Source organism: Lissotriton vulgaris, chromosome 5 (genome assembly GCF_964263255.1).
Source record: "Lissotriton vulgaris chromosome 5, aLisVul1.2, whole genome shotgun sequence".
Lineage (NCBI taxonomy): Eukaryota > Metazoa > Chordata > Amphibia > Caudata > Salamandridae > Lissotriton > Lissotriton vulgaris.
The window spans coordinates 26,814,740-27,103,097 of record NC_141693.1 but is presented as its reverse complement, the minus strand read 5'-3'; the positions used below and the strand labels follow the sequence as shown (position 1 = coordinate 27,103,097).

Below are 288,358 nucleotides of genomic sequence, written 5' to 3'. Positions count from 1 at the left end.
ATGGCGCAGCACTCGCAAAGTATCTAGAAAAACAGCTCGGCAAACGCTGAATGACGGTAAGTGAACGCCGCACGCCGCAATATTGTATCACCAAGAAAAAAAGTCCGCTGCGTGCGAATTTGCGGATTTTCGGTAAATTCGCGAGATTGTGAATTTACTGAAAATCCGCAAAATCCGCGAGCGGAACGAATTTTCCGCCCATGCTTAATTGTTATTCTTAACACCACTGACTACCGGACAGAATGCTTAAGACAACTGAATGATGAACATGCATACTTGACTCTACAGCAAGACCCCACCGAAGAAGTCATGAAACAGATCAGGGACTTAGTTGAGGAGGCATCATCAGAAGGATGGATCACTCGTAATGAGGCAGTCTTTTTGATAGCTGAGCACCCGGTCACACCATACGTTTACATTCTCCCGAAGGTGCATAAGCCTCAAAGGCCCCCTCCCGGTAGGCCTATCATCTCCGGGATAGGGTCTGCATTAGAACCTCTTTCCACCTTTGTAGATGTTTTTCTAAGGCCTATTGTACAGAAGATGCCTACCTACCTTCAGGACATGAAGGATGTCCTACGAGTTCTGCCCGAAATCGAATTTGACCTTGAAAGAGACCTTTTGGTCTCTTTCGATGTAGAGTCTTTGTATACTTCCATCCCTCAGGATGAGACACTAGAAGTCGTTACATCCATCCTGAGGGACAATATCTGCGATACCATAACACCGGTATCATTCATAATGGCTCTAGCTACGCTCGCCATGAAGAATAACTTTTTCCGATTCGAAGATAAGATTTATCTGCAGATATCGGGCACTAGCATGGGCAGCATTTTTGCGCCAAGCCTAGCGAACCTCTACGTGTATTATTTTGAACAACAGCACATACTCACTCCCACCAACCCATTCCACACATCGATCCGGTGGTGGAAGCGTTACATCGATGACGTGTTGGTGGTTTGGAGAGGGAGCATGGACTCTAATAACGAATTCCATCTATGGCTAAACAGCAAGAACCAATACCTAAAATTCACGGTGGAGGCACATAAAGAAAGATTAGCCTTTCTAGATCTGTCTATATATGCTACACCTGCAGGCCTGCAGAGTAAGCTATACAGAAAACCGATGGCGAGAAATTCTTTACTCCTCTATGAAAGTCATCATCCCTAGTCCTTACGCGAAAATTTACCTTACGGACAGTTCCTACGCGTTCGTAGGAACTGTTCCAACAAAGAGGATTTTAATGTCCATGCCAACAACTTGTCATCACAATTGAAAGAGAGACATTACCCAAGATCACTGATTAAAAAGTCTCGCAAGAGAGCAATAACAACAGAGATGTTCTCTTAGAACCCCCGATTCGCAAACCCCCCTTGGAAGACTTACTTTTGTAAGTACCTTCAACACTAGGAGTAACAACATCCAGAGAATAATCAGAAAACACTGGCGGATTCTCAACCATAGTAACGACAAGATTGCTTTGCCTCTTTTTGCATTCAAAAGGGCACATAGCATTCAAGACCGCCTTGTGCACACTCGTCCTAAAGAGGTTTCTAAAAAAGCAATGGGTACTCTCTGGAATTTACCTCCTGTGGTGGGACCCCATCCTTGTGGCATTTGTTCAGTTTGCCCCCAGACCAAGCACTCTACAGAAATAGATATAGGTACCAACAGACCTTGGTCACAGTTAAATTTCAGCAACTGTAACAGCAACAATGTAATCTATTTGCTAACATGCCCCTGCTCCATCAGGTATGTGGGGATGACTACCCGAAAGGTACGCATACGAATGTTAGAGCACAAGAGCTCTTTTTGGTGCAAAAAATCTATGACGAAGCTCACTAGACACTTCTTAGAGAAGCAACACTGTGAAACAGACTTTCAGTGGACAGTCTTAGACAAGCCATTTATATCTATGCATGTGAGTGATGTATCTAAGTATCTGTTTCAAAAAGAACAGAAATGGATTTATAAGCTTCGCACGGACACAGAGGGCTTAAATGATGAAATCCCTTGGACCTCACTGTAGAAATTAGTCCATTGGATGATTATACAGAGGTTAGGTCATCTATGCAGTATATCTGAATTATGTAGTGATTTAACATTTAACATACATTTTCCTGAAAAACACATGCAGGCAGGGCTTATTTCCCAGCAATCAGCTTGATAACATCAGGGAACTTAATTTGCGGTCGGCTTACATGATTACGTTAATTTTGTTCCCCACATAGCTATAAATATACAGGTTTCATCTGGGCTCAGAGGAATCTGTTTAGTAATAGCAGATAAAGTTTTTACAAATAAAACAAGCACTGGCGTTGCCAATAGGTCTCGCAGTAGGAAAGTTGGAGCTATTACAATTGCAAATAACAATGCCTTTTATTTTTGTTTTCAGTTTAAAAACATAAAGGGCTTTGTCATTTAAAAAACCAATAGCTCCAACTTTCGTACTGCGAGACCTATTGGCAATGCCAGTGCTTGTAATTTACTTTCAGCCATTTGCAACATGGATAAAAAACATTAGCAAAGTCACTAGATCGCACATAGGCAAGACCTAGTGGCTTTGCCAATGCTTGTTTTGTCTGGTATTGCAGAAAAATTGACCGCAAAAAGCACAAATGCATGCAGTTGCCAAACACATATTCAAATTTCTTTACAAGCTCAAAATGACCCTGATTTGCAAATGTGGGCCACTTGTTAAGTTACCTGATCTGCAATTGGGGACCACTTTTATTGTGGTTCCCGGACTAATTTCTTTCCCAGTTTGACCATGGGTGCTCTGAAACCCAAGCCTTGGTGTTGCCCTTGTTCAAAATGTTGAAGGTTGCCGGTGCTAGCTATCAAAAAACTCTTGAAACAGTAAGCATTTCAATATTAAGGTAATGACACATTACAACACCTGTATTTAACAATCTTTCCATGACGAGAGCAGGCTGTACCTTCCAAATGCATGAAATGCGTCAAAAGTTATATTTAGAAGCTGAATATATGCCAATTTCCAACTTTTTTGCCACACCCCAAAATATTGTATTGCACAACCGTACTAAAATCACCTATCATGGAAATGCAGTATTACATATTCAACTTTAAGATTTGTCCAAAGTCAATAATTGAATGAATAAAAGGGTTTGGAATGAAGTGGCATTGCTGCAAAGCTTGCACGTGCACAGTGCAAGCCTGCAAGGTTATCTCTCTGCAAAGCAGCCCTCTACAGCGCCCCCTGGAGGTGGGTGCTGTATAGGCGGGCGTTGAACCGAGGTCTAGCTGCCTGGGGCCAAAGGGTGGGGTGATTCTAAAATGTCTAGGACGCTAAAAATATCCCGAGATAGCCCTGCACACGTGAGACCAATTTAAAATGCAAACCGCTGTTGTTTATCTGCGTTGTGTCCTTACGGACTTGAGAGGTTGTCGGCTGGGGAAGTTCTCCCTGGAGGCAGGTTCAAGAACGGTAAACATTCCACTCAGACCACGTGCTGTGTTCAAGCTGCGCAGGGCAGGTGCTAGGAAGCGGAATGGATAAGAACCACAACCCCCTGCCTAAACTTTGCTGTTACTGTCTATTGAAATTAGACACATATATTACGAAATTGTGCAATAACGTGTGCTGTGATGCGTTAAGGTCGCGCATCTATTATAAATGTTTAATATATGTCTTTCAGACTTACAACTTTGGATTTGAGATGTAACCTGGTTTTGCCTTGATTGTATGCACCCAAAACTGTGGTGTAATGTTTAAAGCATTCTTGTTAAGCAAAAGACAAATTCCCTCACGATAACACAATAGCAGTACTTCATAGACGACACATTTCGGAGAGGCGTCCTGGGTTTCTTCCCCATCAGTACTTCTGTGCGCGCGACGGGTCGGCGCCACACGGGCCTGAGGTGCAGCGACTCTAGAGAGATGAAGCATTGGGAGTGCGTCCTTAGGGAGGGGGATGCTGCCTGTGGACTCAACCCATTTCCCCAAGCAGGGGACATGTTGCAGGCGCGCCTACTGTCGGTGGCACTGCTCCTCGGTGGGAGACAGAGAGCGCTACAGAGCAAAACCAAGAACCAGAGAATAATTTCTCAAGACAGTTAGACTGATACGTTCTCTGGAGTTGTTACGAATCTAAACAATATGGACAGGAAGGGGCAAGCAGGAATTGGGGAGAGAACAACACGGGGAAACTGAAAGTACGGCAGTGTTCTAAAAGTATTTCAAATCAAACGAGTTGACTATTGTTTGCCAAGTCAACAAGGGAGAGAACAACACGGGGAAACTGAAAGTACGGCCGGCCGCAGGCCGGCCATGAATAATTAGGGGAGGAGAGGCCGGGAAACTGAAAGTCAGCATCGTTGTGGCGCTGTTACCAGGAAATCATTAGCAGTTCAGCTGCGCCGGAAAGAAATAGGTTGTTCTTAATTAATTAACAAGAAATAGTGTTCTAAAAGTATTTCAAATCAAACGATTTGACTATTGTTTGCCAAGTCAACAAGGGAGAGAACAACACGGGGAAACTGAAAGTGCGGCCGGCCTGCGGCCGGCCATGAATAATTAGGGGAGGAGAGGCCGGGAAACTGAAAGTACGGCCGGCCTGCGGCCGGCCATGAATAATTAGGGGAGGAGAAGCCGCAGAGCGCACACTGGGCGAAGCCCTTTGATGTGCTGTGCGGCCGTGAATGCGCGTGCTTGTTTGGTCACGTGATTCACATGAGCTTCAAGAAAACCGCAGGAACGAAGCCCTTGGTTTGACGAGGATTTTCAAGACATGAATTCTCGCTCCGCTCAATGCGCTTGCGCGCATTGATAGGTCGCGAGACCTAAAAATGACACGGTAGGAGATACTACATAGAAACTACTAAGATGGACGCTATGACGTCATTTTGTAGCTCTGTAACAAATGGGGCCTGTCTGCCGACGGGAGTAATGACAGTTGTCTTTATCGCTGATGAACCAGGGATGACTGGGATTATCTGGTTCACAGCGATCAATTTCATGTGGTACTGAATAGTCCTTCTCTATTCCGACAAAGACAGAATAATCGACTCCGCGGCGGAACTGCAAATGATGACGGTATGACGTCACTTTGTAGTCCGTCTCGCGAGAGTGATCGCGTTAGCTCACGGCACTGGCCTAACGAAACAGAGTGCATCTGAATCTTCGGAGGAGACGAACGTAATGCGCACAATTGGGAGACTAATATGCTTTTGATGTAACAGGTGCGCTGTTGTTTCTCGTTTTTGTATATGCGCAATACGCAGATTAGCGCGCATTTATACACTCACAGTTTGGATGCTGGTAAAAGTAGTCCCTAATTAACATCTAACATAAATTGCCTGGCCTCTCCTGATCGCTACCTCCCCCAAGACTCAGGATTGAGCTTGAGGTACCGACGGAGAGGTAAGGCATGACTTTCTAGAAGCCCGATAGTCTTTCTTATCTGTCTAGAGCTGTACATGTATACCCTAGGGTTTCAGAGACAATGGTCTCCCTCTGTGTATTCCTTGAGAGAATACTAGTAGGTACTGAGAGCGATAAGAGAGGAGTAATACACATGTTTTTCAGCAAAGTATTAAGAAGAGAAATAATATGATTAAAAGGGGACATTTTGAGACTGGTCATGCATTCTATTATGTGACTGGATTTTTCTGTTAAAAATGGATAAAAGTTGATATGGATAACAGAGGGGGTTAAGGGACATTATGTGAATTGCTTATGTATTTGCCTCACTGTGTCTCCACTCTCTGTTCTACTTCTTTTATTTCTATAGTGCGGGGCCTCGTAGAACCTGAGCATGGTCCAGGTGAGGTGAGGTCCCTTCCCCTGTCACGACGGGTGAGAAAAAACGGTTTATTTAAATTGAAGTGTTTAGGGTGACACACCTGTATGTTGCAATGGTAGACATTGTTACAGGACACTAATCACTATATATGCATTTCCTCCATAGAATCATATGTTCCGATTGACATGGAGGATTAGTGTTTTCGGTTGGTACAGGTTGTATCGTTTCCAACCCGTATAATTTTTGGTATGTTTTCCTGATTTAACCACTGTTCATTCAATAACAAGTGCAACTATCTACAGAGCAGAGGCCCTGATGAAAGCCATGGGACAGGTTGTCCGCTAGGCAGAAACATGTTGGCCCGTTATTAGACAGATATTTGTTGACTGTCTCCTTTGCACTGTTCTGATTTTTAATTAGGGGATGTTGTTCGGCTTAAGAATAACATTTATGTATGAAGGACACATCATCCTATTTTAATTCACCATTTTTTGTTTTTTGTTGCACTACAATTTCTTAACCATCAAAGATTAGCAATCTGATGGCGGCTCATTTGTGTTGGTGGACCAAATCCAAGACCAGCAACTAATGGTGTGGCGCCTTTGTCCCAATGATCAGGGGACTAGCCAATTCACACCTGGGATAGCCAGATGATATGACTGATCACCAAGTCGTTTTGATGGTAACCCATTATTCAATGGTTTGGATTTTGTCAACCAATCTTTAAACAGTTTTGGTGTCTGTATAGTGTCTATTGTTTTCTTACATATTGGTAGTTGTTCACCCCTGTTGTAGAGGCTGTCCTTTGGTGACCCTGGCACCCTGAGACTTTGATAGTCTGGATTGGCGGCCCAGCCAGATTAGCTGGCATTTAGACCCCCTGTGTTCCACTTTGTCATTTATCAAAGGTGTTTGCCTGTACTTGCCCAGAGTACTGGGACTCACAGTTGAGGACATAGCCATGTCCACATTACAGACAAGAACAGCCTGGGTTGGTATCCTGACTAGGTCAAAATCCACCTCAGTACCCATGGTTAACGCCACTATAGCCTTGGGTTGGGAACTACCACTGTTAACGGACATGCGCAGACCTCAGGTGATGTGTGAGTGAATGACCATCTGCATTACCGCATTAACACTCGGCGTTTCTAGTGCGATTAGGCGCTATCAGGATTCTTGCCTAGCGGTGCGATTGTGGTCTCTTATCTTTTTGGTGCTCTATTTTAAATCAGTTTATCATTTTTATTTCAGTTTTGGCGCGGAGCTTAAGTCTGGGTCCTTCTATTTCTACTCAGCCGCCCCTGTCTGTTTGTTTTTATCTTGTGGGCATTGAATCTGAGCTTCTATTTCATCTGCCCAGCTTGCCCTTTTAGCCTTCACCCTTGACACATACCTCTGTCCTTCCGGGTACAGCTTCCCCCCCCCATTGCCGGTGCCTCTTCGACACACAGCCTGATCAGACGCCGGGTTTTCCCGTTCGAGCGGAGGGCTTGTGCAGAAACGAGTCACCTGATCTTCCTCCACCCGATCCTGGGGGGCAGAGCCTTACCTGAGGTGTCACGGTTGTGGACTACAAAGCCCACATGTCATACTGGCCACTCAGCGGACTTGCGCAGACCTCAGGTGATGTGTGAGTGAATGACCAGCTGCATTACCGCATTAACACTCAGCGTTTCTAGCGTGATTAGGCGCTATCAGGATTCTTGCCTAGCGGTGTGATTGCGGTCTCTTAACTTTTTGGTGCTCTATTTTAAATCAGTTTATCAATTTTATTTCAGTTTTGGCGCAGAGCTTAAGTCTGGGTCCTTCTATTTCTACTCAGCCGCCCCTGCCTGTTTGTTTTTATCTTGTGGGCATTAAATCTGAGCTTCTATTTCATCTGCCCAGCTTGCCCTTTTAGCCTTCACCCCTGACACATACTTCTGTCCTTCCGGGTTCAGCTTCCCCCCATTGCCGGTGCCTCTTCGACACAGCCTGATCCGACGCCGGGTTTTCCCGTTCGAGCGGAGGGCTTGTGCAGAAACTAGTCACCTGATCTTCCTCCACCCGATCCTGGGGGGCGGAGCCTTACCTGATGCATCACGGTTGTGGACTACAAAGCCCGTCTGCGCCCGTCCGCGGCAGACCGGGGCATGGGGCATATGATGCTGCCCAGATTTTTAACTATTCCTTCTCTGAGCTTATGGCGTTCCAAGGCGATTGGCCTATTTCTAAACATACACAGGCCAAGCTCGTTTCACTGGGTTTATTTACTAGTTGTGGCCCCTCCTTCTTAGTACCCCCAGCTGAGGAGACTACTGTCCTTATAGACAGTGAGACTTTACCAACGGTCCCTCCCCCGGTCTGCCCCCGTGGTTTTCTCGGCATGTCTGCTTAACACTCGATCATTAGCTAAACATCAATTAGAGACGTTTAGCTATCTCGACCAAGTCCAGCTGGACTGTTTATTTCTCACCGAAACCTGGCTCACTCCTGCATCTTCCCCTAACATCTTAGCGGCCATTCCCGATAATTATTCTGTTTTGCATTCAAATCGTACATCTGGTAAGAATGGGGGTGGGGTGGCTGCCATTATTCACTCAAGATGGTCTTTCACCTTATTGCCCTCTCCGGCGATTCCGGCAGTAGACTACTTGGTTATGAAGACTCTGTCGGTCTCTCCGCTAATCTGACAGTAAACAATGCACGTATAGTGATCTTAGGTGATTTTAACTACTGGCCTGGCGACCCCTTTGAGAATTCTCACTCCAAGGAATTCTCCGATTTACTTATTCACCTGAATCTGACACAATTGGTTGAGTCACCCACACATAAGTCTGGCCATATGTTAGATCAAATTTGGTCTGCTAATATAGACATCTCTTTACTTTCGGTTCTCCCTTGTTTGTGATCCCACCATTTTTTTGTTTCTTTTGCTTTATCATTAAAACCTACGGTGAGCACCCCTCTACCTACGAACGTTAAAGTGAGGAATTGGGGGCGAGTTAACATTACTTCCTTGTGTGCCTTGCTCCGTTCCTCTAGTCTGTTTAAAGGAGCCAATTCAGATTCTTACCTTCATGATCAGGCTTTGGCTATTAACACCTGACTTACCTCATCTTGTGATGAGTTGGTCCCTTGGAGATCAATTCGATGTAAGCGTTCACATGATGCGCAAAGATGGTTCTCTCCCTCCCTACAAACTAAGAAACTTCAGCTTAGACGGGCAGAGCGCAAGTGGCGTCGATGCTATGGTCCATCTGATAAAATTATCTATTCCGCTATTCTTAGGGAATATAAAAATGACATCCTCGCCGCTAAAACACAATACTTTTCTACACTGATTCTATCCTCTTCTAATAAATCTAAGGAGATCTTTTCTATTCTTAACAGTCTGTGCCAAACTCGATCGAGTGACTGCTAAACCCCTCCCGTCCCAGGACTTGTGTGACTCTCTTCAAGACTATTTTTTTACTAAAATTTCTAAAATTAAACTCCACATATCTTCTCCCTCCCTTTCCTTTGATCCTCCTTTACCTGCCCCAAGTACTCATTCTCTCACGCATTTCCCTCCCATCTCGACGGAGAACTTTCTCAGTCTGGTGAGCGCCACGTAATATGGCTCTCCCACTGACAGTTGCCCGTCACACATCCTTCGGGAGATTTTCTCAGTTTGCTCCGATCCACCTCTTGCCCTCCTCAATGAATCTTTGGCCTTGGGTGTCGTCCCTAATCTCTTCAAGTCAGCTAAGATCGTGCCTGTTTTGAAGAAGGCTGGGGCTGACCCTACTGTCCCTTCTAATTTCCGGCCCATCTCCCTGCTTCCATTTCTGGGCAAGGTGTTAGAGAGACATGTTACCCATTGTCTGAGTTTTTTCATTGAGGACTTCAATGACCTGGATCCTTATCAGGCTGGTTTTCACCCTTCCCACTCTACAGAATCAGTTATCCTCTCAGTCTTGGATGACCTGAGAGTGAGTGCTGATCATGGATCCACACTGGCCCTGATACTGCTAGATCTATCGGCCACTTTTGACACGGTCGACCATCTCCTTTTGGTCGACCGTGTCAGATGTGCTGGTATCTCGAATGTGATTCAGAAAAGGGGGTGGTGATGAACAGAGTGTCTGAATTAAGCAGACCACTCTTACCTAGTCCAAAGATCAGGGCTTGATCCATCACCGTTTTTTAGCTCACTGCACCATCCCAGCTCAGAAACTGGCTACATGTAAATTAGTCTGTTCCTGTCCCAGTGCATGATGGGAACAGGGCAAACCAAACAACCAAGCCAATTCTAATACTGGGAAGGAAAAAAGCTTCCGGGGACCGGTTTCTGGCATTTCAGCCGTCGTCGGCCCGGCTTGCTTGAATCCTGATGGTGCAATGAGCAAGGGACTCACATCTGAGTATACCCTTCCACGCTTATGGTGGACAAAATGATTCAGAAAAGGGGGGGTGATGAACAGAGTGTCTGAATTAAGCAGACCACTCTTACCCAGTCCAAAGATCAGGGCTTGATCCATCACCGTTTTTTAGCTCACTGCACCATCCCAGCTCAGAACCTGGCTACATGCAAATTAGTCTGTTCCTGTCCCAGTGCATGATGGGAACAGGGCAAACCAAACTACCAAGCCAATTCTTATACTGGGAAGGAAACAAGCTTCCGGGGACCGGTTTCTGGCATATCAGCCGTCGTCGGCCCGGCTTGCTTGAATCCTGATGGTGCAATGAGCAAGGGACTCACATCTGAGTATACCCTTCCACGCTTATGGTGGACAAAATGATTCAGAAAAGGGGGTGGTGATGAACAGAGTGTCTGAATTAAGCAGACCACTCTTACCCAGTCCAAGATCAGGGCTTGATCCATCACCGTTTTTTAGCTCACTGCACCATCCCAGCTCAGAACCTGGCTACATGCAAATTAGTCTGTTCCTGTTCCAGTGCATGATGGGAACAGGGCAAACCAAACTACCAAGCCAATTCTTATACTGGGAAGGAAACAAGCTTCCGGGGACCGGTTTTTGGCATTTCAGCCGTCGTCGGCCCGGCTGCTTGAATCCTGATGGTGCAATGAGCAAGGGACTCACATCTGAGTAAACCCTTTCTCAATGGTGTAAATGTAAATGTATGTAAATGTATAGGCATTTATATAGCGCACTACTTACCCGGAGGGTCCCAAGGCACTTCGACCGCTGCGAAACCCTTCCTGGCTTCCCTGAGAGATGGTCCCTTAATGGGTATCTCCAGGGTGAGACCAGGCATCCCCGGCGGTCTGGTGGGGCCGTTAGTGAAGATGAGGCAAGCTAATGCCCAGAGTTGCCGAGTGTGATCGCTGATCAGAGTGGGCACCGAGGCGAGAGAATTATCGAGTCCGCTGACCCTGGTCCAGAAACCTGCCGCGCCGGGAATCGAACCCTGGTCCCGGGCCGTCCTCTGCTCTCGGGTCTGCCGCCTCTAACCAGTGAGCCACACTACCTCAATGGTGCAGTGAGATAAATAACGGTGATGGATCAAGCCCTGATCTTTGGACTGGGTAAGAGTGGTCTGCTTAAGTCAGACACTCTGTTCATCACCACCCCCTTTTCTGAATCGTTTTTGGCCACTATAGGTGTGGCAGGGTATACTCAGACATGAGTCCCTTTCTCACTGCACCATCAGGATTCAAGCAAGCCGGGCCGAAGACGGCTTAAATGCCAGAAACCGGTCCCCGGTAGCTTGTCTCCTTTCTGGTGAAGAATTGGCTTGGTAGTTTAGTCTGCCCTGTTCCCATGCTGCACTGGGCCAGGGACAGACTGATTTGCATATAGCCAGGTTCTGAGCTGGGATGGTGCAGTGAGATAAATAACGGTGATGGATCAAGCCCTGATCTTTGGACTGGGTAAGAGTGGTCTGCTTAATTCAGACACTCTGTTCATCACCACCCCTTTTCCAAATCGTTTTTGGCCACTATAGGTGTGGCAGGGTATACTCAGACATGAGTCCCTTTCTCACTGCACCATCAGGATTCAAGCAAGCCGGGCCGAAGACGGCTGAAATGCCAGAAACCGGTCCCCGGTAGCTTGTCTCCTTTCTGGTGAAGAATTGGCTTGGTAGTTTAGTCTGCCCTGTTCCCATGATGCACTGGGCCAGGGACAGACTGATTTGCATATAGCCAGGTTCTGAGCTGGGATGGTGCAGTGAGATAAATAACGGTGATGGATCAAGCCCTGATCTTTGGACTGGGTAAGAGTGGTCTGCTTAATTCAGACACTCTGTTCATCACCACCCCCTTTTCTGAATCATTTTGTCCACCATAAGCGTGGAAGGGTATACTCAGATGTGAGTCCCTTGCTCATTGCACCATCAGGATTCAAGCAAGCCGGGCCGAAGACGACTGAAATGCCAGAAACCGGTCCCCGGTAGCTTGTCTCCTTTCTGGGGAAGAATTGGCTTGGTAGTTTAGTCTGCCCTGTTCCCATGATGCACTGGGCCAGGGACAGACTGATTTGCATATAGCCAGGTTCTGAGCTGGGATGGTGCAGTGAGATAAATAACGGTGATGGATCAAGCCCTGATCTTTGGACTGGGTAAGAGTGGTCTGCTTAATTCAGACACTCTGTTCATCACCACCCCCTTTTCTGAATCGTTTTTGGCCACTATAGGTGTGGCAGGGTATACTCAGACATGAGTCCCTTTCTCACTGCACCATCAGGATTCAAGCAAGCCGGGCCGAAGACGGCTGAAATGCCAGAAACCGGTCCCCGGTAGCTTGTCTCCTTTCTGGTGAAGAATTGGCTTGGTAGTTTAGTCTGCCCTGTTCCCATGATGCACTGGGCCAGGGACAGACTGATTTGCATATAGCCAGGTTCTGAGCTGGGATGGTGCAGTGAGATAAATAACGGTGATGGATCAAGCCCTGATCTTTGGACTGGGTAAGAGTGGTCTGCTTAATTCAGACACTCTGTTCATCACCACCCCCTTTTCTGAATCGGTATCTCGAATGTGGCCCTGAGTTGGGTCTCCTCTTTCTTGGAGAACCGCCAACAGGCGGTCCAGCTCTCTTCCTTTTCCTCAACTCCATCTCCTTTTGGTCGACCGTGTCAGATGTGCTGGTATCTCGAATGTGATTCAGGAATGTGATGCAAGGAACTCTTCAGCATCGTCAAAGAGCTCACCAATCCCAGCGCCGGCACCAACGACATCACTCCCTCTCAAGACCTCTGCAACTCTCTAGCCTCGTTCTTCTACAGAAAAGTCGCTGACATACATAACAGCTTCGGCGACCAGTCCACTCCCCTTAACACCGAACTGAAGCACCCCACCACCACCCTTTGCGCCTGGAACCCGATCAGCACCAAAGACACCATCCGCTTTATGAACTCCATTCACTCCGGATCACCAACCGAGCCATGCCCCCACCACATCTTCAACAAGGCCGACTCCATCATCGCACCCCATCTCCGAGATATCAACTGCTCCCTCAACACCGCTACCTTCCCGGAAAGCTGGAAACATGCCGAACTCAGTGCCCTCCTGAAGAAACCTACAGCAGACCCCACTGAACTTAAGAACTACCGCCCCATCTCGCTCCTCCCTTTCCCTGCCAAAGTCATAGAGAAGGCCGTCAACAGTCAGCTCGCCGCCTTCCTCGAATCTAACGGTTCCCTCGACCCCTCACAGTCCGGATTCCGAGCCAAACACAGCACCGAGACCGCCCTCATCGCAGCCACTACTCGACAACGGGGAAACCGTCGCCCTCATACTCCTGGACCTCTCCGCAGCGTTTGACACGGTCTGCCATAGCACCCTTGTACAACGCCTCAGCAACGTCGGGATACAAGGAAAAGCATTGGATTGAATCATATCGTTCCTCGCCGGAAGAATACAGAGAGTCCGCCTCCCCCCTTTCAGATCAGAGGCCACCGAAGTCATCTGCGGTGTACCACAAGGATCATCGCTCAGCCCCACCCTCTTCAATGTCTACATGAGCCCCCTTGCATCCATCGCACGCCAACACAACCTCAACATCATCTCCTACACTGACGACACACAGCTGATCCTCTCCCTCACCAAAGACCCAAACACCGCAAAAACCAACCTACACAAAGGGATGAAAGACGTAGCCGAGTGGATGAAGAACAGCCGCTTAAAACTGAATTCAGACAAGACGGAAGTCCTCATCCTTGGGTCATCCCCCTCCGCATGGGACGACTCATGGTGGCCACCGGCCCTAGGCAGTGCGCCCAAACCAACGGACCATGCTCGCAACCTGGGATTCATTCTAGACTCCTCTCTCTCGATGACCAGACAAGTCAACGCCATCTCATCATTATGCTTTAACATCTTACGCATGCTCAAAAAGATCTTCCGATGGATCCCCACCGAAACAAGAAAGACAGTCACCCAAGCACTTGTCACAAGCCGTCTGGACTACGGAAACACCCTCTATGCCGGAACCACAGCCAAATTGCAGAAAAAACTCCAACGCATTCAGAACGCCTCCGCCAGACTCATCCTAGACATACCCCGCCACAATCACATTTCCAGTCACCTGAGAGACCTTCATTGGCTCCCCGTCAACAAGAGAATAACAATAACATTCTGCCTCCTCACCCATGCACACAAAGCCCTCTACGACCTAGGACCCAAATACCTCAACACGCGCCTGACCTTCTACACCCCCACCCGCCAACTACGATCATCCAATCAAGCCCTCGCCACGATTCCACGCATCCGAAGAACCACCATGGGAGGAAGATCTTTCTCCTACTTAGCGGCCAAAACCTGGAACTCTCTCCCCACCCACCTCCGCCTTACACAGAACCACCTCTCCTTCAGAAAACAACTCAAAACTTGGCTTTTTGATAAGTAACAAACCCCCCCCCCCTCAAGCGCCTTGAGACCCTCCGGGTGAGTAGTGCGCTATACAAATTTTGACTTGACTTGACTTGACTTGACACGTGGACCAGGAGGTGTCGATGACAACCAGGAGCTGGGCACGGACTGTCCCACAAAGGATCTCGCTGTCGGCGCTGTCGGCTTCCGGATTGGAGTCAACAAGCCTTGGCAAAGGCAACCCACACAGAAAAGGGAGGTGGCTTCTTAATCAGACCAGCAAGGTCTGATGGGCTGCTTCTTTTCAGGGGAGCAAGGGCCAGTCTGGAGCAACCAGACCAGCAGTGTAAATCAAAGGTTTCGTTGTCACAGAGGCCACTAGCCAACGGGCAAGTGACCAGACAGACGCGTTGAGAAGGAAAATGCAGAAGGGCCCCACGCAGAACTCGTGGAGTGTGGAGGGCTGATCTTCGGTGCAGTTGGTGCTCGGGGCTGGGGCTTCTCAATCCCCCATGCACAACTTCGAGGGTGCCTCAGAAGTTGCACGGAAAGCATTTTGCTGGCTTCCCAAGATGGCTGGTCCCAAGTCTCTCGTCGCCTCCACAGGTCTCAGCTCTGCTGTGACTGTGGATCGGGCTGTTGGATGTCTGGAAGTCTGGGTCTTGTCAGGCTCTGTGCTCGGGCTCCGGCAGGAGTGTGGACAAAGCAAACTGATGGTGCCTGCTTGTGCAGGGTGGTCACTCCTTGACCACAAGGGAGATTCTTCAGTCGTCTTCTTGCAAAGTAGATCGTCGAAGGTCCAGAGTTTCGTTTCAGAGTTTCAGTCAGGATAAATCTAAAGTCTTGGGACTCAGCTCCTACCTATATACCAAATTTAGGGGCTGGATTACCTGCTAGGTACCTCCTATGGATGGGACCCAGGAAGGGGGTGGTTACACCCCTTTCCCTTTGTCCAGTTTCGCACCATAGCTGGGGCTGGAGTTCCCCAGCACCGGTTTGAACTGGACTATGCATGGGCCACCTTGTGCGCCCCAGGCAGTGTCTCATTTCATTTAGCCCTCTCTGCCCCAATACACTATAGCCTGTCTGGGGTGGTGCTAGCACCTCCCAAGGCAGGAAACCTATTGTCCAAGCCTCCCTCGCTGGAAGGACTCCCAGCAGCAGGAGGTCAGACTTGTGTCTGTGGCAGCAGCACCCATTTTGTGATGTTGAGGCTCTGGTTAACTTTAACCGGGATAAGTAGGAACAACATATCTTCTCACTCTAGAAGGGTGGAATGCTCGAGGGGGTAGTATTCCACAGCGTATGACACCTTACAGGACATGTTTTGATAAAGCCAAACCAAAGTTAGCATTTAACCGCGAGGTTCATAATACACTTAAGAGTATATGGTATGGCAATATCCTAGAACAGCTATAAGGACATGGTTCCGAAAGCTCCAGACAGGCTCAGCTCATGCTAGAGCACCATCTCACATAAAGCCAAGCACTCTGCCTTCAGGATTGTTAAGGCCTGCCATAGGAGTGACTTATAGGTGTATATGTGTCCAGATATAGGTTTAGACATAGGTATACTATGTCTAAGCAAGGGGTGTTTACACGACCTTGCCCCAGCTGAGTGATCAGCCAGTTGTGTCAGTTTGGATAGCCAGCCAGGGGTGGCAAAAGATATGCTGCAGCCCCTGGTAGGCCTTGGGTGCACCTATGCCCTGGGTACCTATGGTACACTGTACAGGGACTCATAAGAGTGACCAAATCCCAATTGGTGATGTACCTAAAGTACATGGTGTGAATTTAGAGAGAGAACAGCAGGGCTGTGGGTCTGATTAGCAGGCCCACAGCCACACTTAAGTCGAAAACCAGTGAAGCAAAAAGCTAAAAAGGGGGGTGACCATAGGAAAGCAGACCCTACTCTCCTACAAGGAGTACTGTCCCTGACCTGGGGGATTGGCCTGCAGTGGTTGCCTTGCTGCGAGAGGAGAGGAAATGACTGGAAAAGACTTTGTTCAACTTGGGCTTTTAAAGATCTCCAAGGGCTTGTGGGTGAGCTTGCCCCCTGAACGGAGTCCCAGGACTATTGGACTCCCAATGCCTTCACAAGAGCTGCTGGAAACTACCAAATTGCACGTGCCGCTGGAGCCGCGATCTAAGTGCGCCTCAAAGACCTGACGGCTGTGAAGCCAGTGCCAGTGCCACCCCGAACCATGTGACTCCGCTCCCTCTACGAACCGTAGCTCGCACCATAAGATAAAGGGCCGCCCGCACACCGGTTCACCCTACCCCTTTGAGCCGCACTGCCCGCCGTACCCATGCCGCTGGCATTTGAGTGACTGAGCGCCCCGGATTTACAGGCAGCCCCGCTCTGGAAGGTACGGCTCGAACATTGCCGTGTTCAGTGAATGCTTCAACACCGGGACCGTCCGCCTCGATCCCCGTGGCCCCCGCTCAATGCCTGGCATAGACGCCTGCCCCGAGCCGGGTCTGCATCGGAGAGGGGCCGACAACGCTCCTGACCCGCCTTCACTTCCCACAACGCACCGTCCGAGCCAGTCTTGATCCAAGGTAACTGTACGACTCGCACTGTGGGTGTGTGCGCACAGAACCGGAGAGTATTTGGTGCTGATTTGTTTCTTTCAAAGTACGTTTTATCCCCAAGAAAGCCGCACAGACAGCGCAAAGCGCATGGAACTAAAAACTACGCATTTTTAACCTCTTGGATGCTAATGACAAGGGTAACTCGTCATGAACTTTCCATTCATTTCAATGGAAAATTAATGTAAATATTATTGGTGCCTTAGCACTAAAGGGGTTAACCAAGAACTGCATTGCTAATAGTATTGTGACCTATTTCTTACGTTATTTGGTCTTGTGCTAAGCTTTACATAAAATACTTCTATTTTTGATACAAGCCTAGTGTGGTGTCCATTTGTGGTGTTGTCACTGAGTTACTGTGTTCACAAATGCTTAACTTATAACACTCTGAGAATAGTCTTGTCTGCTTGCACCACACTACCTAGAGGGTGAGCAGGGGTTATTTTAGAGGGTAATCCCCTTGTCCTGACTAGAGGAGAGGGTCCCTGCTTGTCAAAAGGACTTACCTGTGCCAACCAGAGACTCCCAAATCTAACATAAATCTTGGACCTTCGACATTCCATATCGACTGGAAGACGGAAGAAATCTCCCTTGGGGTCAAGGAGTGATTCCCCTGTTCAAACAGGCACCAAAGAAGCATCTTGCCGGTCTGCATTTTCGAGGCTCCCGCCGGATCCCGAAGAATCTGCAACACAAGACATGGACTTCCAGACACCTCCGAGGCCGACACGAGTCCCCAGCAAAGCTGAGACCTGTAGCCATCACGAAAGACGTGGGACCGGAACTCCTGGACACCGTCCATATTTGCAAGTGCACCTACTTGCCGAGCTTTCCCGAAGTTGTGCATTGGGCTACTTGCAATCCAAGCACTGAGCACCTTTTGCACCGAAGATTGTGGGCCTACACTCCTGCTCGAGGCTCCTTCGCGATCCCTGGTCTGTTGACTGGTGGGTCCCCACGAAGGTGAATCATTTGTTTCTTGGGCTTTGCTGATTGCTCCAGACGTGCCCTGACTCCCCTCCAAAGGTTGAGTCCCTCAATCCTTGCTAGTCTGCACCGAAGCCAATCTTTCTATCCTGCGTGGGTAGCTGTTGCCAAGGCTTGTTGGGTCCAAGCCGGATACCGACACCGCAGCACTCGACATCCGAGGTGGCACAGCTCAAATCCAGCTCCTGGTTGCCGTCAACGCCTCCTGATCCTCGTGGCTGAAGAATCAAGCTTCACCTACCTCATCTGAAATCACCCGACATCGGCTGGCATCTTCTTGTCACCTTCATGATCACTGGCTAGTGACCCAGACTCTGTCCCCTCTGCTTTCAGGTTCTTCAGCTCTTCAATCCACCCGTGGATCCATCCGGACACTTTCACCTGGTCGCCTGCAGCACTTATTTGCAGCTCTCCATAGAAAACGACGACGAAGCCCGACACGAAAAGATACCTATGCAAGTTCCTGTATTGTATTTTTGCCTCTAGCCTCATAATGAGACTAGAGGGATGTGTTTAGAATAAATACATATATATTTTATATATATACCTGGTGTGGTTCTCCTTTCATTTGATCATTCATGAGATTATAGACTGGTAAAACAAGCTGCTTTACATTCCTTCAAGACTTAGCCTGAAGGCTGCTCTCCAAACCTACCACTAGGATAGCTTTCTATAAGGTTGACTTTAAACCTACCATCAATAAGGGTCGTTTGAACTGATACGAGGTGCCCACTAGAATAGTGGACATCATATGCCAGGCTAACTTCTCACATTGGTGTGCAGCGGGTGGGATTCCAGCTTGCCATTTGTTTTACCAGATAATCTCAAGTGTTGAGCATTTGAAAAACCACTAAAGGGACCAGAGGTACATATAATACAAGCTTCTAATACAGTAAGTTCTACTGACCTTGCCTTAGAGTTGTGTGTCAAGGGCTTATCACACCCTTTCTACAACTCAAGAGAGGTTTAGTAGGTAAACAAATAGTGTAGGTAGTGCATACACTACACCTCACTAGTCATGTCTTCAAGGTCAGGACTTAGTGTGTCTCTGCCAGATGCCAGTCAAGTACAGACATCTAAGTATGGCACATTCCCTTTCCAAGAGTTAAGGGTTCTGTGTGCATTGAAGCCAGGAGAGAACCCCAATACCCAACGCCTTATAGAGGTGTTATTGCTTGATGATTTTAAGAAGGCATCAGATCCTGAAAGGGTAGGCAATGGGGTGGGTACATCAGAAAGAAGAGAACACTGGTGAGTTACCTCACCAGGACTCTGATGAAAACCAGGAAGAGGGTAATGACCTAGACCTGGAGAATCCAGCTCTGCCTGGAGATGAGGAGGGCCGAGGTGGCCATCTCTTTGTCCCCCAGGAAGAGTTGGGGGTGTGCCTAGAAGACCCAGATCACCTTCATTGGAATCTAATCATTCTGGGACATCTATAGGGCCCTCTGTCTCTTCTCATAGGATGGATACCTCCCAGGAGAAGAGAGCGCATCAGGTGAGAATGGAAGAAGCTCAGCTGAGGATAAGGAGACAAAGAGAAGCCTTAGAAAAGGAAACCCTAGGTCTTAAAAGAGCAAGACAAAAGATGGGGCTAGAGCCCCATGGTGGTAGGGATAGGTCTTATGACCATAGAAACCTTAACAAGAGTGTCCCTCCCTATCAGAATGGGGATGACATCCACAAATGGATAACTGCACTGGAGAGGGCCTGCAAAGTACAAAAGGTACCCCAGGAGCAGTGGGCAGCACTCTTGTGGCTCTCTTTTGCAGACAAAGCTAAAGACAAGCTCCTCACTGTCAGAGAAGAGCAGAGAAGAGGATGCTGATGATTTCAAGGTCCTGAAGAGTGCTCCAATAGATGGGTTTGGCCTAACCACTGAGCAGTATAGAATACAGTTCAGAGATACCCAAAAGATACAGACTCAGGACTGGGTTGACTTTGTTGATTGTGCTACTAAGGCTCTGGAGGGCTGGTTGCTGGGCAGTAAAGTGTGTGACTATACGGGATCGTATAATCTACTCATGAGAGAACAAATTCTTAGCAACTGTCAGAACCAGCTGTTGCATCAGCACCTGGTAGACTCTGCTCTGACCTCTCCCCAAGAATTGGGAAAGAAGGCAGACAAATGGGTCAGAACCAGGGTGAAGCATAAGGGCCAGAACCAAGGTGGTGATCAGAAGAAGCAAGATCAAAAGGGTGACCAGAAGTCTTCACAAGGTCCCCAAAAAGCTTCTAATGGTGTTAATTCCCAATCTTCCAAAAAGGAAGAAGGCCCAAAGAAACCCTGGTGCAAAATCTGTAAGCAGAATCGTCACTGGACCAGTGACGGCACCAAAAAGGAGACAACTCCAGCCACCATTGCCCCTAAGGCAACTGTTCCCCCTAGTTCAGCTTCAAGTGGTGGTTCTCAGCAGAAGGGCGTAGTAGAGTTAACCCTGGGATCTGAGATGGGCACTGGCCCAGTCAGAGTTCCAACTCAGGCTGTGTTAGTCTGTGATGGAGGCATGGATATGTCCTCCTGTGTGAGTCCCAGTACTCTGGGCAAGTACAGAGAACAGCCTTTGATAAATGAGAAAGAGGCAGAAGCCTACAGGGACACAGGGGCAAGTACCAGACTTTGTGGACCCTGCACAAGTCATACTTGGTGAGACTTACTAAGTGATCAATGCTAGCAATGTCAGGACCACTCATGCCCTGGCAGTTGTTAATTTTCCCTGGGAGGGGTACCTGGGCTTAAAAAGGATGTGATAAGTGTAAACCTCCCTGTAGAATGGAAATAACTTAGAGACTTCAGCCCGGTCTGAAGTGGAGTTAAGGACCCATGAAGAAATAGTAGGGATCCCTGCAAATAAGATTGCTGTGACTAGGTCACAGGCCAGAACGTCTAACACTGGACAGGCCCTGGATTCTGGAATAATGGACCAGGTGCCTTCCAAGAAAAGGAGCAGTAGAGTTAAGGCAGTGCCTTCCCCCCTGACTCAGAGTGAAGATCAGTCTCTTGAGGGAGATGATTGTGAGCCTGAAGAAGGAACTGTCCCAGAGGAGCTTGAGCCTGATCAGGTTGTGTTCTTGGGGGCAGGGGGCCCTTCCAGGGCAGATCTGAGTCAGGAGCAGCTGAGCTGCCCTTCTCTTGAACCCCTCAGATAGCAAGCTGCTGCTAAGGCTGCTGGAAATGATAGTGGCACCCATAAGATTTATTGGGATGATGGACTCCTGTACTCATAGAGTAGAGACCCCAAGCCTGGTGGAGCCAGAGGGTTGGTTATACCTCTGAAGTTCAGGGGCTTCGTATTGACACTAGCCCATGATTTTCCTTTATCAGGACTCCTGGGCCAGAACAAGACTTGGGACAGAATTGTCCCTCACTTTCACTGGCCCCACATGTCTAAAGACACAAAGGAGTTGTGTCGTTCCTGTGTAACCTGTCAAGCCAGTGGTTAGGCAGGTGGCACTACAAAGGCCCCCCTGATACCACTACCTCTATTGGGGGTTCCCTTTGAAAGAGTAGGGATTGATATTGTTGGACCAATGGATCCCCAGACTGAATTTGGGCACAGGTTTATCCTAGTGGTGGTGGGCCATGCCACTAGGTACCTAGAGGCAATTCCCCTTAGGACCACTACAGCACCTGTTGTGGCAAGAGCCTTCTTGGGAGTGTTCTCAAGAGTGGGTTTCCCTAAAGAGGTAGTATCTGACAAAGATGGAAACTTTATGTCCAGCTACTTGACTACAATGTGGAAGGAGTGTGGTGTGAACTACAAATTCACCACACCCTATCATCCACAATGCAATGGTTTAGTTGAAAGGTTCAACAAAACCTTAAAGGGTATGATTAAGGGTCTCCCAGAAAAGATCAGGCGGAGATGGGATATCCTGCTTCCCTGACTTTTGTTTGCATACAGGGAGGTTCCTCAGAAGGGGGTTGGCTTTAGCCCATTTGAACGTCTGTTTGGACACCCTGTCAGAGGACCACTCTGTCTGGTGAAGGAGGGATGGGAGTTACCTCTCAAACCCCCTAAACAGGATATTGTGGACTATGTACTTGGTCTTTGCTCCAGGATGGCTGAGTACATGAAAAAGGCAACTAAAAACCTAGAGGCTAGCCAAGAATTACAGAAAGCCTAGCATGACCAAAAGGCTGTACTGACTGTTTACCAGCCAGGACAGAAAGTGTGGGTGTTGGAGCCTGTGGCCCCAGCAGCTCTCCAAGACAAGTGGAGTGGACCCCAAACTATTTTTGAACAGAAGGGAGAGGTTACCTATTTGTTAGATCTTGGAACTCCCAGGAGCCCCCATAGGGTGCTTCATGTCAACAGACTGAAACCATATGTTGACAGGGCAGACATGGGCTTGCTCGTGGCTGCTGATGAAGGACAGGAGGAAGAGAGTGACCCTCTCCCAGACCTGCTCTCTCAGAACCCTTATGCTGGAACAATTGTTGGAGTAGCCCTCACTGATCAGCAGCAAACTGTTTGCAGACACGTTCTAGATCAGTTTAGACATATGTTTTCACTGACTCCAAGTCAGACTACCTGGTGCACTCATGAAGTGGACACTGAGGAAAGTCTGCCTGTTAAAAATAAGATTTACAGACAACCTGATCATGTCAGGGACTGTATCAGGACTGAAGTCCAGAAAATGTTGGATTTGGGAGTGATTGAACCCTCAGATAGCCCTTGGGCTAGTCCAGTAGTCTTGGTACCAAAACTTCCACCCAGGGTGGTAAGAGAGAGATTAGATTTTGTGTTGACTACAGGGGTCAATGTAGTCACCAGGACTGATGCCCATCCAATACCCAGAGCAGATGAGCTCATAAATATGTTGGCCTCTGCTCAATTTCTGAGCACATTTGATCTGACAGCTGGCTACTGGCAGATCAGACTAGCTGATGATGCAAAGCCAAAAACAGCTTTTTCAAACCCTAGTGGACATTATCAATTTGTGGTAATGCCCTTTGGTCTGAAAAATGCACCTGCCAGAATTAAAAGGTTGGTGAACAAAGTCTTAACAGACCTGGAAGACTATAGTGCAGCGTATCTGGATGATATAGCTGTCTTTAGCTCCACCTGGGAGGAAAACCTGGTCCACGTTTTGGAGGCCCTGCAAAAGGCAGGCCCAACTATCAAGGCTACTAAGTGTCAGATAGGGCAGAGTCAGGTTGTGTACCTGGGCCACCTTGTAGGTGGAGGCCAGGTTCAACCATTGCAGAGCAAAATCCAGACCATAATGGACTGTGTTGCTCCAACTACCCAGACTCAGAAGTATCTTGCTGGTCTGCATTTTCGAGGCTCCCGACGGATCCCGAAGAATCTGCGACACAGGACATGGACTTCCTGACATCTTTGAGGCCGACACGAGATCACAGCAAAGCTGAGACCCACAGCCGTCACGAGAGACTTGGGACCGGAACTCCTGGACACCCTGCATATTTGCAAGTGCACCTACTTCCCAAGCTTTCCCGAAGTTGTGCATTGGGCTATTTGAAGTCCAAGCCCTGAGCACCATTTGCACCAAAGATTGTGGGCCTACACCTCATGAGTGTTCCGTGGGCCCGTGTAGGAGAGTAGGGTCTGCTTCCGATGGTCACTCCCACTTTTTGCTGTGATACTCTGGTTTTTCGACTTTAGTGTTGCTGTGGGCCTGCTAATCAGACCCACAGCCCAGCTGTTCTCTCTCTAAATTGATACCATGTACTTTAGGTACATACCTAATTGGGAATTGGGTCACCTTTGTGAGCCCCTGTATAGTGTACCATAGGTACCCATGGCATAGGTGCATTCAAGGCCTACCAGGGACTGCAGCATGTATTATGCCACCCCTGGCTGGCCATCCAAACCGACACCACAGGCCGATCAATCAATCAATCAATCAATCAATCAGTGACACTTATAAAGCGCGCTACATACCCGTGGGGTCTCAAGGCGCTGGGGGGGGGGAGCCGCTACTGCTCGAACAGCCAGGTCTTCAGCTTCTTCCTGAAGGAGAGGTGGTCTTGGGTCAGGCGCAGGTCGGTCGGGAGGGAGTTCCAGGTCTTGGCGGCCAGGTGGGAGAAGGGCCTTCCTCCTGTAGTCGCTCTTCGGATGCGGGGGACGGCGGCGAGGGCGTGGTTGGCTGATCGGAGGTGGCGTTTGGGAGCGTAGAAGTTGACTCGGCTGTTGAGGTAGCTCGGGCCTTGGTCGTGTAGGGCTTTGTGTGCGTGGGTGAGGAGGCGGAAGGTGATTCTTTTGTTGACGGGGAGCCAGTGAAGGTCTCGCAGATGTCCGGAGATGTGGCTGGTTCGTGGGATGTCGAGGATGAGTCTGGCTGAGGCGTTCTGGATCCGCTGGAGTCTCTTCTGGAGCTTGGCGGTGGTCCCGGCGTAGAGGGCGTTGCCGTAGTCCAGTCGGCTGGTGACGAGGGCCTGGGTGACGGTCTTCCTGGTCTCGGTGGGGATCCACCAGAAGATCTTCCGTAGCATGCGTAGGATGTTGAAGCATGCCGAGGAGACGTTGTTGACTTGCCTGGTCATGGAGAGGGAGGAGTCCAGGATGAAGCCCAGGTTGCGTGCATGGTCTGTCGGTTTGGGTGCGGTGCCCAGGGCGGGAGGCCACCAGGAGTCGTCCCAGGCGGAGGGAGAGGAGCCCAGGATGAGGACCTCCGTCTTGTCCGAGTTCAGTTTCAGGCGGCTGGTCGTCATCCACTCGGCTACCTCTTTCATCCCTTCGTGCAGGTTGGCTCTGGCGGCGGCGGGGTCGTTGGTCAGGGAGAGGATCAGCTGGGTGTCGTCGGCGTAGGAGATTATGCTGAGGTTGTGTTTGCGTACGATGGCCGCGAGGGGGCTCATGTAGACGTTGAAGAGGGTGGGGCTCAGAGATGATCCTTGGGGGACGCCGCAGATGACTTCGGTGGCCTCTGACTTGTACGGTGGTAGGCGGACTCTCTGTGTTCTCCCGTCGAGGAAGGAGGTGATCCACTCCAGCGCCTTGTCCTGGATTCCGACGTTGCTGAGGCGCCGTACTAGGGTGCGGTGGCAGACCGTGTCGAATGCCGCGGAGAGGTCTAGGAGGATGAGGGCCGCTGTTTCTCCATTGTCCATCAGGGCTCGGATGTCGTCGGTGGCGGCGATGAGGGCGGTCTCGGTGCTGTGGTTGGCTCGGAAGCCGGACTGTGAGGGGTCGAGGGATCCGTTCGTCTCGAGGAAAGCGGCCATCTGCTTGTTGACGGTCTTCTCGATGACTTTGGCTGGAAACGGGAGGAGCGAGATGGGGCGGTAATTCTTGAGGTCGGTGGGGTCCGCTGTTGGTTTCTTGAGTAGAGCGCTGAGTTCGGCGTGTTTCCAGCTCTCAGGGAAGATGGTGGTGTCGAAGGATGTGTTGATGATGTCTCGCAGGTGGGGTGCGATGACAGCGTCGGCTTTGTTGAAGACGTGGTGAGGGCAGGGGTCGGTCGGTGATCCGGAGTGGATGGAGTTCATCGTGCGGATGGTGTCTTCGGTGCTGATCGGGGTCCAGGCGTGGAGGGTGGTGGTGGGGGGTGGTTGTTCGGTCATGGTGTGCGTTGGTTGGTTGTTGAAGCTGTTGTGTATGTCCGCGATCTTGTTGTGGAAGTATGAAGCCAGGGAGTTGCAGAGGTCTTGCGATGGGGTGATGTCGTTGTTTCCTGCGCTGGGGTTGGAAAGCTCTTTGACGATGTTGAAGAGTTCCTTGCAGTTGTGTGCGTTGTTGTCCAACCGGTCCTTGAATGCTGTTTTCTTGGCGGCGCGGATCAGCTGGTGGTGTTTCCGGGTGGCAAGTTTGAAGGAGGTCCTGTTGTCCGGTGTCGGTTCCCTTCTCCAGACTTTCTCGAGGGCTCGGCAGTTCTTCTTGGAGCTCTTGAGTTCGTCGGTGAACCATGGGGCTTTCTTGCTGCCGGGTCTGCTGGGCGGGGTCCTCAGTGGGGCGAGTTCGTCCGCGCAGTTGCTGATCCACTTCGTGAGGTTGTCGGCGGCCTGGCTGGGGTTCGCTGAGCTGGCAGGAGGGTGCTGGCTCAGGGAGGTGGCGAGCTGGTCTGCTGTGATCTTGTTCCAGCTTCTGCGGGCGGTCTGTTGCTGGTGGTGGTGGGTCGTTGTTTTCTTGAAGGTGAAGTGGACGCAGCTGTGGTCCGTCCATTGAAGCTCTGTGGTGTGGCTGAAGTTGATGTCCTTGCTGGATGAGAAGACAGCGTCGAGTGTGTGTCCGGCGAGGTGGGTGGGGGTGGACACCAGTTGCTTGAGTCCCAGGTTGGTGAGGTTGTCGAGCAGGGTGCTGGTGTTGCGGTCGTTGTTGTTCTCCAGATGGAAGTTGAGGTCTCCCAGGAGGATGTAGTCAGCGGAGGGGAGGGCATGTGGGCTGACGAAGTCGGCGATGTCCTCGCTGAATTGTGTGCGTGGTCCAGGGGGTCGGTAGATCAGGGTGCCTCTGAGGGTGGTGTTCGGGTTGGTGTGGATCTGGAAATGCAGGTGTTCGGCGGTGGTCAGGGAGTTGTCGGTGCTGGTCGTGAGACGGATGGTGCTCCTGTGGATGATGGCGATGCCTCCTCCCATCTGGTTGGCGTTTCGGTCCCTCCGGACGACCTTGTAGCCCTCTGGGATGGCGATGGCGATGTCGGGAGCTGAAGAGGCGTTCATCCAGGTCTCCGTGAGGAAGGCAACGTCTGGAGCTGTGGTGTCGAGGAGGTTCCAGAGTTCGATGGCATGTCTGTGGATGGAGCGGGTGTTGAGCAGGATGCACTTGAGGTGGGTACTGCTGGTGTTCGGCTTGGTGGGTGCTGGTGCGAGGCAGGTCCGGATGCAGGTGAACTTGCAGGCGTGGCAGCTGAAGGGTCCGTGGGTACGTCGTGGAGAGGCTTGATGGCATTCTGGGAGTCGGCCGGTGTTGAGAGCGGTGAGGGTGGCGGCGGAGTACGTCAGGCGGGTCGGTCGGGGTCTTCGTGGGCCAGGGGTCCTGGCGCTGGTCGCGATCCGGTCGCGGACGGGCGTAGACGGGCTTACCTTTGGCGCGCCTTCGGCGCACAATCGGCGCGCCCGCTGCGCGTGACCGCTGCGCGTCCGCACGGTCGCCATTTAAGGCGAAGTGCGCGGGTGGGCGGAGCAGCTGGGAGGCGGGAGCGGGGAGGGAACAGAAGAGAAAAAGGGGCGGGGCCAATGTCGGTGGCGGGAAGCGAGAGCGGAGGGCGGCGAGGTAGGCGGCCAATCAGGAAGGAAACTGGACACGGCACAGGGGATACAAAGAAATTAACAGGCACAAATTTAGGGCAAAACAAATAAAAACGGCAAAATACGCGAGCAGACGGCAGAAACAGACAAGCACAAATTTAGGGCAAAACAAATAAAAACAGCAAAATACGCGAGCAGACGGCAGAAACAGACAAGCACAAATTTAGGGCAAAACAAATAAAAACAGCAAAATACGCGAGCAGACGGCAGAAACAGACAAGCACAAATTACGGGCAAAACGAGGAAAAACAGCAAAATACGCGAGCAGACGGCAGAAACAGACAAGCACAAATTTAGGGCAAAACAACTGGGAAACCAGAGGGGAGCGACCACGGCGTCAGCGAGGCCGGCGGCGAGGCAGAAGGCAGGCAGAGGGGAACACACGCAGCAGCTGGTGGCCGTGCGGCGCGGGGGTGTCCCACAAGTGGGACACCTCACTCAGCTTGGGCAAGGTGGTGTAATCACCCTTTGCTTAGATATAGTATACCTATATCGACCCTTATATATAGACACATATATACCTATAAGTCACTCCTATGGCAGGCCTTGACAATCCTGAAGGCAGAGTGCTTGGGTTTATGTGAAAGGGTGCTCTAGCATGAGCTGAACCCGTCTGCAGTTTTCAGAACGATCTCCTTATAGCTGTTCTATGATATAGCCATACCATATGCTCTTAAGTGCATTATAATCCTCGCGGTTAATGCTAACTTTGGTTTGGCTTTATCAAAACATGTCGTGTAAGGTGTCAAACACTTTGGAATACAACCCCCCCCCCCCCCCCGCCAGTTCTGGCGGCGGGGGTAGCATTCCACCCTTCTAGAGGGAGAAGACATGTAGTTACTGCTTTACCCGGTTAAAGTTAAACGGAGCCTCAGCATCACAAAATGGATGCTGCTGCCACAGACACAAGTCTGACCTCCTGCAGCTGGGGGTAACTCCAGCAATTGAGGCTTGGACAATAGGTTTCCTGGGGAAACATCCATAACAACGCGGGCATTACCCCGCACTGCTATTACAACACTGCTATTACAAAGCAAGTCGTTACAACGACTTGTGCTGGAGGGCGCTGTAGGATAGGGAATAGTTTAATTTTCTATCCAACACCTTCCCTACTGTCAACGTGGGCTGGAGTTGGAATAGAAAATTAAACTATTCCACTATCCAGTGCCCCCCAACGCAAGTCGTTGTAACGACTTGAGTTGTAAAAACTGCGTTGTAATGGCATGTGATATAAAAGCCCGTGTTGTAATGCCGTACAACCGGTTTCCTGTCGAGGGAGGTGCTAGCACCTCCCCAGACAGCCTGTAGTGTATTGGGGCAGGGTGGGTTGAATGGACAGATGCTTTTCCAGACACTGCCTGGGGCACACAAGGTGTTCCATGCATAGCCTGGTTCAAACCAGTTGCTGGGGCACTCCAGCCCCGCTCTGCCGCAAAACTGGACAAAGGGAAAAGGGTGTAACCACCCCCTTCTAAGGGTCCATCCATAGGAGGGCTAGTGACCCAGACTCTGTCCCCTCTGCTTTCATGTTCTTCTCGTCTCTGATCCACCCTTGGATCCACCCAGACACTTTTCCTCTGGTCGCCTGCAGCACTTCTTTGCAGATCTCCATAAGAAACATTGACGAAAAGACACCTATGTACCCGGCTTCCCTGGGTGAGGTTAGTCGAGTACTTCGGTGCTCCTGTGGGTGTTGACTCTCGAAGTGTCCTAGCTTAAAGGGGTTTTACCGTAGTCCATCCAGAAGTGTCCTTTTTCAGGAACTTTGTAACTTCAACGTTCTCCATTATAAGTCAATGGTAACTCGCGACTGTGTTTAGACACTGCACGCGTCTCCCGTGGGTCTCCTACTTCCTAACCTTTTGTTGTCTAGTGTAGCCCCAGCGATTCCCTAGGCCCTAGGTCTATTCCCTATTCCTGAAGTGGTTCTTATACTACTTACTTAGTATATGGTTTGTGAGGCCCCTAGGGCAGAACTGTATTTGTGCAACTTATAGTATGCTTAATGAGTAACTTGTAATGTATTTCCATCTCTGACCTCATAAAGAGTTCAGAGGGGTTGTGTTAGTAATAAATACATATATATTTGATATATACCTTGTGTGGTGACCTTTCATTTGGTACTCAAGGGATTATAATTGGTAAAACAGCTTGCTTTACATGCTCTCTGTAGTTTTAGCCTAAGACTGCTGGTCCATGCTACCACTAGGATAGCTCGTCTATAAGGTTGACTTTACAACCACCATCAATAAGGGTCGTTTAGACTTTTGCAAGGTGCCCACTGGAGTAGTGGACATCATATGCCAGGCTAACTTCTCACATTGGTGTGCAGTGGTTGGGATAAGAGTTTGCTGTTGTTTTACCATATAATCTTGACATATCATTTGAAAGATCACATTAAGGTACCTGGCGGTACATATAAATCAAGTTCTTATAATACTTAAATTCTACTGAACTTAGCTGTTGTAGAGCAAAGGGTTTAGCGCACCCTGACTACAGCTCCTAGAGAGGTTCTAGTAGGAAGACATTTAGTGTAGGTAGGTGCACACACCACGCCTCACTGGAAAATGTCCTTGACTGCAGGGTCTAGTGTGCCTCTGCAAGAAGTGGACCCTCCCAGGATCCCTTCTAAATATGACACATTTACTTTTCATGAGCTGAGAAGTCTGTGTATAGTGAGAAAGCTCAGACAAGGACAGAGTCCCACCTTTAATCACCTGGTAGATATTTTAGTTGAGTATGATGGGGAAAAAGCATCAAACCCAGATCAAACAGGTAGTGCAGAGGGGGGCCATCCCTCAACAGAAGACCCCACTGATGAACATCAAGGGGGTACTGATGATGATGTGGATGAGAACCAGGTACAAGTTAGTGAACTGAATCTGGCCAACTTAGGTCTGCATGGGACTGGAGAAGGAATGATCCAATCCAGACCCCCATGTAGGTCTAACAATGAGCACGGGAGAGGGAGGTTACTATCCAGTGAGTCCAACCACTCTGATTACTCAGTAGGGTCCAATGCCTCAGCTCTGAGGAATATGACTTCCCCTCAGAGAAGAGAGCATAAAGCAAGGATGAAGGAAGTACATCTTAGGATCAAGAGGCAAGAAATTGCCCTTGCCAAAGAGACCCTGGCTCTTGCAAGAGAGCAAAGGTTGAGAGGGTCAGAACCAGGGTGAAGCAGAAGGACCAGAACCAAGGTGGTGATCAGAAGAAGCAAGACCAAAAGGGTGGGGAGAAAGCAAAAGACCAGAAGTCTTCGCCAGGTCCCCAAAAAGCTTTTAATAAGGGGGGTTCCAAGAAATCCAAAAAGAAAGAAGGTCCAAAGAAACCATGGTGTAATTTTTGTGAAAGTAATACTCACTGGACCAGTGATTGCACCATGAAGGAGGCAGCTCCAGCCACCATTTCCCATAAGGCAACTGTTCCCCCTAGTACAGCTAATAGTGGTGGTTCTCAACAGAAGGGTGTAGTAGGGTTGAGCCTGGGAACTGAAGTGGATTCTGGCCTAGTCAGGATACACACTCCGGCTGTTCTTGTCTGTGATGTGGACATGGCTATGTCCTCTACTGTGAGCCCCAGTAACCTGGGCAAGTACAAACATAGTCCGTTGATTAATAATAAAGGGGCTCAGGCCTACAGGGACACATGTGCCAGTGTCACCATGGTGACGCCTAACTTTGTGGACCCTGGACAGTTTATACTAGGTGAGAATTACCTAGTGACCAATGCAAGCAATGTCACTACCACCCATTGTATGGCAATTGTGAATTTCTCCTGGGGAGGGGTAACTGGCCTCAAAACAGTTGTTGTTAGTTCAGACCTCCCTGTAGAATGTCTGCTTGACAATGATCTGGAATCTTCAGCCTGGTCTGAAGTGAAGTATAGGACTCATGCAGAAATGTTAGGCATATCAGCACATGTCCTTGCTGTGATCAGGTTACAGGCCAAAAAGTGCAAAACTGAACAGGCCCTGGATCCTGAAAATATGGACCAGTTGCCTACCAAGAGAAAGAGCAGTAGGGTTAAGGCAGTGCCTTCCCCCTTGCCTCAGGATGAGGATCAGTCTTACAAGGAAGCTGACTGTGAGACCCAAGAAGAAACTGTCCTAGAAGAGCTTGAGCCTGATCAGGTTGAGTTTCTTGGGACAGGGTGGCCTTCAAGGGCAGATCTGAGGCAGGCGCAGTTGGATTGCCCCTCTCTTGAACCCCTCAGACAGCAAGCTGCTGCTGAGGCTGCTGGGAATGCTACAGGTACCCATAGAGTCTATTGGGATGAAGGTGCTTCCAGGAGGTTGGTCATACCTTTGGCATTCAGGGGCTTCCTTCTTACCTTAGCCCACAATATTCCCTTAGCAGGACATCTTGGCCAGAACAAGACTTGGGACAGGCTTGTCCCTCACTTTCACTGGCCCCACATGTCAGAAGATACCAAGGAGTTTTGTCGCTCCTGTGTCACCTGCCAAGCCAGTGGCAAATCAGGTGGTACCACAAAGGCCCCCCTAATACCACTACCTGTGGTGGGGGTTCCCTTTGAAAGAGTTGGGATAGACATTGTTGGACCAATGGATCCCCAAACAGCATCTGGGCACAGGTTTATTCTGGTGGTAGTGGATCATGCCACCAGATATCCAGAAGCTATTCCCCTAAGGACCACAACAGCACCTGTTGTGGTAAGAGCCCTCCTGGGAGTTTTCTCAAGAGTGGGTTTTCCAAAGGCGGTTCTCTCAGACAGAGGTGCAAACTTCATGTCTGGGTACTTAACTGCTATGTGGAAAGAGTGTGGAGTGAACTACAAGTTCACCACAACCTACCATCCACAATGCAATGGTTTGGTTGAAAGATTTAACAAGACCTTAAATGGCATGATCAAGGGTTTACCTGAAAAGCTTAGGCGAAGATGGGACATCCTTCTGCCCTGTCTTTTGGTTGCTTACAGAGAGGCCCCACAGAAGGGGGTTGGCTACAGCCCTTTTGAACTTCTATTTGGGCATCCTGTAAGAGAGCCCCTTTGGTTAAGGAGGGATGGGAGTTACTCTCAAAGCTCCAAAACAAGACATAGTGGATTATGTACTTGGTCTCCGCTCCAGGATGGCTGAGTATATGAAAAAGGCATCCAAAAACCTTGAGGCTAGCCAGGAACCCCAAAAAGCCTGGCATGACCAAAAGGCTGTGCTGACTGTTTACCAGCCAGGACAGAAAGTGTGGGTGTTGGAGCCAGTGGCCCCAGCAGCACTCCAAGACAAATGGTCTGGACCCCACACTGTTGTTGAACAGAAGGGAGTGGTAACCTATCTGGTTGACCTCGGAACTCCTATGAGCCCCCACAGGGTGCTTCATGTCAACAGGCTGAAACATATGTTGACAGGGCAGACATGGGCTTGCTCATGGCTACAGATGAGGGACAGGAGGAGGAGAGTGACCCTCTCCCAGACCTGCTTTCTCAGAACCCTGATGATGGGTCAGTTGATGGTGTAGCCTTGGCAGGCAGCCTCACTGACCAACAGCAACAGGACTGCAGACAAGTTCTACAGTCCTACAGACATATGTTTTCACTGACTCCAAGTCAGACAAACTGGTGCAACCATGAGGTGGACACTGGTGACAGTCTGCCTGTGAAGAGTAAAATCTACAGGCAACTTGATCATATCAGGGACTGTATCAGGACAGAGGTCCAAAAGATGTTGGAGTTGGGAGTCATTGAGCCTTCAGAGAGCCCTTGGGCCAGTCCTGTAGTCCTAGTGCCTAAACCTCACACCCAAGATGGTAAGAGAGAGATGAGATTTTGTGTGGATTACACAGGTCTCAATGCTGTCACTAGGACAGATGCCCACCCAATACCTAGAGCAGATGAACTCATTGACAGATTGGCTTCTACCAAGTTTTTGAGTACATTTGATCTAACAGCTGGCTACTGGCAGATCAGACTAGCTGAGGATGCAAAAGCCAAAACAGCATTCTCAACCCCTGGAGGTCGTAATCAATTTGTGGTGATGCCCTTTGGCTTGAAGAATGCACCTGCCACATTCCAAAGGTTGGTGAACCAAGTCCTCTCAGGTCTGGATGACTACTGTGCAGCTTATCTTGATGATATTGCTGTCTTTAGCTCCACTTGGGAAGATCACCTGATCCACCTGAAGAATGTTTTGGAGGCCCTGCAAAAGGCAGGCCTAACTATCAAGGCTACCAAGTGTCAGATAGGGCAGAGTAAGGTTAAGTACCTGGGCCACCTTGTAGGTGGAGGTCAGGTTCAACCATTGGAGAGCAAGATCCAGACCACACAGGACTGGACTCCTCCCACCACCCAGACACAGGTCTGAGCTTTCTTGGGCCTGACTGGGTACTACAGGAAGTTTTTAAGAACTATGGGTCCATTGTGACACCACCTAATGATTTAACCTCAAAGAAAATGCCAAAGAAAGTTCAGTGGACAGTGAGCTGTCAAAAGGCATTTGATGACCTGAAGCAGGCCATGTGCTCTGCACCTATTCTGAAAAGTCCAGATTACTCCAAAGAATTCATTGTCCAAACAGATGCTTCTGAGTTGGGGGTGGGAGCTGTTCTTTCACAATTGAATAAAGATGGTCAAGACCAGCCAATAGCTTTTATTAGCAGAAGGCTGACCTCTAGAGAGAAACGTTGGTCAGCTATTGAGAGGGAGGCCTTTGCTGTGGTTTGGGCCCTGAAGAAGCTGAGGCCATACTTGTTTGGTACTCACTTCAAGATTCAGACAGACCATAAGCCCCTCTTGTGGCTAAATAAGATGAAGGGTGAAAATCCAAAACTGCTCAGGTGGTCCATTTCCCTATAGGGGAGGGACTTTACAGTGGAGCACAGACCAGGAACTGACCATGGCAATACAGATGGACTCTCCAGATATTTCCACTTGGAACATGAAGACTCAACTGGTCAAGGTTAGTTTAATGTCCCTGCATTTGGGGGTGGGGGTGTAGGAGAGTAGAGTTTGCTTCCTATGGTCACCCCCACTTTTTGCTGTGATACTCTGGTTTTTCGACTTTAGTGTGGCTGTGGGCCTGCTAATCAGACCCACAGCCCAGCCGTTCTCTCTCTAAATTGATACCATGTACTTTAGGTACATACCTAATTGGGAATTGGGTCGCCTTTGTGAGCCCCTGTATAGTGTACCATAGGTACCCAGGGCATAGGTGCATCCAAGGCCTACCAGGGGATTCAGCATGTATTTTGCCACCCCTGGCCGGCCATCCAAACTGGCACCACAGGCTGATCACTCAGCTTGGGCAAGGTGGTGTAATCACCACTTTCTTAGATATAGTATACCTATATCTACCCTTATATATAGACACATATATACCTATAAGTCACTCCTATGGCAGGCCTTGACAATCCTGAAGGCAGAGTGCTTGATTTTATGTAAGAGGGTGCTCTAGCATGAGCTGAGCCCGTCTGCAGCTTTTGAAACCATCTCCTTATAGCTGTTCTATGATATAGCCATACCATATACTCTTAAGTGCATTATAATCCTCGCGGTTAATGATAACTTTGGTTTGGCTTTATCAAAACATGTCGTGTAAGGTGTCAAACACTTTGGAATACTACCCCCCTCCCCCCTGTCCCCCCCGCCAGTTCTGGTGGCGGGGGTAGCATTCCACCCTTCTAGAGGGAGAAGACATGTAGTTACTGCCTTAACCGGTTAAAGTTAAGCAGAGCCTCAGCATCACAAAATGGATGCTGCTGCCACAAACACAAGTCTGACCTCCTGCAGCTGGGGGAAACTCCAGCAAGGGAGGCTTGGACAATAGGTTTCCTGTCGAGGGAGGTGCTAGCACCTCCCCAGACAGCCTGCAGTGTATTGGGGCAGGGTGGGTTGAATGGAAAGATGGTTTTCCAGACACTGCCTGGGGCACACAAGGTGCTCCATGCATAGCCCGGTTCAAACCAGTTGCTGGGGCACCCCAGCCCCGCTCTGGCGTGAAACTGGACAAAGGGAAAGGGGTGTAACCACCCCCTTCTCAGGGTCCACCCATAGGAGGGACCTAGCAGGTAATCCAGCCCCTAAAATCAGTATAAAGACAGGAGCTGAGTCTAGAGACTTTAGATTATTCCTGGAAGAAACTTTGATATGAACTCTTGGACCTTCGACGTTCTATATCGACTAGAAGACTGAAGACATCTCCCTTGTGGTCAAGCAGTGACCGCCCTGTGCAAACAGGCACCACCAGTAACTTGCCGGTTTGCTTTGTCGATGATCCTGCCGGAACCCAAAGACTCAGCTACTCAGGAACTGGACTTCCAGACTTCTCCGATTCCGATCCACATCCACAGCAAAGCTGAGACCTGTGGCAGACACGAGAGACTTGGGCCCGACACCCTGGACATCCTGCATTTTGCTAACAGTGCAACTCCAGAGGCACCCTCAAAGTTGTGCATTGGGGTTTGAGAAGCCCCAGACCCGAGCGCCATTTGCACCCCAGCTCAGCCCTCCACACTTCACGAGTGCGGCGTGGGGCCTGCTCCTGCATTTCAGCTCAACCCTTCTTCCCGGTTGCTAGCCCATTGGCTAGTGAGCCCTCTGAAGATGAACCTTCAAAACTAAACTGTTTTCCTGGTTGCTCCAGGCTTGCTCCAGCTTCCCTCCAAAGGAGAAGCTCCCCAGACCTTGTTGGTCTGACTCGAAGCCAATCTTCACTTCCTGAGTGGGTTGCAGTTACCAAGGCTTGTTGGGTCCAGTCCAGATATCGACACCGCAGTCACCTAGATCCTTTGTGGGACAGCTCGAATCCAGCTCCTGGTCATTGTCGACGCCTCCTGGTCCTCGTGGCTGCAGAGACAAGCTTCATCTCTTAAGCCTGAATCAACTCGACATTGCCTGGTTCCTTCCTGGTCACTGGCTAGTGACCCTACCTCTGTCCCCTCTGCTTTCAGGTTCATCTTGTCTCTGATCCACCCTTGGATCCACCCAGACACTTTTCCTCTGGTCGCCTGCAGCACTTCTTTGCAGATCTACGTAAGACACATCGACGAAACCCGACACGAAAAGACACCTATGCACCTGGCTTCCCTGGGTGAGGTAACTCAAGTACTTTGGTGCTCCCGTGGGTGTTGACTCTCGAAGTGTCCTAGCTTAAAGGGGTTTTACCGTATTCCATCCGGAAGTGTCCTTTATCAGTAACTTTGTAACTTCAACGTTCTTGTTAGACGGACCGGGAGGGTCGGCCGAGATTACGGGGAGAGGTCTCCAGGGAGAGCCGTCTCCAACGACTGTACAGATAAGTAACTTCCCCCCCACAGACGGACACCACACAAGATTGAAGGTTAACGAGACTTTATATGCAATTCTTAGGTTACGTCGTTATGATACAAGGAGGTCTGGACTCAGGGGTCCCCTCGGTTCTGATCTCTGGTTGAGGAGAAAGGGTAGCGGGACAGTCTTAGTTACCAATGAGTTAAATAGCTCTCAATCCTCGAGCTCGGCGTGGTTGCTGATCGGGCCGTGGAGGAGCCAAGCAGGTCCCGAGATGGATGAAGGGTGGTCGACGGGCCGTGGAGAAGCCAAGCAGGTCCCGATGAAGATGATGGTTACAACGGTCCGCGGCCTCGCCAGCAGATCCGGACGACGGTGAAGAATGAAGGTTACGACGGCTGTGGCAGCGCCAACAGGCAGGACGATGGTGCACAGGGCAGAGCTACGGCAGCGCCAGTAGTCCGTCCAGGATGAGTTCCTCTTACGTCTCTCGACTCCAAGATACAACTGACTTCCTGCTCTGGAGCTGCCCCAGTTATAGGGCTGGCGTGCTTTGATGTCCGGACCCTCGCACTTGGAGGTCGGGAGGTCCGGGATGAGGGAGTCCAGACACCCAGCAGGTGGGTGGAGCCAGCGCCCGGGGAGGCGATGGGCGAGCGGCACTGGGCGGGGGGAGAGCCATCGGCACCTCTTTCTCCCATTGACTTGCCAAGTAGCCCGCTCACCTCCTGGGTGGAGGGTGGTGCCGGATTGTCTGAGGCTGGGCTAGGCCCAGGGTTGAGGTCGATCGGGGGCCAGGCGGCCTCGTGGCGAGGTGTCCAAGATGGCGGCCCGGGCTGGGTGCATGGGCCGGCAGTGGATCGGACCCACGAGGTTATCATGTTCGAGGGCAGGGGTCCCTGAGGGGACGCAGGGCGTGCAATGGTGGTGTGTGGTGCTTGCGTGACTGGGCTCGGGCCTGGTCGAGCCGGGGGAGAGCGGCCCGTCATGTGGCCTGTCCAACATGCGTCCCCCCCAGCTGAAGGCGGGGAGAGTTACCCATCCTCTTGGGGACTCTCTTCGTCGAGGCGGAAAAACCGGGACAGGCCATCGGCGTTGGCGTGGTCGGACCCAGGCCGGTGTTCGACTGTGAAGTCCATACCTTGTAAGGAGATGGACCAGCGTAGCAATTTTGGGTTTTCCCCCCGCATATGCATCAACCACTGCAGGGGTCGGTGGTCAGTCTGCACCCGAAAGTGGGTGCCAAAAAGGTAGGGCCGGAGCTTCTTGAGGGCCCATACCACAGCGAAGGCTTCCCTCTCTATGGTGCTCCAGCGTTGTTCCCGGGGTAGGAGTCTCCGGCTGATGAAGGCCACCGGTTGATCGAGGCCTTCGGTGTTCACTTGGGACAGGACCGCCCCAATGCCCTGGTCGGAGGCGTCCGTCTGGACGACGAACTCCCGGCTGTAGTCTGGGGCCTGGAGCACAGGAGCGGAACACATGGCGGCCTTTAACTGTTCGAACGCCGCTTGACACTCTGGGGTCCAGTTCACCTTCTTGGGCTGATTTTTTGACGTGAGTTCGGTGAGAGGCCCCACGATGGTACCATAGTCTTTCACGAACCTTCGGTAGTAGCCCGTGAGGCCCAGGAAGGCTCGCACCTCAGTTTGAGTGATAGGGGGTTGCCAGTTCTGGATGGCGGCAATTTTCAGCTGTAGGGGGGCCACTAGGCCGCTTCCCACCTGGTGTCCGAGGTAGGTCACCGACCCTTGTCCAATTTGGCATTTGCTGGCCTTGATCGTGAGGCCAGCTCGCTGAAGGGCTTGCAGCACTGCTTGGAGGTGGTGGAGGTGCTCGGTCCAATGGTGGCTGTACACAGCGATGTCGTCCAGGTAGGCGGCGCTGAACTCTTCGAGCCCCGCCAGGACCTGATTGACGAGCCGTTGGAACGTCGCTGGGGCATTCTTCATGCCGAAGGGCATGACCGTAAAGTGATAGTGGCCATCGGGGGTGGAGAAGGCAGAGCGTTCTTGTGCTCGGGGTGTGAGGCCGATCTGCCAATAACCTGCCGTCAGGTCGAAGATGCTGAGGTAGCGGGCAGCGCCCATTCGGTCGACCAGTTCATCTGCCCGGGGGATGGGGTGTGCGTCCGTTCTGGTGACTTCATTCAGGCCCCGGTAGTCGACACAGAACCGGAGTTCTGGTGTGGTCCCGGGGGCGGCTGCTTTGGGGACCAGTACGACCGGGCTGGCCCATGGACTGTCTGAGGGCTCGATGACCCCGAGCGTGAGCATCTTAGCTACTTCCGCCTGGATGCAGGCCCGTACCCGATCAGGTACGCGGTAGGCCCGGTGGCGGATAGGAGGGCTGTCTCCGGTGTCCACATCGTGCACACACCAGGAAGTGACACCCGGGGTGAGGGAGAACAGACTGGCGAACCGTGATAGGAGGGCTTGGCACTCTTGCCGTTGTTCTCTGGTGAGGGTCTCCGAGAGTCGGACCCCATCCACGGAGCCGTCTTGCTCCTGGGTCCGCAAGAGGTCAGGGAGAGGCTCGGAGTCGTCTTCAACCCCATTGTCTGTGGCCATCAAGAGGCTGAGTTCTGTTCGTGCAAAGTGGGGTTTCAGTCTGTTGGTGTGGAGGACTCGGAGCGGATTCCGGGCGGACTCCATATCGATCAAATAGGTGGCAGGACCCTTGCGCTCGATTACCTTGAAGGGTCCCGTCCATTTGTCTTGGAGAGCGCACGGTTCTGTGGGGGACATTACCCAGACCTGTTGCCCCGGCTCGAATTCAATGGATGAGGCGTTCTGGTCATACCATTTCTTCATGTCCTCTTGACTGGCCTCTAGGTTGGCTTTTGCTAGGTCTCTGAACCGCCGGGACTGGTTGCGGAGGGTGAGGAGGTACCGGAAGACATCTGGAGGACTCTTGGCCGGAGGCATCTCCCAGCCTTCTTTGATCAGGCTGAGTGGCCCCCGTACTGGGTGCCCATAGAGCAGCTCGAAGGGGCTGAAGCCTAGGGACTTCTGTGGGACCTCCCGGTAGGCGAAGAGGAGGCACGGCAGCAGCACGTCCCACTGGCGACGGAGGGGCTCTTCCAATCCCCCGATCATCCCTTTTAGCGTGCGATTGAACCGCTCAACAAGTCCGTTTCCTTGGGGGTGATAGGGGGTCGTGAAGCGGTAGGTGACCCCACACTGTTGCCAGAGGGACTTCATATATTTAGAAATAAAGTTCGTGCCTCTGTCACTGACGACTTCCCGGGGGAACCCCACACGGGAGAAGATCCCCATCAGGGCCCGGCCGACCACTGGGGCTGTCACGGTCCGGAGAGGAATAGCCTCAGGGTAGCGGGTGGCGTGGTCCACTAGTACCAGGATGAAGCGATGGCCTTGTCTTGTACGCGGGTCCAGGGGTCCCACAATGTCTATCCCGACCCTCTCAAATGGGGTTGTGACTACTGGAAAGGGTTGCAGGGGAGCCTTTAATTTGCGGCCGCTCTTCCCACTGGCTTGGCACGTGGGGCAAGATCGGCAATGCTGGTGCACATCGTTTCTCATTTTGGGCCAGAAGAAGTGGGTCACTAGGCGGCTGTAGGTTTTATCCTGTCCCAGGTGCCCTGCCAGGGGGGCATCGTGGGCCAGGTTTAGCAGGAAGTCTCTAAAGCGGAGGGGCACCACTAGTACTCGGTTGGCCCCCAGCTCGGCGATTCGTTGCTCGCTGTACAATAGATCATTGTCCCAGTAGACCCAATGAGTTCCGGAGGTATCCCCGGCGCTTTGGGCGAGCGCTTGTTGTCGGAGTCCCTCAAGGGAGGGACAGGTCTTCTGTTCCTGACGAAATTGTTCTTGTGTGGGTCCCCCTTCTTGAGCCCACTGATCAAGATTAGCGAGGTCGGAAGGTTGAGCAAGTTCGAGGGGGATGCCATGGTCGGGGGTCTCGGCGGGGGCGACCGGAGGCGGTGGCGCCGGCCATTCGGGTTCTTCCGGGTGATGGTTGGCACGGGCGGCCATGGACCGGGTGGTGACGCACGCCCAGTCTGGGACGCCCAACATCCCCAAGTGTTCTTTTCGCTCCACGGCTGCCCACGGGGAGCTTTCCAGGTCATTTCCGAGGAGGCATTCCACGGGGGCGTCGTCTCGGACCGTTACCTTCAACATGCCGGAGACCCCTCCCCACTCAAAGGGGACGCAGGCCATCCGACACAGACTTTCCGAGTTGTCGGCTGATCGCACAGGGCAGAGAACGTTCGGTAGATATTGTTCTGGGGTCACCAGATGACAGCGGACGGCTGTCACACTGGCCCCGGTGTCTCGAAGGGCTTCGGCCCGTTGTCCATTGATGCTCACCCATTGGCTGTACTTCTGGGTGTTAGCGGGTAGGGGGACCCGCGGGACCATGTCTCTTCCCCCTAAGCACGCGAGAGTCATGGCGGCTGGCTCCCACTCTTGATACTCTTGTTCGCCTGTTTCTTGTTCCTCGGAGATCTGTTCTTCCCCTAGTGCCGCGGCGGCCACCTGGCGGGGTCTTGGACTCTGATACTGCGGGCAGCTTGGGTCGTTTGCATAGTGGCCGACTCGTTGGCATCGGTGACATGTAACATTGGCTCTGTATCCCGGTCGCGCCGGGGTGCTGCCCCGGTTGGCCGGGGGGGTGGTGCTGGTAGCGGGGGCGGCCGGAGTATTGTCTCTTCCTCGTCCTTGGCCCCCTCCTCCTCCTCTGGGTCGGTAGTGACCATTGTTGTTCCTGTTCTGCTCGTAGGACCCATTCCGGCCCACTCTGGTGATCTCCCACCGGTCAGCTTCGGCTGCGAGCTGCCGGGGATCGGTTAACTTGCTGTCGAGGAGGTGTTGGCGTAGTTCAATGAAGCAATTGTTGGACAGATGCTCCCATACCATCAGATTGAACAGCTGCTCGTAGGTCGTGACGTTGTTCCCTCTGATCCAGCCTTCGAAGGCTCGGCTAAAGTACGTTACATAGTCCACCCAAGTTGTACCTGGAATGCGTGTGCAGTCTCGGAACCTCTGACGGTACATCTCGGGCGTGAGGCCATAGCGGGTGAGGAGGGCCGCTTTCATATGGTCGTAGGAGGTCATCTGGTGGTCTGGGAGCTGTAACAGAGTATCGCGGCCCTCATTGAGGAATTTGCCCCATAGGCCGGCTCCCCAGTCGGCTCTATCGATCCGGTGCGCAGTCATCGCGATTTCATAGGCCTTAAACCATTGCTGGATGTCGTCTTCTCGAAAATATTCTCGGACCACATCCTTGGGGATGTGCACTTTTTTCTCCGCGGTCCCTGGGGTGGACGGTCTGTCGGGCACCCCTAACTCTTTATTTTGTTTGCGCAGGTTGATCTCGGCTAGGTTCCGTTCGTGCTCGTACGTTAGTCTTTTTTCCTCGAGCTCCCTTTGCCTCTGTTTCTCCTCTCTTTCTTCTCGGAGGCGAAGGTGCTCTAAGTTTATTTTTTGCTCGGCCAATTTGAGTTCTATGTCCATCTTGAGTCGGGCCATTTCGAGTTCGTGTAGTCGGGCTTTTTCTCTTTCTTGGATCTCGTCTTGCGAGAGACTGGTTCTTTGCCCCTCAGGGGCCGGGTTGGTATTTTTCGCGGTGCTTTGCTCCGGGGCTTCGACATCCCCGGTTTCTGCCCAAGATTCTAGGGCATGCTTAAAATCGTCCTTGGTACTTAGTCCGGTGGTAGCGATACCTAGTTCGATGCAGAACTGCTTTAGTTCACGATGGCTGTATTCCTCTAGTTTTTCCATTTGGAACTTCTCAGTTGATCCGCTCTCTTTAGTCGACATTTGTTGTTCGTCGTGGGGTGAGCTACTCTCTGTACGTTATGCGGTGATTCGGATCGCGCCGCTGGCCACCAATGTTAGACGGACCGGGAGGGTCGGCCGAGATTACGGGGAGAGGTCTCCAGGGAGAGCCGTCTCCAACGACTGTACAGATAAGTAACTTCCCCCCCACAGACGGACACCACACAAGATTGAAGGTTAACGAGACTTTATATGCAATTCTTAGGTTACGTCGTTATGATACAAGGAGGTCTGGACTCAGGGGTCCCCTCGGTTCTGATCTCTGGTTGAGGAGAAAGGGTAGCGGGACAGTCTTAGTTACCAATGAGTTAAATAGCTCTCAATCCTCGAGCTCGGCGTGGTTGCTGATCGGGCCGTGGAGGAGCCAAGCAGGTCCCGAGATGGATGAAGGGTGGTCGACGGGCCGTGGAGAAGCCAAGCAGGTCCCGATGAAGATGATGGTTACAACGGTCCGCGGCCTCGCCAGCAGATCCGGACGACGGTGAAGAATGAAGGTTACGACGGCTGTGGCAGCGCCAACAGGCAGGACGATGGTGCACAGGGCAGAGCTACGGCAGCGCCAGTAGTCCGTCCAGGATGAGTTCCTCTTACGTCTCTCGACTCCAAGATACAACTGACTTCCTGCTCTGGAGCTGCCCCAGTTATAGGGCTGGCGTGCTTTGATGTCCGGACCCTCGCACTTGGAGGTCGGGAGGTCCGGGATGAGGGAGTCCAGACACCCAGCAGGTGGGTGGAGCCAGCGCCCGGGGAGGCGATGGGCGAGCGGCACTGGGCGGGGGGAGAGCCATCGGCACCTCTTTCTCCCATTGACTTGCCAAGTAGCCCGCTCACCTCCTGGGTGGAGGGTGGTGCCGGATTGTCTGAGGCTGGGCTAGGCCCAGGGTTGAGGTCGATCGGGGGCCAGGCGGCCTCGTGGCGAGGTGTCCAAGATGGCGGCCCGGGCTGGGTGCATGGGCCGGCAGTGGATCGGACCCACGAGGTTATCATGTTCGAGGGCAGGGGTCCCTGAGGGGACGCAGGGCGTGCAATGGTGGTGTGTGGTGCTTGCGTGACTGGGCTCGGGCCTGGTCGAGCCGGGGGAGAGCGGCCCGTCATGTGGCCTGTCCAACAGTTCTCCATTATAAGTCAATGGTAACTCGCGACTGTGTTTAGACACTGCACGCGTCTCCCGTGGATCTCCTACTTCCTAACCTTTGGTTGTCTAGTGTAGCCCCAGCGATTCCCTAGGCCCTAGGCCTATTCCCTATTCCTGAAGTGGTTCTTATACCACTTACTTAGCATATGGTTTGTGAGGCCCCTAGGGCAGAACTGTATTTGTGCAACTTATAGTATGCTTAATGAGTAACTTGTAATGTATTTTGATTTCTGACCTCATAAAGAGTTCAGAGGGGTTGTGTTAGTAATAAATACATATATATTTGATATATACCTTATGTGGTGTCCTTTCACTTGGTACTCAATGGATCATAATTGGTAAAACAGCTTGCTTTACATGAAGTTTTAGCCTAAGACTGCTGGTCCATGCTACTACTAGGATAGCTGATCTATAAGGTTGACTATATAACCACCATCAATAAGGGTCGTTAAGACTGGTGCAAGGTGTCCACTAGAATAGTGGACATCATATGCCAGGCTAACTTCTCACAGCCTGCTTTTAGCATTTATGCTTGAGGCTCCTTTACGATCTCTGGTCTGTTGACTGGTGGGTCCCCACAAAGGTAACTCTTCTGTTTCTTGGGCTTTACTGGTTGCTCCAGATGTTCCCTGACTCCCTTCCAAAGGGTGAATCCCTCAGACCTTGCTGGTCTGCACCAAAGCCAATCTTTGCATTCTGCGTGGGTTGCTGTTGCCACGGCTTGTTGAGTCCAATCCGGATACCGACACTGCAGCACTCGACAACCAATGTGGGACATCTCGAATCCAGCTCATGGTTGTGGTCGACGCCTCCTGGTCCTCGTGGCTGAAGAGTCAGGTTTCACCTCCATCACCTGAAAGCACCGGACGTCGGCTGGCGTCTCCTTGTCGCCATCCTGGTCACTGGCTAGTGACCCAGACTCTGTCCCCTCTGCTTTCAGGTTCTTTGATCCACCCTTGGATCCATCCAGACACTTTCCATCTGGTCACCTGCAGCACTTCTTTGCAGCTCTCCATAGGAAACGATGACGAAACCCGACACAAAAAGACACCTATGCACCCGCTTCCCTTGGTGAGGTAACACGAGTACTTCAGTGCTCCCATGGGTCATGACTCTCGAAGTGTCCAGTACTGAAGGGGTTTGTTCCCAGTCCACTCCTAAGTGTCCTTAATTTTTAAAAATCGAATCGCATCTTTCTCAATAGAAAGTCAATGGTGATTCGTGGCTGTGTTTAGACGCTGCACGCGTCCCCCGTGGGTCTCCTGCGTCCCTACCTTGGGTAGTTCCTGGTTGTCCCAGCGGTTCTACAGGCTCTAGGCTTTGTCTCTATGTTCACAGCGGTACTTATACCACTTTCTTAGTATATGGTTTGTGAGGCCCCTAGGGCAAAATGTATACTGTGCTAATTTACTGTGTGCTATTTAAGTTTACTGTTTGTACTTTTGCCTCTAGCCTCATAAAGAGACTAGAGGGATGTGTTTAGAATAAATACATATATATTTTATATATACCTGGTGTGGTTCTCCTTTCATTTGGTCATTCATGAGATTATAGACTGGTAAAACAAGCTGCTTTACATTCCTTCAAGACTTAGCCTGAAGGCTGCTCTCCACAGCTACCACTAGGATAGCTTTCTATAAAGGCTGTCTTAAACCTACCATCAAGGGTCGTTTGGACTGGTGCAAGGTGCCCACTAGAATAGTGGGCAGCATATGCCAGGCCAACTTCTCACGTGCAGGACCTCAGCTCTGTGTATGAAGGACCTCAGCTCTGTCTGTCCTGGGCTGCCGCTCTGTGTATGCTGGATCTCAGCCATGTCAGTCCAGGGTCGCAGCTCTGTGTATGCAGGAACTCAGAGCTGTCTGTCCAGGGCCAGAGCTCTGTGTATGCAGGACCTCAGCTCTGTCTGTCCAGGGTTTCAGCTCTATGTATGCAGGACCTCAGGTCTGTCTGTCCAGGGCTGCAGTTCTGTGTATGTCGGACCTTAGCGCTGTCTGTCCAGGGTTTCAGCTCTATGTATGCAGGACCTCAGGTCTGTCTGTCCAGGGCTGCAGTTCTGTGTATGTCGGACGTTAGCGCTGTCTGTCCAGGGCCACAGCTCTGTGTATGCAGGACCTCAGGTCTGTCTGTCCAGTGCCACAGCTCCGTGTATTCAGGACCTCAGCTCTGTCTGTCCAGTGCCACAGCTCTGTGTATGCAGGAAGCGGCTCTGTATGATGCGAAAGAAATGCCTTGTGTGTGAACAGCGTCAGGTCTATCTGTCAGGGGTTCAGCACTTCGAATGCAGGGACTTGACAACAGCTGTGCTGGGTTCAGCTCTGTCTGTGCAGGGGTTCAGCACTGTGTATGCAGAGACAACTGCATTTATGCACAGCTTAGACTCTATCTGTGCAGGGGTTCGGCACTCACATATGCAGGGACTTGAGTACATCCGTGCTGGGCTCGCCTCTGTCTGTGCCGGGTTCAGCGCTATGTATGCAGGGAATGGACTATATCCGTGCTGGGCTCGTCTCTGTCTGGGCAGGGTTCAGCACTATGCATGTAGGGAATTGACTATATCTGTGCTGGGCTCGTCTCTGTCTGTGCAGGGTTCAGCACTATGAATGCAGGGACTTGACTACATCTGTGCTGGGTTCACCTCTTGTTGCATAAGCTACGACTTCGGTTTAGCTCTACAAGATGTGGTTTCCCACCCACGGGTGGCTCAGGTAAACCTGGGTCAATGCACCAGCAATGAATGTTATAGACGTTATTGTAGCCCCACATTACACTGTTCAATATGTGAGGGTGAGTGCTCAGACCTTGGTCCAAGGATCTCACTCTCCCCATCAGCTGCCCAGCAGCTCAGTGGTGCTCTGCGCAGCCTCGTGCCCAGCCAGCCTTCTTGTGTAGTGTTCGAGCCTGCCCTGGTCTCCTCTCCCTGAGGGCCAATCACCGCATGATCACTGCTTTTTGCCCTGTGCTGTCCTCGTTCTCTGCTGGTCTCCTGCCTGGTACTATCTTCTGTTATTTGTTATTGTTATCTGTTTATTTAACTCCCTGACTGCCACTGTACTTTTGTTTTGATTTTGCTCAGTTCCCCCTCGTATTCTTCCCGCCGTTTCCCGACGCTATCCCTGACCCGTCCCTCCCCGCTCCTGCCTCCCAGCTGCTCGTCCCTCCCCCCTCCCCTTCAAACGACGACTGCTGCGCGGTTGCACAGCAGACGCGCGCGGCGGGCGCACCTAAGGCAAGCCCATCTGCGCCCGTCAGCTCCTGGACCGCGCCCAGTGACAGACCCGGACGGCTACAAGATCACACGCAGGGACCGGAACAACAACAAACCAGGAGGAGGAATCGCCATCATCCACAGGAACACCATCAGAATCTCAGCAAGCACCAAAGATGTCCTCAGCATGGCCGAACACCTACACTTCTAGATCTATGTCAATAACAACACCACCCCTCAGAGGAACCCTCATCTACAGACCCCCGGAACCCCAACCACAGTTCAGAGAATCAATCGCCGACCTCTTCAGCACGCAAACCATCGCCTCCACAGACTACATCCTCCTCGGAGACCTGAATATCCACCCTGAGAACGACAACAACAACAACTCCACAAAACTAATTGACAACCTCGCCAACCTCGGACTCAAAAAACTTGTCATGACACCCACCCACTCCGCTGGACACACGCTCGACCCCATCTTCTCCGCCAGCGACCACATCACCTTCAGCCACACCACCGAACTCCACTGGACCGACCACCACTGCATCCACTTCTCCTTCGAGAAACCCACTGCACACAACCAACCACAACTCATCCCACACCGCATCTGGAAAAAAGTCACCGAAGACCAGCTCATCGCAACTATCGCCCGAGCCCCTCCTCCTGAACCCTCCGAGACCGACACAGCGGCCTACAACTTCAGACAATGCATCAACGACTGCGCCAACACCCTTGCCTAGATCAAGAAACCCTCCAACAGGTGCAATAACTCAAGAGCCACCTGGTTCAACGTCGACCTCCAGAACTCCAAGCACACCTGCAGAACACTCGAAAAGCAATGGCGCAAGGACCAGACACTGGACAACCACGCAGCCCTCATGAACGCCAGACGCAAACACCACCAACTCATCCGATCCACCAAAAGAAACTCCTTCAAAGAACGCATCGACAACAAAGCACACAACAGCAAAGTGCTCTTCAACTTCGTGAAAGAACTCGCCACCCCCAGCTCCAATGACGTCCCGTCGTCACAAGAACTCTACGACTCCTTCCACCGCATGGTCACAGACATCCACAACAGCTTCGACACTCAAAAGCCGACAACAGACAATGACGACACCCCTGAATCTACTCCCATGAAACTCCCCAACCTTCTGCTCTGGAAGAATGCCAACAACGAAGATACCATAAAAATCATGAACACCATCCACTCCGGATCACCCTCCGACCCCTGGCCCCATCACATCTTCAACAAGGCAAGCTCCATCATCGCACCCCAACTCCGAAAAATCATCAACAGCTCCTTCAAGACCGCCACCTTCCCAGAGAGCTGGAAACACGCCGAAATTAACGCCCTCTTCAAGAAACCCAAGGCGGACCCAGAGGACCTCAAAATTTCTCACCCATCTCCCTGCTCCCGTTCCCAGCTAACAGACAACTCACCCTCTTCCTGGAGGAGAACTATGTCCGGACTCCTCCCAATCTGGCTTCTGCTGCAACCACAGCACCAAAACCGCCCTCATAGCCGCCACTGACGACATCAGGACCATACTGGACAAGGGCGAAACAGCGACACTCATCCTCCTGGACCTCTCGGCCGCCTTCAATATCGTCTGCCACCCCACCCTACGCACACGCCTCCACGACGCAGCGATCCTTGGATAAACCCTAGACTGGATCACCTCCTTCCTCACTGGCAGAACCCAGAGAGTACGCCTCCCCCGTTCCGATCCGAAGCCACCACGATCACCTGCGGAGTACCCCAAGGTTCATCCCACAGCCCGACCCTTTTCAACATCTACATGGCACCGCTCACCAACATCGTCAGAGCTCAACACCTCAACATCGTCTCATACGCCGATGACACACAGCTGATCCTCTCCCTCACCAAAGACCCTGCTGTCGCCAAGTCCAACCTCCATGAGGGAATGAAGGCCATTGCAGACTGGATGAAGACCAGCCGACTAAAACTGAACTCAGACAAGACGGAGGTTCTCATCCTTGGCTCCCCTCTGCATGGGATGACTCCTGGTGGCCCACCTTGTTGGGAGCTGCCCCGACATCCACTAACCCCGCATGCAATCTGGGGTTCATTCTGGACTCAACACTCTCTATGACCCAGCAAGTCACCGCCGTCTCCTCCTCCTGCTTCAACACCCTCCAAATGCTCCGCAAAGCCTACAGATGGATCCCCACCGAAACCAGGAAAAAAGTCACCCAAACGCTCATCAGCAGAAAGCTGGACTACGGCAACGCCCTCTAAGCAGGAACCATGACCACACTCCAGAAAAGACTCCAACGCATACAGAACGCTTCTGCGTGCCTCATTCTCGGACTCCCCCGCCACAGCCACATCAGATCTGCATTGGCTCCGGATCAACAAGAGGATCACCTTCAAACTCCTCACCCACACTCACAAAGCACTCCACAATGCCGGACCAGCATACCTCAACGAACGCCTGTCCTTCTACACCCTGAACCACCAGCTCCGCTCCGCCGACCTCACCCTTGCCACCGTCCCATGCATTCGCCGAAGGACCACCGGCGGCAGATCCTTCTCCCACCTTGCCGCCAAGACATGGAACACCCTCCCCGCTCACCTGCGGCTGACCCAGGACCTGCTTACCTTCAAGAAACGTCTCAAGACCTGGCTGTTCGAGCAATAGCTGCCCCGCCCTTAGTGCCTTGAATCCCTCATGGGTGATTAGTGCGCTCTACAAATGATTGATTGATTGATTAATTGAAATAGAAGTATTGTTTGTGGGTTACTAACAGTCCCTTAAAGGGATCAGGGGCTCTCAAGGTACTGTGCTTTCACTGGATTTCCCATTATAATTTCTGTTTATTATAGTTGGGCTGCCGAAGGAGCCCTTTCAGTTAGTGCTTTGCTCACGCTTCCTACACTCTCTGTGCAGACCCTCATGCCCGAGGCGCTCTACCTTTCCTCTTGTCTTACACACGGGGCCACCTTCTGGAAGTGGGTACTGCCGCTTGAGCGCAGCTCTGCTTTGCCGTAACGTGCTGGATTCCGCTGACTACGTTGTGTTTGAGTATTGTCTCATGCCTGCTGCAGCCGATTATCAGTGCGAGAGACCAACTTACTACTGCTTCACGGTTTATTTCCACAGATCGTGCTTGTTTGGTGTGCGCGCTCTCTGTTGGGAATCTTTCACCTACTTTCAGGATTTTCTTCAGTGCTCCACCTACTTGGCAGTCTGCCCGCTCTATTAGATGTTAGCGGGTCCAGAGATGAAAGGCCAGCCAAATGCTGCCAACTCTGCAAGGAATTTTCACCCACGTCGACAGCACCATAAGCAGAAGGAGCTGTTGCCAGGAGTCCAGCCAAGATTAGTGCTGGGCACATCAGGATGTGCCTTTTCATAGAGGAAACTATGGCTGAGATACCTCCTAATTTGAGTTGGCAGAATCGAAGGAAATGAGGTAGAAGCGTACCTTTTTTTTTTTGTTTCTCACTTCCGTTTCCATCTTGAACCCCATTGGCCAGGTCCTCCCTTTGCTGCCACTACATGAACACAACACTAATCAACTCCGTTGTCGCCGGGATCTAAAGTAAGCTTCTTTTACACTTGTCTTACTATGAATAGTGTGCTAACAATTGCTTTAGTCTCTTGTATCTTTACACTGCTCTTACATGCATTCCCTGAATTGTTCCTGCCTAACCCAGACTGCAGTTGGACTGGCTCCATACTTCTCTTTCATGGAAACTAAGAACAGACTACTTCATTGATTGTCTGAAAAAAGTGTTGTTAATACATGTGTTTTTACTTTAGGGGGAGTTTGGGCATATTTCTGTGTGTCGGAGGTTAGTTTGCTCTACATTCTCGTTCTTTTACTCTGATTTTCTTTATTTTTCTCCACTCTTCTCCTCTTTTTATTGTCTTTCACATTTTTCCCCCATCATGCAAAACATTTCTTCATCTCTTTTTGTTTCCCTCTCATAGTAAACCCTTACTTCCTTCGGCCACATAGAAAAGACATTTATAAATGACTTGAAAGTGTGTGGGACAAATTTGTCTCTTGAACAAAAAGCATCTTTCTTTCTTTTCTTTATTTCTTTATTTCGACAATTTATTTGTCATAAAAGAAGAATTTACAAACATTTATTACATCTAAAATAGTTAAAACAAGGATAAAAAGTTAAAACAATTCAACAAATCCATGTACGTTAGACGGTAGAAAGTGCATGATACATAGTCTCTTGTACCCCAGCAGAGGTAGGAGGGGGCAACCCCCAATGGTCCAGTCAAGTAGCCGCAATTCAAATCTCAGAGGGTAATCAACAGTGACTTCCTCATGTTCCACATTGCTGCTATGTACTTAGTTACAGCAAAGACCACAACCGACGAGAGATCGGACTTAAGAATCCTGTATGCTTGGGCACAGTGAGTTAACCCCAGGTTTTTACATAACGGGGCAATCCACTTCCTCCTTAGATTAGCATAAGCAGGGCTAACAAAGACAACATGGACCTCACTTTCTAAATTGGCCGTACAACCTGGGCAATTCCCAGGGGATGAAGTGCTCCACTTTGAAGTCAGCGCTCTAATAGAAAGAGAGCCGTACCGCCATTCTAGGAAAAGCTTCCTCGCTGATGCAGGGCCCATATCATCCAAAACTTGCTCATAAAAATAGCAGTCCTTTGTTGCTAAAAACGTGGCTGTAAGTGTTCCCGTTTGGATGTTAGACAATAAACGCGCCCTTTTGTTTTCCCGGAACAGCTGGACCAGCTGCAATCTCGAAATCCCTGCACATGCTTGCTCCGGGTCGGACCACATTGCCTCAAGGCCTAGATTCTCGAGTTCCCCTCTAACATGCTTAAGCCAGGGTAATTTAGCAGCATTGGTTAGTTGCAAAATCTCAGTTAACTCTCCCCTGTATACACTCAACTCCGGAGAGACCCAGAGCCGCCTCCAAAAAGTTAATGGTCTTAGGGCCAGCTCTTCTTCTATTGGCCGTAAGCCCAGGCCAAGTCTCAGTGGGACCAAGGGCGTGCTGGGAGGTAGAGCTAACAGCTGCCTAAGGAATCTGTTTTCCGCAATTGCAATCCCCGGTGCAACCTTGAATCCCCACAGCTCCGCCCCATAGGTCACAGCCCCACGTGCTCTCAGTTTATATATTTCAAGAGGGGGGCCAAGCGGCTTAATTGATGATTTATTCAACAGTTTCAAAATGCCCCCGGCTATCTGGGTCAGCTTAAGTTGTGATCTTACTTGGTGATGAGCCCAGTTAAACGATTCATTGAGGGTCAGGCCGAGATAGTCAAAGGTGTAGACCCTTTCAAGCTGTACTCCCTCTATGACAGGGTTTGGACGGGTTTTAGCAGGCGGGTTAAAAATCATAAATTTAGTTTTTGTAGTGTTGATTTCAAGGCCCCGGTCCTGACAGAAGGTAACAAACCTGTCCAGGACTCGCTGAATACCCATCGGCGTTTTTGATAATAGCAGGGTATCGTCCGCGAACATAATTGCGGGAATCCTGGACCCTGCAAGCTCTGGGGCATCGGTATCCGCTACGGACTCCAGGCGTGCGATTACCCCGTTGACATAGAGGCAGAACAGGGTTGGTGCCAAGACACAACCCTGTCTTACCCCCCTGCCAACGGGGAATCGAGCTGTTAGAGACCCAGCACTACCAGATCTGACCTGGGCATAGTTTCCTGCATGGAGGCGGATCAAGATATTCAAAAGTGAAGGCAGGATCCCTAGTTCGCCTAATACAGTCCACAGCTTCCGGCGCGGGACTAAGTCGAAAGCTGCGCGAAGATCTACAAAGACTGTATAGAGCGAAACTCCACCAGCCTTCACAACCTTCCAGTAGAGCATATTCAAGCTTTTGTGTGTTGAATAAGATGGCGATATGATGCCATTTTTGTTTTAATTTGGTCCCTGATTTGATTATGCTTCAGAGCATGAATAAGTTCGGTTTTCGCCTTCCTGCACGCCTGGTTATACCAGGAGGGTTTTCTACCTGACTTAGTCCCTCCTCCTATGGGGTTAAAAATCCCTGCAAGGTTAGATGTCAAAGCCTGGTACAGTGCCCCCAATTCGGCAAACAAGGATGGGGAACTGCCCCTGGAAAGCAAGGCACCAGCAGCTTTCAACGCCGTAACTACATGGCCATAAATCTCAGCCAACAACTCTGGGCGGGTTACTGCTTTATCCCATTGTGATCGTGGGCGGTCGGCGGACTGGTAAATCAGGCGAGGAGGCCGGATATAGTGGGCGATAGTGATTTATTGGGGTTTTTGTACAAGGTTTCACGGGGACAGTAGGAGAGTCCGGTCCAACACCCAGGAAGGTGTGTACGTCTTCTTCTCTGTTGTCCGGGCGGGATGAGGGTCCAAGGATCGTCCGGGTCTTTGGTATAGCTGCCTCGTTGTGGTCGGAGGACACCTCGGAGGACAAACAAGAGAAAAGAGGGAGCCGTTAGCTGTGCTTGGACTCACGATCCGGTACCTCCACCGTTAACCCTGGGTGTGTGGAAATGAAGGGGAAGTGAGGGCGGTATAGGTATGGGTCACGGGAAGGAAAGAAATAGAAGTGTTCCGGGAGGTGGGGAGAGGGGTGCTCTTTATACAGTGTGCAGTGCGTATTTACAACCTAACTAGTGCTACTGGTGACGTGCCTAGGATAGCGGGAACAATTTACACTGGGAGGGGTTTCTAACTATGTACACAGACACAAGGGAGTAACTGGTACTCACGCGCTCCGCCGTAACTCTCCTCCGAGTTACGGCCGCTCTCCAGCCACCTCCGTGGGACTCCACCACTCTTCGGACCACTCCTCGCGCTCTCCGTTCCCGTCTTCTCCGTCCGTCACTGGTCCAGCCGAAATCTCCTGCCACAATCCTTCGACGACGCTTGTGTCTTCCCTTCCGGCTTTTCTGTATCCGGCCGTCGGTGGAGAGGCGGGACTTCCGGGTTCACGGGTTATCCCTTCCGGTCCTTCGGTACTTCTGATTGGTTCCTGCAAAGGAGAGAGGGGCGGGATGCCTGTCGTCAGGGACGCTGTTGTTGGGGACTCTACGCGTCTGCCTGGACGGGATAGGGTGCGAGATGGTAATAGAGGGGATAGACCGTCTCGGATATGGCGATCTCGGGGTCCGAGATCACATTCCCTTCCCCTAGCTGTCTTTCTTGTACCCTCTGTGGACACAGGGTAACGAGAAAGGTAGTCCGCGTTACCTTGCTCTAAGCCCTTCCTGTGTACAGTGACGAAGTGATATGGTTGGAGGGATAGGAACCATCGGAGGACTCTATCGTTGTGGCCCTTGTTCCGCGCCATCCACTCCAGGGGAGCATGGTCAGTGTAGATGGTGAATTGTCTCCCCTCCAGATAATAACGTAGGCTGTCTACTGCCCACTTGATGGCCAGGGCTTCCTTCTCCACCACGGCGTAGTTTTTCTCTCGGGGAAACAGTTTTCTGCTAAGAAAGAGAATAGGTTTCTCGTTTCCTTGGGGGTCTTTCTGGGATAGGACCGCCCCGAGTCCCTGTTCGGAGGCGTCCGTCTGTAAAATAAATGGCTGTGTATAGTCTGGGCTTACTAACACGGGATGGGAGGTCAGAGCGTTCTTTAGGTCGGAGAATGCCTGCATCAAGTCTCCCGTAGGGGATCTGAGGAGGGTGTCTGTTCTCATAGATTTTTTTAGGAGGTCAGTGAGGGGGGCCGCTCTTTGTGAGAAGTTGGGGACGAACCGTCGGTAGTAACCCAGGAGTCCCAGGAAGGCACGAAGGTCTCTTTTGCTCTGAGGGAAGGGGAGGGACTGTATGGCTTCGATTTTACTCTCCTGGGGTCTGATCAAGCCTTCCCCCAGGAGGTAGCCTAGGTACTTCACGGTCTGTGCTGCTAGGGTGGTTTTCGAGGGATTAATGGTAAAACCATAAGTCCCGAGGGAGGTGATGACCTTGTACAGGTGTTCTAAATGCTGGGTCCAGTTGTCACTGTAAATCACGATATCATCAAGATATGCACCAGCATAGAGAGAGTGAGGTTGCAGGATTTTATTCATGGCCCGTTGGAAGGTGGCTGGGGCGCCATGAAGACCAAAAGGAAGGACCAGGAATTGGTATAACCCGTCAGGGGTGGAGAAGGCCGTCTTTTTTCTATCTTCTTCACGGAGGGGGATCTGCCAATACCCCTTACAGAGGTCTAGCGTGGAGATATATTGGGCCTTCCCTATGCGTTCGACCATCTCGTCGACGCGGGGTAAGGGGTATGTGTCAAAGGAGGAAATTTTATTTACTCCCCGGAAATCAATACAAAACCGGACAGACCCGTCCGGTTTGGGTACGAGTACTATCGGGGAATTCCACTCGCTTACCGAGGGCTCGATGATACCCATCTTCAACATTTGTTCCGTTTCGTGTCGTATTACTTCCCTGCGGGCCTCGGGGACTCTGTATGGCCTTTGTCGTATTACCTTCCCGGGAACGGTTTGTATCGCGTGTTCAGTGATGGTGGTATGTCCCGGGGAGGAGGAGAACACCTGTCGCAATGGAAATAGTACCGTTTCGAGTTCCTGTCTCTGTTGTGGGGTGATATCGGGATCGATACAAGGGGTGAAGGAGAGGGGATCTGTGTTAGCCGACCCACTTAAGACGGGGCGTGGACCTTCCCATTTTTTTAGAAGATTAACGTGATAAATTTGAGTGACTCCACGTATGGGATCTATGTCTAGCTCGTACGTGACTGGGGTCACCTGACGTAAGATGGTATATGGACCTTGCCACTGTCCCAGGAGTTTTTGATCAGAGGATGGAAGCATAAGTAACACAAGATCCCCTGCCAGGAAGGTTCTGGGTTTGGTGCCTTTATCATATTGTCCTTTTTGCCTGTTCTGTGCACTCTCGAGGTTCTGACTTACTATATCTCTCATAAGGGCTAGGTGGGTTTTCAGGTTCTCCATATATTCTGGAAGGGGCCGTGTACGGTCTGGTTCTGCTTCCCATGCTTCTTGGGCCATATCTAGAAAGGTGCGAGGGGGTCGCCCGTATAACAATTCATAGGGGGAATACCCGGTGCTACTTTGGGTGGCACAACGGATAGCAAACAGGGCAAGGGGTAGCATGTCTTCCCACCTCTTGGCTTCTAAGCCCAGCAATTTCTTATGGGTCTGTTTTAAGGTGGCATTATACCGCTCGACTAAGCCGTCGGTTTGCGGGTGGTATGCCGAGGTTCGAATTTGTTTGATCCCCAGGTTGGCACATACCTGTTTCATCAGAGAGGAGACAAAAGGAGTACCCTGATCTGTTAGTATTTCCCTGGGGAAACCCACCCGAGTGAATACAGAAATGAGGGCTTTCGCAATGTTCTGGGTGGTGGGTTGTCTCAGGGGTAGGGCTTCAGGGAAGCGGGTGGCATAGTCAACAATAACCAGGGCGTAACGACACCCACTCCGGGACGGTAATAGGGGTCCGATTATGTCCATCCCTACTCTGCTGAATGGGATGTCAATGATGGGAAGGGGTTGTAGCGGGGCCCTAGGGGGTCGGTATCTACTATGCTTTTGGCAGACCGGACATTCTTTGCAAAACTTTTTGATATGTTGATAAATTCCAGGCCAATAAAACTTGTCCAGGATTGTTTGGCTGGTCTTTTCTTCTCCGAAATGCCCTCCCAGAAGATGACTATGTGCTAGGAAGAGCACTTTCTCCTGAAAGGGAGCGGGGACCAGGAGTTGGGGTTTCTGTTGGATCCCCCCTTTTCGGTATAAAAGGCCGTTTTTCTTAAAGAAGTAGGGACCTACGTGAAGGGGGTCCTCTTGATCCACTGCCCTTCCCCAGGCTTCCTGTAACAGAGGGTCTTCCTGCTGTGCTGCCCGGAATTCACGGTCCGTTTGCCAGGGGTGTTCATCCGGAAGCACTGGGTAGGCGCCCGTATATTCCCTTTTCTCCTTTTTCTTCTGTGCTTTGGTTTTCGCTGGTTTACGGGTCTGCATGGGGGAGGACAATCCCTTTGGGAAGGGTGCTTCTTCCCACCAGTGTGTCAGGGATTCCGTGGTGTCATGCAACATTCCGGGCAATACGGGGTAATCACTTCCTAGGATCGCCTGTTCTGGCAGGGCGGGGATCAGTCCCATTGTAAGAGCTGTGCCGGGATCATTTTCATGCTGAACCATCACTTGGGCGGTGGGGTAACTCTTCGTGTCCCCGTGCACACATTGTATGGCAACCATGCCGGACGAAGGTTTAACCGGGTGCGTTAGGTCCTGAGGCCGGAGTACACTCTGTCGACACCCAGTGTCCGTAAGGGCCATGAGGGTTTGTCCATCAAAGTTCACTGGACGTCGGAAAGGGGGAGGAGGGGCCCCTGGTACGGAGCACACATAGTTGCGTGCCAGACCCACTTCCATCGGCTCTTCCTTGTGTGGACAGTTCCTGGCAATGTGACCGAATCCGCCACAGCTATAGCATTGTGGTCCGGGATTAACAGGACGATGCATCACCGGTGTGGGGAAAAAGAGAGGAGGATCAGGTCTTCTTGGGACCGGGGGACGTGGAGGTCGTAGTCCTGTAGGGGGATGAGATTTGTGGGGGTGATCGTCCTTTCCTCTCTGGACCTCCTGGGCCCTGCTATAAGCGCTAGCAATTTCTATTGCTGTATCCAGGGTCAGGTGAGCATGCTGGCGTACCCATCTTTGCGTACCGGGGTGCAAAGACGATAGGAATTGTTCCAGGTACATTTTTTCCAGGATATTCTCTTTAGTAGAGTTGTCGGGTTTCAGCCAGCGGTTGGCGAGGTCTTTGATTCGGAAGGAGAGGGCCCTGGGAGTCTCTTGGGGTCCTTCTTTCACTTGGCGCAGACGTACCCGGTAGGTTTCTTCGTCTATACCCAGCCGCTCAAGAATGCATTTCTTTACGTCGTCATATGGGGTGTTGCCTTGAATATTCGCTTGCTGGTAGGCAGCCTGTAGATCCCCCGTTAGCAGGGGCCCTAGATAATGAGCCCATCGGTCTAACGGCCATGTGGCGGCCTGGGCAAGCCGTTCAAAGTTGGTAAAGAAAAAGTCAGGGTCCTCCCCCGGTACGTATTTCTGAAGTACCACTGACGGGAGGGAGGACATCGGGCGCGGTTGGCCCAGGACATCGGTCAGTTTCCCCATAGCCTGGTCGTGGGAGGTTCCCTGTCCCTTCAAGACGTCATGGAGCTGCCCCGATCGTCCTCGGCAGTTTTGAGGAACTGCTCCATTAGCTTTCCCAGTTGTTCTTGGGATTCCGCCATCCTTTTCATCACGGCCTCCATTCCTCCAGTTAATCCCACTTCTGACACCAGATGTGATCGTGGGCGGTCGGCGGACTGGTAAATCAGGCGAGGAGGCCGGATATAGTGGGCGATAGTGATTTATTGGGGTTTTTGTACAAGGTTTCACGGGGACAGTAGGAGAGTCCGGTCCAACACCCAGGAAGGTGTGTACGTCTTCTTCTCTGTTGTCCGGGCGGGATGAGGGTCCAAGGATCATCCGGGTCTTTGGTATAGCTGCCTCGTTGTGGTCGGAGGACACCTCGGAGGACAAACAAGAGAAAAGAGGGAGCCGTTAGCTGTGCTTGGACTCACGATCCGGTACCTCCACCGTTAACCCGGGGTGTGTGGAAATGAAGGGGAAGTGAGGGCGGTATAGGTATGGGTCACGGGAAGGAAAGAAATAGAAGTGTTCCGGGAGGTGGGGAGAGGGGTGCTCTTTATACAGTGTGCAGTGCGTATTTACAACCTAACTAGTGCTACTGGTGACGTGCCTAGGATAGCGGGAACAATTTACACTGGGAGGGGTTTCTAACTATGTACACAGACACAAGGGAGTAACTGGTACTCACGCGCTCCGCCGTAACTCTCCTCCGAGTTACGGCCGCTCTCCAGCCACCTCCGTGGGACTCCACCACTCTTCGGACCACTCCTCGCGCTCTCCGTTCCCGTCTTCTCCGTCCGTCACTGGTCCAGCCGAAATCTCCTGCCACAATCCTTCGACGACGCTTGTGTCTTCCCTTCCGGCTTTTCTGTATCCGGCCGTCGGTGGAGAGGCGGGACTTCCGGGTTCACGGGTTATCCCTTCCGGTCCTTCGGTACTTCTGATTGGTTCCTGCAAAGGAGAGAGGGGCGGGATGCCTGTCGTCAGGGACGCTGTTGTTGGGGACTCTACGCGTCTGCCTGGACGGGATAGGGTGCGAGATGGTAATAGAGGGGATAGACCGTCTCGGATATGGCGATCTCGGGGTCCGAGATCACACCCATCTAATCCTTCTTCTATTACTAGATAGGTTTGTTCGATTGTCCAGTCCACTCTCTGATTGGGGGCTAGAAAAGGCAGTAGTAGGGAAGTAAAAAAGTAGTATTAAAGCGTTATGGTCACTATCACCTCGCTCTTCCACCCTAAACTCCTTGACCCTGGCCCATGCCTTGGTCTCTACAAACATATAGTCCAGGCGCGCCTTCTGTCCAGGCTTGTTATAGGTGCACCTGGCTGGGATATCTGGGGATACACGATCATTGCACGCCATAATTGAATGGGCTAAAGTCAGGGAAAGTAAATGTACATTCAAGGGCGCCCAGGATTTTGGAGGTGGGCCCACCACCCGGGGAATTTCCCAATAATCGTCCTCTTCCAAGATCAGCCCATCTAGCTGATCTACCAGTGGCTCAAAATGTGAATTGAAATCACCACATTCCAGAAGGATTGCATCCTGGGGGACCTTATCTAAAAACCTAGAGAGTTTGTCAATTGTTTTTGACTCAGCCGTGATGCTCACCGGCCTAGAATAAACATTAACCACTGCAAGTTTAGATAAGTTGGGCCACTCCAGAAGGATACATTGTAAATCCTCAGAGGCGGTATCCACGTTCTTAATACTACAGCCTAGATGGACTTTCACCCAGATTGTTAAGCCCCCTGACGGCCTTCCTCTCCCTCCCCACTTCGCTGGAACAAAAAAAGAGACAAAACCAGAGCGAAATTCCTCCTCTCTTGCCCAAGTCTCCTGGAAGAGGCAGATGTCATTATTATCGATGAATGACCCCCAATCTGGGCATGCCACTTTATTGGCTAGCCCAGCGATGTTCCATGACAGAATTTTTAAGGGCAATCTATCTATACTGGCCGCTGGAGTCGGCCTTAGGGGGTTCTCAGAAGAAGATGTTATTACCCTCGGCAGAGAGTTAATGATAATAGACCCACAAGAGTGCTCCTGCACCTCCCTCGGGTCTTCAGCTATGGAAGTGACAACTGACAAAATGCTTTGCGAATTGGTGCAAGCCCCCTCATTAAGCGAGCCCCTCACACTCCTCTGGGGTTGATGTCAATCTACCTGATCCAAGGTGGAATACCTATTCTTATGAAGATAGGTAATTGGCGGTGAAGGGGCGACATAATGAATTGCTCCTGTCCCCCTATGACGCCTTAACCGAGCCACCCTCGTCCAGCCATCTTCCCTCTGACTGTCAAATACATTGGCCGGAGGGGGGTAGAAGTCCGCCAGAGGTCGGGTCTGGATAGAAGTATCCCCTGCAGCCCCCGCCCAGTTGCAAATATGGGAGACAATACCTTCGTTCCTAAAATTTACCAAAACACAGTCCCCTTTAATATTTTTAGTGGTACGTCCCACCCATGGTACCCTTCTAACCATGACTATTTCAGTCGCTTTATATGAAGGAAGGGGCTTGTGTATATTTAGCCAGCTAATGACTTTATTCTTTAAGGAAGGAAAGGATTCTGGAACAGAACCAGTAAGCTCGGGTACTCCGGTGAGTACCACTACCAAAGGGGCAGCCGCAGAGGGTAAGTTAATAACCTTGTTCCACCTCACATTGCCTCCCTCAGCTATGGGACACATCTCCTTGTGGTTGCCCATATCCGTAGTATCACCCGGGTTGGCCCCGTCGCCACCAGCCGTTGCTGTATCCACGGTGGAGATAGGTGGTGAAGCTCCCTTTACTACTTGAATGAAGGGTCTAGGTGCAATCAGACCCTCCCCTGTAATACCTTTGGGCCTTTGGATACTCTGTGCTGAATTAAGATGATTCAGCATCTCTATGGATGCCTTTTCCAAATTTTTGAGGGTGCATTTGATGTGGCTGAGTCTATCCGCCACAGGTTTGAGGAGAGCTTTAAGCGTGTTACCCATGGCAAGAAGTAAGTCACCCTTCCCCTCCCGGACTAAATCCCCAAATCTAAAGGCAGTAGGTTGAGTTATCAGGTGTACTTCGGATACCGGAATTGGAGGATCCTCAGTTATAATGGGGATTGCACTGTCTTTTTGTATGTCTGAAGGGAGATTTGCTTCACCTCTTGTATCTATCTTTGCCTTCCCCCCCCCCCTCATCTGTGGGCCCCGTTTCCTCTTTTGGACCGCACCTTCCCTTATACCCCGGGACTGAGATTTTGCAGAATCCACCCTATCACTAGGAACCCTTGTAGATACACTGGGAGTTATAGGCGGTGGTAATACCTCAGAAATAGGTGGCAGCGAAACTCTAGCACCCCTGGGACTGCTGCCAAGCTCTTGTAGAACAGCAGTGATAGCTTGGTCAATGCTATCCAAGAGAGAAACAGCAGATCCCCCCTCCTTATCAGGCGTCCTAGCACTAGCTAGGAGGCCAAGTGATGATCTCCTTGCACTATCTATGCCAGCGGACAAACGTTTCTCCACCACATTAAGCTCATTGTCCAATATCGAACTGGCCCTTATTAGGAAATTGTCCAGAGTACCTGCAACCACAGTGCTAGACGCCGTGGCTTTGCTTCTCATCTCACGGGTCGCCATGTCTTCGTCAGCGACTAATATCCGCACTCAGATGATCCTTGTAATCCTCGGAGTATTCAGAGCCAAGAGGGGTGGCCCGGTCCGGTCCCGCCCGGTCTGTAACGGGCTAGAACGGGCACGCCCTTGGCCCGGGCTTCGCACGAGCGCGTCCGCGCGCATCCCGCGGGCCGGATATGGAGGTGTGGTTTAATAGGATGAGGAGACACGCCCTTTTCAGCAACACACAGGTAAGCACAGTCCAGCCCACGATTTAAGTGCTCAGGGAGGAGGAGGGAAGAGGACCAAGTGTGGCGAGTTAGAGCACCCTGCCCGCTGGTCCTCGCAGTCCCGCTGGTCCTCGTTCGATTTAGCCCCAGGTCCAATCCAGCCTTTATCAGCGCAACTCCCTCGATGACAGCACACGAGCGGCTCCCGCAAAGCGGGGGCTGCGAGGAGCGGGTTCTGAGGCACAAAACAAAATCCACAAGGGAGTCAGAGTCCGGGACCTATGCAGCACGCCCCTTTCAGCAACACCAAAAAGCATCTATTTTACTGCACTGCTCAGGGGTTGAAGGGCAAGACATTTTTGAAAATGTGCCTGACATAGAATCTGATGGTGACGCATCACAGCTGCTTAATGAGTTTGAGAGACCTATCAAAAGGTAAGATGACCCTTTTTTACCCAGAGTCTCTCTATCATTTTGGAACATTATTATTTTTGAAAGCGAAAGCAGGGCTGTGATGAATCAGTTGAGGACTTTATCACTGCCCTGCGAAAATTAACTTCTTCCTGCAATTTTGGGGACAGCACAGAAGAAAGAATAAGAAACCATTTCATATATGAATGCAAATGTGATAACATTCAAGAACTATGGTGAAAAAGCAGAATGCGGTGCTGGTTATTGCTAAGAGAGTGGGGCATTCTTTGCTGTTTATCCAGGAACTACAGGAAGACAAAGAGGCTGCTTCTACTATACATACCGTTTCATCCAATCAGAAGAAGCCTTCTCCCACTGCAGTAAAAGGGAAAACATGTTGTTTCAGGTCTGGGAGTCCCAATCACTTTGCTAATTTGAAAGACTGTCCAGCCATGAGTCCTTTGTAAGCAGTGTGGTGAAAGGGCGTTTTGTGGAATGCTGCAAATCTATTGTACCCAGAGAAAGAGCCCCAGGTATTGAGGCTCCTGGGGTACTCTCGCGACTTGTAAGTGATGTCAGTTGTGGGCCTGGCGTTGCTTGTAAGTATCCGTCGCACCAAGTATCCCTTAATGGCATCACAGTCACTATGATGATGGACTCAGGAGTGAGACTGTCTTTAACTTCAGATAGGGATTTTGCCAGATGTTTTCAAGGGAAAGTTGAGTTGAGGGTTCCAGACGTCACACCCTGTTGTTATGGGGGTAAACCCAGTGAGATGATAGGCTATTTTGAAGTGTGTACTGAATTTGAAGACAACGTGGGAGAAGGTAACGATGTATGTGCCTGTTAAGGGAGATGAATGAAATGAAACATCACTTGTAAAGCGCGTGGTTACCCGGAGGCCTCCCAGCGCTGCGAGCATTATCAGCCAATAATACTGTGTTAAGATGGCCGCGTCAGAAATTGCTGGGAATCTGTTAGAAACTGGGCTCCTTTGCAGATGACTCCCACCCCCACTTTTTGACCACCCCCCTTACAACACCTGGATGCTGGTCTTTGACTCTGAAAGTCCACTGGGCCCCGCACCCATGGTACACCCAATCGCAAGGGACTGCGCCCCCTTATAAGTCCCTAGTAGATGGTGCCAGTGGCACCCAGGGAAAGGGTGGTAAAGGGGGTTACTAGGGCTGCAGCACTATATTGTGCCACCCTGGGTAACCCAAGTAAAAATATGTTTGCAGATCTTCAATTGTAGTCCTGCCCGAGCAGCCTGTCTGCTCAAGAGTGACCCGCACACACCAGGTGCTGTAGATCCACACCACTGCCTTAATAAGACACTCTTAAGATTGTGCTCCTAACCCAGGAGGTAGAGTGCATTATATTAAAGGTCTGGATATTTATGTTTAGTCGCTATATCAAAACAGGACAAAGTTCTGTGACAAATGGGCGCATGTATGTCGCCCACAAAAAGGAAAAGGAAGAAAGAGAGAGTAGGGGTAGGAGAGAAGGAAGGAGAGAGAAAAGAGGTAGATGTTTATCCCCGGTTTCAAGGATACGCTCCCGAAGGGGAAGATCAAGTCTTACCTCTCTTTCGCCCTCACACACCCAGAAGGATGTCATGCTTCATCATTGGGCTTTTTTCGTGCTCGCTGCAATGTCTGACGGGCCCTCAAAGGGTCTCTTTAGCGAAGATCTTTTAAAGAGAAAACGCCGTGGGGTGTGTGCAGGTGTGGGGGCGGGACTGAGAACGGGAAGGATTCTATAGAAGAGGTGAAGTGGTGCGTGCAAGTGAGGTTAAAAATACCTAAGAGCATCCAGTCTTGGGTAGTTTTATTCTCGTGGTGTCCTTGGTAAGTTAAAAAAAACAACAGGTTAGTGTGTCACGTGAGGGTTTTATGTGCTGGTGTGACTAGTCATGAGGTCGACGTGTTTCACGCCTATGGTGTCTAAAAGATCGATAGCCTTTCTTTAGGACCTAGGATAAAGTGCACGTCAATCTAAAAAGAGGAGGGCAAATGCAAGGTTACACAGTGATAACCTTGTCAACCACGTGGGATACCCTAGTGCAATTCCTAGAGTAATCAATCGATCTCCGTAGGTAGATACTGACACGTGTGCCTGGAGGGGGATAAAAGGGAAGAAAAACAAAAGGAGAAGAGAAAAACTGGTGAAGGTATAATATTGAACAGTCCTACAGTAACTGGGACCGGGACAGAATACCTTACACAGGTCCACACACAGACAATGATTACGTGCACAAGACTATAATGGTGGGAGAAGAAGACCTGTATAATGTCTTTGTACATGATATAGGGACTTACATAGGAGCACGGACACTGGACCTTAACAAGCTCCCCGTCCCCCCTCTTCCTCTTGTGTTGACCCGATATATATGTTTATACATATCTATCCCTATAGTAACCCTGTAAAGCAAGGTTTTATTGTAAGTGACCGGCTGTACATAGAATATACCATGGGCTGGCGACAGGGTCAGCTCCATTATGGAGCGACTGAAATGTGTCGTGATTTGGTGTCAAACACGGTGCTTTTTCACCTCAACACATTTAGGGTGAGCTGGCATGCACAGGGGTGCACAGGAGTCTGCCCTCCTAGTGGGATGTGCTGACACTACCCCAGGACGGAAACAGAGGCCTGGGCACGTAGGAGGTCACACCTCCACCCTCCCAGGATGGCCAGTGTTTTTCAGTCAAAATCAATGGGGAATGGATCACTTGTACCTGCAACTAGGCTCCGGGAGTTCTAGCCGTCCACATTATGGACTATGCCACAAGTCACTGGCCACTACCCTTGTGGACACTGCTCGGTATGCAAACTGACCACCACCATGCAATTTATCCAACTAACACCTGAACTAAAGTGGACAATTAGGCAACACACTAACTGTCATTCGACACATGTTGTCTACAGGATCACATGTCCCTGCAACCTCAGGTACATTGGAATGACTTGTCGCAAAATAAAACAAAGGATTTCTGAGCACAGGAGTAATGGGAAGTGCAAAAGAGGAACAACCAAAATAAGTAACCATTATATTGAGCAACAACACACCATTGACGACCTACGCTGGTTGTCATTGAAACACTAACTGAAACTACTCATAATGCAGAAAAAATACTTTTTGAGAAAGAGCAAAGTTGGGTACACTGCTTGAAGACAGATTCCACAGGACTAAATGATAATATTCCCTGGCTCAGCATTAAATAAATCTTGACAATTTCCCAACCTAAAAGTTAAGATACCAATGATCGCCCAATAACAACAAAATAAACATACAATCTGATTATGACCCACTCCTTAACTATGGCAAACAAATAACTGCTCTTGCCCACTAATTTAGATCTAATATTATGGCTTTTCAATTCAATTCAGGAGTCTATTTTCTGGAGTCTATCTTCACAAGCAACTGATTCTCTGACACCTAATGTCTGTTCACTACAACTCTCGAGCCACCCGAGATCCTGAAAGAAGCATCAGCACAAGTCGTGCAAGCCTGCCAAACTCAGTATGAAGAGCTGGATGACTCTACCACCGCCGAAGTATATGTAACGTTATCACCCCCTTATAACACTCAACTTGTACCCCTTTATAAACCTTTCCGCGGTGCTCTGTGCCGCCAGTTTCCCGATGAAGCCCTAACTAGGACTTTTAAGGTATGTGCCCCATATTAAACTTGGGCTTTGATGACACGCGCCATGTTGAATGCTCTAAATACATGCACTCTGTTTTGACCTCTAAAGTATGTGTCTCACATAATACTTGCATGTTAACAACTCACGCACTGTTGAAGTTTTGTGAATGTTCTTGATTGCATGGACTGGTTTCAAAGCATCGCCAAGATCGATCAACCAATCGTAGTAATCACTGATGGCCATATGCGGTACGCAACACTGCAACATCGTATTGCCACAACCGAGCAATGAAGAACCACACTGACAACTGATGCGATACTCTCTGTATATGACATATCACTTCCACATTTCCCTGCGAATTGGCACCTGAACACTAGAGTTTAAACATATCCGTACCATTTTGAGCCTAACACATTATGTTATGATGCTTACTGATTCACCGAAGTTTAAAAAAACGGCTTTGCATATACAGAAGCGCGCAAAATATCACTGATACATGTTCTGCTTCTACTAATGAGGGACACTACGCGCCACCTCCTGAACACATTTGATTAATTGTTACATAGTACTCCCACACAGGTCCATAACATGTCCCAGCCATAGTAAAGACACGAACATCGTTTTTAGGGCTCGCGCCTGCATTGCAGTGCACAGCACTGCTCGTGCAGCGAGAGACCTCTTGAGGGGTGTTTGAAAACGGGTCTAGGAATCGCACATGCTCATGCGTGTGCTTTTCCTTTGGCCCACGCAATTGGCTTTTGCGTGCGTCTTTTTATTAAAGACAGCACACAATTGGCCAAAGGCGGGCGCATTGCTCCGCCCACGGCCTATTGGTGTCTATTACGCGCACCGGCCATCATGTGGTTTAAATTATCGTGTCCAGACACGGGCACGATAATTGAAACCACATGTCTTGCTGTGGCGCGCGCACCTCTCGCGGGCTTCTTTTGCTTTTAGATCCATTTCACAGGGAAGCAACTAAATGAAAGAAGGAAAGAGAGGTGGGATGCTCGCGATCACCACTTGTTTCTTTGTTACCATGAGATATATGAAGAGCCTGATATTTTCTTTACTCTTTTTTAACCACCGGATAGCATTTTGATGTTTTCTTAATTCTGCCTAGCAGCTGCCTGAAGACTGTACGTGCACTTTAGGCACAGCTTGTTATTACGGGGCTTGTCTGCTTGCACTATTGGCGAGGCGTGTATGGAAGAGTATTTCTAAAGGCGGAAGGATATGTCAGGCAGTGAGTATTTGACGGAATCAAGCAAGCAGAGATAATATGTAACCACCCCTGAACTGCAAACTATTCTGGCAAGCAAACGATGCAATTAAGTTTACGAAGCACTTTTTGGATCTCGACATGTGGAGCAGTTGCTGTATAGAGTTCGCAGTTGTATTTAAACATGGGTATGTTGGCAAAGAAGGCAATGATAGAGGCGAGTTTAATGAAAACAAGTGTGTTTCCACAATACGCAGGATGTCGATGGCAGTGGCGTAACGCAAACGGATGAGGCCCTGTGCAGAACACGAAGGGGCACCTTTAGTCCCCATATCTCACAGATATTTATTGGCTGTGGGCTGAGTGGAGCCCCCCTGAAACTATGGGGGGTGCGTGGGGGCTGCACCGTGCGGCAGGGACTTGCATTACCCCTTTTAGTCGAGGGGGCCTTCATACCTCTATGTCCTGCACCATGCCGTGTTGCCCACGGATGTCTTATATCCCCACTCCCCCACACCCGCTTGTTGTCTCAGTGTTTCAGCATGGCGGTCCAGAAGAAAAGGGAACTCGAGCACAGATGCCAGTTTGTGCCATGTTTTGTGTAACTCCTGAACACCACTGTTTATGCGTATACCATGAGTAGTGGAACTACAAGCCCCAAATGCATTTTGATGTTGATTTAAAAGCCACCATTTTTTTTAAATGATAGCTATACGTACTTCACAACAACATTTCTATAGCACTTACTACCCCTTTGTGGGATGCTGAGTGCTTGCCTGCGTCGGTAGAACGCTACACCGTGTACGCGAGCGGTGTCTTTGGTTCGAGGCTACGTGAGCCGTGTTTTTATGTCCCATGTGATCACCACCGTGGCGTGGGGCATCGGGTTATTTGTAAAAGATCCTGGATCACAGCACAAAGAGGTACCTCCCCTGCATGCTGGACTGAAACCCACAATAGGAGCACATGGGCAGCCCACTGTGGATCCTCTGTGTATCATGTTTGGGACTTCAAGTGATCGGAGATGAGGTAGAGCAGGATTTAAATTCTAGAAGGGGTTGCTCAGACTTAAATGTCTGCTACATACCACTCTTTCACTGTCCCTTTGCCTAGATATCTTTCAAGTTCTCTTCAGTTGCAGCGTGTCCAAGTCAATTGCATCCACTGCTGTTTCCACTGAGGAGACCTCCTTCTCAATGCTAGAGAGAGCGTGCTGAAAGTGTTGGCAGGACACTAAGATATTGGTTTATCCCTGAAATGGCCTGCCACCCTCCTTATGTCCAGTACCCCTCTCAGCCATTTCCTCTGACCACAAAAGTAGCCTTGGGATAACAGGGCACTTGTCTCTTTCTTGTTTCCTTTTTTCCTCTTTGTGAGTCATTGTGCTACAAACTCACTTCCAGAGCTGGACCACGGCCCCATAGGAGACCAACATTGACGTATGCAGGCTCACATTATGCAGCTCTTCTGCAACGTTCAGCATGGATTCTTCAACGGGATCTGTCTATGTGGCACGCCTGCGCCACAGATCCTACCGTTCCCCAAGACCGTTTTCTGGACCACAGCCCTGGTGGCAGAATAGGCAGCCAGCGGGAGATCTGGCAGGCTCCCCAGTCCTCTATTTTGCCAAGACAGCCGCTGGTATCCCTCGTCATAGCCCTTCAGATCCTCCCTCTTGCCATGCCTCTCACTCCTGTGGCGCGGGCGAAGTGTCTGGCGCTATCTTGGCCATCGCAGGTTCTGGGGTGACGGTACTTCTCTTGATCTTTGTGGCTCGCATGAGGAATAAAGCGCTTTCCTCAAGTCCCAATGGGCACAATTGCTCCTTGCACTTGCAGAGTCACGGTTGGGCTACTCTCAGTCCTGGACTGCTGCACTCTGCCCAGAAAAGTAGGACTGTGCCAGGGCCCCTCGGAGACAACCCTCTTGGGTGCCCAGTTAGCCACCCCCATGGGTTTTTAGATTTCGAATTTACTTCAGACATTGAGGCGGTGGGATATAGCACACTATCACCATTCTCTCTATTTTCGCAAGAGCCTTCCCACTTCTAGAATATTCTATCCGTCCTCCCTGTTAGTAACACATTGACACAGGTCAGCAGGGGTTCATGAGACTCTGGTGCTACTCCAGCTCCCTTGCCCTTCAGCAGTATTTTGGCCACCATGTTTCTGAGGAGGCAGACATTTTTTTAATGTGCCATATTTCAATCTGTAAGGATGTACTTACAGACTGAACATCTAGGTACAGAGGGGCAGATTTACAAGCCCCTTGCGCCTCTTTTACATCGCCGTTGCGTCACATTTGTGAGGCAGCAGCGGCGCAAAGGCAGCGCCATGCAGCGGGTATTTACAACGTGACGCATCTGGGAGATGCATCACTTTGTAAAGCCCTGCGCCAGAAGGAGGCGTTCCATCGCAGGTGGGGGCATTCCGGTGCAGGAACGCCTCCTTAAAGTTGCTGAGTGAAATCTACAAGATTTCACTCACTTTTGAGCCCATGCTGCGCCAAAACCCTGCGCCTGCTTGAAGCAGGTGTAAGGATTGACACAGCTTTTTAAAGATAGAGCCCCCAGAGTATTACTGGAGCTGTGTCACTCTTGCGACGCAACTCCAGCAATGCGCCGCCTTTACGGCACAGATGCGTCAGGCATCTGTCCGTTTTTACCCCATGGTGTGCCGTATTGTAAATGCTGAGCCGTGACGCACAATAACTGGCGCATCCCTGCTGATAAGCAGGAATGCGCCAGTTATTGTAAATCTGCCGCAGAGTGTACTTATATCGACTGATAAAGGTGTGGGTTGCAGGAGTTGCGGACTAAATTGAGTAGTTGCATGCTGGTGGAGATGAGGTGGAACCAAACATTTACATTCCCATTAAAGTGAAAGTTTATACAGACCCCGGTTCTCTCACTTACAGACGGCCGCGAGGTCAAGAATTAATTTTAGAACCGCTTAAGGCCATTTCCTATGTAGCAGCAAGCCTTGTGAAAGGGGCTAGGAACTGTGATGGCCTCAATCTCATTCCAACACATCTACACTGATGCAGAATTAACTTCCACATCACACATACTGCGGGCCCAATTCACAGAACTAACTTTTGGTATTCACAGAACTACCTTAAGACAAAATCCTAACTTCTGTGAATACCAAAAGTAGTAAGTTTAGGATTTTGTCTTAAGTTAGTTCTGTGAATCGGGCCCAGCGTGCACAGATGTACCTGGTGTGCTCAGTTACCTGAAGAATGCATTATCTACACAGAAGGATTCATGGAATCGATGAAAAGTCCCCCCTTCTATTCGAATTTCCGAAACCAAATCCTTGAAGCAGGTCTTCTTCACTCAAACACCAAACATTAGGAACCGTGAGAAACGTAAGACTTAACTCAACCTTATTTCCTTTGCACCGGACCTAAAACCAAACTGTTCAGAGTCCTTGACTTCACAGAAAATGTTTTTTTGTTGTCTTTATTGTTCCTTGATTCCGGTCTGGGAAAGACATGGCTTGGTAGTTCTGACTGGACTGTTCCCATGAGGCACAGTGAGGAAATTGAAATTTTTGGTCAAGTATGTCCCCTAACGTGTACCCCAACGTCTCCATGTACGAGTTCAAAGTACATGTAACTTCCCTCCACAATCGAATCTAAAGACGCAAATTCATATGCGTCCAACGTTAACATGTCCTCTATCAGATCCGCCATGAATGGATCGATAATTCAGTTCCTAAATATGCCATGCCAACGTCTTTACATGATACACTTTCATGTTTTTCCTGGCTCTGCCGAGCTAGGCCCTGATTTCTGTCTTCGAACCACTTCTGTCTCTGCCCCTGAAAGCTGCAGCATGAAGATGCATCCCTGACCTCTGCCTTACTTCCTGCCAAGCGAAGCGGTGCCTGGCTCAGCCTGGCCTGCCTGCCAAAACAGTATCTTGCCTTCAAGTTATCAGCCGGTCTCCTCGAAACACATTCCAGTCTAGTGATATAGGTAAACATAGTCCCGACTGCAGAGCAAAAGGGTCAAGCCTTTCTATCTCCTCCATGAAATTCATTGCTCCCGTTTCCATGGTAGGCCCATGGCTCCGCACGTAGACACGAAGACACATATGCACGCACTAGCATTCAGTATAGAATAGCCTCTGCCCGAGAGACCTTTTACTTCAGATTAAACATTCTCCAAATATAAGATATCAGATATGTTATAGGAACAGGTCGATCTGACATGCCAGACTTCTGTCTCTTCTACTAGTGCTAAAGTCAAAGCCCCCAGTTTCTCTAGTTCCACGTAAATCACACGTCATACCAATTGCGCGCGCACCCAGGTCATAGGTTCCAGCTGACTCTGCAGAATCCTCTATACATCCACCCACTTATGACACTTTTCTGTGACGTTTCCAGCACACGCCTCCGTGTACACCCTTGTACACGCCTTTTCGCTATGCACATGTGTTCTTATCTTCTTCTTTTCACTTGACACGCCTACTGTATCCGTCACTATTGTACAGTTTTACTATATATGTCATGTACTGTTAATAATTCGTTGACATCAGCGACATCTTTTTGCCATCATTGCATATCCCCCCGAACCCTTGTATTGATGGAACTGATTTCCATGGCTCGAGCCATCCCGATTAAAGCCCGTATGACTCAGATACCACGGACTCTGCCTCTTATTTGATTGAGCTATTCTTTTCATTGTCATTAATTATACGGAAAAATGCATAGGTAATTTTATTTACCACAACAGGGTCAGAGCTGATTTGCATATAGCCAGTGTCTAACCCAGGGTGGTGTGGAGTGCAAAAAACGATGGATTTAGGCCCAGATCCTTGTACTGGGGTGAATGTATGACATTGTTCTACATTCTGTCCATCAACTGTGTTTTTTGCAATTTTCACCCCGAGTGTGCTGGGGATGCTCAGACGTGAGTCCCAGGCTCTCCACACCACTGGAGTCAAGCTATCCAGGCTGATGAAGGCTGATAGCCAGAAACCGGTCCTTGGATGCTTGATTCCGGTCTGGGAAAGACATGGCTTGGTAGTTCGGACTGGACTGTTCCCATGAGGCACAGGGTCAGAGCTGATTTGCATATAGCCAGTGTCTAGCCCAGGGTGGTGTGGAGTGCAAAAAAACGATGGATTTAGGCCCAGATCCTTGTACTGGGGTGAATGTATGACATTGTTCTACATTCTGTCCATCAACTGTGTTTTTTGCAATTTTCACCCCGAGTGTGCTGGGGATGCTCAGACGTGAGTCCCAGGCTCTCCACACCACTGGAGTCAAGCTATCCAGGCTGATGTAGGCTGATAGCCAGAAACCGGTCCTTGGATGCTTGATTCCGGTCTGGGAAAGACATGGCTTGGTAGTTCGGACTGGACTGTTCCCATGAGGCACAGGGTAAGAGCTGATTTGCATATAGCCAGTGTCTAACCCAGGGTGGTGTGGAGTGCAAAAAAACGATGGATTTAGGCCCAGATCCTTGTACTGGGGTGAATGTATGACATTGTTCTACATTCTGTCCATCAACTGTGTTTTTTGCAATTTTCATCCAGCGTCTGCCCCAGCACCAACCCCTGCAGCCCGGCCCACTACAACTGTGCCTCCAGCGTCTGCCGCACCATCTATGCCTAGCTCGACTCCACCAGCAGCTGGCGCATCCACATCAGGTCCTGCGACAGCGGTGACACAGCGGCCACCCACTGTGGCCAGCCAGCAGAGCAGGCGTGGCAGGGCTCGCCTGCAGACCAATGCTCCCAGCACCAGGAGGGGGATGGAACAGCGCTTGCCGAGCATGAGTATCGAACGTAGAATGCTACGCATTCACCAGCTGCAGGCACGCCGGCAAGGGGCCATACAGTTGCAGCTGTATAACATTGGCCGCAATGTGGCAGGTGTGGGGGAGCGGATGGACCGCATGACGGCAGCCATGGCAGGTGTGGGGGAGGGGATGGCCCGCATGACGGCAGCCATGGCAGGTGTGGGTGAGGGGATGGCCCGCATGACGGCAGCCATGGAGGCCAACACAGCTGCTACGATATCCCAGCGCAACACGGCCCGCCGCCACCACCGGCAGCTACTGACGCGGCTGACGGCTTACACTCAGTCGAACTATGTGATCGGTAATGCCACGTCGCAGCTATCGCGCCGGTCCCTGGCGCAGCAGCAACAGCTCATTCAATGCTGCGAGGATGTGGGCAGGGTATTGGAGCACCTCACCACTGCCGTAATTGCACTTCATCCCGCTCTACCTGCCACTGTCGGGGGGGACGATGCCAGCGAGGGCACGTCAAGTGTGAGCAGCCAGTCTGCCACACACGTAGAGGCGTTGAGACGTAGCACCAGGCCCACTGCAGGGTCACGTGCGGTGGCTGAGGAGGAGCCGGAGAGGCGCTTGGGTGGTTCGCGCCGGAGGCGCACCTGACTTACTTGTACTTGTACAGGCACAGGCTGAACATAAGCCTGCCCTGTGTATTGGACGCAGCAGTATGGGGCAATACTGTTTGCAATGGAAGGATGGCAACATGCACAATTATTGTGAATCAAACAATAATATTTATTATAGCATCACACATTGGCGTTCTGTCATTATTTCATTTTGCATGCAATTGTGATTTGTTGGGTGAGGGGAGTGGGTGCACTAGAAACTGTTCATTGTGATGTGGTTGCGGTGTCTGTGGCCTTCAGCTGGGTTCTCCCCACATGCATGACGCCCATGTGCAGGTGGCCGGTCGTCCCCTTCCGACTCACTGCCAGAGATGTCAACAGGTATCCTGCGCTTGGTAGCGATGTTATGTAGTATTGCGCAGACAGCCACAATGCGGCAGCACACTTCAGGACTGTAGTACATGGCCCCACCTGTCTTGTGCAGTATGCGGAACCTGCTCTTCAGTAGCCCAAAAGTCCTTTCAATGCAATTCCTTGTCCGTATGTGTGCAACATTGTAACGCTGTTGCTGTGGTGTAGCAGGGTTGAGGTATGGGGTGAGGAGGTATTCACGGAGGGCGTAGCCACTGTCACCTGAATGAGAGGAGCAGAGGGTGAGTGCCTGTGCTGCGCAGCTACTTCATTGCAATGTGACATTGTTGACAAAGTGTACTTACCAAGTAGGTGTCCTTCCCCAAAGTCTCCCCTGGCCAGTCGTGTGTGGAGGCCGCTGTGCCGGAATATGAATGAGTCATGGGTACTCCCTGGGTACTGGGCCACTATGTCCGTGATGTATGTCTTAGCATTGCAGACCATCTGTATGTTGAGGGAGTGGTAGGACTTGCGATTGCGGTACATGTACTCCGTTGCAGCTGGTGGGCAGATGGCGATGTGGGTACAGTCTATGCATCCTATCACATGTGGGAAATGGGCTACATTGTAGAATTGTAGCTTGGTCAAGTCCAAATCCTGTTGGCTGGTGGGAAAATTGATGTGTCGGTGTAGCTGGGTCAGCATTGCGTCAACGAAACTCCTGAGGCAGCGTGACATGGTGGGCTGGGATATCCCCCCAGCAGCCGCTACTATCCCCTGGAAGCTCCCAGAGGCCAGGAGGTGCAGGCTACACAATACCTGGACATGTGTAGGCACGGCATTGGTCCGCCTTGTTGGGTGCTGCATCAGGGGGTCAAGGTCCTGTATTAGCTGGATTATCATTTCCCCATTCAGGCGGTACTTTGCATATATTTGCTCTCTGGTTTGGCCCAGCAGGGAGACCCGCTGGCGGAATATCCTGTCCTGGATCCTGCGTCTCCTCCGTGCTGCTCGCTGTAGCCTTCGCCGCCTGACCACCATGTACATTCCTGGCATTGTGAGACGCCTACTGCTGCTGCTGATTCTCCTTATGTGTGTTTGGTCAGGCCTGCACCTGTTACTGATTGGCCAACGGTTTTTCAAAAAAATGTTTCAATGGCTTTTATGGTTACCACCTGCTTTGGGTTGTCCTTAATTTGCGCCTCGCAAACAGCGATTTTGTTTTTTTTCGCTATTTGCGATTTTTCATGATTACCGATTGCGATTGTATAGCGAATTCGCAATTTTTTTAGCAGAATCCGTGGTTTGTCGCATTTACCGATTCGCTAATGCTCTCCTGCCGGGATTCTGTGAATCTATTTGCGATTTCGCTATTTTGTGTTTGCGATTTCGCTATTTTCATGGTGAATGCCGATTAGGGAAATTGCGCCCGCAATAGCATTTTCGCAGCTATTGCGAGCGCAATTTTGCTTCATGAATCAGGCTGTTAGACTTGCTAGATAGCCCCTAATCTGTGCCGCTATCATACATTGTAGTCTGTCGCAAATCAAGTTAGGCCCAAAAGCTTTGATATCAATTTGACTGTTTTTTGTAGTTTTATTTAAGAGCAAAGTTTGTGCATATGTACTGGCAGGCCATTGACTGGCTGTCTCTGACTCTGCTCTGCATAATACAGCCCTTTCAAGACCCTGCCTCGCTTGACACCTCCATCCTTCTGCGCCTTCCCCTCCTGCAACATTTGTGGGTTCCATAAGTAACTCTTCCCATATCAAGGGCCACTATTTTCTCTTTACTGTACCCCCACAGTCATTTTGAAATTACACTTGCTCACTTTTGACTTTAAAAATAATCTCATTCCATCCTTGTAAAACAGATTAAGATGGCTGATGCAGTTTGATGGAGTTTGTGTTGAGTACTCACAGGTATGCCGCTAAGGGACTGTAAATATTGAAGGACAGGTGACCCTTGGATTTGGTGCAAGAGGAGGACAAGGCCCTTGTGTCCAAGAGGCCTGGACTATGCGCGCAAGTCTAGTCCAACAACAGATTCCTTGTTGTTGAAAGTAATCTGCTCTATATTATTGCATATAGGCCGATTATTAATGGGTGCCTTTGCATGCAAGGAGTCTATTTATTGTTGCAAATAAAAAAGCAAAAGTAAAAAGCATAGTCATTTTCAATGCCAACAGCTCTAACTATGACAAATGCGAGACCTATTGCATTGCAAATGCTTGTTCTATTGTGGTTTTTCTACTGTGGTATCTGCAGGTTATGAAGAATTGCCATTATTCTTATTTGCTTATATTCCCGACGACATGTTCAAGTTGAACAATATAACTGTTAGACCTGGCATCATTGGCGGGGGTCTCCCTTCCCCTCTCCTCTTCCTGTCTTTTATATTGGCTGGATTTAGATGCTCTGGGCGCCGTGACACTGCTAATTAGTGCCACAGTGTGAACGCTTCCTGTGTAAAGATGACTGTATGACTTAGGATAACCATAATGCATAGATCTGTGTAGCATGCTCCAATAGTGAGTTACCCTCCATTTCACTGTCGCTACTGTGAAACGATCCATTCTCATAGGCCAGAATGGGCCGGTTGAAGATTACCTTCTATCATCCTATCTGGCTCCAGGACCCTGATAGGAACTTCGAGTTTGATATGTTTATGCTCAGGACATTGAGAGACACCTTTTAGAAAGGACCATTTATATATCCCATGTTTGGAAATGTCTCTTCTGAAAACGTGTTAGTTTCTTGCCTAAGCTTTACTGTAGGCTGGTTTTGAGCAGCAGGGCTAGCTGGGTCAGACCTGGCTGGAGAGGGAGATCGATATTCAGAGCATGGGGAGGGGTGACTCTTTGATCCGAGCAGGGCTCTGCCTGGCAAGGTGAATGATGGCTCCACCTCCCACTGAGCGTCTGATAGCAGACCCCCTCATTCTAAAAGGGCAGGATGTTGCCTCGTAAACCAAGTGCTCCCGACCCCACCAAACTGGTGCTGTCTGGAGTCAGTGACTTGCGACCTTCGAGAACAAAGACTTTTTAGGTATAAAACGCTGCGCTGGAACTTTGTCCATGTGTGTTCCTTCTGGATGTCCAGACGAAACTCTGTCCGAGTGAACAGAGAAAAGGACTTTGAAACTTTCACCAAGCTTGCCCAAGAAACTACCCGAGGGCCTGAATCGAGAGCGCCTCCTGCAGAAGTCTCAGGGACATTAGACCTCAGCCCATCAGCCGTCAGAATTCCTGTGTGAGGAATTCTGCTTGCAGGTGAGACCTCCGTTGAGTAATCCGGAACCCCTAGTTCTACTGTGAGGACCACGGACTGGGCACCTTCAAAACTTTCGCTGTTACTAAGAGAGAGCTGCCGCCGCTGAGAACGCGCCTGAATCTGAACCTTTTGCTGGAACCGTGTGGGCCGCTGCAGCTAAGAGAGAGCTGCTGCCACTGAGAGCCCGCCTGAACCTGAACCCTCAAACCTTTTGCTGAACCTGTGCGGGCTGCTGCAGCAAAGAGAGAGCTGCCGCCACTGAGAACCCGCCTGAACCTGAACCTTTTAACCTGTCACTGAATCTGTGTGGGCCGCTGCAGCTAAGAGAGAGCTGTAGCTGTTGAGCGTCCACCGTTGTGCCAGCCTGGTCGAGATCATCCCTTGTCCTGTGGGCCGCCGCAGGTAAGAGAGAGCTGCTGCCGCTGAGTACCCGCACCCTTGCCAACTTTTGCATCATCGTGATTTGTCCTGTGGGCGGCCGCAGCTAAGAGAGAGCTGTTGCCGCTGATTGCCTGCACCTTTGTCGACTTTGCATCATCGTGATTTGTCCTGTGGGCCGCCGCAGCTAAGAGAGAGCTGTTGCCTCTGAGTGCCTGCACCTTTGTCAACTTTGCATCATTGGGCTTTGTCTCGTGGGCCGCCGCAGCTAAAAGAGAGCTGCTGCCGCTGTGAGCCCACCATGGAGCTGCAAGAGGAGAGTCATTGCCACCACCAGCCCGGGCCACCGCAGTTGCGTGCTGCTGCCGCTGAGAGCCCGCCTGTCCCCGAGTGCCCAAATCATTGTGGGTGCACGCTGCAGACCTCTGTAGCCAAGACTTGTGACTGCTGGGAGTCCGCCTGTCACCGTCTCCCCTTCTTCGAGAAACTGCGTTCTGTGTACCCTTTCAACTACAGGTATCTGGTGCGCAAAGGTCATGTTCTGGTGAATACATTATTGCCTTTTGGAGTCCCTACTGGTTGACATGAATTGTAGCTGTTGAAACTCTTTGAGAGTTTTGAGTTAAACTGTTAGATAAATATATTATTTTTCTATACCTAACTGAGTTGTGTCCTTTTGTAGTGTTGTTACTGCCTTGTTGTACATGGGCATAAATGCTTCACACACTGCCTCCGAGATAGACCTAACTGCTCGTGCTGCGTTACCACAGGGTTGAGCAGGGGTTGTCAAAGGGGGTAGACCACTTGCCCTGACTTAGGAAGAAGGGTCCCTATTTGGACATTGGCGCCAGCCATTGCCAACTAGAGACCCCCATTTCTAACAATAACCATCATCATGAGACTGTTTTTTAAACTGTTTTTAATCAGAGTCTTGAATCACCCCATTTTTGTCTCCATGTGTTTCTTCTATTCACACTTTAGGTACTATTGACCTTATCTTCAGATACACATTTCTCTGACTATTCACATAGTAATTGGACATCAACCGTTTCCTACATCGTTCTCTAGGTCCTGAAGAAAGCCCCCGACCCTCTCAGTGCGCCCAAAGGGGCTGAAACATGTCGACCACCTATCTGGACTAACGAGTGCAGTGGACTCATAAAGGGTCCTTTATGCACAACAATGTTTTTAACTTTCCCCATGCTCCGAACTGAATAAAGTTGAAGTTTAGGTAGTATGAGGATTATTTTTTTAATAAACCCACTCCACTAAAGCACTTTCACCCTTCCCTTATCACTGATCACTACTGAAAGAACCAGTGGTTCCCTCCAGGTGGAGGAAGCATGAAAAAAAGGAACCCAATGATGATGCTGTCACGTATCTAAAAAAAAAGGCGGAGAATCAAGATAAACCGCCCAATGACCTGTCTACGTGAATGAGAGTTTTTAAAGTTTTTTAAGTATTGACGGCTAGAACTCCCGGACCCTGGTTGCAGGTACAAGTGCTTCATTCCCCATTGATTATGATTGATTACAAGGAAGCTGAATGGATCATAGATCCTTCTACCTCCCCCACCCTTGATTTAAATCGTGTTTATAGTCATCAAGGCGTTGAGCCTCAAAGGCTTTCAATGCCCTTGATATGTAATCTCTTGCTCCCAACTCAAGGACAAAGCCCTCCTGCCTTATCCAAGCCGACAGGTGGGAAAATTAGTGGTTCAAGAGGCGTACACCTCCAAAAGGCTAGCCACACCATTAGGGTGGGCTAGGAGGTTTGTACAGCCGTATTCTGCCATGTTGAGAGACACCGAAATAGACTCTGGGTATAAAGGTGGCGAACACCCACAGGATGTTGTCACCTCAGGGGCGGGTTAGTCACAGAGACCAGCAGCCCATTGGCCACTTCCCCTCATGCCCTTAATGACCCTGAGGGGCTCCCCTGGCACTAGAACCTCAGTTCAGACTTTGAATCCAAGAATAGGCACAAAGAAGACACCGTTACCAACAACAGAACTTTGGACTCTGCCGCAGCGTAAAGAGTGGACACCTAAGTGTCCTGCAGAGACCATATACTTGAACCGTGTGTCTCTGGCAAAAGTTCATTGTTCCCAGGAAGAGGGACCCCACTGGCTGCCATAAACCGAAGCAGACTCCCTTCGATTGGTGGAACAAGTCCCCTGCAAGCTGCTGGAAAATCGACATTCTGAGAGACAAGAATTGTGACCCGCTGGGCTTGTCAAGCGTGAGTCTGAAGAGAAGTGGTGCCCTGCAAGTTCGGAGTACTAGCCAAGCTTATACCATGTTTCAAGCCTCTACTCAATCCTGACACCCTCAAGCCGCCGAAGAAACCATGGATTACATTTCCCGCAGCCAAGGCTTGGTGATCGCCAGTCAGGTGATTGACCCCTTGAGTGACTTCTCCAGCCCGAGAGCAACACAGTGACAGCAACCACCGTCGCCAATGACCCTGCTGCTCTGTCACTGCATCCTGAATTTGGAGTCATCGACTGTGTGGTGAAGCATCTTTGATGCGACCAAACCCGGGGATTGACTGCTATCAGCTACCTCTGCATCCGGAGTCGCTGAGCAAGGTAGAAGAAATCCAGTTGCTGAACCCGGATCCTAGGACCCAAAAGGCCTGTACTCTCCATGGGTGTGTTTTTTTTTGTGGAGTTTTATGTAGCGCAAACTAGACCCCAAGGTATCAGAGCTCTTTACATGAGCACCAGTTACGTTACAGACAGACACATTCATTTTTGCTAGGCATGGAGACATTACGTGATTTGCCCAGAATCACAGAATGTTGAGCGTCCCTGCCGAGACTGGAACCCGGTTCCCCGGTTCCGAGGTCAACCGCCCTAGCCATTAGGCCCCATTCTCTAATTTTGTCAAGTGCTGCAAGTCTGTCAGCTCCCACGGATATCGATCAGTACCAAGGAAAGCCAAGTCACCGCTGCACCTGGACTCTCTGGGCAAGGTAACAAAGTAACAACTGTTGGAAATGTGGTCTAGGGACCCGCATGACCTTATCCACAAGAGCGTTTGTGTGAACTCACCATGCAAATGATCGAGTGCCACCTGTGTTTTCCCCCATCCATTCAGGGCTCTGGGCGTGGTTTCAGTGAGATGCTGGCCACCATTGAAACTACACGTGTGTGTGTGCTGGCTTCCGGCACAGACGTCGAGGGACCGGCCTGCTGTGCCCCGTGTGCGGCCCACCTCGTCTCCCCGGCGCCTCCCACGTGGCGGTGTGGCCCTACCGCCCCCGCATCAAAGGCGGGTGTGCCCCCTTCATCCTTCCTGCTCCTGTTGGGCTCCCTGTGCCGAGCGCTGCTCTCCCACCTTCAGCGCTCGGCTGCACTCTGCACGTCCTCTTGCCTGCCCTCAAGTGCCCCGGCCTGCGGAAGGGCCGCATCACTGCAGGTGAGTGCGCACTGTGCACTGAAGTGGCACAGAAGACGCCCTGCGTGGCAGGTGCCCCACATCCGCCCCCAGCAGCCGGACAAGCATAAAACAAATCCCGCATCACACCTGGAAGTGCACCCACGCCCCAGAGCTGTCAAGAGAACCTTCCAGGGGCCCTCATGTTTCTCTCTCCCCGCGGATGAAAAGCGTGTTCCGCCCTGCACGCCCTGCCTACTGTGCCCCATGCCCCGTGCGCCCCGCTGGACCTCTAGTGAACTTTCCTACTACCCACACGCCCAGAGCCTGCGGCCATGACCACTGTGCCTCCCTTGGAACCGTTTGCCATCACAGGCCCTCTACCATCACAGGCCGCACGGTGGAAAGTGTGGGTAGAGCGGCTTGAGAACTACTTTGAGGCAGCAGAAATTACCGCTCCGCTGCAGCGAGCCATGCTGCTTCACCTAGGGGGAGCGAACATACACAAGATCTCGAAAGACGTCAGGGAAGCCGCCCGCCCAGAAACTACGCCTCAATGCGCGACGCAATCACCGCGTATTTTGAACTATTTGCTAGCGCCGACTACGAGAGGTTCCTACTCCGCCAAGCCCGCCAACTCCCAGAGTAATCAGTCGATGTCTTTTACGCAAGGTTAAAGAAACTAGCTAGCACGTGCACCCTCCCAGATGCAGATGATGAAATTCACGCCCAATTCATTCAGGGCTGTGCATCCGCAAAACTGTGTGAAAGGGTCCTGCAAGAAGACAGTATGCCCATGAGAGACATCCTCACGCTCGGGCGCTCAAAGGAGTTGTCCAAGGCCAGTGCCGCGCATTTGGACCCCAAGCCCTCCGTCGCAGTCAAGACAGAACCGGTGTGCGCCCTGCGAACCAACACCCCTGACACCTGCCCAAGGCCTTTCCGGCGAGAGACTCCCAAGCCTTCAAAGTCGTCGCGCGACCGTGCCTGCGGGTGGTGTGGAGGCCCCACGATGGAGCCTGCCCGGCACAAGGAAAAACCTGCAGCGCCTGCAGAAAAGTAAATAATTTCTCGATGGTATGCCTGTCAACACCGAGAAAGAAGCAGAACGGCCCGCCCCGGAGGGTGCGAACAGTGGAAATGCCTCCCGGCAGCCCCGTCAGCAGCGACATGGATGACGACAAAGCCAACACCGCCTCTGTCCATGTAGTAAGGATGCTCAACACCCTCGCAGCCACGCCGTATGCGGCACCCATGTGCACCATCAATGTGCAAGGCCAAGCAGTGGCAGGCCTTATCGATACAGGAGCGACCATCAACCTGATGGCTGCCAGCGTGTACCGGACACTGGTGAATCCCCCGGCACTCCATCCCACCAGAGTGCAAGTATACGCCTACGGCACCAGACGCCCGCTTCGCCTGTGCGGAATGTTCGGGCGGACCTATCCCACGACACGGCACGCCAACAGACCAAAGTGTATGTGTCTCAAGAAGGCTCGGGATTCCTATTGGGGTGCAGAACAGCGCGGGACCTCTGCCTAATCCATTTCGCCCTCACTGTCCAAGCCCACAGCCTCGACCATCTGATCAAGGATTCTCGTTCCTATTCGACGGCATTTGACGCCTGAAGGGACCAGCTGTTTGCCTTCATGTCTACAAGTCAGTTGCCCCTGTGCCCCTCCGGCACCGGCGCATCGCTTTCCACCTACGGCCCAAAGTAGAAGCGGAACTACGCCTTCAATCAATCAATCAATCAATCACGGCATTTGTAAAGCGCGCTACTCACCCAGGAGGGTCTCAAGGCGCTGGGGGAGGGGTAAGTTACTGCTCGAACAGCCAGGTCTTGAGCTGCTTCCTGAAGGAGAGATGGTCTTGGGTTCGCCGAAGGTGGGTGGGGAGGGAGTTCCAAGTCTTGGCTGCCAGGTAGGAGAAGGATCTTCCTCCGGCGGTGGCTCTGCGGATGCGTGGTACGGTGGCGAGTGCGTGGCTGGTCGATCGTAGCTGGCGGGTGGGCGTGTAGAAGGTCATGCGGTCGTTGAGGTACTTGGGGCCCAGGTTGTGGAGAGCCTTGTGTGCGTGGGTGAGGAGTCTGAACGTGATTCTCTTGCTGATGGGGAGCCAGTGCAGGCCTCTCAGGTGTCCGGTGATGTGGCTGTGTCGGGGGATGTCGAGGATGAGTCGTGCGGAGGCGTTCTGGATGCGTTGGATTCTTTTTTTAAGTTTGGCTGTGGTTCTGGCGTAGAGGGTGTTCCCGTAGTCTAGTCAGCTGATGACGAGTGCCTGGGTGACGGTCTTCCTGGTTTCTGTGGGGATCCATCTGAAGATCTTGCGGAGCATGCGCAGGGTGTTGAAGCACGAGGCTGAGACGGTGTTGACTTGTCTGGTCATTGACAGGGAGGAGTCCAGGATGAAGCCCAGGTTTCGTGCGTGGTCTGTTGGTTTGGGAGCGGTGCCCAGGGCCGGGGGCCACCAGGAGTCGTCCCAGGCGGAGGGTGATGATTACAGGATGAGGACTTCCGTCTTGTCTGAGTTCAGTTTAAGGCGGCTGTTTCTCATCCAGTCGGCGACGTCTTTCATACCTTCATGTAGGTTGGCTCTGGCGGTGGTGGGGTCGTTGGTGAGGGAGTGGATGAGATGGGTGTCGTCGGCGTAGGAGATGATGTTGAGGTTGTGCTGGCATGCGATGGCAGCGAGGGGGCTCATGTAGACGTTGAAGAGGGTTGGGCTGGGTGAAGATCCTTGTGGTATGCCGCAGATGACTTCGGTGGCCTCCGATCCGAACGGAGGGAGGCGGACTCTCTGGGTTCTTCCGGTGAGGAACGAGATGATCCACTCCAGTGCTTTCTCTCGGATTCCGACGTTGCTGAGGCGCTTCACTAGGGTGCGGTGGCAGATGGTATGGAATGCTGCAGAGAGGTCCAGGAGGATGAGGGCCGCTGTTTCCCTGTTGTCGATCAGGGTTCTGATGTCGTCGGTGGCTGCGATTAGGGCGGTCTCGGTGCTGTGGTTGGCCTGAAACCCGGACTGCGAGGGGTCGAGGGATCCGTTCGTCTCGAGGAAGGCGGCAAGCTGTTTGTTGACGGTCTTCTCGAGGACTTTGGCCGGAAAAGGAAGGCGTGAGATGGGACGGTAGTTCTTGAGGTCGGTGGGGTCCGCCGTTGGTTTCTTCAGGAGGGCAGGCAGCTCGGCGTGCTTCCATCTCTCCGGGAAGGTGGCGGTGTGGAAGGAGGAGTTGATGGTGTCTCGGAGATGGGGTGCGATGGTGGCGTCGGCTTTGTTGAAGACGTGGTGTGGGCACGGGTCGGTTGGTGATCCGGAGTGGATGGAGTTCATCGTGCGGGTGGTGTCTTTGGTGCTGATCGGGGTCCAGTTGCAGAGGGTGGTGGTGGTGGGCGCTGGTTCGGTGGTAGGGTGCGTGGTCTGTGCGTCGAAGCTGTTGTGTATGTCGGCGATCTTGCGGTGGAAGAACGAGGCGAGTGAGTTGCAGAGGTCTTGCGAGGGAGTGATGTTGTTGTTTCCGGCGCTGGGGTTGGAGAACTCTTTGACGATGCTGAAGAGTTCCTTGCTGTCGTGGGTGTTGTTGTCCAGTCGTTCTTTGAGTGCCGTCTTCTTGGTGGCGCGGATCAGCTGATGGTGTTTGCGGATGGCGTGCTTGAGGGCGGCCCTGTTGTCTGTGGTGTGGTCAAGTCGCCAGGCTTTCTCGAGAGTGTGGCAGTTCTTCTTGGATTCCTTGAGTTCGTCGGTGAACCAGGGGGTTTTCTTGCTGCCGGGTCTGCTGGGAGGGTTCTTTAGTGGTGCGAGGTCATCGGCGCAGGCGGTCAGCCACTTGGTGAGGTTGCTGGCTGCTTCGTTGGGGTCCGTTGTGCTGGTCAGAGTGTTCTGGCTGAGGGAGGCGGTGAGCTGCTCGGAGGTGATCTTGCTCCAGCTTCGGCGGGGGACCTGTTGCGGGTGGTGGTGGGTTGTAGTTCTTCTGAAGCTGAAGTGGACGCAGCTGTGGTCGGTCCAGTGGAGTCCGGTGGCATGGCTGAAGGAGATGTGCTTGCTGGATGAGAAGACGGGGTCAAGCGTGTGGCCGGCGTAGTGGGTGGGGGTGTTCACCAGTTGCTTGAGTCCGACGTTGGCGAGGTTGTCCAGCAGGGCGGTGGTGTTTCTGTCGTTGTTGTTCTCCAGGTGAAAGTTGAGGTCCCCTAGGAGGATGTAGTCGGCGGAGGGAAGGGCGTGCGGGCTAATAATGTCTGCGATGTCTTCGCTGAATTGTGTGCGTGGTCCCGGTGGTCTGTAGATGAGGGTGCCGCGGAGGGTGGTCTTGGGGTCAGTGTGTATCTGGAAGTGCAGGTGTTCGGCGGCGGTGAAGGTTTTGTCGGAGTTAGTTGAGATGCGTATGGTGTTCTTGTGTACGATGGCGATGCCTCCTCCCGTCTGGTTGACGCGGTCCTTCCGGGTGATCTTGTATCCGTCCGGGATGGCTATGGCGATGTCGGGCGCTGAGGAGGCGTTCATCCAGGTTTCGGTGAGGAAGGCGACGTCCGGTGCTGTCGTGTCGAGCAGGTCCCAGAGTTCCACGGCGTGCCTGTGGACGGAGCGGGTGTTGAGCAGGATGCACTTCAGGTGGTTGCTGCTGGTGCTCGACTTGGCGGGGGTGGTGCAGGTCCGGGAGCAGGTGAATCAGCAGGCTTGGCAGACGAAGGGTCCGTGGGTGCGTCTCGGGGTTGCTCGGTAGCAGGCAGGGTTCCGGCCGGCATTGAGTGCGTTGAGGGTGGCGGCGTCGTAGGTTCGTCGTGTGGCCTTGCATCGGCGGTTGGGGCCAGGGGTCCTGATGCTGGGCGCGGTCCAGGCGCGGACGGGCGCAGACGGGCGCAGACGGGCTTGCCTTTGGCGCACAATCGGCGCGCCCGCTGCGCGTGTCCGCTGCACGTACAAGGGGGCGTCATAAATAAGGAGCCGGGAGGGAGGGTCAGCTGGGTGGTGGGAGCGGGGCGGCGAATGGGCAGGAGGGGGGCGGGCCGCAGGGAGGCAGCAGCGGGAAAAGTGGTGAGTCGTGCGGCTCAGCGGCGGCTGGGTCATCCGGCGGTGCAGGCAGGAAGCAAAGAAAACCAGGCAAGGAGCAGCGGTGCGTGGGGGCGACCTCGCCTGGAGTACAGGCTCAGCGGTCGCCTTATTGAGCAAGCGGGGATCATTGAGAGAGTGAGCGGCCCTACCCCATGGGTGTCGTCCATCGTCGTGGCGAAGAAACCAAAGCAACCCAACGCTGTCCGCATCTGCGTGGACATGCAAATCCACAACCTGGCCATCAAGCGTGAACGTCACCTGACGCCGACTATAGATGACATCATTGGAGAGCTGTCGGCTCGAAGTGGTTCTCAAAGATGGATTTACAGTCAGGATACCACCAAATCCCCCTCCACTCGGAACCGCGCCCAATCACCACCTTCTCCACTCATGCCGGCCTCTGGCTCTACACACGCCTCAACTTCGGAATATCGAGCGCTGCGGAGGTGTTCCAGAACATCATCCAGAACGTCCTCCAGGGACTTGAAGGTGTCTTGGACGTCAGTGATGACATCCTAGTTCACGCGCCCACACTAGACGAACACATCAGACGCCTTCACGCAGTGTTCGTTCAACTTCAAGACCGAGGCCTCACCCTCCACCGCGAGAAATGCGAGTTCCTGCGCAAGGACATCAGCTTCTTTGGCTATTGCTTCTCTGACCAAGGGATAGGCCCAGACCCAGACAAGGTCAAGGACATCCACGATGCTCCCGCCCCAACATCAGTAACCGCCGTTCGCAGCTTCTTAGGGATGGTCACATACTGCGGGCGGTTCATCAAAGACCTATCAGACCTAACTGTCCCCCTTCGTGACCTCACCAAATCCACCAGCGCTTGGGTGTGGGACACAGAACAACAAGAAGCTTTCCAGAGAACAAAAGCCGCCCTCTCCGCGGACACGACCCTGGCCTACTTTGATCCTCGGCATGAGTCACAACTAGTGGTGGACGCCAGCCCAACGGGCCTGGGGGCCGTCTTAGCTCAATAACAAGTCTGTGGGGAGTGGGCCCCCGTTGCCTACGCAGGAGGAACCCTCACACCGACAGAACAGCGCTACTCGCAGATCGAAAATGAAACCATCGCGATCTTGTGGGGATGCCGCCACTTCCACATCTACCTGTATGGACATCCTTTTGTGGTGATAACGGACCACACATCCCCTGGTTCCACTGTTCCATGGCTCCTCCACGCGTCCTCCTCCCCGAATCGAGAAGTGGGTACTTCAGCTCCACAAGTTCCAGTTTACCGTAGAATATCGACCGGGTGTCAGAAAATCACTCACCTGAGCTCTTTGCTCTTCTTGCAACGAGTGAACCTCTATCTCCCCAAGAGCTCCTCAAATTACAGAGAAATAAACTCTGGAATCTAAAAAGCCCCCAGAGGGAAGGGGAAATGGGATTCAAAAAAGACAACAGAGAGACAAGTCTGGTTCTAGCACTGGCGTGTGTTTCTTTCACAGGATCCTGGCTGCATTCGTCTAATGAAAGTGGCTTGGGTGGAACGATACCACTTGTCTAAATCAAAGAATAAGCATAATTAAACAGTCTTTTAGATTTCTTTACAATAAACATTTACCTATCAATAGTTGCTGTCACCCATAATGTGCTGCCAATGCTTGTTTGTCTCTATATTTAGCTTTCTCTTGTCCTAAAACATAAAAACTTATAATCTTTGATTTTTACTACAGTGAGCGTCCTTGTCACAATATTTGCAACCTCACAACAATCCTGTATTTACCTTTTGATTAGTGGTGCTAATCATACCACTCTAGAAAAATTGTTTGTAAAGTCTTTGGAATTATTTGTTCAACAAGTCTCTTTCAAAGTCTATTTCAGTCTTTTACTCGGTTACTAAATCACCATGAAAGTTTCCAGACCATGTAGTTTTCTTTACCAACTTTAAATGTTCCACAATTCGTTTCCTTGAACTTGAATGCTCTTGAATGCACTAATTAGTTTTTACTTGAGCCTCTTTGTTTTAATATTTCAACTAATTACATTCTTAGTTGTTGACTGTTTTTAAAACAAATGTTTCACTCACCGAGTATTTTTCTTTCGCAGTGTCGCTTGTCAAAACATATTTCATTTATCTTCTTTTGTTAATCTCTGTCAGGTTCGTGTGCTTGGAAACCGGAGATGGGGTCCGGAGGTCAGGCAGGGGCGTAACACAGGCCCCCGCAGCCCACGCGGTGGGGGGGGCCCTAGCTCCAAGGGGCCCCCTCGGCACTGCACTCTGGCCGGAGAGCTCCTGATTGAGACCAGAGGGGGCCCCCCTAAGTACCGTGCAGGGAGGCCCCCTCACTTTTCGTTATGCCAGTGAGGTCAGGGTGAAGGTCGAAGACCCAGAAGGAGGGATGCTGACTGAAGGAAGATCAGCTGCAGGAGCCTCGGAGAATGGACAGCTGCTGGACGCGCACTGGAGTCACAGGTAAGAGATTTCCTCTGAAGAGATCAAGCAGTCTGCTCGTGTATGCCTCGTGAGGAAACGCCCTTAATTATACACGTGAATGCTAATAACAACTGTCATTCTGCTTGATGCTGACTCTCATCCACGTGTAAAGCGTGCTCTTGCTATATTCTGCATACATTAAATCATCTTGGCTAACAAGAATTATACCCAAGCACTTGTATAATAATACAGGCATATGTGAAATACAGCATCATACAAAACAGACACATGTGAAATACTGCATTATAAAGATCACAAAATGCATGTAACCCAATCTTATTATCAATGTATTTTTCTAATACTCACGAATACCTATGTATACTATTATGGGGAAGGGATAAAGGAATGAGTTTTCGCCAAGGGGGGTGACCAGATTAATGGGAGAGAGGGCTTGATTTAGTTGGAGGAGCCAAATCGGTGGGAGTGAGGATTTCACTTGAGTGGGGGTTTTGAATGGTCATGACACCGGGCACCCGTAACCCTGACGACTTCCTGTCGCGACATGCCCGCCCAGTTACCGAGGCCGAAGCGGCTGAAGCTGCAGCCACCACGGAAGAGTATGTCCGGATGATTGTTAAGAGTTCCAGACCACTCCCGATCTCCCTGGATGAAGTAGCGAGAGCCACCAAGGACGATGACTGCCTCCAAATCGCCATTCAAGCCCTCGAATCAAGAAACTGGAAGCCTCTTCAAAGTCCGACCTCACTCCACACCCCGGAAGCACAAACCACTCTGAAAGCGCTTTACCAAGTCCGCAACAAACTGTCCGTCTCCACTGAAGGCTGTCTTTTGAGAGGCCCTCACCTCGTGCTACCCGAATGCCTCACTCAACAAGCGGCTCTCCTAGCGCACGGATTGCATCAAGGCATAGTGAAATCGAAGAATCACCTACGGAGCAAACTCTGGTTCCCAGGTCTAGACAGGATAGTGGAATCTATTGTCCAGCGGTGCCCCGTGTGTCTGGCGACCAGCCTACCAAATCGCCTGGCGCCAATGATCACTGAGGATGGTCCGACATCCCCGTGGGAAAGGGCCAGTGCTGCTTTCGGCAGCCTCCCAGGCGGAAAGTACATGCTTGTGGTTGTGGACGATTTCTCACGATATCCAGAAGTGGAGATCGTGGCCTCCACCGCAGCCTCGGAAGTCATACCAAAGCTAGAGAAAGTGATTGCTACCCATGGTCTCATTGGCGAACAGACAATGGCCCACCCTTCAATGGCACCGAACTTGACGAATATCTGTCGTCCCACTGAATCAAGCACCGCCGAGTGACCCCGCGGTGGCCCCAAGCAAACGGGGAGGTGGAACGGCTAATGCGGACACTGAACAAGACTATCCAGATAGCGTTGGCGGATGGCCAAAGCCTAGAACTAGCCCTCTACCAATTCCTCCGAGAGTATCGCCTGGCCCCCCACTGCACCACGGGCATCCCACCACGCCGCCTCTGTTTTGGCAGGGTGGTAACAGACACCATCCCACACCACCCTGCGTGGGCAGCATCCCCAACTCCTCTGAGCCAATCCACGGAGCGTAGAGCGAAGACAAACATGGACGCGTCCCGAAAAAGGAAGGCCATGGACAGCCCGATTGGTGTTAGCGACAGGGTGCTGGTACGAGACCGCCAACCTGGGGGAAAGTTCAGTTTGCCTTTTGAATTGGACCCCAGGACCGTGACAGGAATCAAGGGCACCATGGTCACTGCATCCCTTGGAACAGAGAGAGTCACCAGGAATGTATCGTTCTTCAAAAGAGTTCCTGTGGATGACTGGGAAGAATTCCAGGAACTAGGAGAGCCTGACCACGATACATCCCGAAGTCCGTAGCAGCAGAAGATCACACTCCCCAACTGACCTCAAGTGGAAGGAACGACCGAGCCACCCCGGATCTGGAGAATCTGCCGTCGCAAGGGGCGCAGAGCAGCCAAGACACCTCCGAAGTGGACTGTTCCGAAGACATGTTCCAAACCCCGTAGGTCAGAGGCAACCAGAGCAAGTATCACCCGCGACCCCATCCACGACCATCCCAGATGTATCAAGACTCTGTTGCCCGCTGCCAGCCATGGAAGATTGGCGAACCCGTGCACCAGCGAAGACCAAGTAAGACTGTTCCAAATGTTGTGAATTGGCAGAGACTGTGAAGTGTTATGTAATCGATACTGCATTCGTTCCATGTTTTCTAATGTTTTGCATTTCTGGGTAAAGGAGGAATGTAATGTTGCCCGCGTATCGGGCTGATTCATGTTGCACCCGTCATTAGGGATGTTATGGTAATTCCCCCCAGAGCGTGAAAGAAATGGGCTGACCCTGCGCCCACGCGGGGCGGCACGCAGCCTACTCAATAAGTAGCCCAGGGCTCTGGGCATGGTTTCAGTGAGATGCTGGCCACCATTGAAACTACACGTGTGTGTGTGTGCTGGTTATTTGTCAGGGCCTCGCACAACACTACAGGCACAAACACAGAAGAGGTGGAGGGGGTGTCGGGGAAGCGGGGCAGGCCTGGCAGTGTAACACGAGCAGAGCAAACACATCTCTGCAGCAGGCGCTCAACCAACTCAGCATGCGCCAGCAGCTCGTCCAGCTGAATGCAAAATATGGGGGAACATCCTTTATGACGTAACTATTACCCCGCACTACCAATACGACGCGGGGATTACAATGAAAGTCGTTACAACGACTGTCGCTGGAGGGCGCTGTTGCATAGGGAATAGTTTAATTTTCTATCCAACACCTTCCCTACTATCCACGGGGACTGGAGTTGGAATAGAAAATTAAACTATTCTACTATCCAGCGCCCCCAGCGCAAGTCGTTGTAACGACTTGAGTTGTAATCCCCGCGTTGTAATGGCATGCGGGGTAAAAGCACGCGTTGTACTGACATACAACCAAAAATATGCCCTCTGTTTCAGGTGAATTTAATTAAGTTTAGCTTTTTCCAGAGTAAAAGCCAGCCCTTTGTTTATAATTTGCAATTTTGGAAGGGAAATAGTTCATGAACACAAACACGCGAGAAGCTATAGCTGTTGCTGATTAACATAACAATTCTGTCTTTTTTCGCTGGAATAGACTTCTATTTGGTGAAATACACATCTAAGAAAAGTTTTGGAAACTCAAAAGCGTCTTTTCTTTTTGTATTTGGTGTTAAATATGCTGTCGGGATGATTCTCTATTAACAGCGTTGATATAAAACTATGTGCAAGGTAGGCACCGGCTAGTAGCGTCTTACATTTACCCAGTCCATAGTATTCATTTGATCAACCTCAGACGGATGGATGGCAGAGATGGCCCTACTCCTATTCAAAATCATGACCGTGTAAACACAAGAGGCGCCTGGTGCGAGTGTTAAACTCGCTGAGCCATCTTGCCAAAAATAAGACAGGCGAGTTGATCCAAGTTAGCCACATAAACCCATCAGAAGAGAGTATTGTTTATTTTAGTATTTGTAGTGTACAGTCCTGTCCCATGGAAGGAGGCCAAAAAAGCATCTCGAAGGAAGGAGCCTTAAGCCCCGGTGTCCGAGAGAGGGAGGGAGAGACGGAGCAGCCTGGTCGAGAAGTCTGCGACTCTTAAGAAAAGCTTTGCAGCTTCCATTGATGGTGGAGGGGAACCTCTTTGGGGTAGGGTGTCCACATCAGGCACGGACATGGGGCTCAAATGAGGAATGAAAAAGGTGAAATGGTTTTATCTATTTATTACATTTACTTAGCGTTTCCCCCAAAATGTTTGTCTCGTGGCCCATCGCGCAGATCTTAAGACCAGACACTACCAGCTGGGAAAAGGCAGGCGGAGTTTACAAACACTGGTGCTCGCCCTCTGAAGACAAGCCCTGGCTAGGAGGACACGTGTGTGCTGTGGGGTCTAGAGCCCAAGAAACGATCTGAGCTACCCTATGCCTGGTTCGCTTGGACTAAGCTTCGGCAGCATCCTATTAAGCATGAGCGAATTTTGCGGATCTCGCGTTCGCGAATTTTGCGGATTTGCGGATTCGCAATCCGCAAAATCCGCGAATTCCCGCGAATTTGCGGATTTTCTTTTTTTTTTGTGTTCGCCCGTGTTTCTGCCAGTTCGCGAGGGTTTTGTACACTTTCGCAAATTGCGAACTTACCTGTCGGGTCGCAAGTTTCGCGAACTTGTTGTTTCTACGTGTCCAGCCTGTTTGGGACACTCTTCTTCATCACTGCCACTCTCTGTCACCACTGCCACTCTCTGACTACTCATGCCACCCTCTGGTCCACCCATGCCACCCTCTGTTTCATCACCACACCCTCTGGTTGTCCAGTGTACATTATTTTCGGCAAAGCAAAGCACACCTTCCCTGCCTCAAGTGACCTGAATTAATTTGGGGCTGATTAATGTGTCACAGAATATTTTTTTAGCTGGCACCTGCTTCCTTAGTGCGCCCTGATTAGTGATCTTTTGCACTTGCTAAGTGCTTTCATTGTTGCAAAATTAGTTACAACACCTGCCCTGCCCCAACTGACAATAATGAATTAGGGGCTGATTAATGGATTTTAACTTCCAGCCTGGCTCCTGCTTGTCTCCCTTAGCTGTAATTCAGGACCTTTGTGGCATATGTGTAACTATTCTGAGGTTCAGAGCAGGGTCACATAATAGTTTCAACTGGCAACTGAACTCTGGAGGGGCCCCTCAGGAAGCACTACAGGAAATGGCTACTAATGATGAGCCTGAACTTTTGAACCTGGTAAGTAGTTACTTTCAGTTTTGCTAAGATCGTATTTCTGCAATTTTGCACTTATTCGCGGGGCGCGAACTCACGCGAACTCACGCGAACAGTGCGAGCAGTGCGAGCAAAATCCGCTGCTCGCGGATTTGCGGATTTTGCGGGAGATTCGCGAATCTCGCGGATTGCGGATTTCCCGAAAATCCGCAAAATCCGCGAGCGGAACGGATTTTCCGCCCATGCCTACATCCTATGGCGAGGTTGATTCCCTGGTACACCCAAGCAGGCCTCCCAAAGGACTGACTCTGTGGAGATGTATTGTAATTGGTAGAATTATATAGCGCGCTTATCACCCATGAGGGTGTCCAGGCACTGTCCATAGATCAAGTGATCTGCCCAGAATCACAGGATGTTGAGCCGACGCTGACACTGGACCCTGGGTCCCTCCAGCTCCAATGGCGGCAGCTCTGGTCGCTGCGCCACACCTTCACTGTATGTGCTGTGAAGAGAGTGGGGGTACCTCTAGAACTGTCCATGGTGAATGCATAGTATCTTGGGCCTTTGTACACATTGTTTAACAATGACGTAAGCTACTGTTGGTCCGACCAATTTTACACATAAGGAAATGGAGCCAGAGAAGGGTAAAGGAGCACACAGCTTAGTCAAGCGGAGAAGCCGGGACTACAACAAGAGTTGCTGCTTCCTCTCTGGTGTGATGGGTGGCCTCAGAAGGAAGAACAGCTTTTGTGGAAATACAGCAAGGCAACAGACTTTGCTCTTTACCGGTGACAGCCTGGGAGTTGCCCCGTGGAATGGTTGTTGCTAACAACAGCTTGTATTTGAAAGGGCAACAGAGAGATTTGAATCAAATAAGGAGCGGAGGCAAAGGTTCTGAGAGCCGGTTGAGTCAGAAGCACTGGCAGAACCTGCTCGGTGGGGCAGGGTCCGGAAGACAGCACGTCTGCAGCTGGAGTTACTTCCGCCTCCTGCACAGACAAGGGGCTGCTGCATACCACTGTCCGCACTGCATACCACTGCACGGACTGCACACAACTGCCTGCACTGCACTTCACGGTCTGCACTGCATACCACTGCCCGCACTGCATACCACTGCACACCACTGCCCGCAATGCACATCACTGTCCGCACTGCATACCACTGCCCGCACTGTATACCACTGCCCGCACTGCATACCACTGCCCGCACTGCATACCACTGGCCACACTGCATACCACTGCCCGCACTGCATACCACTGCACACCACTGCCCGCAATGCACATCACTGTCCGCACTGCATACCACTGCCCGCACTGTATACCACTGCCCGCACTGCATACCACTGCCCGCACTGCATACCACTGGCCACACTGCATACCACTGCCCGCACTGCATACCACAGGCCACACTGCATACCACTTCCCGCACTGCATACCACTGTCCGCACTGCATACCACCGCCCGCACTGCATACCACTGTCCGCACAGCATACCACCGCCCGCACTGCATACCACAGGCCACACTGCATACCACTTCCCGCACTGCATACCACTGTCTGCACTGCATACAACCGCCCGCACTGCATACCACTGCCCGCACTGCACACCACTGCCCGCACTGCATAACACTGCCCGCACTGCATACCACTGTCTGCACAGCATACCACTGTCTGCACAGCATACCACTGCCCGCAATGCATACCACCGCCCGCACTGCACACCACTGCCCGCACTGCATAACACTGCCCGCACTGCATACCACTGTCTGCACAGCATACCACTGTCTGCACAGCATACCACTGCCCGCAATGCATACCACCGCCCGCACTGCATACCACTGTCCGCACTGCATACCACTGCCCGCACTGCATACCACTGTCCGCACAGCATACCACCGCCCGCACTGCATACCACCGCCCGCACTGCATACCACTGCCCGCACTGCATACCACTGCCCGCACTGCATACCACTGCCTGCACTGCATACCACTGCCCGCACTGCATACCACTGTCCGCACTGCATATCACCGCCCGCACTGCATACCACTTCCCGCACTGCTTACCACTGTCTGCACTGCATACCACCGCCCGCACTGCATATCACTGCCCGCCCTGCATACTACTGCCCGCACTGCATAACACTGCCCGCACTGCATACCACTGTCTGCACAGCATACCACCACCCGCACTAGATACCACTGCACGCACTGCATCCCACTACCCGCACTGCATACCACTGTCCGCACAGCATACCACCACCTGCACTGCATACCACCACTTGCACTGCATACCACCGCCCGCACTGCATACCACTGTCCGCACTGCATACCACCGCCCGCACTGCATACCACTTTCCACACTGCATACCACTGCCCGCACTGCATACCACTGTCCGCACTGCATGCCACCGCCCGCACTGCATACCACTGCCAGCACTGCATACCACTGCCCGCACTGCATACCACTGTCCACACTGCATACCACTGCCCGCACAGCAACCCACCACCCGCGCTGCATACCACTGCCCGCACTGCATTCCACCACCCGCACTGCATACCACTGTCAGCACTGCATACCACCGCCCGCACTGCATACCACTGTCCGCACAGCATACCACCGCCCGCACTGCATACCACTGCCCGCACTGCATACCACTGTCCGCACAGCATACCACCGCCCACACTGCATACCACCGCCCGCACTGCATACCACTGTCCGCACTGCATACCACTGTCCGCACTGCATACCACTGTCCGCACTGCATACCACCGCCCGCACTGCATACCACCGCCCACACTGCATACCACCGCCCACACTGCATACCACTGCCCGCACTGCATACCAATGTCCGCACTGCATACCACTATCCGCACTGCATACCACTGTCCGCACTCTATCGCTTCTTCCAGGAAACAGCCATGTCAATCTGAGAGGAGTCACTTTTTAAAAACTTCTATTTACTATCATCAGAACATTCCAAGACCATTAGAACTTTTGAATATGTTTGTTCACCCAGATATAATGCATCTCCCTTTCTTTACTCAAATGGTTATATGTCGTTACTACAAATTTCGTTGCAACGCATGCCTTTACCACGCATGCCTTACAACGGAATTCTTTTTTTACGCATAACCTTTCCCACAAATATTCCTTTACCACGCATAGAGTAACAACGATTTTCGTTGTTAATTTATGTATGGTAAGGGCATATTTTTGGGAAAGGTTATACCCCTCCCCTGTACCCTTACGTGTCCCCCAACCCCCAAACCTTCGTCTATTTACCCCTGCCCTTAACCCTCAATATTTTGTATTTTTTAATTTCCCTTACCTCTTCACGTCATTGTTTCTTTGCCTTCATCTTCGTTGATGACATTCTTGTCGTAAAGAGGAAGCGGAAGTTTTTTTCCGTTTCCTCTCTAACGATTGTCTCCATTTTGCTTCGTAACCCCCTTTTTATTCTCACTTTTTTTTTATTGGGTATGCCACCGATGCCCTCTCTTTAAAAAAATGTTCCTTTACCACACATGCCTTTACTGCACATCTCGTAGTAAAGGTATGCGTGGTAAAGGCTTCTGTGGAAACGGCCGAGTTGTAGTGGCCATTTCCCATTCCCCACCAGCCACCTCCATGAACGCCCTCTCCCGTGAATTTGAACAATCTCTAGATCCCCCCAAAGGGGGTATACATGGGCTCCCCCTACTTACAGTCCCTTTACTCCAGATTTGCTCCCACTTTTTGGGGCAGCCCCTACTTTCATAACCCACCTTCTCGGCCACCATACACCAGTCCATATCTTTCGTCCCGTCTGGAGAGTCGGTGTTGTTGTAAGCCCCCACAGTCGCGCAATGTTACGTTTGGCTAGAAACATCCCCAGCGACACCCAGTCCCTCTTGTCATTAAATAGCTGCTCTTCTATAGGACATTGCTAACTTTTCTTAAAATGTAAAGAACAGGTGATTGACGAGGGAAGACCATGCACCCATTATGGAAGTGCTCTAAATGCGGGCACAACTTCACATAGACTTTCTGTTGTGTAGGAGTAAAGGGCTTACATTTCGTATTACTTGCAGATCAAGCCCTTTTTTAAATGGACAAGAGGATTCTCCGTCCTGTTGTATCCTCCGATGCCCTTTGCAGACCCACGTGCTTGCCATAAACTGCGTACAGAAATCGTGGCACACCACTAATTAAGCTTCTTCGTGTTAGTCGTGTTTTTTATTTTTTGTTTTACTGAATCCAACTCCACCCTCCAACTCCAACTCCACCCTCCAACTCCAATTCCACCCTCCAACTCCACCCTCCAACTCCACCCTCCAACACCACCCTCCAACTCCAACTCCACCCTCCAACTCCAACTCCACCCTCCAACTCCACCCTCTAACTCCACCTCCACCCTCCAACTCCACCCTCCAACTCCACCCTCCATCACTCAGGAACACCGCCACATCACTCTGGGACACCACCACATCACTTAGGGGCACCACCACATCACTCAGGGGCACCACCAAATCACTCAGGGGCACCACCACATCACTTGGACACACCACCACATCACTTGGGGACACCACCACATCACTTGGGGACACCACTACATCACTTGGGGGCACCACCACATCACTCGGGGGCACCACCACATCACTCGGGGGCACCACCACATCACTCGGGGGCACCACCACATCACTCTGGGAACACCGCCACATCACTCTGGGGACACCACCACATCACTCAGGGACACCCCACATCACTCGGGGACACCACCACATCACTCGGGGACACCACCACATCACTCGGGGACACCACCACATCACTCTGGGACACCACCACATCACTCGGGGACACCACCACATCACTCTGGGACACCACCACATAACCCAGCCCAACCATATCATCACTCAGCACAACAGCACTGTCCTTGCTTGCTACGAACAAGCATTGCCATAGCCAATAGGACTTGCATTAGGAAAGTGTAAGCTATTGGCTTTGTGAATAACAATGCTATTAATTTATATATTTTCAAAGCCAACACATATTTAAAAAATGTGTCATTTACAATACCAATAGTTCACACTTTCCTAATGCGAGACCTATTGCATTGCAAATGCTTGTTTTGTATGTAGTTCATAGCTGTCATGTTGTCTGTGCGAATTAGGACAGCTTTGCCTACTAGATGAAGTTGAAAAGCTTTCCACACTATAAAACTTGCTAGCAGTTCTAGATGGTTTAGGTGGAATTGCTTTTGTTGAAGCCTCCACAGGCCCTGAATGGTATGTTTTTATAGATGAGCTCCCCAACCAGTAAGCGAAGTGTCTGCTGTTAGCACTATCTATGGAACTGGGTCGACAAATGGCCACCCCTTGGAAAGGCTTTGCATGTTCCACCACTGCAGAGATCGATGGGTGCGGCCATCTACCAACACTAGATCTGATAACTGACATTGAGCCTGGGTCCACTGACGTGCTAAACATTCCTGGATAGGGACGCATTTGGAGTCTTGTGTAAGGAACAATTACACTGCAAGACACCATCATTCCTATCAATTGCATGAACACTCGAGCTGGTAACGAGTGTTGTGGCTGAAACTGAGAGATAAGTCTGCATGTTGGGGATTCTGTCTGGGTTGGGACACGCTAGAGCTTTTTGAGTATCTATTGTGGCTCCTAGATACAGTTGTGTATTGGATGGTTGGAGATGAGACTTGGTGAGGTGCACAGTAAACCTAAGGTCGTGAAGCAGCTGCACTGCTTTTCGAGTGCGCCGTAGGCAGCTTTTGAAAGCCAGTCATCTAGGTAAGGGAAGACGTGAATGTGCTGTCTTCTTAGATGAGCAGTAACTACTGCCAGGCATTTGGTAAAAACCCTGGGTGCAGTAGTTAATCGAATTGGGAGGACCTTGAATTAATAATGTTGGCCCTCTACCAGAAACCAGAGGTATTTCCAGTGAGCTAGGTGAAAGGGAATATGGAAGTCGGCGTCCTTTAAGTCCAGGGTGGATAGAAAGTCATCCTGCTGAAGGAATGGGAGCACTTGGAGTGTGATTATGTGAAAGTGTTCCGACTGAATGTATAGATTTACTTCTCTGAGGTCTAGTATGAGCCTAAGAGAGCTGTCCTTTTTGGGAATTAAAAAGTACAGGGATTATACCCTAGTCCCCTGATATTGTAATGGGACTGGTTCTATAGCGTGTTTTTCCAAGAGAGAGAGAACATCTTGCTTTAGAAGGGTAAGATGCTCCGGTGACATTGCATGTGATCTTGGAATAATATCTGGGGGAGTGTGTTTAAGCTCCAGGCAGTAACCATATTGGAGAATTTGTAGTACCCACTAAGGTGATTGAATTCCAGACAGGTAGGAACTGAGAGAGACATCCACCGACAGGAGTGGAATGATCGGGGGTATCGGAAGGAAGTCACTGTTTGTTTGCGGGGGAAGTGCGTGTGGAGTTGCCTCTGTCTCTTTCCTTAACGTTGTTTCCTCTGAAACCACCTCTAAAATAACCTCTTGAAGAGGATGGTTTGTTGCCCTTGTAGGATGAGGAGGGGTTTTCGGTGGATACATTTTTGGAACCACCCCTATAAAAGGAGCGGCAAAAGGAACTCCTAGTGCTAGGCAATTGCAAAGCCCCCATGGACTTTTTGACCTCTGTGTCTTTTTTCATCTTCTCCAGTGAGGGATCAAATGTTGGGCCAAAGAGATGTTCTTTGTCGAATGGTTCGTTGAAGATGGAGGTTTGAACCTCAGGCTTGAATCCTGAGATTCTCAACCAAGCATGTCTGCATAGGAGTACACTGGCTTTTACTGTACGACCTGCTGTATCTGCTGCGTCCAGGGCACACCTGATTGAGGTATTAGTGATAATATTACCTTCTTGGATAAGGTCATTAGCCTTAGTTTAGTGTTTGTCAGGTAAGAATTGCACAAGTTTTTCTAACTCATCGTAATGAGCCCTATCATAGCGAGCCAACAGAGCTTGGGCGTTGGCAATGTGCCAGTGATTAGCCGCATGTGAAGCCCCTATTTTGCCCGAGGCATCAATAAGCTTAGATTCCTTATCAGGAGGAGGAGCCTCACCTGTGATTTGTGAGTTAGCGCTCTTGCTAGCGTTGGATACCACCAGAGGGTCTAAAGTCAATTGACCTCTGATGTAAACAGGGTCAGTGGGTGAAGGTTTATACTTTTTCCCCACTCGAGGTGTCATTATTCTTGCCCTCACAGGATCTTTAAAGATCTCGTCTGTGTGTTTCAACATATCCAATGTACCCAATGTTATCGTCAGATGGGGAGGGTCTGGACGGATACAAATCAGGGTCATTATCTGGGCTTGGGTCAGTATGATAATCCTCCCAAGGGTCAATGTCCTGTGGCCTATCCTGATCTTCATCCACATCCCCGTTATCCTGTGGGTCAGGTGTAAGTGGTGGCGGTGGTGAATTTGATGGTCTAAGAAGTAAATTGGGATCAGTGGGGGAAGGAGGTGGAATGTAAGGTGGAGAAGGGTTCCCATACTTTTGCTTTGAGAGGAATGTGGTAGTCCTCTGGCTGGTCCACTGGCTGGTCTATCTTCCATTTTTTTGGACGAGTGGCATGGATATGTCCTGTAACAGGGTTGATCGGATCCGAAGACGGGCATCGGGTCGAGTCTCTTTAGACAGAGTATCTTTATCTTTAGTTGTTTGTTTCGGTGTCAAATGTTTCGGCTCCGAGCCTTTTGGGGTCAGAGGTTTTGGCTCCGCGCCTTTCGGTGTCGAAGGTAGAGTCTTCAGCAATGGTGGAATTGTGATCGTTGCATCTTTAGATTTGGGTTTCAGTGCCGAAGGTGTTTTTCGGCACCAGAGTGGGGCGGCTCCAGCCCAAGCCGGAAGGCTTCTCTTTATGTTTCGGAGCCAGGCCCGAGAGTGGGGCATCAGAAACCTTTTGACGGTGCGACCTTGGCCAGAAGGCAGGGAAGGGACCGGAACCTTTGTCTTTGGATGTTGAGGGGGCAAAGGGGTGTCTTTAATCATGGTAGGTTGAGTAACTTGCTCCTAATCTTCAATGTCGGAGTCGACTTAGGACACAGAGAAATGTTTTTCCTCTTTGGCTCCTCGAGCTTGCTGTTCTGTGTCACAAAATGTCTTTTTCGATTGAAACGATCGACACGCGTCGCAGTCTTTCTCGTTGTGTTCCGAGGACAGGCACTAGTTGCACACTTCGAGCAAGTCAGTGCGCAGAAATTTAGCATGACACCTGGTGCCAAACTTGAAGGGTGTCTGTTCCATCGACTGCTATTGCGGTCAGCGCGGGTAGGCCCGACGGCCCACCACTAGTTTTCCGATCGAAGTTTTTTCGAGGTGAGATGATTTGCGACAAATGGAGAACCGCGATCGATAACAATACCGTCGAGGGTAGTTGATTGCGTGTCGAAGGGAACCGAGAAACGGTGCCGAACCGTAGTGCAGCAATATACATCCGAACCCGATGGCAGAAAAAAACAATATAAAAATGGAGTTGATGCCCATGCACACTATCACTGAAAGGAGGAGTCACTGACCTCGTGACTGGAAAGACTGCTTCGAAGGCAAACAAAGTGCAAACATCCGGACCCAACACTAGATGGTGATTGATGCATAGCATATGATCTACAGCTCATATGCCTAGAAACAAGCTTTCTGAGACGTTGTCCATGTTTTTATGCCTGGTGTCCTGCAGGAGGGTCTCGGATGTGCAAGCCCTCAACATTACAGGTAGAATATTTGCCCTAGAAGGGGTTTCCTTCATGATTACTGGACATACTAAACCCAATTCCATACTAATCTCATGTTGGGCACTTGTAAAATCTCCCAAGCTGTGTTTGGTGAAATGTTTGAAGGCATATGAAGCCATAACGGAGGAGATACGCCCAGGGGAAACAGCAAGTCCTCATTGCAAGTAGGAAGCCGTACAAAGCGGTGTCCTCCACTTTAGCCCGTTGGGTGATATGGGTAATGCAGGAGCCCGGTATCAACATAAAGAGTTTTGGGGGACATTCAACTAGGAGGTGCAATGACATCAAAGGCCTTCTGCCTGGGTGCTTGCTTGGAGGATATCATGAACGTGGCAGATTGCTCCTCCGACTCTACGTTCAAGAGACTTTACTTCGAGCCAGTGTTGGATATAGCTCAGTAGGTGCGGAGCGTAATTCTCACCTCCCGTACTGATATAGAATATAAAATGTCCTAGTTTTTGTAACGGAAATTTTCAATTCTATTAAGGATACGGAGCTCAGGATTCCCACCGGGAAGATAATCTTAGTCCCTCCCTTTAACAGTAAGTACTTTGTTCTTGATATTAAGGTCTTGGAACTGTTTGTTGCCTTATGTATTTTCTGGAGCTTTTGACAAAGGTGTTGATATTGTATGCAATATCCTGCCCCCTATGATGTTAATGAACTGCATCTGTCTTGCTAGTGTATGCTGTTCAGATGCATAGATGAGTGTATATCAGTAACTGTATCTAGGACTCTCTTCCTCCACAGGGATGGATGCTTCCGAGCCTGAAACAAGAAGCTGAACAAAGCGTGATTCATGCGAAGAAAGGGGCAGGTGCATAGAAAGAGGCATAAGACTTTATATGGACATCTGTTACTTGATTGGATGATGCTATGTGCGTGCTTCCCAGGCGTTTCTGTGAAAGTTAGTTTCTCTGACTATGTTTCTAAATTGCTGCTTTTGAAAATCTTTGTAATAAATGCGAAGAAAGAAAGCATAATCCTCGCCTCTGTGTCCTTAATAGAACTGAAACTTTCCGGTATGAAACCTAAGAAATTTTATAATCTATGGCACTGAGCTTTTTGTAGCCGACACATTCATCTGCCCAAATAAAATGAGTTAAAAAAAAGAAAACTATCCGTGGCCTCACAACTGCCCCTGCTTTACCTCAACGTTCCTAAACCATCTTGCAGTTTCTGAAACAAAAGTGGTGGAATTATGCTTCCGAGGCTAAGACAACACAAACAAACATCTTCTGGATCTGCTGATAGTCTTGTGGCTGTGTCCCAGGTAGCTACCGCCTAAAGGTTAGGACCCCAAACAAGAGACAAACATTAGTCCTATTAAAATATCTCTTTTTAATGTCAAAGATGAATAAGGTTATAAAAAGTAAAGTGCATTTGTGATTGTACATTTCAGTTTTTTCTTCTAAAAAACATGTAAACAAGCATTTTATTTGTAGCCAGAAATGGTGCTGTTGGTTATGGCTCACCATGGCCGCGTACCCCGGTATTCCTGTTTTTGGCGCACACATTGGGCATTGAAGGGGGTCCCGAGCACGGTCCAGGACTGGTCACTCCACAAGCGCTTCATGGGCATTGACTGCTCAGTCCTTAAGTCATCGGATGACTGTGGTATGCGTTTCATGGGAGTTGACTGCTCCGTCCTGACTAGTTCAGAAGCGGTCGCTCCCTGTGCCCTGCTCCTGTGAGGTATCGTTAACATTATACTTCTCAGCTGCATTATGTTTGCGCTCTGCCTCACTACCGCCTAAGTACTCTACATAGCGCTGCAGCGCGAGTGCCATTGCGACGCAACTAGGACATTTAAAGAGCTCCTGGGGGACTATTTACACAGTGCTTCAAGATCTGTGCATTGTAACGCTCTGGGGGCATTGTGGTTACGGCGCTTTATTTTGAACCCTGATTTGAGTAGCGCTATTCTGCAGCTAGCGTAGTCAATTTCCTGAGCCCCAGCCTACCTCCAGTTTCGTTTTTCCCTACGCTGACGCCATCTTACGCTTGTTGTTGTTGGTGCCTCAGAGCCTGGCCCCCACAGCCCGCCCCGCCTCCCTGCTGACCCTCCCTCGCCCCTCCCCCTCCTCCATCCATATATGACAGATGCATTCTCGCGCAGCGTTCACGCGCAGCGGTCGCGCCCCAGTTGCGCCAAAGGTAAGCCCGTCTACGCCCGTCCGCGTCAAGCCCGCACCCAACGCCATACCCCCTGGCCCCCGCACCACCCACCCCACCCGCATTACATACGACCCCTCCACCCTCTTAGCCCTAAACCCCGGCCGACTCCCCAACTGCGCCCAAGCTGCTCCTGGACACACCCATGGACCCTTCACATGCAACTCCTGCAAGTATGACGGCACCAAGACCAACTCCTCATCCACTAACACCAAACAGAGATCTGACACCAACCACCTAAAATGCATCCTGCTCAACACCCGCTCGGTCCACAGACACGCCATCGACCTTTGGAATCTACTAGACACCATCTCTCCGGACGTCGCCTTCCTAACAGAAACATGGATGAACGCCTCCTCAGCCCCAGACATCACCATTGCCATCCCGGAAGGCTACAAGATCATCTGTAAGGACCGCACCAAGCAAACAGGAGGAGGCATTGCCATCGTCCATAAGAATTCCATCCGCATATCAACCAGCTCAGACGTCAACCTCGCTAGCGCCGAGCACCTTCACTTCCATATCCACACCGACCCCAAGACCACACTCAGAGGCACCCTCCTCTACAGGCCACCTGGACCCCGGGCACAATTCATTGAAGACATCACTGACTTTATCACTCCACACGCCCTCTCCTCTGAGGACTACATTCTACTGGGAGACCTCAATTTTCACCTGGAAAAGAGCAACGACAACAACGCCACCACCCTTCTGGACAATCTCGCCAACCTCGGACTCAAACAACTTGTTAATACCCCCACTCACTACGCAGGTCACACACTCGACCCTATCTTCACCTCCAGTAAACATATCTCCTTCAGTCACACCACAGTTCTCCATTGGACGGACCACAGCTGCGTTCACTTTAGCTACAAAAAGAACACAACCCACAACCATCCTCAACCTACTCTGAGAAGAAACTGGAACAAAATCACCTTCGACCAGATCTCCTCATCGCTTCTTCAAAACCCCCTACCCACTCTTCGAACCCCAACCAAGCAGCCATCAACCTCACTCAATGGCTAACCAACAGCGCCGACATCCTAGCACTTTTGAAAAAACGTCACATCAAACTTAGCAGCAAAAAAGCCTCCTGGTTCAACGATGATCTTAAGCAATCCAAGAAACTCTGTCGCTCCCTTGAGAAGGCCTGGAAAAAAGACCCAAACACCAGCACCAGGGACGCCTTCAAAAACGCCACCCGCATACACCACCAACTGATCCGGACCGCAAAGAAAGCCGCATTCAAAGATCGACTAGACAACAACGCCCACAACAGCAAGGAATTATTCAATATCCTCAAAGAGTTTACCAACCCCACTGCCAACTCCAACGACATCACTCCCTCTCAAACCCTCTGCGACTCCCTAGCTTCGTTCTTCCACAACAAAATCGCAGACATCCACAACAGCTTCGACAAACAACCCGGAGACCAAACCACACAACCTTCCGCCGTACCTTCACCCCCCTTGAACATCCTTAATAACTGGAACCCAATCTCCACGGAGGACACCATCCGCCTGATGAACTCCATCCACTCAGGATCCCCCACAGACCCATGCCCTCACCACATCTTCAACAAAGCTGACTCCATCATAGCACCACACCTCCGAGACGTCATCAACTGCTCCCTCAACTCTGCCACCTTCCCGGAAAGCTGGAAACACGCCGAACTCAGCGCCCTTCTGAAAAAACCCACAGCTGACCCCACCGAACTCAAAAACAACCGCCCCATCTCGCTCCTTCCATTCCCAGCCAAAGTCATCGAGAAAGCCGTCAACAACCAGCTCGCCGCCTTCCTCGAAACCAACAAATCCCTCGACTCCTCACAGTCCGGCTTCCGAGCCAAACACAGCACTGAGACCGCACTCATCTCTGCAACAGACGACATTCGAACTCTACTGGACAATGGAGACACAGTCGCCCTCATCCTCCTCGACCTATCCGCAGCCTTCGACACAGTCTGTCACAGCACCCTGTTACAACGCCACAGAAACATCGGAATCCAAGGAAAAGCACTGGAATGGATCACCTCGTTCCTTGCCGGAAGGACTCAGAGAGTCGGCTCCCACCATTCAAGTCGGAGGCTACTGAAGTCATCTGCGGCGTGCCACAAGGATCTTCACTCAGCCCCACCCTCTTCAACGTATACATGAGCCCCCTCGCGGCCATCGCTCGCCAACACAACCTCAACATCATCTCCTACGCTGATGACACTCAACTGATCCTCTCACTCGCCAAAGACCCTAACACCGCCAAAACCAATCTACATGAAGGAATGAAAGAAGTAGCCAAGTGGATGAAGCACAGCCGTCTGAATCTGAATTCAGACAAAACAGAAGTCCTTATCTTAGGTACCTCCCCCTCCGCCTGGGACGACGCTTGGTGGCCAGAGGCCCTTGGAAAAGCACCCATCCCGATGGACCACGCACGGAACTTGGGCGTCATTCTGGACTCCTCACTCTCGATGACCAGACAAGTCAACGCCGTTTCATCGTCTTGCTTCAACATTCTCCGCATGCTCAAAAAAACATTTCGCTGGATCCCCACCGAAACTAGAAAAACGGTCACCCACGCACTGGTTACAAGCCGCCGGGACTACGGATACACCCTATACGCCGGTACCACTGCAAAACTTCAGAAAAGACTCCAACGCATCCAGAACGCATCAGCCAGACTCATACTAGACATCCCGCGCAAAGACCACATTTCTGGTCACCTGAAAGACCTCCACTGGCTCCCCGTCAATAAGAGGATAACATTCCGCCTCCTAACCCACGCACACAAAGCACTTTACGAACTTGGACCCGAATGCCTCAACACACGACTCTCCTTCTACACCCCCCTACGCTCTTCCAATCAAGCCCTTGCTGCTGTACCTCACATCAACAAAACCACCATGGGAGGAAGATCCTTCTCCTACCTGGAGGCTAAAACCTGGAACTCACTTCCCATTCACCTTCGCCTCACTCAGAACCACCTAGCATTCAGAAAGCAACTTAAAACCTGGATATTCGACAAGTAATTCCCCAACCTTCCTCAAGCCCCTTGAGACCCTCTGGGTATGTAGCGCGCTATATAAATTCACTGAATTGAATTGAATTGAAGTCCTTAAGTCATCGGATGACTGTGGTATGCGTTTCATGGGAGTTGACTGCTCAGTCCTTAAGTCATCGGATGACTGTGGTACGCGTTTCATGGGAGTTGACTGCTCAGTCCTTAAGTCATCGGATGACAGTGGCTGTTCTTGTGCGCGTTGCTCCTTCATCTCCCCGCTCCGAAGCTTCGTCTCATCTTCGTGGTGAAAGGGGAGCTGTTTTGGCTCAGCTTCACGCACAGGAGTTGAGATATGCCCCACGGATGGGAAATGAGTTTCCACCCTGGGAGAAAGAGACAGTTTCCCACCATCCAGTCGTGCCAGCTCAGACGACATGGGCCTGCTGTTGTTCTGCGGTGTCGCTGCCCGACTGAACACCCCAAGGGCTCTCTCCACGTGTTCACCAATCTGGGGCTTGTCCATTCTCAAGGGGTCTGGGGGCTCCACATGCACCTTGCTGTAAGGACAAGAATCTTCCTTTGTGCTTGAACCATTCAAGCAAAGAGGTGGCAAGGGACCGGCTGTCTGCTCCCTGTCTATCCGTTTCCCTGGAGTCTTCAACCTACAAAACAAAGAACAGAAAATGTATTGAACGCAGCAGGGTTTATGACTAGTCTAAAGCTGAACTGATCAACTTAGCACAAATAAACTGGGTTGCAAGCAATCTGGTTGCCTGATGACATATCTCCCTAAACACTTGTTGTTGTGTAATGAACCACGATTTATGAGGCTACTAACAAGCACTGGTAATTGCAATAGGTTGCGCCTATGTGTTTGATAATCATCATTGCTGTTGTAAGTTTTAGCTTGGTGAGCAGTTGTGCAATATAAGTTACTGAATCTGCATAAAAAGGTTATGACTTGTTTATTGAGAAAGTCAATCTATTGTGCAGTAACCGTGGGACTTGCCTATGTCGTGGCACCAAGACAGTGTAAGCAGGGGATGGGTATACTAACCCAAGGTATTTCAAAACAGTTTTGCTGAATACCAACGTTCTTTCAAGCAGAAACCAGCTGCGAGAAAAGCACTGATAATTAGTGGTGTAATATCCCCGCGTGTACATATAATGGTACAAAAACAGAAGCAGTGCAAGCTTTGTGTAATATCTGTGGGATTGCACATGTGTGTGAGAGAGATAGCTTTAGGGTATGGTGATGGTTTCTAAGTGACATTGTTATTTGTGCTTTGCTAAGTTATGGCATGTGTTGGTGGGACAGTACGTGTGCTCCCATGTTTGTGTGGCTGTTTGATGTGTGTGCAATGGCGAGTGTGTTAACATAATTGTTAGACCTGACATCATTGGCGTGAGTCTCCCTTTGATTTTTGATGGACTACCTCCTCTGTTTTGATATGTTTTTGCTGGATTCATGCTTTGGGCACTGTGCCACTGCTAATCAGTGCCACAGTGCAAGTGCTCCCTATGTTAAATTAATGTACTGATTGGTTATTCCATGATTGGGTTAGTTGATTTACTGTCAGCCCATGGTACAGTGCACTGTGTGTGCCCAGGGCTTGTAAATCAAATGCTGCTGGGGGGCTTGCAGCACTGGTTGTGCCACCCACAGAAGCAGCTTGTAAAGTGTGTCTTGGGCCTGCCATTGCAAGGCCTGTGTGCAGTCTAGCAATGCCATGTCGACTTGGCCAAGTGCACCCACTTGCCAGTCCCTAAACCGTCCCTTTGCTTCATATTAGACACCCCTATGGTAGGCCCAAGGGCAGGGTGCATTGTAAGTATAAGGTAGGACATGCTCTGATGTGTGTAGCATGTTCTAGTAGTGAATTAAAGCCATTTTCGTTTTTCACTATTGAAGGATACCTGTTCTCATAGGCCAGAATGGGCAGTTAAGATTATTACATTCTTATAATCCTAACTGACTCGGGGACCATGGTATAAATTCGAATTTGGTATGCCTGAAATCAGAATAATAAAGTACATCTTGTAGTAAAGTTTATTTTAGTATTCTGTGTTTGCAACTACCCCTTTTAGAAAGTAGGTATTTGCTTGCCTAACCATTTGAGCCTGCCTCTGCTGGGTTGTGCATTCCTTGTCTGGGTTTGTGAGTGTCAGGGCTGGGGAATTCCAGGAGACAGGCTGGGGCAGCCCGGTGGTGAATAGAGAGATCTGCATCTAGATGGGAGGGAGGAGTGCACCTGAATAGGGCTGGGCCTTCCCTCTACAATGCTGGCTCCACCCCCTGTGGCTTGTCTGATGTCTCTGCCCTGCACTGTGAAAGGAGAGGAGGAATCAAGTCAACAGAGTGCTCCAGAGCTGTATCTTCCCTCAATCAATCAATCAATCAATCAATCACTAAATTTGTATAGCGCGCTACTCACCCGTAAGGGACTCAAGGCGCTGAGGGGGGGGGGAGGGGTGCCTACTGCTCGAACAGCCAGGTCTTGAGTTGTTTCCTGAAGGAGAGGTGATCCTGGGTCAGCCGTAGGCGAGTGGGGAGGGAGTTCCATGAGGCGGCTGTTGAGGTACTTCGGGCCCAAATCGTGGAGAGCCTTGTGTGCGTGGGTGAGGAGTCTGAACGTGATCCTCTTGTTGACAGGGAGCCAGTGTAGGTCTTTCAGGTGGGCAGAGATGTGGCTGCGGCGTGGGATGTCCAGGATGAGTCGTGCTGAGGCGTTCTGGATGCGCTGGAGTCTTTTCTGGAGTTTGGCTGTGGTTCCAGCATAGAGGGTGTTCCCGTAGTCCAGACGGCTGGTGACGTGGGCCTGGGTGACCGTCTTCCTGGTTTCGGTGGGGATCCATCGGAAGATCTTTCGGAGCATGCGCAGGGTGTTGAAGCAGGATGATGAGACTGCGTTCACTTGCTTGGTCATCGTGAGGGAGGAGTCCAGGATGACGCCCATGTTGCGTGCGTGGTCCGTTGGTTTGGGTGCGCTGCCCAGGGCAGGGGGCCACCAGGAGTCGTCCCAGGTGGAAGGGGATGGTCCGAGGATGAGGACTTCCGTCTTGTCTGAGTTCAGTTTCAGACGGCTGATCTTCATCCATTCTGCGACGTCTTTCATTCCTTCCTGGAGGTCGGCTTTGGCGGTGGCGGGGTCGTTGGTGAGGGAGAGGATCAGCTGGGTGTCGTCGGCATAGGAGATGATGTTGAGGTTGTGTTAGCGGGCGATTGCTGTGAGGGGGCTCATGTAGACATTGAAGAGGGTGGGGCTGAGTGAGGATCCTTGCGGGATGCCGCAGATGACTTCTGTGGCTGCGGATCGGAACGGGGGGAGGCGGACTCTCTGGATTCTTCCGGCGAGGAACGAGATGATCCACTCCTGGGCCGCTCCTTGGATTCCGGTGTTGCTGAGGCGCTGTGTCAGGGTGCGGTGGCAGATGATGTCGAAGGCTATTGAGAGTTCCAGGAGGATGAGGGCAGCCGTTTCCCCGTTGTCGAGCAGGGACCTGATGTCGTCGGTGGCTGCGATGAGGGCGGACTCAGTGCTGTGGTTTGCTCGGAAGCCGGACTGTGAGGGGTCGAGGGATCCGTTGGTCTCAAGGAAGGCAGAGAGTTGTCTGTTGACGATCTTCTCGATGACTTTGGCTGGAAAGGGGAGGAGCGAGATGGGGCGGAAGTTCTTCAGGTCCGTGGGGTCCGCGGTGGGTTTCTTGAGGAGGGCGCTCAGCTCGGCATGTTTCCAGCTCTCCGGGAAGGTGGCGGATGCAAAGGAGCTGTTGATGATGTTCCGGAGTTGGGGTGAGATGGTGGAGTCGGCTTTGTTGAAGATGTGGTGTGGGCAGGGGTCGGTGGGGGAGCCGGAGTGGATGGTGTTCATGATGCGGGTGGTGTCTTCGGTGCTGACAGGGGTCCAGGTGCAGAGGGTGGTGGTTGGGGGCGCTGGTTCGGCGGTTGGGTGCGTGGTTTGTGCGCCGAAGCTGTTGTGAATGTCGGCGATCTTGCGGTGGAACAACGAGGCGAGAGAGTCGCAGAGGTCTTGCGAGGGAGTGATGTTGGTGCTGCAGGTGCTGGGATTTGAGAGCTCTTTGACGATGTTGAAGAGCTCCTTGCTGTTGTGGGTGTTGTTGTCCAGTCTTTCTTTGAATGTTGTCTTCTTGGTGCTTCGGATCAGCTGGTGGTGTTTGCGGGTGGCGTTCTTGAGGGCGGTCATGTTATCTGCTGTCTGGTCGTAGCGCCAGGCTTTCTCGAGGGTGCGGCAGGTTTTCTTGGAGTTTTTGAGGTCGATGGTAAACTACGAGGCTTTCCTGCTGCCGGGTCTGCTGGGAGGATTCTTCAGTGGTGCGAGTTCGTCGGCGCAGTTGGTGAGCCACTGTGTGAGGTTGCAGGCTGCTTCGTTGGGGTCTGTCGTGTTGGTGGGCGGGTTCTGGCTGAGGGCGGTGGTGAGCTGGTCAGCGGTGATCTTGCTCCCGCTTCTGCAGGGAACCTGTTGCGGGTGGTGGTGGGTCGTGGTTCTCCTGAAGTTAAAGTGGACGCAGCTGTGGTCTGTCCAGTGTAGTCCGGTGGAGTGGCTGAAGGAGATGTGCTTGCTGGAGGAGAAGACGGGGTCAAGCGTGTGTCCGGGGTAGTGGGTGGGGGTGTTCACCAGTTGCTTGAGTCCGAGGTTGGCGAGGTTGTCCAGCAGGGCGGTGGTGTTGCAGTCCTTGTTGTTCTCTAGGTGGAAGTTGAGGTCCCCTAGGAGGATGTAGTCTGTGGAGGTGAGGGTGTGTGGACTGACGAAGTCTGCGATGGCTTCGCTGAATTGTGTGCGTGGTCCCGGAGGTCTGTAGATGAGGGTGCCTCTGAGGGCGGTCTTGGGGTCGGTGTGTATCTGGAAGTGAAGGTGCTCGGTGGCGGTGAGGGTGTCGTCGGAGTTGGTCGTGATGCGGATGGTGTTCCTGTGGACGATGGCGACGCCTCCTCCAGTTTGGTTGATGCGGTCCCTCCGGGTGATCTTGTAGCCGTCCGGGATGGCTATGGCGATGTCGGGGGCTGAAGAGGCGTTCATCCAGGTTTCCGTGAGGAAGGCGATGTCTGGTGAGGTTGTGTCGAGGAGGTTCCAGAGTTCCACGGCGTGCCTGTGGACGGAGAGGGTGTTGAGCAGGATGCACTTGAGGTGGTTGTTGCTGGTGCTTGGCTTGGTGGGTGCGGTGCAGGTCCGGAGGCAGGTGAATCGGCAGGCTTGGCAGGTGAAGGGTCCGTGGGTGCGTTTCGGGGTGGCTCGGTATTAGGCGGGGTTCCGGCCGGCATTGAGTGCGTGGAGGGTGGCGGCCTCGTAGGTCCGTCGGGTGCGCTGGCATCGTCGGGGACCAGCGGTGCTGGCGCTGGGCGCGGTCCAGGCGTGGACTGGCACAGACAGGCTTGCCTTTGGCGCACAATCGGCGCGCCCGCTGCGCGTGAACGCTGCGCGTACGTGCGGACTCTGCCATAAATGGAGAGTGGGAGGGAGGAGGGAGGGAGGAGCAGCTGGGAGTCGGGAGCGGGGTGGTGAATAGGAGGGGAGAGGGTACAGAAGAGAAAAGGGGGGCGGGCCGCGGGGGAGCAGCGGCAGGGAGTGGGGAAAAAAACAGCGGGAAACAGGCGGCAGAACAAGCGCAAAAATTAGAAAGTACAGGGGCACAGCGGGCGAACAAAATAAGGCACAGAGCAGAATACAACACAAAATTAGGCACAGAGCAGAATGAAATAAAATACAACCAAGAGGCACCTAAGCCCTGGGGGCAGCGGCGAACAGGCGGCAAGAGCAGGGGGGACCGGCGCACTCAGGAGGAGCCACGCGGCGGGAGGAGTGACCGGCTCTGACGAGGTCAGGTTCCCTCTCCTGTGCGGGCTCCACCTCCTGTGGGGCAGCTGATGTCTCTGCCCTGCACAGTGAAAAAAAGGAGAGTCATGTAAACAAAGTGCTCAGGAACTGGTTTGGACTAGGCAGAGGCCTCTCTGCCTTCAGAGAACAAAGGATTTTGGGATATAAATATTGAGACCCTGGTCCCAAGAAATTAGTTCACTTCTGGAACAAGAAACCTTTCTGCCAAGGAGAAGAACTAAGGAAGCTGCAGGAGTTGGACTGCCCCTCTGCCAGTGTGCTGTTTGCTGGATTGTCCTGCAGTGGTTGCTTCATTGCCAAGGGAAAGGAGAAGGAACTTTGTAAAGGACTTTCATCTACATAATATTCTCCAAGGGCTTGAACTGTGCATGCCTCCTGCTGAAGTCTCAGGGCCAAAAGACTTTACCTCCAGCTCCCTCCTGAATTTCCTTGCTGGGAATTCTGACTTTAGTCACTTGCGTGCCTCTGGGAGCTGGAAGCGCGACACATCGAGAAGAAGCGTGTCACCGCCGCAGCTGAAATCTTTGCAACGCCGGAGAAGCAAGCCTTCGCCGCATCTCCCTGGAAGCGTATGTTCATGGAAGCTGCCTGCTGTCCCATCACCGGAGAAGCGTGATGCCACGAGAGCGTCGTCATCGCATCACCGGAGAAGCGTGTTGCAGGGCCTGTCGCGGCTCCGAAGTACAGAGTTGACGCAAGGCCGCCAGGGCGTCATCCCATCAGCATTGCATCGCCACATCACGGGCGCCATCTTTTTGCATCGCAACCGGATCATCGCATCAAGGCGCCATCTTGCGCACTGCAACGGGCCCGCAGGCCGAGAATCTACGCGTCACCTCCGCACCGGTAAGGCTCACTACGAGTCCCCTACTCTGCGCAAGCATTGAGGAAGGACGCAACCGTTCCCCCGGGTCACGGAACCGACACATCTCCCCTTCTGCGAGCCCTTTTGTTTACTTTGCGTTACGCATCCAGGTACTTTGTTGAGAACTTTGTCGCATCTACCATCAACTTGAACTAAGAGACTTTAATCATCTTTTAAGTAATCTTAAGTGTAGTATTGTGGAGTTTTGTCGTTTGTGGTCTTGTGCTAAGTCTATATAAAGAATACTTTTTTTTAATAAAACCTGTGTTGTGTCCATCGGTGAACAACCTTTACAACGAAACTTTTACCACGCAGTGCCTTTACAACGCGGTATTTACAACGCAAACCATTACAACGCATTGCGCTGGGGGGCGCTCTAGGATAGGGAATAAGTTTAATTTACTATCCAACACCTTCCCTAGTGTCCACGGGGACTGGTGTTGGAATAGTAAATTAAACTTTTCACTATCCAGCACCTCAAAGCGCTATGCGTTGTAAAGGTTTGCGATGTTAAAACCGCGTTGTAAAGGCATGCGTGGTAAAAGCATGCATTGTAATGTCATACATCCGTGTCCATCTGTAGTGTTTTCACTGTTGAAGGACTGGGCTATTTTAAGGCCCAGCGGTGCCAGGGAACAACACCGAATACCTTCGTGAGTTTACCCGTTCGGCGCACAAATTACAGAGACACGGGACACTTCCTTCGCCGTCAAAGATTCGAACTTTATTTACTGCAGGGAACACAGAAGTCACGAGAAGTACATAACGTACTTTCAAGGAGACTGCTTCAACTTCGACTAAGTGGGTCGCTCCTTTTATACAGAATTTCATCATTGCATAACATGTGGACAAAAGATTATGACTCAGTTCTCACAGTAAATCCCATAGGGGGTCGCTTTCATGTTTAGAAACTCGGAGCATAATTACAGTTACATTTGCCAGTTCCCAACTGTAAAAGTGTATCTTCCCATCATTAGTACATTCCATTCCGGCAGTAAACGAATCAAGGAAGAAACAGAAACAGGTGCAGAGGAAACCAAGGATAGCGAACAGATTGACAGAGAGTATAAGGGGTGTTATCGGAAACACGATTGCAGGGATCCGAGGAGGTGTGCCTAATGAATGCACAACTGAAACAATAGACCAGAGCGGCAAGATGAGCCCTGAGTGGAATCATGTCACCCCCTCGTCATAAAAGTCACCCTCAAAGGAATGCATGTCTTCCGCAGAAGCTTGGGAATCCCAGGGTCGCGAAGCAGTCAGTGTCCGTTCGCTGGCTACTTGAGGGCAAGAAACAAAATGGGTGCCATATCTAAAATGGAACCCGTGGGTTCAGATAAAGAAACCCACGAATAAGGCGAACAATACATGGTAGTGTAGCGAAAATGCGTACACCGACTAAGTTTGTCATTTGCGGTTCATAGATACTAGACTCAACCATATTCGGACGAGTCGACAACACCACTTACAATTGTCACGGAACCTCAGATGCTCCTTTTGCCCTCATGTAGGCAAGCACTAGTCGAAATCAGAATCAATCTCGATATTCATCAGACCATCCAGATGCTGCTGCAACATCATTCTATTCATCAATGTCTCCTTGGTAACAGATGGTCGCCTCATACACGTTGTAGCACAGAGACCACATAAGGCAGGACCACACTGCACACAAAGACAACACGTGAACAGAAATGCTACAACAACTCCGATGATCATCAGAATCTTCCAACCCCACGTCGACATCAAGCCCCAAAACCATCTTAGTAGCGTCCAATCACCTACGTCCACGTGTATGGACTCGGAGATCTTATGCAACTTCGAGATGGCTTGATAGACAGTTGGAGCGTTATCAGGGATGAAAATGCAGCAACTCGAATGGATCACTTTACATACTCCACCTCTATCTGCTAGGACAACATCTAAAACCATACGATTTTGTAACGTCATAAGCCTATCCGCCTGAAGCTCTGCTGTGATGTTACCAAGGGCACTGTTAGTGACATTAGCTGTCAATTCCACCACTCGAGTCAATTGTCTTAGGTTCCTACTATTGACCATAGGTCCCCAAAACGGCAAGAAACCCTTAAAGAAGTCTCCTGCTTCTTGACCGGCAATGTCCTCTTCGCTAATCACGCCTCTCACAACTCTGGTTTTGTGATAATCCGAGGCAACGGTAAAAGTCGGTGGCAACAAATTCGCAATATAACAGGTGCCCGAAAAGTCAAAGGGCAACCATGTATATGCGCGATCATAGCACACAAAATATGTACCCTTGGCAGCCAAAAGAACAGGGGAAGATAGTGTCGGCAAAACATAAGTTTCGACACAAGCACTCTCCCCAAGCTGAGCTCGCGGGCTTCGACCTTGTCCTTTCAAACAGAAATTTCCGAGGTGGGGTATGATCCAGATCGGAGATGATCTTTTAAGCTGCCGATCACCCACTGATTGACTATACTCAGCCTCGCTCAGATCCTTGTATGCTCGCACCTCCTCCTTTGGGATAAGCGATGCGTCAAAAATATCTCTATCTAAATCAGCAATCGCTCTCGCCAAAGGCTTGTGATGCGGACCGGGACCATGACCTGGAGCGCGTGGCTCTCGATGGGGGTAGGAATCTAGTGCGCTACGAAACATAGTTTGGAATGCTCGAGCCGAACCCTGGGAACTATAAGGAAAGACCAAGTATGGAATTCCTCTATCCGTGGTATGTGGCATTAGTCCACACACCCAACAGTTGGTAGTGTTCATCACCAACTGATGTTGATGAAGGAGCTGAACAAAGGAATTGTTCATGAATTCCGCTCGCCTAACCTGTTCGTGTTGGGGTAAGATGTGAAAAGAATGAGGAGACACAGTGGTGATATATTTCAGTTCAGAAGAGGAAGTAGGTAAAGCAGAAGGCACTAATGATTGTATCGTATAATACACTCCACCCACCAGTAACAAAGAAACAGTTAGGAACAGTAGGAATACCTGAAACATAAAACATTTAGTATGTATAACTCTATGCAGTTCGAATCTTTGTGTTTGAGTCTTTTCCGCTTCCAACAGCTTTGAGAAATCCATCCTCTAAAACCGTCCGCAACGTTCTTGACGCACTTCGTTCTGTGTAGTAATTGTCAATCCCCAGGAGTTCCCAGGAATCAACGGTCTCCAACCTTGTGTCAGGACCTACTGAACAGAAGGAAGTACCCGCGCGGCCTTACGGTCTACCCAGATGCAAGGTTCTTTTAATCAAACAGTATATACAAAAAAAATCTCCTAGCTGTGGAAAAAAACATGTGTGGAAAAAGAACTCAAAATGTAAACAGAAATCACGATTATTCAAAAAGTGTCCAAAAAGGATAATGGGGTAACGTGGATTTCAAAAGGAACAAAAACATAAAACAAAATATTTTATTAGTCTCTGGTATTGGACCGAAGAAAATATCTACTTCTTCCAGGACGAGTCTGATCTTCAAACAATTGATCGGATTGGGGAACAGAGTCCTGTCGGTCCGACGATAGTTTAGTTCTTAGTTTCTCCAATGCCAAATGTTTGATGGAATTGTCTGACTGCACTGAAGTGTCTCCAACATGCTGAGCGTCACTAAACGGCATAAACTTTGGCAAGATCTCGGGTTCTGTTGCAGCAATGCCAGTCCTCACCCACGAGTCCGCTGGTAAAGGTATCGGTACCTTTTTGGTATGGGTGGCATGCACCCAGTGTTTACGGCCTTCCAAACGAACAGCAGTCCTCGTGGCGAGCAGCACCTGGTAGGGTCCGGTGAATCTTGGCTCAAGATTCCTCTTCCGACCAAAATTCCTTGTTAGAACCCAATCTCCGGGCTGGAGCTGGTGGCCTGGACCCTCCGTCTGCGCTGGCAGTGCTTCAGAAACCTGTTGATGAATTAACCTCAGTTTAGCAGTCAGGTCATAAAGATAATCAATTAGCATTGGATATTCAAGGTCTGCAAATGTACCAGGTCTAGGAACTCCCCAAATGTTTGCAGGGCGGCCGAACACAATCTCATATGGGCTAAGCCCTAATCGAGAGTGCACAGTCGCCCTGGTTGACAAAAGAGCTAATGGCACAGCGTCGGGCCACGACAAACCAGTAGTGGCCTGAATCTTTGCCATCTTCAATTTGAGTGTACCATTATACCCTTCAACCAAACCTGCTGACTGGGGATGATTGGCGCTGTGGAATTTTTGTGTAATTCCAAGGCCCTTACACACACTCTTCATTACACTTCCCACAAACTCACTTCCGTTATCAGACCATACAATTCGTGGCATTCCATACCGAGGTAAGTATTCCTTCAGTAGGACTTTCGCTGTGGACAGGGCAGTATTATCTTTAAGAGGATAGGCTTCAATCCATCGGGAGAATGCGCAAACCACAACTAAAACGTATTTCAGGTTATTACACCGCTCCATATGGATGAAGTCTTGCTGAATTACTTCAAAGGGACATGTAGGAGGGGCAAAATGTCCAGGAGGTGTAGGGGTTCCCTTGCCAGGATTGTACATCATACATATCATGCAATTTTTAACTAATCTCTCGGCACACTTAGCAATACCATCATTCTTCCATACAGGGGACAACAACTTACAAATACCTTTTGCGCTAATATGTGACAAGCCATGCGCCATGGTCACAACAGCCAGTACATACGCATCCGGCAACATCCATTTCTGATTCTCTGACAAATCAATCCAACATCCATTCGCATCTAACTTTCCTGTGCTCTCCTTCCACTTGGTCTTTTCAGTCTCGGTGGCTTCATTCTGAATCGCTTTCACACTTTCAATAGTGTCCTCACACATACCAGTGTCTGCAGGCCACCTTACTGAACTCGTCACATACATTCTAGTGGCAAGGTTTCTCGCAGTTTCTTTAGCGATCTCGTCAGCAAACGCATTGCCACGACCAACATCATCCGTCACCTTACAGTGCGCACTACATTTAATAATCGCCACCTGCTTGGGCAATGTAAGTGCATCCAAAAGTTCGTTCACAAGCTGTCCATGCTGGATCTTCGTACCATGCGATGTCATAAAACCTCTCTCTCGCCACAATCGTCCAAAACTATGCGCAACACCAAAGGCATACTGGCTATCTGTAAACACATTCACTCGTTTCCCTTTCGACAAAACACACTCTCTCGTTAAAGCAATTAATTCCGCAGCCTGAGCAGAATTCTGATTCAATCTCGCAGTTTCTACAACCGTACTCAATGTTACCACAGCATACGCAGTCGTCACATCACCATTCGGCAACTTAAAACATGAACCATCAACATACAAAGTGCCATCAGGATCTGTCAATGGAGTGTTTTTCAGGTCGACACGACCTTTCGTTTCCTCCTCAGTCCTTAAGTAACAGTCGTGTTGTGGTACCTCGTCTGATTCCATATTAGTCGGCAACAATGTTGCAGGGTTAAGCACATTACAGCGCTTACTCTGTATATGACTTGCCAAAAGCGTCGACTCGTAACCAGACAATCTTGCACTCGTCAGATGCTGAGTATTTGTCCGATTCAAGAGGGTGTCAACTGCATGTGGAACCATCACCGTAAGCATATTATCCATAACCAATCCTGCAGATTGTCGGATGGACGCCGCAGCCGCCGCTGTTGCTCTCAGACAACTCGGCAAAGCTCTGGCTACTGGGTCCAATGTCGAGGAAAAATATGCAGATGGACGCTGCTTACCACCAAATTGTTGCGACAAAACGCTCAACGCACAACCTTCTCTCTCGTGAACGTATAGTGTAAACGGTTTACTGTAGTCAGGAGTACCTAACACAGGAGCCGAACACAACGCATCACGTAGTTCAGAAAAACTTTTCTGACATTCTTACGTCCATGGCAAAGGAGTCAGAACATCCTTGCACGTGAGGGCTACTAATGGCTTCGCTAACAACGAAAAATTTGGAATCCATTGTCTGCAGTATGACGTAATACCTAAAAAGGCACGCACATCTCTCTGGGTTGTTGGCACGGTCATTCGAGCAATCGCTGCAATTCTCTCTGGGGTCAACCTTCTTCCCTCCTTTGACAATAAGTGACCTAGGTAGGTTACTTCTTGACAACAATATTGTAATTTAGAAGGGGACACCTTGTGATGCAGGTCACACAGATGTTGCAACAGAGACACCGTAGCAGTTTGGCAAATTTCTCGTGTATCTGCAGCTACCAATAAGTCGTCGACATATTGGATCAAGGCTGCACCAGCCGGCAACACAAACGCATCAAGTTGACTTTTTAGAGCTTGACTGTAGATCGATGGACTCTCACAGTAGCCCTGAGGAGCACGTTTAAATCTAAAGCTGCGACCTCCTAATGAGAAACCGAATAAGTCCCTACTTTCTACAGCAATCGGAATGCTAAAGAAAGCATTCTTCAGATCAATCACTGAGAACCAGGAAGCAGATGCTGGAATCAGAGTCAGCAAAGCCGTAATGTCAGGCACCACAGGGAACTGAGGAACCACAATTTTATTCACCTCCCGTAAATCAATAACAAAACGATAAACAGGAGGCTTAGATGGATCAGTGCGTTTTAAAATAGGTAGCACAGGACTGTTACACACGTTTCCCCGAGTCTCTTCAACCACATCTTTCTCGATCAAGTCATAGATAATCGCCAACAACGCTCGCTCTCCATCAAGAGAGATACGATACTGGGGAATACGTGGTAAACGCACATTCCATTTTAATTGAACAACATAAGGGGGAATATCAAGCAGGCCCACATCATTTGGACCCGTTGCCCACAAAGATGCAGGAAGAGAACTCAATTCCGGTGGAAATTTATCAGTTGATAAGTACATAGGAGAGATCACTCTCCGACCTAGTGTAAGCTCCACTCCCACAGGAGAGCAATACAGAGTCGCATACAAACGTTTAAGCAGATCCAGACCCAAAAGATTTTCACCACAACCAGTAGTCAAAATCAAGGGAGCTTTCAGCTCGCAAGGCCCAATAGTAAGGGGCAATGGGCTAGAGACAGGATTGCTAACAGGGGCGCCAGAAAATCCAACGGAAACATTTGTTAAGCCAGACAAAGGTGCGCCAGGGAGTTTCGAATGCATGATGGAACTTTTTGTCGCACCAGTGTCCAACAGAAAAGGCTCAACTACGCCCGATGTGGCAACTGCGACGTAAGGCCCTCTCTGATCAACCGGAACTGATACTACTCCCTCTCTTTGTCTATGGCTGTCCTAGTAATTACCATCATCAATATCATGGTCGATGTAACAATCTTCCACATGATACTGTGCAGATCTACCCGACGATGAACCACGTTGATCAAAACAATTATTGGAATCAGATGAGTTATTAGAACGCTCATGCTGAGGTTGAGTAACACCACGACCTCTACCTCTTGAAGACTGTTGCGGTCCACTACGACCACCTCGCACCGAAGCACCATTATTTCGGTCACGTAGGGCAGGACAATTAAATTTCAGATGCCCATCAAGTTTGCAATACGCACATTGATTATAACCGAGCATAGGTCTAGGTATAGAGCTATCAGCACGCAACTGCGTCCTAGACGACTGTGGTTGTGATCGGTTTTGCTGTTGCGAGTCGGTCTGATTTGTGCGCGGAGGATACGCTTGTTGCAACAAAACTTTCGTTTTGAGCTCTTTCGTCTTTTTATCAGCTCGATCGTTCTCCTCCTTCTCCCTATTTTCGTAATATTGGGCTGTGGCCAAAATCTGAGCAGAGGTAGAAACAGCCCACGCACTTTCTGAATTTTTCAATTTGTTACTAAGTTCAGGCAACAGATTCGAGACAAATTTATCCACAAACAATCTCCGACCTCCCTCAGTGCTCATATCTTGACCACTGTGGTCGATGAAGGCCTCCTCAAATCTCGTAAAGAAATCGGAGACGCTCTCATCTTTCTTTTGCTTACAGGCGGACAGTTTATCCCAGTTAACTTTCATTGCGGGCATAAGTGTCTTCATTAGTGTAATAATCCTTTGAGGCAGAGCCGTAATCAACTGTTCAGGCTTAGCCCCACCAACCTGTAATGCATCAGCCGCCACGAGAGCAGGCCAATCCCCACCTAACTCTGCTGCGTGATTCTCTTGGCGAATCTTCGCCCAAACCGGTTGCGGTACGACATTGCCGAACAGCATATCGATGTCGGCAAGATTCATTATCGTAGCATCTACTAATTGGGACAACTCTTTATAGTACCCTGCAGGATTTTTGCGAGGGTCAGGCAATGATTGCTTAACCTGTAAAACTTCTGATCGCTTCCATGGGAGGTGTATCCAGACTCTCTGGAAGTGCGGCAAAATCGCGGGATTAACATTAGCATCACCCGGCATCCATACTGGTGGAACTTCCCGCATAGGATACTGACCAGGTGTTGCCAACCATTCTTCAGGATCGTTTTTAAATAATGCGCGAGGTATAACGGTGGAACGAAAAGATAAAAGGTGTTCTAGGGCACGTCGTACATTGCTACCCACAAGTATACCACTCGAAAACTGGAGCTGAAGCTCTGTTACATCAGTCGGTACTTCATTTACCTCATCATTCGATATTGCTTCACGCAAAAAGTTGCACATCTCATCAAACACAAATCTCTGTGTCGGTTCATTAAATTGCGAAAAGGTCTCAAAAATTATGCGCGGAGTATTATTAAGGGGATACCTAATCCAATTACGCGCCATATTAACTAACGCGTCGCGTTCCCTACCACCAGGAAGTTGACTATGTCGTTGAGGGACATCAGGAACATTGGACCCAAGAACTGGTCCGAAAGGAGAATAAAGATTAGCAACAGCATTGGGAATGCGTCTTCGAACAGACGGAGAAGAAGAAAAAAGAACAGGAGCAACAACAGAGGAACTAAAGACAGGAGCAGTAGGGGTAGCAGAAGTAGCTGCAAGAGCAGAAGTGACAGGAGGAACAGCCTGAGAAGACATAGGCAGTACAACAGGAGCAGGTAAAGGAATGGGGACAATAGTATTCACAGGAACAGGACCAACGACAGGCTGACCAGCAGCCGCCGGAACAACAGGTTGAGGAACAGGAGGAACCACAGGGGCAGTAGTATCCTGTGCATACGGTGGTGGCGACTTTAACAGATACGACAACAAGGGATCCTCCACTACTTCCTCTCCCTTCTTATCAGTACCCGTTGGTAAAGCTGGATAACACTTGTCTACCGCCATACGTTGTAACCTATCATATACTTCTTTTTCTTTCTCTTCCTTATCTCGCTGATACTGATCAGCATTTCTCATCGTTGTAACGATACCTTCTCTCTTATTACGTTTAAGCTGTTTGATTTCTTTCTGTCGTGACTCTTTACGCCATAACCGAAAGGAATCAAACATGGCCGGCCTTGCTTTCCTTTTGAACAATGCAGTTTCAAGATTATCTAAAATCGGGGTTTCAAAACTACCATGAGGTGGCCAACTAAGGACACCGTCAGTTTTAGTGTAACGAACCCAATAATCGTTAAACGTGATAGGACCCATACCATGTCGACTGTACAGTTCATAAATCGGAGTTCCAACCGGAGGTATCGGACATGAGTCCTCCAATCAGGAATCCGTACCACAACCTCTGAAGCAACGAAACAAAGTACTACAGCTAGGCATCGTGCACACTAGCCGAGTTTCACAAACATCAAGGGTTAGAGGATCACAAGATCCCTATAAAGTGCAAAAACCCTCGGTTTTTGGCGACTGCAGACGTCAAATAAAACTAAGAACAAAATACAAAGGACTACAAATGCAATGGAACCATGCAACAACCAAGTACCAAGTTTCAACAACAAAGCAACAATGCAACAACCAAGTTGCAACAACAAAGCAAAAAGTCCCGTAAAGGAACCCACAACTAAGGACTGGGAGCGACCCACAAATACTTAACTCAAAGATCAATGGCATCACCTGGAAGGCCCGTCTATCGTCTCGCTTTACAAAGGTCTACGCCAGGCACCGAACCAGGTCGACAGTCAGGGCATCAGTCCGTCGCAGCCGTCAGGAGGCAAGAATCTTCGCGGGAAAAGTCTTCGGGCCACTTATTTCGACAACAGGATCGATGAAGCGGGGTGCACCTTCCCTCGGAGATTTCACACGAAGTTCCTCACGATCGTCGGGCTTCGGACCGGTACCACTGATGTCGCCCCACGTTGGGCGCCAACTGAAGGACTGGGCTATTTTAAGGCCCAGCGGTGCCAGGGAACAACACCTAATACCTTCGTGAGTTTACCCGTTCGGCGCACAAATTACAGAGACACGGGACACTTCCTTCGGCGTCAAAGATTCGAACTTTATTTACTGCAGGGAACACAGAAGTCACGAGAAGTACATAACGTACTTTCAAGGAGACTGCTTCAACTTCTACTAAGTGGGTCGCTCCTTTTATACAGAATTTCATCATTGCATAACATGTGGACAAAAGATTATGACTCAGTTCTCACAGTAAATCGCATAGGGGGTCGCTTTCATGTTTAGAAACTCGGAGCATAATTACAGTTACATTTGCCAGTTCCCAACTGTAAAAGTGTATCTTCCCATCATTAGTACATTCCATTCCGGCAGTAAACGAATCAAGGAAGAAACAGAAACAGGTGCAGAGGAAACCAAGGATAGCGAACAGATTGACAGAGAGTATAAGGGGTGTTATCGGAAACACGATTGCAGGGATCAGAGGAGGTGTGCCTAATGAATGCACAACTGAAACAATAGACCAGAGCGGCAAGATGAGCCCTGAGTGGAATCATGTCACCCCCTCGTCATAAAAGTCACCCTCAAAGGAATGCATGTCTTCCGCAGAAGCTTGGGAATCCCAGGGTCGCGAAGCGGTCAGTGTCCGTTCGCTGGCTACTTGAGGGCAAGAAACAAAATGGGTGACATATCTAAAATGGAACCCGTGGGTTCAGATAAAGAAACCCACGAATAAGGCGAACAATACATGGTAGTGTAGCGAAAATGCTTACACCGACTAAGTTCGTCATTTGCGGTTCATAGATACTAGACTCAACCATATTCGGAGGAGTCGACAACACCACTTACAATTGTCACGGAACCTCACTGTATTACTGTGTATATTCACACATGCTTAACACACTGCCTCTGAAATAAGCCTGTCTGCTCGTGCCAAGCTACCAAGGGGGTGAGCAGGGGTTATTAAGGAGAGTAATCCCCTTATCCTGACTTGGAAGTAAGGGTCCCTATTTGGACAAAGGTGAATACCATTGCCGACTAGAGACCCCAGATCTAACAATAATGGTGCGCAAGGTTGCCTTATGACGGGTAACACTGTCACAGCGTATATCGTGGGATGGCGTTTTGGCTGTGTGAACACGTGACGGCTTGACATGTATGTGTGAAAGACAAGAGAGATGTATGTGGGTCTGTGTGTGCGTATCTGGATGTGAAAGTGTGACTTGGAGCCGCCCAGCAGCACTGGAGTTGCCCGTACAATTCCAGTGGATCTTCCCACTCAATGTCGAAAGAAATTCTGGACAAATACATGCTACAAAGACAGGAAGCCCCTTTAAATTATTTTACAATAAATCATGCAAAACAAATTGCTGAATATTTACAAAAACCTTTTTATTCAAAGCAAAGCATTTATAACACGAATGTATCAAATTTAAGAGCAAATCAGTGCACCAAGGATTTGAACAATGAAACCATGAGTTATATTTGGTTACTGAATGCAAGGGAAGCATTTTAGAAATGCGGCTGTGCACTAAGTTTCACTTTCCGGACATTTTATCACATTATAAAAGCAATTTGACGCCTGGTTTACGTAGTGTTTCATGGCTCAGGTATGTTGCCCTGCAGCTCAAAAATAATTGTGTTATGACCCACTTCAAAGGTGACAATGAAATAAACCCTACAAGGATACAAGACTAATGCACCATCTGCTCATCGAGAAGAAAACCAAGCACATGGTCAGACGTTCAGTATCTTCTGAGACACATGAGTTCTTTCGTAGAGCCTGACAGACTGTGGATGATGAACAGAATACCAGCAGAGGCTGCTGAACTGCAGACTGGAATGTGGGGTGAGGGTACTTAACAAAATACAGGCAAAGGGCTGAGGGGTGCGAGAAAGGGTTAATGTTCCTTAAAATTAAGAAAGCTGAGCATGCAGGAAAATCTGTTCGTTATTTAACAAATAAAAGCATTTAGGAAGAAATGCTTTTTTTTTAAATTATACAAAGATGCAAACACTAATTTGCAGTCGCATTTGAAGGTGTGTGTGTAGGCGCCGTGCTCCAGGTCAGAGAATATCAAGGCGCCACTTAAAAAAAGAGAAGTTGTTTTCTTCTCCCTGTAACAGAATTTTCACTGCGGAGTGCTCAGAGGAGGAATGAATGAACGAATCTCAAACACACTCAATTCTGTCCTTTGGCAAATACTTCTCTTTCACTCTTGAATGAAGGGGATGACATCTCCCCACAGAGATTTTCTCCCCTTCCTGGTGTGGCTCAAGACCCTGCAGTGCCCTGTGTAATTACTCCCACTGGAATTTTTTTACAAAACATGTGTTGCTGATAAGTCGACAGATTGCTCAGTGTAGTGTTTAGGTGTATGCACAAGGCGGGTCTGTGCAGACGCTCGCCTCTGCCAGTTAGTCCAAATGCTGAAATTGGTCCATACATATTTCATAAACAGGGGAAGCAAAAGAAATGGCAGACGGACTCCCAACTAAAATAAGCGAGGCTGCAACCCTGTCTCTGAAAGTCCAACTTTCCCAGCAACTGCTGGGCTGATCGGGAGCCGCGTCTTCCCACTGCAAGACGGGTTATGAAACGTCGTAGAGCGGAGAGGCCTGCCTGCCTGTGTGCTGAAGTGCAGAACGCTTTTAAAAAATACAACACAGCCAGCTCAAGTGGAGATGTCCACAAAAGTCAAAAACCACTGTGCATCGGAGAACAGTTGGTGCAAAGGACCACAAGATGCCCAGGCGAAGCCCGCTGTGTAATGAAGCTGTGACACATGCGATATGCAGCAGTTAACGTCCCCTTACAAATCACTGAACCTATAAAAATGCTCAAATAAGAGCTACCAGGGGAAGATAAGTAACGCTAAACAGTAAAGCAAACTGCAAACAGTAAGCGCTGTGTAGCCTTAACCAAAGGAAAAAAGTTCCACCCACCCAAGCGGATGGGAATGAGTACTCAGGCCACGGTACACTGATGAGAAGCATAGAAGAGAGAACAGGCTACAACCAATAGAAACGGAGGGGAAATAAAGTGGCCAGCACCCGGACCAATAAGAAGTGAGTAAGCCCCTTTAAGCTATATTGAATACAATAGATTTCACAAGCACAGCGCATGGGCTGTTAGGAGGAACCTAAAAATGATCTCAAAGGCGTCAGCTCGTCCATTTCCGCTGCTTCCTACCCATCATCCACAGCGTGCAGTAAAGTCCAACCTTGTCAGCGCTACACTGCAACCCCCGCCTGTGAATGACAGTATCTAGTCCTTTGGATTCCTCCATTTCACGTGTGCAGACAACACCTAGACATGACTTAGAAGAGTTATAAACCAGTGCCTCTCGTGGGCTGCCAGTGAATAAACATATATGAACCCCCCTGGCGTGAACTGACCCCTGCAAAACTGAAGCCTCACTCTTTTAATAAACTGCGCAAGGAATTCAGAAGCAAGGAGTTGATTCTATGTGACATGAGCTGAACAAATGGGAGCAAAAATAATAGCGTATGCGGATGACACGCAACTCCTGTTTACGTGGCCAGATGCGAATACTAACACTGAGGTTGTGCGTTCATGCCTCTCCGCTGTGTTCAACTGGTTAGCAGCAGCACAGCTGAAGTGCAATGAAGATAAAACAGAAATCTTGCTGTATGGCCAGTGCTCGCCCAACTTCAGAGAAACTCTGTGGCCTTCCGATTTTCCCCAGCCAGGCTCCGTCAATATTCCTGCTAAAAACTTGGGAGTCTGGTTTGGAGAGGATCTGCGATTCGAAGCACACATAAAAAGACTCACTGGGGTGTGCTTCGGGTCCCTAAAAGCCATGAGGAAGATTTTTCCTTATCTGCCGTCTTCAGCAAGAGAGTCGGTTGCGAGGGCCCTTATTTTATCACGGCTCGATTATGCCAACTCTCTGCTGTGTGGCTCTCCGGCTTTTTTAATCGCAAGGCTTCAGATCATTCAAAATGCGACTGTTCGCCTACTGTGCAATGTGCCATATAGAGAAAGTACTCGGACTCACATGAAGGAACTACACTGGTTGCCAGTAGTGCAGAGGATAACCTTTAAAATCCTTACCATAGCCTTTAAAGCAGTTCATGACCTTGGCCCCTCTTATTTGAGGGAAAGATTTACCAGCTATGTCCCTACTCGGGCTTTGCGTTCAGCTGACTGTAACTTTTTAAGAGTACCCCGATTTCAGCGAGTTCGTTTAGGAGGCCAATCACTTGCTGTCACCGCGGCTAGGACTTGGAATACCCTCCCCCTTTCCCTGAGATTAACTGAAAATTTTGTGATATTCAAGAAGGCACTTAAAACTTATCTTTTCAGAACGGCTTATTAAAATACTAATAGTAAAAAGAAAATTTAGATCTCTACTTTTTTCCTCCGGCCACTTGCTTGTTTCTCTTTTTACGCGCCAGGACACTCTGGTAGTATATGAGCGCGCTACAAAACAGCTAAAATAAAATAAAATAAAAATAAATAAAATAAAACATGACTGGCATCAGATGACATTGTGACCTGAGGTAATTGGACTAAGATTTCAAGGACCAGTCATAGAACAGACAGAAAACACTATGCGACAGTTCCAATGGCACAGCCACTGGACCTGCCTCTTGTCAGATGGAGCTGTGACAGATGTTAGTTTGTCTATGCTGTTCCTCCCCTGTCCTGGTTCTCGATCTCAGAGGGAGAGACACTTCGGGGCCAATTACGATGTCGGTCGGAAAGGCTCTGAGCGGCATTCGGATTCTCCTAAACCGTTTCGGAACCTATGTTTCCAACCGACCCGGAAACCTTTCCGGTCGACCGATTACAAAGAAGTTAACCATTCGGGCAGTCCGAATCAGTTCCGATCAGCACTCGGAGTCCCTGTAGTCGGTCGGAGCCAATTCGTAGAGCTCTATGGACACTGTTTCCGACTGAGCGATTACAATGTCAGTCTGTCAATCGTTCAGTCTGCCTGCCTGACACAAAACGGCTCTCAGAAATAGAGTTTGGGTGCCCATTGCAGGCCCCTCTTCATCCTAGGCCTCCATTTTGTTGTCCAAGGGACCCCCCATTTAAACCATGCATGGTGTGGCAGGCACCATGGGGTGCCTGTGGCAGGGTGCAAGGTTTACCGCACCCACCCCTTTCTAGGTTGAGCCTATAGCAGTGCATGCGCTGCTTGCTCGACTTTAGTAAGGGGGATTTCAAAGTGCTACCGTGGCCTAAAGCTTGCGTGCATGTGCGCGTGAACGCGCGATTCCGCCATCTGCCTTTCTTATCTCATCGCAGCCGCAATCTGCCTATCTTATCGAATTGTCTGCCAAATTCTCCCTTTACTCTCCACCCATGCCTCCCTGTGTTCCTTTATTTTGAGATGCTTTTAGTATTACTGTTTTGTGACTTAAGGAACATTAAGGAGATGTTACCGTGAAACTGGGCAACGTTCACAATGTTTATTTCTGATTGCAGCAGCTGCTTCATGTCCGTTGCACCATTCAGGGAGTCCTTGTGTTGCCGCTCTCATGAGGACATGATGAGGAAGCTGGAAACTTTTGGCACATTCTCTTTAAAAGCACAGCATGTTGGCGACTGGTTAGTCGATTACACCTATGTAGCGCTTTAGATCTCAAAGCGCTATGGTGGGTGCAGCAGTTATAACTCATGAACTATGGGATGCAACTCACAAGGAGGGGACAGGTTTGAGTGCACATTGGCTGCAATCGAACTCTTAAGATGATGGGCTGTGTGTATCCATTATCAGCTCTCAGTCTTCGCTAAGTAATCTTGTTTTGTTGTGTCAATGCTTTGCTGCACCCGTTTGACTTACAATGTGCTTTCTCTTTCACCAAACTCGATGTTTGTGTTCCTTTATTTTGAGATGCTTTTAGTATTACAGTCACACACACAACCACAACCACAAAAACAATCACACACGCAACCACAATCACACACACAACCACAACCACACCCACAACCACACACACACACAACCACACACACAACCCCCACATAACCACACACACAATGACACACAACCACACACACAACCACACATTCAACCACAACCACACATACAACCACACACACACACAACCACACACTCACACACACAACCACACAAAGACAACCACAACCACACAAACACAACCACAACCACACACAACTACAACCACCCACAACCACACACACAACCACACACACACACAACCCCACACAACCACATACACACACAACCACACACACACACACAACCACATACACACAACCACAACCACATGCACACACAACTACAACCAACAACATCTGTCACAGCTCCAGCTGACAAGAGGCAGGTCCAGTGGCTGTGCCATTGGAACTGTCGCATAGTGTTTTCTGTCTGTTCTGTGACTGGTCCTTGAAATCTTAGTCCAATGGCCTCAGGTCACAATGTCCATCTGATGCCAGTCATGTCGCATAGAATCAACTCCTTGCTTCTGAATTCCTTGTGCAGTTCATTAAAAGAGTGAGGCTTCAGTTTTGCAGGGGTCAGTTCACGCCAGGGGGGTTCATCTAAGTTTATTCACTGGCAGCCCACGAGAGGCAGTGGTTTATAACTCTTCTAAGTCATGTCTAGGTGTTGTCTGCACACGTGAAATAGAGGAATCCAAAGAACTAGATACTGTCACTCACAGGCGGGGGTTGCAGTGTAGCGCTGACAAGGTTGGACTTTACTGCACGCTGTGGATGATGGGTAGGAAGCAGCGGAAATGGACGAGCTGAAGCCTTTGAGATCATTTTTAGGTTCCTCCTAACAGCCCTTGCGCTGTGCTTGTGAGATCTATTGTATTCAATATAGCTTAAAGGGGCTTACTCACTTCTTATTGGTCCGTGTGCTGGCCACTTTATTTCCCCTCCGTTTCTATTGGTTGTAGCCTGTTCTACTTTCTATGCTTCTCTTATCAGTTTACCGTGGCCTGAGCACTCATTCCCATTCGCTTTGGTGGGTGGAACTTTTTTCTTTTGGTTAAGGCTGCACAGCGCTTACTGTTTGCAGTTTGCTTTACTGTTTAGCGTTACTTATCTTGTTTGCTGTTTTAAGGTTGTCTTGTGACTGCCTATTTCTAGCCTGTTGCTTGGTTTATGAGCCGTTCTTTGCCTCCTGGCGAACGAGCTCCTCGATTGTACACTGCTAGATTCTTTTCAGCGTGCTCACCACCCCACTCCCCTCCCTTTTTCATCCTTTGGGCAACCTCCCCACCTTTAAGGTGACGACTCCCAGATGTTTGATTCCTTGATTGCTAGAATTACTGTTGTGTACCGGGTGAAGACACGACTGCTAGAATTTAGCATTGTGTACCGCGTTTGCACTGAGTGCAAGCTGTGCGTGGGGAGCGCTACGAGAGCCCAGAAGTATATGTAGAAATCCAGCGCAGACTGCTAGAAGTTACTGTAGTGTACCAATGCAGTCGGGGTGTCAGGTAGTTTTGTATCATGCCCAATTGTAATTTTCTACTTATGTAACGCTGCTGGTTTTATGTGAGGCGCTTTGACACATTCAGGTTAAGTTCGCGCTATATAAAAGCACTCAAAAACAAAGGTAAATGATGTTTCACGAGAGTCGGGGAGGGAGGGGATCTTTTTGTTTTTCGGTCTTGCAAGAGATTACATCTGGCAGCCTATGCTACCATCTAGTGGTCATGTAAAGGATATCACAAATTAATTTGTAAAGTACATGCCTTCCCAAGGTAATGGAGAATTTTCGTATGTTGGGAAGAAAGACACTTTTCCAATACATTGTACAGCCCTACAAGTCTAGGTAAAAAAGACACATTGTACATTCACCGGGTACGGAGGTACATCAGAAGCATCCTGGGAAAGTGGGAAAGTTTAAGGGAGACTCTGACCCAAGGGCATACTGTGTCTTTTAATGTATATTCAGGACTAAGGCAAGAGTGTATATTCAGGACTAAGGCAAGAGTGGGTATCTCTCTCGCGCATATACTCACCGGGGCGGCGGCCCACCTCTGTCCACAGATGATGCTTTGTCTGGCACGCTAAGGTTTGCTTAAAAAAAAGTTTTGTCATATAGGAAGAGTAGACGTCTTTCTCTGCAATGTATGTACAAAACATGGTGGCAAAGTTGGTAGTATAAATTAATGCTCTCTCATGAAGAACTTACAATTCCTTTCCAATAAGGTTATCACTATTTCAAGCGTGATTGACACTCGCATGCAGGACTGACATCGCCCATTGATGCTCCCAGAAGCCGGGGCTCTCAAGGTTTTAATTCAGTCCTTCCTGTGAATGACTGACTGTCTTATGCAGTTAGCAATGGTTACAGGGAATTACAAGCAGCACTGATTAGGGAAATCTCCCAATTGGCATTAGGTATTAAACTTAATCGTGCTCATGGTTTGGGAAAATTCAGACGTTAAAACAACAGTCAATTTGGTGCTAAGTGACCAGGGTTCGAGCCTCGGTGTCACGTCTACATTCGTGACCTGGGGTGGAATCTCCTAATTAGCATTAAGTATTTAAAACGGAATCGTGCTCATGGTTTGGCGTAGCTATTCCTTGTGGATCAATTCCCCAGAACGTGCTGCACAAAGTTTCAGGATGCAGCGTATATTACACAATAATGTATTCAAAAAACACATAATATAGTCTTCTGCTGCGGCACAACTTCACTGGCTATCACAGGGGTTATATAAAGGAAAACAAGGAGGTTAAGGGTAGCCTTTAGAGTGAGTCATCCTGTAGGCCAATGATAAACACCTTGTATCCACGTAATGCTCAAAGAGTGTGATGTAAAAGCACTACCTATAGCCCTGATGAGAAATGCACAGTGCGATGTTTAATGTTCTCTTTGTTATACAGGAGATGAACATTCTTTCGTTTTGAATGAAAACGTGACTGGTGGCCCACTGTAACCATCCATTCCTTCTGTGACCAGCTGGTACCAGCTCTCTAGTCTTAGAAACCCTGCTTAAATGTATTGAGTAATTAATTGTATTGGTGTCCTTACATTGCCAGGAATCTTTCCCCGTGAACAATTGGGATCCTGTAGCACTGGGGTATGGGATATCACAGAGATTATAATAGATTGAGTCAAGGAGGACCATTGAAATGTTAAGTTCCTGGCCTTCCTCATGCGGAGGAAAGGAGGTAGCGCAGAGATATACCATGATGTTGATCTAGTGGTAGGGACTGCCATTTAGGCCCCCCCTTCTCATCAGTATGGAAGGGCATTCTGCTGTGGACTGTTAGTTTATTGAATTTTTTTCTTTTAGAAACAATAACGGCAACAAGTCCCCGTGTCTGTTTTCTTGCTTCATCTACTAGATGGGACGGGCCCGGAGCTCAGGATGGCTCTTGTATCAATATTTCAATTATTGCTCATTCCTATGGTGGGTGCGTCACATGGTTATCTCATGAACATCCAACTCTTCTCTTCTGAACTTATGCATTACTGAATGCAACGAGTCTTAGGTGGCAATGACTTCCAGGGCTTTGCCACTTGGACCAAGAAAGGGAATCCTCCAGTGGATTTCTTATGGAAACCTGAATTGGGAAGCTGAGGTGCTACCTCTGAGCGAGGAGCCCTGTTTTGTCTGCATTGCTTACATTGGGTTTATAGTGGTACTCCTTTTCATTGAGATGCTCTGTAGATGGTGAAGAGTGCCTTTAAACACTGATCTAGCCAGATCAGGTAGCCATTGAGGTCCTTGTGGAAGTGGCGTCATTTGTGCTTGGGGGAAATAATGTGAGCGTAGTGTGAGAAGGTTGCCTGGCATATGCTGTCCATAATGCTAGTGGGCACATTGCACCAGTTCAAACGACCCTTATTGATAGGTTACAGACAACTTTATTAGAAAGCTATCCTAGTGGTAGCTGTGGAGGGAAGCCTTCAGGCTAAGTCTTGGAGGAAAGTAAAGCAGCTTGTTTTACCAGTCTATAATCTCATGAATGAGTAAATGAAAGGAGGACCACACCAGGAGTATATAACATATAGGTGTTTGTTCTAAGCACATCCAGTTAGTCCCTTTATGAGGCTAGAGGCAAATAATTACAGTCAGTAAACTTATTTAACACACAGTAAAGTAGCACAATATACGTTGAGCTCTAGGGGCGTACCAAGCCATATACCAAAAAAGTGGTATGAGAACCACGAATGGCATACAGACAGGGCCTAGAGCCTGTAGAACTGCTGGGGCCACCAGGAATCACCCAAGGTACGGACACATGGGGACCCAACTGAAGAAAAAGCTTTTTTATCTCACAAGTTCATCTCTTTTAGAACTCCTATCAATGGCATCAACTGAACTGATAGTTACAACAAGCGTGGGAACTTCTCCACGCTAATGACCTCTTTTATGGGGGTGCTGATATTCCGACACAGGGGGGCTATGGCACTCACGCTAGCCCGTAGGCTTATTCTTAGGCAAGGTTATACTAATAGGCACCCCACGGTAGCATTGAGTTGAATGCGCTACATGTGTCACAAACTGATGCTATGCTGACCACTCGCAGCGGCGAGTAATGAGGGAAATGCATCTGGGGTTAATCCCAGCTAAGGCGTAGCAGCTGAGGACGATGAATGCAGACGCATGTAGGGCAGCTTTCGCTAGGAAGCCAGAAACCTTACCTAACAATACAGCACATTGCACGGAATTTCACACTGTGTATTGTCCTAAAGTAAGCATGCATGGGCTATTGCATTCAGTGTTGACTACAGGTCTAGGCTTTCATAAAGATCATACTACCAGGCACCCTTATGGTAGCCCTAATGCAAAAGGTACGTAGGTGGCACAAGAGGGATGCTATGCGACACTCTGGCGGTTGCAGGTTGTATGGAAATGCATCCGGGGGCAGACCTTAGTTAAGGCTTAGCGTGCGACAACAACATAGTACGTGCATGTGTGCTGTATCTTTCGCCCGGAAGCCAGAAGCGCTAATTGCCTGTGTTTGTTTTCATTTTATGTCTGACCGGACCCATGGTTGTTACCTGGGAAGGGCTCCACACCACAGCTGCAAGAGGTGGACAGCCAAGAGGATCGTTACACCTGGATCGGGAGTGTCACAGAAAAGCATCAAGTGTGATGAGCGGCCAGTTCAACGGTTAAAGCGGTGCCGGCGGGTAAAGGTGCTACCCATGTATCATACTTGTAATGTGTGTAAGTGTCACTCATTTTGGGTTGCCAGGGTCAGGGCAATGCACGGCAGGTGTATGCTGTCGCAGTTTGTGTACGAAATACAGGAACCCTATGTCAAGGGTCCAGAGACCTGGTAGGTGTTTGTATGGTCACTGCTTATTAAGTCAGTGCGTACCAAAAAATGTGTAAAAAAGAAAAATTTCTTTTTAGAGTCCCCTCACTCACCGGGGTTGCCCCACGGTGACATGCTTCATCATTGGGGCCATCCCAGTTCTCTACGAAAAGGGGCGTGCTGCGACAAGGCGACTACGCAGGAACACTGGTTTTGTGAGATGACTATGTGTGGTGCATGTGTAATGATGATGGAGTGGGTGTGGAATTAAAAATACCGTGCTAGTGGGCCTCAACAATTTATTTCGCTCCTAGTGTGGTATAAAAAATTAAAAAGGGGTAACACTGTCTTCTAACTTTTACTGAGTTAGATCAGTGTCAAAGGTCAACATGTTTCAAGCTCCCCCAAGCTTTTCTTCAGGACCATACAGGGTCCAGCCCTGTATTGCCACTCCTGTTTTTCAAATGAAAAAGTATTGCTAAAAATACTTATTTACAATGAACGCTGTTATCAATAAACATGCGTGTTGTTATACATACGTTTTGTATTTCACTTCGATTTCTGTAAAATAGAATAACAGTTGTTATTTGATGGACAACCCCTTCCAAGAAGGGGAACAACTCACATGCATCTCATTCTAACTAGGGCGTGAGTGTGCCCTTGACATCATAATGATGCGTGCTGGTTTCCAAAAACGGTGTAGAGAAATAAATCACTGTGAATAAAGTGGTTTAGTGGTTTCACACATAAAACACATAGACTTAATGTGACTATCGACAAAACACACAACATATACACACGAAATAATATGGCAGATGGTTATATTTACATAAATGAGTATATAATTACACCCCATGGTCTTAGGCAAGGGCAGGAACGCCTCGTGGAAACATTGCTGAAAAGGATTATCAAAGTTTAGAGTTAGAAGGCTCTTTTCCTGATTGCCATTCGAAATTGCCGGTTTCCTTGCAATCTATCGCAACCCCTACACTTACTTCCTATCGGCAGACCCGCTCGGTACTACCTGGTGTCTCCTCGCCGGACCGCATACTGATCTGAACCCGGGCTCGCGGTGTATTTAAAACGCGCGTGCTTCCGGGTTGCCGGGAGACTAGAGCGCTAACTTGGGCGGCCATCTTGAAGGGATGTGATCGCGCTTAGCGCGAATGTTATCCAAAAATCGGGAAATATACCGAATAATGCTGGGTTGAGGGATAAGGAATATTTTACAGTGATAGTGTTGACTGGGGCTTATTAAAACACTAATTTAGAACACAGGTATTTTTCTCGGTTAGATGAAGTTAAATTGACAAAGGGCTAGGCTTTATTCATAAAAACGGGTTTTATTTTACATTTGAAAGATAGGAAGGTTAGTAACTATCTTTCCAGGGAAGTCTGTGCCTGATCTTTTGATTATTATGAAAAGGTATTTAAGGTGATGGGTTAAGTTGTTAGGTGGATGAAGGTTCTTATGGGAAGTATTACCATGATATTACAGCAGGTGTGGTTCATACCATCCCAAGTTGGTTCATTTAAGAAAAAGAGGGGGGTCTATGGGCGGAAGGCTCCCCATGGGATTTCATCATTAAGTCCCTGGGTGTCCGTATGTAGGCGAAACACCCATCTTTGTTCTTTTTCATGGAGGACTCGTTCCTGATTGTCTTTGTTCTTCACTGTTTCTATGACCACCCAAGTTAGATCATTTGGGGTGTGGTTGTGTTCAATGAAGTGGGTGGTCATTCTTGTTGTGGCTCGCTTGCACCTGATATTGCTTCTGTGCTCTACTATGCGAGTACTGACCTTCCTAGTGGTCATTCCTACATAGTGAAGGTTGCACGTGCAGGTTATTAAATATACAACCCCACTGGTATTGCAATTTGAAAATCCCTTCAGTTCCCATTTCGTAGTGTTGTTAAAAGTTACGCTCTTGGTTGGGGAAGTCAAATGACAAACACTACAATTGTTGCATGGAAAATGCCCATCAGGTAGTGGTTGGGATCTCACTGTTTGGGTTACGGGTGTTGGACGGGTATGCACCAAATAATCCTTCAAATTTTTACCCCGCCTATGACTGAACATGGGAGTGGGTATGTGAAGGCCACCGCTGTTAAGTATTGGCCAATGTTTTCTGATTATTTTGGACACACTATCAGAAACTTGATTGTATGTGGTGATACAAATCGGTTTTTTGTCCTCAGGTTGCGTTCTCTCTTTTGGTTCCAGTAGTGCTTCCCTATTGTTGTTAGCTGCCCGTTTTTTAGCCTCTTTGATTAGTTTATCTGGGTATTTTCTGTATCTCAGCTTGTTGCTTAAGTCTTCCGCTTGGGTTAGGTAGTCAGATTTTTTGCTGCAGTTCCTGCGCAAACGGAGGAATTGTCCAAATGGCAGGTTTTGTTTGAGATGGCGAGGGTGGAAACTGTCAAAAGTTAAGAGGCAGTTTCTTGCTGTCTCTTTGAAATGGGTTGTAGTCACCAGTCTGCCTGACTCAGCATGAATGTTTAGATCTAGAAAAACTAGATCGGTCTTGCTCAAATCAAATCAAAATATCTTTATTCGGGTTCCATATATGAAAACCATAAAAGTACATAAAAACACAATAAATATTAAAAATCATTATTCATTCATTGTAGATCGGTCTTGCTAATTGCGCAGGTAAATTTGAGGAAGGGATCCTGTGTGTTGAGCCAGGAGAGAAAGGTCTGAGCTTCTTCTTCTGTGCCTTGCCATATCAACAGAATATCGTCGATATAGCGTTTCCAATGTAGGATCTGGTGTCTGTGTGGGTTACTTTCATTCAGTATCTTGTTTTTCTCCAGTTGATGGACGTACAACCCGGCTATGCTCGGCGCAAATGTACGGCCCATACTGGTCCCATGCTGTTGTTTATATAGGGTAGATTCGAAGCGGAAAAAGTTTTCACACAGTGCTAGTTGGCAGCACTCGAGAACTACATGGCGAGGCGTATGGAATTCCCATTCACTTTCGTATAATACTTCCTCTAGAATCTGTAAGGTCTCTCTGTGTGGCAAGCTGGTATAAAGACTTTCGACATCCAGACTTATCAGAAGGCTGGATGTCGCGTCAAAGGTTAAGTCTTGTAACAGGCACAGTACGTCCTTGGTATCCCTCAAATATGTGTCTGTTTTTTGCACAAGAGGTCTGAGAAAGGCATCTGCGAATTGTGAAAGAGGCTCTAGAATTGAGCCTATCCCCGAGACTATGGGCCTCCCTGGTGGGTTCTCCAATCTCTTATGTATTTTGGGGATAGTATAGAAGTATGGTGTTGTTGGTTTTTTGTTTGTTAAGAACTCAATTTCTTTTTTACTTAGCCAATCATTGGCTTGACATTCCTCTGTCAGGTATGCAATTGAGACTCTTAGACGCTCTGTTGGGTCTTCATCCAGTTTGGCGTAGTTTCTTGTGTCCCCTAGTAAACGGAGACATTCATTCCTGTAATCCATGGTGTTTTGTAATACAATTGCCCCGCCTTTGTCGGCTGGTTTTATGGTGATTTGGTTGTTTTTTGACAGTTCCTGTAACGCGGATTGTTCAGCTTTGCTGGTGTTATGAAATACCTTGATAGCTCGCGGGTCTAACTCCTGAACTTCTCTCATGACCGCTTTTTCAAAAGTTAATACCTCCACAGGTAGGTTGTGTGATGGAGGGACAAAATTTGATTTTTTATGTAGGCCAGTGTCACTCTTTCTTTGTTCTGTGGGGTCTTTGTCTTGAAAGAAAACCTGTAATTTGATCTTCCTCAGGAATTCTTTCAATTCACAGCACAGTTTGAACTTGTCTGTGGTTGGGGTGGGTACAAATCCTAAGCCTTTATTAAGCACTTGGACCTGTATAGCCGTGAGGCATAATGAGGATAGGTTTACTACTAAATCGAGCTGGTGCTCGTGGTTGGTTCCGGCGGGCCTTTGCTCCGCGTGTGACGTGTTGTTGTCACCACTGGTTCTGCCCATTGTACTCCCTGGTTGGGTTTGTTTTTTGCTCTTTGTGCCTGGCGGCCTCTCCCTAAAAAAGGTTTCCTTTGGTTTCCTTGGTTTCCTTGGTCGTTTCCCCAGTTTTGGTAGTTGGGTTGGTTGTACATGGGTGGGCCATAGAAGAAAGGCGGGGGCGGAGGGCAATAATTATATGGGTCTTGATACATGGGCCACATCGGTGCTTGGTTGCCTCTAAAACCCCTTGAATTACCTCTTCCTCTTCTGGGTCTTCTATTGGGGGTGGTGCTATAATTGCTTGATCCCCCAGAGCTATTTGATCCTGTGTCAGAGCCATCACTGTCAGTGTTGTATCCAGGGTTCTTATTGCTGGTTCTGTAATCATCCCTAATGTAGGGATACACTTTTTAGTTAGCAAATGCTTTTTTATCTTTGGATAATTTGATATATTTTGAATCCTTCAGGCTGATTTCAAAATCAGACATCGTTTTATTTAGCTCATTCAGTCTTTTTGTTAGTTCTGCTGGAGTATGAAAAGACTTGAGGCGTATCTCCATGGAATTTATCTCTTCCTTTAGAGAATCTACTAATCTGGTCGCGGTTTTAATAATCAAGACCAGCCAATCTCTGGTACAGTGCCAGGATATTTGTGACCAGTCCAGCTTGAATTGTCGCAGTTTGACCAGGAACACAAATCATGGAGGGGGCGTAACATCACCCTCGTTGGGATATGGATACGGCTAGGGGGCACCTGGGCGCAAGGCCCCCTTTCATCATAAATAACACTGCGAGGGGTTAGGAGGCTCCATGATAAGAAGGTAGTATGGCGCAGGGCTTAGCCTAACAACGACAGTGTTGCATCAACAGAAATTAGCGGGGGAAGTATAAGGTATGGTGCACCATGATGCGGATGAAGGAGGCCAGGTAGCGGCACCGAGGGGGGGTGTTAAGTGCCTATGAGTAGGCCAGCCCCAGCTTTAGACCCTGCAACTAGAACAGGATACCCCCGGTCACAACAACTATAGGGACCCATAGATGGGGTCTGTCCATCCAGAGTGGGGAGTGTGAGGTACTCGATAGGCTCACCCCACCACCCGCAGTCATTATCTGACATGCGGGTAGTAACAATTGGGTTGAACTGGGCAGGGGGGTCCTGGTGGAAGGGAGAATCTCAGTAGTAAACAGGTTAGCAAAAATAAATTCAGACTGCACCAGAGGGGATCAAAGTTGTTTCCTAGGCTGCAGTAGAGGGGGATGGACTCTGTTAGTGCGCTGAATCACTCGGTAAAGAGGATCAACACTTGGATTGAGAAATTATGTCAAACATCTAAATTGCAGTATATTCCTCAGGGGTGCATCTGAGAGGGACAATTTCGATTGGCAGGGTGAGGTCCACTTAAGGGGGCAGGCAGTGGGCTGCTGACAAAGAATAGTTGGCCATGGTGGGAGGGGTGGTTTCTTCTTGCAGGATGGGGCCCATTAGACAGTCAGGGAATGCCCTATTGATAAGGAACAACTAGAGGGGCAGAGGGTTTATATTAGGAAGATATGACCTTTCAGTGTAGGCTGTGGGGGGGGCCAGATAGTCGGTCAACTATGCTGGCCTGTGGCGGTAAGGTCATAATCGGTGAGCAGCAATTTAAGGTCCTTAGGGGGGGGCAGTCCCATTCACGAAAGGGGCCGCCCAGGGGGAGTGGCCACTGGTCTCTCCCAGAACTTCAGGGGCAGGATATCCATCGCTTAGAAGGGTGCGGGGGAGGGAGTCTACGCTTTCCTCAGGCTGGTAGCCACCCCTCACATACACTATGACGTCATCAAGGTGCGCGAGTGTAAGGGCCCTCCTGTTATGGTTAAATGGAGTTCAGGGAGCGCACATGGGTAAACGGGCCCTGGTTGCGCATGCGCATCTCGGACGTGAGAGCGTAGCTGGTAAAAGGATCTGACACAGGTTAGCGTCCTTGCCGTAGGACCAAAAAATTATTAGAATGCTAATTTAATTTCAGGATGTTAGATTCGGTTAGGAACCACGCTGTATTAGCTACTTGTTAAGGTTAGCCCATCATATCATGTCAAAATGGATGTAAATCTAATGTTCTGAAGTTTGCATTTAATAATTGTGTAAATGTTTATTTTATTAAAATTTTTAATTTTGTTTCATATTTTAATAAATACGGCCAGGGGGTCTCAGACCCCCTGCCTTCCAAAGAATTATGTGTTGACTTGTTAAATGGGTAACGTAGTCTGTGTGTTCAGGCGGGGGTGTCCGGCAGTCCCAGACCATGAGAAAAGGCGGGGCCAATCGGCCCCCATGCACACATGGCTGGGCCCGGCCCCCCCTCTCTGGCCGATCCTGGTTGGTTGCGCGTCCCGCCCTTGCCCCGGAGGCAGTTTTGCGCTTCCGGGTCAAGGGGGCGGGACCGCAGCTTAGAAGGGGTTAAGAGCCTGGGGAGCGCGGGAAGCGGCCTCTTTGTGCCCGCGCTTCCCGGGCTCGCTCCTCGCCCCGCCGTGGGGCCGTTTAATTTTCCCCACCCTCCATCCCCTTGTAGCAGAATTCTGGTGAGGACACTGGTAGGTATACGGTGTAACGCTATGCAATGTCATAGGAGTAAATGTTTCCTTCCTTAGGCTCTTTTCCCCGTTTACAGGCAATATAAATATGTATGTTTTCTGGGTGTGTTTTGCTGTTTCATTAACTCTTTTTCCTTAGGCCTTTTTTCCCTCTTAGATTAGTAATGTCGTATTTATTATGTGGATCTGGCGGTAAGGTCATAATCGATAAGCAGCAATTTAAGGTCCTTAGGGGGGGCGGTCCCATTCACGAAAGGGGCTGCCCAGGGGGAGGGGCCACTGGTCTCTCCCAGAACTTCAGGGGCAGGATATCCATCGCTTAGAAGGGTGCGGGGGAGGGAGTCTACGCTTTCCTCAGGCTGGTAGCCACCCCTCACATACACTATGACGTCATCAAGGTGCGCGAGTGTAAGGGCCCTCCTGTTATGGTTAAATGGAGTTCAGGGAGCGCACGCGGGTAAACGGGCCCTGGTTGCGCATGCGCATCTCGGACATGAGAGCGTAGCTGGTAAAAGGATCTGACACCGGTTAGCGACCTTGCCGTAGGACCAAAAATTATTAGAATGCTAATTTAATTTCAGGATGTTAGATTCGGTTAGGAACCACGCTGTATTAGCTACTTGTTAAGGTTAGCCCATCATATCATGTCAAAATGGATGTAAATCTAATGTTCTGAAGTTTGCATTTAATATTTGTGTAAATGTTTATTTTATTAAAATTTTTAATTTTGTTTCATATTTTAATAAATACGGCCAGGGGGTCTCAGACCCCCTGCCTTCCAAAGAATTATGTGTTGACTTGTTAAATGGGTAACGTAGTCTGTGTGTTCAGGCGGGGGTGGCCGGCAGTCCCGGACCATGCTGATAAGAGAAGCATAGAAAGTAGAACAGGCTACAACCAATAGAAACGGAGGGGAAATAAAGTGGCCAGCACACGGACCAATAAGAAGTGAGTAAGCCCCCTTTAAGCTATATTGAATACAATAGATTCCACAAGCACAGCGCATGCCTGTTAGGAGGAACCTAAAAATGATCTCAAAGGCTTCAACTCGTCCATTTCCGCTGCTTCCTACCCATCATCCACAGCGTGCAGTAAAGTCCAACCTTGTCAGTGCTGCACTGCAACCCCCGCCTGTGAGTGACAGTATCTAGTTCTTTGGATTCCTCTATTTCACGTGTGCAGACAACACCTAGACATGACTTAGAAGAGTTATAAACCACTGCCTCTCGTGGGCTGCCAGTGAATAAACATATATGAACCCCCCTGGCGTGAACTGACCCCCTGCAAAACTGAAGCCTCACTCTTTTAATAAACTGCACAAGGAATTCAGAAGCAAGGAGTTGATTCTATGCGACATGACTGGCATCAGATGACATTGTGACCTGAGGTCATTGGACTGAGATTTCAAGGACCAGTCACAGAACAGACAGAAAACACTATGCGACAGTTCCAATGGCACAGCCACTGGACCTGCCTCTTGTCAGCTGGAGCTGTGACAGATGTTAGTTTGTCTATGCTGTTCCTCCCCTGTCCTGGTTCTCGATCTCAGAGGGAGAGACACTTCGGGGCCAATTACGATGTCGGTCGGAAAGGCTCTGAGCGGCATTCGGATTCTCCTAAACCGTTTCGGAACCTATGTTTCCGACCGACCCGGAAACCTTTCCGGTCGACCGATTACAAAGAAGTTAACCATTCGGGCAGTCCGAATCAGTTCCGATCAGCACTCGGAGTCCCTGTAGTCGGTCGGAGCCAATTCGTAGAGCTCTATGGACACTGTTTCCGACTGAGCGATTACAATGTCAGTCTGTCAATCGTTCAGTCTGCCTGCCTGACACAAAACGGCTCTCAGAAATAGAGTTTGGGTGCCCGTTGCAGGCCCCTCTTCATCCTAGGCCTCCATTTTGTTGTCCAAGGGACCCCCCATTTAAACCATGCATGGTGTGGCAGGCACCATGGGGTGCCTGTGGCAGGGTGCAAGGTTTACCGCACCCACCCCTTTCTAGGTTGAGCCTATAGCAGTGAATGCGCTGCTTGCTCGACTTTAGTAAGGGGGATTTCAAAATGCTACTGTGGCCTAAAGCTTGCGTGCATGTGCGCGTGAACGCGCGCATCCGCCATCTGCCTTTCTTATCTCATCGCAGCCGCAATCTGCCTATCTTATCGAATTGTCTGCCAAATTCTCCCTTTACTCTCCACCCAGGCCTCCCTGTGTTCCTTTATTTTGAGATGCTTTTAGTATTACTGTTTTGTGACTTAAGGAACATTAAGGAGATGTTACTGTGAAACTGGACACCGTTCACAGTGTTTATTTCTGATTGCAGCAGCTGCTTCATGTCCGTTGCATCATTCAGGGAGTCCTTGCGTTGCCGCTCTCATGAGGACATGATGAGGAAGCTGGAAACTTTTGGCACATTCTCTTTAAAAGCACAGCATGTTGGCGACTGGTTAGTCGATTACACCTATGTAGCGCTTTAGATCTCAAAGCGCTATGGTGGGTGCAGCAGTTATAACTCATGAACTATGGGGTGCAACTCACAAGGAGGGGACAGGTTTGAGTGCACATTGGCTGCAATCAAACTCTTAAGATGATGGGCTGTGTGTATCCATTATCAGCTCTCAGTCTTCGCTAAGTAATCTTGTTTTGTTGTTGTGTCAATGCTTTGCTGCACCCGTTTGACTTACAATGTGCTTTCTCTTTCCCCAAACTCGATGTTTGTGTTCCTTTATTTTGAGATGCTTTTAGTATTACTGTCACACACACAACCACAACCACAAAAACAATCACCCACGCAACCACAATCACACACACAACCACAACCACACCCACAACCACACACACACACAACCACACACACAACCACACACACAACCCCCACACAACCACACACACAATGACACACAACCACACTCACATTCAACCACAACCACACATACAACCACACAACCACACACACACACAACCACACACTCACACACACAACCACACAAAGACAACCACAACCACACAAACACAACCACAACCACACACACACAACCACATCAAACACACACAAAAACACACAGCCACAGCCACACACAACCACACACACAACACCACAATCACACACACAACCACAACCACACCCACAACCACACACACACACAACCACATACACAACCACACACACAACCCCCACACAACCACACACACAATGACACACAACCACACTCACATTCAACCACAACCACACATACAACCACACAACCACACACACACACAACCACACACTCACACACACAACCACACAGACAACCACACCCACACCCACAACCACACACACACACAACCACACACACAACCCCCACACAACCACACACACAATGACACACAACCACACTCACATTCAACCACAACCACACATACAACCACACAACCACACACACACACAACCACACACAAACACACACAAAAACACACAGCCACAGCCACACACAACCACACACACAACACCACAACCACACACACAACCACACACACACACAACCACACACACACACCACACACACACACACACAACCACACACACAACCACACACACACAGCCACAACCACACACACACACACACAACCACACACACAACCACACACAACTAAAACCACCCCCCCCCCACACACACACAACCCCACACAACCACATACACACACACAACCACACACACAACCACAGAGACACAACCACACACACAAAACACACAACCACACGCACACACCACAACCAACCACACACACAACCACACACACCCAACCACACACACACACAACCACACACCACCACACACACAACCTTACACACACACAACCACACACACACAAAACCACACACACACAACCACACACCACCACACACACAACCACACACACAACCTTACACACACACAACCACACACACACAAAACCACACACGCGCACAACCACACACACAAACACACACAGCCACAAACACACACACACACATAACCACACACACACACAACCACCCACACAACCACACATACAACCACACACACAACCACACACAACTACAACCACCCACAACCACACACACACACAACCCCACACAACCACATACACACACAACCAGAGACACAACCACACACACAACCACATACACACAACCACAACCACATGCACACACAACTACAACCAACCACACACAAAACCACAACCACACACCACCACACACACAACCTTAGACACACACAACTACACATACACAACCACACACAACCACACACACAACCACATACACCACCACAACCACACACACACCCACACACACACCCACACACAACCACACACACACAACCACACACAATCACACCCAGAACCACACACACAACCACAACCACACACACAACCACAACCACAGCCAAACACACACAACCACACACACACACACACCCCACCCCCGGCCACTCACTGTCTATCAGCCTCCTCTCAGCCAGGTAGTGCGATCGCGATCAGTTTCACTTTCATGCGATCAGATTCACTTTCACAGCCGCGTTGGCCGTGAAAGTGTTCGCATTTCTAGTTTTATTCAGCATTCACTCTTGTTTCCTAGTGCTTGACAATCCAATCTCTACAATACTTAAGAAGCCTGCACGTCTCCTGTCAACCATACCACTCCATGCATTTACTCCGATCCAAATAGATATCAGTGGTACAGACAAAGGTAACCAGGTCTCTTTTATGAAAAATTGACTCTTTTAAAAATTCTGATTCCACCAGAATCTGAGTCCTCCACAAGATCCTGTTTTTTTGGCTGTCAGCTGTGAAAAGGAGACCACTATTGCCCCCATTTTTAATATTCAGTATCCTCTGTTCAATTCTGGTGTGCTTTTTCAACTTGTTGCTAGTTCATTGCGAATCCTACTGTTACTAATTCAAATTGTGTTAGCTTTGGCTTATTTGCAATGCAAACTCAATCGCAATAACTTGCTGTAACAAGCTGCAAGTCCGCTACGGAAGCCCATTCATTTGCTAATTATTTTCCACATAAGGTTGCAAGACCATAAAGTGGAGTTTTCAGGATTTTGAATAGTTTCTTGTTTGAAGATGTTACTCTCTCCTGCGCATCCCACTCACTCCTGTACTAAGGTTACGAGTGACTTGCCACCCGCCTTTCAGAGGTTCTTGCATCCACCCAAGTCTGGCCTGGCACTGCTGCGTCCCAGCCTGGTACACACCGGGTGATGATATACGCACCTCCTTCTAGACCCCAGCTCACTACTGTTTGCAGTCTGTCACTCTCCCCTCACCTCGCTGGCACTCACCCTTCACCCCTCAGGCCTGGCAGTCACTCCTCGCACCTAGCACTCACCCTTTTCCCTCTCTGGCACTCAGCATGGACTCTCAGTGACACTAAACTGTCACCTCCCTGACACTCAACCTCGACCCTCCTGGTACTCATACTTCCCCTCCCTGGCACATATCCTTCACCTCCCTGACACTCACCCATGTCCCTCCTGGCATTCACTACTCGCCCCCTTGGCACTCACCCTTCACCTGCATGGCACTAGCCCTTTATCCCCCTGGCCTGGCAGCTACCCTTCACCCCTTGCACTCACCCTTCCCCTCCCTGGCACTCACATTTGACCCTCCTGACTCTTACATCTCACCTCCATGGCACTCAACCTTCATCTCCCTGGCACTCACCCTTCATCCCCCTGACCTGGCAATCAACCTTCACCTCTGTGGCACTATCCCTTCACCCTCCTGGCCTGGCAGCTACCCCTCACCCCTGGCACTCATACCTCCCCTTGTCGGCACTCACCCTTTCCCTCCCTGTCATTCACTCTTGACCCTCCTGACTCTTACGTCTCATCTCCCTGGCACTCACTCCTCACCACTCTGGCACTTACCCTTCACCCCCATGGCCTGACAGTCACCCTTGTCCCTCCTGGCATTCACTCCTGACCTTCCTGCCATTCACCCTTCACCCTCCTGGCATTAGCCCGGTTTCCCCCAAGAACAAAAAATACCAAGCATTGGCATAGCCAATAGGTGTCAGGTCTTGCCTAACCATTAGTCTAAAAAGTGGGAAAACCCCAAAAATCATGTCAAGAGGTCAGACGCAATGTAGACACTCACGTTGGAAAAGACAACATGTGATTCCAATAATTTTCCTTAAGCGGTGTTTCATTGAACTCCAGAATAGCAGCGTAAACATGGTCGAAGGAACGGGTCGCGGCAGAATGAAAAGTTGCCGGTCTAGTGTTTCTTCGCTCACCACCAGTGCAGCTGGCGAGGCGCGCGTTCTGATAACGAACTGCGCCCTTCAACTGGAATCGTCCACGAAGACAGAGTGAAGTTCCGGAGTTCTGAGTTTTCCAGAGAAATCTTCAGTTTTTCATCCGAAAAGATTCTACATTTGCATGCGCAACGAGGGACCTGAAGTAAGACTCTTCAAGCCTCATTCTAGATCGTAAAGAACTGTTTCTTTTGACGCGTTTGCGTCTTCAAGTCAAGGCGTTATCAAGTGACTGAACTGATATGCCTGAAGCTGTTTTCTTTCTTCTATAGTTTACTCATAGCTAGGGTATCGTGTACTTCTGGAACTTTATTTATATTTTGGTTGTCAAGCTACGGAATGCTATTTAAATGGACTTAGTTACAGTACCAGATCAACTTTGCCAGGTACATCAAGTAAAAGATCCATCATAGAGTCACACTAAACTATTTCCGTAAGATATTCTCGATAGCTAATGATACTGTGTTTTATATAGGTGAAATGAAAACCGAGTTCAGTTGAAAACTAATAAGAGAGAAGCAATTGCCTGTGGTTTAAGGGTAAGCGTTTTGCTAGTGTAATAAATGATATGCCTGTAAAACAGCTGCTTGAAATTAAATAGGATTTCCTTACAGGTCAAAACAGAAGACCCCGAAGACCAATACGAAGAGTGTTCTTCAACTCTCGAGGGCAGTCTCTCTTCTCTTTTGTTATTTTATCCACTTCCCCTTTCCCTTCTGTTTTAGCGGTTACCTTGACTTTGCTTGTCGGGTGGCTTCTGAGGCAGAGGGGCGTTGGGACTAAGCGTCGACTCATGTGGATTCATCTGGCCTTCTTGACAGATTGAAGTGCCCACATATCCACCTGAGTCGACATGGCTGAGGGGTTAGACTTAAAAGCGTTGGCAGGAATTCTGGAAGGGTTGCAGAACCAGTTAACTCATTCAGTTGAGGAGAATAGGGCTTTAAGGGAGGAGGTTAAATGTTCCCAACAGGAGACTTGCCAAATTAAACTAAAAATGGAAGAGTTGTTGGCAGGTACCACCCCTTTGCCTGGAATTCATTCTAGTATGAGTTCAGCCTCTGAAGTAGCCACTCAAGTGGTTCACTCAGTATCCCCGGTAGTGCCATTGGCAAACCCAGAGAGATTTAGTGGGGATCCACATAAGGCCCAGATTTTTCTCACCCAGTGCTCCTTACATTTTCTATGTCGGGCTGTGGTGTTTAAAGAAGATCAAGTCAAGGTTGCTTTCATGCTGTCGTATTTGAGTGGTGATGCCGCTGCCTGGTCTATGCCTTTGGTCTCTCGCAATGACCCAGCCCTGTACGATTTTGATCTTTTTAAAAAAGAGTTTTTGAGAATCTTTGACAGAAGAACCGCTAACCAAGCTATCGACAACAAATTATTAGACCTTAAACAAGGGAATCGAGACCTGGTGGCCTATATTGCGCAGTTCAACAAATTAATTGTGGAAACGGATTGGCCAGAAGAAAAGCGCTCAGCAATTTTCTATCGAGGGCTCAAGGACGAGCTGAAAGACGCTTTAGCTCAGATACCAAAGCGACCGCAGGACATTTCTGAATTGATTGATTTAGTCCTTCAACTTGACCATCGTCAATTTGAAAGGAGGTCCGAGAAAAAGAAAGATTTTAAATCCTACGTTCCTCGTTTAGACCGGATCAAGTCGGAAGGCAACAAGACGGAAGTCAACACGAGCGAAGAACCTATGCAGATTGGCTCCATCAGGGGGCCCTTGTCTAGAGAAGAGAAGGAGAAGCGGCGCAATAATCAGCTGTGTTTGTATTGTGGGACTTCAGGGCATTTTGTAAAGGAATGCCCGAAAAGACCAAAGACAAGTCAAGGGGTAAAAGACAGATCCCATCAGTAGAAGGAGTTGCCCTGGTGGGATGTTGCAACGAGTCAACTCAGGAACCACAACAATTGATTAATACATTACAGTCGACAGCGCCTCATCTCACGGTCTCATTCACGGTGAAATTTGGTCTCAAAGAAATCCAGGGAGTCTCGATCATGATCGACTCTCGGGCCACCGGAAACTTTTGCGATTTACGCTATGCACAGGAAATTGGAGTCAGAACCGTCAAGAAGAGACATCCCGAAATAGTAAAAGCTGTAGATGGTACCAATCTCACCTCCGGTCCCATCACTAATGAAACAGAAACGCTGGAATTGGTGGGGCTGCAAGGCCACCGTGAGTTTATAAGATTCAATCTTATAGACGCTCCACAATTTCAACTCATTTTAGGTTTGCCTTGGTTGTCTGAACACAACCCATCCATAGATTGGGAACGAAGAACAGTGAAAATGATTTCTGAACATTGCCTAAAGAATTGCTTTTTGAGAGTCCAGCCTAAAAGTGAAGGTTCCCCGGCTTCTCAGCTTACTCAAATTCACAACAGGATTTGTGTCACTACAACTCAAGAAATTCCCCAGGAGTATAGTGATCTTGCAAACGTGTTTGATAAGAAAAATGCAGAGCGACTTCCACCTCATAGAGAATATGATTGCAAAATTGAGCTGGAACCCGGAGCCGTGTTACCCTGTAGTCGCATTTATGCGCTAACAGAAGCCGAGAATGTATACCTGAAGGAATACTTGGACGAGTATTTGAAGATTGGATTTATCCGGCCGTCCCAGTCTCCGGTGTCATCGCCTCTGTTTTTCCGTCCTAAGAAGGATGGCAGCCTGCGGACCTGCATTGATTACAGAGCGTTAAATCAAGTTACAGTAAAAAACAGATACCCCCTTCCTCTAATTTCTCAGCTGTTGGATCAAGTTAAGGGGGCCAAAATATACACCAAACTTGACCTTAGGGGCGCGTACCATTTGGTAAGAGTGGTCGAAGGCGACGAGTGGAAGACGGCCTTCCGGACTAAATACGGCCTGTTCGAGTATCAAGTGATGCCTTACGGATTGAGCAACGCCCCAGCAGCGTTCCAGCACTTTGTCAACGACGTATTGCGAGAATTCTTGGATCGTGTTGCGGTCGTTTACATCGACGACATTTTGATTTTTTCAGATAATGTCCAGGAGCATGTGCAACACGTACGAGCTGTGTTACAGAAGTTGCTAGAAAACCATCTCTACGTTAAGTTGGAAAAGTGCTCTTTTCATGCTGATCGTGTGGAATTCCTGGGTTTTGTGTTGTCCGCCGACGGCGTGGAAATGGATGACTCGAAGGTTCAAGTCATACAAGATTGGTCTTCTCCAAGAAGTGTAAAGGAAATACAAAGTTTTATTGGGTTTGCTAATTTTTATCGCAGGTTTATACCCAATTTTTCAGATAAAGTTTCACCTATCACTCGACTATTAAAGAAGGGGAAAAAGTTTGAGTGGTCGGATGAGGCTGAGAAGTCGTTTCAAACTCTCAAGAAGGCTTTTGTTACGGCTCCAATTTTGAAACACCCTGACTCTGAACAACCATTTTATGTAGAAACAGATGCGTCAGACTTCGCCACAGGAGGCATATTATCTCAGAGAGACAAATTAACGGGACAACTCCATCCGGTAGCCTACCGCTCGAGGAAATTGTCAGAGCCTGAATGCAATTACTCCATAGCCGACAAGGAGTTGTTGGCGGTGAAAGAAGCTTTTCAGGATTGGCGTCATTATCTGCTGGGGGCTGAACATTGTGTGACTGTATTCACAGATCACCGCAATTTGCAGTTTTTGAAGTCTGCTAAAACTCTCACACCACGACAGCTAAGATGGTCTTTATATTTCTCGGAGTTTGACTTCGTAATCACCTACAAACCGGGATCTCAAAATGGCAAGGCCGACGCCTTGTCAAGACTGAATTCTACGGAAGAAACTAAAACTTCACGTCCTGAATTAATCATTCCCTTGGAAAAGGTAATAGGAGTTATCCAGTTGGAAGAAATCACAGAAGAAATTTTGAAGAATCATTCTACTGAACTCTCAAACTGGTCTATGTCCGACGACAAGAAAACCTTGGTTAATGGCCTCCCCTTTTATGATGGCAAATTGTACCTGCCGTCCAAGGAAATGCAGGAAAAGGTCTTAAAAAACTTTCATGATGATCGTCTTGCTGGGCATAAGGGGGTCAAAAAGACTCTGGAACTAATAAAACGACATTTTTGGTGGCCTGGCATGACAGCTCAGGTGGGACAGTATGTGGCAACCTGTGAAGTGTGTATTAAGGGAAAATCTAATCGAAGTGCTCCTCAGGGCTTATTACAGCCTTTACCTAATGCTCCAGGCCCGTGGCATGCTGTGTCATTAGATTTAATTGTAGATCTTCCACCTAGTTTGGGGCATACAGTCATTCTGGTGTTCGTTGATTCTTTTTCAAAGATGGGTCACCTCATTCCCCTAAAAGCTGTCCCCACTGCTCCTCAGTTAGTTCAACTGTTCAATAAAAATATAGTACGAGCCCATGGAATCCCACAAATCCTCATATCAGATAGGGGTACGCAATTCATATCCAAATTTTGGAGAAAGTTCATGCATAGCCTTGGAATTGACACCCGATACTCGACCAGTTATCACCCAGAAACAGACGGTCAAACGGAGAGAGTCAACCAAGAACTAGAACAGTATCTACGGCTCTTTCTGTTGGAACAGGAGGGTAATTGGTCTGAGTTGTTGTGGTCGGCAGAATTTGCCTATAACAATGCTGTGCATGATTCCACTGGGTATTCCCCGTTCTATTTAAATTCAGGAAGGCACCCGAGACTAGTTTTAGGCAAAATGGATACAACAGTGCCTGCGATCACTGAAGTCATAACCGACTTAAGAGTAGCTTATGATAAGGCTCAGAAGAATCTAACCAAGGCTAAAGAGTCATACAAAAACATGCAGATAAAAAAAGAAGAGCAGGATCAAATTTTGAGGTAAATGATGAGGTGTGGCTGTCCACTAAACATCTGAGGTTAAAAGGCAACAGGAAGTTCCAACCTCGATATATTGGGCCTTTTAAGGTGCTGAAAATCATAAATCCAGTGGTAGTTAAGTTACAACTTCCAAAATCATTAAAGATACATCCAGTCTTCCATGTTTCCCTACTTAAAAAGAATCCAAAAAATGTTAGACTTAAGGTGGCTCCTTCTTCCATTGATGTAGAATCTGGAGAAGAGTTTGAGGTTAGCAGGATTCTAGACTCAAAAATTTCCAGAGGGAAGTTACATTACTTGATTGAGTGGAAAGGTTATGGCCCTGAAGAGAGATCTTGGGAACCTTCTTCAAATGTACATGCTCCAAGATTAGTCCAAGCCTTCCATAGAATGTATCCTACAAAACCAAAATTGGGGGACCCTACCTTGGAGGGAGGTACTGTCAGGTCTTGCCTAACCATTAGTCTAAAAAGTGGGAAAACCCCAAAAATCATGTCAAGAGGTCAGACGCAATGTAGACACTCACGTTGGAAAAGACGACATGTGATTCCAATAATTTTCCTTAAGCGGTGTTTCATTGAACTCCAGAATAGCAGCGTAAACATGGTCGAAGGAACGGGACGCGGCAGAATGAAAAGTTGCTGGTCTAGTGTTTCTTCGCTCACCACCAGTGCAGCTGGCGAGGCGCGCGTTCTGATAACGAACTGCGCACTTCAACTGGAATCGTCCACGAAGACAGAGTGAAGTTCCGGAGTTCTGAGTTTTCCAGAGAAATCTTCAGTTTTTCATCCAAAAAGATTCTACATTCGCATGCGCTAACGAGGGACCTGAAGTAAGACTCTTCAAGCCTCATTCTAGATCGTAAAGAACTGTTTCTTTTGACGCGTTTGCGTCTTCAAGTCAAGGCGTTATCAAGTGACTGAACTGATATGCTTGAAGCTGTTTTCTTTCTTCTATAGTTTACTCATAGCTAGGGTATCGTGTACTTCTGGAACTTTATTTATATTTTGGTTGTCAAGCTACGGAATGCTATTTAAATGGACTTAGTTACAGTACCAGATCAACTTTGCCAGGTACATCAAGTAAAATATCCATCATAGAGTCACACTAAACTATTTCCGTAAGATATTCTCGATAGCTAATGATACTGTGTTTTATATAGGTGAAATGAAAACCGAGTTCAGTTGAAAACTAATAAGAGAGAAGCAATTGCCTGTGGTTTAAGGGTAAGCGTTTTGCTAGTGTAATAAATGATATGCCTGTAAAACAGCTGCTTGAAATTAAATAGGATTTCCTTACAGGTCAAAACAGAAGACCCCAAAGACCAATACGGAGAGTGTTCTTCAACTCTCGAGGGCAGTCTCTCTTCTCTTTTGTTATTTTATCCACTTCCCCTTTCCCTTCTGTTTTAGCGGTTACCTTGACTTTGCTTGTCGGGTGGCTTCTGAGGCAGAGGGGCGTTGGGACTAAGCGTCGACTCCTGTGGATTCATCTGGCCTTCTTGACAATAGGTCTCGCCTTTTGGACCTTATAAGCGTTTAGCCATGCAACAGTTGATGTTGTTGCACCAAAGATATTGTGCTGCATAACTAAATACTTAGAAGGTCCCTAAAGCGAGACCTATTGGCTATGCCAATGCTTGTTAATGCCTGTGTTCTCGTTCAGAACACAGACTCCCACTGGAGTCAATGGGAGTCCGACAGAAAGGTGTTTGCGGAAACATCGTAATCGGTCGGTTGGACTTACCTAACCTGAGTTGGTTGAAACTGATCTCGAAACTGAGTCGGTCGGAAAAGTTTCCAAACGATCATAGTCAGCCCCTTACTGTGAATACCCTTCCCTCTCTTGGTGTCCAGTACATACTGAGTGGTTCATACTGGCTTCTGCTGACCTATCTTCCTCTGTATCTACCTCTTATGTCAATCAGGTTGCTGGTACCTGTTTCCGGGCTATCGGGATGCTGAGACGAGTCTTTCCCTACATACCAGACCATCACAGGAAAACGCTCGTGCAGGCTCTGGTCATCAGTAGGGTGGATTATTGCAACGGGCTGCTCCTCGGAGCTAACGAGGAGCAGCTCAGTAAATTGCAAATAATTCAAAACACAGCAGCAAGGGTTGTCCTGAATGCTCCAGCTAGGACCCCTTCCAGTCCCCTGCTGATGAGACTCCACTGGCTTCCAGTTAGGAAGCGAGTCCACTTTAAGATCTTATGCACCATCCATAAGAGCATGATAGGAGAGGGCCCGAAACATATGATTAAGATCTTCCAGCCCTACATCCCGGGACGACATTTGCGCTCCAGCCAACAGCAGCTCCTGCAGACACCAAGAGTAAAGAAGACCAGACAAGGCGGCCGTGCATTAGCCTATGCCGGCCCAAAACTCTGGAATTCTTTACCCCAAGAACTCAGGTCAATTTCCAGCCATCTGAGTTTTCGGAAGAACTTAAAAACGTATCTGTTTTCTGACAAATAAATCACTTCTCGGCCTCGCTACCCTATACTAACCACTCTCTTGTAACAGCACTAATTTGTGGCACAGTAATAGCGCGGAGATACCCCTTCGGGAGTCTAATCTGGCGCTCTATAAGAATATAAAATAAAAAAAAAAAAAAAATATGTGACGAGCTCTTGGATTCATGGACTTCCAGGCTGATTCCTCGCGCCTCCATCGCTATGGTCAGGGTCCTCTTGAGACTCAGCGCAGAACACAGCTGTATCACGTCCTAATGTTTATCTTGTTGATGGAAGTCCTGTGAACTCTCAGCCACTTTTCACCCTTGAGGTCCACAGGATTGTTGCTGGTCCTTGTTTTAATAACAATTACCGTGGGAACCTCGTTTGGCCGCAATACTCTTCCACGTTACTTCTTCCTGGACAGTTCCATGCCTGCTCTCATTCTGTGTCTGTGTGCCTGGAGGTGCTATTCGACAGGCACTGCTAGTCTGCAGCTGATCTGTGGTTACTTTCTTTACCCTTGTGCTGTGTGCGTGGGAAGCTTTCGCTGCTGCATGTACCGGATCTGTCCTAGATATGAGGGAGACTTTAGGGCCGCTGTCTGTGCTGTATTTGTGCTGTGATTGAGGGAAGTTTGTGCTGCTGCTGCATGTACTGGATCTGTCCTGGACTTGTACTGCTGCTGTCTGTGCTGCAGTTGTGCTGTGAATGAGGGAAGCTTGCACAGCTGATAGCTATCCTGAATGTGTTTTGTGTCTGGGGACATCTTGCACGGCTGCTATCTGTGCTGTGCTTTGGTTGTGTATGAGGATAGCTTATACTAGTTATGGTCGTGCTGAATGTGTTCTAAGTATGAGGGTAGTTTGCATTGCTGCTGATGCTGCATGTGTTCTAAGTATGGGGGTAGCTTGCATTGTTTCTGATGCTGCATGTGTTCTAAGTATGGGGGTAGCTTGCATTGCTGCTGATGCTGCATGTGTCATAAGTATGAGGGTAGCTTGCCCAGCTTCTGCTGGATGTGTTCTAAGTAGAATGGTTGCTTGCCTGGCTATTATCACTGTTGCAGGTGTTCTAAGTATGAGGGTAGCTTGTCCGGCTACTACTGCTGCTGCAAGTGTTCTAAGTATGAGGGCAGCTTGCCCAGCTACTATCGCTGCTGCATGTGTTCTAAGTATGAGGGTAGCCTTCTTAGCTACTATCATTGCTGCATGTGTTCTAAGTATGAGAGTAGCTTGCCTCTCTACTATCGCTGCTGCAGGTATTCTCTAAGTTTGAGAGTAGCTTGCCCAGCTACTATCTCTACTGCATGTGTTCTGGGTATGAGGGTAGCTTGCCCGGCTACTATCGCTGCTGCATGTGTTTGGAGTATGAGGGTAGCTTGCCCAGCTACTACCAGTGCTGCATGTGTTCTAAGTATGAGGGTAGCTTGCCTGGCTACTATCGCAGCTGCATGTGTTTGGAGTATGAGGGTAGCTTGCCCAGCTACTACCAGTGCTGCATGTGTTCTAAGTATGAGGGTAGCTTGCCCAGCTATCGCTGCTACATGTGTTCTAAGTATGAGGGGAGCTTGCCCAGCTACTATCGCTGCTGCATGTGTTCTAAGTATGAGGGGAGCTTGCCCAGCTACTATCGCTCCTACATGTGTTCTAAGTATGAGGGTAGCTTGCTTGGCTACTATCGCTGCTGCATGTGTTCTAAGTATGAGGGTAGCTTGTCCAGCTACTATTGCTGCTGCATGTGTTCTAAGTATGAGCGTAGCTTGCCCAGCTACTTTTGCTGCTGCATGTGTTCTACATATGAGGGTAGCTTGCCCAGCTACTATCGCTGCTGCATGTGGTCTAAGTATGAGAGTAGCTTGCCCAGCTACAATAGCTGCTGCATGTGTTCTAAGTATGAGGGTAGCTTGCCCAACTACTATCGCTGCTGCATGTGTTCTACGTATGAGCGTAGCTTGCTTGGCTACTATCGCTGCTGGATGTGTTCTAAGTATGAGAATAGCTTGCCCAGCTACTATCTCTACTGCATGTGTTCTAAGTATCAGGGTAGCTTGCCTGGCTACTATTGCTTCTGCATGTGTTCTAAGTATGAGGGTAGCTTGCCCTGTTACTATCGCTGCTGCATGTGTTCTAAGTATGAGGGTAGCTTGCCCAGCTACTATCGCTGCTGCATGTGTTTTAAGTATGAGGGTAGCTTGCCCAGCTACTATTGCTGCTGCATGTGTTCTAAGTATGAGGGAAGCTTGCCCGGCTACTATCTCTGCTGCATGTGTTCTAAGTATGAGGGTAGCTTGCCCAGCTACTATCGCTGCTGCATGGGTTCTAAGTATGAGGGTAGCTTGCCCAGCTACTATCACTCCTGCGTGTGGTCTAAGTATGAGAGTAGCTTGCCCAGCTACTATCGCTGCTGCATGTGCTCTAAGTATGAGGGTAGCTTGCCCAGCTACTATTGCTGCTGCATGTGTTCTAAGTATGAGGGTAGCTTGCCCGGCTACTATCTCTGCTGCATGTATGCTCTAAGTATGAGGGTAGCTTGTCTGGATACTATCACTGCTGCATGTGTTCTAAGTATGAGGATAGCTTGTTGGCTTTTATCGCTGCTGCATGTATTATAAGTATGAGGGTAGCTTGCTTGGCTGCTATTACTGCTGATGCTGCATGGGTTCAAAGTATGAGGGTATCTTGCTTGGCTGCTATTACTGCTGAAGCTGCATGTTTTCTAAGTATGAGGGTAGCTTGCACGGCTGCTATCACTGCCCATGCTGCATGTGTTCAAAGTATGAGGGTAGCTTGCATGGATGCTGTTGGACTTGGCCCTTTTGGCAGGTTTACCCCGAAACTTTTTGCGTTCTCCTAACCTTTTTCTGTAACCTGGTGTTGGTGATTTTAGGCCTCTGCGCACTTTAGCACTGTGGTCCAGGGTAAAGTGCGTGCACTCTCTGTGTATGTGTGGTGAGACTGACCTGCCCTCCCATAGGAATGCATGGGGTATATGTGTGCCCCTTGTAGTTCCTGATATGAGAGGAGTGCAGGGGAGAGAGTAGTATGTGCGAACTCATGAGAATAAATGCTGCGCAATGGTGTGTGCAGATTTATTGTGACTAGTGGAGAAGTGCCACTTTTAGAAGTTGGCATTTCTGTGTGCAGTGTGTCTGCCTGCCTGATCTGAATTGCATGTCTGGCTTGTGAGTGACAGGGGCTGGCTGGTGTGGCTGGTCCAGGATCCAGGATGGGTCTGCCCGTTGGTGAAAAGGGAGTTCTGCATTTAGAAGGGAGGGAGGAGTTGCACCTGGGACCTGAAAAGGGCTGTGCCTTCCCTCCACGATGCTGGCTCTACCTCTTGTGGTGCGTCTGATGTCCCCGGCCTGTCCTGTGAATAGGAAAGAGGAGCTGGGCAAAACGAAGTGCTCAGGAGCTCCCCTGAACCAGTTGTATCTGGTTCTCCCATTGCCTGCATCTTGTAGACAAAGGAAAATGTGGTATAAAAGAAGGGGCTGTGATCCTGTGAAAATGTTCTCTTTTGGATCCTGACAAAGGGAGGCTTGCTGCTGGTGGGGTCCAGGAGGGACCGCCATGGGGGCTACATCCCTGCTGGAGGGCCCTGTGTGCTGGCCCCTGGGCCCTACATTGCCCCCCTGATGCCTCCAGGACTTCGTGGACATTTTGCTCTTTGTTTTGGTGTTGCCAAGACTTGATGGAGCCTTTCAGCACCTGGGGAACGCTTTCCCCAGAGGAGGAACGAGCAGGATTTGCAGCGCAGCACTGCTGGAGGGGAGAGAGAGAGAATCCCCAGCTTAGGGATTCCCCCCGTGATGCGAGCCTTGCGGGTGCCCACCTTGCTTATGGCCGCTACTTATATTTTAATTGCGCGGGTGCCCACCCCGCGACTTTGCCGTTATTAGAGCTCGCGGATGTCCACCGCGCTCTATGTTTTAATTCTGAGGGGAACCTACCCCTCATTGCCGAGCTGAGGTTGCTGCCGCGTCCGCGGCCCACCTGGTTGTGGGTGGGGCCTGCAGAGGGAAGCAGAAGTGCGGCCGGACGCAAAGTAGAAGCCGGGCGGAATGCGTGAGATGAGGACGGGAGCCTACCCCGCCTCCTTGAGTGCCCGTAGCAAGTCCTGAGGCTCCCAGGAGGGGGCCCGGGTGAAGAATGAGAGGCTGCAGCGCGGGGCTCCCAGGAGCAAGGGGAAGCCCCGCACCGCAAAGGAGATGCCGCCGGATCCCCCAGGGAGGCTCTCATGAGTGAGAGAGCCCCGCCACAGAGAGGAGAACCTCGCCGGTGAAGAGCCCAGGAGAGTGGGCCTCGAGTGATTGGTGCCTGGCAGAGGCACCTGGTCAGAGCGGGCCGCTCCAACATGGCCAGTATATTTTTGTTGTATGAGCGGACCCGCCGTTGCGGGCCACTCCACAGATGGCCATATTTGTTTCAAGGGCCCCGTGGGGGTCCTGAGTTTCTGTGGCCCCATACTGCCACAGCTGCAATTAGGGGGCATCATTATTCCTAGAGCCTAGGTGGCTTCAACCTGGGGGCAAAGTTCATTGAGAAGCCCCGTGAGGCCCCCGGGGGCACAGATGCGCTAGGGCCCTTTCCCTGATCCACAGCTACGCCGCACCAGCGCAGGCAGCTGCAATGTTTGTGCGCAATTCTTGAGAGAGTCCCTGAAAGGGACAGCAGTGGCCCAGAGGTGCCAGGCCTTTCCCTCACTTACTGATGCACAGCAAGTAGTGCCAGCTGCACCGTTTAGGTGCACAATTCTTTGGGGGCATGTCTTGCGAAGTTAGGAGTGAGATGCACTCCTTGGCCCCGCACTTTCCCAGCTGCCCAGTAAGTAGTGGGCTGCTGCCACGTTTAGGTTTTCGCAGTGGCGCACCCTTGACTTTTGCTGCATTTGCAGCGCGCCCTGACATTCTGGACCCCAGAGGTTAAATTTAGATATAACCTTACTCTCGATGTGTGGTAAGGTGGTCGAGCAGTAAGGCTGGATCAGAGGACAGTGTTAAGAATTTGATGTACACACTCAGTCAGCAAATGAATTCACACACTCAAGAACTGAACTCTAGGCCAATTGTTTTTGATTAAAAAATATACTGTTTTATTTTAGGACCAAGCAAGCCTTGCACAGGTAAAATACTTTGCAATAATAAGTTGCTGAGTGTAAACCAGTTTATAAATGCAGTAGAAATTGTACTTTGTTTGATTTACAGGGAATGCAGTAGGTTGCAACACTTAGCAAATACAGTACATTGGAATGAGTAGGCTTTATCAGTAAACTGCAGGTTAGTTACTTTTCTCGTTACTTTTCTAACTCCGTGCTGGATACCTAGACTCAGCACTGGGACATTTCCTGCAAACACTGAAGTAATTACATTTTGGTTATTCGCATGATTTTTAAAGAATATCTTTAGATTTCAAAACTCCAGTCGTTTTATGGAAGAAAAACAGTGCATTGAAATTAATAGGATTTTTCAGTAAATTACCGGTAAGTTACTTTGTAGGTTACTTTTCTTACTCTGTGCCGGATAATAATAATAATAATCCACATTTGTAAAGCGCACACTCACCCGTAATGGTCTCTAGGCGCTGGGGGCCGTAGGGAAGATTAAGCAAGCTATTGCCCAGAGTCGCATGGTGCTGGGCTAATCTGCCGCCGGTGCCGGGGATCGAACCATGATCCCCAGATTCCGGAGTCAGTCGCCCTAGCCGCGGCGCCACACCTCTTCTCCAGTGGATTCAGCACTGGGACATTTCCTGCAAACAGATAAGTAAATACGTTTTGGTTATATGTGCGATTTTTAAAGAATATTTTTAGATTTCAAAACTCCACACTTAAAAACTTTTTGTAAGAAAATGTTCAATGTTATCCTATGGAGGAAAAACAGGTTATCGGTTCACAGGTAAGTAATCAACTGTGGGAGGTAAGGTTCAGGGGTTAGACTCTGGGGTCTCCCAGGGTCAGTGATGCACGGTTGTTACACCCTCAGCGGCACTAGGGTGGCCGGGTGCAGAGTGTTGAGGCCCAATGTTATCCTATAGAGGATAGGGGTCTCCGGTTGGTGGCTGCTGGCAAGCAGGCCACTGGGTTGTGGGAGCAAAGCTCCTATGGTTTAAGTCAGGGCAAATAGGGAACCAAATTAGCACCAAAGGTGCACCCTCAATGGCACTAGGGCGGCTGGGTGCTGTTTCGAGGTCAGGTGCCCTGTTTTCAATGGAGAACCTCTGGTTAGTAGAAACACTGTAGGCTCGGGGACGAGGACCTTCTGGGTGTGACCACCACTTTGAGGGGTAAGATGGGATGTCTTGGGTTGGTTAGGCACCGTTGGTGTGGGCACACAACCGTGGCGCTTTACATTACATCCCGCACTGGCATCAGTGTGGGTTTAATGTGCTGAGAAGTTTAATACCAAACTTCCCAGTTTTTAGTGTAGCCTTTATGGTGTGGTGGAGTTCGTAATGACAAACCCCCAGCACCATATACTCTTAATGGCAGCACTACACTTACAATGCCCAAGAATGGACTTGGGCATTGTAGGGGCACAGGGCTCATGGCCTTGTGCCCTCACCACTGGCATACGGCACCCAGCTAGAGGGGTGGCTGATCTAGGCCAGGGCAGTGGTTTGTTAGGTATGGCACACAGGGCTGTGTGCCATGTCGACTCTTTAATTTGTTCTGCACCAAGACACGCAGCCTGCAAAAGCAGTGTGTGGGTGAAAAGGTGCAGGGCCTCCAAGGGTGGTTTTTAGTGCTGTAGCCCTTGGGGGGCTTCCCTGGTAACAGTGCCCTGGGTACCTGTGGTACCATTTACCAGGGGCCCACCTGTGGCCAGAGATGCCAATTGGGTATAGGCTTTAATGCAGTTTTAGGGAAAGAACATAGGCCCTGGGTACCTTATTAGCAGGAGCCCAGGGCACACTCAGTCATAGCACATTAGCAATTCAGCAAAAAGTGTGGGCAACTATGCAGAAAGAGGGCACTTGCTCACACCCAGTCACTGGGGTCTTTCCCCTAATTAGACTGTGGTAAGTACTTTGGTACCTTCCTAATTGCCTACTGGTGTACCCTTCTAGTCAGGGCATAGGTCCACCAGGGGTGACCCTTTGGCTGCAGCTTGCATTATGCCACCCATGAGACCTCTCAAACTGTGACTACAGGCCAGCCATTGCAGCCTGTGTGGGCTGATGCTAGCACTACTCACAACAGTTATAATATCTGAGGTCACCGCACTTAAGACCTATAAGTCACTGCTAAGGGAGACCTTTCAATCCTGAGGGTAGGGTGTTAGGTTAAAAGTGTGAGGGTGCCCTGTATTAGCAGAACACTCCCTAAAAACCTAGGAGTTGATTCTCCTAGATTTGTGAATGCGGTCAGCCATTTTAGACATATAGTTGACATCAAGTCAATTACAAGATGTCGAACTACTACATATTGACTGCATCAAACTGGTCATGCTTGGTATCTAACATGATGGAATCCTGCCCTAACACCGATCCCATGTACTGGGGGCTCCTGATGTCCCACTGATTTGGAAAGACACTAACGCAGATGGTGGTTCTACAATTCCCTCAAGACTTGACCTGTACCCTCAGCAAGTTTGAGGCCAGTATTCTTCATCGGAACCTCTGGGACTGAACCCCTGTGCACCACATTGTCTTGCCGTTGCCAAAGCTTGTTGGCTCTGCACTCTAGAGATCTTCGGACTACAAGAAGCTCCATCATCTCTTCCTGCCAAGATCAATGCCCTCACCGCAGACCTTCATCTTTGGTGAGCGGCTTCTAAATCCTCTTGCGACTCCTGTGCCCTCAGCCTGTGAGTCCTCTCTAGTGTCTAATCCTGCTTCAGTGGGCGTCCCTGCTTGCTCAGGCCTGCTTGCTCAGGCCTGCTCTGACTCTCCTGCACTTGGTGAGTGCCTTGGAACTTGCTGATCCCAATGTTGCTCCTTCATATTTTCCATATCTGTTGCTGCTGCCAAGGCTTGTTGGTGCTCCTGCCGGACACTAATCCCCTGGTTCTCGACTTCCGACAAGGGACAGCTTGTGCATGTCTCCTGGTCTTCCTCCGTGTTGCCTGGTCCTCACAGCTGCAGCGACAAGGTCACCGTCATCACTCCTGCATCTTCCGACATAGGTGGGCATTGCTCTGCCTTGCCTCCTGGTCATCTTTGAGTGGCATAGACTCTGTCCCCTCTGCTTGCAGGTTATTCACTTGAAGAATCCATCCTTAGATTCCACCGGACTCTTGCACAGTGTTCGCCAGCGACATCTTTACTGAAGTGCTCCATTGTGTATTACAGCAGTATCAGATGTCACTTCGCACCTATGCACCCAGCTTCCCTATGTAGGTGTCCTGGGTTATCCATGGGTGAGGTGACTCTCCAACCTTCTGACTCCCACTGGGTTTTATTCAGGGTCCACTGAGAAGGGTCATTCAAAATTGCAAATGTGAATTTCCTGTTGAGTTGTTATAGGGTTTGTTATAGGGTTTTATACAGCCTCATTGGGGTTCCAGGGAGCTTCCCTTGGGTAGTTCCTTTTGTCCCCAGCTCTTTTGAGTCTCCTGGTCCAAGTCCCGACTTCGGTCGCATTTCGTGTTGCACTTTCTTAGTATATGGTTTGGTCCCCCCCGCCCCCCCTGGAGACCACTGTGTAGTGTGCTTACTTACCTGTTTGCAATTGAAGTGTTCTTGTGTATTTGTTATCTCCAGGTTCATATTTTCCTCAACACAGTCTCTCATTGATTGAGCCTGGGGGCTACCATTTTTTGCATTCACCTTCTTTGGGAAGCAGCATGTTGATCAATAATTTTGCAGGAGGATGAAGACAGGCTTATTCTGGGGAGACTGCAAAGGAAAACAAGCATTTGCAATGCATTAGGCCTCACATTTGCAAGAGTTTAAGCTACTGCAATTGTAAATGACAATGTCTTTTATATATGTGTTTTAAAAATCAACACAAATAAAAGGCATTGTCATTTACATTGACAATAGCTCAAACTATCGCAAAAGTGAGACCCTTTAATGGTGGCTGCACCACTTTCTTTAGATGCTGCTTGCCGTATTCAGCTTACAGTGAGCCGCGGCTACAGCGCCCCTTTCTTTAGACATGGCAAGCAGCATCTCAAGAAAGTGGTGCGGCCACCATTAAAGTAAAAGCACGGTATGTGGCACTTTCACCAAAAATAAAACAAAACAAAGGTTCCTGAACGCGGCCGCTGAAGTTAAAGCGGACAGCCATAGTAAATAAGATCAATAAAGAAGCGGGTCTCTATAGTTAAAGTGGACCAGTCACCATTACTAATAAAAATATAAAAGCAGGCGGCGTGCTGCTTTGTAGGAAAGCACGCTGTGGGTGGAATAGGGGAAAATCATTAAAAAAGATTGTGCTCACAGACTTTAAATAAAGCAGACGTGTAACAACGCAAGTAAAAAGTCCAGTCCTCATGGGAGGTTACAAATGCAGACAAGGAGGGAGTACAAAGCCTATTCATGAATCAAAACAAACGATTTAGAAAGGACAGAAACAGGAGCCAATTGAAAACATGGGTAGAAGATGGGTGGAGCTTCAAGTCCCTACCTGAATATAGCATGCCTCACAGAGCAGCGCATGCGCTGCCCAGGCTCGACCTAAAAATATATGATTGCAACCACCGACGTTCTGACAGGACTCCTCTGCGCAACACAATCCATCTGATTTCCATTCCCCTCCTGGCACTAATATCAGTGCTCCAAACTTCACATGACTAGTCCGGGGAGTGTAAACAAACCAATAGTTACTCTTTGACCGAAACTCTTTTTCCCAAAATAGTGGCATGGTTGAGAAATGAAAATGTTAATGTGCGTGGGAAGCTGTTCAAAACCATAAGGTTTTCCTTTGGGCAAACTTTACAATCTTCTAAAAAAAATGTTTTAAACGAAGTAAAAACCTGACAACTACGGTACATTAAACAGGTCTAATAAAGTATGAATCTAGAGCGCAAAGCAAATGATATTGGACAAACTTGGAATTTTAAAAGGCAAACGTTAAGAGTAAGAGGGGAGAGCAATACAAAATCCGCACTCCGCCAAACGACGACGTATAGGATTACTGCAATGTTACGTCTTGCAATTATGTATGCCGAAACGCTGCTGAGATATTAGATATATCTGTACTGTCCACATTTCTGCGCACACAGCCGTAGCCGAAAGCATTGTTCACATAACGGTCCATTTCCCTTCACCAGGGAGGCCCTTGAGGGCCATCTGGGCGTGCAGGTAAATGGTTTAACATGCCAACCTTTTGTCCTCAAAACACTGAAACGAACTACGCTAGGTATGCATGCTTTTGGCAAGGGAATGTCAAACACTGAGATCAGTCCAGACGGAAGCATCAGCTCGGCGGCAAAAATGTCATAATGTCATGCATATCTGGAAGAGGTTGTGTGCGAGACTCGCGCTCTGGGGTGCCTTAGGCGCACCCACTGCAATGTTTGTGGCCATAAGTTAGTGAGCAAGACTGCCACGTGTTACATTTGTTTACATTTCAGATGAGAAGCGGAATAGTATTGCTCCAAAGTGATATTATGTTGCAAGTTGTGAACAACCAAAGTATACAATAGAATAGCGCCTATTAATTGTCCAAGTTACAGTCCCCGCTGGTATTTTTGTTGAACAATTCAGTCACCACAGATAAAACAGCGTGGTGTCTAATCGCAAGTACATTTCCTCAACCCACCAGATTTTTTCAATACCTCAATTGTTTCACTGCCATGCAGAACGCAGTAAAACAGCTTTCGCCCATCCGCAATTAAATTACTTCAATCCAAGTACACCGTTACGTCTTTTAAACATAACGCCACACACGCGAAAACTCTTGCAAACTATTTTCCACAGAATGTACTCTCTCAAGACAGAAGTCCCCTTAGCTACATGAAATTCCAATGCGAAAAACCCGCCCAAACAACCACCAGGCCATAAAACTCTTGAAAAGCACAAATACGATCTCGTCGTAATTATACACCACACATTTATAATACAAGTTACCAAACTGCCACATATGCAACAACAACTCACCCGTTACCCCTAAACCAACATCAATCCACATCTCTTGCCATTAACACATTTGTTGCCCTGATAACCCTTTGATTCTGGGCAAATCTAACATTGCTGTGCTGGATTTCCTTCGCTGCTAAAATAGAAAGTACTAACAAACAGGCAACAGGGTAAGCTCCGGTACTAACTAGCGATATTAAAAAGTAAACATTTTACTTCATGATGCACCAACAACCAATCTCCAGCCAAAACCACACGAACGAACAAGAAACAATCCCTCCCCAATGCACAACCACCAGCCTGAGTCCTACCACCCCCCACCTTCAAATATGCGCCTACCACATGCGCGAGCCCACCAGCACTGAAATTAAACACCCCAACATACACTCCAGCTGCCTTTTGAGCCACACGACCCCCATTCCACCAGCAAAACAACACATTTAATCAGTTGAGCCTCCCCGAAAACACAGAGCGGTCCCCAGTACGTGTTTGTGCACTCTGCTCCACCCCAGCCCCCTCAACAGGAGAGCCTCCCTGTCCTCCCAGGGACTGTTCCCCACGGGCTGCACTCACCCGATGCTTCGCTTGCAGTCCGTTTGTTGCCGGCTGAGCTGGTCCCAGCTCGGGACTCCGCTGCGAGACGGGCGTTGGCCGGGCGTAGGCTCGTACTCCAGTACGGGGGTGCGGCTCACAGCCTCCTCTGCCGTTCCTGCTCTAAACGCCTCCGGCACATTGGCGAGCCTCAGAGACGGCCACGGGCGTGCGCATGCGTAACTCACAACATGGCGGAGAAGAGGTCGCATAAACAGGGAGGAAGGACTAAGCCGGGGCTTCATGGATTAGAGCCGAGGGACCAAACACGAGCAACCAAGTGCGCTGGGAAAGAGGATGAGCAACAGCACGAAGGGCTTAGAGGAAGGACTAACACAGCACGCACAGAAAAGATAAACAAGCCGCAGGTTTCTCCTCGTTCCGCGGCTGGAAGGCGGGACTTCCGGTTTGGCCGGCAATGCTTCCGGGTCGCCGCAGGAAGCGCGGCGGCCCGCCCTGCACAGGGAAAAGTGTGTATGTGTGTGTGCGCGTGTCTGCGGGAGGCAGCTTTCTAGGAGACAGGACCTGGCCGTGCGCGTGGCCCGCTCGAATCGCCTCCTTTGGCAGAAATGCGCGCGGCCAGGTGCTGTCTCCTCGAAAGCAGCGCCCTTCACAATAGATCTCGTGCCGTGACAGCGCTTCGCGCTGTAAACGGCACGAGACCTAAAAATAAAGTATCTTTATCTGAACAAGACCGACATGTAAAAAAATCCAACATATGTATTACAATAAATCACTTTGCCAACTAGGCACTTGTCATAACATCACAATCAGTGCAATACAATGTATACTTATATGTTGCACATGTCATAAAAATACCATTGCTGTACAAAATATGCAGATCCTGAAATGATGCTAGTTATCTTATTATTGCAAGGTAATAAAATGAAATAAATAACAATCTGAGCGCATGAATACGAAGCAAGTGGTCAGCCCCAGAGGCACATGAATCCCCAGATATCTTGGCACACGTGCCACTTAACACTGTGAAAACTCAGGGTGAAGCGCTCCTGCCCTGCTGGTCTGTGACTTAGGGCCACACCTGGATTATCCTGCCACCACAGAGACCTGTGCACCGGGGCTCCTAGGAGGTAGTATGTATAGCGTGGTAAACCTTCCCATGGGGGCCTCTGTCCGAGGCTCACCTGTACTACCTCCTGAACAGGAAAAATGCCCCCCAAGTGCAGGTTATCACACTCACACACCTGCTCAATGGCTGTGTCACGACACACAACTCCTGGGGCCTCCTGTCGCCTCAGTACACAGGACCCTTGAGGATTCCTTCCTCTCGTCTGCTCTCCTCTCTCCTCTGGAACACACCAGTCCAGCGTCCCCAGTTCATCCAACGTGGTCATAGGTGTGACTCTGGCTAGGACAGTGGACTTGCTCACCCTCACACCTGGGTCTTAGCCAGGGGCCTGCTGGAGTAAGGGTCACCTTGTCGCCATCCCTCACAGTGAGCAGGGCAGCTGACATAGTCTGGGGCATCAGAGCTGGCTGTGGCGGACCCTCTGTGGCTTCCAGACTGAGATGAGGCCGGCGGAGCTGGACTGCACACACACTCTGCCCCGGGGGTACTTGGGAAGGGCTGCACTTTTGCAATGGATGGTTGCCAGACAACATGAGGGGACATGCTCGGTGATCCTGAAAGTGCTAGGCTTTGCTGATGGGTGGGAATGTTTTCTTGCAGACCCCCAACTTCTGACGCAGCACACGTTTCAACAGTGCCTCAGTTCCTGTCACGGCACACATTTACACAGTGCCTCATGATTCTGTCATGGCACGCTTTTTCACAGTGCCCCATCTTTTGTCATGGCACACGTTTACACCGTGCTCAGGGAGCCTCCCAGCACACCAGGAAATAAATTGCTCCCCGCCGCTTACTTCTTTTTTATGGTGAAGAACAGTCCAATCCTTCTCCTATTCCAGACAGAAGCAGCAACTGCAGGCCGACCCCCCCCCCCCCCCCACCCCCCCACCCATACCAAGGGGCAGCACTCCTCACAGAGCTCTCTCAGCTCTCCTTCCAGGCAGGTTCCTTTTTGATCCAGAGCAGATCCTTTTGAAGTCATTGATTTCCCTGAGACTTTCAACAGGAGGCAAGCTCTGCATCAAGCCCTCGGAGATCTTTTCAAGCAGGATATCCGAGCAGGGCAAAAAGTGTCCGTCCCTTTCCTCTGCCCACAGACAGAGGCAGCAACTGTAGACCAACCCAACAAAGCAACAACACAGCAGAGGGGCAGTACTCTTCCTGGCAGCTCTTCTTCTTGGCAGCATCCTCCTGTTTCCAGAAGTTTTGAGTTTAATCCTCAAGATTTAGACCCCATTTTCTGATTGTAATCTTTGTTTTACAGTCCCTGAGCTCAGTACAAACCAGTTCTGTCCTCCCTGGTCCAGCGTCACTACAGGAGGTGGAGACAGCATTGTGCAGAGTAGACACAGCCTATTGAGGTGCTAATGAAAACTCATCCCACCACTCTAAATGCAGAAAGGTCTATTCAGCCTGGCTACGAGTCACCCAGAAAATGTAGGACTTACTGGAACCCACCCCTTCTGACTGTCTAGAGTGAACACACATCCCCAGCTCCTGTCACTCCAAAACCAGACTGTGAATACACAAGCAGGCAGCGGCACACAGGATGGTTAAACAAGAAAATACCCACTTTCTAAAAGTGGCATTTGTAAACACACAGTTTAAAAAACACCTTTACTAAAAGATGTGTTATTATATTTTGAGCTCAGGGAGCCTAAACTCCATTTCTCTATACCACCTTTACTAAAAGATGTGTTATTAAATTCTGAGCTCTGAGAAATGAAACTCCATTACTCCATCTTTTCCCAATTGAAAGTTAGACTTGTAAAATGTTACAAGGCAACTCCAATAATTACCTATGAAAAAGACAGCTTTTCAATAGTGAAAAACGAAATGCACAGTCTTTCACTATCAGGGCATGGGTAAAACACACTAGCACATGTCCTACCTGTCACATACACTGCACAATGCCATGGGGCTTGCTTGGGCTTACCATAGTAGTGACTTATTTGTAATACAAGGGAAGGTTAGGGCCTGGCAAGTCGGTGCACTTGCCTGGTTGACATTGTAGTTAAAAACTGTGTGTGCAGACACTGCAGTCGCAGGTCTGAGACACCTTTGAAAGGCTACTTGTGTGAGCGGCACAACCAGTGCTGCAGGTCCACAAGTAGCATTTGATTGACAGGACCTTGGCATACCTGTCAGCATTACTAGGGACTTAGTAGTAAATCAAATATGTCAATCACGGACACACCAATGCACATCATGATTTACATTGAGAGCATATGCTTTTACTTTATCAATCTTTATTTCGAAGATGAAGTTCATAAAAGATACATACAATACAAGTTTAAAGCCTTGGTAAAAATGGACTTAAAAGTTTAAAATGCTAGACGTTAAAACATCGAGAACACAAGAGTTCTAAGGTCAATCATGTACAAAGGGTCTTTCACCAGTCTAGTCGGAATTAGTGGGCCAGTTTCAGACACTGTCTTCTGTAGTGCCAGACGGCATTTAGATACTTAGCTACAGCGAACACAATAAATTCCGACAGGTCAACTTTGAGAATTCTCAGGGCCTCCGTGCACTTTGTAAAGCATATGCACGTTAGCACTGATTAGCAGTGGTAAAGTGTCCAGAGTCCTAAAACCAACAATAAATAGGCCAAAAACTAGAGGCCAAAAGGCAAAACGTTGGGGATAAACCCACTAACAATGTCAGGTCTAACAATCATAATATTTAATTGTTTAGTACAAGCTGTCCTCGCACAACAGAAAATGCACAGTAAGCAAAGAGAATTATAAGCTTCCACTACAAAACAAATGCAGTACAAAACGAAAGGAGCAAAGCAAACCTTCCTCACAAACAAAGAAAAATACAGCATTGGATGAAGGGGCAGGACAAGCCTATGTCCCAAAATAGATGCAACGCAGGAAGCAAAGAGTTAGGGAACCACCCATCATAAAGAAGAAGCAGCAATGGATTCAGGCGGAGGACAAATCCTTCTTCACAAAACACAATGGCATATGCAACTGCTGCCCTAAAAATCAAATGTAGCACAGGAAGGAAATGTCAGTGCCAGCCTTCCCATAACAGAGATAGCACGCCAGCAGCTGGGCACAATTGTACACTGTGTACAGGGCTACTCGCGGGGCTGCAACCCAGGAGCAAACTAGAGACCCTGAGGCTTCCCAGCCCACCCATGGCCATGGAAGCCTCTCACGAAAAGAGCTGATTGTAGAATCAGAAATCATTGTTTTCACTGTTCTTTTTGGGTAGAGCGCGGGCCACAGAGAAGCCAAATATTCAGCGTCGGGTCCTTTGCAGGACTGCAGGGGTTGGCCTGCTACTTCTGTGAGCCACTGCATCACCGGTAATTGATATCACCAATGGGATACCTGCCGAACAAAACATCTGGAGCATGGGTAACAGGGAAGGGTTGGTGGTATCCATCCCCAGCCATGTTTAATGTTATTATTTGCAGTGGCGGCTTCTGACTTTGAAAGTGGCGAGGCAATAATGTGAATACTGGAAGTCTAGTGGCTACTGACTGTGATAAAATATGCAATTCAGCACACCGTTAGACTCCGAGTCGTGAGGGGAAATCCCCCCGCCTCTTGGAGTCACGCTGCTTGGATGTTACTGTGTGTGCTGGCAGGAGAAAAATAAAACAGAGCTCAACAGCCAATCCAAGCACTGTTCTTATGCTGCTTAAAATACTAATCTGCATAGCAGCAGTGCTTGGTTTGGCCGGGGCATGCAGACACAACGCTCCCTGGAAGACCGATGGGCCAATCCATGCTAGCCTTTAATGAGGACGCCTGGACTGCGCATGTCAGTTTGGCCACAGCAAAAATACCGGCCAATGAGACATGCGCAGCTCTGTGAAAACCCCAGCTGCTCATCCCACCCGCCTGCCACTTTCGTCGGACCACCAGCCCGTCCCATAAGGAAGGAAGAATGGAGGTACGGTGTGATTGACATGATTTTTTAAAGTAACGAACCTGGGATGTAGGGGCTGACAGAAGTAGCCGGTCAACACTCCTGTGAAGAAATCACTGCTGATTATTTCTGAGCACAAACTTCATCCAAAAAGAACAGTGAAAACAATGATTCTATTCCCTCAGTCCCACTCTTAGACAGTAAAACCCAAACTACAAGTCCCACAATGCATCATTGTGATGGCTAAAAAGCGAGCACTGGATTCTTATTGGGCGGGGTTGTCAATTGAGATACTATTCCCCAATGTCATGTGCTAATCCTGAGGTGGGATCATGAAACTGCAAAGCCTTTCAAAGGTGTAGTCAAAGTTGCATCGGATCATTGGGGTGTGGACTTTGAAAGAAACGCTTAACATGAATGTCCGACAGCAGCTCTCTGTGAACGGTTCTTCGTAGGGGTCAGGGGTCATGGAAGGACCTAATGTGTGCGCTTGAAAGAAACATTGACTCTGCCATTGTGTGCAGTTAGCACCGTAATGTGAGGGGGCAGAGGGGCCCAGAGATACAACTGGCCCTCCGGGACCCTGCCGCGCCTCCCTGTAAACACGGCCACCATTCTGCAAGGGGGATTCATGCTTTCGTCTCGGTGGAAAAGGGGCTCCCCAGGAGGGCGCGGGGGGCGGAGGAGCCGGGCTTGGACAGTGAAGCTTCTGGGGCCCCGCGTGACGCCGCTGGCTGGAGTGTTTGCTGCCTGGACTGCAGCTCCCAGAGTGCACTGCGGTGGGAGCGCAATGACAGCATCCCTTGCAGCTGTGGCAGCGCGTAGGGCCGCGGAGGCTTCTCATTGGCGGATGGACGGGGCAGGCAGGCGAGGCTCGTGACGTGAGCTAATTGCTGGTTCTGATTGGGTGAGGGCTTGGCGCAGGTGAGCTCGCGCGAGGGGTGCGCGGTGCAGAGAGCCGGGTTCCTCCAGGCTGCGGACGGTGAGTGACACTTTCATACACGGAGGGGGCACGCGGGGGTTTATATGTTTTATTCTGTGGATACCTGGTGGCAGCGCGTGGGGCCGCGGAGGCTTCCCATTGGCGGATGGACAGGACGGGCAGGTGCGGCTCGTGAGCTCCTTGGCGCAGGTGAGCTCGCGCTCGGGTCGCGGCGCGAGGGGTGCGCAGTAAGCCCCCTTCATGCTGTACCCGTGAGTGAGTTCGTGCTCACTTTGGAGCATAGACTGTTGTATAAAGTTGTTTTCAGCAGCCTGGCAGTGGTAGCAGAGCTGCGTGACTTCACCAGAGCGCCTAGTTTGAAGCTCTTTGCCAATTTGTTCTTGGACTTATTTCAAGTTCTTCAGAGGTTAGGGGTCTGTCGACTGTCTCTAGAACCAACCCCCCTGCTTTGGTAATTCTGACAGAAAAAAATGTAAGCCTCCGAGTTGGTTTTTGCATCGCAGTAGTTTATTTTGTGAATTTTGGTTTCCGTTTCTGGGATTAGTCTCCACCTGCGATTATTTGCATGCCAGTATTTGACTCATTAATATTACTCAAATGACATCCTGCCGTTTGTGCGTAGAGATTAAACACACATTGCTAACAAAAGTAAGTGAGCTATAATAAGTCACATGCAAAGCGTCTAATCAGTGTTAAATATGTCTCTTTCAACTGAGGCTATGCATTTACTATTAAGCTTCTGTTCCCAAGGTGAGAAGTGCGATCAGACAAAAAACGATGCCACACCAAATGAATAAATAAACTATTACAAAAAAGTTGTATTTTTACTGAAGCTCCTATGACTATTGCTTAAAATGTGCTTTTCCGCTGAAGGAATTGAATTAAATGTTTGAAATATGAATTCGCAAAGCTAATGGCTCTCTCACGTGAAAAACCATTGACATTGCCAAGGGTTTTTTAAATAGCTCCCTTAAATGTGCAGACAACCAACTTGAATTGGGAACGTGACGTGTTAAAATATTGCAAATGCATTTCTAGATTGCCACGCGGGTGTTTAGGCGTGCACAGCGTTATCTTTGAGTGCCTTCTATTTTAAGAAACCAGCATGGAGAGCACACGCGGAGGGCAGAGAGTGAATATGAAGGGTGTGACGTGTATGGACATGGTGTGCAAAGTGTGGTGTGCTGAGCAGGCTTTGCCAACACATGAAGAGACAGCAGTTTCAAGAAAAAGAACTAAGAGCGCCAGGATGGAGTCAGTGGATGTTCAGTAGATTCTTGTTCACTTTCTAAAGCTGCAGCCATTTTTAATTGAAGTAAGAGGCTATATGTTTTTAATTCGGCTGCGGAGTTCTGTATTGCCTTTCCATGTCTCCCTACAATTCTTGTTAAAGGGGTTCTAGGTATAGAATTGGGGCGGATGAGGTGTGCACCTTCACTCTCCATCCAGACTTCCCTGCAGATGTGATCAACTCTGACGTGCCCCTGAACTGTGCATTGAAAAAGCCACCTGTAGTTAGTGTGTTTTACAGCTGTATTAGTCCGAAGTTTTCAAATTTTTTTGTTATATCCTTTATCAAGTGTGGTTTTTAACTTTTACTTTCTCGGTCGGTCCCAACTTCTGACTAATGTTCATAATTCTCTTTTTTTTTTTCAGTTCAAAAAGATTTTATTAGGCAGAGAAGTAGGCATAAAAGGAGGGGAGAAGAGGGGGAAAAAGGGTTAACAATAAGGGGGAAAAAGTAAAGAAGAATTCTCTTTTTGAAGGACTGTTAAGCAAGTGGAAATGTATACGTTTAATGGGGAGCTCGATGTTGGTGCCATCTCTTTGTTGCTGAAACATGTTCATTTTGCTGTTGTCGTTCACCTATGATGCTGTGTGGGTATGAATGCCCGATGTAAACTGTGCTGTTCAATTCCACTTAATCTGACACATCCCCAGGGTCACAGCGTGCATTGGAGCGCCTGCAGGCAGCTGCTGTTGATTCTCTCTGTGCACCTCTGCCATCCCCAGGGTCACAGCGTGCATTGGAGCGCCTGCAGGCAGCTGCTGTTGATTCTCTCTGTGCACCTCTGCCATCCCCAGGGTCACAGCGTGCATTGGAGCGCCTGCAGGCAGCTGCTGTTGATTCTGTCTGTGCACCTCTGCCATCCCCAGGGTCAAAGCGTGCATTGGAGCGCCTGCAGGCAGCTGCTGTTGATTCTCTCTGTGCACCTCTGCCATCCCCAGGGTCACAGCGTGCATTGGAGCGCCTGCAGGCAGCTGCTGTTGATTCTCTCTGTGCACCTCTGCCATCCCCAGGGTCACAGCGTGCATTGGAGCGCCTGCAGGCAGCTGCTGTTGATTCTCTCTGTGCACCTCTGCCATCCCCAGGGTCACAGCGTGCATTGGAGCGCCTGCAGGCAGCTGCTGTTGATTCTCTCTGTGCACCTCTGCCATCCCCAGGGTCACAGCGTGCATTGGAGCGCCTGCAGGCAGCTGCTGTTGATTCTGTCTGTGCACCTCTGCCATCCCCAGGGTCAAAGCGTGCATTGGAGCGCCTGCAGGCAGCTGCTGTTGATTCTCTCTGTGCACCTCTGCCATCCCCAGGGTCACAGCGTGCATTGGAGCGCCTGCAGGCAGCTGCTGTTGATTCTGTCTGTGCACCTCTGCCATCCCCAGGGTCAAAGCGTGCATTGGAGCGCCTGCAGGCAGCTGCTGTTGATTCTCTCTGTGCACCTCTGCCATCCCCAGGGTCACAGCGTGCATTGGAGCGCCTGCAGGCAGCTGCTGTTGATTCTCTCTGTGCACCTCTGCCATCCCCAGGGTCACAGCGTGCATTGGAGCGCCTGCAGGCAGCTGCTGTTGATTCTCTCTGTGCACCTCTGCCATCCCCAGGGTCACAGCGTGCATTGGAGCGCCTGCAGGCAGCTGCTGTTGATTCTGTCTGTGCACCTCTGCCATCCCCAGGGTCAAAGCGTGCATTGGAGCGCCTGCAGGCAGCTGCTGTTGATTCTGTCTGTGCACCTCTGCCATCCCCAGGGTCACAGCGTGCATTGGAGCGCCTGCAGGCAGCTGCTGTTGATTCTCTCTGTGCACCTCTGCCATCCCCAGGGTCACAGCGTGCATTGGAGCGCCTGCAGGCAGCTGCTGTTGATTCTCTCTGTGCACCTCTGCCATCCCCAGGGTCACAGCGTGCATTGGAGCGCCTGCAGGCAGCTGCTGTTGATTCTCTCTGTGCACCTCTGCCATCCCCAGGGTCACAGCGTGCATTGGAGCGCCTGCAGGCAGCTGCTGTTGATTCTCTCTGTGCACCTCTGCCATCCCCAGGGTCACAGCGTGCATTGGAGCGCCTGCAGGCAGCTGCTGTTGATTCTCTCTGTGCACCTCTGCCATCCCCAGGGTCACAGCGTGCATTGGAGCGCCTGCAGGCAGCTGCTGTTGATTCTCTCTGTGCACCTCTGCCATCCCCAGGGTCACAGCGTGCATTGGAGCGCCTGCGGGCAGCTGATGTTGATTCTCTCTGTGCACCTCTGCCATTCCCCAGGTTCTCAGCAAGTCAATGTCAACAGATATTGTTGTGTATCCAGGTGGACACTTGTTTCTCCCATACAAGATCTTTAATAACTATGTTCTTGGTTTTGGATGGGTCCGAGTAGGGTTTTGGCTGGTAAGTTGCTACTCACACCCTAGAAGTGAGACAACAGTGCAATTAGTAAGTTATGGCTTATTTTAAAGATGACAGATTATTCCATTCAGGCTGCCCATTAGCATCAGATCTAAGGTGTTCAGTCCATGAGGAGAACACACCTCACTGCCTTATGTTATTCTGTCTGAAGTACGAGGACACGGAAAGAGGTACTGTCATTTCCACCTCATTATCTGTAAAGGAGCACAGATGTGTCCCTAGAGGTTTCATCTCACAAAATAATAGGCAACTGAAGCGGACAAACATTTATTTACGGGATAGATACATTTCCGTTTCTTCTAGAATCAAACTGTGAAGGAGTGCCTGCTGTTGGACTTGGCCCGCAGGGCAGGTTCACCCCTAGACTTTTTGCCTTATTTGTGACCCTGTGTCAGTGATTTTTGGGTCTCTGCGCACTTTCCCCTGGGTCCCAGAGTGAAAGTGCGTGTGTGTAGTCTGGCTGGCCTGCCCTCCCATAGGAATGCATGGGGAATGTGTGTGTCCCTGGTAGTTCCTGATGCGTGGGGAGTGCAGGCTTGAGTTTGGTATGTATAAACTCGTGAGAGTGAATGCTGCGAGATGGTGTCTGCGGCATGTATGTGTCTAGAAGGGAAGTGCTACTTCTGGACATTGAGATATGTGTGCAGTGAGGGTGCTGGAGCGTGATTGGCTGGAGCTGGCTGGCATGCCAGGCTCCAGGAAGTCTGGATGGGTCTGCCCGGTGGTGAGTGGGAGATTAGCATGAGTGATGTGTGGGAGGAGTGTACCTGTGTCCTGGATGGGCTGGGTTTTCCCCACACAATGCTGGCTCCGCCCCCCTGTGGTGTGTCTAACGACCCTAGCCTCCCCAGTGAAAGAAATGGGTGGTTGGGCCATCAAGAGTGCTCCAGAACCAGCTGCGACTGGTTTTCCCCCCACCCTGCACCCTGAAACAAAGGATTTGTTAGTATAAGAAGGGGCTGTGTCCCCTTAGAAAATGTTCTACTTTTGGATCCTGCCAGAGGGGGCTTTTGCTGCTGCTGGGGCCAGGAGGACCGCCACTTGGGGTGTCTCCCTGCCTGGAGACCCAGTGTGCTGGCTCTGGCCCAGCCTTGCCCCCCTGCCTGCCTCCAGCCCCTGCTGGAGCCTTGTCCTGTCCTCCAGTGCTGGGGAGCACTGAGGACTCCTTGCCTGCAGCCTGAGAGCGCTGCTCTCTGCCCTTCAGCGCTGGGAGCGCTGAAATCGCCTGCCTAGCGCTTGGAAAGCGCTTGATTTTGCCCCTAGTGCTGTGAGCGCTGTATTTTGTCCTGGAGTAGTGAGTTAACAATGGGGTATACCCTAAGAACTCTCTGACCTGGGTCAGTGAACATAAGTACGTACGAAGTGGTCAGGTTCTATGGATTTTTGGTCAGGAATTAATCACAAATTACTTTTTTCAAAACGGAATTATTTAACATGAAGTCCCAAGGTGTATTACACAAAACACATTTATTTCAACATTGTTATGATTAGCACGAAAGCATTAGAGAACATAAAAACTAAAGAAGGACCAATTACTTGATTGGATCAAAGGAGGACTAAAGGACATAAGTCTCAAATATTTTCTTCTATAGCAACGTTATATGCGGACAAATGTTAAACATACAGTGTATAGTAATGAATATTTACAAAGTGCGCTCAAGGTGACATGGAAAAAGGAGACAGTTAGATAGGTTGGGGGTGAATGGGTGGAGGTGAGGACTGGGTAAAGGGTGTTGTGATCTTAAAACAATCACAGTGGTTAGAAATGAATCCTTTACAGACTAATTTAGTTCAATAGTTCCATTCATTTCTTTAACATAGGGTACGTGTTACTCAATGGGTTGCTTCCTATGTTAAGAAGATCGGATGAAATCAAGTCTACGTTTCGACCCCTAAATGATGGGTTGGTTGGAACCTCGGGCTGGGGTCTTCTTCAAGACGGGTGGAGACAGGAGCGCTTCATATAGGGCCGTCCAGTGGCCTATTGAAAATGGACCTGCGTCGGTTCCATAGTGGTGTAGGAAGCTGGGGCGTCGATGGGTATCCAATCAAAAACTGCACAATTTCAGATCGAGTAGCGTCCGGGTATGATGGATTAGTCTTCTCTGTATTTAATTTGTCAGTTGTCCGGGCAGCGCTGCTACGAGGAACTCTCCCGAGGCAGCTCCGAGGACAACTGACAAATTAAATACAGAGAAGACTAATCCATCATACCCGGACGCTACTCGATCTGAAATTGTGCAGTTTTTGATTGGATACCCATCGACGCCCCAGCTTCCTACACCACTATGGAACCGACGCAGGTCCATTTTCAATAGGCCACTGGACGGCCCTATATGAAGCGCTCCTGTCTCCACCCGTCCTGAAGAAGACCCCAGCCCGAGGTTCCAACCAACCCATCATTTAGGGGTCGAAACGTAGACTTGATTTCATCCGATCTTCTTAACATAGGAAGCAACCCATTGAGTAACACGTACCCTATGTTAAAGAAATGAATGGAACTATTGAACTAAATTAGTCTGTAAAGGATTCATTTCTAACCACTGTGATTGTTTTAAGATCACAACACCCTTTACCCAGTCCTCACCTCCACCCATTCACCCCCAACCTATCTAACTGTCTCCTTTTTCCATGTCACCTTGAGCGCACTTTGTAAATATTCATTACTATACACTGTATGTTTAACATTTGTCCGCATATAACGTTGCTATAGAAGAAAATATTTGAGACTTATGTCCTTTAGTCCTCCTTTGATCCAATGAAGTAATTGGTCCTTCTTTAGTTTTTATGTTCTCTAATGCTTTCGTGCTAATCATAACAATGTTGAAATAAATGTGTTTTGTGTAATACACCTTGGGACTTCATGTTAAATAATTCCGTTTTGAAAAAAGTAATTTGTAATTAATTCCTGACCAAAAATCCATAGAACCTGACCACTTCGTACGTACTTATGTATTTTGTCCTGGAGGCGCTTGGGAGCGCCTGCCCTTCGTTGCTAGCGCTGGGTGTGCACAGCCGGTGCCCACCCGGCATCTGATCGCCCCGTGTGGTGATTTGGCGGCGCGGGTGCCACCCCGCTCATTGCCGCTTTATTTTGCCCATTTTGTTTTGATTCACGAGGGAGCCCATTCCTCGGATCATAGGAGCTCACCTGCCTGCCTAAGAAGCGAGCCGCCGCGCTGCCCGCGGCGACCCGGAAGTGGTTGGGAGTCCGTCCAATCCTAGCGCGGCCCAGGAGAGGCCGACCGGAAGTCCCGCCTCCATTACCGACATACAGTCAGCGGCCCCAGCCCTGCCCTTGTGGCCACAACCATGGGCCATGGCGCAGATTGCATTCATTGAGGCCGGAGTGAGCAGCCGACATACAGTCAGCGGCCCCAGCCCTTCCCTTGTGGCCACAGCCATGGGCCATGACGCAGATTGTATTCATTGAGGTCGGAGTGGGCAGCCGACATACAGTCAGCGGCCCCAGCCCTGCCCTTGTGGCCACAGCCATGGGCCATCGCGCAGATTGCATTCATTGAGGCCGGAGTGAGCAGCCGACATAGTCAGCGGCCCAAGCCCTGCACTTGTGGCCACAACCATTGGCCATGGCGCAGATTGTATTCTGTAGCGCATTCATCAAGTGCTGCCGCGCTTCCATTCACGGGACCAATCGACATTTCAGCAAGGGCGGCAGAAAGGGGCTCAAGCCCGGGCCCCCTTTGGGCTTGTGAAGTCCCTGCCACCCAAAGCGGGGTCTCCTGACCCCCAAAAGCGCCCCGAGGCTGCGCCAGGCTGCTTGAAAACGCAGGGATGGATGGCGCACAAAGGGAGTGCCATAACACGTCCCTTTTTACTTCAGCTGACTAAACGCCGCTGGAGACTGGCTGTCCACCCCCGGGGGGGGGGGGGGAGGAGGCTTAGTGGCCCCCAGAATGACGCAGTCCAGGTGCACCGCCTGAGTTCCTTTTCTCCACCTTTCATTAAACTGGGGCCCAACAAATTTATTTATTTATTTTATTTGAAAGTTTTATATAGTGCGGTCAAGATCCTTGCAGATATCAGAGCGCTTTACAAAGAGAAGTACATGAGGGAGCATAGTTAGATAGATAAATCAATAGGTCAAATAGTACAAATAGGTGGCAACAAAGCCATACATGAGTACAAAATAGTACAAATAGGTGGCTACAAAGCCAAACATGTGAGTAATAAGACAGTTAATACAAATAATCAAAAGGGTCAAACATGTAGTATAGATCGGTGCAGAGTACTAACAGTGTTCAAGATAGTAGTTCAGGTGTATTTAGCCATGAGGATAGCTTTTACTTCATTTTTAAAGAGTGTGGTGGAAGAGATAAGCCTGGTTTCCGGCGGGAGAGAGTTCCAGATCCTAGGCGCCATTCCTGAGAAGGAGCGCTTATATGTTTTTTCCTTCCGGAATCTTCGAGGTTTCAACAGAAGATTGTTTGTGCCTCTGGTGTTTCTAGCTCCTCCGGAGATTGTCAGTTTCTGAGCGAGGTATCCGGGTGAGTTTAGATGTACCGCCTTGTGTGTCATGCATGCGATTTTCAGATGTATTCTAGCTTCAAAAGGCAGCCAGTTCAGGGATTTCAAGTCAGGGGTAATATGGGAGTGTTTTTTTGACCCAGTGATGAGTCTCGCTGCAGCGTTTAGAGAAGCTCTTAGGGGTGCGGTTGTAGTTAGGGGGAGTCCACAGAGGGCGATGCTGCCGTATTCAATTCGTGGGATGACTAGTGCTTGTACTGCGGTTTGGAAGTCTTTGGCTGGGAGGTAGGGTTTAAGTTTCCTCAGAGTGTTGATCTGGAAGTTTGCTCCCTTTGTTGCCTTGCTGATATGTTGCTGCATGTTCAAATTGGTGTCGAGTGTTATGCCTAGGGATTTTGCTGAGTCCACGATGGTGGGTTGGACATGGAGTGCGGTTAGGTCTTTAAGCCAAATTTGAGTGGTGGAGACCTTCGCTGGAGGTGAGATCAGAAGGAACTCTGTTTTCAGGGCATTGAGTTTGAGATGATTATCGGCAAGCCAGGATTGGGTGCATCTGATCGTTGAGTTCAGGAGCAAGATGTCCTTGGGGGACTGTAATTTGAGATAAAGTTGGGTGTCCTCTGCGTACATGTGAAAGTGTACATTGGATGCTTGTAGCAAGGTGGTGAGAGGTTCCATGACTAGGTCGAACAGAGTTGGGGATAGAGAGGATCCTTGGGGGACACCTAGCGTTATGGGTATTGGCGAGGACATCAGGTTGTTGCTCTTGAATTTCTGCGACCTGTTGTGAAGAAAGGAGGTGAACCACTTGAGAACAGTTCCAGATAAACCCATTCTTGTGTTTAGAAGCTCTAGTAAATTCTCATGTTTAACGGTATCGAATGCTGAAGAGAGATCAAGGAGGATGAGGAGGCAGGTGTCGTTTTGGTCTAGCATTTGAAGTGCGTCGTCAATTATGTGAGTCATAGCAGTTTCTGTACTGTGCCCTGCTCGGAAGCCTGACTGGTGAGGGTTGAGGAGATCAAATTGTTCAATGTGTTTAGTCAATTGTAGTTGTGCGCATTTTTCCAGCAGTTTGGCGAGAGTGGGAATATTGGTAATGGGACGGTAATTGTTGAGATCAGAGGGGTCGGCGGTAGGTTTCTTTAGAAGAGGTGTGACCTGACCAACTTTGAGGGAGTCAGGTATGCTTCCTTGTTGGAGAGAGCTGTTGATAATTTTAGTCCAGAGAGGGATAAGCAAGGGGGTAAAGTCTTTTACTGCTGCAGCAGGAAGGGGGTCCGTGAGGTGATTGGATGGTTTCAGGGTGCTGAGCAGTTTGCCAATTTCTTCTTCTGAGTGTGTGCCAAAGGTTGACCATGTGGCATTGTTTTTTGGTTCAGTGGCTGCTAGGCACTGGGGTTTGGAGTAGAGGCTTGCGTCAATGAGGAGATCGCTCATTATGTTGTCAGTTTTTTGGGTAAAGAAAGCAGTGAAGTCTTCACAGGAGGGTGCCTCACGGTCAGTGTTGAGTGGTTGGGGTTGATCCTTGGATTGTGATCTGATTAGCTCAAACAGTTTTCTCGGGCGGTTTTTTGCTTGGTCGAGCTGGATGCTGAAGAAGTCTGATTTTGAGCGTTTTATTTTCCTGAAGTAGGCGTTTCTCTTTTTCTTCAGATCTTTTAGGTGCATTGCCGAGGGAGCTGATCTCCAGGTACGCTCTGCCATTCGCATGTCTCGTCTATCTTCATTGAGTCTCCTGTCGTACCATGGATTGGAGATTTTAGTAGAGGCTCTTTTTAACTGCATAGGTGCAGTCTCAATAATTATGGAGGTCATAGCGTTGAGATAGTGGTCAGTCAGTGTTTGAACGTCCGTATCGCCTGTCGGTGGGAGTAGGAGATTGCAACTGTTAGGGGGCAAAGAGCCTGGGTTGAGCTTTTTCGAGTCTCTTTTCCAGACTTTGGGCTTGGAGAATTGAGCCGGGTTAACTTTAACTTTTTCATTGATAAAGAATGTGACAGTATGATCTGACCAGTCACAGGGTTGCATGGACTCGAGTTGTATAGACTCCTCTTAGGAGATGATCAGGTCGAAGATAGAACCTTTCTCGTGGGTCGGGCTGTTGCATATTTGGGTGAGGTTGAGGGCATTGCGGAAGTTTTTAAGACTATTTACCACCGCGTCCTTGCAATCGTTCCAGTGGAGGTTGAAGTCACCAAGGTATATTTGGGTGAGCTGCCGACCGGAATTGGTTGAGATCATATCCATGATTTGTTGGGAAAAGGTGAAGTTGTCCCTGGGTGGGTGGTAGATGCTGTGAAGAGAGCATATCGGTTTGCCCTCACTGAAGATGTCAAGGCAGATGCATTCCCAGGATGCTGGGGATGTTAGGGAGGTAGAATTGACTTTCTGAACAGAGAGGTTATTCCTGTAGATGCATGCAATTCCACCACCTAATTTGCCTGCTCTGTCTAGCCTGATGATGTGGTAGTTGGGAGGAACCAGAATGTCCATTATAGGTGTCGAAGATTCAGTTAGCCAGGTTTCGGTCAGGATGATTAGGTCAAGGTCCATTGATAAGAGGAGATCAGCAATAGTGGCAGAATGTTTCGAGGCCGATCTGCAGTTGAGGAGAGTGCATTTGAGACTGGGTGTGATGAGGGTGGTAGACGGTTCTAGAGAGAGAGGGACTTTTTTAAGGTTATTGGGGATGGAGAATCTGCTCTTTAGTGTGGGGGGTCTAAGGGGATTTGAGTGTATCGTGGGAATGTTGAGGTGTGGGGTGGTTGTGTGATTTTGGGGGGCTGGGTCTTAGGAGCAGAGAAGGGTGAGTGTGTCGCGGTCAGAAGTAGAGTTGTGGGTGCGACGAGGGCGGTTGTTGCGATTGCTAGCTGGGAGTGAGGTCAGGTTGGGGGAGAGTTGAGTGAGAGAGTTAGTCGGAAGGGTGGGGGACCCATTGGGTGGGGAGGTGTAGTTGTGTGATGGGTTGTAGGGACGACGAGGGGGACGAGGGCAGTTGCTGCGCCTATGAGCAGGGATTGACGCCCGGTTTGGGGCGTGTTGAGTGAGTGAGTCAGCTGGAGGGGTAGGGGACAAGTTGGGAGGGGAGGTGGGTGAGGGGTGTATGGGGTGGGTGTTGAGTAGTTCCTTGATGTTATGTATGTCTTCTTTGATCTGATTGAGGGTGGCCATGATGTTGTCCATCGTGGGGTAGGTGGTGGAGGTGGGGGCGGCAGTCGGAGGTGAATGGCTGACCAGGGAATTCGTGTGCAGGTGGGAGCGTGGACTGGAGTTCGAGGAGGTATGCGTTGTGTTGGTGTACGGGAAGGTGTTGGGGAGGAGAGAGGTTTTGGGCGGGAGGGGTGTGGATGAGGTAGGGAGGAGGTTGGTGGTATGAGTGAGGGCATTGGTGGTAGGCGGGGGGGTCAGTGTGTAGGCTGGGAGACTGATAGTCGTGGTGGGGGAGCAGGAAGGGTAATGGGGGCTGAGAGTAGGAGGGGAAATGGGATAGGGGATGGTCCTGTTGTGGGGAGGGGGAGTTAAATTAAGGGAGGAGGTGTGTTCTGCGTGGTTGGTTAGAGGGTAATGGGGACTGAGAATGGGGGGGATGAAGGGGGGGATTTGTCGAAGTGCGTGTTGTTCTGGTGCTGGACTAGGTTAGGTGTGTTGTGGGTGAGAGCTGTGCTGTCAGGGGTGAGCGGAGTGTTGATGCCCGCTGTAGGTGTGAGAGGAGTGTTGATGGTATGTGTGGAGGTCTGGGGGTTGGTAGAGGGGGTGGGGGTGTGAGTGGTGTATGAGGGGGAGCGATCTGTGTCTGTGTTTGAGGCGTGTGTTACAACTACATGGTGCTGAACTGGGATAGAGGGGTTGTGGGTGGGAGATGGGCGATCAGGGGTGGTAGGTGTGTCCCTGATTGAGGAGTATGTAGCTGTGAGGTCATGGTTGGTGGGACTGGAGGGGATACGAGTGTTGGACCGCGAATGGGAGAGGTGCTCTTTGAAGGTGGGGAACAGGTTGTCTAGCAGTTCCAGGTTCCTGTCTGTGGATTGAGCTAGGACAATCCCGTTATTGTAAATGGTGGCTCTGCCTGGAAAGAATTGGGATGGTGTGATGGAGAGAGTTAGGCTGTAAGCAGATTTCCTGGTGGAGGAGACGGTGAGTAGGGTGAGGAACGCTTTTCTCCATTGAGCTCTGCGAGTGGTGTGGAATATGATATCAGTGTTCAGGGATCCATTGACCAGTGAGAAGTAGGTGTCAGCAAAGGGGGTTTCAGGGTGTGACCTAAGGAAGTTGTGTTTAAAGCGTTTAGCGGCTTTTTTGGTGAGTGACGGTGGGTAGTTGATTTTATATGTGTGATTGCCGATAGGATCCATGTTGCGATGATGGTTTAGGAGGGAATGGGGGAAAGCAGTATAGTGGTACACATGTGCAGGAAAAACAAATACATACAGTAGGTTACACGGTGCAAGAGTAGTACTAGTGATCAATCAGCATAGCCCAAATGTAAGAGTGTGCAGAGAAACATATACATACAGTAAGTTATAGAGTACAAAAGTGGTACTAGTGATCAATCAGCATAACCAGGATATGCGAGTGTGCAGTATAGCAAATACATACGGTATTACAAAGTAGAGCAAATATATACGGACGGTATTACAAAGTAGAGCAAATATATACGGCATTGCAAACTACAAAAGTGAAGTATAATACTGGGAAAGGATACAGATGCAAATATCAAGTTACATGGACCAAAAGTTAACCCAAGGCGCATAAGTGACACTAGTGATCAACCAGAGATATATGGATCAAGAGTGGCCCTACACTCGTGTGCAACCAGAGATATATGGGGTAGTAGTCGGTGCCTTAGAAAGAAGAGTGAAAATGGATGCAGGTTGTATAACTGTGCATCATAGTGCAGAATACATTAGAAGTATATTAAGTATGAGGTAGCAGTCTGTGCATAACAGAGAGAAAGTAGGAATGGGAGTAGGTTACATTAGGAGTATATTAAGTAAGAGGTAGCAGTCTGTGCATAACAGGATAGAGAAGGTAGGAATGGGAGTAGGTTACGGAAATGTGCAGAGTAGTGCAGAATACAAGTGCTAGTATAATACTGATAGAATATAGAGACAGGATACAGATACAACAACTTACGTGAGTCAAAACTCAAGAATCAAAAGTGACATTAGTTGTCAAACCAAAAAATATGAGGTAGCAATCTGTGCATTTACAAACGTTCAAAATACAGGTAGAAGTGGCACTAGTGAGGGACCAAAATATATGAGGTAGTAATCTGTGCATTACAAATGATCAAAATACAGGTATAGGTATAATACTGCAATGATAGGCAAACACTCTTTCATATATAAGGTAGCAGTCTGTGCATTACAAATGTTCAAAATAAAGCTAGGAGTGTAATACTGCAATGATAGGCAAACACTCTTTCATATATGAGGTAGCAATCTGTGCATTACAAATGGTCAAAATAAAGCTAAGAGTGTAATACTACAATAATAGGCAGACATTTTTTCTCACTAGTCTAAAATACTATAGTACAATAGAGACTAGTCTAAAATGGCCGCCAAATAGTTGAGATCGAGACAGTAGTCCTCTGTTTGTTGCTGTTGCTTAGATAGCAGGGGAGAGCAGTTTCCCTTCACAATCATGCAGGCAAGGGGAGATAGAGATATTAGTCCTCTGTCTGCTGCTATTACTTTGAGCACAGGGGAAGGGATTACACTTTCTGTTTAAGCAGGCAAAGCTCAAGGCTAGCTGGGAGGAATTCTTATCTCTGTGTGGGGGAGTTAAGCTGAGGGGGCTCGTGGACAACAGAGCTACGGGGGGGATTTATTGCTACAGTTTTATGGCCCCAGCCATTTTGAACAAAGGAGTTAGTTTTTAAAAAGAGAGCAGGCGGGTGGGAGAAGTAAATACCTTAAGTTTGTGTGCCTGTTAATTTTGCCAGTAGAGTTTTACAGTAGCAATGCTTTAGTCCATGATTGGCTCAGTCCCTTCCGCTTCGTCGATATATCACTTCCCTCACTCCTATAAAAGTTATTTTTTGTAGTTGAGCTGTGCTTAGCTCTCGCGGGTCCGCTGCGAGAGATTGTGACACCACTGTGTTTGCCAGCAACCAGAGTCCCAGGCCCCTCTCAGCCCTCCAGTCCGTTAGGATTCCTCTGCTGCGGAGCGGGCGGGAGGGGGGGGGGGGGGGGGGGGGGTTGCGTTGTCGTGTCCCGGTGCTGCTATCAATGTCCTTTGCTGCCGTCGGAAGGGGGTCCCTGCTTCAGGTCGTGAGTGAGTGGGGGAGGGGTCCGGTGTTCCTCCCTCTTTGGTCCTGGTGCCACCTGGTGCCAAATGGTAGATGAACCTCATAAGGGAACTTGGGGTTTTATTTGCTAGTGTCCTTTTGTTCCAAGAAAAAGTTGGGAACTTTGTTAAGGAATGGCTCTTTTCAAAACATGCAAAAGCAACAGTTGATGGACAGAATGCAGAACAATGTCATACATTCACCCCAGAACAGAGATCTGGGCCTAAATCCATCGTTTTTTTGCACTTCACACCACCCCAGTTCAGACATGGCCATATGCAAATCAGCCTTGACCCTGTGCCTCATGGGAACAGTCCAGCCCGAACTGCCAAGCCTGGTCATTCCTGGACCAGAAACAAGCATCCTAGGACCGGTTTCTGGCATTACAGCCGTCTTCAGCCAGGATAGCTTGACTCCAGTGGCGTAGTGAGCAAGGGACCCACATCTGAGCATACCCATCCAGATCTCTGTACTGGGGTGAATGTATGACATAGCTCTGCATTCTGTCAATCAACTGTTATTTTTGCTCCTTTCAAAACATGCTCCACCAATAACTTTGTTATGACATGACCGAGACTGCTCAAAGCGCAGGCAAAGTGGGCTCTTGTCCAGAGCCACAAAATACCACGTGACCGACACCCCCATTCCTCCACCCCACCTCGTAAAGTGTACTTTCTCCCTCCCTCCATTTCACTTCTACCTATTCCTCAATCTCAGCCTCTCTCCACCAAGGCAGAGACCGTTTAATAATTTGGGGGCCCAGGGCCAAGTGTATCTTTTGGGGCCCCTGTAAGGAACCGCTTTGCATTCATGATCCGCTTTCATGTCTTTCACACCCTCTTTGGCCAGGTCACTGACAGCGCACAGACACTCTCCAAATTCTGAATGTGTTTACATTTAATAGTTAGAGAAAGTTGAGTATGTTTTCAAGATAGTAACACAGCAGCTCATTGATATTAATGAAAATAATGTGTGGCCTCCTCCCATGACTCAGATGTGGGGTCCTGTTTAGATGTTCCATGAAACAAACCTTTCTCCGCAAGATGTTTGTAATAGGCTCGCTCTCATCGCCCACATTATGAATAAATGAAAGAAAGATGGTATTTAAAACCAGCTGTTTGATAATTATTCAAGGTCATCAGGGAATGACCCTCTGCAGAACAGAGCTGGCTCCATCGAGGGGCCCCTGACCGACTGGGGCCCTGCACCAGAGCCCCCTTCGCCCATGCCTTAAAACTTTCAGGGGCAGATTTACGTTACATGGCGCAACCCTGCAAATCAGCAGCAATGCGTCCAGTAACGTATGACGGACAAAACCACCCGTGCGCCGCCACTGATGCACCGCATTTACAATGCGACTCATCTTGGCGCATGGATGGGCAGATGCGTGTCGCATCCCCCGGCGGAAAGGCGGTGCATTGCTGGAGTCGCGTCGCAAGCGTGACGCGGCACCAGCAAGGCTCAGGGGTGCCCCTATGCCTAACATGCCGCGTCAATCCTTACGCCCGCTTCCTGCAGGCACAGGTTTTTGACGCAGCATGGCTGTAAAAGTGACTGAGTGAAATCTTGTAAATTTCACTCAAACACTTTTGCAAGGCGTTCCTGCACCGGAACACCCCCCCCCCCCCCCCCCCCAACTGCTCCGGACGCCCACATCTGGTGCAGGGCTTTACAACGTGACACATCTCCCCAGGTGTGTCACGTTGTAAATACCCCGCAGCATGGCGCTGGCTTTGCCCCACCGCTGCGTCACAAAAGTGGCGTACGGAGCTCGTAAATCTGTCCCTCAGTAGCTTAAGGCTTTTGGTGGCACTGTTTCTGAAAGATAAAGGTGTGATCGAATATTGTCTGCCATCTTCCAGGCTTGTAATACCAAATAAGTAATACAATTCATAGCTGTTCTGATCTGGAGGTGGGGAGGGCAGGCAGGAAACCCTAAAATAACACTGGGGCACCTTTCGAATAATTCAATTGATGATGGGCAGCAAATGGTGCTTTGAATACATTAGGTGTGCAGCCGCATTGATGAAACCAAAAAGAATTGTAGTGCAGATTTTGGAGTGATTTGTCTCCACGTTGCTTGACCAGAATGTTTTGTAGAAAATGGAGAGGCCAATGCATTTTGTGTCCTAAAAGGTAGGGGGTGGAGGTGTCCATGAATTATTTTTTTAGTAAACACTGTAGTCGCGAAGAGATGGGTTTTTAAGGTACTTCGAAGCAAAACGGCATACAACAGATATGCCCACTGCCTTCTAGTAGCAGGCAGCGAAGAAAGGCCACTGTAAGAGAAGACTCAGTAGAAAGCGGGTGAATGGGGTAGATGTTTGCGGGAGCCCAGTTGGTCGGGCTGGAGACGCTAACTCCACCTCAAGTCATAGAAGCATTAGTTAGCTGGGCAGCAGGCCTGGACCGCCCAAGCTCAGGCAGCAACTTGTGGTTTCAGAAGATGGATCCTGAGTTGTACTCTGTGGAAGCTTCCAATTGGCACTGCCACCATGGTGCTTCTCCATAGATATTAATGAAGGGTAGCTGCTGCTACCCAGTCACTCTATTCTTGTTAGTCTGTCCTCAGGGTGTTGAAGCCAGCAGCAGGGGTAAGTAAATATCCAATTTCTGTGCTTGTGTGTGTGTATAATTCAATTCCTTTTATTTTTTTGCAGCTCTGGGCTCAGTCAAAACCAGTTCTGTCCTCTCTGGTCCAGCTTCCAGGGGGAAGGGTAGACTGCATTGTGCAAGGCAGACCAGGCCCATTTAGGTGCAAGGAAATCTCCTCCCACCTACTCCTAATGCAGCCCAGGTCTATTCAGACCAGCCCTGACTCATCCAGGAAAGGCAAGACATTCCCCAGCCCCTGTCACACCAAAGCCAGACAGTCAATCCACAACTCAGCAGAAGAACACAAGATACATAAGCAAGAAAATACCCACTTTCTAAAAGTGGTATTTTCAAACGTAGAATGTAAAAATAATCCTTAATAAAAGATGCATCTTTATCTTCTGAGTTCAGGCATACTAAACTTTACCTTCCTATCTTGTCCCAGTAGGAAGTTATATTTATAAGATGTTATAAATAGACTTCTATCCAATGGAACAGATGGCCTTTCAATAGAGAGAAACGAAATTCACTGTAGGAATCTATCAGGACATGTTACACACATCAGTACATGTCCTACCTTTCACATACACTGCATCTTGCCCATAGGGGTACCATGGACCTACGTTAGGGGTGACTCGCATGCAAGAAAAGTGAAGGCTAGGGCCTGCAGGTGGGTGCACTTGCCAGGTCTACATGGCAGTAGGGATTGCAGTTAGCCAAACTACAGTGGCAATCAATCAATCAATCAGAGCATTTATATAGCGCACTACTCACCCAGAGGGTCTCAAGGTGCTAGGGGGGGGGGGGGGGGGGGGGGGGGGGGTCCGCTACTGCTCGAACAGCCAGGTCTTGAGTTGCTTCCTGAAGGCGAGGTGGTCCTGGGTCAGGCGGTGGTGGGTCGGGAGGGAGTTCCATGTCTTGGCGGCGAGGTAGGAGAAGGACCGTCCCCCTGTGGTGGCTCTTCGGATGCGTGGGACGGCGGCGAGGGCGTGGCCGGTCGATCGAAGCTGGCGTTTGGGAGCGTAGAAGTTGAGGCGGCTGTTAAGGTATCCTGGGCCTTGGTTGTGTAGGGCTTTGTGTGCGTGGGTGAGGAGTCGGAAGGTGATTCTCTTGTTGACCGGGAGCCAGTGCAGGTCTCTTAGGTGTCCAGAGATGTGGCTGTGTCGGGGGATGTCCAGGATGAGTCGTGCTGAGGCGTTCTGGATCCGCTGGAGTCTCTTCTGGAGTTTGGCGGTGGTTCCGGCGTAGAGGGCGTTGCCATAGTCCAGGCGGCTGGTGACGAGGGCCTGGGTGACCGTCTTCCTGGTCTCGGTGGGGATCCACCGGAAGATCTTTCGTAGCATGCGCAGGATGTTGAAGCACGACGAGGAGACGGCGTTGACTTGTCTGGTCATGGAGAGGGAGGAGTCCAGGATGAAGCCTAGGTTGCGTGCGTGGTCTGTTGGTTTGGGTGTGCTGCCTAGGGCGGGGGGCCACCAGGAGTCGTCCCAGGCAGAGGGTGAGGATCCCAGGATGAGGACTTCCGTCTTGTCCGAGTTCAGTTTCAGGTGGCTGATCTTCATCCATTCGGCTACCTCTTTCATCCCTTCGTGAAGGTTGGCTTTGGCAGTGGCAGGGTCGTTTGTGAGGGAGAGAATCAGCTGGGTGTCGTTGGCGTAGGAGATGATGTTGAGGTTGTGCTGGCGTGCGATGTCTGCGAGGGGGCTCATGTAGGCGTTGAAGAGGGTTGGACTGAGCGAGGAGCCCTGAGGAACGCCGCAGATGACTTCGGTGGCTTCAGATCTGAACGGGGGGAGGCGGACTCTCTGTGTCCTTCCGGCGAGGAAGGAGATGATCCACTCCAGTGCCTTCTCCTGGATTCCGACGTTGCTGAGTCGCTGCACTAGTGTACGGTGGCAGACAGTGTCGAAGGCCGCGGAGAGGTCTAGGAGGATGAGGGCCGCTGTTTCACCGTTGTCAAGCAGAGCTCGGATGTCGTCGGTGGCTGCGATCAGGGCGGTCTCGGTGCTGTGGTTGGCCCGGAAGCCAGACTGCGAGGGGTCGAGGGATCCGTTCGTCTCGAGGAAGGAGGCCAGCTGCTTGTTGACGGTCTTCTCGATGACCTTTGCAGGGAACGGGAGCAGCGAGATGGGGCGGTAGTTCTTCAGGTCGGTGGGGTCGGCTGATGGTTTCTTTAGTAGAGCGCTGAGTTCGGCGTGCTTCCAGCTCTCCGGGAAGGTAGCGGTGTCGAAGGAGGTGTTGATGATGTCCCGCAGGTGGGGTGCGATGACAGCGTCGGCCTTGTTGAAGATGTGGTGAGGGCAGGGGTCGGTAGGCGATCCGGAGTGGATGGAGTTCATCGTGTGGACGGTGTCTTCGGTACTGATCGGGGTCCAGGCGCGGAGGGTGGCGGTGGGGGGCGGTGGTTTGGTAGTGGCGTGCGTCGGTTGAGTGCTGAAGCTGTTGTGTATGTCCGCGATCTTGTTGTGGAAGTAGGAGGCGAGGGAGTTGCAGAGGTCTTGCGAAGGGGTGATGTCGTTGTTTCCGGGGTTGGAGAGCTCTTTAACGATGTTGAAGAGTTCCTTGCTGTTGTGTGCGTTGTTGTCCAGTCGTTCCTTGAATGCGGTTTTCTTGGTGGCGTGGATGAGTTGGTGGTGTTTTCGGGTGGCGAGCTTGAGGGCAGTCATGTTTTCCGGTGTTGGGTCTCTGCGCCAGGTTCTCTCGAGGGCTCGGCAGTTCTTCTTGGAGCTCTTGAGTTCGTCGGTGAACCATGGGGTTTTCTTGCTACCGGGTCTGCTAGGCGGGGTCTTTAGTGGGGCGAGGCCGTCTGCGCAGTTGCTGATCCACTTCGCGAGGTTGGTGGCCGCCTGGATTGGGTTTGTTGTGCTGGTGGGAGGGTTCATGCTCGGGGAGGTTGCGAGCTGGTCGGCTGTGATCTTGTGCCAGCTTCTGCGTGCAACCTGTTGCTGGTGGTGCTGGATCGTGGTACTTCTGAAGCTGAAGTGAACACAGCTGTGGTCCGTCCAGTGGAGTCCGGTGGCGTGGCTGAAGGCGATGTCCTTGCTGGATGAGAAGACTGGGTCGAGTGTGTGTCCGGCGTAGTGGGTGGGGGTGGTCACCAGTTGCTGGAGTCTGAGGTTTGTGAGGTTGTCCAGCAGGGTGGTGGTAATGCGGTCGTTGTTGTTCTCCAGGGGGAAGTTGAGGTCCCCGAGGAGGATGTAGTCAGCGGAGAGGAGGGCGTGCGGGCTGATGAAGTCGGCGATGTTTTCGCTGAATTGTGTGCGTGGTCCCGGGGGTCTATAGATGAGGGTGCCTCTGAGTGTGGTCTTGGGGTTGATGTGGACCTGGAAGTGCAGGTGCTCGGCGGGTGCGAGGGCGTCGTCGGTGTTGGTCGTGATGCGGATGGTGTTCCTGTGGATGATGGCAATGCCTCCTCCGGTCTGGTTGATGCGGTCCCTTCGGATGATCTTGTAGCCGTCTGGGATGGCGATGGCGATGGCGGGCGCTGAAGAGGCGTTCATCCAGGTTTCCGTGAGGAAGGCGACGTCTGGTGATGTTGTGTCGAGCAGGTTCCAGAGCTCGACGGCGTGTCTGTGGACGGAGCGGGTGTTGAGCAGGATGCATTTCAGGTGGCTGCTGCTGTTGCTCGTCTTGGTCTTGCTCGGTGCTGGAGTAGTGCAGGTCCGGATGCAGGTGAACTTGCAGGAGTTGCAGCAGAAGGGTCCGTAGGTGCGTCTCGGGGTGGCTCGGTAGCAACCCAGGGATCGGCCGGCGTTGAGAGCGTAGAGTTCGGTGGCGGCGTAGGTCCGGCGGGTGGGCTGGCGGCTGCGGGGGCCAGAGGGTCTGGCACTGGGCGCGGTCCAGGCGCGGACGGGCGCAGACGGGCTTACCTTTGGCGCACCTTCGGCGCTTAGTCGGCGCGCCCGCTGCGCGTACGCACGGTCGCCATTTAAGGCGAAGTGCGAGGGAGGAGCAGCTGGGAGGCGGGGGCGGGGAGGGTACAGAAAGGAAAAGTGGGCGTAGCCGCACGCAGGCGGCGGGAATCGGGGAGCGGGGCACAGGGACACAGAGGCAACGGTGAGGCAAACAAGGGGAAAACAGCCAACAATGTGGGGAACAGTCACAGAACAGTGGGGAAATAAAAACGAAACGAAAATTATAATCACATTATGCTACACAGGCTGCTATGAGCGCGAAGCAGCGGCGGGGGGCGGGGTCGTCGGTGCGGGCTCAGCGAGGCTGAGACAGCAGCGGGGGAGGACCGCACATGCAGCAGCTGGTGGCCGTGCGGCGCGGGGGTGTCCTAAGGATAGGTCACACTCACCTGCGCCGCACGGTCCCCATTTAAGGCCAAGTGCGAGGGAGGGAGGAGCAGCTGGGAGGCGGGAGCGGGGAGGGTACAGAAAGGAAAAGTGGGCATGGCCGCACGCAGGCGGCGGGAATCGGGGAGCGGGGCACAGGGACACAGAGGCAACGGTGAGGCAAACAAGGGGAAAACAGCCAACAATGTGGGGAACAGTCACAGAACAGTGGGGAAATAAAAACGAAACGAAAATTATAATCGCAGTATGCTACACAGGCTGCTACGAGCGCAAAGCAGCGGCGGGGGGCGGGGTCGTCGGGGCGGGCTCAGCGAGGCTGAGACAGCAGCGGGGGAGGACCGCACATGCAGCAGCTGGTGGCCGTGCGGCGCGGGGGTGTCCTAAGGATAGGTGGCAGGGCTGAGAAACCTCTGAAAGGTTGCTTTTGTGATTGGCACAATCAGTGCTGCAGGCCCACTATCCGCATTTGATGTACAGACCCTAGAAACACACAGTACACTGTACTAGATATTTAGTAGTAAGTCAAATTAGTCAATCATAGAAACACTAATCCATATTCCCATTTTACAGAGGGAGCACTTGCACTTTGGCACTGATCAGTCGTGGCAAAGTACCCAAAGCATCTAGACCAGCAACAACAAAATTCAACACAGCAAAAGCACAGGAGGGAAAAATACAAGTGAAAACCATGCCAAGGATGGCAGGTGCAACATTGAGCTACCCACAGATCGACCTGGGAAAACTTTAAGCTTCATAAACTGTTGATTCTTACCTCTTGAGGGCCAAATAAGACATTTAAAGTGTAAGTCCATCCTGTTCAGAGCTCTTGCATTGAGTAATAGGTGTTTGCCCTACTGAATTTTATTGATTGGAGGCTGTTCAGGGGTGCTGGGCAGATAGAGGTCAACCCCTGATGTTTTTTAGGATCAAAGAGGGAGTGAAATCGCTTTACTCCTCCTGGCATTTTGGTGACTCTCAAAAATGCAAGAATTGCCAAAACCAGTTGGTCAGGTGTTGGTTGTCAGCATTTTGGCTTTTCCTGTGGGTTTTGTTACAGCTTTTGTAAATACTGCTGCTAGACCCTCACCAACATAAAAAAAATGTCTGTCTCTTTTTGGTTTCAATAATCGTGCAGGGGTTTGATAGCCCCCAGTAGAGAAGGGAACTAATTTGTGCTGATATATTCTCATTGTGAAAGAGCAAAATGCCATCACTTAGAGAATGTAGCCAATAGCTGAAATGTGCAGACCAAGTGCCCCATGCTGTAATGGACTAGGAAAAGTGAGAACGACACGACACACCAATTGATGGAGAGGGGTCTGAAGCCCCTATTAGTGTAACTGTCTTATGGTTTTAATAACATCAAAAGATCTTGGCTAGCACTGGACATAAAATTCACCTCTCTTCTACACGCCACATGACCAGAGCCTCTTACACTCTTGGCAGCAATGTCTAAGCAGGTCTGAATTTTGCTCACCACCCCTTTTTTCAATGTGAAAAGTAAGGAATTCTACTATGAGTCAAGTACAGCTATGCTACCAAACTCGCCTCAACAGACCATGCAATAGTACTCCACCATCTCTGGATCCCCCTACACTGCCACAAATCCGCCCAGCTTCTCACACCGCAGCTGGAACAAAGTAACAGAGAGTGGACCAATGCCCTCCACGCATCCCACCCTGAGACCGCAGCCAAACTAGAACAGGCTACCAATAACTTCTCTGCCTGAATCACCAATTGCACCTACGGAGTTGGCCCATTAAGCCCACAACACACAACAGATCCACCAAACAGACCAGTTGATACACCATGGAATTGAGAACCACAAAATGCAAATGCAAGTGATTTGAAAAGAACTGGCACACCAGCAAGGAGCCCACAGACTGAGTCACCTTTAAGACTACACCCAACTAATGCCACCAATTCCTGTAAGAGACAAAAAGGACCACCCTTGTCGCCCGCATCAACAGCAAAGAACTCGCCAACATTGCCAGTTATGCAGCAATTGAAAACATCACCACCCCCAGGAGCCATATTGAATTCTGCAGACATACTTGTCCTTGACTTCACAAAGCAGACCCACATAGCCGCCTCTCCCATGAAACTCCAATTGCTCCACGTTCAGAAGAGATGTCCATTCAAGATACTGATCAACACCTACAAAGCCCTGCACCGCCAAGGACCAGCATACTTGAACCACCGCTTGAGCCTTCCCCAACCCTCCAGACTCCTGCACTTCACCTCCCTCTCCCTCACTCACACCATCTGCATCTGCCACAGCGACAGCGGCAGAGAGCGCTCGGTCTACCTTGCTGCAAAGTCCTGGAACAGCCTTCCCCGCTGGACCTCCCTCTTTCTTCTGGAATTCAGACCAGGATTCAGGACCTGGCTGCTCGGCTGAACCGTCCCCTGCCGCAGGGTTCTCGGCACCTGGATCATTTTATGGGTGAATCGCTGCTTTGTAGGTCCTGCACGATGGGTTGATTGTGAGTACTGGACTCGAAATAACAAGGTGGGTTTGAAACTACACCGGAGAATTGGGGCGATTCAGCTTAATATGAACTCCTGGATCTAAATGGACCTGGACAGCTTTGAGTGAAATTTGTGGACTTTGTCCCAGTGCAGCCTGTAGGAGTTCCTGCGGAGCCCCCCAAAAATGCCTCTATTAAACTTCCATCACCACTCTTAGTTTGAATCTCATCCCTGCGTGGGAAGGAACGGCAAGAGCACAAACCTATGCCCTTGAGGAGAAACACTGCCCTTGTTGCTTCTTAAGTAGTAGTGAGAATCTATGATTTGGGGGCAGGTTTTGCAGTTATTCAAGCTGTGTATGTAAGCTGTACATGCCCTGTAAGGTCAGATATACATGTGTATGTGAGAAGTTGCACTAACGGTGAATTATATAGCCCTTAATAATCTTTCCCAAAAACAATTTTAATAAAGCTTAGACCAACATAAGATAGCTTGTTTTGTAGATTGTGGCGTCCACCCCAAAGGGTTTCATGGCACTGTTCAACAGCACAGTAGAAAGGATTACTCCATCTGTGAAAATAGACATTTTTTAGAGCTTTCCTAAACTTTGGTAGTTCAGCTATATGCCCCAAATTGTGTGGGACTTGAAACAAGTGTGTCCTAAGATCTTAGGACTTGAAGCAGCTTGTAAAGACAGTCAGGGACTCAGTGGGGAGTTCTGGATGGAGTGCAGTGTTTTCTTTATAAGATTTTTGCTCAGACAACCCTATATTTCGCTGTGAACCAATGCAAGGAGGCCGTGCAAGAGAGGATTATTCATCAACTTAATATCAGTCTAATGGTAGAGTTCTTTAGAGGGCTGGGCTGGCCTGGAGGGCAAACTTTGCTTGTGGCAAACGTTATTGCTTGTGCAAGCACAGTTGAATGCAGTGTCCTATACTTTGCAAAACACTTATTTTAATTTTGCTGGTTTAAACCTGCCCTGATTTGCAAATTAGAACAAACCACTTTCGCAACCCACTGAACTTTAATGATCAAGAGCCGGCTGTATTCTTTTCATCCGTCATCTAACTAAAGGAATGTGTGGTAGCTCACTGTCACTTACAGACTGGACACTTTCTATTGAAAAGGCCACTAAATTGGTCCAGATATATAATTTTATTGACAAAACTATATTGCTCACAAAAGATTTGTGGAAAATTAGTTCCTGTGAATATTTAGAATTTGTGCATCACCAAGTATTCTTGTCAGTCAGTCAAGTTGGCTTTATTTCGATATAAAACATATCTTAAAAAGCAGTACATACCCATGATAAAAAATTTGACAAGATAAAAACCAATTCATAAAAACAGTCGGACGAGATGCAATACATATAACAACAATGGATTGTTAAAAAAAGTTTTCAATTTTTTGATAAAACAGGATTAAACAATGTAACTAAGCCTTCTTGACCTAATCCGCCATGCCCAACTTGAAACTTTGCCATGCCGCAAGCAAACAGTAGCCGGGTATCAGACTTCAAAATTCTCAAAGCTACACTATGCTGTCTGGTACCCAATGTTTTGCACAAAGGCTTTAGCCACCTCTCGCGGGGGCATTTATAAGCTTGGCATTCAAACAAAAGATGGGGCACAGATTCTAACCTATCGTGACAAAAGGGGCAAAAGGATGTAGTTTGTGCTGGGATCCTCCAGCGGGAAGTCAGTACCCCCAGGAAGCAAGCCTATCCTAAATTTAAAGTATAGAGCCCTATCTGCAGGTAGCAAAATTACATCCAGGTAATCCTCACGGAGGGCTACTTCCTTCACTAATAAAAAATCTCTGGACGATTTACATAAGTCAGGGCTGGAATTCCTCCTACCTGCTACCCAGTCCCAGTATACTCTTTTCAGAACTTGCTTAGGGGGGCCGATCTAGACTCAACCGGTGCTTTATTTTCGACCACCTTATTTTCGACCAACCCGTCAAGGATAGTATTTCCCTCAGTCCCTCGGCATAGCTGCGAAGTTCTGGAACCCTCCACACGCGGGCCCAAAGCTGCGAAGTTCTGGAACCCTCCACACGCGGGCCCAAAGAAGGAGGGGTCTTAGTCTGGCCTGATCTGCAATAGCACGACAACCCATGTCTAAGAGAAGAGGGAGGGTTGGGGTGCAAAAGGGACCCACAACATATCTTTTAAAAACTTGCTCTTTCCGAACAGGTAAGCAGGTCTATATTTTGAGAGCCTGACAACTCTGCCCCATATAGGGCCGCGCTAACACCTCTTGCTGCGTAAATATCTAGAACCGGGGCAATAGGTTTGATACTGGATGACCTCTGTTCCTTTATGAGAGCCCCCACCACGCGTTTATGGCTCAACAGCATTTTTTGGAGATGACTATTCCACCTCATGGTGTCAGTGAGGCGGATACCCAGGTAATCAAACTCCTTTACCCTTTCCAAATTTACCGTATTTAACACTGGTGGTCGACCAAGTTTTCTTGGGGGGTTCAGGACCTAAAACGTGGTTTTCTCAGTGTTAATTACTAACCCCCCGTTGTCGCAGAAGGACTGAAAGCTATCAAGAAGTTTCTGCAAACAAATTGGGGATTTGGAAATTAAAAGGGTATCGTCCGCAAACAATAGGGTGGGGACTTTCCTGCCCGCCAGGGATGGCGCATCAGCCGGATTTTTTAAAAGGTGCTCCACCACTCCGTTCACATATAATGAGAACAGAGTTGGGGCAAGGACACATCCCTGGCGGACACCTCGATTAACTGTTATACGGGCAGTCTTTTGGGCCTGTTTGCCCCACCACACCTGCGCATAATTCTCTGCGTGGAGCTTCATGATTAGGGACAGCAAATGCGGGTGCATCCCCATATCGAACAGTGCCTTCCAGAGGTGCCCCCGGGGCACCAGGTTAAAGGCAGTCCGTAAATCGATAAACGCAAGATACAGACTGCCTTTGCCCAGTACGACTACCTTCCAATATAGCAGCATTAGACGAAAGCACTGTTCGATGGTCCCAGTGCCTGCTCTAAAGCCTGCTTGGTAGTCAAACAGGATTCTATGTTCTTAAGCCCACTGGAGGACCCTTCCAAGGACCACTTTCCCTGCAACTTTCTGTGTAGAGTCAATTAGGCTTATGGGCCGGTAGTATCTGGGTTGTCCCGTTCCCCCTTTTTAAAAATGGGGACAACCTCAGCCCCCATCCAGGATTCAGGGAGAATAGCACCCAAATAAGTTGCGTTAAGGAGGGAGGAAATGAGAATGCCCCATTCCGCAAAGTGGAGGCGAAGCAAATCCCCCGGTAAACCATCAGGACCTGCAGCTTTATTGGGAACGAGGGATTTGATTGCCTTCTCCACTTCCATGGCGGCAAACTCTATGGCCTCACTTATTCCAGGGGGGTCCAATGGTGGTAAGACATAAAGGCCCGAACCGTCTTCCAAGGAAGAAGTATACAGGAGAGAAAAGTGTTCAAACCAGGATACCTCGGGATATTGCATGTGATGAGTGAGTCGACAGGCCTATGCCTAGATCTAACCAGATCCCAGAAACCTCTAGAGTCCCTCCCTGCACTTGCCGCTTTTAGATCGATCCAAAACTGATTTTCCCACCCCTTCTTAGCTTCCCTGATGACGCCCCTGTAGTTCTTTCTTGCGGTGCTAATTAGCCCACTTTTCCCTGCTTTAACTGCTTCAATTAGCTCCCTCTTTGCCCTCTGGCAATCGATGGAATACCATCCTGGGTCAGCCTTGCGACGTGCCCGGTCTGTTGTCCTAACTTCTCTACTACTTATGGTAAAAAGGTCGCCCAGGGTTTTTGTTATATGGCAAAAAAGAGAGGATATCTCTTGAGGCCTCTGAGTCATTGACTCCAAACTGGTCAGTGCCTGGGACATAATCACCCCTATATCTGCGACTTTCCCCTCATCAATGGCCACCTTGTCCCATTTCAGGCGTCTCCCACAGTTCGATGGGCAGACTTCACCCGTCTGCCTCAGCAACTGGGGCGCCTGTCTAACATTGTCTACCTTCCAAAAGGTGGACAAGGATAGTGAGAGAGAGTTATGATCACTATCTGGGGGGTCAGTCACCTGGGGTCACTGCCGCTCATCGCGCTACTGCGCAGGAGGTCCACGGGGTACGCGACCAGCGCTGCCTGCCCCCGCCGCCGCATTACACCCGCGGCTGCTGAGAGGGGTGGACAGACTGCCGAGAGCGGACTCCAGTTCCCAGCGTCCCCTGATTGACAGGGACCCCGCCTGCCAGCACACACTTGCGCCTGGAGGCGAATAAACATCGGCACTTCCTCCCGCATCGCAGGACGCGTGCGGGCGGCGCCGGGCTGAGCCCGGGCAGAGGGCGGGCCATCTGAGGCCATCAGAGGCAGGGCAAGGCCAGGCCAGTCCCCTGACATCCATCAATGGGTAAGCGCAAGAACATTGTTACTATGGAGGAGGGGGGCAAAAGAGCCAAGGTGCCGAGACATTCAGAGTCTATTATTTCATACCTATCTCCGGCTGTGGAGGTGCTAACTAAGGAAATAGCCAGTGCCGAACATGAATTGGGGCTCTCATCTTCCTTACCATCCGCAGCACCACAAACCATTGACCATGGCAGAGGCCCTGTTATTCCCCTAGTTCCTGAGGTGGTTATCTTAAAAAATAAACCGGTGGGGGCAGCACCAGATTGTCCTCCTACTATCGACATGTCCCCACTTCAAGCAATCCAGAGGGATCTGATCCTGGACCAAAGAAGGCGGTGGCCAGTACGACCCCGCAAGTGGTGACTGACTCAAGTTTGGGTGATCAGTTGGAGGCGCTCTTTTGCGCAAGGATTGAGCCCTTGATTGCAGACATTGCTAAAGACATTGGGAACACTTTGAACACTTGCCTTTCAGGTCTTTTAAAGAAATGCTCCCTAATAGATAAAATCGTTAAAGATCTGGTGACGCTGTTGCCCCGGGTATCCATGCTGTTGTTGATATGCCCAATAGATCCACAGATCAACATTTGCCTCTTATCAGGGAGAACACTGCGCCCGATAGGGCACGACCTACTAATGTATTGACTACTTCTCCCCGCTTGGAGGGTCCCGTACAGGGGAACATTCCAGCGAACACAAACATTAACATCTGCCCAAGAAAACCTGCTCCTATTAGGTTGGCTAGTGGAAGTAAGCTGCATCTCAATCTACTCCCGGAGGCAGCCCCACTAGTAGCTATCTTCATTGGCGTCCATGCCGTAGCAGAAGGTATGGTAGAAACCTCCATCAACCTACTAAGAAAGGCTAGGACATGGTGCGCAGAGGGTAGCAGTGGCGAGACCCAGTTAGCAGACAGGGTCTTATCCGCCAACAGGGTGGGTTGGATAGGGGAAAGCTCTAAGTTAGTAAAGGGGGATTGTGTAGTTGTATATTTTGATCGACCGTACCAGGCTGAAAAACTCTTTTGTGATGGTTCCAAATTGGAGGGGGCAGCCTACATGAGACCAGTCCCATTGGGGGTTTTCTATCCACCTCACACCGCACATCGCTGCCTTGTAACTTTGGGCATATCTAGTAGAACTTGGTCAACAGCTGGGACCGTGGCAAGTTCCACGAATTCTATAGGGCAACAAAATATGGAAAATTTAGGAACAAAGGCAGAACCAAATCTGTTACACACATACACTCATGGGGCAGGAGGAAGGGTAGTAGTAAGTAACCGTTTTTCTCCCCTCTTTGACATTGAAGAAATCGATTGACAATCATCACCATCTCAGTCAGTCACCCAAGAGCCCCACTATTTAAATGAGGTAACGGTTTGTAAACTGATAACATGGAATGTAGCTGGGATACGATCAAAGAGGGCGGATCCATCTTGGATTGATTTCGTCAATAGCTATGATATTATAGCATGCCAGGAAACATGGGATATATCACACAATTCCTGGCTAGATGGTTATTTATCCTATTCCAGCCCAGCAACTCCTAGCCCTGTTGGTAGGGCAAAGGGCGGTCTCGTCCTTCTGTTTTCCCTTAATCTTAAAGGTAGCTTTAAGAAAGTCCCGAGCACCTCACCGAACATCCTAATTGTTGAATGGATTACCCCATCAAATAGTATAACTCTTTTCATTAAATTTTATAATTCTTGGGATAGGGGGAATGACCATGTAGCTGATTTGCAACAATGCATTAATTTGTACAGTCAAACGAATTGCACTAATTATGAGAGAGTTTTATTAGGAGACTTTAATGTACACCCTTGCAATCAATCATGTTTTCTAGGTGATCAGGAGGGTCAAATGGGTTCAATGGCACCCCACTTTGAGCATACCGAGGCAGGAGAGGCTCTTGAGGAAGCCCTCGCTAGCTGGAACCTATATGAACCCTGCCTTAGCGAAGGAGGGATCAGAACTGTTACATACAAAGGTTCTGACCCTGGTTCAATCTTGGATTATATTTTCATGACTCCGGGTCTAATATATAGAGTATTGTCCTATAAAGCTCATGTTTCAATTCACAGTGATCATAATCCAGTTCAGCTAATCATGCAATGGGGAGCCACCGGGAGGTTAAGCTCTGTCCCCCGGCTATTGGTCATACCCTACGCCCTGTGGACCAAGGAAGAAGGATTAACTGGGCTAAAGTGGTCCCTCAAGATTTTATGGACAAGTTACTGCCCACAATTGAAGGCCATATGGCTACCTGCCAGAACCAACAGGCTACCCCCTTAGAAGTGATGAAGGCCTTTGAATGTATATGTTCCCACGTTGCCGGAGCTCTATCGGCTAAACCTTTACAGGGCGGGTTCAAACAGCACTGCTGGTTTGATGCTAAGTGTTCTAAAGCCCACAAAGCATTAATACCCGCTTTGAAATCAATCCCGAGAGATAGGGTTGTGGTGGCAAGATTAAGAAAAGAGTATAAGGCAGTTGTAAACGTGAGGAAAAATGACATCAAACAGAAAGCTTGGGAAGATTTGCTTTCCTGTGCGGTCTTGCACGATAGCTCACAGTTTTGGGCCATAGTTAATCACCCCTTTTTCTTAGAGGGGGACAACACGCCGTCTTTGTTATTCTGGAGGACAAGTGGGTGAAGCATTTCGGGAAGGTATACGGGAATAACGAAACTGCAGACCCGGACTCCTTGTGGGAGTTGGGTGAGTGTGCCCCCTTGCCCTTCTCTCGCGAGGATGTGGAGAAAGCAATCCTGGAGACCTCTAAGAAGAAGGCGCCAGGGCCGGATGGTGTCCCTGCGGACTTCTACAGACACTCTCCGGGATTATGGGCAGGGATCCTATCACAAGTATTTACAGCAGAAAATAGCAAAATTTTCCCTAGTACTTGGGCCACCTCAATCATCGTGCCTATTTTTAAAAAAGGCCAGCGGGACGATCCAGGGTGTTACAGGCCAATTTCCCTTTTAGACTCTGCGATTAAGATCTTAGGCAGAGTCTTATTATACAAACTTAGGGAGAACATCGAAAGATGTGGGGGGCTAACAAACACCCAATATGGCTTCAGAGAAAAAAGGGGCACGGCGGAGCAGTGCTCCAACTTGCATCTGATCATATCTAAGTACACAGTTGCCAAGGAGGGGGTCTTTGTTTTTAGCTTTCATGGACCTCTCCTCGGCCTTTGACTTTGTGAATAGGTCTAAACTGTGGGAGGTTTTAGTGCAGATGGGGTTGGACAAACCACTAGTCCATTTTTTGGCCTCTTTACATCAGGAACTATTTGCAAAAGTGACGGTCACAAAGGAAGGGAGGTGCACAAGACATTTCAAATCACTAAGAGGAGCGCAACAGGGCTGCATCCTGGCCCCCCTCCTTTTTACCATCTATATAAATGGCCTGGATAAACATCTTGAGGCAGTTGAGGGGGACGTACAGCGTATAGGAGAAGTGAAGATCCCAGCTCTCCTATACGCAGACGATGCTGTCCTGATAGCACGTACAGGGGTGGGCCTCCAGCATCTGCTTGATTCTTTTGGTAATTTTATGGACCAGTTGGATTTAAAGATTAATGCACACAAATCGCACACTATGGTGGTAGGCCAACACAGAAATAAGAGGAAAGCTATATCTTTTACCTGTAAGGACGAAGCTGTGTCGAGGGTGGAAGTTTTCCCCTACTTAAGAGTAATTTTTGACGGGAAGGGCACGTGGGGCCCACAAATAAAGGCTAAAAGTTTATCCTTGGTAAAAGCATCATCAGCTCTGCTGAGCTTTTCTAATAGGATAGGCGCCAGGCCTATGGATGCTATATTAAAAATCTATGATTACAAATGTACATCTATAATCAAGTACGGGTCTCCATTATGGGGTTACGTCTCACAAGAACCGATACAAAAGGCGGAAAATAAATTCTTGCGACGCCTGCTATCCATCCCCCAGTCTACCCCAACATTTTCAATTCATGTGAGGTGGGTCTTGACTATATCACCGATAGAATCAGAAATGCCCCCCTATTATTTTGGCTCAGGACATGGCTCAACGAAGAGTTAACACTCAACCATTCTATTATGTCGGATGTCATTGGATCATGTAGCGAAAATCCCCTGGCTAGAATATATTAGACTCACCTTTGCACGGCTGGGACGCCCAGATCTTTATAACATTCCTTCCAGCATTAGGCGGAAGGACGTGATCTGGACTAAAAAGAATTTTCTGGACATGGCAGGAGTGGCCCGGGAAGAGCAGGAACTGATGAAACCAACAGTCAGACAACATTACTTGTTATTAAGCACGCCTACCCTTGAGCCTTACCTTAGAATTGTAACTAAGCCTTTTCACAGGTTTTTGTTATTTAAATTTAGATTTAATTTAATACATTACTCCCTAGGCTCCTACCACTCATGGTGTAAACCGGAAAGTGGCCCCCCCATGTAGCTGCGATGAATTTACTGCACAAGATTCCATGCACTTTATTATGTTTTGCAGTTTGTATACGGCACCTAGGAAGAAATATTTGGCACCTCTGTTAAGAGAGGCAGGTTTTATTCAAGTCAGGCCTGCGTATGTCTACTTACAGTCTTTATGTAGCATTCGTGTCATTTATTGTGTGGCCAGTTTCCTAGTGGCGGCCTATAGAATTAAACTAAAAGTGCCTACCAAATGATCCTGCACTATTGAACCTGCAACCCACTGAAATGTTTACAACATCGTCAGACCTGTATTTGTTCATTTTTGTATGTCTTATAATTGACTTTGCAATGATTGTGTAGATTATGAAATAAGTGTTTTTATATTGTACATAAATGTTTTATTGCTTTTATGATTTTAACGAATCGAATAAAGTGCAATTGACTGACTGACTGATCACTATCCGAGGTTGGTATAACTACCATGTCCAACAAGTGGGCCCAAAGTTTAAGGTCCAACATGATATAATCAATTCTGGACGAGTGATCTGGCCTATTGAACGTATGGGCACCACCAGGGTCCGACATCGTTCTCCCATTAGTTGCTCTTAGCCCATACTCCAATGTGAGAGCGTTCAACTGAATGACCCGTTGGGACCACCTCTTAATTGGTGCATTGATAATGGGGGAATGCCTCTTCTAGCATCCTCTTCTAGGGTACCCAAAATATCATCAGCCACCAACGGCTCATATGAGCAGTTGAAGTCCCCTGCTAGCAGAATATACGAATTGGGGTTGCATGCTCTAAGTTCCTCCTCAAGACTCACTAGGATTGGGGAAGACATACTCCCATTAGGTCCCCTAACATAAATATTAAACATTTCCAATGACCGCCCTCCAAGAGGCCCTCTCATAGTTATCCTTTGCAAATCAGGGCTTTTATTTTCTATATGCCTAATCCGGCAGCCCAATGAAATGCTTACCCAGATGAGTAGGCTGCCCGATGGGCGGCCCCTTCCTAAAGGGGGGGGGGGAACAGCTAGAACAAAGTAGGACGTGTAACCAACCTTGTGCCATGGTTCCAGGGACCAAGTCTCCTGGAAAAGACATACCCCGAAGGGATCAATGAAGGTCTTCCACTCCGGAGAATCCAGGTTTCGAGAAATTCCTGCTACATTCCAGCTGATAAACCTTAGGTCACTATCTATAGCTACTATCTCAACTGGGGATTGTTGCAGGGTGGAGATGAACCCAGAGACAGACTTTTCTAAAGCGCCCTCTGCCACTACCAATGTGTCCATGACAGTTGGGTTTGTACAAACAGGAAGAGCACCAAAGGAGAGACCAGAAGAAGATATGAGAGGAGGACAACCCTATATCCCCTTGGCTAAATATGCCGCAGCCATGGAGATCTTCAGTAACGGCAGATAGATTAATAGTTAGGTTGCGAGTATTACGTCAGAAGTCCCACCCTGGCCAGTTATTGCTCAAACCTGGATTATGGTACAGCACACTGGGAGAGGGTAAGTAGCTGTTGCCCCATCCCACCCCATGGGAGGACTACTAAACCATGGGGTTGCCGGGTGTGGGTAGAAATAGCTGCGGTCACGGGTGCTAATACCCGAGGCATTCCCGCTAGGATCTTGACGGCACACGAACCGAGCTACCCTGGGGTCTTTGAAGTTGGCTAAGATACAGTCACCCCTTAAATCTTTAGGCCTGGTGCCCACCCAGCGAACCCGTCTTACAAAAATAACCTGGCCATTAATGGTACTGGGCAGAGGTCTGTTTTCCCTAAGCCAGTATAAGGTTTTGTTCTTGAGTTCATTATACGACTCTAGCTTGCCTGGCTTAAGCAGGGGAACCCCAGTGAGAACTGCTACAAAAGGCTGGCAACCAGGAGGTAAATCAGCATTGGGAGCAGTATTTACTCCTTTGCCTCCTTCTGGGTGCGTCTGCGGAGCTATGTTCGAATTCGCCTTCACAGTCTCGTTGGCTCGTTTGCTATTCCCAGAGTTCATGTTCTTTGCCAGGGACCTGGAACCGGGACGGGCAAGCTCTGTGGGACTCTTCAGAGGGTTAATACTTTTCCCAGGGGCATCCGGCTTTGCTAAAGCGGCCGATATAGCCGGCCCCGTAATGGGCAATCCCACAGGGACAACCACTCGGCTGATACTAGGATATTAGCCTCAGCGAGCCCCTGCACACACTCTCCCGAGCAAGAGCGAGTACTAACATCAAGAGAAATGGGTGGAGAATGTACCCTAGATGCTGGGATCCCTGCCAATTCACTATCCCTCATTTTGGAATGGAGCTTGATCAAGGATTTCAGGGCGAAAAAATTGTCCAACGAGACCTGCTCAAACCTATCCAATCTTTCTCCTAACTTCTTCATCCTTTCCACTACTGGGACGATCAAGGATCTTATTAGATGTTCAATCTGAGCAATCACAGATAGTTCAGGTCTGGAAGCATCGACTGGAGCAGTAGGCAAGACCATATTCGACTGCTCACAGGAGGCACCAGAGACCTCTCCTCCCTGCTGCTCTTGACTGGTTTTTGCTCCAATCCCTCCACCTGTCTTAGGCACACCCACCCTGTTGTAATTTATCCTCATCTTTTTATGGGGTTTGGAGCAGCTACCCTTGCGGGGACTAACAGCCCTTTTCCTTTTTGTTGAGTCTACTCCTGCAGCTAGCACTGGGACCTGCACCACTTGGGAGGTGCAAGCCCCAGGGCCGGGGTGAGTAGGTAAGGGAACTAAAGGGGCAGAGGACTCAACAGATGCTGGGACTGACAATGTAACTACACCTCCACCCTGGGCTAAATAAGACAGTCTATCCAGGCTTGCTCTAATAGCATTTACACGAAGGTGGTCAGGGCCAGGGTGTTAATTAAGAAGAGCGTCAACAACATGCACTGGCGAAGGTACAAACGCCAGTGTCTCCAAAGAAGAGCTTTTGTCAGTCGTGAGTTCCCGAGAGAGTCTGCGCTCTGTCAGAGCAATCTCTTTTTCAACAACCGAAATTACACCGGTGATAAATTGGTCCATGGTACCCAGTACACTCCTGCCTCCCCCCCTCAAGCTCTTACCCGAGCGGGTCAACATCGGTGTGTACAATAAGAGACCTGCAGAAGATAATTGCGTGCGTTGACTCAGCAGCTAACACTACAAAGAGTGAATGCTCGAACCACGTACCAATGGCCACCAAAACAATGTTTCTTAGGGGGGTCGCCCGTCCTGGCACCTCCAGGCCCTGGACGGCCACAGACGGGCCTGCCCTTGGCCCGGGCTTCGCCCGGCTCGTCCCGCGCAGCGGTAACCAAGCTAGGTAAATAGGATGCTAACGGCCTAGGGGCGGTACTGACAGGGGGCGTGGACCAGGTGGCTGTGGTCAAGCAGGGACTCCTGGGAGAGTGAGTCCCTGCCACGCAACACTCCTCCTCTGCCGCGAGACTGGATCTCCCCTCAGTCACGTCGTAGCCCACAAACGTCGTCCCTTGATGTTTCCGCACGATGCGCGGCGCAGTGTTGGGCGGGGCGGTCACGGGCGGATCACAGCAGGACAGCATAGAAGACAGGAGTCAGAGGTCAGTTCACAAACAACACACTTGGCAAAAAGGTTCTTGATTTGTTTGGATCCTATTCAGGTCCTTCTTCTTTTCACATTTCAGAATTACAAAAATGTGCTTCATTTTTGCTTTTCTAACTGCAAAATATGAATATTCACTCTGCTTTTCTTTCTCTGACTGCAAAGTGAGAGTAGTTTGTAAACACCAATCCCCACATAAAAAAGAGAAAAACTGTCATTTGTGAGAAGACAGCCTGGAATTCGATGTGTCTTTGAGTAGCACATGAGTCAAGATAGATACAGAATTTAAACGCATCTTTATTTGTTGCTTTGACTTTCATGACCCAGTAAAAATCGACTCGAGACCTACCAGTGGGTCGCGACAAACAGCTGGGGAAACAATGCCCTTGTATGTGGTACAAGGTCTACACAGGACTTTCTAGTTAAATGTCACTAGTGGATGGAAACACTTGTTGTTCCTTCACTACAATGACGAGGTGAACATATGACCCTAGGCCTGCCACTGCAGCCTCGTCTGGCATCCTTTAAACTATCAAATCGACATGACAAAACCCCTTTGTTTTTTTATACAGTCTTCCTCTTTAAATTTGTCAACCCTCATGTCAACCTTAGCAGCTCCTTAAGGCAAAGTTCAGGATGTTAAAGGGCATGTTTATTTTGTGTCCTGACCATTAACCCCTTCGCCGCTGGCGGGATTCCCCGGCTGTGCTGGGGGGTCGGGGGGAGGAGGGGCGCATACAGCGCCCCATGCTCATGACGCGGTCAGCTCGTCATGAGCCATGGCGCTCCGGTGCTCACTACCAGCTTAAATTCAACGCTCGCTCAGCAGGGGAATCTGCTCAGCATGCGAGCATTCCATCCAACTGGCGCGGTCATGACGAGCTCAGCTCGTCGTGCTAACATCCATTTGGGACAACCTGGAACGGTACTTCAATGTATCAAATTATTAGTAAAATTAACTTCAAGTTGATGCCAAAATTGGATTTAAGGTAGCTGTTAATATAAATGTAAATTTAGTGAGTCATCACTACTTGATGGTCTAGTAGCAATTTTTGGTTCACTACTCAGTTGCCTTCCGAGACTGCCTGCTTCCATCCTGCAAGGAAGTGTGAATGGATCTCAGGAAAGGGCATCAAAGTCGGCTGGAGGAAAGAGATGTGATGGCTAAATGGATATTTTCTCAGATGGCCCATCTTCAGAGGCTTCTAGTAGGCAAATAGAAGTTACATCGTAGTTGCCCACTTCTTTGTGTGGGCGGTAGCCTGGCATTTCCTTCAGGGGTGAAAATCTGTTGTAGCATTGTTTTTTTCTGGAGGGGTTGCCCGTTATAGTAGACGCACCCTTGGCTGTGCCCATAGCTCTGACTCAGGGAAGACGGGTTTTGATATCCTGGATTTGGGCCGGAGATGCACCGTGGGATTGGCGGGTGCCAATCCTCTAGGAAGTGATGCAAGAGTTGGTAAGGTTCCCCATGAAAGTTTTTATCTCGATGGTTAGGGAGTTTTCCCAAACCACAAAACTGGCTTAAAAGTGGCATCTCTGGCTGCCGGCCTCGGAACACAACTGAAACCAAAGGAACAGGAGGACTGCATCTGCTGAAACAAAACGGGACACAAGAAAGTGGACTGTGCCTCATGGTAAATTCATAGAGATGGAGACCATCTCAAAGGCCTGGACCTAATCCCATTTGTGCCAAGGGACCAGAGAGTGGCTTCCTAGGGCTATTTGGCTAGCCTCCTGTTGAGTTTAAGGAATAACACAAAAGCTAAGAGAACTCTGCACCTCTAGAAGCCTAGCAGACCAGTTACAACTGGAATTGCCCTGGACCCTGCTGCTGCACTCTAGTGGAGACTAGCCCACGAGGTGCCCTCCAGGTCCTAGACTCTTGGCTGGTGCTAAAGTGTACTATTTCCCATGAAAGAACTGCAACTTGTGAGCATATAGCTCGAGGACCGTTGTTTAAAAATGACCCAGTCTAACACTTCACTGCTTCTTGGTCTCCTGTCCTTGCAGAAGCCTCCCATGGCAGCTGACTTCAGTTGCACCAGCTGAAATGCGTTTCCTGGTTTGTGGATAGCCTCTAACTCCTGACACTGATCAAGGCTCCCACCAGACCGCTGGACCTCATCTGTCCTCTGACTGAGTCCAGGCTGCAGAGGACATGGTCCATAAGATAAAGAACCAGAAAAGTTTCTAAGTGCAAAGGTAAAAAGTTGGCAGAGACCAACCTAATCCTTGCATTGCAGTCGGGCAGAATTGTTGGCCAGGATAGTCTGCATGCGAAGCTCGTAGACTACCATACGGGTAAAGCAGTGATTTTCGTGACCCTTTGAAAAATCTAACTGCAGTACCCTTCATTAGATACGTGTCATTTTGGTCTCCTATTTAAAGATAAAAATATATACCCTTTCATAAATGGTATTGGGGTAGTGTTCTAAGGCTGTTCTACGTATTTACTGTTTTGGTCGTGATAAATGGTTCACATTTATTTCCTTAGTTAAGCCTGTCTGCTCTATGCCACAGCTACCAGGACTGAGTGAAGGTTTCAACCGAAGGCCCCTAACTTGACTCGATGGAGAATGGGTGCATTATCTGCTGAGGTCTCCAAATGATCCACTTTATCACTGGTGTAAACCCAGAAAGTTATACATTTTTTAAAATGGACACAATTCAGTAGTTATTTGCATGCTCATGGTTTAAGAAACAAAACTAAGTGTTGAAATAAAATGTGGACAACCTTTTCATATGTATTTTCTTTGTCCCTGTGGTCCTTCACATCCAACCTTTTCATATGTATTTTCTTTGTCCCTGTGGTCCGTCACATCCAACCTTTTCATATGTATTTTCTTTGTCCCTGTGGTCCTTCACATCCAACCTTTTCATATGTATTTTCTTTGTCCCTGTGGTCCGTCACATCCAACCTTTTCATATGTATTTTCTTTGTCCCTGTGGTCCTTCACATCCAACCTTTTCATATGTATTTTCTTTGTCCCTGTGGTCCGTCACATCCAACCTTTTCATATGTATTTTCTTTGTCCCTGTGGTCCTTCACATCCAACCTTTTCATATGTATTTTCTTTGTCCCTGTGGTCCTTCACATCCAACCTTTTCATATGTATTTTCTTTGTCCCTGTGGTCCGTCACATCCAACCTTTTCATATGTATTTTCTTTGTCCCTGTGGTCCTTCACATCCAACCTTTTCATATGTATTTTCTTTGTCCCTGTGGTCCGTCACATCCAACCTTTTCATATGTATTTTCTTTGTCCCTGTGGTCCGTCACATCCAACCTTTTCATATGTGTTTCTTTGTCCCTGTGGTCCTTCACATCCAACCTTTTCATATGTGTTTCTTTGTCCCTGTGGTCCTTCACATCCAACCTTTTCATATGTATTTTCTTTGTCCCTGTGGTCCGTCACATCCAACCTTTTCATATGTGTTTCTTTGTCCCTGTGGTCCTTCACATCCAACCTTTTCATATGTGTTTCTTTGTCCCTGTGGTCCTTCACATCCAACCTTTTCATATGTATTTTCTTTGTCCCTGTGGTCCTTCACATCCAACCTTTTCATATGTATTTTCTTTGTCCCTGTGGTCCTTCACATCCAGCCTTTTCATATGTATTTTCTTTGTCCCTGTGGTCCTTCACATCCAACCTTTTCATATGTATTTTCTTTGTCCCTGTGGTCCTTCACATCCAACCTTTTCATATGTATTTTCTTTGTCCCTGTGGTCCTTCACATCCAACCTTTTCATATGTATTTTCTTTCTCCCTGTGGTCCTTCACATCCAACCTTTTCATATGTATTTTCTTTGTCCCTGTGGTCCGTCACATCCAACCTTTTCATATGTATTTTCTTTGTCCCTGTGGTCCTTCACATCCAACCTTTTCATATGTATTTTCTTTGTCCCTGTGGTCCGTCACATCCAACCTTTTCATATGTATTTTCTTTGTCCCTGTGGTCCTTCACATCCAACCTTTTCATATGTATTTTCTTTGTCCCTGTGGTCCGTCACATCCAACCTTTTCATATGTATTTTCTTTGTCCCTGTGGTCCTTCACATCCAACCTTTTCATATGTATTTTCTTTGTCCCTGTGGTCCGTCACATCCAACCTTTTCATATGTATTTTCTTTGTCCCTGTGGTCCTTCACATCCAACCTTTTCATATGTATTTTCTTTGTCCCTGTGGTCCTTCACATCCAACCTTTTCATATGTATTTTCTTTGTCCCTGTGGTCCGTCACATCCAACCTTTTCATATGTATTTTCTTTGTCCCTGTGGTCCTTCACATCCAACCTTTTCATATGTATTTTCTTTGTCCCTGTGGTCCGTCACATCCAACCTTTTCATATGTATTTTCTTTGTCCCTGTGGTCCGTCACATCCAACCTTTTCATATGTGTTTCTTTGTCCCTGTGGTCCTTCACATCCAACCTTTTCATATGTGTTTCTTTGTCCCTGTGGTCCTTCACATCCAACCTTTTCATATGTATTTTCTTTGTCCCTGTGGTCCGTCACATCCAACCTTTTCATATGTGTTTCTTTGTCCCTGTGGTCCTTCACATCCAACCTTTTCATATGTGTTTCTTTGTCCCTGTGGTCCTTCACATCCAACCTTTTCATATGTATTTTCTTTGTCCCTGTGGTCCTTCACATCCAACCTTTTCATATGTATTTTCTTTGTCCCTGTGGTCCTTCACATCCAACCTTTTCATATGTATTTTCTTTGTCCCTGTGGTCCATCACATCTTTCAGGTGGCCGAAGGTCAGTGTTTGCGGGGTGTCTAAACACGCAGTGCACTTGGAGCCTACAACTTGCAATGATTTTTCATTTAATTCTGACCATTCAGCAATTTGTGGTATTTCATAATGAATGAAAAATGGGTATGAAGGAAACCAATGCTTTTTTTGTAGTATTTATGAGATATTGAGCTTAGTAATAGTGGGTATTTGAACATCTCAGAATTTGGGGGTTCCTATACTATTTTGATGCAGAGGTAGATGTTCAATATGTGATTTTTCTTGCACCCTGACTTGCATTTGGATGCCAATAATGAAGATATTTTTTTTCGTAATAGTAAAGTGTTGTAAAGATGAGACGGACAGAAGTGGATGGAATAAAGTGTTTATTAGGACAGAAAGGCCCACGGGGATACAGCTGGGGCAAAGTTAGTGTGAGGGGAAAGATATGGGAAAATGCCGGGGACGCCGGGGTGAGGTCACCTAAATACCAATTCCAAGCATTCCAAAATGGAATGCGTGACGTAACTTCAAGAGCATATATAACGCACTACATAACAGTCTGTACGGTCGCCGATGTGGACCAACATTAATAAATCACAACTTCTCCCTTCTTCACACATTAACCAATACACAGTCAATCTTGAACAAAGTCCTCATAACGTTTAGGCATTCTAACTTGCCTTCCACTCCTGGTCTGAGTAATTTTACCACCCAGTATAGGATCAGTTGCAGGGGCACTGTCCATCTCCCTCCTGCAGTGACCCCTGTCTTGGATGCTGCCTTCTGCCATACCTCCCACATTAGACGTGTTACAACTTTCATCTTCTCCTATAGAATAATGCCGATCTGATACATCGTCCCATTCCAGAATACTCTCGTTGGCACTATTCTCCTCTGCTCCTCTTCCATTCATGATGATCTTCTCTTGTCCTCTTTTTAGCTTGACCACGTCATCCATGCTTCACCAACCCTTTCCTTTTATATATACTGCTCCTCTGGAGGCATCTTGCGCTTGCACAGGATCAGTGTAGGTTGACTCTCCTTTAGCCACCATGAATGGTTTCTTCGCTATCACCCAATCTATTTCTTTTACCTTTGTTTTGTTGACTTGGTCCGAATATCTTTTGGTCTTTTCCTGTTTGCGCATAATGATCTCTCTTACTTGGAGCTCACTGTCCTTTATTTGCTCAGCACTTCCTTCGTTCCTATACCAATTGTTAAATTTAGGCGTAAGTACATCATTGCACTCTCTTCCCTTCATTAAGAAAAATGGGGTGAACTTAGTTGTTTCATTGGGTGTGCTGTTGTAAGTGTTTCTTTTCCCGGATGCTGTCCTTCACATTCAACTTCGATGCGATGGCCAATTGAATTCCTTCTTTTATAAATGTATTCATTCTCTCCACTTGGCCGTTACTCTTTGAGCTATACAGTGTGTCTTTCCTTGCCTGATACCTGCACTCTCAAAAAACTGTGTCATTTGTTTAGATACCAGCTGTGTGCCGTTGTCGGAGACAACAATTTAGGGTTGTTCTTCCATTGCAAACACTTTCTTGAAGAACTTAATTGCCTGTTCTGTTGTGATTGAGCGCACAAATTTATAATGCACCCATTTTGAGTAGTAGTCCGTCAGAACAATGAGATATCTGCAGTCTTCGTTCAATCCGTGAAACGGACCTGCGAAATCAACGGCAACCTTTTGCCATGGTCCGCTGGGTATTTCCACTATCTGTAACTCTCCTTTGCATATTTTCCAATGCTTGTCAGCCTTGAGGCATGACTCACACCTTTCGATGAAGTTGTTCACCTCATGATGCATTCCCGGCCACCAGTAGTGTTTTTTGATAATGCTTTTTGTTGCACTACTTCCGGGGTGTCCCTTGTGTGCCAACTTTAATATTTTCTCTTGCAAAACTGCTGGTAGAATGAATTGGTCGCATCTCTTTAGGAATCCATTTTCTATTGTCAGCTCATCGCTTATTTGTTGATGGCTTTTGTACTCATTCGGCAGATTTCTGATAGGGGGCCACTTTGACCTCGTGTAGTTCATCACTTTACTTATTGTCCTATCTTTTTCCAATCCTTCTTTCCACTCTGTTTCTGTCATGGACCCATTATTAGCTTCCAAAGCATGTACCCAGGCTACTACACATTCCACGTCATCCATTGATTCATTATCCTGGTTGTCCATAGGCAGCCGTGATAGTCGGCCCTGCTGTTGAGACCTCCTTTGATATGCCTGATACTGAACGTGTACTCTTGGAGTTTAGACCACAGCCTTATCAATCTTGAGCTTGCTCTTCCGCTTCCACGACCTTCTTCGTCCATCATATACACTAATGGCTTGTGATATGTCACTATTTCAATTCTTTTCCCCCATAGGCAGTTCTTTAGTTTATGCACAGCCCAAACACATGCAAGTGCCTCACGCTCAATTGTCCTGTAGTGTGTCTCTGTGTCGCTTAGTCTCCTTGATATAAACGCAATTGTTTTCTTGGCCTCTTTTTAATTGACAAAATACGGCTCCTATGCCTTAGGCTCTGGCATCTACTGTGATTATGTTCTCCAGCATGGGGTTGTAAGCTTTCAAAGCAGGTGCTTCAGCGATCTTTTTTTATTTTGTTAAATGCCATTTCTTGCTCACTGGACCAAACATAGGTCACATTTTTCCATAGTATCTTCCTTAGTGGTTCTACTTCATATGCATAACCCTCTATGAACTTGGAGTAATACTCGCTGAGTCCAAGGAAAGATTTCAAGGTCTCTATCTTTTGATTCCGGTGCCTCTCTGATTGCTTGGACTAGGTCATCTTTTGGAGTTATTCCATCGGATGATGGCACGTGTCCTAGGTATTCTATTTTCCTCTTCATGATTTTACATTTTTCCTTTGATACCGTCATTCCTTTGTTCTTTAGGATGCTTAATACTTTGCTGAGTACTCGCAAGTGTTCTTGCTCGGTTTCGGTATGTGTCATGATATCGCCCTGGAATGCTTAGACTCCTCTGATCTCACCAAAAAGGATGTCCATTAACTTCTGGAACACGCCAGATGAGGAGGCCAGGCCGAAAGGCAATCTTACATACCTGTAAGCGCCAAATGGCGTTATGTATGTTGTGAGCTTTTTTGAGTCTTCAGACAACATGACCTGATGATATGCGGCTTTTAGATCAATCAGGGTGAAGTATTTTGATCCTGCTATGGATTGTAGGATTTCTTGAATCATTGGGAGCAGAGGGCAGTTCACTAAAATGTTTTTGTTTAAGGATCTGAGATCCACACACAGCCTTATCTCCCCTGTTTTTCCTTTTCTTTAAAACCACTATTGCGGATACCCACTCAGATGCATCAGTTTCCCCTATCACACCTTTACATACTTTTGCTAGTACCTCCTTCAGCTCTCCTCTTACTGACAGTGGAATTGCTCTCACTTTGTGTTTGATGGGTTCTGCATCTTCCTTTAATTTGATTTTGTGTATAAAGCCTTTTACACCATATCACATCCTTAAAGACTTCTTTGTACTTATCCACTACTTCTACACTTTCCTGATTCTCCTCTACACATATGTTATTTATGAAATCCTTTCTGAGTATAATTGGTTCCTTAGCACCTGGTTGAAGGATCACAGCTAACTTTGCCAAGTCCTTCCATCCCACTAAGATTCTGCCTTTTACTGCTACGTATATCTTTGTCTTTATTTCTCTACCCTTGAACATTAATGTGACGCAGAAATAACCCATCATTTCGATATCCTGTTACCCAAAGGCTTTGGGGTTTACATCCGTATCATGTAGTGTTACATCCTGCCATTTTTCTTCAAATAGTTTGTCCGATATAATTGTTATAGGTGATCCTGAGTCAGCAGTGAACTGTAATTCTACATTTCCTATTTTTACATCACCAATTGGCCCCGTTATCTTTCCATCCACCATCTCCTTATAGAGTACAATTTTTTCACACATTTCTTCATCAAAATCCCTCACGGATTTCACCTTCACATTTTCAGTTGGTCTCTTTGTTTTACATAGCGCAGTATAGTGACCAAGCCTTTTACATTTCACGCACATTTTGCTATTGGCTGGGCACGACCTGCAATCAGCTAGATGTTCCTGCGACCCACATCAGAAACAACTCAAATTTCTACTTCCTACCTTCTTGTCTCCCCAACTTTTCTCAAAACCTTTGTGGTCACTTTTCTTTTTTTCTGTAAATAAAATACTTTATCATTTCTTTTGCTGCCTGACAACACTTTTGTAGTAATGAACGACCTTTCTATGACTTTAGCAATGTCCGTTACATCCTGTAGTGTTGGGTTTCTGCATGTTAACAACCTCTCCTGCACCTTTTTAGAGTAACAATAAAACACCACTTGGTCTCTTATATAGATGTCAGTCATTTCATTGAATTGACAATCCTTCGCTAACACTCTTAAACATGCTATATACTCTTCAATTGTTTCACCTTCTTCCAGTTTCCTCAGCGCAAATTTATGCCTACCAACCATTATATTGCTTTCCTCATCGTACTGTTTTTCGAGCCTTTTTATAAACACTCCAGGTGGACTTTCGCATTCTGGTAGGCTATCGAAGACCTCCTGACCGGCTTTCCCTAACAATCCAAACAGAAGTGATTTCTTTCTCTCTGCATCGTATCCCTTTCCATCTATGGATACAATATAGTTCTCAAAGGATCTCAACCAACTTTTCCACTTCATTATGGGTTTCCCTGGTTCTTCCAGGAAGAGTGGTGGTACGCAGATATTATTACTTTGAGCCATCTTTATTTACTGTTTCTTCTAGTGACAGTTGCTTTGCTTATTCTCCTTTGTTTACTTTTACCAAAATATTTCCTCCTCTCTTCATGTTAATATTTGTTTCATTGGTCAAACCTTTTATTCCTCTTTCTATTTTAAATGCTTATTTTTGTTTGCTTTACAGTGGTACACATTCCCATGTATTTTCTTACTCCGCTTTTTCGCTATTGTGCGTTTATTGTTTATCTCGCATTAATTTCTTCATGAGGCACTGTGCGTTTTATTTCTCTCTAGAGCGGTAATTATTCCTTCGCTCGTGTTTTGCGCGTTACGCTGACAGGATTTGCCTTTACTCAATTTCACAAAATGGCTGCACGTTTTACGTCAGTGTCGTTGCACCAATGAGCTGGCTAGGGATGAGTATTACGCTCAAATAGATCCCATCATGCCTCAGGCGCGGGAAACGGCCTGAACAACGATTTTTCAACAACGAGTGGCCTTAACAACGACTTCGACCATTAAACATGAACAAAAATGTATTCATTTTCACTTTTTCCACTTTTGTGCGGCCAGTAGATGGCACCCTAGGATTGTTTGCAAATGAAGTTTTTATGCTGATGTGTGTTTTTACATCGCTTTAAATAGTGCATTTGGTAAAAAGTAAGCATTCTAGTTAGGACCAGTTTCAAATCCCAGCTTCTCTGTGTTATTCGGCACATATTTATTCAGATTATACAACTCAAATGATCAGTAAAAAGTAAATTGAGGTGGTATGCTGCATCAAGAAGCTAATGAAATATATATTATAAATTTAGGAACAGACCACCCGGCACTTTCTCTTTCTTTCCCTGATTCTAGCAGGTTCTTTTCCATCACTAGGATCGCGCTTTTCACGGGTTTACTTAACTTCTTTTACTCAATTCTTTTCTCTTATCTGCAGCTCTAGGACTGCCTCTGCTGAGAGTATTTTCATGTACGAAGAAACCATCCAGAAGCAGCTCTGCCAACTTCACAAAGTGAAAAACCATTTTCCGTAATCAAACGTCAACATCAACAACATTTTTATTTAATTGAAGTCTGGTTAGTAGCAGTGTAGAAAATGTTATTAAAATCAGAGGAAAGCCTCCACGTGTAAATATTAGCATAGTTAAAAAAAAAAAACACTAAGAGTGGCGTATTCAAAGATATCAGGGTTTTATTTCCAACAGTTTAAAAGTATGGTTTAGTAAAAGCGACCGTTCATAAAGGGTACAGTAAACAATAACAAAATTCCTGCTACAATATTGGGTTTTTATGTTAATACTTTTTTTTGTGGTTCAGTACGTCGTGGTTCAATACTTGGTGGTTAGGATTGGGTCGTTGTTTAGCCTTCGTGGTTTAGGCACTCGTGAATGCAGAGGCTGCTCCCGTAGGGGGCTCGAGAGCCGGCGCCATAACCAGCGCTGCGCCCCTGGACACAAACAAGCTGGTGGGGGGCCGCCTTTTGGCGCGCAAAGCGACAAGGAATAAGGAAATGCCCGGCCCCTTCCCCCGCGGCGGCCGCCGAAGAGGCACCGGCACCCCCGGCCAATGGAGGCCAAGGCAGGCTTCGAACTCTCCAATGGGCATGGGGGCTTACATGGCCTGGAAGGCAAATGGGGGAGGCATATAAGCGCTGCTCCCCCAGGCAAGCTCCTATCTTATCGGAGCGGGGGAGCAGCACCAGCGGCAAAGCGCAAATTCTTGTTGAGGGTTCCATTTATATCCGAGGGTTCCATGTGATGAAGGCGAAGCCCCACTACGACGGAGGAACCGGCCGCTGCTGCCCGAAGAGGAACAAGGGGTGTTCCACCCGTTCCAATTGCGAGACCGTGAAAGACGGCCTGGAGCTCCCCGCCCAGCCTCACCAGCGGGAGCGAGGAGCAGGACGACTCCGAGGTCAAACTTGGTTTTCCCAGCTCTAAAATAGATAGCTCTGGTCGTACAGATCGTCATTGTAGAACACACCCAAGAACAAGAAGATAGCTGCGAGGGGAGCCTCCTCTGAAGCACCATGCACCCGGGAGTGGGTTCAGCCAGGTACGACGACCAAGCAGGAGGCGGAAGACCCCCGTACCCCCCCCCCCCCCCCCCCCCCCCCCCCCCGCCGCCGCTTCATGCGGCACAACAGGGATGGGGGGGACTGGGGCCGACGGATTTCGAGTCCCCCACGGCCCAACAGCATCGAAGTACACCACCTCAACAGGCAGCCTCAAAAGGGGAAAGGACTCGCAGGAAACGACTGAGCAGAAGCGAAGGTACCCCTCCGACTTGCAGGACAGAGCAAGCAGCAGGACGACATCAGAGCTAGGCGGCACCTCGCGAAACAGGGATCCAGAAGTTCGTGATCAACCACCAGCTGTTGGAAGGCGACCGAGGCGGAGCAGGGTGCCAGAACGGCGACCCGAATGCATCCTAGGCCAGAACGGCAGTGCACACAAAGAAGCGATCCAGGGCAGCTGTACGGCATGCCTCAGAGGAGAACGAAGGCAGGGCAACTGCAGTGAGGATTGCCCACTGCCACTGGGAGAAGCAGGACGTCTTGGGCAGGCGCTAAGAAACGCTCAGAAATTCACAACTTCCAGCACCGGCAGCATGAAGGGCAGTGTGCAGGAAATGATGCAGGTCGGTGCGGGCGGCGGTGCCCCCGAAGCAGCCCCGCTGAGGACCCCGCCCAGCAGACCCGGCAGCAAGAAGGCCCCATGGTTCACCGACGAACTCAAGAGCTCCAAGAAGAACTGCCGAGCCCTCGAGAAAGTCTGGAAAAGGGACCCGACACCGGACAACAGGACCTCCTACAAACTGGCCACCCGGAAACACCACCAGCTGATCCGCGCCGCCAAGAGAACAGCATTCAAGGACCGGTTGGACAACAACGCACACAACAGCAAGGAACTCTTCAACATCGTGAAAGAGCTTTCCAACCCCAGCGCAGGAAACAACGACATCACCCCATCGCAAGACCTCTGCAACTCCCTCGCCTCATACTTCCACAACAAGATCACGGACATACACAGCAGTTTCAACAACCAACCAACGCACACCACGACCGACCTGCCACCCCCCCCCACCACCACCCTCCACGCCTGGACCCCGATCAGCACAGAAGATACCATCCGCACGATGAACTCCATCCACTCCGGATCACCAACCGACCCCTGCCCTCACCACGTCTTCAACAAGGCCGACGCTGTCATCGCACCCCACCTGCGAGACATCATCAACACATCCTTCGACACCGCCATCTTCCCCGAAAGCTGGAAACACGCCGAACTCAGCGCTCTACTCAAAAAACCAACAGCGGACCCCACCGACCTCAAGAATTACCGCCCCATCTCGCTTCTACCGTTTCCAGCCAAAGTCATCGAGAAGACCGTCAACAAGCAGATGGCCGCCTTCCTCGAGACGAACGGATCCCTCGACCCCTCACAGTCCGGCTTCCGAGCCAAACACAGCACCGAGACCGCCCTCATCGCCGCCACCGATGACATCCGAGCCCTGATGGACAATGGAGAAACAGCGGCCCTCATCCTCCTAGACCTCTCCGCGGCATTCGACACGGTCTGCCACCGCACCCTAACACGGCGCCTCAGCAACATCGGTATCCAGGACAAGGCGCTGGAATGGATCATCTCCTTCCTCGACGGAAGAACACAGCGAGTCCGCCTACCTCCGTACAAGTCAGAGGCCTCCGAAGTCATCTGCGGCGTGCCCCAAGGATCATCACTGAGCCCCACCCTCTTCAACGTCTACATGAGCCCCCTCGCGGCCATCGTACGCAAACACCACCTCAGCATCATCTCCTACGCCGACGACACCCAGCTGATCCTCTCACTGACCAACAACCCCGCCGCCGCCAGAGCCAACCTGCACGAAGGGATGAAAGAGGTAGCCGAGTGGATGACGACCAGCCGCCTGAAACTGAACTCGGACAAGACGGAGGTCCTCATCCTGGGCTCTTCACCCTCCGCCTGGGACGACTCCTGGTGGCCTCCCGCCCTGGGCACCGCACCCAAACCGACAGACCATGCACGAAACCTGGGCTTCATCCTGGACTCCTCCCTCTCCATGACCAGGCAAGTCAACAGCGTCTCCTCGGCGTGCTTCAACATCCTACGCATGCTACGGAAGATCTTCTGGTGGATCCCCTCAGAGACCAGGAAGACCGTCACCCAGGCCCTCGTCACCAGCCGACTGGACTACGGCAACGCCCTCTACGCCGGGACCACCACCAAGCTCCAGAAGAGACTCCAGCGGATCCAAAACGCCTCAGCCAGACTCATCCTCGACATCCCACGATCCAGCCACATCTCCGGACATCTGAGAGACCTCCACTGGCTCCCCATCAACAAGAGAATCACCTTCCGCCTCCTCACCCACGCACACAAAGCCCTACACGACCAAGGCCCGAGCTACCTCAACAGCCGAGTCAACTTCTACGCTCCCAAACGCCACCTCCGATCAGCCAACCACGCCCTCGCCGCCGTCCCCCGCATCCGAAGAGCGACTACAGGAGGAAGGTCCTTCTCCTACCTGGCCGCCAAGACCTGGAACTCCCTCCCGACCGACCTGCGCCTGACCCAAGACCACCTCTCCTTCAGGAAGAAGCTGAAGACCTGGCTGTTCGAGCAGTAGCGGCACCCCCCCTCCCCAGCGCCTTGAGACCCTACGGGTATGTAGCGCGCTTTATAAGTGTCACTGATTGATTGATTGATTAACTGAGGTAAGCTCAGCAGACGGGGGGCAGCATAGCTTAAAACGGCCATTACATACAGTATTTCGTGCGGGTCAAAAGCGAGGGGCTAGCTCTATTGATTGTGCAGGAAAGGGGTACCGTAGAAAGGAAACTTGCAGTAGATAAGTAGAACATTAGTGTTGTCACTTGCTTGCCCGGCTGTGTATGAGTATAAAAAGGCTCAGAGAGGACAATTGGGCCAGTCTGGGCGGGCGGCAGCGCCACTGAAACAAAGGGAGCTCAGCAGAGCGGGCACACATAGCCGCGACTTACAGCTGCCATGGCCTGCATTCGCCTGAAATACGGAAAGCTGGCGCTGGCGAAGAATGCACCAATATCGTCCGAGTTTGTGGCTAGGTAGATGCACCTTATAGCATGGCAGGGTGATGGCCATCTAGCGCTCAACAACGGAGTCGGCGGAAAGCTTAGCAAATCTGCCCGAGTGTAGGACAGGAAGGAGAGGGTTGCCAGGTTTAAATAAGTCAAGTGAAAATTCACCTTCAAGAGGATCACTGGGCGAGGGGGGCATCCCCCACGGGTTTCAAGGTAGAAACGCCCACCAGAGAGCGAGTTGAGGGTCTCCGATCCGAAACACAGCATGTCAAAAAATAAATAAATAAAAGGATGGCCTTGGGGAGTTACGAGGAAAACAACAAGACACATACGACTGGCTAAGGTGTGAGGCCAGGGTCGTTCACCGTGATTAATCAAGTAGCATGGCTAAGCAATGTAATGGGTCAGCATGCAGCACACTAGACGCCAACCCGCCCAATTCAGCCGCCTAATCCACCAATTTGATGAAGTGCACGAGGCAAACAATAAAGAAAAATGAGTTGCTCAAAGCTAACCTTTAAGGAGTAAGGGGAGAATCATTAGTTAAAGGTAAATTTCAGTACTGGTTATGTTTATTCTGGTTAGAATTGAAAACGCAAAAAAAAAAAAAAAAAAAGCGCCAGGCAGAGGCGTTGACGGCTGCCGTAAGAAACAGCAGGCACATATGTTCTCCCAGCAAAAAGAGCGCGCTGCATTGTGGGCACCTCAGGGAAAGGTTTTTACTGGTGTGTGCCAGCTCAAGTCTAACATTCAAAGGGACGAGTCAGGCTAAGTGGCAGACAAGAATGAAGGCCCGTTTCTGGGCCTCTCCTTCCATGACGCCTTTCAACCATGTTCGACTCAACCGCCACCACATTTTGTCGGGTAAGGGGGCCTTTTTTCTGTTTTAGCTGAAGGCAGATCTTTTATATCTGTTAATCGAGGAGACATATGCCACAGGAATAGAAAACACCTTGTTACATATTGGGAGAGAAGGGTATAGTATGTAAGATCTCCCGTGGCACTAAGTGAATGGTTACATTCCCTTTGTAAATTCAGGGTTGCGAAGGCCGGATAGGCTTATAACTGCTACTGCTAGGATACGGGATCAGCACATGCAGATTTATTTATTTATTTATGCAATTTTATATACTGCGGACTTTACCCGAAGGTGTCAGAGCGCTTCACATAAGGACCAATAATGAAATACAGGAACAAAATACAAATGCAAACAATAAGTTACATGGATCAAAAGTGACACTAGTGAGCAACCAAAATACATGAGGTAGCAATCGGTGCATTACATGAGAAAAAAGTGAATGGGTGCAGGTTACAAAGATGTACAAAAAACAAGTCAAAGAATAGTACTGCAATAAAAGGCAGACACTCCATCACAAGAACAAACGTTACCTAGGCAATGGAGGCACTTGTTCAAGTATCTAAAACAAACAAAATGTGTGAGGTAGCGAACAGTGTGTTATAAAACAAAAGTGAAGTGTGCAAGTTCCAAAAGGGTACCATACACAGGTATTGGGATATTACTAAACATTTAAACTACCAGAACACAATGGGGAGGAAGACCATACTCCTGGCCAAAAGACTTTCCAGTAATGGGAGGTCTTCCTTCAAACGAAGGCAAGGGTGTGAGTTAGACTTGGAGGTGTCTTTTCCATGCATCCGCTTCTAATTCGCAGCCCGGTAAGGGGTTACGGCCGGGGGAGCTACACCATCACCAGGCCCCTTTTTGTACCTGGTTTTGCCCGCAAACAAACCTCTTGACTCCACTGTGCCAGAACGCGTAACGTAAACAAGGTGCCCGGGTAAAGCACTCCAATACCTTCAGGTCAGTGACTGTTAAAACTAAAAAAAAAAAAAAAAAAAAAACCATTCACGCGCATCGAAGCAGCGTTTTTGATTCAGAGTAATTTTTTTTGTGGGTGCAAAATATGGCGTGTTTATGGCGCATAGGCTGAGCAGTCATTGCATTGGGGCGACTTTGCTACCCGTGCCATATATAGCGTATCGAAAGTGTGTTGTCTCTAACCTACGATGCTTTCATTTTTTTAACTAAATAGGCTACGGCAGATTTTTGGCACTCTTTAAAAAGGTCTACTTGCTGAAATCGCAAAGAAATACTAGTGTGCAGACATTTCTATCCCTGGAGCGAGAATCTTTAGGGGACCGGTATGTATTTAATTAAGCAGCACATTAGCCCAGGTGCGGAAACATTGACTGTCCTCGAACATGGAGTAAGCACCAAGCTACAGGGCCTTTGGGTTCCTATCACTAAGAAACGATATTTGAAAAATATTATTGTCTACAAGGGCTCGGGGGAAGACAATTTCTATGGACGGGAATCTAGAGAAAGCTAAAGGTTTCTGGTATTTTACTACCCTCGCCACTTGTTTGCTACCACGAAAGTTAAATAGAGGCAGTCCCCCAGTGAAAGCAATTCAGGGTATGACGGGATCATGCTCAGTGACCCCACTGTTGCCCACTGGCAAGGAATACGCCTGGGGGTCAGAGGTCGGAATGGGACGTCCACAAATCAGTGTGCCCAGGACCATGAATAGTGTGGCAATAGTTTACGTTGTTTAGAGAAATCAGAATCGACAGAAGTGTGAAAGTCTGCTAGATGCTGACCACAAGTCTCATTCAAACAGCTGCTTCCCTATGGCCACAATCCTTAACAGGGCAAAGCCAGAAATGGCGCCAGGGAGCACGGGAATACAATCATTCGTATGGTACCATAATGTTCTCTTTTTCTGCATAACTCCCTGATTTCACATTGCATTTACAATATAGTTACACTGCTCCTTGCTCTAGCCAATCCCCCAGCAATGCAATTTGTGTCTGGCTCGCTGTCCTGGTATTATAAGGCATAACGTACTTGGGCATACTGTATCAAGTTTTTCTGTACCCTCAGAGTTGGAGGAGGCCAAACAGCACTCACACTCAAGAACAGTGGTCCTTAACTTGTGGAACGGGGACCGAAACAACCTACTCATGGTGTCCGTGAAGGTTTTGAAAACAGATGTATATACCACAATCCTTAGCAGGGCGAAGCCAGAAATGGTCGCCAGGGAGCACAGGAATACACAGAATGACCACATTGGCGTGCAATTGGTAGGGAGCTCCACATTGCTGGTAAGAGTCCGGATTTCTACTGTCCACCAAGAGGGCCAAAGGGGTTGAAGCACGCCGGAAATAGCCAGACACATAAGCCTGGGGTAGGAGGTTGATGGGAGGCACAGTGCATCAAGCATGGCAAAAACCAGCTGACCCAAGGTAGGGCGCCAGCCTGTTATCCTGCAGCAGGTATCTGGGGGAGCCTCATCAGATGAAAAGCATGGGCAGTTAACAGTTTTGATCGATGTTATGCTTGGTGGCCTCAGGGCACTGCAGACCTGCTGTCGGGGCATCAGATAGCCGTTCAGCGCCGAGGTTAGTTTAATTTTGGTTAAGAGCCAGGCTGCCGAACCCCCCCCCCCCCCCCCCCCCCCCTGCTGCAAGGACCATGAACAACGCAGACCACAAAGGGAAGGCAAGTTCAACAGGGCACAAGGCAAGGCGCGATTGAGGGCATAGATTGGACACTAGAATAAGCAAAGGCAATTCAAAAGCATAAAAATAAATGAATAAATAAACAAACCTTTGGGCAAGAGTGCAATGGAGCAGGCGGCTACAAAGTTGAGCAAATATTTACCAATACAGCATTGACCGAATGGAAATGATCGCGGCACCTCAATAGAACAGGCCCAGAAGCTGGCTGGCAGTGTCCTGGCCCCCGGGGACAAGGGTAAGAGTGCGAGCTGGGGTGGTCTCAACAGTAGAGGTGAGTACGCTCATTATACGGGCAGGAGAGAAGACAAGGGCAGCCTACCAGCTTGGGAAAAAGTGGAGGCCATGCTCCGGCAGGCCCCCCGGGAAGCCTCACAGGGGGGCACCGTGGGAGAAAACGGAAGAAGACAGCCTTGTAAGGAAGAGAGGGGTGGATGCCCAAATTGGGCCAACCTGTGAGGGGGCGATGGTCTTGGCAGGGTACAAACAAGGAAGATCAGGACGTAGTTGGGGGAAGCCGCGGGGAGACGGAAGCCTCCCAGACGGCGTGGCGAAGAACTACGCTGATATCGGTTGGTACGGAGGCACACCGGAGGGCGGTGTGCCAGAATAGGTCCACTCACCTTCAGATGCCTCACGGCTGGGTGAGTTGGCCTAAGGACAGGGGTGTAGGACCACTCACTCTGGGATGCCTCACGGCTGGGAAGGAAATTGGCCTACCAATGATGGGGGGGTAGCAAACGGAGACGGCGCTCGCAGCCCAGACCCCGCCTGAAGGCAGGGCACAACAAGAGTCAGACAAGGTAGCGAGGGGGCCTAACTCCGGGACAGAAGCTACCCCCTCCCCGCGCAAAGTGAGCGCAAAAACCAACCTACCAAAGAGAACGACCCAGAAGGGCCAAGAGACAATAACAAGGAAGTTTTGTCAGGACATGACATGCAAAATATGCAAAGTATATACCTGTTTATTTGTATTCCTAATAAACTGCGGCCAACAAATGACCACTATGTGACAAATGTGTACGTTGGCTTTTTCTTGTCGGGATAAGGAATACAGTATGGGCAAAGGTGGTATACATGTGGGAATGGGGCAGAGTGCGGGGGTTAATGCAGAGGCTGCTCCCGTAGGGGGCTCGAGAGCCGGCGCCATAACCAGCGCTGCGCCCCTGGACACAAACAAGCTGGTGGGGGGCCGCCTTTTGGCGCGCAAAGCGACAAGGAATAAGGAAATGCCCGGCCCCTTCCCCCGCGGCGGCCGCCGAAGAGGCACCGGCACCCCCGGCCAATGGAGGCCAAGGCAGGCTTCGAACTCTCCAATGGGCATGGGGGCTTACATGGCCTGGAAGGCAAATGGGGGAGGCATATAAGCGCTGCTCCCCCAGGCAAGCTCCTATCTTATCGGAGCGGGGGAGCAGCACCAGCGGCAAAGCGCAAATTCTTGTCCCACCCACCCACACCTAAGGAACAGCTATGTCGCAGGGCTGAGGAACAGGCAACGCAGGGCGAAGAACTACGCTGATATCGGTTGGTACGGAGGCACACCGGAGGGCGGTGTGCCAGAATAGGTCCACTCACCTTCAGATGCCTCACGGCTGGGTGAGTTGGCCTAAGGACAGGGGTGTAGGACCACTCACTCTGGGATGCCTCACGGCTGGGAAGGAAATTGGCCTACCAATGATGGGGGGGGTAGCAAACGGAGACGGCGCTCGCAGCCCAGACCCCGCCTGAAGGCAGGGCACAACAAGAGTCAGACAAGGTAGCGAGGGGGCCTAACTCCGGGACAGAAGCTACCCCCTCCCCGCGCAAAGTGAGCGCAAAAACCAACCTACCAAAGAGAACGACCCAGAAGGGCCAAGAGACAATAACAAGGAAGTTTTGTCAGGACATGACATGCAAAATATGCAAAGTATATACCTGTTTATTTGTATTCCTAATAAACTGCGGCCAACAAATGACCACTATGTGACAAATGTGTACGTTGGCTTTTTCTTGTCGGGATAAGGAATACAGTATGGGCAAAGGTGGTATACATGTGGGAATGGGGCAGAGTGCGGGGGTTATTCCAGGGGTGGTTGTTTAATCATCAACCCTCACGCGCGTGTCCATTTCGCCGAGCGCCTCCACACAATGTCTCACAGCGGCTGCTTCCTTAGCGGTACGTCACTTCCATTCGCCATTTTCTATTGCTGCGTTCTTCCTCTGCTCGAGTTTTAAAGCTGTATCGCACTTTGATGACCTCGATGGTGTCCGTGACCCTCTCCTCCGCTTACACCCTCGTCGCCATTGTTGTAAAGATGAGACGGACAGAAGTGGATGGAATAAAGTATTTATTAGGAGAGAAAGGCCCACGGGGATACAGCTGGGGCAAAGTTAGTGAGAAAGGAAACATATGGTAAGACGCCGGGGTGACTTCACCTAAATACCAATTCCAAGCATTCCAAAATGGAATGTGTGACGTAACTTCAAGAGCATAGATAACGCACTACATAAGTCTGTACGGTCGCCGATGTGGACCAACATTAATAAATCACAACACAAAGGTTAAACCACTGTGTCCCCCCCTCCCTGCCCCCCCACTTATTTCTATTTTAAGTATTTTGGGGAATGAGCATCTTTGCATGGAGTACACTGAGATTACTGCCCTGTTTTTGCTGGCTGCGGAACTGTTCTTTACCCCCTGCTAAAAGTTTACAAATAAGTCGGTAGTATAAGTATGAATTTATTTTTGGAGGGACACACTTGTCCCCTAGGAGATATGGTGCTAAAACTGCTGGGAGCTCTCAAGTCAGTTAGGGGCTTAACTGCTCTATGGGACGTCAGATGTATAAAAATTATTTTCTGAAAAGCCAAGTTTGATCGCTCACTTGGAGTCTCTCCCTGAGTTTAGTCCAGTCGAAGCGAAGGTCTTTATGGGAGACCTAGGGGATAAGAAGGTCTCCCGCATCTACCAGACACTGGTTACTCATTACTTCCCCTTAGGGCGGCATGGGAGGTAGATCCTCTGGATGAGGATGATTGGAGGGAGGCCCTGGAATCCCCGCGAGGGGCTGCTATTGCAATGCGGCTTCGGCTAATTCAATTTAAATATCTTCATAGGGCCTACTACACCCGAGAGCGACTGTGGAAGGCGGGACTGATTGCGTCTCCGGAGTGTCTGCGCTGTGGGGCCGCGCTGGGTACGCTGCTGCATACGGTGTGGTCGTGTGCTAGACTGGCTTCTGGAGAGGTGTATGGGGCTGCCTGTCCGAGGTCCTGGGGTGGGATCTTCCCCGTACTCATCGGCTGGGGCTGCTCCACGTCATGACGGGTATCGGTGGGAACATATATAAGCGCCACTTACTGTTGTTGGGACTGGTTGTGGCCAAGAGAGACCTGGCCCGGGCATGGAAGGGAGAAATAGCCCCCCCCTTGTCTGCATGGAAGGCTGGCCTGGATTACTACATGGGGCTCGAGAGACCGGTGTTTGAAGCAAGGGGATGCCCCCGTAAGCATTTTAAGATCTGAAAGCGGTGGGCTGATTATAGGGGGCTGCCATTGGATCCCCCAGTAGAGCGAGAGGAGGACGTATGAATGAGATGTGCCGTGTAGGCCTGAGTTCTGTGGCATACCTGTCACATCGCACCCAAGTATTGCTTACAATCTTATACACACGTGCGTGGGGTTAGTATGGGAATTGGGGGGTTGTGGAGTAGTGGGGTAGTGGGAGTTGGTGGGGTAGGGGTGGGATAAGGGGTTGTTCTTCTTGGGCTTTTCTCCTCTTATTGATCGGACATTGTGCATGCTTTATAAACTGTACCATGACTCTTGGTGGTGATCTCCTGACTGTGGGGAGCCACAGTTTTACTCTGCTTCAACTGCTCAATAAAATCTGTTGTGAAGAAAAGCCAAGTTTGGAAGTTTTTTTTTCTTTATCTTCTGAAATTGATGTGGTTGTCCAAGAGGTGGTTAGTTCCATTGGGTCGGTGCTAGATGAGATAAGGAAAGGCCCCCTGTACTTATTTTTTTTATTGCCTTGACTTGGAGCTAGGTTCTGCGATCTCAAATTATGTATCAATATGAAACATCGAATTGCTGGGCCCAATTTTTAGAGTGCCTTCTGTGCGTGGCAGAGCAGTTTACATTTTGCTATTTTTTTTAAATAGGCAGCCAGTGAAAAGTATTGTAAACGAGTCTTGTTAGACCTGGCATCTTTTGGTGTTTTTTTCCCTGTCTTTTTTTAGTTTCTTACCTCCCTGTTTTGACTGTTTTTGCTAGTTTAGTGTCTCTGCGCACTTTCTCACTGCTGTCCAATATTAAAGTGCAAGTGCTCCTATTGTAAATTGTATTATGGATTGGTGTTTCCATGATTGGCATGTTTGATTTACTGGTGAGTCCCTAGTATAGTGCACTGAGAGTGCCAGGGCTTGTAAATCGAATGCTGCTAGTGGGCCTCCAGCACCGATTGTGCCACCCACACGAGCAAACTTTCAAATGGTTCTAAAATCAACGCTCTGCACTGCAATGTCTACACACAGTTTTTACTGCCATGTCAACTTTGCAAGTGCCAAAGCATAACCGGAAGTTATTTTACATGTGCATCACCCTTAAGGTAAGCCGAAGGTACCCCTATGGGCAGGATTCAGTGTACATGAAAGGTAGGACATGTACTGGTGTGTCTGACGTCCTGAGAGTGAAATTCAGTATAATTTGTTGTTCACTATTGAAAGGCTATCTGTCTCGTAAGATAGAATGGGAAGTACTGGGTAACATTTTCAGAGTATATCTCCCAGCTGGGACAAGATAGAGAAATGGAGCTCAGAATGTAGAAATGCATCTTTTTATTAAAAATTATTTTTATATTCTGTTTAAAAATACCACTTTTAGAAAGTATGTGTATTCTTCCTTATCCATGCTATGTGCCTCTGCTGGGTTGTGGATTGACTGTCTGGCTTTGGAATTAAAGAGTCTGGGGGGGATATGCATTCTAATATCACAAAGCAACAACGGACCTCCTATGCCACACCTTGTGCCAGTTCCTCTATGTATGGTTGCTGTGAAATGAAATGAAAAATTATATTTGTATAGCGCGTAACTAATCGGAGGCCTCGCAGCGCTTTGACTGATTACTGTGGCGGGCTACAGGGTGAATTAACACGCTTTTGCAAACCGATGGGTTTTCAAAGCTTTCCTGAATGTCATCCGGTTATTATTCTCTCTGAGATCCAGAGGGAGAGAATTCCAGATTCTCGCAGCGGTGTGCGAGAATGAACGACCAACCCATCGGGCCTTGTTGATTTTAGTTGTGGTTGCTAGACGCAATGCACCAGAGCGGAGGGCTCTGGAAGGAGTGTAGGGCACGGCTAGAGGAAACAAGATGTCAGGGCCTGTTCGATGGAAAGATTTGTGCACAATGCATATGGCCTTAAAATGTACTCTGGCAGCCACTGGGAGCCAGAGTAGATCTTTTAGGTCTTTCTTGGCTGACTGCCAACGGGGAATGTTAAACAGTAATCTGGCAGCGCAGTTTTGAGTGACCTGAAGTCTGTTGGTCACTGCTGCCCGGGCTCCTAGATATAAAGCATTTCCATAATCCAGGCGGGAGAGTATTAGGGCCTGAACCATAATTCTCCTCGCCTGGAATGGAAGTAGAGGGAGCACTTTCCGGAGCATTTTCATTAACCCGACGCACGTGGATGCTGTTCTGATGGCCTGTACCGAGAAGTCTAGCGCTTTATCGAGCCAGATTCCAAGGCTCTTTATCTGAGGTTTGGGGGGAGGAGGAGTGCCGAGACATGTGGGCCAGATAGAAGCCAGAGTGGTCGGTGCAGGGTTGCCCAGCAGCATAATCTCCGTCTTCTCCCCATTAAGTCTAAGACAGAAGGATTGCATCCACTTGGCTACAGCCTCTAGACAGGGGCCCAGGGTGTTGGACAATCCCTCAGTGTGGTCCAGAGAGACCACCAATTGGGTATCGTCCGCGTAGGTGACAATACGCACACCGAAGGGGTGGACTATCTCTGCTAGAGGTCTCATCTAGGCATTAAAAAGTGTGGGGATTAGGGCAGAGCCCTGGGGAACCCCACAGCTGAGTGGTTGCTTGGAGGAGACTACCTCGCCCTCGAACACCTGGAAGAAGCGCTCATCCAGGAAGGTCGTCAGCCATTCCAGGGCCGTGCCCGACATGCCCATGCTCTTCAGATGATGTAATAGTGTGGCATGGTTAACCGTGTTGAATGCGGCACTGAGATCTAATAATATGATGGCTGCTTTCCCTCCCCGGTCCAGCACAGATCTTGTTTCTTCCGTCACTGCTAGAAGAGCAGTTTCGGTTCCGTGTTGAGGGCGGAATCCCGTCTGAGAGGCACATAGTAGATTGTTGGATTCTAAATAGTCTACTAAGATGTAATTAATGTCCCTCTCAAGCAGCTTGCTCATCCAGGGGAGTAAGGAAATTGGGCGAAAGTTGGCCAAGTTGTTCTGATCTAAGGTAGGCTTTTTCAAAAGAGCTTTAACCATCGCACATTTCCATGGGGCTGGGACAGAGCTAGAGGTGATGGAGGAGTTAAGGACATCTAGGATGACCGGACAAATGACATCAATAACCTTAGTGAGGGTCTGCGGGGGTGCTGGGTCATTAGGAGAACCCGAGGTGACTTTCGGGATCATTCTGTCTAATGAGACGGAGTCTAACAGAGGGAACTCAACAAGCGAACAGGGAACTAAAAGGTCAGAATTTGTGACGGCGGTAGTCTCCGTATCACTACTACCAGTGGCGAATGAGGAATAGATGGCCTGGATCTTCTGGGAGAAGAAAGTGGCTAGGTTGTCGCATCTGGCTTGCGCGCCGTTAGATGACAGACGCTCAGAGGGGGGGGGGGGGGGGGGGGGGGGAATTAGAGACTTGGCAATTTTAAAGATTTCTTTGGCTGTGCACACTACCCCTGCGCCAGACGTTGAGTGACGTCACTGTGCTCCAGATCAGAGAGTAATAAAAACCAATAGGGGTGCACAGCTCAAGAAGTCCAATAAACCAATATATAGGTAGACAATTAGCTTCTTTATTCAAGAAATTCTTTTAAAAAAATCATTGAGTTGACAGTCCACCCAACGCGTTTCATTCCCATATAGGGAACTTCCTCAGGGCTGTAAAGTGTAACAAGAACATATATAAATGAGACACAGGACAACAAAGAGCACATCAACACAAAGTAATACTGAAAAATACCCCACACTCACTGAACCATATTGTTACAGCGAAAAACGAGGCAAAACAGAAATCTCCTAACGTTCAGACTACATAGTAGAAAATGAAGCGAGAACACATATGTTGTGAGACAGAACATACTATATCACAACGTTGATACCAAAATATACGAAAACATGTATATACAAAATGTCAGGAAAGTGAGACAACTGTTGATATACCAAGTTGAAAAGTGTTCTTCTATATTTTAATGGTTTCTTGTGCGAGATACTATGTTAACATCGCATATTATTTATAGGTCCGCATTGTTATGCTGTTCTTTGTTAGTTAACTCCTCTGCCTTTAAAACAGCAGTGGGAAGAGGGCGTAGGCCCGAATGAAGAGGGCAACTGGACTGAAGCAAAAATGGCAATCGTGAAGGACTGGGTTCTTTAAGACCCAGCGGTGCCAGGGCACAACACCTGAAACCTTCGTGGGTAACCTGCTCCGGCGTACGAAATGACAGAGACACGGGACACTTCCTTCGGCGTCAAAGATTCAAGGTTTATTTACTGCAGGGAACACAGAAGTCACGACAAGTACAACACGTGCAACTTGGGGAGACTGCTTCAAATTGGTTCTGTGGATCGCTCCTTTTATACACAATTTTCTCATAGAGTTACATTGAACACAAAGGTTTATGACCCGGTTCCCATAATTATCCCCCAGAGGGGTCGCTTTGGTCACTTTGAAACACACAAGGTCCGGGACATAAGTGCGGAAACATTTGGCGGTTCCCAACTGTAAAAACCCATCTTCCCACCATTAGCGCATTCCAATCAGTGGTAAAACAGATCGAAATAGGAACAGGGACAGGTGCAGAGGAAGAGGGAAACAGTAGGGAGATCGGAAAGGGTGTAAAAGGGGAGGTATCAGGGAACACGAGATACAGGCATCAAAGGGACGTGCCTAATGAGATGCACGGCTAAGACAATAAGTCCGTGCGGCAAGATGAGCCTCGAGCGGCGCCATCTGCTTTACAGTATCATCACCCTCATCATAAAGACACTTACAAAGGACATGTGTCTTCCGCAAATATTGTGAGAGTCCCAGGGTCGCGAAGCGGACAACGTCCGTTCGCTCGCTACTTGAGGGCAAGAGACAAAATGGATGCTGTATCTTAGTTGGAACCCGTGGGTACAGATAGAAATACCCACGTAACAGACGAACGGTTTAGGTTAGCACAGCGAGACTGCGTACACCCACTAAACTCGTCATTTGCGGTTCACAGATACCAGACTCGACTATATTCGTGCGAGTCGAAAACACCACTTACAATTGTCACGGAACCTCAATCGGACCTCTATCATTCTCATATCGCCTCCGCCGGATACAATTCAAATATTGACATGATTGTAATGTAACCTAAAGCGTATATGGAAGCTGGGCAAAGGCCAATCCCTTGGCTGAGTTAGATGTGCAGACTCCTGCGCCACCTACTGTCATTTTATATTTGACTGCCTGGTTATTTCCTAGAACTGGAAGGCGACCTCCATGATCCTGGGTCAAGTGGTGGGAATGGAGATCCCTATAGACCCAACGTTGGTGTCACTGGGGAATATTGATGAATGGCTGGCCATAATGCAATGGAATCTCTGTGGGTTTGGGGCTGATAATGGTCAAGAGATGCATTTCAAGATGCTGGCGACTACGACACCAACCCGCATGTGGGAGGATGGCTGAGAGGAATGGATTTTTGTGTCACAGCGGAGGAGTTGATTTGTCAGGCTCATGGGAGGCCAAAAAAGAACTTCAAGATCTGGAGCAAGTGCTGGGACCATGATCATAACACTTTTAACTCCATGTAACCATTTCCAAGTGTCTTTGCAGCTCACCCTTGCAAATACGGTTATGCTCCATTGCTCTGCGGAACATTGTATGGGCCTGTAGTGCATATGCTGTACTGTAATCATGCTGTGGCTTTTTCCATGTTACCTGTGGCTGTGTTTATGGTTAAAATCCATAAAGAAGAACTTATTAAAAAAAGACTTGTTCTGTAATTACCTGGGGCTTTTTGAAAGATTAACGTGTGTGTGTGTGTGTGTGTGTGTGTGTGTGTGTGTGTGATTTTTAAATGCATTAGGCAGTATTGTTTGAGCTGTGGAACTGTGCAGCATTTGCTAGTCTGGTAGAAATGGTATTAGTAAAAGTTCTCTCACCTTGTGTGGTCAAGGTTCACTGTTTGGAGTTGAAAGTTGCCTATGGCTTTGTCTGTGGCTAACCAAGAGAAGGGACTTCCCAAGCATGTGCAGAGAAAAGCTGAGATTTTGTTGTTGATGGATATATTATACATATGACATTTTCACCTGCTTTTGATTAATGACGTAACATTTCTTCAGAATGGCATGTCATTATGCAAATTGCAAATCTGTAATTTTTGCTCAATATTTTTTGCTCAATATTTTTTAACAAAACACATCACCCACTCATTTTGCAAAAAACAGTGCCAAAAACACTCTAAACGAGTTCTTCACATTATGTTGTTCCCTTGCTTTCTCAGTACATTTTGTACTGCGAATGGTGCATTAGTTTTCCGTTTTTATCGGAAATTGTGCATAATTACATGAAGTGGTGTAATGGCGTAATTTCGGGAGTTATACATTATAGGCATAACCCAAAATGCATAACACAATTCCAAAAATTATGGTTTCACACTGGCCCAATTTAAATTTTGCCCAGTCCTATTAAAAACAGAACCCTTAATTGCAGTAAAGTAGGAGGATCACATTTAAGTGATGTAATTTATTAAGAATTCTCAGCAACAGTCTCCTCCCCCTTCTCAACATTCCTTGGCAGAAAAAGTGTTTTCCATAAATCTGCTAATCTCTGGAAGACCATCCATAATTTTTAGCAAGAACGAGGGCATGTGCCGAAAGGATAACATTGGGTGATGCTGGAATCCGAAAGAACAAGAAAGAAATAACAACACCTGGGATGGAGCTAGAGCCGAGGTAATAAGCAAGCAAGCAAAGCAGGCTAGCCAGAGGAGAGTGATCCGTATGATGAAGCTCAAGGACAGAATCCCCTTGAAATGACATTTGTAAACTAAGAAAGGTCGGGTGGATTACCAATCTCGCTGCCTTTAACAAGATGACCGAGTTCTCTTCAAATGCTTGAAAAAGTCCTGCTTGTTGCAAGTCTGATCCAGGAACGCTATTGTGTGTAATGTGCAGCGATGCATTGTGCATTACCAATTTTGAGATACTTTGAAAAGCTTGGTATAGAACTGTTTGTTGAAATAGCTTCTGTTTTAGGACTTCTGTGGTGCATGACTGCCTTTATTTGCTTTGTCTAGGAGCTGCCAAAGAAGGAGCAGCGGCTGTGGATTAGGATGACTTTATCAAGGCTTTTGAAGATGTCCCAACAGTACAAGTATGATATAAAATGATGTCATCTTAAACTATTTTGTATTTATACATCAGTACTTTGAATATTCTAATGTGATACAATAGGATCCCTTAGGTCCGTTATGGGATGATAATATTTGTATTAATCTGCTCTGTTAAACCAGTCTTGTCAAAGGTTTGCAATGGGTTTTTTCGGAGAGGCCTCTTGTAAAGCACCAAAGATGTCTGGAGTAGGGTCTGGAGCAGGGTTTAGTGGTAGAAGGTCCAGTCCTTTTCCATCTTGTTGGATTGAGCTTGGGAGAGATCTGCCACGATTAAGGTCAAAAGTGTGTAAAACCTTAGGCACCCAAACAGACAATCAGTGACCATATACCCTTCTTATGGTTGGGACAAAACATTGCCAGAATGCCAATGAATGAGATCGAGCATGTTTTGTTTAGACAATAGGCAGCGATGTTGATAGCACTTCTCAGTCTTCAAACAGCCAAGCCATTTTATATCTTTCAATAAAGCTACCTGTGTAGAGGAAAGTTTGGAACATTGTCCACATCAGTACTTTTTTGGCAGCTTTCAGTAGAGGCATTTTTAGGTAAATAATTGTTAGAGAATTATGATGTGGTACTTTCTGTACTCCAGATCAGATGCACATTTAGCAAGACTGATGATTGGCACAAGTGATTGTTTCAGCTGATGTGATATAATTAGAAGTTTGAAAGGGATACAAGTTCAGGGCAATTTTGGTTCATATACAATTAGCTACCTTACCATGCTAAACCTCCTACTTTTTTATTGTAAATTCTTCGGACAGATCAGAAAGCGTATGGATTTAAGAGAGGAATCTTTAACACTTTAGCAGGACAACATCGATTGACTATAAAGATAAACAAAAAAACTGCACTGAGTTAATGAACTCGCAACATCTTTAATTACTCTACCATGTTCACTCATGCACATCAGAGAGTGGGTGGTAAGGGACTGGCCATGATAACCTTGTCACAGAATCAGACTAACAACCGGCATTCTGTAGGAGCGGAAGGGTCCGCGTAGTATGAGCTCTGCATATAGAATGATTTTATCGGTTATGTGAACCAGTAAGAAAGGACTATGGTAACCAGTTCAGATCAAGTGCCAAGAGAAGTGGTTCTGGGACTTTGACCACCCTTCGTTGATAAAAGCTCAATTTGATCATATTGTTTATAAGGCCTGCCATGTTAAGGCTGAATTAAAAATGTGCCATTGTTGCTCTGCATTGTGATTGGGAGAGACCTTATTTTTACTGGGATTATATACTCTCGATGCTTTAGCACAAAATCAGTACTCTGGATTAAAGAAATGACAGTAGTTTGAGATGCAACACTGCTACCGTCGCGACCTGAGCATGAGCGTCTGAACCATTACTGGTGGAGACAACTCTTGATAGGTCCTGGGTTTAACCACCACACAACATAACATATAAATATAAAGAGGACATGGAACAGTCTAGAAACTCAAGTATCACAAAATGGGGGATCAATTCCATAAATTCAGTTATAGCACAGAATGTAGACTGGGACTAGATACTAATGGAGGTTAATACGAAACCTAGAGAGACTGTAGAGTACTTACTAAGTTCATGTACATGTAGCACCAACTTTAAATCCATGGTTTCAAGGTATACTTTCAGAGAAGAACCAACAAGCTTGGCCATGGGTCAACATGGCATGAGAATGTGTCATTTTGCAAATAGGAGTCCACACTGTAACGGCCCGGGGGGGGGGGGGGGGGGGGGGCGGGCACACTAAAATGCAGATTTCAGCAAAAGAACTGCATCAAGAAGGGATCGTGTAAATAATTCGTTCATGCCCTCCAACATAGCTCTCTGACAACAAAATCCCACATCCACACCCTGTTGAATAAATCAATGTTATCCAACCAGAGAGAGACAAAAACACAATGTTAACAACACATCATCACAGGATCATTCAGATGTTTTCTTTTTTTTTAAACTAATTTTATTTGTCCGAACGCACATATAATGCATAGCTCCGACATCCGGAGTCTGCTGCAAACATCAATGGAACGACAATAGCATCTAAGACTTTTACACAAAAAACAAACCCCCATCCCCCTATTTGTGCCGCTACTGATTTACAATAGAATATCTGAAAAAAACATGCCAAGTTCACCGAAACACCTTGCAGTCGTTGCCCATGATCCATCTGTCAAATCGTCAGGAGGGCGGCCCTCTCAGGTGGCGGGTCCAAGTCAAGCCCACGGTAGTCGGCCCACCTCTTCCCGATCTTAAATTGCTTACGGGGGCACCCCCTGGCCATGAATATAGGTTGCTCAAGTCCAATGCAAAAGTCCATGCCATGGTTAGTGAAATTCAAGCCTTCACCATTTCAGGACCTTTCCTACATTTTTCAAAGGACTACGTCACATTGAGAACATAGCCAAAATTCATTCCTAAGGCCCGTCTCAATTTCACTTCAATCAGCCGGTAAAGTTGGAAACTTTCTTCCCGGACCCTGTTACTCCGGCCGAAAAAGCCTTACATTCCTTGGATGTGAAGCGCTGTCTGAAGTTCTATTTGCAAAAGACTAAAGACATAAGGAAATCTAACCAGTTATTCATTGCTTTTGGCCCAGTGGCGCTGGGACAAGCGGTAACGAAGGCAACGATAGCCAGGTGGTTATCTTCAGTGATATAATTCTGTCACAACAAGGCTAATAAACCTTTAACAAGAAAGGTTAAAGCTCATTCAACCAGAATGATGTCAGCATCAGCAGCATTATTTGCTGGAGTCCCATTAACGGACATTTGTCGAGCTGCGACATGGAAGAGTGTCCATACCTTTACAAAGCATCACTGCCTGCAATCGTCCTCACAGGATGATACAGCAGTGGGACAAGCTGTGCTGCAGCATCATCTTCATTAAGGTTAGATTTTAAGGATCTTTAATGTGCTATTTAGGACATAACATTATGCATAATGCGATGTAATATTGCTGCTTCTCAAATGCTATTTTATTATGTAACGTGCCATTACTGTATGTTTCTTTCTGTTAGAAGGTTCTGCATTTATGTGTACTTGCATATCTAGTGCTCTATAACCTTCCGGATGAGGGGGATATATATATAGAATTATGCTTCGTCTCCCACCGTCCGCAAACGACAGATATGGTTTTACTGCTTGCTATTCTGATTCAGGCATGTGAATCTATGAAAGATACCCCAATACTGGATAAGAAAACAAGTTACCAATACTGGATAACCGTAGTTAAAGGTAAGTATCTTTAATAGATTCACAATAGCACCCAAGAAAGATGACAAAGCAGGCAGCATGAAGGCCCGATGGGCGAGCTTACTGAATAAAGGCCCTTTATTCATTGAATTCTGTCTGAACAGGAATAAATACAAACATTGGAAAAAGGCAAACTTTGGCAGTACATGGCTGCCTTGTACACCTGAACAAATATTTGTTAACAAGTAGACTGGTAAGGCAAGCAATTAAGAGAATTGTTCCCTCATGAATTATAGATTTTCGAAATATTACTATTTCTGAAATATAATGTCCTCCTGATGAGTAAGTATTTAAACCAGGCTTCGCTATACAGTAAATGTTCAAGATGTGTAATCTTTTATACTAAAATCTATTGTGTATACAGTAAATGTTCAAGATGTGTAATCTGTTATACTAAAATCTATTGTGTATATTTTTGATATCCAAATGTCTTAGAAGCACAACTGTCTTCAGCAATCAACAAAAAGTAAAAGGCTTCCACCAACGTATTATCTGATGCACTATTTATTTTTTAATATAGCTCTTACAGGTCACAACAGGTACCTTTTTTTTTTTTTTTTTTTTTTTTAAACTTTTTATTTTATCACAAAATTCATACCAGCAACAGCCAGGAGGCATGCATTTGTTATATTCTGTACGTACACAATACATCCAATATCCATACATTAGAGTAGACTTGACAGTTTTGACTAGTAAGCTTTTCTGAAGTAAAGCTACATTGAAATTTTATTGTGGCACCTTAACAGGTCGGACATATAGTGTGTTACAATTATCTGGTAGGATTTTCATGTGTACCGCTGTAGTTTTCCTATGCACCCCATTCCTTTCGAATTAACTGGGATACCCAACAGTTATCTATTCTTGTTTAGATTAAAATGTTGGCATAACACAATACTAAGTTACAACAGGGAGAAGAAGTGACATTATTGTATATGTATCTAGCTAAATTTGTCCTGCTCCTTATTAAACAACTCCATAAAAAAGTGACTACTTAAAATGTGTGTGTATATTGTAAATGTACCTTATATGTTCACAGATACGCACTATTTTAGTGTTTCCCTTAAATGTATTTGTGCACGATATGTGATCTTTGCTTGAGTGACCATCTACACCTTCTCTGGAACTGCCTCTCGAGTTTGCCTTGTACGTATGACTAAATGAGTTAATGTGTTAATGCTCTCCCCCAGTCAGTCAAGAGAAGCCTTAGTAAGTAGAGCATGGCGCGCGAGAGAGTGGTCTGAAGGTCGACTAGTCTTAAAAGGAAGCCAGCTCCCATGTATTAATTAGCGTGTGTCTTCTGCGCTGTTCCGTTAAAACATGGGCCTTAGATTGTTAACTTGAGGCAGTCTAATCATTAAAGGTAAAACCACCTCCCTTAAATTAGTTAACATGCATATGATATTCCTTCAGGTATGGTAGTTACACACCTTGTTAATGATGTAGTCATTCAAAAGCCCCCATGTAGTGTTTAAAATGTTTGTGAATGACCTCTCTGCTGTGACATGAAAGACATGAAGATCCTATTGGGTATTTTTAGCCTTGGTGTGGATTGGTCTTTGTTCTTGCATGCAATGGGTATATAGGCTTGAGTCGACTGGAGTTGGTTTAATCTCATGGTAATCTGAGAGTACACCATCTTCCCTGCCTTGCTTCTGTGCATCTTGTTTCTGACATTGCTTCTGGTCTTTTGACATACAGTGGAGCCTTGGCCTACACTTTAGAGAGTCTGGAAGTCCCTTCAGACTCGGAGCTACATTTTTTGGGTGCAGTTTAAAGTGGTTGTGTACAGACTGCTTCAACAGTGTTTTTGTTATTGACTTCTACATCCTCTCATCGCTTCATCGTGTGACAGTGTAATGCCCTTTTGCCCCATTTTGTGCCCTCACTTTCTCTACCTTTATCTCTCTAGTGAGGTTACTATCCTTTTAAAAAAGATGTCTTCTCAGTACTTTCAATCCCTTGCCAAAGTTCTAAGGGTACCTCAGCAACGTTAGAACTGTGATAATGAAATCCTGCCTTATACTAATTTGGCTGTTATTTTGTGTTTTTGCTTTTTTTCTGCAGTATGTGTGGGATAGAATGCTAGTAGGCTTCAAACACAAAAATTTCCGAACGAGGGAAGGAGTTTGCCTCTGCCTTATTTCAACGCTCAGAGTGTAAGTCTCCACAGATATGTAGCTTATGGTCATGGCGTGCAAAATACACATGCTATATCCAACAATCATGGCCTGAAGAGGGCTCTAAATACCTTTTTTTCTTTCTTTCTTTCTAGGCATGGAGCCAAAAGTTTAAAACTAATCACAATTCTGCCACAAATATGTAACTTACTTGGCGATCCCAATAGCCAGGTGAGTTTTGTGATTTCCGAAGATCTGAAAATCTTGTCATCCAAGAATAGTACTGTTTACAACCAGTAACCCAGCTGAACATTTAATGTATGTGCTGCCCTTGTGATAAAGTAATAATCTACACTTCATACTCTGCGACAAGACCAAGTGTTGTGTCTGTTACATTTCCTCGGACATGTCCTGATGAAAAGAGGCGGGACCTTGTGTTACAAATGACTGAAAATAGTGAGAATGCTTGTGACATTTTAGTTTCCGGCACTGCATAAGTCACTGTGGTTTTGAGGATTGGGAGGGGTGGGGTCAAGGTGTTACGTTTTTTATGGAATGTGGCTGATGTACAGTGTATGGGGAGGATGTGTTTGCGCACCTTATAATTCACACTCTGGCGGGAGGCGGGGGGGTTTGTTGATCGCTAGACTACACTTGTCCAGCTTTGTTCCAGTCCGATGAAAAATGGGTTACAATTTATTAAAAAACAGTAACCAAATGTCCATGTGATGGTGTTTGATGACCAAGAGTGCGACAAGAAAAGCTTCTGTACTTCATCACTGCTATTGCACAGCGTGGACTGTCGGAGGAATATGCCTCGTCTTATGGATGACCGTCTCAAAATTGCTCTAAAAAATGTTTTGTTCAAGTTCACAAGATTGTGCATTTCAGAAACCACAATGGAATGTGATTATATGCTCACAGCCTAACGAACCAGCAGTGTCCAAAGTGACAGCAGTACAGACATGCTTGCGTGCTCTCTGATTAGCTTAGACATGTCTGCCCACATATGTTGAGTCCAGTCATATTTGGTAATGTCAGAACTTGATCCTTGTAATTTGTAATGCGAGTTGCTTGGACAAGTCTATTCGCAGAACTGCAGCACATGCTGTTAACATTAGTTTCAAAATAAAGCAAGGAAATATAATACTATAACCGATAAGAACTGACACAACTACTACGTTATAAACTAAGTTCTCGGAATATCACAGTACATAAAAGGGCAACCTTTCCATCCTGTGGATTTCATGTTATTAAACTGTAAGAAATGGCCTCATGCTACGACTTCCTGAAACAGGTGACATAGAAGGTCGTTAGCCAGCCACCCAGCCCACCATCTCCTCCTGGACCCCAGTCACCACTGAAGACACATCATCGACCATGAAAGACATTCACTCAGGAGCGCTCATGGACCCCGGTCCCCTGCACTACTTCCACAGAGCCGCAGCCGCCATCGCTCCTGAACTACGGCGCACAATCAGCGCTACCTTCAAAACCGGCATCTTTCCAGACGACTGGAAACGCGCCTAAGTCAGACCCCTACTCAAGAAGGCCTCAGCAGATCCCACAGACTTCAAAAACTACTCCCACCTACCCTTCACAGCCAAAAGTCTCAGAGAAGGCAGTCAACATCCAACTTACAAAATCCATCAAAGAAAACTGCATCCTTGACCCCTCCCAATCAGGATTCCGCAGCAACCACAGCACCGAGACAGCTCCACTCGCCGCCACAGCTGACATTCGCACCCTTCACGACCAAGCACATACCGCAGCCTTGATCCTACTCAACCTCTCTGCAGCATTCACCAGCGTCTCCTACTGCACACTCACCGCCAGACTCCATGATGCCGGCATACAGGGAACCGCCCTCGAATGGCTCTGCTCTGCTACTTGCTCACCGGCAGAACCCAAAGAATCAGACTGCAACCCTTACTCTCCGAACCCACGGAAACCAACTGCGGAGTACCCCGAGGATCGTCACTCACCTCCACGCTCTTCAACATCTACATCGCCGCCATCGTCAGACAGCACGGACTCAGCATAATAAGCTACGACAAAGACACCCAGCTCATCCTCTCACTCACCAAAGACCCCATCACCACCAGACTTAACATCCAAGAAGGAATGAACGTCGCATCCTGGATAAACAGCAGCTGCCTGAAGCTCAACTCGGAGAAGCCAGAGGTCCTGATCCTCGGCCCCTCCCCCTCTGCATGGGACAACACCCGGTGGCCCACCGCCCTCGGCAGCCCCTCACCCTTACGGACCACGTCCAAAACCTCGGCATCGTACTCGACTTCTCCCTATCAATGACTCAACAGGTCAATGCCGTTGCCTCCACCTGCTTCAACACCCTAGGCATCCTCCCAAAGACCTTCAAATGGATCCCCCCAATCAAAGAAGACCATCACCCACGCACTCATAACCAGCAGACTGGACTACGGAAATGCCCTCTACGCCGGGATCAACAAGTCTCTACTCCATAAGCTCCAGACCATACAGAACACCGCAGCCAGACTCGTCCTCTGCATCCCTCGACACGAACACATCACCCAACACCTGCGTAGCCTCCACAAGCTCCCCGAAGAGAAAAACCTTCAAGATACTCACCCACGCCTACAATGCCTCCACAACACCAGACCCCACGATAGAATCTCCTTCCACATACTTAAAAGGAACCTCCAGTCCGCCAAACTCGCCGAACCCCCACGCTTCCGCAGAGCAAGACCAGGTGGGAGAACCTTCTCCTACATTGCGGCTAAGACATGGAATGAGCTCCCAGTCGACATCAGACGTTCCCCCCACCCTGAACATCTTCAGGAAGACCCTCAAGACTTGGCTTTTAAACTAACCGGTGCTGGCCCCTCAACCCCAGCTCCTTGAGACCCTTACGGGTGAGCAGTAAACACCCCCGATTTATTTGATTGAGAAGGTGACCTTGGAGGGGATTTAAATGTTGCTTGCTTCTTTGGTTATTGGAAAGTAGAAGGGATGGACTTGAGTTATGGGTAAATCCTATGAGGACTTTCTGTACTCGGGTGAGTCAAGTGAATGGACCTACACCCTGGAGATATTTTTGCGGCTGAAACAAATTAACTCTCAACGCTGTGCTTTGCAGTCGGTACCCTCTTGAAAAATGCAGACTTGAAAGTAAGAAGCAGGTGATCACTGATCAGTGTGATGCTAAATGTACTTTTAGAGCTCACACCTATCCCTGTGATCAGATGGTGCTGAATACTGCAAGTGTGCATTTTTGTTCAAAATGAGTCTGTGTAGTGGCCATGTCATCAGGTGTTTGGGAAATACAGCGTCATTCTATAAAGTGTGGAACAACAAAGTAGTTTCCAGTTCCCCGCATGCATGACACCCAAACGTTCCTGAAAAAGCCTGCGCTCGTGTTCAGTCCCTCAAGTCCATTTCACACCTCTCCTCGCTTATGACCAGCAGCCAATATCTGGATAAGAGTGCCACTTTGGTCATCACACAACTCTGCATTTCAACATTCTTCTAACCAAACACACCCTGAGCATAGCTTGCTGTCGTCCAAGTGTGACTGTTTACCAGGATTATATCCCAGCACTCTTCCAAGATCAGGACTGGGCCGATATTTGAAAAAATATGAATCCATGCATTGGCGAAGCCAGTAAGCCTAGTGTTGGCAGTCCTTTGCATGGCTTGTTTGATGCTTGGTTTGCCAAATATTTCATTTTTTTTATTTGTTTTGTAAATTGGCTGATAGCAAAAATATATTTTTGGTCTCAAAAAGCACAGTAGATACTGGCATGGAAGGGAACTACTTTTTATGTAAATGTGCACTTTGTGAAGGAGGACACTGCCTTCACTTACATGTTTGCCAGAGGCTTAAGAGGGCTGACCATGCCTGGTTCCAGAAAATGCTATCTGAATGGGCCAAGGATGTGTTTGGGTGGGCCGATGTGTCCCCAATTTATGGCAATTCTGGAGGTAGTCTACATGCGCTGGATTAACATACATTACACTTTCTTCCAAACAGTCATGCATAGCATGTGGAGAGTTATTTGAAATTTAAAGCTGATGTTTATACTGGTATATTATCATTTCCTGCAGGCGCGGCTTCAATAAAAGTACCTGGATACCAAGCAGATTGTAACATGAGTTCACGTTTCAGAAGGTCCGGTAGCCACACCCAAGCCTTTGCATCTGTGCACTAGGAAGACTGATTATTTACTCCTTGCAATTTGTCTGACACATTTCTTTGCACACTGATCTTTGTTACGGTTTATTTTTATGTCCTTCTTTGCTTTCATTGATAATGTTTAAAAAAACAGCAACACACTTGGGACACCAAAAACTGTACTCTTGATACCTGATGGCAGTTTTCATGCCTGGTAATTGCAATCAAAGAGGTCACCTTCTGGGGTGTATCATGCAGAGAGCCCCGTGGTGCAACAGTCCACTTTTTGCCCTGCGGCATTCCTGAAGGGGGTCGTTTGTGCAGCTCCTCCTGTAATAATTTGAAGGGATTTGTATAGCGCTCGTACACCTGGCGGTTTCTTGGCGCTCACTGACAATTGCTACTAGGCAGGTCGGAGAGGGGGTGAGATGAGTATTTAAGATGGGAAGGCTTGGGTGAAGAGGAAAGTCTTCAAGTCTCTACGGAAGAGGGGGTATTGGGTGCAGGTTCTGAGGTGCAATGGGAGAGAGTTCCAGAAAACTGGACCCGTAGTAGAAAATTTAGAGCCACCCCACTTCTTCCGTTTGAAACGGGGTACCAGGAGAAGGTGGTGAGAGGCGGATCGAAGGTCTCGTGAAGGCGTGTAGGATTGAATGGTTGAGTTGATGAAGGAGGGGGCAGATCCTGTCCGGGCTTTAAAGATGGTGCAGCCGAGCTTGAATAAGATTCGTTGTCGGACGGGGAGCCAGTGCAGGGTAAAGAGGAGAGGGGTTGCGTGATGTGACTTAGAAAGGTTGAAAACCAGCCGAGCAGCCTGGTTTTGGACAAGCTGAAGGCGTCTCAAGAGGTAGTTGGGCATGCCGTGGTAAAGGATATTACCATAATCTAGACGAGATGTTACCATGGCTAACAGAATTAGTTTGAGCACTTCTGGGGGGAAAAAACAAGAGACTCTGCGGATAGTCCTAAGTGAAAGGAAGGCTGAGGAAACCACAGCAGAAACTTGAGAGTGTAAGGAGAGTTGATTATTGATTTTAAATCCAAGGGTTTTGACAGAGGGTACAGGGGTGGGAGGGGGGCCAAGTGAAGGGGGCCAAAAAGAAGATGTCCAGGGACTGGAGCAACCACCCGTTAGCACCAACTCCGTTTTATCGGGGTTGAGCTTCAAGTGGTTGAAGTTCATCCAGTCCTGGATAAAGGTCATAATGGACTGGACGTTGGACTTAGACTCAGGGGTGGAGGAAAGGGAAAAAATGAGCTGGAGGTCGTCTGCGTAATTGAACACAGAGACCTCCAGACGCTGTAAGGCAAAAATAAGAGGGGCAATGTAGAGGTTAAACAGGAGGGGGGACAGAGAGGAGCCCTGGGGAACACCACACTGAATTGGTTGAAAATCCGCAGAGAACTCTCCCAGACGAACCGCTTGAGTCCGACCATTCAGAAAGGAGGATAACCATAGTAGCGCTGTTCCTCTGATTCCCGCCGCTTCGACACGTGAAAGTAAGATGGTGTGATCCACCGTGTCGAATGCGGCGGAGAGATCTAAGAGGATCAGGGCCTGATGTTGGTTGGTATCCATTCCTTGTCGGAGGTTGTCCAGAACCGATGTTATAACGGACTCAGTTGAGTGGGCTGGGCGGAAGCCGGCCTGTCTAGGGGCTAACACGCCGTGAGTTTCCACGAACTCGCTCAAAGTTTTAACCACATGCCGTTCCAATACCTTCGCCAGGTAAGGCAAGAGGGAAATTGGACGGAAGTTGACTGGATCGGAAGGGTCCGCACCAGGTTTTTTTAGGATCGGGACAATCACAGCCGATTTGAGTGCGGGGGTAACAATGCCTTGAGCCAGCGAGCTGTTTAAGAGCACTAAGGGTGGCGAGGGACAGTGAGTGTAAATCTGCTTTAAGATATAAGCGGGGCAGGGGTCCAGCGGGGAGCCGGACTTGACCAATGGGAGAATAGAGAGAAATGAGTCGGTCGAAAGAGGAGGAAGTGAGTCCAAATATGCGGTGACTGGAGGGTAGCAGGGGTCAGTGAAGGTCTGGGATGGGGAGGGAATTTTACTTTTGATTTTGTTAATTTTGTCCAAGAAAAAGAGGTTGAGCGAGTCACATAATGTTTGAGAGGGTAATGGTTTGAGCGATGTTCTGTCGGAAAAGGCAAGATCCTGGATGATAGAAAAGACTTCTCTAGGCCGGTTTTCCGCAAGCTGGATTTTAGAGGAGAAATAGTTTTTCTTCGCGTCAAGTATAGCTGCCTTGTACTGGGTAAGAAGTTCAGTATAATAATTTTTGGCAGTAGGGCAGTAATTCCGTCTCCATTTTCGTTCGGCTTGACGGAGAGTGAGTTTTTTGTTTTTTAGATCCTCTGAGAACCAACGGTTAGCGTCTTTGGGGCGTTTGGTTGCGATGCGCTTAAGCGGGGCGAGAGCGTCGCACCCAACCCGCAGCCAGTTAGTAATTGCTTCTGCCTGGCCTGAGGTGGGCAACGCAGTCAGCTCAGGGCTGGAGGAAGAAAGGAGAGACGATAGGGCTGCGATGTCAACTCGGTTCCATGAGCGGACCCAAACATTTTTCGCAGAGGTAGGTTTGGGTGGTGGAACAGGGGAAAGGGAAAAGGTGATTAGTGAATGATCTGACCAGGAACATGGGGAAATTGAGAGGAAGTTGACCGGGCAATCACGTTGCCAAATTTGGTCCAGGATGTGTCCCAGCCTGTGTGTGGGAGCATTAACAACTGATGAGAAGTTGAGCGACCCAAGAGAGTCCGAGAACTCCTTGGACGTGGCGCATTCCGCAGGGTCAGAGGGCCAGAAGTTGAAATCTCCCAAGACTAAGATGGAGGCGTGGTTAACCACCAGGGTTGCCATTAAGTCTTGAAAACAGGGGAGGAAAGTTTGAGGGGAGGACGGGGGTCTGTACACCAGGACACAAGTTAACGGAGGGGTGAAGGAAAGGGAGCGAACCACTAGGCAGTCTGAGATTCCCATGGAAGGGGCAACCAGAGACTGGAAAGTGAGTTCTTTGCGGGCAATCAAGGCGACCCCTCCACCGGGCCTGCCAGAGGAGCGATCAGCTCGAATGGCATAGTAGGCCGGGGGGAGTATCGCTAACAGGGAAGGAAGGGAACTATCCGAGAACCAAGTCTCGGTGAGAAACAGTAAGTCAGGTTTATGGACATCGAGTAGAGTGAAGAGATCAAGCTGATGTTTTACTGCCGATCTTGTGTTTAAGTATATAGCAGATATTGCTGTCGGGGGAAGGACATCTGGGTGCCGAATAGAGGGACTGGTGTTCAGAGATGTATGCAAGGTGTTAATGTGGACGGAGTTCTGTGCGGTTAGTAGCCCTAGGTTAGTGATGCGAGCTAAGGTAGCAGCCGGTGGGGTCCACTTGCCCTGGAGGCTGGTGAGTTGCGAGCGGGAATATTGAGTGAGAGAGGCAGGGTGTATGGCCTCTGGTCTCGGTCGGTCGCGGACGGGCGCAGACGGGCTTTCCTTAGGCGCTCCTTCGGCGCGCAAACGGCGCTCCCGCTGCGCTCGTCCGCTGCGCTTCCTGGGGAGGCACATATCTATGGGTTAGTGGAGCTGGGGGCGGTGGGCGTGGCCTCTGAAGGGGGCGTGGCCTATCGCTCTGCCGAGGCGCTGTCGAGCGTTTTACACGCCGATTTCTGTGCAGCGGAGGGGCCGCTTGTGTTAAGAGAGGCTTGGGTGAGCAAGTAATTCTGTTAAAAACACAAAGAGTACACACAAAGCAATCTTAAAAGGAACGGTGCGCTCTCCCGGCTTTCCGCCTCAGGAGCAGCGTACTGATCGCATTGGCGCATATAAAGAGCCAGCGCTATTTTTAGAGCGCGTTCCCTCCTTTTCATGGGAGTATGGCCCCATGCAATTGAGGGAATGACCCATCTCATGGTATACGGGTACAGGGGTAAATAGACTCTCGATACGCACTGACAATACACCACAAAAAGGGGGTGCACAGTCTGTGTGCCTCCTGAAGCCTTACACCTGAAGGGACCCACTTTATATCACCCTGCAGACAGGTGCAGTCACGAACGACACCTGCCTGCTAGGGACTCACTCTCTCTCCCCTCTGTAAATTGCAGGCAGCATGCCGCTTGCATTGTGAAACACGTGATTTCATCACTTCTAAACATCTGCTCCATTTTTCATTGAAAGCGCTGCCCACGTGGCAGGCGCAGTTCCTGGGCTGTCCTGAGGGCAGCACATTAATTGTAACCGGATGTACTCTCCCTGTTTCCGCCCAGCGCACCTACTTAAGTGTGCAGTGATGCAAACAGGGACCATACTCCCATCTGTAATATAGGCGCTGTTCTGTGAAAACTCCCTTCCAAACTCATTCATGCGTAGGTTTGCTGGGAGCTCCGAAGGTGAGAAGACCGGCGATAGTGTTGAAAAGGTGTTCTAGAACGTGTCTCGCAGGATACTACAGGGACCATACTCCCTATCTGTAATATAGGCGCTGTTGTTCTGTGAAAACTCCCTTACACACTCATTCATGCGTAGGTTTGCTGGGAGCTCCGAAGGTGAGGAGACCAGCGATAGTGTTGAAAGGGTGTTCTCACAGGCTGCTGTTGCAATTCCTATAACAACTGCTGAAACCTACATTTCATGAAGTACTGGAAAAGTGTCGGCATAATCATGCACACGTTCACAAATGGTGGCAGCATCTGTGCTAGTGTAGCTCCTTGAAGCAAGTAGTTCCTGAATGTGTATGTGATGTAGCTTTGGGTCCTGCAGGTCGAAGGATCACATGCTCTTCCACTTCTGTGCATCCTCAACTGTGCAACCTCTCACTATCAGTGAACCTTATTAAACATAGTGCTATACAGTGGAATACAAAAAGGAAACAAACACTATTTAGGAAATGTGAATAGAATAGATGAAATATCGCCCTACAAATTTTACACAAATGATTTTAAAATAGCTGTATAAAGTATATGCTGCAATTTACACAGACTATCCATTTATTTGAAAATCATACTTTGTGGCAAAACTTTAGTGATATCTATTTTAAAATATAGGCGTGGAATGAATTAATTAGTTCTGTGGTAAGCATTTGGATAATACGCCTTAATACTACCACGTGTATATCATGCCGCATTGCATAATTGGTGACTCTTTATTGAACTGAATGTTGATCAGTACCATTGGTGGAACATGTGAAGAGTAAGATCACTGTAAACAGGACCTCTGAAATTAAGCGGTGAGGAGGATCCAAGAATGCGTCAGGGTTGACTCACTTTTGAAGCAATGAAAGCCAAATAATGCCGCGTAATGTGGCACATGTTGTGATCGTTCCACTTTGTTACTTTGTCAGTTTTTTTCATAATTGTTATCACTATCTGGGCATAGGTTGCACCTCAGTAGTACAAGTTTACCTCCCAAGTATAGCAATAAGCAACAGAAAAGTGACCAGCCAGCCTCAGTGAAGGGCCTTCAAGTGTGCAGCAACGTGTATTGCAGCATTTTGTATCACTTTTTGATCCGTTTGATCTAGAACCACTTTTTTAATCTGCAGAGTATGCATCAGATAATGGATTGTGTCAAATGTGTCAAATCCATAACTATGCAGAAAATACTATAGACATAACATTGTATGATTCCAGGGCCCCGCCTATAACCTGGCAAAATGCAATGCACTGTAACGAGAATATCAGATAAAAAGCATGCCTTTGTAACCCTGCCACACTGGTAAGAATATATTCAGCCCATCACAATTTTTACTTGTGATAAAACGATTATTTTCTTTACCACAGCATCTGGCAGAGGATAGACGGATGCAAATCTCTAGTAGACATTGTAATTCCACATTATGGCCACTCCTCCAATGAATGAAAGTGTAGATTGTGCACACCTTACTTTTAATTTTATTACGTTGATTCTTTTGTTTTAGACTTTGTTGTGTGCACTAGTGACCTGTGTCTGTCTGCACATATATATCTACGTAGCAAGAGGGGTTGCACTATATACTTCGATCCTGCATGCACAAGGCTTAGAAGCTACAGAATGGGCATTGTTAAAACAATCAAGCGACGACCAGGAGCTGGGCACGGACTGTCCCACAAACGCTCTGTCGGCGGTGTCTGCTTCCGGATAAGTCAACAAGCCTTGGCAAAGGCAACCCACGCAGGAACTGTAGAGGGCTTCTTACTCAGGCCAGCAAGGACTGAGGGGCTTCTCCTTCGCAGGGAAGCAAGGGCCAGTCTGGAGCAACCAGACCAGCAGTGTTGATTTCGGATTTCGTCGTCAGAGGCCACTAGCCAACGGGCAAGTGACCAGACAAACGTGTTGAGCAGGAAAATGCAAAAGGGCCCCATGCAGCACTCGGTGAGTGTGGAGAGGTGATCTTCGGTGCAGTTGATGCTGGGGCTTCTCAATCCCCAATGCACAGCTTCAAAGGTGAATCAGAAGCTGCACGGAAAGCGTCTCGCTGGCTTTCCAAGATGGCCGGTCCCACGTCTTGCGTCGCCTCCACTGGTCTCAGCTTAGCTGTGGATCGGGCTGAAGGAAGTCTGGAAGTCTGGGTCTTGTCAGGCTCTGGGCTCTGGCTCCGGCAGGAGCGTTGAACAAAGCAAGTCGTTGAGCACTTGATGGTGCCTGTTTGCACAGGATGGCCACTACTTGGCCACAAGGGAGATTCTTCAGTATCTTCTTGTAAAGCAGATGGTAGAAGGTCCAGAGTTCTGTTTCAAAGTTTCATTCAGGATAATCTAAAGTCTTGGGACTCAGCTCCTACCTTTATTCCAAATCTAGGGGCTGGATTACCTGCTAGGTCCCTCCTATGGGTGGGACCAGGGAAGGGGGTGGTTACACCCCTTTCCCTTTGTCCAGTTTCGTGCCAGAGCTGGGGCTGGTGTGCCCAAGCACCGGTTTGAATTGGCCTATGCATGGAGCACCGTGTGTGCCCCAAGCATGTCTCGTTTCTGTCATCCCGCCCTGCCCCAATACACTAAGTCCTGTCTGGGGTGGTGCTAGCACCTCCCCACTGAGGAAATAGAAATTTTACGTGGCCAATGTGTCCCCTGCATGTACCCACGTTCACCCATGCACTTTCCCTCTCATGTCTGTAATAATAATGCATCTGCATTTCCGTCCAACATTAGTATGTCAGTTACCAAACCTGCCACGTTAATTCTGCATTAAGGCCTATGTTGCCATGTTGCCAATGTATTTGCATGGTGCACGTTTAAAAGTCGAGAAGAACCCGTTTTGTGGCTCAGCCGAGCCAGGACCCGAATTCAGGCTCCATGTCTCCCAGACACTCTGAAAGTTGCAGTTTAGCTATGTATCCCTGACCTCTCGCATACTTCCTGCTCAGCCGAGAGGGGCCCAGTCCAGCCTGCCAAGACAGTATTTTGCTTACAGTTATCTGCCCTGCTCCACAAACACATTCCTGCTTAACGAAGAAGGTAAACAGAATCCGTCCACAGAGATGGAGCCCAGCCTTTCTGTCTCCGTTTAAGTGATCCACAGAGCTCGCATCCATAGAAGGCCCATGGCCCCACGCTATGCACGAAGAAATGTATGCACACACTGGCTCTTAGTGATGAGCAACCTTTGCCCGAGCGACCTTTACTTTAGATAATACATCCTCCAAACTTCAGATACCAGATAATACCAGACGTGCAGGTCGTCCCTACTCTCAAGGTTCCTCTAATAGAACGAAAGTCAGCTCCCCCGTAGCTTCCCCCAGTTACACGTCAATTCCACGTCATGCCCAAGTAGCGCACACAAGTAGGGTAAAGGTTCCAGCTGACTGCACAGACCTCCTCCATGTATCCACCCACCTATGACACACCTATGACTCCTCAAGTGAACGCCCACGTGTACGCCTCTTACACGCCCTTTTGCACGCCCATGTGCTCTTATCTCTCTTTCCTTTTGCTCCGCCTGGAGCGCTACGCCTTCTCTATGCAAGTTAATGTATGTTTAACGTATAAATAATGTACTCTGTGAATAAAGTTCAGATGACGATCCTTCCTGAACCTTAGGGGTGATGGAACCCGATTCTCCCTTAACTCGAGTTACTGAAATAAAGCCCTTCTGAATCGGACACCACGGACTCTGCCTCTCATTATATGCATGACCTTTTGTTTAAGTATAGAAATTCCGACAGGGTAATGATTTTATTTACCACATAAACTGGCACCCGAACAGGGACTAGTCCCCTTCCCCACGCGCCGGCAATGTAGGTCCAGCTCTTGCCCCCTTCTACAGCCGTGACGGACTTCGAAGTGTACACGCCAGCGGGTCTTCCTGCTTACTCCCTCAGGCCCACGGAGGAGACTGACTGCGACCAGGCATCCACACGAGGCGGTGAGGATTGCGGATCATCCCAACCAGAGCCCAAGCCGTGAGAGAGCAAGGTCCGAGGTGTCCCGAGGCCCACCTGTTCCGAGGCGCATGCGCAGCAGTAGCAGCACCGCAGTCACGCAGTATCGAGTTTCCGAGGCCTTCAAGTTCTGCTTCCCGGTGAGTACTGTTATTGGGAACGCATAATGTTCAAGACGGGTTCATTTATTTGAGCCCGGTAAAGACGTGCCTGGTCACACAGGCGCGGTAGAGACGGGTCCATTTCGGTGGGTCCGGTAAAGACGCGTCTCTTTGAGACCGGTATGGTTGTACTGTATTGCAGTACATAAAGTTAACGGTTTTCAAGTTCATGTTTTTCCCCTTGTATCAGTCAAACTGTATCTGTTTTTAATGTTTTAGTGTTGTAGTGTGAATGGTTGTTTCAGTCAGTACATTGTAGTGTATTGTGTTTTTTATTACGCTAGTTCCAACATGCCACTGTTTTCGAAATTACGTCAGTTAGGGACCAGGAAAGGGATACTCGAAGAGGCAGTTCCCGTCCCGCCTAGAGACACACCTGGTCATTTTATGTACCAGAAACACGGGCTAGATGCCGTATTGTTTTTAGACTTATGGGTAGATTACACGAAGGATTTAGAGGAAAAATACAGATGGCCTGCTTCAGGAACATGGGATTCTGAATGCATTATGAAAGTAGAGGAAGCGCTATGGAAAAGGAAAGTAAGACCGTCGCAGAAAGATGCCATTGAGTTATGGCGTAAAGAAGCGCATAGGAGAGCAGAGAAGGAATTCCACCAAGCAGAGAGAAGTAAACAAGCAGCGGAAAAAGCCAAAGAAAAAGAACTGCAGGAGGAGGGGGAACGGGTCAAGGCAGAACAAGCTGATAGAGAAAGAAATGCCCTCGTTGCAGGTATTTATCCCGTCCTTTCAGAGGAACTAGCTAAAGTGACCCCTCCAGAAAAATCCCGTAGGTCGCATACGCCACCACCAGTACCCTTTAGAGTACGTAGACAGAAGCCGACAGCCTCTAAAGCTTTTATTTCAACATATCTAGAAGAGCCCGCACCGGATTATGTTAATGCAGAATTCCCTCCGCCCCCATCACAGGATCAGCTTCGACAGCTTCAGCTTCCGCAGGCTTCTCTTTCGCAGGTCGTAAAGGACGACATAGGTGCCGGGGCAGTGGGAGGGGGGCCACCGACAACGCCACGAACACCGCCACTGACACGAACCCCGCTAGGACTAGGGCCACCATGAACGCCACAAATGACATCAACACCATATAAGCATTTTGCAACGATCCCACGTTATATAAACGATCCAGTGCCAGGAGAGGGTGCAGTGCTCGTGTTTTCACTAAGATTAAGACAGGCCACCGACTATTTGATCACATTACCAGACATGAAGAACCACCTAGATAAAATATACCATTTCATTAGAACGGGTAAGGGACCCGAGAGTATAGAAGATGCCATGGAACAAAGAAAGGTGGATGTTAAGAACAAAATTTTACGTTTTTTGATTAACTGTCTGATCAGGGAACAAGATCAACCAGACAGAGAGGTAAAGAAAGTTTTGACAGATTGGAGTGACAACATAGCTGCCGGTAAGCATGATAAACAGGGACAGACAGAATGTATGTACAAGAAAATACGAAAGGAGATTATAGAAATACACAAGGCAGATTCTGACGGGCAGTATGAGTCATCAACGGAAGATGTTGATCCAGAAACGGAAGAGAAGGATAAAATAAATTACGTAGGCAAAGCGCAACAGTTTGACAGACCCAAGTGTCTCGACTACCGTAAACAGGGACATTCTATAAAAGAAAGATATTCCCTCGAGAATCTATTCCAAGCTACTGAAAAGGCACTGAACGAAGGGTAGAGTGCGAGATACCCAACACCCCACCCCACACGAACAGGAATTAGTCCGAGCAGCCGTCCAATGGGTGTCTAATTCTAACATATATAACAGTGATGTAGTGGCTCAGACCTTTTTGAGCCTCCCACCGAACGAACAGCGTTTGGCTGGTATTTACATGGTTCAACATTTGATCACGTTGTACGAGAGTCAATATTCTGATCCCGGTCCCTTGTATAAATTACTGGACGACATACTTCTAGAAAGGTGGACAACATTAGGTACTGAATTAATTAATGTCATTTTGGACCAACGACATAAGTACTTGACTTCTCTGACCGCATGTATGATTCCTGCCCCACACCACGATAGAAAAAACGTACACATAGACCGACAGAACCCCCTACGAGAGGTGCATCCCGTTAGGAATACAGCGGGTGAGCTTCAACGAGTATGTTTACACACCCTTGACGAAATTAGAAATACTGGAAATGAAAAAGATGTTGCCCTGCCATGATAAAGACCCGGGGGGGTTTCACCGTGAATTAAAAGACATTCTCCGTATAGGGGATTACACGTATGCTGACATTAAGTTATTGAAAGTACTGTTGCCTGCTGGTATTTACGAAAAGCTTAAAGAAAAAGACTGGGAGGTAGGAGAGAAAAAGTTAAGTTGGACAGAATTGGAAGAAGAGGATAGAACAAGGCTACCTGGGGTTGGTCTTGGGGACAAAGCTAAAGCACTACCTGAACTCCTGATACAGGTTTTGCCGAGACTTTTGATTACTAAAAAGGAAGATTGGGATGCTATTTCAGCCTGTAAACAGAAACAAGACGAGGACACAAGTGATTTTTCTTCTAGATTCGAGAAATGTTTTACTATTAATAGTGGCCTTAAGCCAAGTAGTGAATCATATCCACATCTTTTCGTGAGTAAATTAGTAGAGAATTCCTTGCCCCAGATCAAGAATAGAGTACTGAAGGTTGAGAGTACTTGGCAAGCAAATAGCCCTTCCCAAATGTTGCAAATGTTACAGTGTCACCAGAACAGAATTAGAGCGGAACAGGATCATGAAAAGAAACGCCTGAAAGATACGAAAATGAAAGTACTGGTTGCACAATCGGTACCAGCTAATGCGAACAAAAAGGGCACGACACCTGTTAAAGGGAACTGTAATTATTGCAAGCAACCAGGTCACTATGCAAATGAATGTGCTGTCCTGAAATATAATATAGCTACAGGCAAGACAAAAGAACAACCACATCCTCCTAGACAGAATAGTACCCCACAGAACACGCAACAGACAGTAGCGAATTTCCCACCCCCACCACCAGCTGTCACACAACAAGCCACCCAACAAATGTACCAGTACACACAGTCGGATTATCCAGAATTCGAACAGTATTCATGAAACAGCCTAGAGAGGGAAGTTGGCTTGCCCCTTATTGAAGTTCCTGTAGATCAAGAGGGGTAGACAGCTGACACAAGAACGTATTCAGTTAATTGCTAACCTTTCACAGCCCAAGAAACAAAAGGAAGTACGGGCCTTCATTGGCCTCACTTCTTACTGCAGACAATGGATTCCCCAGTATGCCTATCTAGCCAAACCACTCATACAGTTGACAACACAGGAGGCAGCGTCTTCGACTGCCCTCCCTTGGACACAAGAACATACCCTGGCATTTGAAAAATTGAAAAGAGCTTTATGTCAAGCACCAGTTTTAGCGACTCCTTGCTACAGCAAACCTTTTACGCTTTTTGTCACTGAACGAGATGGAACAGCATTATCTGTCCTCACACAAGATCAAGCAGGGAAACACAAGCCTTGTGCTTATTTTTCTAGTACACTGGATCCAGTGGCCCAGGCTCTGCCTGCGTGCCTGAAATCAGTTGCAGCAACAGCCCTAGCTATAAGACAGAGCGATTCCATAGTGTTAGGACACCCCCTGACAGTACAGGTTCCGCATGCAGTGGAAGTTCTTTTAAACAGGACACAGACTCAGCACCTGACTGTAGCGAGACTGACAGGATATGAATTGACGTTATTTCAGCCACACATAGAGATCAGACGATGCAATATTCTCAACCCTGCTACAATCTTGCCCTCAAGCACAGTAGACACTGCACCACATGACTGTGTGGAAGTAATTAATACAGTGACAAAACCAAGACAAGACCTGACAGATATTGCACTGCCAGACCCTGACCTGACACTTTATGTAGATGGTTCATGCATGAGAACAAGCAAAGGAGAGTTAGTGGCCGCATATGCTGTGACTACTGATACTGAAGTCATAGAGACACAAAGAATAGACACACTGTCAGCACAAGCAGCAGAGCTTATCGATCTGACACAAGCCTGCATAAGAGCCAAGAACTTGAAAGTGAACATATATACAGATTCACAGTACGCATTTGGGGTTGTTCATGATTTCGGAGTATTATGGAGTGAGACAGGTTTCCTGACCCCTCATGGGGCTAAAATTCAGCATGGTCCCCTTATTCAGGCTCTGTTAGAAGCGATACACTTGCCTACAGCCATAGCTGTTCTGAAATGCAAAGCACACACGAAAGTTACAGACACCATTTCCCAGGGTAATGACCTGGCAGACCGAATAGCTAAACTTACAGCCCAGACACCAACAGACATGACACAGACAGAAGTAGCATCACTGACAAACAGCATGACAGTCAGGGATCCTTCACAAGATGTACTTGACATACAGACACATGCCACTCCAGACGAAATAAAGAAATGGACTGAACAAGGAGGGGTCCAGACTGACCAGGTTTGGATGACTAAAGGCAAAGCTACATGGTTTCTCCCAGACTCGATGGTACAAGTCATCATAAACACAGCACATAGTCCAGCACACTTAGGAGAAAAGGCAATGCTAGACAGCTTACAGAACATCTGGTTTAACAAGCACCTGCGGGCAGCAGCGAAACAGAAAGTACGTACTTGTATGATCTGTTGCCAATTCAATCCAGGCAAAGGCATTCCGGTGGAACAGGGTGGATTTCATCCTCCTGACCATCCTTTTGAAGTCCTCCAGATGGATTATATCCAGATGGACAGATGTAGAGGTTACAAGTATGTCCTAGTAGTTGTATGTGCACTATCTAGATGGACAGAAGCGTACCCAGTCCCAGATTATACTGCTGTGACCACCGCCAGGCAATTGGTACGAGAATTTTTCCCGCGGTACGGATTGCCCCGTGTCGTGTACTCAGACAACGGTCAGCCTTTTTCCTCTGAGTTAATGAAACAAGTGTCCCTTCTGTTAGGATACCAATGGAAATTCCATTGTGTGCGACACCCAGAAGCAGCTGGACTCGTCGAGCGCCATAATCAGACACTTAAGACAAAATTATCAAAAGTCTGTACAGAAAAAGGCGTGGATTGGATGGTAGCCTTGCCGGTTGCCCTCTTTTACATACGTATGGTAGCTCATTCCAGAAAAGGCCTATCTCCTTACGAAGTGGTTTTTGGTAGACCACCGAATATGTGGGGTACGCCTATGCCCAAGAAAATAACTGATGTTGACAGTAATATGCTGACGGATTACCTGGCTTCCTTGATGTCTGCACTACTCTCTTGTCGTTCACAGGTTGCCGCCTCCTTCCCCGACAACACCCACGTTAAGGAGCACACCATCGTCCCTGGAGACCTTGTTTTTATTTGGAACTTTGATCGATCAAGCCCTCTTGAGCCGCGCTGGAAAGCTCCAAAGTTAGTTCTGCTTACCACGAGGACTGCCGTCAAGGTCGAGGGACGCAAAGGTTGGATCCACGCCCAGCATATTAAAAAATTCTTTGGAGATTCCGGAACTTTGATCAAGCCTAAAGACTGTCCCGATAATACGGACTCAAAGCCCCCTTTGCTAGAAAAGACTCCGCAACAGGACTATAGGTCCAAATTACGGTCTAGTAAGTCAGACAGCGTTTAATTGTATAAGTCCACTCGGTGGTGAATCGGTTAGACAGGTTCCTGACATGTATAAAATCGTAGACCATAAGAGTAGAAAGAAAAGTACTGCAAAATTTTACGCAGTAGATGTATAGTAACTCTGATTTTTATGTTTCTTCTGAGCATCACTATAATATGTATCAGCTTGGCACTACATGTTTTCTTTCCTCCTATTGCCTCACGTATACACTCTTCCTTTAATAACACTGTAGAGCACACATTTAGTGATCTGCCACCCCATGAACTGTCATATCGACTAGCTCTGAGCAACAATACTTTTATTCGAATGTTGCACCGTTCTCATCAGACCAGCAATGTAACAAATTGCTGGGTATGTGGCCGACTCCCACCCTATCAGAAAACGAAGGGAGTTCTGCCCCTTTTTCCTTTTCCGTTCTCACACAATGGTTCCTGTGGAGCATGGTTCGCTTTAATGTCATCACTAGACAGACGATTTACAGTTTCCCAAAACGATTGGATATGGGGAGATTTGAATAAAGTAAGGAATGAGGCATGTTTTCCAAACGAAGATGGTCTTCCCCAAAAGAAAGGGACCGATCTAGAAAATGAAGTGTACGAACAAGGAAATGCTTCCCTTAACTTTATGATTCTGAATGTCCAGCCTGAGCAGAATACAGGTCCACCGTTCATATCAGTCCTACCAGTAAAAGGTGAATTGTGCGTTAGAAAGAAAGGATCAGTACATTTAGGACACAGTGATTGTAATACTGTAGTAGAGTTCACTGATAAAGGAAAGTCCACTTTCAAAGCTTCCCGCCATTCCTATTTCATTTGTGGTCAGACAGCCTATGTACGTCTGCCCTTAGACTGGGGTGGGACATGTTATATAGCGTTCCTGCTGCCACCCGTCTTTCTAGCCCCATCCCATTATCATCGAGATTCACGACTAGTACATGTCAGACACAGGAGGGAGAACGATTCCCCAGTGATTGATCAGGCTGAGACAGCTTGGGAGCAATATACAGATTTCAACAGAGGATTCTTTTTCTTCATAGGTCCCGTCCAAAACAGTAAACTAATACGCAGGTTAACAAGAACTCTAGAAGCAGTAGTGAATGAGACTGCATCTGCTCTGGCGAACTTGACAGAGGAGCAGTCTGCGATTAGACTTGTGGTTCTTCAGAACCACCCTGTTCTTGACGTCATCCTGGCAGATAGAGGCGGGGCTTGTAGAGTGATCGGCTCCAGTTGTTGCGTGTTTATTCCTAATAACGTGCCTTCCATGTATGCAGCAATAACATGGCTCCACAAGATAGCTCACGAGATACATCAAAACCCAGGCACATGGACTTGGTCCGGTTGGCTCTGGAGTGTAATATCAGCATGGGGATGGAAAGTGTTGTCGTTCCTAGGAATGATACTGCTTATGATATTCAGTTGCTGTCTCTGTCTGCAATGTGGCCCGGCGATTTGCGGCTTGTGTGCCACTGCCTGTATTCCCCATCCACGTATACAAAAGAAGAAAGACGAACAAATGATGCTGTATGATCAGATATACTGTATCATGAATATAGATGTGTCCTGAAGGGCACAGTAGGGGACAAGGAGGGAATAAGGAAATAGAAATTTTACACGGCCAATGTGTCCCCTGCATGTACCCACGTTCACCCATGCACTTTCCCTCTCATGTCTGTAATAATAATGCATCTGCATTTCCGTCCAACATTAGTATGTCAGTTACCAAACCTGCCACGTTAATTCTGCATTGAGGCCTATGTTGCCAATGTATTTGCATGGTGCACGTTTAAAAGTCGAGAAGAACCCGTTTTGTGGCTCAGCCGAGCCAGGACCCGAATTCAGGCTCCATGTCTCCCAGACACTCTGAAAGTTGCAGTTTAGCTATGTATCCCTGACCTCTCGCATACTTCCTGCTCAGCAGAGAGGGGCCCAGTCCAGCCTGCCAAGACAGTATTTTGCTTACAGTTATCTGCCCTGCTCCACAGAAACACATTCCTGCTTAACGAAGAAGGTAAACAGAATCTGTCCACAGAGATAGAGCTCAGCCTTTCTGTCTCCGTTTAAGTGATCCACAGAGCTCGCATCCATAGAAGGCCCATGGCCCCACGCTATGCACGAAGAAATGTATGCACACACTGGCTCTTAGTGATGAGCAACCTTTGCCCGAGCGACCTTTACTTTAGATAATACATCCTCCAAACTTCAGATACCAGATAATACCAGACGTGCAGGTCGTCCCTACTCTCAAGGTTCCTCTACTAGAATGAAAGTCAGCTCCCCCCTAGCTTCCCCCAGTTACACGTCAATTCCACGTCATGCCCAAGTAGCGCACACAAGTAGGGTAAAGGTTCCAGCTGACTGCACAGACCTCCTCCATGTATCCACCCACCTATGACACACCTATGACTCCTCAAGTGAACCCCCACGTGTACGCCTCTTACACGCCGTTTTGCACGCCCATGTGCTCTTATCTCTCTTTCCTTTTGCTCCGCCTGGAGCGCTACGCCTTCTCTATGCAAGTTAATGTATGTTTAACGTATAAATAATGTACTCTGTGAATAAAGTTCAGATGACGATCCTTCCTGAACCTTAGGGGTGATGGAACCCGATTCTCCCTTAACTCGAGTTACTGAAATAAAGCCCTTCTGAATCGGACACCACGGACTCTGCCTCTCATTATATGCATGACCTTTTGTTTAAGTATAGAAATTCCGACAGGGTAATAATTTTATTTACCACACCGCGACAGGAAACCTACTGTCCAAGCCTCCCGCGCTGGAAGGGCTCCCAGCAGCAGGAGGTCAGACTTGTGTATGTGGCAGCAGCATCCATTTTGTGATGATGTGGCTCTGGTTAATTTTAACCGGGATAAGTCAGGACAAGATGTCTTCTCCCTCTAGAAGGGTGGAATGCTGCCCCCATTGACAGGTCTGGTGAGGGGGTAACATCCTAAAGCGTATGACACCTTACACAACATGTTTAGATAAAGCCAAACCAAAGTTAGCAGTGGACCGCGAGGTCCACAATGCACTTGAGTATATGGTATGGCATTATCATAGAACAGCTATAAGGACATGGTTCCAAAAGCTGCAGACCGGCTCAGCTCATGCTAGAGCACGATCTCACATAAAACTAAGCACTCTGCCTTCAGGATTGTTAAGGCCTGCCATTGGAGTGACTTATAGGTGCATATGTGTCTATATGTAAAGGTAGATATAGGAATACTATATCTTAAGCAAGGGGAGATTACACCACCTTGCCCCAGCTGAGTTATCAGCCAGTTGTGTCAAATTGGAAGGCCAGCCAGGGGTGGCAAAAGATATGCTGCAGCCCCTGGTAGGCCTTGGGTGCACCTATGCCCTGGGCGCCTATGGTGCACTGTACAGGGACTCACAAGAGTGACCCAAATACCAATTGGTTATGTACCTATAGTACATGGTGGTGAATTTAGAGAGAACAGCAGGGCTGTGGGTCTGATTAGCAGGCCCACAGCCACATTAAGTCGAAAACCAGTGAGGCTAAAAGCTAAAAGTGGGGTGACCATAGGAAAGCAGACCCTACTCTCCTACATAACCCCACGCTCAAGACTTTGAACACATCGTAAAAAAACCCTAAACATTCCCAATTCCACATAGCGCGATAAGTAACCCAAATGGGCGTTTTGTTATTAGGGCACCTATTTTTTATCCGTAATACCCATGCCCAGCTCAGGAATTTAGCTACTCCTGTTATGCGATCTCATTAAAGCCAGATTTTAATAGCCTCTGCATTGCCATTGCAGTGCTAGTTCCTAGGGACCGACATACTGGTTTTAGCCACAAGCTACAGGATTTATGGTAGACCGGACAAACAAATAGGGGGTGGTCAATATCTTCTGAATGATCCGGTCAAAATTGGCACTTATCACCAGTTCCTGGTTGCCACTTGCAAGTTAACTTCCGGAGCGGTAGTGTCCCAACTCTGAACTGGTGATAAAGCTTGCGGTCTAATGGCTTTGATATGAGGTCCCAATAGCTTTCCAGGCAGGGTTAGTCTTTTAGCTCTATAAAGTCTCTAGACAGAGTAAGGCTAGTGAGACAGGAGAACTTACGAATTTTAATTAACTCCCAATATGCTGCTCGATAAGATTCTTTTGAGGGAAATTCCACCGATTAAGGGCTCTCCCAGAGATCCCTCATTCCCATGTCAATAAGGAGGGTCTTTATACCACTCAACCATGGGATCCTATGCAGGCAATCCAATCCCCTTACTAGATAAAAGCATTAACACCCTTTCTTCCCGCATTTACACGTTGGATAATATAGTTTAATCTGTGGTTGATATTGTGCAGGAAGATGTCTGTTTTATTTCATGGGCAGAATCAACTGCGTTCCATCATGCAGTTTGCGTGGACTTTGCAAACGTTAAAGGCAGGACGAGTTCCTTGGGACTACATGAATACGTCCTCGTTATTAGCACCTTTTAGTTTAACGGATAAGTAACAGTGAAAAATGCAACATTTTCTATGTTACATATTGAAAAGTTAGAACTGTTACCTTTTTCTGTAGCTGAATATAATTCTGCTGTGTGGCTTATTCATGGGTTGAATACGCTCCCTTTTCAAATTTGAAAATTGCATGAAATATTATGCCATAGGCTGCTATGAACCGTTGGGGATGGCTTATCTCCATGAAGTTTGGTCTCTGCCATTTTTATACAGATGCCTGAGGGAGGGTAAGGAAGTTTATTTGAATGGAGAGGATTGCAAGACAACACCTGACCGTTCATTAGTGTGCAGGAATATTCAGATCCATGGCTCTTGTAACCAAAACGCGCCTAATCTGGCGTGTGTTTTAGAAGGCACACCTACACCTGCAATCATGCCGACATTCACATTTGGAGCAAACAGTAGTTATTTATTATTAAATAATGAAGACTGTTGTGGGATGGTTTCCGGAATTCCTTACGTAGGTACCGTCACTGAGAGGGTAGTTTGTTGTAAACATTTTCTGTTTCCTCCTCACATGGGAAGCTGGATGTTTCCATCTGGCCGTCAATTTCGACCTTAAAAGCAGAGTCCAACAAACTGAGTCGAATCAGAGCTCTATTGTCCCAGAAAGAAGTTGCCCTCACATCTGCTCGTGAAACATTTGTCCTTCACGTGGCCAACACCCGCACAGAAGTTCAGGCCTTATTGAATACGGGGAGTTAATACATACTATCTTTAATGCATCTTCGACCACAGGCCTGGCTCATTTTTTAAAAAGTTTTTAGTGGTGGCCTTGTCACTTCATTCCAAACCATATTTGGTGTGTTCCCGGCATTTTTTCGTTCCATTTTCTCCAGCCTGTATGGTGGATTTCCCTTAATGCTCGCTTTGGTGGCCGGTGTGCTTCTGTTACTTTTTTTATTTAAAAATGGATGCTCTTCCTGTGGCTCACGACGATCTGTCCCGACTATGGTTGCTGCGCAGCCGAATGCTTGATTATTATGGAACGCTGCCCCAGGCGACATTGAGTGCTGCTTATGGATTATCGTTTTGATTTTCCTTTTTTACATGCATTCAGCCTGTCTTTCATTGCCTGAGCTGTGATTTCGACTAGGCCCTGGATTTGTCTCTTCAGTACGGTGTCTCCCAATGCAGATTATGATCAGCTGATGAGCCCCTTAGTTGCTCATGAAATGCTCCGTTCTGGCAGAGGTGATTATGGCCTTTGCAGCGATGCATGGAGTCTTGGGGCATTGGAATACATTTGCAGCGGCGCATGATTTCTTGGCACTCAGTTACATTGAAGTGAACCCGAGTTGTCCTCTGACGGTACTGGAGGCTCCGGTAATTGAAGAACAGGTGTGGTCCTTCCCTCTATTGAATTGGATGGCTGAAATGTTTTCGGACGAGAACAATGACTTCCTATTGGAGGCCGTTGCAACATTTTGCGCATACACGCTGTTGGAGTGAGACCGTGTTAAATTTCGCTTTCTTCCCAGACTAGTGTCAGGAGTTTAATGGCATATTTTTTTTCTTCTGATTTTTCCTTTTAATTTTTGATTAGATCATTGCTAATTAATCGGAGTTTATTCCCGTTTACTCGAATTGTGGCAAATTTGAACTTGACTCTGACTCTAGAACTTGGACTCTGCGTTCCTGATTTGACCCCATTGCTTACACGTGCTCCGATCAAGGGGGGGGGGGGGTGTCGTGGGGTTGACCCGTACATTTAGACGGTGTTAAGTTGGCATGGGCTTGATAGAAGTTTAAACGCCATTTTTACTTTCCTGCTCTGCTTGGCACACGACACACTCTTGCGCTAGTGTTTAGAGAAACATTAAGTATTTTGCTTCACATGTGCATAACTTGTTTTGCTGCATTTCTAGGCTGCTTCGATAGTTTAGTCTGCACAGTATGAGCCGAGATAGTCAAGGTTATCTTAGACACTGAGGTTGTTGTTCGAACTGATCAGCGCACGTTCTAGCCTTAACACATATGCAGTGTGGCCACCTCTGATTTTGCCGCGTTTAATAATGCACTGCGCAGGCATGATCAGATACTTGGAGAACATTTCGTATGCTGCGAGCTCGTGGAGAAACTGATGTGATCCACTCCTGCTACTTACCAGAGGTATTGGGCCGCCTATGTAAGCCTATGAGACCGTCTATTAGTTATAATATAACCTTTTAGCTAGGGAGGGTGAAATCTAGGTGTATATTCAACCTGTTTCCAGTTAGCATTATAACATGCTTTCTCCCTTTGTATTTTATGGAATAGTAACAATGCTGACAACCTTGCTTCTAATAATGTTTACTCGAATTAGCTAAGGTGCTGCGCCTGAGATCACGGCGTTAGAAATAACCATCTCAAACTAGGTAGTGTCCCATTTACTCCTTGTTTTGGACTGATAGGAGAGTGTAACGAAAGAGTGCTCTTGTTTTCCACTTTACCGGAGGTATCCTTAGTCACATGTTCTGGGTTGACTAATCATTGGTGTATTTGCTATAGGACGAGCAACCAATGAGTCACTGATGCTAGTCTGGTAGGGTTTTCTGGGCACTAAGGTGAGTTTTGGCACACCCTGATTCACTAAGGTCCTGGGTCTCTATGCACAGTTCTGTATAGGAACGGAATCCCTGCAACATCGAGATCTGCTATGCAGTGGACAAAAAGCAGCCTCCAGAAGATCTGTGAACCCTTTCCACCAGGGCCTAAGTGGCTACCACTGCATTGTCATGCAGAGTTCCTGTCCTGGCTATGCGCCAGGCGGCTGCATAGGGACCGCTCCATACATTCACAAAGCTCTACTGTCTGGACAGCCAGGTTCACGGAGTGCAGCATTTTGCCTGCTTGGTCTGACAGGACTTCATGGAATGAGCCAATTTACATACCCGCCTCCTAATAGGTACTGCTCTGGTATCTATTTAAAACGCGAGGAGTCTGCGGTGAGCAGTTTATCAGAAGAACACGTTATTTACCTTTGGTAGAACTTTTTCTGGTAGAGCCTAAAACTGGAAATTCCTAACCGAGCCTCCGCTGCCCCTGCTCTGTGAATTGGTTTCTACCCTTCAATCAGATCCCGAGTCTAGGCATCGGAGTCCTGGTTGCTGTTAGGGCTATGCATCTAGGGGCATGGACAGCCTTGAAAGCAACTGATGTCTGCACGTGGACGTGATGCCTATACAGGTCCTGCATGACCTTTCCGGAGCACCATCTACCCGAATCTAGAAGTACTGTTCAAAAGTTTCCAGATGAAAGGTGAGAACTCTGTCGTTAGATAGTCTCTATCAGAAAGAGTTTTACCAAAGTTAAGTCACTTGTTGTTCATATGTAGGTGATCCAATTTGTGATTTTACCTGCAGTGACAGATTTAAAATATTTAATTATCAGGAATTTGTCTTTGAAACAAAATGACAATCCATATTGTGACCAAGGCTACTTGTTAGCAGAGGTATGCGGACTTTATTTATTATGCCACCTGATATTTCACCATCTACACTGCAGCACTTAAATATCAGCGCTGCAGTTGTTGGTGGCAAAATGCCTGTGGGCACAGTGGAGAGGGCAGCAGGAGCACAGGGGGTGTGTAAAAAACAAACAAAAAACCCAGCAATCACTGAGGGACAAACACTGGTGTCCATAGTGTTTGTTTGTCCCAAGGTTAAATGTCTGTAAATCGTTATGCAAAATGCTTTGATTTTGGCGTTCGGTTAAAAGAAGAAAAAACACCTCAGCCCACCAGCCTGAGGCCCTGCACCAATGCAACACACCACCAAACCTCTTGTGCCCTTGCCGATCGCATTGAAGAAAGGGGTCTGTTTGCAATTGGGCTTACAGGAGGGGGCTTCTAACATGGATGGTGTGGGGAGGCCTAGGGAAGGGGGACACTTTATCTTGTGCCAGGTGCAAGGAGGTGTGTCCTGCACTTAGGCCTCCTGCCTGGCTACCCATTGAGAAACACTACGGGACACCCATTGTCAGCTCTTTACAGTCTGCACTGTTTTAGCGCTCAGCCCCCGAGCTATTCTCACACAGCCCAATATGAGCTGCGAAAGAGGTGCTTGTAGGTGGCGAAGACGGGAGCTGCAGCCCAGGAGGAGTCGGCATAAAGGAGCTTCCAGAGCCCTAAAGGTGTCACTTATGTAAATTAGAGGGGCCTTGCACATTCCCCTTCGCCCGGGGCTCCACACATCCTAGCACTGCACACACACGTATGTACTACAAGTATATACAAGGGCTTTTAGTCAGCCCTCTTCATCAATTGGTCTACTGTAGTGCCATTCACATGTTGCCTCTGCCGATCACAGCATGGGACACGATCAGGCCATTTCAGCTATTGCCTTAAATGACTGTCTGCATTCTGCTCTGGCACCTTGTGATTCTCCTTTGCATACTAAATATCTCCCTTCAGTTCCAGGGACTACAAGAGCAGTATGTTGTAACCTGCACACATAGACACTGGTAGCCTTGTAGTATTATTTCAAGTCTTCTTTATTAGTTCCAGTTCAGGGTAGTATCAATCTCAGTTCAGCCATGTACCAGCTCCTACATCTCCTACACCAGCACCACCAGCACCACCAGGAGCAGCCTGCCTGCTGCTCAGCCCATCTCCAACTGTCCCCACTCCTCCACACAGGCACCCGGGCATCCCACGCACCACAGGCACACCAACATCCCACGCACCACAGGCACACCAACATCCCAGGCTTCGCAGTCACATCAACATCCCACGCTTCGCAGTCACACCAACATCCCACGCACCACAGGCACACCAACATCCCACGCTTCGCAGTCACACCAACATTCCGTCGCCATCTCTTTCTGGCTGAGCAGATAGGAGGACCTAGGCAGAGCACATAAAATGTAATACTTGGGATAGAACACAGTATCTAGCTTTACTTAAAAAAAATGTATCTACACGTTCGTTTTGTTCATGAATTGTTTTTGTACGAAGACATGCGACACAAGCACAGCCCTGTGTGTCTAATATATATGTTGCATGTCTCCATACAAATTAATTATATTGAACAATGCTGATTTTACTGAGATAATGACTATTTGCTCTCCTACCACTGCTACCGGGCTCCACTTGTGTCGCATGTCTTCATACAAAAACCATTCATGAACAAAACAAACATTTGCAAAGCCAAACGTTCGGCATTCAAAATCAGACCAATTGGCTTTACCAATGCTGGTGTTAGCATAATATTTCAGAGTGTGCACTCTGCTGTACATTTTCAGGGAATTGCCAGTCACAGAAGAAGAATGTGACAACTGAGAAGGCCTATGGGTGAGTATACTTTATAAGCGTGACTCAAACTCTTTATACATGCGGTTAGGGGTATTTTATTTCTAATATATTTTCACACTTAAATGTCATTGCAGACCCTTTTCAAATAGTTAAACAGGTAGAAGATAGAAAAGAGTTAAAGTTAGGTGTCCCTTTATTTGCTTAAATGACACTTTATATTTGCGATCTCTTCATGTCGGTCGTTGGAAGAAGTTATTGTGACATCACAATTCAAATGTTTTAGGTTACTGCAGTTCAGCCACAATGTAATTTTCTTAATACAGGTAAGCAGTGATGTCACAGCTCGACTGTAGTAAGGAAATCAGTCCTATGTGCATTCTATTTACTGCATTTCTGATCCTGTCGTAAATTATGAATATCTATAGTCTCAATCATTGCTATTTGATGCCTAAACTTCTCATTCAATATCTGTGAGAAAGAGGGGACTGGGTGAAACGAGGGTGTTTTCTTACTGCAGCGAAGAGGAGGTGATCCAGCATGAATGTGATGTTAAAGTTTGAGGTTTGGTCCAAGCATACTGGAAGGCAGCTATTTTTAATGGCACAAGACCAAGATGGTCAAAGACCTCATCTTATAGGTAATGTTTTCCCAGACTGATAGTCTGATTCTGAATATAGGCCCAGTTTCACCTGAACGGTGTGCAGTTTGCAAACACATAGTTTATTGCATTTGCAGAGATGTAACTTGCTGAGCTCAGGTCTTGTCAACTGGAATTGGTTTCCTTTTTTCTTTTGCACAAATCTCTTTTGCTGTAATACTTTGAAGGAGTTGTAGGCTAAAGACCTATTAAAATGTAAAATAATAAATCTCTGAACTTAAATGTTTTTTTATTTTCAGGTCCGTGATGCTGCAATTAGCAGCTTAGTTGAAATGTATCGACATGTTGGTGAACCATTGAGGGCAGATGTTCGCAAAAAAGGATTGCCGCAGTCTCGGTGAGTTTGTTTCTTGTGCCCCTTTTGAAATACGGGCTATTAATGCATTTTTTCAATGGTGTTCACAACAAGCTATCTGGCCTTTCATCTTTCTGCATTACTATTGCTGCGGATTCGCCCTGAAACATTTGCTTCTAATGAGGAAGAACTATATGCATTCTAGAGATCATTAGATTATATCTCGATTATTGCTTAGAACACACTCAACCCAAATGAGGCTTCTTTGTGCTGAACAAATTCAGTCCAACATCTTGTCGCTTTAAAGAATGCACTCGCTGTGTTAAAATCTAGGTTTCCAAAGCCTATGCAATGTTTTGGTCTCACTCCGTAGTCCAGTGGGATACAATTCAAGAGTACAGCAACACCTCAAAGGGGAATGCCAATGTTCTGGGCTGCAAAAACTGAGGAACACTTAACAGGTCAGGATCTGCTGAGAACAGCTACAAACTGGTTCATAGCGCTGCAATTATGCTGCTAGGAAACATCGCAATGGCAAACTGTTGCACTTTGTGAAACGACACAAGGAACGTGAAACCTAACTCTTCAATGCAAGTGAAGTTATTGAAGATGGGATAACACAGGGGTAATGTGGACTTGGGCCTGGAGATGCATGCTGCTCTGTGGAAGTGTAGGTAGTCTTTTCCTAAATACATGGAGCCGGTAGATACAAGTTTTCACCATTGTGCTCACTTGAGGATTGTGAGCAATTGGGTTGTTGAATGAATGGGGCGTGAGCCCTGGCCAGTCGGCAACCACAATCCTTGTGGGGGGGGGGGGGCCACAAGCCAACCCAGAATTAATCTGTGCTCAACCCTCTGGTAACCTGGCAGAAAGCAGTCAGGCTTAATTTAGAGACAATGTGTGAAGTATTTGTGCAACACTACAGATAGTAATGAAGTGAAAAACACCACACAGAAAAGGATCCCATACTAAGTTAGAAATGTATTACTTTAAAATAAAAAGAATACAAGACCAAAATGACAAAAATCCAATCAGTAGAACCGCAGATATAAAATTATAAAGCTTTTAGTTAAAATAGCGCACAAAGTACCAACTGTGGAAATGTGATCGTGCCGGAACAGGACAAAGTAACAAGTTCAGTCCAACAGCGATGGAGTTCGGGCTGGCTTCAGGGACCTGGTTAGGCCCACTGAACAGAGTACCTTAAATCCTGGTTTGCAGAGTGTCACAAGGATCCGTGTCAAAGAGGCGTCCCGCAGCTAAAGCAATGCGGCAAGACTGCAATGCGATGGCCTGATTTGTTGGCGAGGATTCCGTAGATGGGGCTTGTGATGTGAAGTCTGGTGTTGAGGGTATGGCATGCATTCTGGGCGATGCGTCAGCTCAGAAGAGCTGCAAGGCTTTGTGCAGTGACTGTTTCTATGGGATTGCGACGTGGGTCTTTGCGATGGGTCCAATCCACACAGCAGTGACAGTTCTGCTCGGGTTGCACTGCGCAGCATAAGAGATGCATCGGTTCTGCTGGATCCACAGACAAAGCACCGTAAACCCACATCCAAGGGTCTAGGACTGGAGTGGCACCACTTAGCAGGGTAGACTCGTAGATGGCAGAGTGCAGGTACAAGGTTGTTGGAAGCCTGCTTTGCCCCCGCGGCTTCAGCCGAGTAGCCCTTGGAGTCACTCTGGATTCAAGAGATTCAGGCCCAGTCCTTCTCGCCCAAACAAGAGGACAGCAGGTAGCAGAGCAGGTAGCACAGATGTGCAGCTGTCCTTCAGGGCATCAGTTCAGCAGAGTTGCAGCAGAGTTGCAGTCCTTTCAGCAGCACAGGCGTTTTTCTGGCAGAGTATACCAGAGTCCAGGAGTATACTTAAAGGTTGGTGTCTGAAGTTCAGTATTCATATCCAGTTATGCATTTGGAGTGAGGAGAAGCTTCTAGAAGCTTGGCTTTGAAATGCATATGTGCTGTGTTCCTGCCTCTGGCAACTGACAAACTACAGGGGGTACCTAGCCATTTGTGTGAAGACCAGTTTAAGTGGGCTGGGTCCAGCTCCTCCCTCCCACCCTGCCGCTGATGGCCCATCCAGTCAAACCAAGGCCCCCCATTGTGTATGGCTGTCTAGGAAGAATACCCAAAGCACAACCATCAACTACACCCAGTCATGTGACCCAGAGGCTGTGTCTGCAGGAATTAAAATTGGTATTCAAAATCAGACTTCCCCATAAGTTAGGATTTTTCATTACAATTCCTAAAACACCCAATGTTAATTGTTACCCGCTCCCTTTTTTGAAATATTTGCCAATTAAATGCAATAAGGTAACTCCAATGTTATCCCAGGCGAGAGGTAGGCCGTGGACTAGTGGAAAACGAATGTAAGCATTTTTTACTGCCAGGACATGTAAAGCTTAAAATTGCAAGTTCAACTTTTTAAATGCACTGTACTGTTCCCTCTGGGCTGTCCTGGGCCTACTCAATAGGTGACTTGCATGTATTAAAAGGAAGGTTTGGGCCTGGCAAAAGGTTTATTCTGCTAGGTCGAAATGACAGTTTAAAACTGCACACGCCCAGACTGCAATGGTCAGACTCCTGTATAAAGTACTACTTGGGTAGCACAATCAGAGCTGCAGGCTCACTAGCAGTATTTGATTTGTAGACCCCTGGCACAGGTAGTGCCACTTTACTAGGGACTTACAAGTAAATTAAATATGGCAATCTATATAAGCCAATTCTACAATGTTTTAAGGAGCGAGCAGAAGCACTTTAGCACTGGTCAGCAGTGGTAAAGTGTGCAGAGTCCTAGGGCCGACAAAAACAGGAAGTCTGGAGGCAAACAGGGGTCTAATCACGCCAAGGATGCCTGGTCTAACAGGTAATAAGGCAAAATTGGTCATCATTAGAATACCCCTAGCTTCCACACCAACCTGGAGGGTGATGTCGTAGGCCTAGTTATTGATGAATTGGGCTAGCAGTTGGGGGTCCTCAGGGACTTATTCCTAAATATGAGGAGTTCATTTTTTAAATGTGTTGAATTTGAGTAAGTTCAAAAACGGCACAAGATCTCAGAGAGGGCAGTTGAACAATACATTGCATCAGAATGCAGCAACAAATGTTGGCGTATGAAGAAAAGTGCAATCCGTGCTTCAGTCTTGATGGGGAATTGGTGAATGGTGCATCTATCCTCTCAATGTCACTTCTATAAGAAAGAACATTTAGTTTTACAGTCCTTTATTTGTAACAAAATAAATGCCAGGACCCATGTAATGTGGTCACTGCAGCATGCACCACCCTTTGCCCCTACCAGTGCTGTCAGTGGCAATCCCAACACAATTACTAATCATCACACTCGTACAAGTATGACAGTTCAAGCTATTCCAGCCCCCCAAAGGGATAAGAATTGCTTAGGTGGAATGTATTTATCATTTTTTATTGTATTTTGAATTAATAACTGTTTTTGTGATCTCTGAATTAGACAAATAGTGGTGGCATACTCTGATAAGTGCCAGTGTTGACAATTAAGTGCCTGGAAGCACCCGATCCCTTAGGCTGGGAATAACTGGAGGGGCATTGACAAGGTAATAAGAGTAAGCATAGTTAGCTCCACTATCCTGGTTTTGCACCTCATAGGAGGGTGGAAGTCTGCTTCCGATCGGGCAGCAAGATGGCGGCTGAGTGAGCTCGGCCGGAGGTGGTCTTTCCCCAGAGATGGAAGCAATGGACTAATATACCTCAAATAACGGACCCGAATGGAGTTCTATCCCCACAACATTACCCCCATAACAGTGCAGAACTTACTTGAGATCCAGCGGGTAATCGTCGTACTTGCAAGGGTCACAAAGTGGCTCATTGCTGGATACTGTGGATTGGAGGCGGTGCTGGCTCGGGTGCAGGGCGCTGGAAAGCAGCCAAAGGTAATCCTGATCAACTCTCAGGAGATGGCTCCAAAAACGGGGACGAAGGGCAAAGGAGGGCCGGTGCAGCCTGCAGCGGCAGAATCTCCAAGGCAGACCTCATCTGAGAACCCGGCAGAATCGGATGTGATTCCTGCCATACAGGGTCAAAGGCAGCAGCGCCTGCGGACGGAGAACGCCCAGGACGGGAAGGGGAGGGTGCTGGAGCGCAGCCCCAGCAGCTAAGAACCGCTACTATTGTCGATCTGTTATGGTGCACTGCAGCGAAGGATCAGCCATGTACCAACAAGGAGGAGGCTGCCAAAGGACAGAAAATCACTGGTAAGCCACCGCTGGGGGCTGGGGAAATACAGGAATCTGGCCCCACACAGATAACTACCTTACAGTTGTTACAGGCACAAGCTGCAACCCCTATAAACGTTTCAAACTCTGTGGATGTGTGCACTGATGCCCTAGGAGCCTCTAAGGGTACTCGCTCTGTTGATACAAGTAATGAAACAGGGTTACAGCAGGAGGAAAGCTTGGGACTCCTGGCAACCCCAGATGTAGGGGTGAAAGAAGGTTAAAAGGCCTCCTACATCACATAAGGAGAGAGATGCAGACTTCGAGACAAATGATTTTTAATCACTCTTCGTTGCTACATGGTCTGGATTAGGCTCAGGACAGGGGTCTAATACAGAGTCAAGTGAGGACGACAGCTTTTCAGGAGCAGAAATGGAAGGGAAGGGCAGAGATAGAATCACCCCTAATAGGAAAGTACATCTCCGGTCAGGGAAAACTGGCAATTTTAAACATGTTGACTCCAGACGGGTGCTTACCTTGGAAGATCAACAGGGGGGCGCCCGGAACCTGCCTTATACGGTAGAGGGGCAGACAGGGTCTCCAGCACAATCTCCGATGTTAGAATCCATCCTGCAGTGTGTTATGGCGCATAGGAAAGAAGCTAGTCTGGAAAGTAAGCGCTCTCAGAAATTGCAGGGGGCAATTAGGAGAACCTGCAATGACATAGTGGATCGGATGACAGAATTGGAAACCAGGACGGCCGCACTGGAAGAGGATGTGGTAGGCGCAAGAGGTCAAGTTAATGCACATGAGGAGCAGCTTACTGACATTCAGTGGAAACTTGAGGAAGGGGAAAATCTCCAGAGAAGGAACAATCTACGCTTTTTGGGAATTCCGGAGGGCAAAGAAGGGTCCGATTCACGAATCTTCATGGTCCAGCTTCTGGAAAAATCTTTTCCAGATCTGGCAGGGTGGAACTGGGCTCAAGAAATACAGAGAGCACACCGAATTCCCTTTAACATTTGACAGCCCGTTCGCCCAGATGCTAAACCTAGAGCTCTTCTAGTGTATATTGGGAATTTTTTGTTGAGACAGAATATATTTGAAAAGGCTAGACCAGAATCGCAAAGGGCAGGTGAAGGGTTTTCCTTCTTTACTCGGCCGGATTTCTGCCATGTCACGGTGGAACAAAGATGGCGATTGCAGCAAATGATTTCTCAGTTTCAGGAGAAGGGCGCATAAGCCTTTCTTTTAAACCCGGCCCGCTGAAAGTCATCTGGAACGACCAACCTGTTTTTTTGTATCGGAAATCAAGGCCAAGGAGTTTTTGAATATAGGGGGGTGAATGTCTGCTAAGTTTTCTTTGCATAGATCTCCGCTTATATTTTTTTCTCTGATCACGATTGGACTAATGGACTGAACGGTCAGAATAAGACAGTATGGACAGAATGCGGAAAATGTCTAGAAAATGAGAATACATTTTGGTTATCTATTTTTTTGGGTTGGGGGTGGGGTGAAGATTCGGGTTCTGGGATGCTAGCAAAGTATTTAGAAATAGAGAGATGCACGGTATGCACAGTTGGCCATCACTGGGGAAGGGTAGGCGCCACCGCTCATCACATACAGACCTAGAGGGATCTGATGCCCTATGAAGCGGGGTAGGGGGTTGGGAGAGGGTCACTGAGGGAATGGGGGTGAAGGGAAGGGAAGGGATGGGGGTTAGGAGAATTGAGAGGGGGGAAAAACTGAAAATCCAGGAAAGCAAGCTTGATGGGCAGCAGAAAAGATGTATTAAGGGCAGAAGCTACATTGGAAGGAGGGTAAGAAACTGAAGGTACAACTTGGAAAGAGGGGAAGCTGTAAAAATGGGTAGACTAACAATACCTACTCTCAATGTCGGGGGCTAAATGACAGGGGAAAAAGGAATAGGGTTGGGCAAATTCTTCGAGCACTAAGGGCGGATATTATGTCAGCAGGAGACCCATATTCCTTGGCAGAAAAGAGGGCTCAATTTTATACCTGGGTACTCCCAAGTTGTTTGCTCCTACCAAACTACTAACACCAGTGGCGTTGCGATACATGTCTCCTCTCGACTTTTACCTATTAATCGAGTAAAGGCATTGTTTTTATACCCAATAACTGTACTATATGCATGAGACTGAAGTCCTCATCTTAGGGACTTTCCCTTCCGCCTGGGACGACTCTTGGTGGCCAGCGACCCTAGGAAAAGCACCCATCCCAACGGACCACGCACGGGACCTGGGCGTCATCCTGGACTCCTCACTCTAGATGACCAGACAAGTCAACGCCGTTTCATCATCATGCTTCAACATTCTTCGCATGCTCAAAAAAACATTTTGCTGGATCCCAATCGAAACTAGAAAAACGGTCACCCACGCACTGGTTACAAGCCGCCTGGACTACGGAAACACCCTGTACGCCGGTACCACCGCAAAACTTCAGAAAAAACTCCAACGCATCCAAAACGCTTCAGCCAGACTCATACTAGACATCCCGCGCAAAGACCACATTTCCGGTCACCTGAAAGACCTCCACTGGCTCCCCGTCAATAAGAGGATAACGTTCCGCCTCCTCACCCACGCACACAAAGCCCTCTACGAACTTGGACCCGAATGCCTCAACTCGCGACTATCCTTCTACACCCCCTCCCGCCAGCTACGTTCTTCCAACCAAGCCCTCGCTGCTGTTCCACGCATCAACAAAACCACCATGGGAGGAAGATCCTTCTCCTACCTAGCGGCTAAGACCTGGAACTCCATTCCCATTCACCTCCGCCTTACCCAAAACCACCTAGCCTTCAGAAAACAGCCTAAAACCTGGATATTCGACAAGTAATTCTCCACCCTTCTACAAGCGCCTTGAGACCCTCTGGGTATGTAGTGCGCTATATAAATCAATTGACTTGACTTGACTATACAGCTCCAATTTTGATGACGCTGAACTATGGGTAAAGTTGGAGATGGAATTAGTATCTTGGCCGACACCTATAATTATATGTGGGGATTTTAATATTCATATAGATACAGGGGAGTGAGGTAGGGTTGGGTATTCATGTAGGAAACCGCAGGTTTTTAAAGCACTCAGAGCTCTTACAGAAAGCCATGGGTTGGTCGACATGTGGGCATGTAAAAAAAAAGTGGGGATCCAGGGTTTACGTATTTTTCATGCCCACATAGAAAATATGCTAGACTGGACTATTTCTTGGTTCCACCGTCCCTTTTGGAAGGAGCGCAGATTAAAAAGCTCACCAAAATCGTATCGGATCATGACCCACTGATAATGAGTATAGAGGCCCCGGAGGGCTTGACCTTGGTGAGGCTTTTGATACCGTTAACCATCAGATCTTAATTCAAAGGCTTCACAACCTAGGTATCTCCGGAACTGCGCTGGCGTGGCTCCAGTCGTTCCTTGAGAATGGGTCCTTTCAAGTATTTCACAACTAGGCGATCTCCAAAAAAACTCCTCTCTGCTGTGGAGTTCCCCAGGGCTCCTCCTTGAGCCCTACTCTTTTTAACGCTTATACTTGCACTCTAGCATTGATTTACAGCTGGTCTCTGAGGCGGAAAGCCGGAGACATAGGTGTTTGTTCTTTTTAAAACTGCTTTTAATATTGCTCTGCTACCTATCATATGGTGTGCACATCGGCACTTTGCACTTACTTGCCCGGGGATCATCTTCCCTTCAGCCGATTAGACGCTGATTAGGGAAACGATATTGCCGCCACACTGGAACGAGGCTGGGGGTTGCAGGTCTAGTTGTCTTTGCTCCCACGCCCTCCATAGCATAAAATGGGTCCACCTACACGGCCGCGCACGCGCCGAAAGCGCGCCCCGTCTGCGCCCGTCCGCGACCAGACCGCGGCCGGGCCAGTTATGCTGTTGGGCATACTAACCGTGTAAGAATCAGCTACAGTCGCAGGGGAACTATATGCCGAGACGCCTGCGGGCATTTGTTTGCGCTATATTAAATGTTAAAAAATAAATAAATAAATAAATACGACCCCTGGGCTGTTCTCACGACCGGGTTAACCTGCTGGAATCACGAAATGCTGACATTCTCTGTGAGAATTGCGGCTTTTCCTCAAATATTCTTATGGATTTTAATACGATATTATCCTCCCCACCCCTACGGGGCCCCAAACTGACTATTTCCATTAAGATTGCACTAATAAATTGTAGGTCTTTGGTCAAGCACTCTTTGGATATCCAGCAATCCCTTCTGGATAATGACTGGGATTTAATGTTTCTGACCGAGACCTGGCTCAATGAGAGACTAACCCCGCCATCACTTTGGCAATTCCTGATGGCTTCAAAATTATTTGTGCTAACCGACAGAGCGGCAAAAAGGGGGGCGGACTGGCCATTATTCTTAAAAATAAATGGACAATAACCTCCCCGCACTTTGATCCTATTGATAGCATTGAAGGGCTTCCTTTTTGGATTAAACTATCGGCATCAGTATCATTTTCGGGCCTTCTGCTTTATCATTCTCCCAATTCTAATCCTTCTCATCTCCCGGCACTATTAGACTATATAACTCAGTCATGCTCCCGCTATGTTAACTTCACGGTCCTCGGGGACTGTAATCTACATGTTGAGGACCTTGAATGTCCGATAAGCACGAATTTCATATCTACTCTGGCTGCTTGTAAACTGCCTCAGCTAGTTGTTCATTCCACCCATAGAGCTGGACACACATTAGATTTGATATGCTCCAACCTTCCTGACATCCTGATTGGTGACCCTATACCTGTGATATGGTCGGACCTCTTTCTTATTCCCTTTTCTATTCTCCTGACCCGTATTGATAGACCTTCCTCGCTCCCGAGGAAATCGGGCAGAAATTGGAGTAACATTTCCCAGACTTCTCTTGAGGAGTATCTTAAAGATAGTTGTCCCACCCTTGCTGAAGATTTGGACTCTCGAATCTCTAACCTCAATGAGTGGGTCAAAAAGGCAATTGACTCACTGGCTCCCCTTAAACCGATAAAAACTTTTAGGGCATCACCCGCAGCCCCATGGTATTCGGACGAACTGCGACAAAAGAGATCCGCTTGCAAAATCCTGGAAAGACGCTGGAGATCTGGGTACTCTATGGAGAGTAAATTAGTTTACCGTAAAGCTCTTAAAGAGTACCGGAATCTGATTGCCAAATACAAAAGAGGTTTTTTAGCTGAGAAGATTGATAAAGCCAATAATGCTCCACGTGAAATCTTTTCGATTGTCAAATCATTTACAGACCCCCAAGCTTTGACCAGACAGCAGCCTGTGTCTCAAGAACTTTGCACTCAGCTCTCCGAATTCTTTGAGGATAAGATCGCTCAGATTTACGCTTCCTTTCCCACTAGTGATAGTAACGACTCCCCTTTGGTGCAGATGAAATCCAACTATCAAGGCCCAGTTCTTTCAGAATTTACAGAAATATCTGAAGACTTTTCTCTTCGGGAATTACTAAAATGCAGGTCAGGATCTCCGGGCGACCCCTGGCCTGCAAAGCAATATAAAGCGTTAGCATCTTTCCTCAATCCATTTCTCAAGCCTATATGGAATTCTTCTTTAAGCACAGGCGTCTACCCGGAAGCATGGAAACGTGCCTTTTTAGTCCCCATTTAAAAAAAAATCAATGCGGACCCAGAAAACCCGGCCAATTATAGGCCGATATCACTTCTACCTGTGCCGGCCAAGATTCTGGAGAAATTTGCCCATCAGCAAATTGCCAGTTTCATTGAAGATCATGGGCTTCATCATGATTCCCAACATGGTTTTCGTAGAGGCTACAGCACAGTCAACCCTCATTGAGATGGCGGACTCAGTCCGATGGACACTGGACCGGGGCTCTAGGGCGGTGTTGGTGCTGCTGGATTTATCAGCAGCATTCGACACAGTCTCTCATCCCATACTGCTGGAAAGACTGAGGGCTATAGGAATTCAGGATAAGGTCCTTAATGGATCAGTTCATTTATGTCAAACCGTCAGCAACAGGTCCACACCCCTCCCTTTGCTTCTACAGCTAGGCCATTGAAATGGGGTGTCACTCAAGGCTCCTCATTAAGCCCCCTTTTATTTAATGTGTATTTTTCTCCTCTAGCAGATATGATTTCTCGGTCAGGCATTAAAACAACGTCTTATGCCGACGATATTCAGTTGCTCTTCACTTTTGGGGAGCCTTCCCTTTCTACTTTTGATCCCCTTAAAACCTGCCTCCGAGAGATCGCCAGATGGATGGATCTTAATTTTTTAAAATTGAACGCAGGTAAAACAGAAGTACTTTTTTTCAACCAGCCGTCCCCACTTAATTCTACTTTATGGTGGCCACAAGATCTGAGCCAAGCCCCTACCCCCAAGGACTCCGTCAGAAACCTTGGAGTCCGCTGGGACCATCAATTATCATTTGAGTGTCAGGTCCAATCAGTTTCAGCAGCCTGTTTCTCTAAGATTAAAATCCTGAAAAAACTCAAACTATTTGCCCCCTGCTAACAGGAAAACGATAGTCCATGCGTTAATAATCTCTCACCTGGACTATGCCAATGGACTCTACCTAGGTTTATCCACTGGCCTTTGCCTTAAACTCCAAAGGGTACAAAACGCCGCTGCTCGCTTGATTGGGGGCCTCCCATGTAGGATGCAAATTTCCCCCTATCTACGTGAATTGCACTGGCTACCCGTGAGCAAACGCATTGAGTTTAAAGCAATGACACTAGCGTATCGCACCACTCAGGGCAATGGGTCTGCCCACCTCAGATCCATTCTCCGCCCCTACTGCAATGCGAGAGCCCTTCGCTCCAACACCCAATCCTTATTGGCTACTCCCAGATTCAAAAAAGCTCGTTCAGGAGGCAAAACCTTTGAACTACGTGCTGCCCAAAGATGGAACAAATTGCTGCTTGACTTGCGCATGTGCAAGACGGAACCTGAATTCCGACGTGCTCTAAACTTTCCTATTCTGCCTGTAATTCTATGCCTTGAGAGATCTTTGTTAAATCAATTAGCGCCAGGACACCCCGTTGGGGTAGCTGCGCGCTTTATAAAAGACACAATAATAATAATAATAGCAGAAGCAGTTCTTCCTTTTGGAATCCACATTATTACGTATGCGGACGACACACAACTAGTGATTGGACTTAACAAATCAGAGAGTAACCTCCTGGTCCTTACAAGTGTCTCCAAGAGATAGCCTCTTGGATGAGGGACTCCTTCCTGAAACTTAATGGGGACAAGAGCGAAATCATGGTCCTGGGGAATCGCTCTCCACTCAATATGAGAGAAATTTGGCCTATTGTCTTAGGTCCTGCCCCCACGCCCAAAACCCAGCTGAAAAGTCTGGGGGTCTGGTTGGACCAAGACTTGTCCTTCAAGCCACAAGCTAGGAAGACAGCCGCCACATGTTTTGGCATCTTTCAAAGTGCACGCAAAATTCTTCCCATCTTACCGGGGCTAGAAAGGTCATGGTCCAGGCCCTTGTCCTGTCCAGGTTGGACTATGCAAATGTGCTTTACCTAGGGACCCCTCTGGCCACCATTGCCAGGCTACAAACCACCCAGAATCGGGCTGCCTGACTATTGCTCAATATTCCTAAAATGCAATCAGCCAGACCAGCTCTGAAGGCCCTCCATTGGCTCCCTATTCCAGAAAGAATCAAATTAAAATCATTATGCATTGCCCACAAATCCTTTCACAACCTAGGCCCCCCTATCCTTAAGGACCTCATTCAGCAGTATGAGCCCAACAGAACCCTCCGTTCCAAATCTCTAAATCTGGCATCCATTCTTAAAATCAAAAAAGCCAGAAGCGGAGGCCAGCAATTCTCCCTAAATGCCGCTAAACTTTGGAACTACCTTCCACACCTTCTTCGGGCCGAATCTAACCATCTCTCCTTCCGTAGATCTCTCAGGACGTGGCTGTTCCCCTAAATTCCGCATGATCACCTGCCCTGGTCACTACAAAGCGCTGGGATGCCTTTGGGTAGAAATGCACTATCGGGGCTCGACAAATCCACTCGACCGCTCGCATTTGCGAGGTAAATTTTATGAGGTCGAGCTATCTTTAGGTCCTACTCGCCCTTTCTGGCGAGTAGGAAAACAAACTAACTTTTATCCTCCATCTTTGAAAATGGAGCAAATGTGACAAGATTACAAGATTTAAAGGCCTTTTTATTGCTCACAAAGCAAATGAGCAATAAAGATGCCTTTAAATCTTGTTATCTTTTCACATTTGCTCCGCTTTTAGAGACGGAGGTCAAGTAGGTTACTGTTGGTTCGAGCTGTTTTTTTAAAGTAGTAGACCTGCAGGACTTCATCTTGTAGCCGATGGGTGCTGCTGCAGCGATGTCTGGGGTCTATGCGGGGTGGGCCAGGTTTCTGTGATGAGGTATAAGGTTGTGATTAGAAGACACACCAAGATTTGCTTTCGAAGCGTTAGTACCTTTCTTAGGTAATTCATTTTGAATAAACTCTCCTTTTAAGAGATTTGTAAAACATTAAAGAAAAAAGATAAAGGGCAATTTTATTGCGTATCCTTGTTGGCCCTGATTCTGATTCATGATGATTGTTGCTGAGGCTGCTGTTGCAATGACGATGGATCTTCGTTAGTCATGAATATAGGTTTATTTAACTCGAATACATGTCACAGGTAAAGCCCCACCAGGAGCATCGACCTTGCTGATCAGCCCATCCACGCCAACTGAACTCATCCAAACATAAACATTCTAATGAGCTCGCAAGCAGCAGGTAAGGGAACATCAATGAACATCAATGGGGAAGATGCATTATACTTCACAATAGATTACAACAGCTGCCCCATCTACCAATCACACAATCACGGAACAACAGTATGTCTTGCTAGACATTCTGCAACAATACAGAGACGCTTTAGACTTCGAGAATAACACATGCTACAAGATACTGTTCGTGTAGTGATGTGATCTGTAAAAAGGATCAATATAGCCTATGGTGAATCTATCTAATGGCGCCACTGTCAGTGTCTGAATTCAATGTGCTTATGGTCGAAAGAGGCGGCAGCTGATCCTCTGAATGTTGTAAGCACTGGTTCCTGATTGATCTGCTCTCCCCTATGTGTGTTGTGTAAGCCTCTTGGTATGTCTGTATGTGCCAGTGCTTTGGCTTCTGAGTATGTTTGTGTGTTTTTTTCCCTCTTTTTGCAAACTGGATAGCTACATTTTTTGCATGTTTATCCTTTCTAATATGCAATACATTGAAGACGTACAAATGGTGCAGAGTTGCTGCTATCGACATATTAGGCAGAATTGCTGAATAGATCTCCATTCGGCTCAGACTTCCATTCCTTTCTTGTCTGCATTCACTTGCAAACATTGGTCACAGTTGGATCTAGGCACCAATATATTCAAGGAAGGCAACCCATGTGGTCTCTGCAAATTTAAATTACTAATGTGGTTATTTGATTAGATTAGATCTAAAAGGTAAACAAATTGATCATTGTAGATTTGTTTGAGGTATGTATTTAATACCAAAACACTGTACTTGGAAATAATCAACAGTAGCTCCCAAAGCTTTTGGTGGTTTCAGCTGTCCATAGGTGCCAAGACAATAAATATCAAAACTCATCAATATAGAAAGTTAATCTAGTCAATGCAGAAGATATAAACCACATATAGTTTTAATTCCTAATCAACAAATTATAAACAGTAAACAAACTATTTCAAACTTATGCTCTGAAAAAGTAAATACAAGGGCCCTCATTTATGAAGAGCTTGCGCCGTCAATGCGTCAAAAATAATGACGCATCGTCGGCGCAACTCATGCGCCATATTAATGAAGTGACGCATCTCCGACGATGCGTCACTATTAGACCTTTGCATCGGAAACACCACTGCGTCAAAATGCTCTGCGACACGTAAGTATTTATTAATTTATGCAAGGTGGGCGTTACCCCGGAAAAACCCGCGCAAATGTGACTCATCCACATTTATGACTTTTCACACTTTTGACGCATCCGTAGCTGAAATGGCGCAGCGTCGCGGTTGCGTCAGAATTGGTGCGCCTGCAAAACGGACGCTCAGGAAATGACGCATCGGCACATATAAAGAGGAGAGGCCAGAGTGGACATTGCTGCAGCTATCCCCACACCATGGAGGTGATAATGCTGCGACTGGCTGCCAGACGGAGATGACTTGCACCAGGAATCCAACCACACCCCCCACACCACAAAATCAACCCCCCCCCGCCCCCCCAAAGGCAACGCCGGAGAAAGGAGCGATTATTCCGTCCAAGGAGCGTCCTGAGAGGCCTCAGGGATGAGGAGGTCATAAGTCTATTTCGCCTCAAGAAGCAGACCATAGAACATCTACTACGACTCATTGGGCCACGGCTAGAGGTAACAACCAACAGGCCTACCAACATACCGCCACAGGCAAAGCTCCTGGCTGTGTTGCATATGCTAGCGTCGGGCTCCTTCCAAACAACAGTTGCCAAAGTGTCAGGAATATCCCAGCCAGCTTTCTCATCATTCCTGCCAACTGTCCTGGATGCCATCATCCATCTGACACCCCGCTACCACAGTTTCCCCAGCAACCCAGAACAGCAGATGGAGATCAAGCAAGGATTCTATGACATAGGAGGCTTACCCCATGTGCTGGGTGCCATCGACTGCACACATGTGCAATTAGTACCTCCGGCAGCAACTGCACATTTGTACATTAATCGTAAACATACTTATTCCATCAATGTACAGGCCATTGTGGATCACCGTGGACTATTTACAAATGCGCTGGCAAAAGACCCTGGCAGTGTACATGATGCCTTCATATTCCGGAACTGCATCATAAATGACTGCTTCAAGAATGGCCAGTATGGCAATGGCCTACTTGTAGGTAAGCAAAAGAGTATGATACAATGCACCATCCATGCTGCCATACTGGTAATATGGCACCAATGACCCTTTAATGAGGTCATGGATGGAATAATGTAGTACTAGTATATAGATATACATAAATATAAGTCATGTTGAGCTATATAGGGAGTCAATGCATGTCCTTCCAAATATGTGTCCATTTACAAGCATAAATGTGTTAAAGGTGTCTTGCATGTGAGTCACTGGGTGTGTTGTCTGCAACATCCATGCCCAATGGACACCGCCATATGAAATATTGCCCACAACATGTGGCCTGTAGTTTACCAGAACCATTACAAACATTTCATTGTACCTTCTCATTTATTCCATTACAGCTGACCAGGGATATGGCATCCAGCCGTGGGTCATGACACCTTACGGAAACCCACAGTCGCCACAGGAAGTAGCGTACAACCAGGCACATTGCAGGACAAGGAACATTGTTGAACGAACATTTGGTCTGCTGAAAGCCAGGTTTAGGCGCTTGGACAAAGCTGGTGGACGTATGTTGTATTCACCGCAGACAGTGTGCAAAATAATATTGGCATGTGCAAAACTGGACAACATATGTGTGCTGACAAAAGTCCCCTGGGATGAGGAACCTGAATTAAATCCGCAAATGCCGGAGGATGACCAGGAGGATGGCCATGCTCCAGCAAACCGCACAGCAGCAGGCATCCGCAGACGTGCCAACATAGTGCGTAATTTCTTTTAATAATGTGAAAAATAACATTATCATTATGCATCTTGATTTTTGTTCACACAAATAAAAATACATCATCCAACCTTTTCTAGCTTGTGCATGATTATTTTTTCAAAAATTTACACTGCAAGTTGCATGACAATCTCATATGTGGAGTATATACATGACATTGACTCATGTCTGGAGGCTGACATCAGACATACATCAGGCCACACATCCATTTACATTGTACTGCCTTGCAATTTCACCTGCAATGGCCACACTCACCAGTGTCTGGCTAACACAGGTACCCTGGCACCATAGTGCATGTGTGTCTGTGTGCAGGGTATGAATGCACATGTGTATGAAGGTGACCTTTCCTGTACAAAAATATACCTCAATGCAACACAGCAACCAGAGTGCAGGTAGGCAGGCCAGCCATTGTGCGTCAGCGCACATGAAAAGCACAGGAATCTCCCGTATCTTATAGATACAGCACCTTCCCGCCCTATTTGCTTGCTGTAGGGAAGTGCAGCGGGAATGCATGCTGTAATTTTCCACGCCAAAACATTAAAAATTAGGTTCAAATTCACAATTGTCAAGAAGCAACATTTACCATCCAGATTTTTGGGTTCACAATATGAAAAAAGCACAGCTGAAGATGAGCCCACATAATGAAATAACACAGCA

General features: G+C 48.6%; 1 protein-coding gene across 1 annotated transcript; it reads left to right on the top strand.

Annotated features, from left to right (window-relative positions):
* The first annotated feature begins 172,568 nt into the window (after positions 1–172,568).
* On the top strand, positions 172,569–287,776 carry LOC147710041 (CLIP-associating protein 1-B-like). The gene is made up of 6 exons (XM_086919931.1): positions 172,569–172,645; positions 237,482–237,558; positions 242,880–242,971; positions 243,088–243,163; positions 271,853–271,950; positions 287,322–287,776. The coding sequence occupies exons 3-6, from the start codon at positions 242,895–242,897 to the stop codon at positions 287,323–287,325; spliced, it is 255 nt and encodes an 84-aa protein (XP_086776057.1). The 5' UTR covers positions 172,569–172,645; positions 237,482–237,558; positions 242,880–242,894; the 3' UTR covers positions 287,326–287,776.
* The last annotated feature ends 582 nt before the right edge of the window (positions 287,777–288,358 follow it).

Bases quoted from the DNA above. Each gene is read 5' to 3' on its own strand.
- LOC147710041 (XM_086919931.1), top strand. From the start codon at position 242,895: ATGCTAGTAGGCTTCAAACACAAAAATTTCCGAACGAGGGAAGGAGTT. The intron at 242,972-243,087 runs GTAAGTCTCCAC...CTTTCTTTCTAG, and splicing joins CTTATTTCAACGCTCAGAGT to GCATGGAGCCAAAAGTTTAA. The intron at 243,164-271,852 runs GTGAGTTTTGTG...TTTTATTTTCAG, and splicing joins TTGGCGATCCCAATAGCCAG to GTCCGTGATGCTGCAATTAG.